Here is a 288358-nt window from a genome sequence, read left to right on the forward strand (position 1 = left end):
AAAATCCACTGTGATGGTAGAACAGACTGTTCTGTGTGGTAATGAGCTTTACTTTAGCTGGAGGTATTCATTTATTGTCTCAGGAGGTATTTAAGCAGAGGCTAGACAGCCACCCAGTGCAGAATGCTAAAAGCTTACTCTGCATTATAGATACTGACTTGATAGATCCTTGCTGAACTAGATGACTTTCAACATTTCTCCCAGTTATGTTTCATGAAATTTGAATATGTTATCCCACACTCAAAAAAGCTTATCAATTGTCTAGTAAACTGTGAGCTTCACCAATTCTCAGTGCTACCCAGAAGAACCCATGATAATGCCAAAACAGTCACATGCTCATCACACAAATGCCTCAGTTATGTATTTGTGTCATGTCTGATGTAAGTTAGCCACAGATGTCATCCCACATATGGCATAATTTGCCCTGCACTCCCCCCACTCCTGCAGAGACCTTGTGTGGTCATAGTTGATCAGGAACCAAATATGGATGTTGCCTTTTTGAACCAAAAGGCAGGAACCAAATATGGATGTTCTTCTGATACATAGTCTGGGCTCAGCTGGTGCTTTGGAGAAAATGTCGCAAGGTGTTTCCTTTGCAGCTGCAGCTCATTCTCATTGGTGGAAACTCTTGTCTTGCCCTATTTCAGCTGATTGGTTGATTATGTGCATCAACCCTTCTAGGTAGTCCAGAAACCCAAATCATGATTACTAACACTACCTTTATTGTAAGGTTACAGTAACAGAATCTTGCAAGTCTGAAAGCCCTTCTCCCCTCCTCTGCCTTTACTTTCCAGAGAACTGGATGAAGGGGTCTCTTCTGAGATGCTTTCTCCTCCTCCGTTCCTCCTCTGGGCTTCGTTTATCAGACCACTGTCTAGGCTGTGGCACTTTCTTCTGTCTCCCAAAGTTATTCTCACAGTCCTTTACAATGTGCCATCAAGTTGGTGTCAACTCTTAGTGGCCACATACTATAGACAGATTTTCTCCATGACTAGTTCAGTAAGCCTATAAAATATAACAAATTGTCATCTATTTTAAAGCTTAACCGAAGGACGGTGCTAGTGAATGGAGTTTGTGTGAATGTGCAGAAGTGTGTTAAGATCTGGATCCACCTCTGCCCAAGCAGGTTGCTCCTTACTGCTCTAGGGTGTGACCATTACTGGAATATAGTTTCTAATGTGCTGATGGAACTGGTTTGGACTTCGGGCCAAAATGGTTTCCCCATCTCTTTTTAGTCATTTGCATGTAAACTAGGAGAATGAGACAATGGCTTCATATCAGCTACTTAATTTCACCTAAACTGAAATTTACAGTAAATTTAAAATGGCTTTTAAAGTACCTGTTCAGAATTCAGTACAGGAGTTTACCCATGTAAAAGCTTACATCCCATTAGCAATCTTCTGAGCCATTTGCCCACATGCATCCATGTGATGCATATAAAGCAGATTTCATAAGGGCTATTTCATCCTATTTAGCACATCAAACATAAAGTAATGTACATTTCTGCAGACCAGTTTACATATTAATTATGAGATGTAGTGGCAGGTTGAACCAGTGGTGGTTATGATTGCTTCAATGAATAAAACCTTTTGAGACAAGTTATGATTAAGTTACAGATGCAGGCAAAAACTAAAGAGGAGGTGTTTCATTATTTAGAAAATTATCTCCTATAGTGATTGCAGAGAAAAAAAAAATATCCCAAATTTTGCAGTCTTCAGAAAGATGCAATAATGCATCCAGTGGTCATGGTACACATGGAAATGCTAATCTGAATTAAATCCATGAACAGCGTATGCACCAACATTTTTTAAGGATGCAATTTCAGAATTAAAGATGTATATATATCTGACAGCTGCTTGAATAGTGTAATGACAGTCTGAGCTGTGAGAAGGCATTGCTTTGCCATGTATTCTGTTGTGTTTTCCCAGGGGAGTCTCTCCAAGTTCTGGTATTGTATCTTATTTTTAAACTTATTTTTGTTTCCCTTGGAATTTTTAGGTGAGCGAACAAGTTGTATTGGAGACAAACAGTGAGAGTCCGGGAGGGAGGTCAAATTTTCATTTAGCTCTTCCCTGATAGAGAGTGAAAGGTCTTGTTGCTTTTCAAGTTCTGTTTGAAAATCCCATTCAGATGATTCAAGGGCTGCTTATTTGCTTGAAGTGGGAGGAAGATTTACTTTACTTACAGTTTCCTTTCATGTAAGGAATTCTTCTATCTTTGGTTGTTTGGCAGATTTTGAGGAGGAGAGAGAGCCGGGACTAATTCCATGCCATTTCTTCCGTTTTCCCATGTTGTTTGGCCCTCTCTGACACTTTACTTGCACCTTTCACTCCACAGTCATCTCACCATAGAAGAATGTGAATATATTTATAATAGTGTACTAATAAAAGTCTAATTTAAAAGCTACGATAAACTAATATACTTATTTTAAGTAAAACTATCTAAAAAAGAAACAAAAATAGCTAGAATGTACTGTTTAAAAATCATATAAAATTAAAAGGGCAGGAGCATAAAAGACATGTGTTGCTGGGCTGCTGTGTTGGCTCCACCCATTCATTCAGATTAGCATTGTGTCTGGCCTTAGGGCTGTGATAAATGTGATGATGATGAATTAAAGATGGATGCATAATCTTTGCTATGCAATGGAAACATGCAAGATAAGTGAAGAATAATGTTCTAGTTAGACTTATATTCTGCTATCAGCACACAAGTCCAACTAATTGAAAGCCTAAGATGATTTTAGCTAATCTCAAAATACAAAGCAGGATCAGATTTGGGTAGGAGATCATCACTGGGAGATAAATTGGGAAGTAGGAAAATTCCCTACTACTTGATGGAAATAATTTGAAGGGATCTAAGTATTTAGCTAATCCCTTACAATCTCTAAAAAGCTAAGCAAGGAATCTGGTTATTACAAATAGGGGTGGCCAGCTTGACCTTGAGACTGCTTGCTCACTGAGATGGGTGGATGCAGTGGTGTATATTCCTCCATTCCTCTTGTTCTTCAGTCAGTGATTATGTGTAATGGTATGTGGGAAAGACCTTGGGAGACCGGGCCAAGAGACTCTGCCTAGGGGGTCAGATAAGAGCACAGCCCACAGCTGGAATAGTGGGTGGGGCAAGAGGTTCAGAAGAGACCCTCCCTAGTTTCTTGGGCTGTAAAGGAGATGGGAGGGGGAAGAACTCTACTGCCAGTCCTAGCAAATGGGCCAATAAGCACTCTGAACAATTGCTGGATCTCTAGAATGTGCCCTCTAGCAAGCCCTCCTAAGCCGCAACCAGTAAACTTGTGAACGTTTTTATCCCAATCCTAGTACTTGACTTTATTCCACATATTTCATCAACTCTCACGCCACATCACAAAACAGGCACAAAAGAGTGGGGGCGAGGGAGAGGGGGAAGGAGGGAGAAAAATGGATTGCCACCTTTTGATCTAATATTGGATTGGAACACAGCTATTCACTGGATTTTGCAGTGCAAAATATGGACGTTTCAAAATACGGATATAAAGATAGATTTTGAAGGAAAATAACATTTCAAAATTAAAGTTACAATATTTTTAGAGGCTTCTTTTTTAAAAAAAAATACAGTGTAATATGGAAAAAGAACAGAAATTAAGCACAAAGCTGCATGTGGTAGTTTTAAAACGTTCAGTTGATACCATATCTTCAGGACTTAAACATTAAACATGAGATCAATGTGACTTAAATGCAGACACATGTTTTTTACTGTATTTTCAGTTGTACCTATCTCACCTACTTAGCTAACTGCATAAAGATCTGATAACAGCAAAATCTTAACAAATAGCATAATACTTTCCAGTATTTTTCAGAACTGGCACATTCATGATGTATCAAAAGCTTAGTCATCTCAAATAGAATTGCTTATTTTTAGTCTGAGAAAGAAGGAAAATAGATTAGATGTCCTGTCTTAGTGATGTGCTAAAACATTTATTATCTATTAACTGTTAAATAATCCTTTAGACAAATAGGAAGGATATAAATAAGGAGGGGGGGGGGTAGCAATGATATGGCACCTAGATTTGCATCATTGAATTTAAATTAAAATAAAATTAATTTTGAGTTTAAGTTTATGCTGCCACAGAATCTTAATTCTTCCCTACTGAAGTTATTCTAGCTGGTCTACTTTCTTTTTAAAGGGAAATACCCAGAACATTATATAAATATAATTCTAGGTATATATGAAAACTCTGCACATACGTGTATGAAAAAATATATATACACATTGTATTCCATGTACAACGGAATCATGGTTAAACATGGTGTATGCCATATTAAAACTCCACCTACACAAGGTAAACTCAAGGTTGGCATGGTAACACTGCACCTATTTTAACCAAGGGGGTAATTGTAATTCAGTGAAATAATGCACTGCTAATTTTGTTTTGCACTGTTGATACCATGCTTATACTGGAACATATTTTTTCCAAAGTTAAGAGAAAAACTAGATGAAATCAGCATCATTACACTGAAATGTCAGGGCAAGTTGATTTGGACCAGCCTCGCCAGTTCAGGGCCCTCCAGTTATATTGTACTGCAGGGTAGAAACTCTGGAAGTTTAACTAAGTCTTCTGGAGATACTCCATTGTGGTTCTGCAGACTTCTGGAAACCAATCTTTTCTAAATGCTTGAATAGAAACAATGTGCATGACAATTTATAGCACATCTAATAATGGGAAGAAAGAGGGCCAGTGTATGCAAAAATGATGAGCAAGGGAGAATATAAAAGGGTTTGAAGGAGGTAGGTGGCCAAGGATGAAATGAACTACAGCAATGAACAGAAGGAATAGCCTTGAGGAACAGGAGGAACAGTGCAACCAAGACAATAGTCAGATAAAAGAAATCTGAGTCTAAGGCAGAAATGTAATTTGAGAAAGCATCTCAGACATGACCCTCCAGAGTTCTCATGAAGGTAAAGGGAGGGAGGGGGATGGCACATTCAGACTTGCAAGATTCTGTTACTGTAACCTTATACAACTACCTTCACTACAGCATTTAGAGTAGAAGATGTCACAAAAATGTTCATGCTACAGGCTATCTATATTCTTTCTGAAATCACAGCATCTCAAATTAGCCAAGCCAAGCCAAGCCAAGCCAAGCCAAGCCAAGCCAAGCCAAGCCAAGCCAAGCCAAGCCAAGCCGCTTTCTATGAAAATAGACTTACTATAGAATTTCCCTTGGGGGCTTTAGTCTTCCTTGAGCTGAACATTTCACTTTAAATACTGACCGGAGTCTAATTAAAACGTTGTCAGCCACCTTGAATGTTCTTTTCCATATTACAGATCTTTATATATCAAAATTAGAATCAGCAGCATTGGGATATAATATAATATTCAAGGTGGCAGCAATTATGGGCCTGTTCTGATGATTCCTTTATCCTTATTTGATGTAGATGAATCATTAACCTTTATATGACAAGCAAGGAAATATTCCTGGGGAATGGAAAAATTCCTAGTAGATCTACACACAATGTCAGAGATCTGTGAGAATTGTTCCTTCCAGCAAATACCAGTGCATTTTTCCCCAGCACTGGTACAATTTTCTTTAAGCAAGCATTGGGCTAAAAGGTTGGTCAATGGGTTCAAGAGACAAGCATTTTCTATTTTAGTAATCAAATTCATCGAACATATCACAATACTATAACAGATCTAGGGCACCTCTTATAATGGGTATAGGGCACCTCCAGCAGCACAATCCTTCATTCTTCACATGTATTTCTTCATTTTTGTCCCACTTCTCCATTGAAAAGTAGATCTCCAAGACAGAGATCATTAACTTAGAAAAATAAGAAATCCAATATCAATGAACATTAAACACATTTAGAAGAAGTGGTATTTTTAGTCATACAAAAAGAGCATCATGTTTAACAGTTTTCCTCATAGCAAATCTTAGGGCATGCTGAGAACATTATAAAACAAACCCAATCCTGATTAAAAGTAGCATAAAAATGAGCCACCAAGCTGATGTGGCAGAATCTCAAAACTGTTTTTCTACGCTAGAGCAGAGAAAACAAAAATAAGCTGAAAGGGACAGCAGCACCATACTGAGGCAAACATTTTGCAATAGAAATATTCTTTTACAACAAGGATCCCCAACTTTTAGGTCTGGCGGGGAGATTCATTTGAAATTTTGAAAACATGTTGTAGCTTCTCTTATAAAATAGCTAGTGTGGTAGGCTTGCTCATGCATAAATTGGCAGTCATGGGGGGCATAAATAGTTACAAAGCATCTATAATGGTATGTGGGAATGACTTTGGGAGATGCAGGGAAGAGATGCTGCCTAGGGAACAGTCAGATAAGAGAGGACATAGTCCACAGCTGCATAACTGGAAGAGAAAGAAACTCAGAAAAGATCCTCCCTAACATATCAGGCTGTAAAAAGAGATGGAGGAGATTTGTACTTTCAGACTTGCAAGATTCTGTTAATGTAGCCTTAAAATAAAGTAGAATTAGTTCATCAGGTCGCGTTTCCTGTCTGGTCTACCTGAGAAGGCTGACAGCACCAGATAGCCCAGGTACTATGTGATTCCCCATTAGAACTTGCTTTCCCAGCTTCCTATTACTGCAATTTATTAGACTGTACATGCTTCAAAAATGGTTTGGAAGAATGCTTCATACCTTGAGTGAGGATGAACACACCACCTCCCTTACTAATTAAAACAGTGATGTCTTTTTTCAAGTTTCTACATAAAACTGGAAAAGATGCCCTTACTTTAAGGAGATGATGCATTTTAAAGCAGCAACATCTATTGTTGCTTGCCGGAACCTGAAAAAAGAGGTGGCTGCTTTAATGAATAGCAGAGAGATGCTATGCTAATACTGACACTTTGTTTTGCAGCTTGCTGGCTTCCAGTTTCTTACCATTAAAATAATTGTTTTAAAAAAGTAAAAGTCAAGTGGGGGAGGAAACTTGGTGTCTGTGGTCACCTTGGTCCATCCAGGTGCCAAGATGGAAATTTCATTCTTACAGTAGAATTTCATTTATACCTGCTCAGACTTCAATTTAATTGAGATCAATGGGACTAATTTCCAAGGAGGTGTGCACAGGGTGGTGGTCACCCAGGAAGCTGTCAATGTTTTTAGAGAATCAGGCTGTACTTAAATTTGTATTGTCACTGCAAAGCAGGGATTTATTGGCTGTTTTCAAGGACTACTTGGAAGTCTTAATTAATTAATCTTTACTTAAAGCTTTGAATGAGGAAGTTGTACAAATGCTAAAGGTTCCTATTGCTTTTCCAATATGATATCTGTTTGCCGATAATAATCATCTGCACAATGTTCCTGCAGATTTTTCTAACCTCTTTTCTGCTATTACCAGGGCTTCAGATGATAGAAGGTAATATGGAATAAAGCATAAAAAGATAACCCCTCTGTCCTTCTATTATATATGAGTAATCTCAACTATGATGAGAGTCTGACATATTTAGAGGGGGAAATATCTCTCACTCTATATCAGTGACCAGAGAAGTGATAAGCTATTGTGGCTTGGCTAAGTTTCATGGAATTTTCCCCATATCTGATTGAGATTTTCATCTCATCTTCTGTTTATTTCTCCCTATTATCCTGTGTTATATCTCAGCAGGTATCCTCTTTGAGAGCTGCAGACAGAATAAGACAGATGTACCAAATGCAAAGATACGAAGGGACTGGTTTCCATAGTGACCATAACCCTGTTAAGGCACAAAGAACCTGGTTTCTTGGGCTGGGTTGTACTTCAGCTGTAAGCAGTAGACACAAGGGAATGAACACCTTCTAAAATGCCCATTAACTTCAGGTCTCACAGCAATTTTCAATACCTTACCGATAAATATTAAATACTAACTTCAGCGATAAATATTAATGCCAAGCCAAACTGGTTTTTTGTAGCCTCCCCCCCCCTTTTTTTTTTTCTTTGCTTATAACATGCACATATGAATACAGAAAATGTGTCAGCATTCCATGCCAAAATTCTATTGCACAAATTTGATTGACTAGTCTGGTTAGAAGGTAGCTGAAGTTATATTCCTCAAAACATGTCTCCTTCTTCTTTCTAATCTAAATTTTCATGCAGAACTATGTATCCATGACTACAGCTAGGTTTAACTATGCAATGCTGGTGAATAATAAAACCTAAAGCAATTGTTCAACTCCCTCTTTCCCTTTCATTGGGGACGGTATGAAGTATTTATCATCTATTATATCATTACATGACCAGATATGATTGGTTACATTGTGGTTTCCAGGTGGTCCCTGAATGTTTGGGATCATGCAATGAATCCTCTCAGATAATCATGATAATAATGGTGTAGATACCAACACACTGGGAAATAAGATCAGATCTGAAACAGCATGAGTACGAGGAACTTCCCCTGATGTTTCTGAACACTTTAAAAATAAATTTGTTATTACTTATTAAATGCATAGATATTGTGGAGGGCATTTCATAGCCTGGAGAACCCCAAGAAGAAGACCCTATCATACATATAGATAACCCAATTTCTAGCACTAGGGCCATCTTTAACAGGGCCTCTTACGCTGAACTAAGTAGCCAAGTATATATTAAGGCCATGCATGCTTTGACAATGATTCAGAAGTGCTCTGGCTTTTGTGGGAACACAGCACCTCTCTGCTGTTCAGTAAAGCAATTTGGCATTTTTGTGCTAGCCTAAAAAAAGGTATCACCACTTTAAGAACTGACCCTTGCAACTTTTACTTTATTTATATTTTACTTATTTATGTATTTTATTTCAGGCTTGCAGCCTGCCAGGCTCCTTTTCTAAATGGCAAGGGGACATTGTGCTCCTGTTCATGTGAAGTCTGAAGCACTTTGGCCAACTCAGTTTTGAAGCATGTGCAGCCCTAGTATATAAATGCATACCAGTGGAAATAACTTTTATAATGAACATCAACTTTCACAAAGGGTTGTTACAGCAAACATTAAATCATCAAAGCTTCAGGTACTTTGTACTTGATAAAACCATACAGGAATCAGAAGGTAATTACAGAAAATAATTAAGTAAATCAGGGCCTGTATTAACCCCATCATCTGTCATTTTATAATTGAGAATCTCATACTGATTAATTTTTTAAGAAACTTCAGATAGCAACTGTTGCTTGCTTGGAAATGATTTACACATCTGACCGGGTATACAACATGAGACAGGAATGTGGAATAATAGTAATACTAATAATGCTGCTGCAAAGGAGAAGTCTGATATTCTTTGGAACTGTCATCAAACGGTGAAGATCAGTTAGCAACTTCTTCATGGACTTGTGTGTCTCTTGCAGACATAGAATTTGCTGAAATTTAATTATAGTTTTCCACAAAACAACTATTCACTGGCCATAACATGGCTTGTTCATGTTCAAAATGGTTTCTACTATTGAAAGTACACACTTCTGGGATGTAAGATGCTTGTGATCAGAGATATCTAATGTAATGAGCACTTTAAATATAAGATGCATTATATCTTTCAAAGAGTTTTAGAAATGGGGAGATGTTTTAAGGCAGAGAAGATAAGAGGAAGAAGACAAAGCATCTGGAGGAAAACAATAAAAATATTGCTATAAGTGTTTCAATTGAAGGTGGGGTTAGACATATATTCTAAAAGGGTGCAAGGTGATCTTCACCCACATTAACTGCATTCTGAAACATTTGTTATCATGACAGAGACGGTTCATAAAAGATACATCTACTACAGTTAAAAAAATCCTTTCATGACTTAAACTAAAGCTTTGTAGGAAAGAGGCATTTCAAAAGAAAAAGAACTAATGCCATGGAAGAGATTCTGGAAGGATGTATCAATCACAGAGGGGAGAACATGGAAGACTTTGATCTGTAAAACCTAGAATGGAATACAGAACATAAAATGAAGCTAATCTCAGGCAGCCATATCTGAAAAGGGATTTGCATTTCATCCTCATTGCTTGTTCAAAATTTCTGACTGGAAATTATGATGTGGCTAATGGTGGTTTTATAAGGTCTTTCCTGTATGAAAGTATGTCCGTATCTTCTCCCTGTTACCATTTCCCCACAGTGAAGCCCCAAAATGAAAATTAGGAATAAAAAGAAATAGTCTTTGCTTGTTTGAGGTGTACAAAAAATGGCAAAGGGTTTTGCTTTAAGCTTGGAACTAAATAGTTCATTTGAAAGGGTTCAGCTGGAACTGTCAAGTTGGCTGCATTTCTTTGGAACCAAACTAAAAATGGCTCAAATGTTTTGTTTCAATCTCAAAACAAAATTCTCAGAAGACACACTTTAAAATAACAAAATGTTCAGAATGCTTGGCATGTCCTGTTTCAAGCTGAACTAGTTTAGGTGTATTGCAGCTTATGCAGGGCAGGGTTCCCCATAAAAGTGGGGGCCCAAAGCAGCAGTTCCCTCCTGCTGCCACTGCCAATCTCTTCCTACTGTTTTTGTTCCTGACTGCCTCTTTTCTGGTGGAGTCTATATGCATGGGGCCAGACAGGCAATGGAAGAGGAACAGCAGATGCTGCAGAGACTCAGAGTGGGAGAAAAACCCAGAGAAAGCAGTGTTCTCCCTGCCTACCAGACTGTGTGTCTCCCCAGTGTCCACTGCAGTGCCCACCACCCTATTACTCAGCCCCACCCCCTTGCTTCTGCTTCTTAGGACTGGGCAGAGACTGTGAGGAAAGACTAAGAAGTGTGCTGGGAGGGCATGGCTGCTGATAATGAGCCCCCAAACAGCATTCCTCTCCTCTCATTCTATTTATCACTTGCTATCCCTGTGCAGGGAGAGTGAGGCAAGGGAGATTAGACATTACTGAGAATGTGCAAGCATGTAAATAGAGGTAACATTGCATATTTGGACTTTGTCTTTGGACAAAGCACTCTCCCCCTCCACCCATCACAGACTGTTGAGCAACCTTAGTAGTTGTGGGAGGTCAGGCTGGATGTTGGAGGTTTATTTACAAGAAATGCAAAGACTATCTAGCTTAGATACCTGCATCCTACCAGGGGAAGAGTCAACCATTATGTGCTTCATGTGCTTGAATGCCTAGGAAGAAAGGCAGAAAGAGGTGACCTCAGATTAGCAGTCTCTTAAAGAAAAAGCAAGCAGAGGGGTTTGCAAAAAAGGACATAGACCAAATCCTTCCTGTCTGTAATGTACTGTGGCCTTGGAGTCAGTAGTTCATGAAGTACTGAAGAGTCTGTGCCATTAGACTGAGCTTCCAACGATAGATAGTTCACTGACCAAAGGATGGGAATCTGACGGTGTAAATAACTGGACATTAAGATATTACTTCTAGAGATAGGAGGATTCTTGTGATGACAGACATTTTTGTAGTTGATCTTTGATTAGCTGAAATGGAAGCAATTGCTACAGCAGTTTCCTAGTAGTGTAGGGGACAGAAAGCAAAGGAAATACCATTTGAAAAATAAAAGCTGTTTCTCTCTGTTTGCCTAGGAAGACTTACTCCCTAAAGAAGAAATTGATTTTGTGTTTAAAAAATTAGAGTAGTTACATTTCTTTTAGATGCAGCCTTAATGTTTAGTTCAAGTTCTGTTGTCATTTCATTTTGAATACATAGTTTTAATATCTCAGTATGCATCTTCATTTCAAGACTGGAATAGCCAACTTCAAGGTAGCTTTCTATGACCAGAATATTGAACAGATGTGTGTGGGTTTTGTTTGGAACACCAAACACTCTTCATAACTGGTCTGATCTTAATTTTTTTTTCATTTATTTCATTTGCTGGATTTCTATCCCACGATTCCTCCAGGAACCCAAGGGAGCTTACAAGGGAATCTTCCTTCATTTTATTCCCATAACAGTCCTGTGCAGTAGGTTGGGCTGAGAGAGAGAAACTAGCTTGAAGCCACACACTGAATTTCCATGGTGAGGATAGATAGCAACTTGAATCTAGTCCAATACCTTAACCACTATAACTTTAAGAGTATAACTTGCATTTGAGCATGTCTAACAAATTCTTGGGAAAAAAATAATATGAAAACAAGTCAGAAACAGCTCTCATATTGCAAAACGAAATGCTAGCCCATGTGCACACGCATACACACACAAAACATACTTTAACCTAACATATGTACTCCCCCCCTCAAGAATAATGTCTGTACTTTATCTCATACTCATTTTCGCATACTAATTCCATGTCTACAGCAGTGGTTATCTCACTGATAAAAATTACCTTTATGTGGATTTGATTTTACTGTAAACTGCTGAAAACTTAGCCTCAGTTCAGAGGTTGATAACCCTCATGATTCAACACTGTATATTTACTGCAGTTGAGAGTAAGACATGGCATCTTAGATATCAGTTTTTAATTTTAAAAATCTTATTATGGGCAGCAGTCCCATTCCTGCAGCCAGTCTCTCTCCCCGCCCCCCCATACTGAACAATTTCTTCATTATCAATTTCTGCTCTTGTTGCATCACAGTCTTCTCAATGTCTATTTAGCACTAAGTTCTATTGATTTCATTGAGGTTTACTCCTAGGTAGGTAAATATAAGATTCCAGCCTTAATTGGTTTTAAAGTGCCACAAGACTCTTTGTGGTACTTCCTCGCCCAGTAATTTTCAAATTAACAGCTAGATGGCATCATCAAACCACTATTTTTAAGAGAAAAAGCTTCTTTTTAAATTGCCTAGCATTCTTGTAAATGTGGATTGCACCAGTCACGATATCTGACGAAACTGAAACACTGGCATAATGGGTGTCTATAATATCCCCTTTTTTAAAATGGTGAAGCATATTGATTTTTAAGAAAATGTCTAACCCAAAGGATTGATCCCAGTAAAATCTGGTGGTTATCTAAATGACAATTTGTGATTATCAGCAAAAGTGAGTGAAAAAGTACAATGAAGTGTCTGGCAGTTTTGTTTAAGAAACAGAAAAGGGGAAATGTAAATAAGCAAGATCCAGAAGAAATGTATGTGTGTGTGTGTGTGTGTGTGTGTGTTGTGTTAAATTATTAAATCAACCAATCAATTAATTTTGGACTGTAAATCATAACTCCTAGCATGCTTACTTTTCTCCTCTCCCCACCCTATCTGACATTGTACATATAGGTCTGTATGCATTATCACTAAAAGAGGTTAATTTTCTACATACCTTTTCTCCTATTTCCTATGTTCAGCAAATGGACATGGTTGCTTATAAAGCCTAATAGGCACTATTCACACATGAGAATATTGCCAGGTATCCACAGGCTTCGGGAGTGTGTGTGCGTGTGCGTGTGTGTTTGCATGGAATTCCAAAGTTTGCAAAAAGAGAAGCCATCTTCCCCAAAAACGAGAATTCAGAAGACGCAAAAATAAACTCTCAGCCAAGTGAGCAATCAATTTGCACAGTGGTTGTGGAATGCCAACATATGGTTCGGGACAGAAGAAAAAACAGGCAAGAAAGAAAATAAAATGGAATACTATAGAGGAGGACATGGCTGGGTGCCTAGAACAAGAACACCCTATCCTTCAGTATTTCCATTTAGACAAATACATTCATCCCTTTCCGTCTTTTTAATAGAATGATCATTCAGTCTTTTCCCAATATGGGGCATAGAATGCTTTACAGAGCAGAGGGAAAGACCTCCAACCAATTTGCTTGATTTATTTGAGACTGCAAGGGGGATCTCAGCTTAGCAGAAGCAGGCATGCTTTACTTGCAGAAAGAGCTGCAATAATTTGATTCTTATCCATTCAGATGCAAACTGACCTGGTCTATACACCTCATGAAGTATTATGTGGAACAGAACGGCTACTATCCAGATTTCACCCTTCTCTGAATTTTGTAATTTTGTTATCAGCTCAAAATATACTCTTCTAGAAGTGTTTTTAAGGATAGAATGGGTTTAGAAATGTATAATTTGGGAGAAAAATATGTTACAGAAACACCTATATGGCTGATGAATTTCCTCACAACTTCTTTTTGAAAATAATGGAAAGATTAATTAAAATAAACAACAAACAAACAAATAAAGGGACATATATGCAAGAGCAATCTAGAAGAAGTAGGCAGGTCTCTTTTTCCTAAGCCTTCTGGTTTCCTCAGTTAAAACGATCAGCCAGGAAAGTAAGATAAGAGCCATTAGAGATTTTAGCTCAGAAGGACTGGCATTTACCAGATATATAATACAGGATCATACAGGATGATTTCCTATATTCAAGTAATGCAGCTTTCGGAATGTTATTCTTCAAGTTACCATTCTCCAAGTAGAATTTTTAATGTCTCAGAAAGGCAAAAAAATTATAAGTGGGAAATAAACATATTCACTTAGTTTAATTAATTTATTTTTATTGCATTTTAAATGTGGTTTTCATCCTGATTAGACCCAATTTTAAGGGCATGGCTTCCCTGCATATAACTTAGAAGCCTAGTAGAACCTTCCTTCTTAAAAAGAGAAATGGTTCTGCCCAGCTATATTTTTACAGATATATACAATACACAATAAAAACTGAAGTTGCAATTGGCCTTTTTTTTTATATGAAACTTCAGATTTGATATTTCAGAGGTTGCATCATATGTCAAATTTAAGATCTTTGCATCTAAATTATGGAACTCTCTGTCTTAGCAAGCAGGAGTGGGACTTTCCAAGATTAATTAAAAACTATTTAGGAAGGCTTCCACAAACAGTGTAATTTTTGATGTTATCTGCTCTATTGGTTCGCTTTTATTATATAACCTTATTTTGTAATTTTTTAATAATTCTTTTTGGTCTGTATTTCTATTAAATTGTATTTTTCCATTGTTTTTTAAATATATGCCTAGTAATGGTTCACAATAAGTTCATGATATAAGTGTTATATTAATAAAAAGAATTTTAAATGACATGATGGGAATTTTTTACTTGTCTCTTCAAAATGAAGTCTCATGGAATGGATGCGGAACTGAAACTTCATATTAATTGACATAACTTCATTTTCTCTTTTTTTGAAAATTTCAGTAGCTATCACATGTCAAAAATGATGACAGTGAAATATCAATTCATATCTACTAAACTATAACAAACCTATCAATGACTAAATAAATACTGAATGTTAAAATAAATTACTAGATGTGCAATAAGATTGGATTTGGACTTAGTTATATTTAGAGTGTGTTTACTCTAACCATCACAGATAACTAAAGTCCTATAGATTTTAGTGAATTTACTCAAAGGATGATTAAGTCTGGATTCAATCTTTTGGGCAATCTATGAGCCATTTGATTCAAAATTTAATAAAACTAATTTCTTTGAGCATTTATTAGAAATACACTAAAATATTCAAAAGTAAATATATATATATATATATATATATATATATATATATATATATATATATATATATATAAGTAACCTTGAGAAAATTGACTGTATGTATATATATGTATGTATGTCAATTTTCTCAAGGTTACTAATTTTGATTAGCCTCGTACATTTAAGGAGATTATTTAATAGTAACATTAGGGAATTCTAGGTAAAGGAACAGTAATAAATGGCTGCAATATTATGGGGAAAAAAAGGAATATATCACTCCAGCAAACTATTTCCATAAACCTAGAAGATCATCAAGATAAATGAACAAATTAATTTTAAAATGCAGACAGTACATCCTTTGTGATTTCAGTCATTGTGAAAAGACAGTTAAATACTGTGTTAATTACATAAGGTTAAGACCCAATTCTTCCACTGTAAAGATGTTGAGTAGATTCCACTGGCTTCAAAGACATTTGTGCTCCAGTAAGTGTGCTAAAGCTTATGGGATTTAGAGAGGGAAGAATAATTTCTGTGGATTTATGGTAGACATGAAGAAAATGTATCAAGGTTTAGGTATGGGATTGTTTGCAATGATTAAGGTACTGAAAATCTATTTAATAATTCATTTTTAGTAGTGGAAGCATCTGGTTGATTTTGTCTGGGCTGGGAAACTAAGTAAGGTTGGGCTTGCTTACTGTAGTACTTGGATGGGAAACTACCAGAGAATATTAGGGTTGAAAGTCACACTGCAAATTGGGGGGAAAAAAAGAAAAAAAAATGTCCAAACAATAGACAGTGCCAATCCGTTTTCAGATTGTTACCAAGACAACTGCATGGACATGTTGATGAAGTCATGAGGAGTCAATGATTAGCATGTTATAAGTGGTAAGACTTTTTTTAAAAAAAAAAACATCAAAACAAAATAAAATGAGGGAATCCATCTAAGGATAATCTGTAGCATACAGTACTTAAAATCAGTTTTTTCATCCTAAAACATCTGAGGTTGCAGCAGTCTAGCAATAAAGGCACCTGCATTCACACAGTAATAGAGATTGGTAATAATTTTCTAAATGTGTTGTTGTTATGTAATACATAGCCAAAATGGCTTGGCAGTGATATGATGGCATCACTGGGGAGATGAGATGGAATTTTCAGTCCTTTTTAATTGGTTTGCAATTTACAAAATTATTGTTAAAAATAGTAATTGTTAACAGGATTTCCAACCCAGAATTTGCAGTTTGCCATTATGTTTTGATGGTGTAGTCTCAGGATGGAGTTTTGGGGGACTGTAAATTAAGTGGTACAGTGATTTGCATGAGACCTGTAGGCTGTGGGCCAAAATTTATGTAGAGGATAAAGAAAAATCATAATGTTTTGGTATTCTTTATTATGTAAGATCAATATATAGAATCAAACAAGTAGTGCCACTTTTTATTTATAGAATATAACCAAAAGAAGTGGATTTCTATTTACTATCTTTCTCCCACTTTGGCAAAGGATCGTTACCTTGTCATGGTGCTGGAGCTTGAGCACCTCAATGATGCCATGAGCTAAACTGTGAAGGGCCACCCAAGACGGGAAGGTCATGACAGAGAGGTCAGACTAAATGCGATCCCTGGGGAAGGTAATGGCAACCCACCTCAGTATTCTTGCCGTGAAAACTAAATGGATCAGTACAACCAGAGATATGTTGGTATACCATCGGAAGATGAGACCCCCAGGTCGGAAGATGGTCAAAATGCTACTGGGGAGGAACAGAGGATGAGCTCAACTAGCCCCAGACGTGATGACGCAGCTAGCTCAAAGCCGAAAGGACGGCTAGCGGCCGACGGTGCTGGTGGTGAACGGCGAATCCAATGTTCTAAGGATCAACACACCATTGGAAGCTGGAATGTAAGATCTATGAGCCAGGGCAAATTGGATGTGGTTATTGGTGAGATGTCAAGATTAAAGATAGACATTTTGGGCATCAGTGAACTGAAATGGACTAGAATGGGCCACTTCACATCAGATGACCACCAGATCTACTACTGTGGACAAGAGGACCACAGAAGAAATGGAGTAGCCTTCATAATTAATAGTAAAGTGGCTAAAGCAGTGCTTGGATACAATCCAAAAAACAATAGAATGATCTCAATTCGAATTCAGGGCAAGCCATCTAACATCACAGAGATCCAAATATATGCCCCAACCACAGATGCTGAAGAAGCTGAAGTAGAGCAGTTCTATGAGGATCTGCAGCACCTACTGGATGACACACCTAAAAGAGATGTTATTTTCATCATGGGAGACTGGAATGCTAAGGTGGGCAGTCAAATGACACCTGGAATTACAGGTAAGCATGGCCTGGGAGAACAAAACGAAGCAGGACACAGGCTGATAGAATTTTGCCAAGACAGCTCACTCTGCATAACAAACACTCTCTTCCAGCAACCTAAGAGACGGCTTTATACATGGACTTCCCCAGATGGGCAACACCGAAATCAGATTGACTACATCCTTTGCAGCCAAAGGTGGTGGACATCTATACAGTCAGTAAAAACAAGATCTGGAGCTGACTGTAGTTCTGATCATGAACTTCTTATTGCACAATTTAGGATCAGACTAAAGAGATTAGGGAAGACCCACAGATCAGCTAGATATGAGCTCACTAATATTCCTAAGGAATATGCAGTGGAGGTGAAAAATAGATTTAAGGGACTGGACTTAGTAGATAGGGTCCCAGAAGAACTATGGACAGTGTCCGCAAGATTGTTCAGGAGGCGGCAACAAAATACATCCCAAAGAAAGAGAAAACCAAGAAGGCAAAATGGCTGTCTGCTGAGACACTAGAAGTAGCCCAAGAAAGAAGGAAAGCAAAAGGCAACAGTGATAGGGGGAGATATGCCCAATTAAATGCAAAATTCCAGAGGTTAGCCAGAAGAGATGAGGAATTATTTTTAAACAAGCAATGCGCGGAAGTGGAAGAAGGCAATAGAATAGGAAGGACAAGAGACCCCTTCCAGAAAATTAGAAACATTGGAGGTAAATTCCAGGCAAAAATGGATATTATCAAAAACAAAGATGGCAAGGACCTAACAGAAGAAGAAGAGATCAAGAAAAGGTGGCAAGAATATACAGAAGACTTGTATAGGAAAGATAACAATATCGGGGATAGCTTTGATGGTGTGGTCAGTGAGCTAGAGCCAGACATCCTGAAGAGTGAGGTTGAATGGGCCTTAAGAAGCATTGCTAATAACAAGGCAGCAGGAGACGATGGCATCCCAGGTGAACTGTTCAAAATCTTGCAAGATGATGCTGTCAAGGTAATGCATGCTATATGCCGGCAAATTTGGAAAACACAAGAATGGCCATCAGACTGGAAAAAATCAACTTATATCCCCATACCAAAAAAGGGAAACACTAAAGAATGTTCAAACTATAGAACAGTGGCACTCATTTCACATGCCAGTAAGGTAATGCTCAAGATCCTGCATGGTAGACTTCAGCAATTCATGGAACGAGAATTGCCAGATGTACAAGCTGGGTTTAGAAAAGGCAGAGGAACTAGGGACCAAATTGCCAATATCCACTGGATAATGGAAAAGGCCACGGAGTTTCAGAAAAACATCTATTTCTGTGTTATTGACTATTCTAAAGCCTTTGACTGTGTGGACCATAACAAATTGTGGCAAGTTCTTAGCGGTATGGGGATACCAAGTCATCTTCTGTGCCTCCTGAGGAATCTGTATAACGACCAAGTAGCAACGGTAAGAACAGACCACGGAACAACGGACTGGTTTAAGATTGGGAAAGGAATACGGCACGGCTGTATACTCTCACCCTACCTATTCAACTTGTACGCAGAACACATCATGCGACATGCTGGGCTTGAGGAATCCAAGGCTGGAGTTAAAATCTCTGGAAGAAACATTAACAATCTCAGATATGCAGATGATACCACTTTGATGGCTGAAAGCGAAGAGGAACTGAGGACCCTTATGATGAAGGTGAAAGAAGAAAGTGCAAAAGCTGGCTTGCAGCTAAACCTCAAAAAAACCAAGATTATGGCAACCCGCTTGATTGATAACTGGCAAATAGAGGGAGAAAATGTAGAGGCAGTGAAAGACTTTGTATTTCTAGGTGCGAAGATAACTGCAGATGCAGTCAGGAAATCAGAAGACACTTAATCCTTGGGAGAAGAGCAATGACAAATCTCGATAAAATAGTTAAGAGCAGAGACATCACACTGACAACAAAGGTCCGCATATTTAAAGCAATGGTGTTCCCTGTAGTAACATATGGCTGCAAGAGCTGGACCATAAGGAAGGCTAAAAGAAGAAAGATAGATCCCTTTGAACTGTGGTGTTGGAGGAAAATTCTGAGAGTACCTTGGACTGCCAGAAGATCAAACCAGTCCATCCTCCAGGAAATAAAGCCAGACTGCTCACTTGAGGGAATGATATTAAAGGCAAAACTGAAATACTTTGGCCACATAATGAGAAGACAGGACACCCTGGAGAAGGTGCTGATGCTAGGGAGAGTGGAGGACAAAAGGAAGAGGGGCCGACCAAGGGCAAGGTGGATGGATGATATTCTAGAGGTGACGGACCCGTCCCTGGGGGAGCTGGGGGTGTTGACGACCAACAGGAAGCTCTGGCGTGGGCTGTTCCATGAAGTCACGAAGAGTCGGAACTGACTGAACGAATAAACAACAACAAAATCTTTCTCCCAACTCTATAGGTATACCCTAAATCTATGTTGAGGGATATGTTCAGAACGGCATGAGGAGAAGCAGTGGGGTAGATATGGTTGTGGGAGTGGAGATTAAGAATCCTCTGGAAGGACAACATCTGTAAAAAGAATAATTATGTACAGCCAATTACTCTTTGAGGAGGGAATTGGAAGTTGCATTTTACCAGAGGAATGCACTGAAGATACAACCTCACTTCAAATTCCCCTCTTCACTTGCAGAAGAAATCATACAGCTTATTGCATCGATCCTGATATCATCATTTTGTGCAATCTGCAATTTCCCTCCTTTTCCAGAGATAGGAAATAATGTGGGGAACATGCAGAACAATGAAGGCAAAATATGAGTCAAGTCATACTGATCAGAACACAGCTGGTGGTAATCAACAAAGGTAATAGGAGGGCTTGTACAAAGGTAGCAATGGTGGCTCATGAAGATACACTGCCTGAGATGGGAGGACTACTTGAGGTTAATTTGATTGGAGGTTATTTGAGGTTAAAGAAGGATCCCAAGCTATTTCCATCACAGCTACCACTGCATTTCCTTCCCCTTGCATGTACCCTTCTGAATCCCAACTAACTAATAATTCTATGTTCATTTCTTTGAGGAAGTCCTCAGTTTTCTGAGAGGGAAGAATACTCACAGAAAAAAGAGCCATTCCAGCGGGTCATGGTGGACTGGAGAAGAATTGGGTAGGCACTTGACTCCAATTTACTTCCTTGACCAGTCTGTCATTCATTATCTCTGTTTTATTTTGCCTGAGATATTGGGCCAATCATGAAAACTAAATGCCTATAGTATTTATTTTCTCAGGCAAAAGGAAGGGGTAATAGTTCATCTACAGAAGCCATCTTTACCATTAATTGAGTCTTTTTTCAATATATTCCTGTAACTCAGGACTGTAGGATAACTCAAAAAATACCAGTCAAGCCATGTGGCCCTCAAGATTCTGCTTTTAAACATCTTGTCTTCATTTCTTACTCCTAAATACAGTATATGCCACCTGAAGCAGCTGCCTCCCACTCCCCTGGACACTCACAGGATTAAACTTTGTGTTGAGAGTACTCTAGAAGTCCCCTATAACTGAAAGGGAAATGAGGTTGACAAAAAAGAGGTAAAACAAAGATTAGGTGACTTGGATTGATATCTGAGATGATAAGAAGGAACAGAGATAACTCTTGGTGAATCAAATTACAATGACATCAGCAATTAAACAAGAATAAGGTGATATCAGGGCATTTTAACCTCCTAGAAGATTTTGTTACAGCTTTCAAAGTCCCAGAGTTGAGTGGCATATAAATTTAATTTGTTATTCTTATTGTTGCAGTAGTTGTTTTGGAACAATAAGTTTTACTAGCACAATTAAGTGAGAGATTGCTGGATTTACATACATCAAAAGCTTTCAGGCCAAGAGTTTTAAACACATTACAATTGGTGTTTTATAAGGTAGTTGTAATCAGTCACAGGTGTAACCTGCATCTCTATAACCACCTTATCTTCTGCTTCTTCCACTTTGACTCATTCCAATTTAAATCCTACATCAGTTCAGCCACTGTGCACATCTGATAAAGTAAGCTCTGATTCACAAAAGCTTACGTCTTTTATTAAAATTCATTAGTCTCAAAAGGTGCTACCAGACTCTTCAAATTATCAGTTAATTAAAGGGTTCATGATAAGACAAAAAGAAACTTAACCAGGATCAACAGAGGTGGAGACCTTTAATATTAGCTCTCAAATGTAAATGCAGCAAAGTGGAATTGGATCTAAGTGGTGAACTGCAAAATAAGTTCGGTATATGCTGAAGTTTCAATTAGAACAGAGAAGTTCAGCACATATTTCATATTGTTTGAGGGTTTTCTCTGTATTTTTGATGAATGCCATTTCCCACAGTTTCTACAAAATAGGGAAGGGGTTAGAGAGAAATTCACTCAATCCACAGATTCAAAATGCAGATTCCCCAGTTTTGAACTAATACTACAGTGAACCTCACTTCTTCAAATTTTGCAATGGAGTTCTCCAGGAGAAAAAAAAAGCCTACCAAAATGTCTACATTTTAAGTGAAAATAAGATACAAAAATGCACATTAAGAAAAGAAGCAAGGGTGGACTTTTTGTGTAAAACAGGAAAAAAATAACGTATGATTTATGGTTTTGATTTTTCTTTTTCTTTCTGTCTTATACTTTTAGCTTTCTCTTTGTTTTCTTTTTCTTTTTTCTTCCTTATATTAGTTTGTATTAATATAGATAATATTAATACTAGCCATTACTAATTAATATTAATGTATTAATAAGGATAATACATTAAAACTAGACTAATGGTATTAGTTTGTATTAATATAGATACAATATTTACTTTTGTTTTTAAAACTTTTAATAAAATTATAAGGAAAGGAAAGGAAAGGAAAGGAAAGGAAAGGAAAGGAAAGGAAAGGAAAGGAAAGGAAAGGAAAGGAAAGTCATGAGAAATATGTAGACACCCAAGCTGCATTAGAGGAAATCAGTGGTATTTTCAACCTTAAAACTGTTAATACTTGAACTTTCACCAGATTTTGCCTATGGCAAAATAATAAAATGAAGGAAAAGGAAAGTGAAATTAATCCTTTGAAGCAAATATTCCTTTGGTGAAAGATCTGAAGAAATTTTCAAAAAGAGGAAAAATTAAAGCTTCCAATGAAGGCATCTCAATGTCTCAAAAGGGTTTTGTCTATCACCATTTCCTACCTGAGCGACACATATGAGATCTTCATTTTACGAATGTTTGAATTCCCATAGCTGAACCCAATGTCTCATTGTGCCAGCCAGAATAATCCTTTATGTAATTCAGGAAAGTGATTTAATTGAAGATGGATGCCCAAGGTCAACTGGCAACTCCTATCTCCTGAGTTTAATTCAGTGGGTCATGTGGTGTTTTGTTTTTCTGGTTGCCTCTTTGGACTTCACCCTCTTCTCCCATGGCCATTATCCTCATTGTCAAATCTGACTATCTGATGCGCAAACCCTTTCCCAGAAGATCCTGCCATCTGGAACAGGCTCTCTTCATTTCTCTGCCTCATTGATTCCCTATATTCTTAAAAAATCTCATTGGAAAACTGCATCCCACTTGTCGATGCCTGTTAACATTATACTGCATCATTTCTATTGTGCTTAATTCAATTTAGGAATTGTATTTTCATCAACAGAGCAACCCCTGGTAGATTGTATACACAACTGCTAATGCAACATCAAGCTGTGTTATTCTGAACAGACTGCCTGTCATTAAGATTAACACTTTCATGCTAAGTCTAGAAATGACTGCAACATTCTCAAAGTCCTTTTTTTAAAATAGACATGGCAAAACAAGGTAAAAATCCCAGTGAACCCCATGCTAACTCCAGTAACAAGTTTGCTTGATCAACACAAACAGTTTGAAAGACTGTTTACTTCTTTGGGATCCTGCTGGGACTTTAAGAACTTTGGGAGAGGACCTTCTCTACATCAAAGTTACAGTTAATAGGAAGACAAGAGGTCCTTTCTGGTAGTGGCTCCCAAACTTTGGAATTACCTGCCAAGGGAGGTCAGACCATTTCCCCCAGACCCACATTATTCTCCTAACAGCAGGGAGAATCAGGCATGTAAACCTCTTGCCCTGAAGAGTGGGTGAGTTCTCTCAATTTTGGGAAGGTGTTTCAAACAGTATTTTAAATCAATTTATTATTTGCATTCTTCTTCCTGCTAGCTGTTTCAGGCAGCATTTTTGGGTGAAAGACAAAATTTGAATTCAGTAAGGAAATACTGAATACCTCCAAAGATAAAGAGCACACTGTTGAGAGAAGTGAAACTATATTGGCTGAGTGGGAGAGGTACCTGCCATCAGCCTCGTTTAATCAGGGCTCCTCCTACCATCAGTTGCATTGGGCAGCAGCTATTTCATCTTTCTGCAGCAGATGGAGGGACAGGAAGCAAAGTCATGCCATTGGATATGCTGACAGATCAACTCCAATTGGCTCTTTCTCTGAAGTGGTGCCATTCCAGATGTTATAAGAACTATGACAAACAAACCTGCTTGTCCTCCTTCTTCCTACTCATCCCTTTGAACCTGAATATATATGGGGAAACTAACAATATGGAAGTCCAGCTATGAATGTTCAACTCTTTGTCCAGAAACCGGAGAAACAAAAAGTGTGATGTTGGCAGAATTGCTCTGGAAAATCAGCTTGAATCACTCTGAATACTATTTCTATCTTCCAGATACCCCCTCTCATTTTATATATAATGCATCCTTGTCTGTGCCTTTTTCACCTCCACCTCTACCTCTATCAGGTACCAGAAGCACCTTCAAAATTTCATCTTCAAAGTCTCCTCTCAAAAGCTGAAGCCTTAGTGCCACACTATTCTATAATGAAGTTTAAATATGACTAGATGAAAAGATAACCTCTTCCCTTTCTCTTTTACATTTGTTTCCCTTTCCTTCATTGTCTCTTTTCGTATGTTTTTTTTTTTTTAATCATATGGCATAGCAGTTTGGTGTTCATGCTGCTTTTTTCTTGCTGGGAAATCCTTGTGAGGTCCAGCAGCCAGATGTGTAGACTATTTAGCCGTGACAAGTCACGTTGCCCTGGGTGCACCACAAAGAGGCTGGTCTACATTGCACCAAATTGGGCTGAGAGAGAGCGACTGGCCCGAGGTCACCCGGCTGGCTTTCATGCCTAAGGCGGGACTAGAACTCACAGGCTCCTGGTCTCTAGCCCAGCACCTTTTTGTATGTTGAATTATACACTCTCCTCCAGCAGGGGAACTGCTTATCTGCTATTGTCCTCTTGATGTAGATTGGCAGCACAAAATAGACCAAAGAAGTGTGCCTACAGATACCCTCACAGACACTCAACTGAACCCTAAGTATCTGTGAACTGCTGCCTTGAGCAAAACTCTTTTGAAGATTATACTTTAAGAAAAAGAAACCTAAGGCAAACATTTTATTATCAATAATGGAACCTGCCACAAACCATGACAGTACAGAAAGCTCCAGTTCAGTCATGCTTTCTTCCAATCTTCCAAGTCTGCCAATTTATAGGGATTTCAGTTGCCCACGTCATTTATTTATTTAGGCTGCCTATTAAAAACCCAACACCATAAACAAACAGCAATGATCGGTGACATTTATAAAAGCTAGTAAATAATAAGTGGTCAGACAAGTCAGAGAATGCTAAAACGATTACTTCTAAAAGGCCTTTAAGATAAAACCTAATACATGAGAAAGCTGAAGATAACAAAAAGTTGTTTTGGAGTTTTCCTAAAGGCTGCAAAGATAGATTCCAGAGTTCCAAAGTGGTACTGCAAAAACAATAATGATGACAGATAACCACCACCCTTTTTGGTATTTGACAACCTGCTCTATCTCCTCTCAAAGGAGAGCAATAACTCTCAATTACCAAATCTCAGTTTTGGGGTTGGAGGATTTTGAGTAAAGTAAAGTACCTCTAGGGACATCCACACATACTCTTAGGTTCTCCATCCTTATGCTTGCCCTCCCCCATTTCTCCTTCCTGACATATATCTATTGTCTTATCCTCACTCTTCTGAATTTTCCTGTTGGGGGCATTCAATCTGAAAAAAAGGGCATTTGTTTTGAGATGTCTCTCAAAGGAAAACAGGATGCCAGATACATTTTCATGGGTAGCGCATGGGGTTCTTGCTTTTGGTAGCCAAAGGGCAGGTGCGAATGTCCACCTTTTATTATACAATGAAACAAATCATTCAGCTTCCTTGGATTCCAACTTAAAATTTAAATTTTATGGGGAGACAAGAGCACGGAACTGTTCCCATTGGACATGTCCAGTGGTGATGCTTTGGAAAATATTGGAGAATTTATCTTTCCTTGGGTTAAATTTTGGGGGAAAAAAGTCTACACAAATTCTCTGACTACAAATTTGATGAAGCTTTCCCAAAGTCTCTCAGCATTCAGTTCTACTCTCCTCCTTCCCCTCTCACCCCCAACATACATCTCTCATTCTATTGTTCATTTTCATCTTATCATGCAGTGGCATTGGAACCATTTTTCTCCTTTTACATGTTAAAAAAAGAAAAAAAAAAAGCAAAGCTGAAAACACACACAGAAACTTCATTTATCCAGATGACTCCTAAGGAGGAATATAAATCAAGGATGGGGGACAGGATAGAATTCTTACTCTTTTGTTTATATACTTATTTAAATATGGAATTGAATTTGGGAACTCTTGTGGATGCAGGGACCGAGACATGCATCTGATAATCCATTCTAGCAATACATCTCTCTGCTGCACTTCCTACAGACCTCCCTACTAGATCTGCAAAAATCTAGATGACCACCAGATGGCAACAAAGAGTTAGAGGTTTTTGTATGCCTTTGTTGTCATCAAGTGGTCATCAAGACTTTTGCTGACCGTATCAGTTAGCCATAAACTTGGAATATGCATATTTGGAACATAATAAGTCATAGGTTATGATTAGGAGTCATATGCTTAGGTTCATGGGTAATGCTGGGTCATGTCCATTAATAGCATGGCTGAGGTTTTTCATATTGCTTAACATTTCACTACATCTTTTCAATCAAAGCTGGTCTTAAACTGGATGTCTTGCAAGACTAATGGTTATGAGTGTCCTCTCTTGAATTTTGTGACACAAAAAGAGTCACTTTTTGTGACATGGGTGGCTCTATAAATTTGCTAAATAAATAAATAAATAAATACATTTGTTGCCATTGGGAGGGGGTTGGCAAGGAAATAAAATATATTTCATAGAAATTATTACACATACTAAGTAGAAAACAGTTTAAAATTCCATGGGTGAATTTTCATAGTTATTATTCAGTAAGCGACATACTGGAACCTCATAGAAATTCTAACATCCATTTTCTCATTTATATGTGGCCCAAGAGGGAAAATCTTTCTGCTTCCGATCATGTTTATATGGACATACAATACCTTCTTGCTTTTTAATATTGACTCATTGAAGAGGAGGTTTACAGAACTGCACATTTGTCAGAAATGACATCTGCACCTTTTCAAAGCTCTTGTCTTAAATCTGATATGTGATTTTTGAGGGGTTGGCCTTTGGTATGGCTGAATTTGGAGGCCCTTTTTCATTTGAGAAGGGGGAAATGGAAGCAGGAGAATTTCTGGAATGCAAACCATTCCCATTCTCAACCCCAAAACAATGTCCCCCATTTAGGCCTGTTTAAACTCCCCCCCACCCTGGCTATTCTTGTTGGGAGGGGGCTTAAGAGTGGGATTCAAATAATTTGGTTCTCAGAGGCTTCTTATTCCCATCTCCACAATTAAGTTTGGAAAAGCAAGCCATACCATGAAATTTGATTACTTTCCCACTGCATTTTGGTGGGATGATTGAAGAGCAATCTCCCACAATTCAAGAGTACTTGTATGGGTCCAGACATAGAGGTTGTATCAGTAAATCATGTATTGCTAGACTATCCACTGCACCACTCAGATCATCTGGAATTTATAAACCTAAGTTGTCCCTCTACAAGATCAAGCATGATCAATCACCAAGAAGGTAGCCAAGTTCTTAGCAATATCTATGACTTGCAGAAGACAGTTGGTACTATTTTTCCAACACTAATGAAAGCCAGTTTGGTCTAGTGGTTAAGGTTCTGGGCTAGAAACCAGGTGACTGAGAGGTCACACCTTAGGCATGAAAGCCAGCTGGGTGACCTTGGGCCAGTCCCTCTCTCTCAGCCCAACCCACCTCACAGGGTTATTGTGGGGAAAATAGGAGGAGGAAGGAGTATTAGGGATGTTCGCCACTTTGAATTATTTATAAAAATAATAAAGGCAGGATAGAAAATAAATACATAATTGTTTCAGGTTCAGTTTTATGTAATTGAAGTATTGTATTTATTTGTGTTTTATTGGTCTGGGACTAAACTGTTTTATTTTTTTTATTTAAGAGTGCTGAAGTGCTTCACAGGCAGCCCATAGGCCAGTGTTTTTCATTGCCTGGGGAATTCTAGGAATTGAATTTCACACATCTTAAATTTGCCAAGGTTGAAAAACATTGCCACAGGCTATAAACTGTTCAGTTATGCTAAACAATCTTTCTGGTTCTTAAAATTAAATCACAGAACATATTTCATAGCCTGTCCTTCTGCCTTATCAATACAATGGTCTTCTACATTTGACATAAGTTTAAGATCTGGATGACTTTTCTAAGAAATGTTCACAACTTGATCATGGAGAATTACATGGGCTTAGACAGTAAAACATAAAGCTTGACAGTGGGGAAAAACGTATGCTGCCGTTTATGTGATTCATTCTCCAGTAGCCTAATGCCCTTCGTTGTGCTAGAGTTGCACTTCTCAGAAATCCCTGATGTTCTTTTCTTGAGCACTATTGCCAGGGAATTCTGGGAGATTTAGCACTTATTCAGAAGGTTGATATATGCAATATAGTGGAATAAGCAAGCCCGGAAAATTAGGATGATCTAGATATCAGACAACAAGAATTTCCAAGTTCTACATTTTCTACCAATATGTAAAAGGCTGACATTTGAAAAGAGGTTATTGATAGGTGTGGGATTTCTTAATACCTTCTCCACCTGCCAGTTTTTCTAATTGACAAGACATCCAGTCTTGGCGATGAGTTCAAAGGAAGCAGGCTAGGATTTAGAGTTAAGCCATTTTTAATTGCCATGCCCTGTCCATACATCTTTCCCCACATTTTCCCTACTTTATACGGTAGAGAGGGAACTGTTTTTATGCTTTAAAAATAGTCTTTCAATTAATCAGTTTAGTTAACATTCCTAAATTGTTTATCATTAAACTAATCCCTAAATCATGCACAAAATAAAACAAAATAAGCCAGAAGGTACAGTTAAACAATAAAAATATACTGATGAAGTATCCACATAATAAACACTAATAAAAACACTAACATTGGAAGTTTTGCAGAGTGCTTTAAACAGGCCTTTGGGTAAGACCCTATCTCTGAATTATGTGCATTGACAGAAGGACCACTTGATAGATTAAAGCCACATCTGATGCTATACTGTCCTCATAATGAGGACAGATTAGTTAGGATCTCAGGTTCTGATAGGACTTGGATTTCAGTATTTAAGGAGTGCTGTTGTAAGCCAGATCTTCCTTTGACTTTGTAACTAGTGACTTGGCAAAAACCTACACATCACTAGGGAAATTAAATCAGAAGGATTTAGCTGAAGAATTCCCACTTATCCAAAGTCATCTCAACTCTCCTGCAGTTCTCTAAGGATGAAGCTTGTCCAATTGAATGCACTGATGACCCATTAAGAGATCATGGTGCTCCTTGCAAATCACTGCTGAGCACTTAAGAGGATGTGGATGATCAGCCATCCGACCATTCAATGAAGCGGTTTTCACTTAAACTGAAGCCAATATCAAGGGCATGGCTTTGCTTACAGATAGTGACTCAGAAGGGTTATTCTTTGAATTGGGAATTAAGAGTTTTGATCTGCTGGAGAGAGGGGCTTTACTGTATAAGAGTTTAAATTTCCCTTTACCCATTTTTCTTTGAAAGCTCCTCTGTTAAAAAAAAAAAAAAAATACAGCTCTCTGATAAGAGAAAGAATTCTGCTCACCAATACATTATGCACCCTCAGCTAATGTCAGACACACATGCACACACACACATTCAAGGAAACCTCAAAATTTGCAGTAGTACTAAAAGCTTTAGAGGTAAAAAAAATGCAACTGGGCAGTTCTAAACCTCTCTTAAATAATTTTTAAAAACCTATGTATTTTTTCTGTGTTTAGAGAATGCTAATGCTAATGACTATTGAGAAACACAAAACAACCTAGCTAGCTAGTCTAAGACTGAAATACCCAGATTCATGGATCTCATCAACCTCTGCCTCACTACCTTCTTTCAGTTCAATAGACAAATATACCAACAAATCAAAGGAACACCCATGGGATCCCCAATCTCAGGATTTATAGCAGAGAACATGACAGAGCTCTAGCACTCCCACACATGCAACCCAAAGTATGGATCCAGTATGTAGACAATGTCTTTGTCATAATAGAAAGGAACACCTAGAGAAGACACATGAAACAATCAACATCTTCCAAGGAATAACATTCATAAAGGAAGAAGAAAAGAACAACATACTAGGTAGTCCTCATTTAACAAACACTTGTTTAGCGACTGTTCGAAGTTGCAATAGTACTGAATGAGGAGGACTTAGCCTGGTCTTCGTAGTTGCGGCCATCCTAATGTCCCCATGGTCATGTGATTGTGATTCTGGTGCTTGGCAACTGGGCCCACGATTACAATGTTGCAGTGTCATATGGTCACCTGATCTCCATTTGCAACCTTCACTGCCAGCTTCCAACAAGCAAAGTCAATGGAGGTCATAAATAGTCACCAAGTGACTGCAGGATTCACCTAATGACAGCAACTGTCACCGCCATAACTGCTGTCATTAGTCTATGCAATCACATGACATTGCGCTTTATGACTGTGTCACTAGCAATGGAGTTCCCCGTCCCAATTACCACTGGCAAGCGAGGACTACCTGCATTCTTCCTGGATATCCTCACCAGCAGAGGAAATGATGGCAAACTTGAAACCCAAGTCTACTGGAAAACAAACCACACTAACCAATGGTTCCACTATGAAAGTAAGAACCCGACCCGCCACAAGAGGAGCTGTATAAGCATGTCATTCAGATGAGCACAAACACACTGCAACATCCTGGAATACCAGAAAGAGGAAACAGACCACCTATACAATATCTTCCAACAAAATGGATACCCACGCAACTTTATCAAAAAGTGCTGGCCACACAACGCACTACAGTACAGCCAATTCAACCTATGGAAAGGATAACACTCAAAAACATCTTAGAAACAACCAACAGACTGCCACAAACACACAGCATCACTGTAGCACACAAACCAACTGAAGCCCTCCAAAACATCTTAAGCAAGCCAAAAGACACAATAGCCCCCAAAAAGGTGGGGGGAAACCAGGAGTCAGCTACAACATACAGTGCAAGGACTGCAACCACCACTATGTAGGACAGATGGGCAGAAGACTAGCAGAGCCCATCCACAAACAGCAACTGGCAGTCAGAAGACATGATGAGAACTCCTTAATCTCACAACACATGGACAGACTCAACCATAGTTTCAACTGGGAAATTGTGAGCATCCTAGACCAAGCTAAATCCAAAAATGCTAGGGAATTCCTGGAAGCTTGGCATTCAGACAAATCAGCAATCAGTAGACACATAGAGATAAACCACATTTACACACCATTCAAAAGAGACAATAATAATAATAATAATAATAATAATAATAATAATAATAATAAAAACTTAAGAAGGAATCAAAAAATACTAGAACACCTCCCCTCCAGCAGCCAACATTCAGATAAGCAGGGATCAGTACCAGACAATCAGGCAGAAACAGTACTCTCATCAGGAGCCACCAAGGAGGAAACTACACCCCCACCAAAACTGGCAGGGCAAGCTACAGCATATAGACAGGCGACAAACCCCACACTCACTTGCACTGATGATGTTACCTAGTTGGGTCATGCGATGTCTGTGAGCAAACAACCAAGCTCTTCAGAGCAAGAATTCCACAGTTCACCTCTGAGCTACATATATTCTCTTCTATTGTGAGAAACACAAAACTTGGAAGAAAATTAATAGAATTTTGCATTTTGTAGGAAGACTTGGCTAGCAAGTTGATGCCTTGGACTCTGAACAACTTTTTGTTGCAGTCTCGCCTAGCCTCGCCTCTCCTACCCATGCCAATGCCCATGTCCATGCCGAAGCCAAATCAAAAACAAACACAAAGACACACTGAAACATTTAATAGAATACTGATTCCAATTACTTGCTGCCTGTGTAGCTTATCTGACATTTAGATAACCAACAGATTAGATAGCCCTGTAAGAACAAAGAGAATAACTGTTCTCATGTGATCCAGTGAGCTCATAATACCTTATATGTTTGCAAGCTTTAATTTGTTGCAGTTAGAGGTGCAGCAATCTTTCAGATTGGAATGTTTTATTGTTTATTAAGAGGTTGCGTTCTCTTTTGCAAGATGTTTATCAGCGTGGATCCATTCTGGCATTTCCAAGCACATAATCTGGTGGTGGTGGTGGGGTATTTAACCTGGCATTTCATTAGTTGAGTAGCAATTTGTGAGAATGCAGCTATCAGCTACCTTTATTTTTGCAGATCAAATCTACTGTTGCCAGAGGAGCCTACCCAGGCAGTATTGGAGTTCTTCCTCTTTGAATTTCCACTGAGAACTGGCCCAAATAAAGTCTTTGAAAGAAATGGGCCAGATGTCTTAGAGTCAGATGTGGTATTGGCAATTGATGTGTAGATAACTTAGAATGTTATTTTCATGAATAGATTTTCACGTGCATAAGCTCACATTTTTACCCTCATCTTTCCCTAATCGGTGGATGTTTGTACACATTTCAATTTTAAACTGGAAAATTGTGTCACATTGTTCAGGGAAGTACAAGTCTCCAGGGAAAATATAATTTTGGTTTTCAGGTTGGCTTGACAGTGCAAAACATGGTAAATTTGCATTAAAATGCATGGATTCTGGCCTTGCTGTGCAAGAGTTGTGCAAGAGTAATACAGGAACAAGGTAGCAGGAACAAAATATGTTGAGCCTTAGAGAGAAAAGAAAGAGAGAGAGAAGGAGATAATTACACTTTCAAGTATCAAAAAGGTTATCAAATAGATGAAGGCCATGACCTGTTCTATATTATCCCAGATAATAGAGAGCTGGATGTAGGATGCAGGGTGACACGTAGGATGACAGGATGTAGGATGCAGGATGCAAGATGACAGTTTTAAATTGCAGGAAGCTAGCTTGTAGATGAATGTTAGGAAAAAAATAGCTAACGATAAAAGCTATCTGACAGTACAACCGATCACTTATGGAGGTGGTAGGTTCCCCTTTGCTGGATGTCTCCCAGGATTGTCAGGAATATTTTAATTGGACTCCTACACTGAGATCCAAATTGAGCTTCATGGGCCAATGCCCCCTACCAGCTTCATGATTCTATAAATGCTGCTTCCTTCCTCAGGATCTGAGGGCTATTCAGCAAAGCACATTTATATACAGTACCCAGAGACTGAATTTAAACCACATGCTAGGTGAGGCAAAACATTAAATGGCATGGGCAGCTTGTGATTCAGCATGCTGTATGATCCTGGCTATCTTCTCAGCATGTTGTGAACCAAGCCATCATATTAAGCCATAATATCCTTTATTTGTTCAGACACAGCATATTCCACGAATCCAGCTATTGTGTTTTGTTAAAATAGATTAGGAGTTTAGCAAATTATGTGAATTCAGCCAAATTATATGGTTTATTTATTTATTATAATTATTAATATCTCATCTGTATACACGTTCTGATAAGGTGACTTAGGAGAGTATAATAACCACACAAAGAAAACCTGCAAACTAAAAATGGTGAGCTTGGCAGAGTCTCCGGAGGCTGGAACAAGATTCTGGAGCAGCCTTTATCTGGTTTTCTCCTTCTACATAAGTATCATTATTGCTTCATCTGAATAACCAGCATGGGTGTGCAAATCAACAGTTCTAGAAGATAAACATAGCATGTGTATATGAAATATTATGACCTTTGCCAATCTCTTGGCTATGTACCTAGGAAACGTGGGCACTGTAGTAATAACATGTGTAAATATACTGTAGCTCCATAGAAAAGCCATGGTGGAATGGGCTCCAGGTATATTTACATTTTAGATATAGGTTGATGAAGAATATCTCTTGTTTCATGCTGACAGTATTCCAACACCCACTCCTGAAAAATGTTGGTTCCTGCTGTCATTACAATTAAAATAGGTATTTTTATTGCAACCCTAGGAGCATTTGAGCTCCTGATATGGATGATGTACAGTATAATACTTGATTAAGAAGTTTCTATTGTCCACGGCAGTGAGAGGACAGCAGGACCTAGCTCCTGGGTATGGAGTGGGATCTATTTCAGGCCAGCAATTCAAAGTGTTGTGAAAGAGGAGCAAATGGATAGTTACTGAATTCATTGTTCTTGCATTGTTTTTGTATGTGCACAGCAAGGGAATAGATAAAGTATCTGTGGAACCTTCTGCCTTAGATGACCAAAGGATTTGTCTGGCTTGGGGTTTTACATACCTTGACTTCACAAAGGATGAATGAAAATAACTTTTATGCTTTTCCTCAGGCAGCAAAATTGAAGAAAGGGTGAGAAAGGGAATGCAGAGTCCTGTAGAAGAGGAAAAACAAAAGGGGGATATCTAAGGACAAACCCATACAACTGTCATGGCCACCTTGGACTTGGACAAGGAGACTGGCATTGAGCAGCCAGTTGCAGAGTTGCTGGACAAACTGCTGCCTGAGGATCTGTAGGCAGAGGAGGTGGGGCTGTCAAGTAACCAGCAGGCATAGCTCCTGCCAGTCTCTGAAGGTGAGGAGTCTGAGTGCCTCCTCCTCCCAGTGCAAGGGCTCACCATGCGGAGAAGAGAGCAGAGTAAAGGCACTTTGCGAGGCTCCTTGCAAGAAAGGAGCCTCACCCTTCCAAACGAGCAACACCAGGGCTGCTTCTATTTAAGAAGAGCAGCAAGCAAAAGCCTCTCCATTGACAAGAACCATTTGTTTACCCAGAGTCCAAGTATCTTGACTCCCGACTTGAAACCTTGTGACTTTGCCTCTGGACCTGGACTGGCTGATGAATCTTTTACAACATTTGGATCCTCGGACTTCACCTGACCACTCTTGTGCCCACTGTTTTGGATTGGAACTCTTTTAAGGCAAGCTTGCTGAACTTTGGGAGACTTGTTTCTCTACCATGTGTGTGTGTGTGTTTGCACTTACATTTCCTTTGCTGCTTGTACCCATATGTGGTCTGCAAGCTAACAGCCCTTCTGACCAGTCAGACAAGGACTCACTGAAGATAGCAGTAATCTTGTTTTTCAAATGAATGTCTAGCACGTTTTCAGAATAGTGCTAAACTAATGTATGCAAGGTCCATATGTAAGACCTGACAAGCACATCAGAAAAAGCTGCTCAGGAATTAAATTAGCAGATCCCTCTGCAAAAAAATAGGTGTTCAGTCTGTCTTGTAGCTCAAGCCAAACTGGCCATGGAGGGTAGTAACCAATGCCTGGAGGGGAAGGGCTGTTCCTACACCAATCTAAAATGTGCAGTAGGAGCTTGACAAATCCCAGCCCTTGACCACATCACTGACGAAGTGTGCTAGATTACATCCAGAACAAAAAAGTTTTATTGGGAGAAGAAGGAGTCTCTACATTAAATCTGGTGGAGTTAAAGAAAACTTTAATCTGCCTATTTGTGGACTGATGATGAAATGAAGGTTGAGGACATGACATAAAATAACAATTACTGAGTCTTATTCTGGGATAACCTTAAAGGAAATAAAATCTAAGATGGTAGGTGAAGCATCTCAATACAAGCCCTACTCCTTTTGTATATGCATGTGACACTGACACGCATATGAAGGGGGTGGAGCTCCGATCACAACGCCATGCCTGCCACCATTCAGTTTGTGATCTTCCCCTCATAGCCCTAAGAGATTGTGTTGTCTGATCTGACTGCCTATAAGGACTTCTTCAAAGCTCCTGGCCTACATGATATGATCATCTTCAATTAACAGTGCAGGGGGTTGGACCAGGAGACCTCCAAAGGCCCTCCCAAACCTGTGATTTTATGATTCTAAGTGTGTGAGGTCAGTAATGGTGGCAAGGAGGAAGCAAGTGGATTATTTATTTATTTGTTTATTATTCAAATTTATATCACCGCCCATCTCCCCCCAAAAGGGGGACTCTGGGCAGTTCACAATAAAAACCATAATTACAATCATAAAAATATAATTACAATAACAACAGCCAGTATAAATAAAAATAAAATAAATACAGAATCCAAGAAGCGAAGATGTCATTCTTGGGGAGAACTCTACATCACCAGCCACCCCCAGGAAGAGCTGTTGGCCTTCCCATCCCAGGCGAGGTGGCAGAACCAGGTCTTCAAACCCTTCTGGAAGGTCAGGAGTGAAGGGGCCCACCTCACCTCCGGGGGCAGAATGTTCCAAAGGGCAAGCGCCACTGCAGAGAAGGCCCGCCTCCTGGACCCTGCCAAGCGGAACTTCCTTACCGGTGGGATCCATAGCATGCCCTCTCTACATGACCGGGTGGGACGGGTCAATGTTATGGGGATGAGACAGTCCCTCAGGTCATTATCTCCTGTTTTATCAGGACCCATAAAAATATTGCTTTTCCAAGCAGAACTTTGGTTCATCAAGGGCTACTACTGTGAGGATAGTACTGGAAAAGCTGTGGTGGGAGTGTCAGGATCCCTTTGGTCAGCCTGAACTTGGCTGAAACAATGCAGCATGGCTAATAATGAGCCTTTATTATAACACCAAAATTTAAGCTTCTTCAAACAATTGTTTATCTCAGACAATTAAGATGTCGATCCCTCCTTATACCCGATTGGGTTTGAAATCATCAGCTTTTCTTCCACTGCATAAAGTAAACCCTACTTTACCTTTCCTATGCTCCATGCCAGATAGGAGCTGGCTGTTGACATTTTCAGCATTTTTGTCCTGGGAAACTCTTGCTCCCAATAAATCTTCCCTAAGAAAAATAGTCCTAGAGTGAGTGCAAGATAAGTCAGGAAATATGAAGAGGCTGTTTTATAGAAAAGCAAGAGATTGAAATGTAGAAGTGTAAAACAAAAAAATGGACAACAAATGGGAAGATGGAAATAACTAGATTAACATGGGTTTTTTTCCTGAGAAGAAAGGAAGAACAAAGTATAGGCTAGTCAGAATAATAAAAAAAGACAAAAAGAAATAGTAAATTTTCCAAAGGACACATAAGGAAGCAGAGAATGCTGGAAACCTCAATTATATAAGCTGCTAAAAACAACAGACTAAAAGAAAAGGAATCAAAGGTTGAGGAAAAGGAAGCCAGTAACTAAAAATAATCTTATTTTACCTTCTATTTTTGAAATGGTAAATATTGTTCCTGGGTCAACTGGCATGTGAATATGGAAACGATTTCAAAGGAATCACCACCATCTTTGCAAGAGACAAGAAAAAATTCTACTGGGTTGTGAAAGAAGACTTTCTACACCCTCAATGGATTCTCATTTTCAGATCACAGGAAGAGAATGCAGAAAGATTTAGGGCTCCTTTCCTAACCTCCATCTCAATTTATTTTAACATGTCCTGTTTTGATGGTTCACCAGAAATGTTTGAAGAATTTGTCATGCAACATTCAGTATCTGAAATGTGAACATGAAAATTGAATTGAAAAGTGTGATGAAATCCACCTTCTACAATAATAATCCCAGGTTTCTTCACAGCTGCTTGAGTTTTGATAGTCTACCATTAAGACCCAAGCCAGGCTAAAAAAAAACATCTGAGCATTTAAAGCTCTCCTGTGAAATTATGCTTCCACAGTTTCTCATTCAGGTGTGCAGATTCATTTTATATATATCATTTTTTTTCCTATAGTTTGGAGAAGCCTGGTATTCTGTGGTAATAATGAGTTACTGTATATGTGATCGCTTATGCCTGCTAAAAGAGTTTTATGGAAGTTTGATGCATCCAGCAAGGACAGAATAGATATGATGGGACCAGAAAAATAGCAGGAGGAAAAAGTGATAAGGAAGCAACAAAGCCAACAGTGACACACAACAGCACAAGCTAGGTCAAGCAGGGTCAGGGGATGGGGGAGATTGCATGGTGTTTTGTCAAGGCCCGTAAAGAATATTACTTCTCCAAGCAATCCTTTAAGTCATTTCTGAGGTGAAACTCTGTGGTGGCTAAAGAATCAATGGATAATAGTGAGAATACAAAGAGGTTGCTGGAGTAAAAGAAATGTGTTCGGAATGGAAATCAGAATAATAGGAACCATGAAACTAAAAATGGGGAAATGGAAGAAACTTGATTATGAAGGATAAGGATGGAACTTGAAAGAGGCAGAGACAAGGGAAGGAAGGAATATTTCCTTCATATGGCTCTGTCTGAAATTGTCTAGAGGACGATACTGCATTTAAATCACGATATAGAGAACCTGTTACAACAGATGAATCCAAAAACAGCTGCACCAATTAGTTTCATGATGGACAAAAGTCTCTAGACTGGTATACAGATGCACATTTTTGTGACCTGCTCTACTGTTGATCCTGAAGTTCTTTGGTGTGCTACAGCTACTCTGCATCAAGGCTTCAACCAGGCACAGCTAGAAAACACACTCTCTTAGCTTCACATTTTCAAGTAGATATAATAAAGATAGATTAATGACTTCATTGCAAGGAACCAATAGGTCATACATGCCAAGAAATTCTGTGTCAATCAGCACTAAGGAAACCTGCCCTATATATATGTCAGTCCCAAGTTTCAAATCTTGGGCTTCTTCATCCCATCTTTTTGAGCCAATGAACTTTTGGCTGCTTCTTCCTCAGCCTTGAAGTTTTTTGCCATCAATCCCTGCTTTCTCTTATGTGTTAATCAGAGATGGTCTTACCTTGAAAAGAATTAAGGCAAGAGGAATGCAGGTCTGATCTTGCACCTGTGTTGAATATTAAAATCTGCAGGGAAAAAAATTACCTGAAGGAGATGTGAGCAATATGATGCAGTGGTTAAAGTGTCAGACAAGAGTCTTATCCTCATGCCTTGCTGCCATGACATAAAGACACCCAACTAATCATTTCTGAGGGACATGTTCTCTTACAGTCACCTCCATCTTATCCTCAGAATGCTGCTGAGGTAGCCTATTCAGTCATTCTAGTGTGAAAGTGGCATTTTTTATTCTTCTGGCCTTGTTATTTGATGGACTGCCTATCTCCAATAGTTTCTGCCCACCCTGAATGACTGGGCAGAGTAGGCACATTCTAGGTCCTTTCGATTCAACAATGCCATCTAGTGGGACCTAGCAAATATGTCTCCTCTGCCATGGAAACTGCCCTCTGGAACAGCATGCCCCAGAGATCTTCATTTCTCCCATTCTGATGATCATTAGGAAATTGCTGAAAACTTGGTTATTCTTCCAAGCCCTTGTAGTATTTTTTATTCATTTTGGATTGTTTTTACTGGACAGATATGTTCTTTTATTATTCTTTCTTGCTTTTAAAGTTGAAAACAGCCCAGAAACTTGTGAAATTAGATGACCTCTACATTATTAAATTAAATTAAATTAAATTAAATTAAATTAAATTAAATTAAATTAAATTAAATTAAATTAAATTAAATTAAATTAAATTAAATTAAATTTTCCCAACACAAACTAGGATATGTTGGTAATGAGCCTGGAGCTAAGAACTGCTCAAGTACTTATGGCTGCATAAGTCTGCTTTAGGAATACTTCTCCCTGCCAAGTTGCCACGCACTGCCCTCCAGTCATTTTGACTTTGCCTGTGAGAGAAACCAGATATATGGCTTCAACATCCTATTTCTTTTTTTTTTTTTTTGGGGGGGGGGTTGTTTCCCTGGGCAGGACATATCAATCTTCTTTCAAAAAATACTGAGTTTCATAAGGATATTACAGCTGATAATATGCAATAACAAAGTTAATTATAAATTGTAAGACTCTGGTGAGAGTATTGATCTCATGTGGAAGATTCCTATCACCACCACCCCCAAATGTATTTGAGTTTACAAATTGGTGGATGGAGGACAGTATATGGTGGACAAGGAGAAAGCACTCCCCCACATAGACATGTGTGTGTGATTAGAAACACCCACAAATTATCCTTGACTAGCTTTTAAGCTTCTATCCAGATTTATTGGCCTAGTTCTTCCATCTTGCACTCAGAACTAAATTTAGGGACATGAGTTATTAGTGCTCAGTGCTCAGCTGGCATCATGCTTTGCTGCTAACAGCATGGAAAGCCAGACAACAGAGGAAAGAAGAGGAGGATGGAGAGAAAGGATAAGTACTCAAAAGATCCTGATTGCAGGAAAGTAGCTTCTTCCTAGGGTAAGCATACATTTCTACAAGCACACATATACACAGACATTTACTGTGCAGCTGTCAAAAGCTGTTTGTTTGTTTAATTTCTGGCATGTGGAAGGCAGAGGAAGAGAAGCTTAAAGGGATCTAATCTAATGGAGACTAGATCCTGCATCAGGCAGTGAGAAACGAGGTTTGATTACCAGAAATATTGTACAACATTTTGTACAGTGAGTCTGCAATACTCACTGAGAACAGACAGCTGTTCACAATGTGTCTTTCCTGGCAAATCGGTCAGCAGAGGTATCAGCACTCAAGCACAGTAACTGAGTGTGCTGCTTCATGATAAAAGACAATTCCTTCCCCCCTCTTCACTCTGGTTTTTTTTTTTTTTTTTTAGTGGGGGAGCTTCAAGTCAGTATTGATGCCTGGCAACTGCCTGGACTAGTCCCTACAGTTTTCTGTAGTGGTTTGACACTGGCTTTTTCTTCCTAGGGCTGAGAGTGACTGGCCCAAGGTTACCCAGCTGGCTTCATTCCTAGGGTGGGACTAGAACTCACAGTCTCCTGGTTTCTAGCCTGGTGCCTTAATCACTACACCAAACTGGCTTTCCCTTCCCAAGTGGAAGCAAATTATAAGCACCTTGTCTTCCTGCTATGATGGTGTACAATCTAGCATGACAGTCCTGTATTTGTGGTCCTTTACTCATTCATGCCATCCTACCATTATGCTGGGAAACCAGGAATGGAGAGGCAAGGAGAGTTAGGCATTCCTTCCAATGGCTGTCCAGGCTGCCCACTAAAGGGAAATCCATCTGCTTCTGCAGCACTACTCACAGTTGCAAATGGTTCCCCATTTGCAAATCAAACCAACCAACCAACCAACCTCATAACTTTAACAACAGGAAATCAGGACCAAGTGTATCAGACAAGGATACAGCTCTAGCATTGACTAATTCCTGGAAAGCTCAATCTGCTTTGTGAGAAGATTGGTATTTACATTTAGCATTACCCCATGACTCAAAGGAAACACGATCAATGAAAATCTAGCATTATATTCATAGCAAAGAGAGATGTTGAGCTTACTCTTCTGACATCTACGTCTTGCATGGAAGCCTTATTTTGCCATGGAAAAAAGCAAAGAAATCAGCACCTTCTTTCATAAGCAAAGACTCTAAGGCTATCATAAAATAGAAGAGGTCTTTAAATCTGTTTTTCTCAAATGAGGCCATGGTTCTTTTGTACAGTTGACTCTAACAAAGGGCATGAAACTATTGTTGTCAATATCTTGCTTTCTAAGGTATAAATTGCTTGAAACAAAAGAATAACTCAGAAGTGCCATCAAATTCCCTCAGCTCAAAATTCATAGAATTGGTAGAGAGAAGAATCACTGTTGCTTAGGGTCATATATAATCTAGAAAATGATGTCACTTGAACAATGTCTGTGGAAAGGTTAGGGCTTATTGAGAGTGCTCATATAGAACTAAGCAACAATTTCTGAGAAAATTTTCTATTGTTTGGAGTGGAAAAAAAATTAAGCTCCTCTTGAACTACTGGAGGATTTTAGTGTTTCTCAAAAGGATATTAAGAAAAAAGTTCCCACTCCCCACATCCATTCCATGTCACTATTCATAGCTAGCATGGAAAAATTTAGGTGTAATTAGGGACCCAGTTTTAAATATTATTTAGTGCTGAAGAAGGAAGCAATGGGTTTATCCCATTTCTTTCCAGTCCTCCCTTCTTAGCACCATTGGTTCCTTTCATCCATCAGCAAAGCTAACAGTAGAGTTTCATTTAGTATCAATACCTAAAATTTTCTTACAAAATTTTCTTTTCAGCGCACCTCAGCCTCATCCAAATATTGAACAGTTCCAGTTAAATAGAGTGACAAAACTAATACATTAAAGAAATACAGGCTAGAGTTTTTATTTATTTATTTATTTCTCAAATTTATACTACAGCCCATCTCCCCCCAAAGAGGGACTCTGAGCAGTTATACATTTGTATCATCTTCATATGGAGCCTTTGTAAAGGAATTAGCCCTAGGAAGCATTGATTAGTTTGTAAATAAATAAATAAAAAAGTCAGAAGTGGTGAAATTACAATAAGAACCGACTCCTATGATCCACATTACGTCTGGGGAGTCTTTAGGTGGTTGAGGGTCACAGTTGACTATAATGAATGGGGTAACATCACGAAGTGAATAGGATTGGGATTTTCAGCTTTTTTCCCCTCTTCCGTTTAAGGAGAGAATATTGAGGAGTTTTCATTTGTTTTTAAAAAACTAAGCAAATGGTATTTTCATAGTGCATGGTTCTATTTTCAGCAAAAAAAAATGATTGAAGGGTTCTCTATGGAGCAAAAAGGACTGTTGAAACGTTCATGCACATATTAGAACATCTTACTGGAACTTATTTAATCTAATATTATTAGAATTTATTATTATTATTATATAATCTTATTAGAATTTATTATTTAATCTCATTTTATTAGAACTTATTAGAACATACTCCATTCATTTTATGCTTTTTATATGGGCTCATAGTCAACCACAACACCTAGTTTTCCTGCATGATTTACACTAGTTCAAACCTATAATAAAGATTTGGCATTCAGATAACCCCATTTGAAAATTTGCATTTACCCTCTAGAGTTCTTTAATTTCAGCATATTAAAAAATGTCACTATTGGTTGGGACTGTGTAACATCTAAAACCCATTTTTATACTCTTGGGAGATTTTCAGAGTAACCTCTTTTAGAAGGATTACTTTGTACAAATGTATTTCTGAAAATGCAATAGGTTTAGAATACAGAAACTGTAGATTTAAGCTGCTGTGTTAGCACAACTTGTAGGCTACGAGGAAAAAAAACGAAAACACAAATGCTGAAACATTAGCAAAACCCAAAATTGTTTTTTTCCCCCCAGCTAATGAATGTTTAACTAGGAAATATCAAGTGTTTACACAGTCTGCTTTAATAATTCATTACCAGCTTTAACCTTGGCTACTTCTTTTACTATATGGGTAAAAAAAGTTTACTACAGTAGTATCTGTTGAAGATATGAATCTGGCAGTGCACTGTAAACCCTGTCAGAGGTCATATGAAAGAACCTTTAAAATAAATATTTGGCCATGTTACAGCTCACAGCTTCAGACCTCAGGGTTACATAGGCCTCCCAAAAGCCTATGTTACTAATTTTAAGAGAGTAATCAAATTAAGTATATTTAAATTAAATTAAATGGTAAATGGCATGAAATCAAATTTAATTTTTGTTGCAGCTCTACTTGCTTTTGGAAAAGTAGTTATTTGCTACTTAATGGCCAAGTGCAGTCCTCAGTTCAGACAAAGCTCTGCATTTCTGTTTTCTGTGTAGCTAGAGACCCAGGATACTGAGTTTTGGTATAATTTCTTTCTGAAAGATAATGCTTTGTGGCTTAGCTGTAACCTGACATTCCTGAGAACGTTTTTATATTGAGATTCCTTTAAGTTATTGAGGACCCCAGAAGTGACAATGCTCCAACACCTTCAGGGCCTTAAAAGAATAAATGACAAAAAAAGAAACAAGAAAGACATTATCAACAATGTTCTCAACATAAAGAAGAGTCTTTTATTTGAATGGCTAATCAGGAAGACAGAGAAAAAGAGAAGCAAACTGAATTTCCCCATCAGCACTTAACCCTAGGTCAACAGGCTGATCAGGCACGAAGATAGGATACATGTTTTAGTTCACATTTTAATGCAGGCACATCTAATGTTGTACTTGTAAACCAATATACCAAGTCTTATATTCGGTTTGTCTTCAGAATTCACACTTCTGTGAAATTTCAATTTTCCTTTAAAATATGTTATACTGAAGTGCACAAAAATTGTGCATATGTATCAAGTTAGGATAAACATTTTCAGAAAGTGTGCTAAAATACAGTTGCGTATTAGGACAAAATATTACTATATATACACACACATATACATATACTCTGAAAATATCACACTGATGTAGATATATGCTTCCCTTTTGTATTGGAGAATCCTTTACTAAATTGTGATGTACAGTATTTCTCCTGAAAAATTAGCTATTTCTAAATATGCACCTATTCATATAAATTAACATCCACAGATTTTTTTTTAAAGCAGATTCCTGTTTGGACCTCTTTTTCAAACTACTTTAGAGGGTGTTAAAATTGCTTTCATCTTTATACCAAATTTCACAAGAAGCTTAATGGGAGACAGGACACAGGAACACTGTTGCCTCTCCAAGCTACCTAATTATCCTTGTTAGAAGTGCTTAGAACTTAGATATCTTTCACTGAAAACAATGTTTCTAAACCCAACATTGCTTTGCAGATGTCATGAGTAAGATGGCGAGCAGGGGGCTCCCATCCAGACTGTCAAGCGCATGCGTAGCACTGATGAATTGTTCAGCCATTCAAAGAGGCACAGATCGGGACCGCCTTAACCCTTGGGGGTTATATGTCTGGGTTTTTCCCACGCTTCTTCAGTTTGTTAGGATTCCTGTTAAGCACTAGCAATAAATATTAGAGACCAGTTCATTGTCTCAGTGTGTTTCCTGGTTGTTAGGACAGCAGAGCAGGCATGGTGGTACTTGATAGTAAATAGCCAGTAATGTCATAATTAATCTAAAATCTGTGCAGTTCACATTCAAATCCCCCAAAAGGTAGTTTAGAGTGCACAGGTATGAATGTGGCACCTTCCTGCAACTCTTTAAAGTAACCATACTTCTTTGCTGGGTTCATATGGCAGCTCCAGAGGACAACCACATGATCTTGGGGGAAAAAGTGGCTGGATTAAAGAGTTGCAGGTATAGTTGCTTAGAACCAATGTCATGATAGAGAATGTGTCCTATGGGGGAATTGTGTGGATTGCAAGGTTTCTAGGAGCAGGGTTTACAGGAACACTGACTGCAGGAGATTCTTGCCACTTTTAGAAAGGTGTGAAAAGAAAGTAATATAAGACACTGGAATATATCAAACCTCCATTTAGATCAGGATTTCCCAAACTGTGAGGTGTACCTCCCTTGGGGAGGTGCAGACAGAATCCAGGGGAGGTATGAAGAACATTTTAGTTACATTATTACAGTATATCTACCTTTTCCAAAGTTTCATTGTGTTGTTTTCATTGTTCATTTGTGTTCATTTTGGTATTTGGATTTTTAGGGGAGGTGTGTTCATTAAGATTACACTAAAGGGAGATCTGATGGCAAAAAAAAATAAAAAAAAAATAGGATCCCCTGATTTAGATGCTTAGGTCAGCCAATGGAAATTTTGGAACTATAGTTTCCTAGCTGTGGGAAAAGTCCCTGGAATTCCAGAGATTCCATGCTGTTGGGAATTTGGGGAGTTGCAGCCCCAAATATGTTTAGAAGGGACTAGGATTAGAATAGTTGTCTATGACTAAACTAAAACTTCGGGTGAGATGTTCCAGATCAGGCCTGCACAACATATAGCTTGTGGACTGCATGTGGCCTGCCAAGTAGTTTTGTGTGGCCTGCTGCCATTTTTAAAAACTCAATAAATTCACTGCCATCAAACATTGCAGAAGGATCCACTGCTGCCACCCCAAAAAAGACACTTCTGAGCACCTCCAATGCCTCCAGGCCTCACCAACACCACTAGCTTTGTGGCCCACAATTTACAGCCCACAATTATTTTTAATTTACCAATCTGCCCCTTTCCCCTCTACGAGTTGTGCAGGCCTGTTCTAGATCAAAACTGAAAGAAAGGCTACATCAAACTGAGTAGTGCTTGTAGGAAGAAAAGAGTATTTTCTAGTAACACTAGAAAGAGGAGAATGATTTGTGTGCAGATTTCTCTTCAGATAACCTTCATTGAGGGCATGGCCAACCTGGCCATATACCTTTGAGAGGGAGGTCAGCAATGTGTCCCAACTCTGTGCGTTGCTTATTTCATATGCATGAAGATGACTTGGGCTACAGGAATAAGGAGCAAAAGGAGAAGATTTTACTGAATGATGTAGTTTTGTACACATCTGAAGATTTCTGAAGATGTCAACACATCCTTATAACAATCATCATTATGTTCTTGATGCTGTCATTGAGAAGACAACTGCTATAGCATTCAGTTGTACAATTTGCATGCTGCATCTTTGCCAGCATTAGGATGGGAATTCAGCTGTACAGTCATGAGATGCAAATGCCGTAATTAGTTCTATTCTTCCTTTGTTGCACAAACAGAACATGTGAAGCATTTGCTGGAGAGTAAAACAAGACTCATAAATTCTGTGCTATATTCACTTGTCTATTGATAAAGAACATTTGAATGCTTCATTCATTAAGCTTTAGGTATCATTGATAGAACACTGTAGGTGATGGTGTTCCCTATAGAAATATGATATGGAGATAATTTCATGAATATTGATTCTCATGGGGTTACAGGTTAAATTTACTTTATGTTACCTTCTTTTATGAAACAAGGAGTCTCTTCTGGTATAATAGAGAGGATTAAATAAATGCCTTGATTGGGTAGATAACTATTTATTTTGGCAATAAAAGCTACATTTTTAAGGAAGGATCTTTTGTTTAGCTGGTTGTCCACATGTCCCTGTCTGTTTATCCACTCCTTGCTTTATTTATCAGGTGACTGACATTGAGAAAAACAATATCCTCCTCCTCCTCCTCCTTCCAACCAATAGTAGTATAAACCTACAAGCTGGCCAGCTTAGTCATAAATATGGCGTCGTTTGTCAAACAGTTGAGGACGAAGCCATGTATCGGTTTCAATTAAAAAGTCACTCTTCTGTATCCCAAACTAGTAGCACTGTCAGCCAGTCAGATATTGGGGAGGGCATAGCCAATGAAAATCCACTACGGTGTAGTAGTTAAGGCACCAGGCTGGAAACCAGTAGATGGTGAGTTCTAGTCCTGCCTTAGGAACAAAGCCAGCTGGGTGACCTTGGACCAGTCATTCTCTCTCAGCCCTAGGAAGGAAGCAATGGCAAACCAATTCCAAAACATTTTGCCAAGAAAACTGCAGGGACTTGTCCAGGTGGTTGCTGGGAGTCAACACTCTCTTGAAGGCACATGCATGCACACACAGACACACTCAGAGCCAATGAAACCCCTAGTGAGGGTGAGCTCTATTGTGCTAATCAACTGTGAATCCCCAAGGCAACCTCTGACTAATTCAGGTTACCGTTAACAGGGAAAAACATTTTGATTTAAAATGATGCATGTTTAGCTGATGAACCATTTCCTTTTGTGGCACAATCTTGTTTGTTGCTAGCTATTGGTTCCAAATGGGAAGTTGTTTCAGGACCTCTTGGATCATATAGCTTCTGGATTATGCCCTGTGTACTGATCATAATGATTTCTGCAATCATGAAGCCTGGATATATGTATAAGCTTCTGTGGCATAATTCCTCTTCATACACATTTTAAAATATACATTTTGCCCTGAAACAAAGAAGTTTTGTTTAAACAAGGCTGGCACTCTGTAAAAATGATAATTTATCTTCCAATAAGGTTCCAATAGAACCATCCTGGGAAATGTTGCAGGCTTTCACTGATTTGAAGGAGCCCTACTGCTTTTAACGGGTTAGAGAGAACCAAAAGGCAACAGCAACAATTTATCTTTCAGGAGGGGAGAAAGAAGTAGGCTTTGTATTTAGTGAGTTGTTAGGCTGAGCTTATGCCAACAGTTTTTCATGGGATTTGTTACTCACATTGGTGCAAAGCAGAGATCTTTAGTGTGCCACATTCTATGAACCATTCAGGTTTGTGAACCCTTTTCTAGCTTTTCCTTGAAAAAATAAGCACATTTTTTTAAAAAAGTCTAAGCATTTTTTACCTATGTCTGGCATTTTTGAAGCTATGGAAAGCACAGTTTTTTTTTGTAGGGCCCATAGTGAGTTTTCTGTAGTTTGATTTTATGATTTACAATTTTTATGCTTTTTGATTTTGTTTTGCTTTGTTTTCTTTTAATTTTAACATGGATGCCTTAATTTTTATATTTGTCTTTGCTTTTGTTTCTACTAATTGTAAACCATTGAAAGTCTAGTCAAGTGTTTCTCAACTAAGCAACTTTAAGATGTGTGGACGCCAACTAACTCCTCAGCTAGAATCCACATATCTTAAAGCTACTGAGGTTGAGAAACACTGTCTAGTGATTGTAGCAGTTAGAAATGCAATAAATAATAATTCTTTCATTTTCTGCCTATTGTATTTTTCCCCATTTAAAAGTCAACACTGTAAGCAGGTCTATGTAGAATAGAATATAGCCATTCATAAATATAAGAACTGTATCTTACTGAAGACTCAGGATCATGTTTTCAGATGCATCTGGGAAATTCACAAAGGGAACAATACTTCAGTTTTTGGAAGAGCCGGAGGGGTGGGGATCCAAAATTTTCAGACTGCCTGTGACCACAGGGCCATAGGTTGGACATTTTCCTTCTGGATTAGCCTTGGTAATCTTCCATTCACAGAAGTGAATTCAGAATCAAATTTAATAATGGGAAAGTTATCTCTCAGAAATTCATTTATAGATTCAAGGGGTAATATGTATGGGAATTATGACTTGATTAAATTGGACAAATGAGTGTTTAATTTTTTTTTAAATTAAGACAAATGTTTTCTAAATGAACAAATATATTCATTTGTTCATTTAGAATAAAATATAGTCCCCTTCACAGACAAGTTAACAAAAGGCCAAAACTATTCCATCGAGAAGTTGGCAAAATGAAGCTAAGAAAAGTAGCTCAATTATATCTCTTCTTTTTTCAGGTATGCCAGGAAATAATTTAGGAATGAAGGCATCTTCTGATTTATCAAAAATTATACCAGGAGATATGCATGCATTTAAGAGATGTTAAATGATGCTGAGAAGTAAAATATGTTATCATTGTATTTTGGGGAAAATGTGGACATTACTGAAATGTATAATAGATCATGATAGATACAAGACAACTCAATACCAATCAATTTCATATATTTCATACAGTCATAAAATTACAGATTTAGAAGGATTAATATAGGACATTGACTTCAATCTCCTGCTCCATGCATTCTATTCTCTGCTGATCACATGAAGACAGGGCAAATTATTCATTTTATTTGGAATTAGAAACTAAATTTCATGCCCAGGGTTACTCTGGGGCTAATCCTCAAGCAACTTCTACGAGTACAATGAGTTCATTGCATATGCTGCCCCTGCTGATAGGCCATTCTAAGGTAGGACCCACCTCTTGGCCTTATTAACTCAAAACCCTCATTCTTGTTAAGCTGACTTTTTTTTGCCTTTAGATATGCTAAACTGAAATTTAAAATGCTTTTATATGCCATAAATACAAAAGGAAATGTACTGTTATGACTTTGTCTTCTTTCAATTCTGGTGGTCTTTATTATTTGCTGCAGACCTTGGTAGCTCTTTAGTCTTCAGTGAAACTATTTGGAGCTGTTTGTTCTTCAATGCTGTTGGAGTTCTTTGTTCTTCTCATTAGCTCTACCTAAATCTGTTGTGTTTTAGCGCTCTTCTCTGCTTCCTTATTTCTGTTCTATGTTGGTCATAGCCAGTTTTATCATAAACAATTCCATAGAACTTTCTTGATCATGAGTAAAATAGTCACAGCTGGTTCTTCTGTTTAGCTGAATTTGAACTTGACCTTGATGCTTTCTATGATTACAGTAGGAAGAAAATATCTGCAAAGAAGGATGGGTTAGGTCTGATTTTTGGATGCCTGTTTTTGTTTGTTTGTTTGTTTCGATGATAAGGGTTTCCTTAGAAGAAGGTGAATTGTTGTGGAGTAAATTTGGAAATGGGAACAGGTTCTAGAAGAAAGGAAGGACATAAAACTTACACATAAAAATCAAGATTATTACAGACACCAGCCTAAATGCTGACATTTAGAATTATTTGGAATGGAGGGTCAAGACAATTTTTTTTCAGTGGACTTCCTCCCTTCTGTCCTTGTTTTTTCAGTCACATTTACCCATCTTTAAAGCCTGATCCATTTAGAGAGGAGGAGATGAGAAGAGGCTGCTGCTTCTTATATTTACTCCTGCCAGTGCTCATTTGCATAGAAAGAATACATGAAGAAACAGAGGACTCCAGAAATTCATACCGCTGAGCTCCTTCTGAGCTTCTGCAGTCCCTAACAATCATGATCTTGGTCAGCTTTGTAAAATGATTCTCTAAAACATGAAGATTTCACAATTCAGATTAGCTGGAGATTCAAGCCAAGCCTGTACCTAAATTGGATTATATGAGATTACTGAATAAATCTAACACTAGCTTGTTTTGTACATCTTCAGATCATCAACTGCTGCTTGAGCAAGGTCATCTTTACAATAAACTTCAGTTTCACATTACGTAAGAGCTTGAGGGTAAATGGCAGAGTGTGAATGCCAGGCAGCTTGAAACACATGAAGAAAGCCAATAAGAGGTGAACTCATGATGATGCATCTATAAGGGAGGTGAAGCAAAATATTCTCATTTATTTATTAGGATATTCATTTCTATTGCAGTCTCTCAAAGGTGGATGACATTGCTGGAATAAATTCAGCTGATTAAAACAGTATCTACACAATGAAAATAATCAGAAGCAATCAAAGTACAGTGTATGGATCTCTTCAGGGACACATATCTCTGTCTCTTAAGTTTGAGACATGAAGGCTAGTCCAAGTGCTTGCAATCATCTGTGGGATTAAATCTGAATATAGGCAGGCTTGCATTTTGGTAAGGTTTATGAGGATCATACATGCTGCCACTAAACGTGGATAACTGCAGGGGTTCCTAGTTTCTATAACTGCTATAGTGTGCGAGAGAAGTCATGTATATAGATCTTACCATTAATCACAGCACTTCAGAGGGCATGGGCTGTGACAGGGATCAGAGCCATTTCTACCCACAGGTGGATTTTATTAGTACACAATTTGACTGATTGATTTAATAGGATTTATAAACTACTCTAATAGTTTATTTTTTATTTTAATCAGCACAAAATATTATTGTAAACATCGCAACTTCAGCAAAGGATCGTTATCTTGTCGTGGTGCTGGAGCTTGAGCACCTCAATGATGCCATGAGCTAAACCGTGAAGGGCCACCCAAGACGGGAAGGTCATGACAGAGAGGTTAGACTAAATGCGATCCCTGGGGAAGGTAATGGCAACCCACCCCAGTATTCTTGCCGTGAAAACTAAATGGATCAGTACAACCAGAGATATGTCGGTATACCATCGGAAGATGAGACCCCCAGGTCGGAAGATGGTCAAAATGCTACTGGGGAGGAACAGAGGATGAGCTCAACTAGCCCCAGACGTGTTGACGCAGCTAGCTCAAAGCCGAAAGGACGGCTAGCAGCCGACGGTGCTGGTGGTAAACGGCGAATCCGATGTTCTAAGGATCAACACACCATTGGAACCCGAAATGTAAGATCTATGAGCCAGGGCAAATTGGATGTGGTTATTGGTGAGATGTCAAGATTAAAGATAGACATTCTGGGCGTCAGTGAACTGAAATGGACTGGAATGGGCCACTTCACATCAAATGACCACCAGATTTACTACTGTGGACAAGAGGACCACAGAAGAAATGGAGTAGCCTTCATAATTAATAGTAAAGTGGCTAAAGCAGTGCTTGGATACAGCCCAAAAAACGACAGAATGATCTCAATTTGAATTCAGGGCAAGCCATCTAACATCACAGTGATCCAAATATACGCCCCAACCACAAATGCTGAAGAGGCTGAAGTAGAGCAGTTCTATGAGGATCTGCAGCACCTACTAGACGACACGCCTAAAAGAGATGTTATTTTCATCACAGGAGACTGGAATGCTAAGGTGGGCAGTCAAATGACACCTCGAATTACAGGTAAGTATGGCCTGGGAGAACAAAATGAAGCAGGACATAGGCTGATAGAATTTTGTCAAGACAATTCACTCTGCATAACAAACACTCTCTTCCAACAACCTAAGAGACGGCTTTATACATGGACTTCACCAGATGGACAACACCGAAATCAGATTGATTACATCCTTTGCAGCCAAAGGTGGCGGACATCTGTACAGTTGGTAAAAACAAGGCCTGGAGCTGACTGTAGTTCAGATCACGAACTTCTTCTTGCACAATTTAGGATCAGACTCAAGAGATTAGGGAAGACCCACAGATCAACTAGATATGAGCTCACTAATATTCCTAAGGAATATGCAGTGGAGGTGAAGAATAGATTTAAGGGACTGGACTTAGTAGATAGGGTCCCGGAAGAACTCTGGACAGAAGTTGGCAGCATTGTTCAGGAGGCGGCAACAAAATACATCCCAAAGAAAGAGAAAACCAAGAAGGCAAAATGGCTGTCTGCTGAGACACTAGAAGTAGCCCAAGAAAGAAGGAAAGCAAAAGGCAACAGTGATAGGGGGAGATATGCCCAATTAAATGCAAAATTCCAGAGGTTAACCAGAAGAGATAAGGAATTATTTTTAAACAACCAATGCGCGGAAGTGGAAGAAGACAATCGAATAGGAAGGACAAGAGACCTCTTCCAGAAAATTAGAAACATCGGAGGTAAATTCCAGGCAAAAGTGGGTATGATCAAAAACAAAGATAGCAAGGACCTAACAGAAGAAGAAGAGATCAAGAAAAGGTGGCAAGAATATACAGAAGACCTGTATAGGAAGGATAACAATATTGGGGATAGCTTTGATGGTGTATGCATATGCAGATGCTGACTGCAGTCAGGAAATCAGAAGATGCTTAATCCTTGGGAGAAGAGCAATGACAAATCTTGATAAAATAGTTAAGAGCAGAGACATCACACTGACAACAAAGGCCCGCATAGTTAAAGCAATGGTGTTCCCTGTAGTAACATATGGCTGCGAGAGCTGGACCATAAGGAAGGCTGAGCGAAGGAAGATCGATGCTTTTGAACTGTGGTGTTGGAGGAAAATTCTGAGAGTGCCTTGGACTGCAAGAAGATCCAACCAGTCCATCCTCCAGGAAATAAAGCCAGACTGCTCACTTGAGGGAATGATATTAAAGGCAAAACTGAAATACTTTGGCCACATAATGAGAAGACAGGACACCCTGGAGAAGATGCTGATGCTAGGGAGAGTGGAAGGCAAAAGGAAGAGGGGCCGACCAAGGGCAAGATGGATGGATGACATTCTAGAGGTGACGGACCCGTCCCTGGGGATGCTGGGGGTGTTGACGACCGACAGGAAGCTCTGGCGTGGGTTGGTCCATGAAGTCACGAAGAGTCGGAAGTGACTAAATGAATAAACAACAAACAAACATCACAAAATCTCTGCCATGGTAACATATATTGCTGCAACATTTGATTAGTAGAAAATGCTGCCTTTTTCAAAAGAGATAGCTCACATATTTCCGATAACCAATCCTTGACATTTGGAATAATATCACATTTCCAGTTTCTTAATATGATTCTTTTAGCTATCCCCCATGCTCAGTACAACCATAATTCCTGATAAACAGTCAGATTCCAAAGCTTTGGTATATAGTTCAACATTATATTAACATTTTTAACATTTAAAGATTTTTCCATAAATCTGCATATATACATATATACATATATGGTGAAAGGTAAAAGGTCCCCTGTGCAAGCACTGAGTCATGTCTGACTCTTTGGGGGGATGCCATTTCACGTTTTCTTAGTAGACTATAGAACGGGGTGGTTTGCCAGTCATCACCTTCCCCAGCAAGCTGAGCACTCATTTTACCAACCTCGGAAGAATAGAAGGCTGAGTCAACCTGAGCCGGTTACCCAAGAATCCAGCTTCTGCTGGGATTGAACTCGGGTCGTGGGGAGAGTTTTGGTTGCAATACTGCCGCCTACCACTCCACACCACACGAGGCTGTATATATATATATGTATGTATGTATGTATGTATTTATGTATACGTATATGTATATGCATGTATGTACATGTATGTACATGTATATACACACATATACATATATATACATATATACATACACATACATTGTTGTTGTTAGTTGCCATCGAGTTGTTTACAACTCATGGCGACCCTATGTATAACAGAATAAAATGGTCTTCGGTCTTGCGCCATATGCCTGACTGTTCCAATGTTTGCATCCATTGTTGCGGTAGTCGTATCAATTCATTGCATTGAAGGTCTTCCTCTTTTCCACTGGCCCCCAACTTTACCAAACATGATGTCCTTTTCAAGTGATTAGTCTTTCCGGATGATGTGCCCAAATTATGAGAGTCTAAGCCTAGTTATCTTTGCATATACATATACATTTGCATATGCATATGCATATGCATACACTATCTGTAATGGTATCTGGGAATCACCTTGGAGAACTGGGCAAAGAGATGCTGCCAAGGGAATGGTCAGTTAAGAGACAGCATAGTCCACAGTTGCATAGTGGGCAGGGCAAGAGGCTCAGAAGAGACCCTCCTTAGTTTCTTAGGCTATAAAGGAGATGGGGGGGGGTAGAAAATTTTACTTTCGGACTTGGAAGATTCTGTCAATGTAGTTTTACAATAAAATAGAATTAGCTCATCTGGTTGCGATTCCTATATGGTTTACCCTGCGAGTACCCCCAAAAGATACCCAAGAGATACCCACTGATTATATGACCGTATCATATGTCAGTGAATCCTCAAATTTTTGACACCTCCAGCACAGAAAATCCAATGTCCATCCTTTCAAATACATTCTTTGGGAAGTCCAGTATGCCCTAAATATATTTTTTTGATGAATGAACTTTAATCTCAGACCTGTTGATATCATTTTGACATTTTGAAGGGCATGAATACATTGATAAAGTTTTAACATAGATTCCAGTTCTTTAGTCCATGTATGAAATATCCCCAGAATGTCCACTTTAAAAATAGTCTTGAGCTTTTGATAGAAATATGTTATAGGGTTTTAATTCTGTCATGGATTCCATCAAGTAAGACAGCAACTGAGGTACCTTTGAGATGGCCAGAGGGTTTGGCCCATCCCTGTCCATTAGAACATGCTTAAGTTAAAGTTACCTCCAGTGTTGCAAATTGGGAAGACCAAATTCAATTTCAAGTTGGTGAAAATCCTTAAAACACTCATTATATAAAAGTTGACTTACGGTCATGATCCCAGCTTCTGCCTAAATGCTCCAATAGTGAATGAGTGGCATCCATTCCAAAGTTCACAAATTGGGTTAAAACATACAAATACATTAAGTTCAAACAAGAAAGAAACATAACAATGACATTATCTTCATGTGACACACACTTACAGCACTAGGAACATTAAGCAATTAAGCCAGCCAGCTTTAAAAGCTTTTTTTAAAAAAATCTTGAAATGTTGTGACTTTGCTTTATTCAGGGCAATGGATAAATTATAAAAGAAGATATTCCCTTCATTTTAATTCTTTTATTATAGAAAAGGACAAAGAATAAATGCAAGGGATAAGCAAGGGATAGAAAAAGACTATAACTGATAAAAGAACAGTTCCTGTAGAAGTTCCTCCTAGAAATGAATTCTTTTGAAAAACTCTGTTCTCCCTGTTTTCTGTATCAGCAGGTAAGCAAACAGCAAGCATCTCTTTCTGTGTGCTCTTTTGCCCCTCTTCATTTTTTAACAAAAGGTTAGTTCTGCCCCCATTACCTTCCAGTAATTGGGGTTACCTTATTCTAGAATGCAAGTTTCCTAATATGATTAACAAGAACAGTTTCTTTGGGTCTATGAGAGCTTCAGCTCCAATTATTAGACAATATTAAACAAACTTCAACTTCTAAGCATGTCCTCAGAGAAAGGACAACATTCTCCTGACATGCATAATTTTGTTACTGAATTAACCACTTTTTCCAGGTTCATACAATACAATGAACCAAAGGGATTAAGCTAACCTAGTATATTCATCCACAAAACAAAAGACAGAGAGTGAGGAAGTGAATGCAAAACTAAAGTAAACTGAACCAGTTAACATTAAGCTTTGTTGTTGTGCAAATGCAGCCATTGGGTATTTAAATGACCTCTTTAAAGTATGAAAACAGCATAAATGTTGGCACAACTCCAGATTCATTGTAAGGTTCATTCACATTAATTTCTTCTTGAGATAATGAGGTTATCACCCCTCACTAGCTAGTTTCAACCTGATCCATGACTGATCACATCATAGTGACATTCATATCAATGGCCACTGGGAGTTCCATCATAGTATTTGGGGCTTCAGTGGAATGACAAGGTTGGTGTGACAGACTGTAGGCATTACCAGTGACCTCATTATGTGTGATTTTCAAGAGTCATTGGATTTGCATTTCTCCATTTTATCACAACATTAGATAAAGTGCTTGCCACCAAGATGGTTTCTCTAAACTTCTAATTTTCCCCTGAGCTTTCTGCTACTCTTCCCATCTTAAATAGGAACACGTTGTTTCTAGAGTCTATCCTGGCAAGATCTCAAGGCTAACAGGGAGAACTAAGGAACAAAAGTGCAAAAGGAGGAGGAAACACCCAATACTTTTCTTAACATTTACACTGTTTTATAACACAAATAGAAACAAGGTCTAAAATATCCTTCCTTCCTTCCTTCCTTCCTTCCTTCCTTCCTTCCTTCCTTCCTTCCTTCCTTCCTTCCTTCTCATTGCCAGCAACAATTCAATTAAGGAAGGAAGAAAAACTAGATTATGGTGGTTATGCCTTTATACCGACAGAGAACAATTTCACTAAAGTTACATGACCTCCAGTGTTAAATCATCTTGAGTGTAAAGCCAAGTATAAATTGCTGTCAGGTTCTCCAAAGATTTCATTAGTTGCATGAGGCTAATCTATGACTATTCCAATGCCAACATGCTCTTGCAGAGTTCAGTTGATTGAGGTCATTTTGAGACAGATGTTCAGGGCATTCTACCTCATGCAGCAGTTTTCTTTAGTCATCTAGCTAATTGGAATCTTTAGGTCCACAGAGGTCTAATATAGTTAGCACCCTGTTCTTGGTTCCATATTCAAATCAATATGGTCAGAGACACAATTTTGGCATTGAATTAGGGTGGCCTGCACTCAAAGACCTAACTCATTAATGCCATTCATTCACCTACAGATTGTGAGTGCTGTTGAAATATGAATGTATTCTGTTTCTATCAAAGCAATTGTTGGGGAACAACTGCAATGGAGGACCATGTTTGTGAGCATCCCAGTGGCCCCTGGTACTCACTGTGAGAAATGAAATGTTGAACTAAGATGGAAGCATAATGTGCCTCTCCTTCCTACCTTGTTTTATGCTGTTTTCCTTGGAATTTAACTGAAGGATGGAAAGCCCAAAAAATCTGTTGAGATAATTGCATAATTAAAGAGATGGTATTTATACATATCTCTTGGCCCACATGCAAGACCCCCGTAACAAGTCCATGAGAATTTTTCCAAATTTACTTCTCCTTTCAAAAACCCATTTATTTTCCATCAGTAGGAATGTCAATAGTTTTGAAAGCAAAGCATATAGTGTTCAGGTAAATCCAAAAAGATCTAGGTCCAGTTCCCTCTCAATCAACTAATTTTGGGATCTTATTATCTCTCAATCCAACCTACTTCACAAGAAAAAAAGGATGATGATGATTGATAATTGAAGTTGCTGCTGACAGGCAGTTCCCAAGTTATGCAGGCTCTGATTTGCATAAACCTATTTTTATACAAGAAGTTAACAATGTTGTGCATGTACACAGTGTGTGATCTGACATTTAAAAATAACATGTTACAAAGAGTTCATGGAACAGAATGCTTGCATAGCCTTGGGACTGCCTATATTAGATTTATATCCCACCTTTCTCCAGAAAGACAAGGCAGTTTGTATGGGAATTTTTCACCATTTTTCTCCCAAACAGCAAACCTGTAAAGTTGCATTAGCTGAGAGAAAGAGCTGAAAGTACTTGAATCTGGGTGGTGTCAGTTCTTAGTCCAACATCTTAATCACTTCATCACATTGGCTTTACTTCAATTCATTCTTGTATGACTTGCTTCTTTTGTACCAGTAGAAGACAAAGACTCATTCCCCTTTGGAAGACCTGAAATTAGGTATTTTTAAATATATATTACTATATTCTAATCCTAGTTATGTCCTGCTTCTTTGCAATGATTTTCCGGACTTCTTGAAAAATAATCACATTTGGTTGAAAAGATGGGCAAAGGGTAAATGTAATTGACCTTCTCATTCACCTTCAATGCCAGCCTTGCTGCACAACCCACAAGTCAATCTTCATCCAGTTAAATGATGCACCTTTTGATTATGCACACTGAAGGAAGTGACCAATTTCACTGAATTTAATGAAATGGATAAGAAGTTCAGAAGAAAAATTAAGAGTTCAGTGTTATTATTCTCTCTCCAACTTAATTGACTAAGGACATTGTGTGATCATTTTGTACAAAATTAACATTGCTATAAAGGTGACAGATTAATTCCCCCCTCCCTGTTTTATTCTGAGATTTATATTGTTGTAATACAGAAGAAGATTATTCTCTGCTGACTTGTAGTAAAACCAACAAAGCTTCTTAAAAAAACAAAACTTGTGCTGAAATCTATTGTGCAATTTCTCAAAAGTTTTCTGCACTTGGAAAGTTTTTTTTTAAAATCTTGTTCACAGTTTGCTTGACAATTTATTTCAACATATTCTTAGTTTTAGAGCTTGGGTTGGTGGAGGACAAAGCTATTGGTACTGATGTTGCTTTCTATTAATTTCCTTATCTCTCTGAAGCCTCTGTGGCTGCCTATATATCCCAGTCTGAAAAGAACTAATAGTTCCTCCATGATTTCTTGCCTTTCGTTTTAATTGAAGCATAAGAAATATAGGAAGCCAGGGTGGCTACACTGGAGAGATGATTAAGCATTATACATTTTAGTGTACTCTCAACAGTTGTTCTTGAGGGGAAATTCAGAAAAAAGATGTCCTGCCAAGTGTCCAAGCAGTGATCAGGTGCTCAAACAATTGGTTCTTTTAGATCCAGAGACAATAAGCACACCAGTGGATAAGGAAACTTTAAGCTTTATTATAAACTTAAGCAAACAAAGTTAAACAGAAACACAGTTTACACCAGAAACATAGTTTAGGCAGATTAAACCAAAGCATAAAAAGCATAGCATAAAGAAAGAAATCATAACATACCTAAGCAAGTTGATACCCAATCCCTTTTATGTTGCCAGAGCCTCCTGACCCAGGCAACAGGGATGCCCCTAGGGTGGCAAAATTGTTCTACAGCACCCAGTGCACTGGATCTGTACAGAAGCTCCCAAACCCCAAAAGCAAGCCCAGGAGTTTTTATCAAAGTCTGGCCATCAAACCTTGTGACCATGTTTCCATGGTTGCAGGCTATGAGATCTGACCTTGACTAGGAAGCTTCCCAAGGCCCCAAAACACCTGTCTATAACATCATCCAAAAGCCTGGGAAGTTTTACAGATAAGCTAGTGTTTAACAAAACAATCTTGTGGTTTTATCTCCCCCCTCCTCATGCCAAGCAGAAATAAAAACAAGTCAATTAAACATCAGCATAACTCAACATAAACTCTCATCTTCTTTGTGTGAGGGAGAAAATCAACGTATGTCACTTAACTCCTTGAAATAACAATGATCTTCCACATTGCCACTACAAAAGAACACCCTTATATATTGTCACTTGGGGCAAAAGGACAATTGAAAATGTGGCCCAGGTACTGTCCATTTGATAATGGGCTGTGTTTTGTAACTCCATTTTAATCATATCGACCACATAACTATTTCATTTTCATTTTCCTATTTTTTTCTCGTATGTTCTAAACGTCTATTTTGCTTTTAGTGGAACTCTGGTCAATGACCACAAGAAAATCTGATCCATTCTAATTATATAGTGAAAAAGAGAACCTTCAAACACAACCTTGAACACCTTGTAATTAAATAAGTGTACTGTACATGAAGATTTCACCAAAATTCTTTTCTACTTTGAACGAAATTTGAAAGCATCAAATTAATCAAACTGAGTGAGAAAGAAACTGGAGGAAAGAAAAGGCAGATTCTTTTTCAAAAACACTTCTGTTGTGTATTTTTGATATGAACAAGAGAAGCCTTAAACTTTTGGCAGTCATGATTGGCATTGTTCTTTGGGGTTGTGGCACCAAGAGTGGAGATTTATATGAAGTCAATGGAACTGCATCTGACAATCTATAACCATAAACAGGCCTTTTAAAAGAATCCATTCAACCTCATGATAGTGTTCTTCCCTTGTATTCTTAGGCAGAAGCCCTTCATATGACATTGACCTCTTCATTCACTGCATATTTTATGCCTATGTCTTACAAAAGCCAATCATATCACCCACAATGGGAGGTGATTTCACACTATCTGTCAGTACAGATTTCAGTGATTGTGTTGAAAGGCCTGAGTGAACAGGACTGATGATTTAATTATATAAACACAGGGGAGTAAGAGAGAAATCTAGGAACACATCTAAGTTAATTTATAACAGAACTGAATTTTACCTACCAAACTTGCCTTTATGACTACTACTTCTTTTTTTAATCCACTGGTAGAATCCTTGGCTTGGTCTGCAACAGTTCAGCTTTTTCTTATATAGGGGTATGTGTGTGTGTATATATATTCATAACAACTTCACTTGACATTGAATAAGAATAAATGTGCCCTTTAGACTATACAGGTGACTTGAGCATCCCAGCTTATCTCTGCATTAATTTAATATATGCAGCAGTCTATAAATCATGCAGATGTCCTTCATAGATATGATTGGACTGATTGAGAAGGAAGCCTATGAAAGCTGTCCCAAATTTTGGACTAAGATGAAATGTTAATTTTGTATGAAATAAAAAAGTTCTTTGCAAATATCACTTCCTACATGGACTCTTGGTGATACATAACATTCTTATTCCATATCAGAATTATGTTTCTCATTGTAAAACATTGTTATTATAGCACAGCTAGAAGACCACAATATGAAAATATCCTCTGGTAACTTTATGTTCTCCATTCCCAGGCTGTATTGCTCGGGTAGGAGAAAATTGAAAACTGCCAATGGTTTCATTCAGTAATGCTAGTAGATTTTCTACTTTAATTTAACTCTTTTCACCCATATTTTTTTCTGTTAAGAGAACCTCTGCTAATTTGTCCAGAGAGGGCAGAATGGACAGAATGGGCTAGCTGCTTGAGGGAATAAATCTTGCATATCATGAAAGGACAGCAAATTGACACAGTGACACAGCTTAGCAATTTTACACCTGGGACCTAATATCATAGAAAACCCAAATATAGATTCAGAGTACACCAATAAAATGAGTATGTGGAGCTACCATGCTGAATTGATAGGTCCTTGATGATTAAATAATCTAAAAATAGGAAGGGAAACAAGATACTATGGTAGCTAGCATCAACCCGAATAGTTTTTTTACGTCTGTAATGGCGTGTTGCCTGTTTGCTACTACCTCTGTCACTTGCCATATTTAGCACACCATATACATCCATCCCAGCTATGGATGGCTGGACATAGTTTATAAAGAGCAAATTATAGATTTAATTTGTTATTATAATTTTTGTCACTGGGGAAGGGGGGGAAGTGCTTGATGATTTCTGTGTCATACCTAATTAGCTTTTGGTATTTGTATACCTTGATTTTAAGTGGGCTGTGTATCACTTGCTGTTTCATGAAAAGTTCTAGCATGTCTAAAGCCAACAGTGAGTGCATATACAATTTATGTTGGATGATGGACTCCAGAGCTGAACTATTACCAAACCTTCTGCAACGGATGCGTATTTTGGATAACTGCTAATGGTGAAGAAATTCTCTTTCAAGATATTCTTGTTGGGAAAACCTTATAAATGTACATGAGACACATTTTAAACATTTCTGATGAAAGCAAGTCCTCCGTTGGTCAGCTTCTATACTTTTCATACTGTTTTTTTTAATAGACATTGGATAAAAGCTGTTCTAGCAATAAAATTACTAGAACAATTTGGAGTGCATTCTAAATTATATCAACAGGAAAAAAAGAGTAACCTGGCTGATGAGTTCATATTTATATCTATCACATATTCAGACTGTGCTAAGATGTAACTCTGATTTTGGAGAATTTTTTTTTATACTTCTATTGAATTTTTTAATAAACATAGTCAAAAACTTATACAAACTAAACTAGAAAAAAGGAAAAAGAAAAGTACAGAAAGTACAGAAAAAAGAAAAAGAAGAAAAAAAGAAAGAGAAAGAGAAAAGAAAAAGCCAACTAAGACAATACTAAAGAAGTGGCTTCCAACCTTCATCACACTGAGCATAAGCTAATATATTGAAATCTGTATCCTTTCTGAGATATTAGTTATTAATATATCAGCCCATGTAAAAACCTCTTGAAGATAAGAAAAAAAAAATAGTCATTGTAATTCTTTTCTGCTGGGTCCTTTGGTTCCCTCTAATAACCATTTGCAACCTTAATCAAGCTTCAGTTCCTAATATGGACTTAGTTCTGTTTCAGTTGTTTCCCACGGGTATATTATTTAATTATATAGTTGCTTTTCAAATCTTAGAGCAAAAGCAACCAATATTCCAATTCTGTCTGGTCTCCCAATCCATTTAAAACTTTCTTGAATCAAAATCCTTTTTTTTTTTTTTTTGCTTTTTGCCAATTGTATATTATTTTAAATTCTTGAAACTCTATTTAAAATAGAGGTGGAAGGTAAAACTCACCAGGTGTCAAATTAAGCTCGCCATTTTGAAGGTCTCTTAAATGCATTAAGTGGTTAAATTGAGCATTTCTGAACATGATTAGAAAGTGAGTTTGGCTGGCTTTGTGTCCTTAAGAAAGGCTCCACTGCTGCTGAGAGCAAAGATCATCTCTCTGCTGAGATCTTCTTCTTCAGCTCCTGACACTCAAGCCCACAGGAGACCATTGTTTTCTGGTCTCCTCGCAAGGAGCTGCCATTCATAGCACTCATGGGTGATCTCCCAATCTCTTCTTCTCCAGAGATATTTGAAGGACCAGTCTACTCGCTGGTCTTTTATTCTGCAGAGCAGTCGTCATCTCCAGTCATTCGCAGAGACATCATCAATCAGCCATGACTCACATTGGAAGCCCTAATTTTGGAGAATATTAGTAATTGATTAACCCCATGTTTTACCCTAAAATACATTTTATGAAAGAGTTCATACATGTAACTGAAAATTATTCATGTTTTTACAATGCAATAACATTCACCATTCATGCAATATTCCAAAGGTTCCTTTTCATTTATAAGCACATTTTAAAGTCCTTATTCTTCTCCATAATGCCAAATTAAAATGAAAGCACCTTCCCCCCTAATGTCCGGCCTTTTTTTAGCAAACAAAATGTGTTAGTTTTCCCCTAACTAAAATAACTGCCAGTTATTAACACCCAAGAGCCTTGATTCATTATGAAGTCTGGTTGTATGTATTTTTCATTGCTACTGTGAGATGCTGAATACCTGCTCTTTTTAAACAGTTCCTTGAATATTCCTCAACTGCAGCCATGTTCAGGAATTGAGTAGTTAGTGGTTTGCTGCAATATGGATGAATGGCTCATCGTATTTCTCTCTAACAGAGTTATATTCATGACTGCCTTGTGAAAGAGGAACTTGATGACCTTTATAAATATATAAAAAGCTTAAGTCTAATGTATCCTGCTTAATAAAGTTGGTTGAATCGTTCTGGAGTAAAGTTTCATTTGACATAAGCAGGCCAAGGGACAAAGGGACAGCAAATTGATTTAACAAGCAAAAGGGCTGTTAATAGTGTTTGGTCAAGGATTTTATAGCAAAGCTCCCCACCTTGTATCATATTTTGACAACAGGTTGACACAGTAGAAGAACACATAGCTCTTAAGAATTTGAAATTAGGGGACTTTTCTCTTTGTAAACAAGGTAACGAAATCACTTGAGCTCATATCATATAAAATATTTCTTGGTATTGCCTTCCCCTACTTCCAATATACCTCATGCCATGTAAATGCAAATCCATGTCTCAAATTCATACTCCATTTCATGGCAATGTGACAGGAAGGTCAAAAATGTGAATTATCCATTCTATATAATCCTACAAAGCATTATTTTGATAATGAATAATGCTTGACAGCACAATAATTTCTGGGTGGGTGAGTAATTGGCTTTGGATTAGAAATGGCATCACATGGCTGATCCAATGAGGCTGATTGCTTGAGTCATGTTTGTATGTTTCCTTGGATGCAAAATGTTCTGCTTCTATTTCTTTTTTTCTTTTCCTTTTTTGTAATGTGCCACTAAGATGTTACATCCTTTTCCTTAAACAAGTGTTTTAAATTGATAGTTTCGTTTTAGCCTTTTGGAAGCAGAGTGGCATACATGTAAAATGCACTTGGGACTTACGTTTGGCTAATTCTTGGGATTTAGAGCTTGGCCAGTTCTGGACTTGAGCAGCTAATGGGCAAGGTGCATAAAAATTCTCCTGCAGATTTAATGAGTCTTTTACCAAATTTGTGTGTACCTTCACACCTCCTTTCCAGCTAATCTCCATCTGTCTTCATTACCATTTTGAATTGCCACAGGGAAAGACACCACTCTTGAAATAATATGGCAGGGTTTCTATTTCGTTTCCTAGCACTGTACCTGACTATTTAGCTAAACTGGATAAATAGTGAGACATGGTGCCAGTTTAAAAGTGCCCAAGAGACACGGGTTGTTTATGATAACCGAGGAACAAATCACAGATCTCACCTTCCTTCTTGTGTCTTTTCATTATAATTAAGGGAAAATGTCAGATTTCCACTGTTACTTAATTACTGAAAAGTTTATGGCTAATGCCATTACCTCACAACATTAAAAAAGACCAACTATACCCTTCAGGAAAAGTACTGCACACTATAATGGAGAATAACCTTTGAATAAATTGTCTAAATTCACCTCTAGAATTCTGTGAGAAGAAGCCGAATCCTTGGTTAAATTTTATGGGATTCTGAAAAATCTGAACAAAGATGAGGATTTGGACTAGGACAAGGAGAGTTATATTGTTAGGCTACATGAATTCAGTTGAATTATTCAGTTGAAAAATCTCTTAGTGCAATCAGGCATCTAAACGTCAATGCTTAATTGGGCTGTTCCTATTAAAATAGAGAGCCTAGCTTGTGAAAAAAAATATTTTAAAATGTTGGCATTTCTTCTTCAGTCATGAACTTTCATATTTGCTAGAGACACCATTAGTTTTACATTCCTCAAAAAGATCCTAAGTCACATAGTCACCTCCCTTAATTTAGACAGGAGGTTTCAGAGTAGGACCTAAGTGAGCAATCTAAATTAATGAGGTTCCTATGGAAGAAGGTAGTGCCTGTGCCAGACATTCTTCAGCTAATTATATCATAGCAGTCCTATATTGTTGCCTATGTCTTTTTGACATTGCCATTATTTTTGCAGATCAATTACAGGAGTCTGCAACAAAATATTGTGTTGTGCAGTACCATTGTTCAGGCATCTAGCTCTTCCCTTTTCTCTGCCCTCCCCCATTTTCTGCCCTACTGCACCAATGTGTCTATCATTAGTCTAAAAGTTAAATTTTGCCCTTCAGAAAACTTTGGGGTTCCCCAGGCTTGATATTTCATTATTGTACGTAGCTGGTGAAGCTTTAGCACAAAACCAATAGTACAAAAAGCCTAAAAATCTGGAAATCAAGATGATGGTGATTATGATGAAGATTCTCTTGGTGGGTTTCCATCTATGACTTTTTATCAACACTGATCCTTGTGGATAAAGGATAAAGAAAGAGTCATACCTGATAGGAGATTTCTGCCAAAGGTATGTTTATCACACCTCCAAAAGGGAATTATTTACATATTGAATCTAAGGAACAGGACATATCAATGAATGATAGTGAGATTCTGATGCTCTACTTCTCCCAAACTTCTGAATCAGAAGAGGGTGTTCTTGTTCTGAGCTATTGTCTAAACACAATGATGCAGTGAATGGAGGCCAATAAACTGAAACTGAATCTTGACAAAAAAGAGTATATATGGGTGGGTGGTTCCCACGTTTGGAAGTAGGTGGGGCAGATGTCTTTCCTAAATGATTGGTACCTCCTCAAGAAAAACAGACATACAGTTTGGGGATGCTTCTAGAGTCATATCTGCCAAGTGATCTTCATGGGCAGGAATATCAGATCAGTAAGCTGCTTATACCCTTCCTGGGTCAGGGACAGCCTAGCTCCTACTGCCATACTTTGATAACCTTAGTTTATTGCAGTACTCTCATGGAGAGCTATCCACATAAAGAAGTTATATCTGTTGCAAAATTCAGTGGCCTGTTTGCTTAGAAGGGGTAGGCTGGCCATGAACATATTAAACTTTTGTTGAAGCAACTGCACTGTCTGCCAATTAGCTACCAAGCCAGGTTCAAGGTTTCAATGATGACATATCAACAACTTGGAACCAGAATACTTTGGCATTGCCTTCAAATTACCGATCTGGTCAACCACAGAATTCATCTAGGGAGGATCTGTTGAATGCCATCTTGTATCTCTTGCAGGCTGTATAGCAGCACTGAATTCTTGAGACAGCTACTGTTACATTCTTTTGGTATCTGCTGGCCTACCCATTTCATCCAGGCACTTCTGTACAAATATTGGAGATATATGGTTTATTTCTACTTTTGTTTTCCTTTCCCTCCTCCTGAGTTTACTCTATATTATTATTTTTTTAATATTGTTTGTAAGGCATTGATTTTAATGTATATTGAATACCTTGAAAAACTGCTCTGAGATTTTTATATAAATATATATTCATATTAACAATAACCATTATATTTTTCAATACAAAGTAACATTAGGCCAGGATATTAGGTGAGTCCAACCTGTGTGGTTTGTATTGAAAGTATTGCTTCTAGTGAGCTCTGGGGCATCACATATTGTTTTGCTAGTTTCTTTGTCAGTTTTTAATGTACTGTTAGCATCCAGAGTCATGAGATGAGGTAGGTGCTCATATACTGTATGGTACATGGCTTACATAAGTAAGCAAATAAATAAATAATGTGAAACTATTGCCAAATATGAAGATTATTAAAACAGTTAATACTTGTTTTTCACTTTTCCTGACACTTAACTCATGAAAGAAGGAGACACTAATCTCACTATATCTAATCATCTAAGAATCAATCAACATTACTAATACATTTGTATGGTAATAATTAAAAGGTCCCCCAAAGAACAGAAAAGCAAGTTATCATGTTGAAAAATGTATTATTGCTGCCTAAGTGACAATAAGTAAATAAAGCAAGATTAAAAGTGTTTGCAAATGGAGCTACCCTTGAGATGGAGATAACTTTCCATGCTGTCACTGTGAGAAAGCCAGACAAAACACATTCATTCCCATCAGTGAAGGGGATCAGATGAAACCACCTACTTGGTAGGCTTACAGAATAGCAATGACCATGCATGGTCAAGGAAGGAAGGAGGGAGGGAGGGAAGGAAGGAAGGAAGGAAGGAAGGAAGGAAGGAAGGAAGGAAGGAAGGAAGGAAGGAAGGAAGGAAGGAAATTTGTTAACTTAAAAAATGTAAGTGATCCGAAGGATTTTATCCACTATGCTTATAAAACTTGGAAACAATACTTAAAATATCAAAATATCAAATATAATTTGTTTTATTTTTAATAGTTTTGAGTTTTGAATGTTCTGTTCACCACTACATTCATCCTGAATGTGTGCTGGTATACTGCCTAAACCTCCTATTTGGTAAGATTCAGGTAGTGGTATATTGCTTGCAAGGTAGTCTCTACATTACAGATTTGAGCTTGCATGGAATAGAGTGAATAAGTAAGGGTAAAATTCAGCTTTGCTTGATCTTGTGGCATAAAAGGTGTCCAAACTGCCTGGTGGCATGAACTTTGTGGAATTTCTTTCTCTTCCCTTCCTCCTTCACTTGCTGATTTAAGACAGACCTAAATACCTTCTTTTATAAGCATGCATTCCTTTCCTTAACCTTGTATTTTTTATGATTTTATTTGATGGCTGGTTTGAGTTTTAGATATGTTTTTATTGATATTATTTATTATTTTATTTTGCTATTGATGCTGTTTTAACTGAAGTTACTTGATCATGTTTAGAGAGATTTTGTCTTGGAAATTTTCTCTTGGAAATCACTGAGGGCTGGCTTGCTGGAGTATGCAAGTATGAATTTGACAGTAAGTAGATGAATAACTAAACTCTACTGGGGGCAACCAATAAAAAGGTTGCACAGTGTCCATGAGTGTCACTATGTCAAGATTGTTTGGATTTAAATAGTCTTTGACTCCAGCTGAAAACACCTATTGCTGAATGTGGAGGCAGGACAAGCTAGAAATAAGCCTTTATGGAATGTGACTCTGTTATGAGTTTACACTGAATCAGATCAAGTGTGAAATCAGGCCTGACTTCACATCACCTCTATCACCAGGCTTTGTCAATGGAGTCAGTTCACACGTTCAGCTGTCATTCTCAAGGGCAGGGGATTCCAGTGATGCATAAGCCTTTGTGAACCAATGCATATATCATCCTAAGTAAGTTATGTTCTCAGCTACAGACATTCTGTATTGTGAACATCCTTTTGTTGCTTTGCAAGAGGAAGAACATTTACGGTATATTAGTGTGATTATGATACCTTTAACACATTTTGGATGCCAATAACAATGCCTCCTAAGCAGTATATTATGCAGATTTTAACAGCAGCACTAAACATTTGCTGGGTGAACAAGTACCCTCTGCAGTGTATGTAAATCCAAGCCCCAGATGCTCTCATGATTGATTGTGATGTGAATTTCCATAAATGGCATTGTTTTGGAGAAGGAAGCTGCCTCTGATGGAGGGGAATTTATCATGATGGTTAAAAAAAGCATATTTCTTTCTATATCAACTTTCTCCCTTGCATTTCACAGGGAGGATTTATAGCAAAGGGACTCAGCCTTGATCAATTGTTGCAAAGATATATTGCAAACTACCCATGGGTCTTGAGCTTCTCATCCAATGCATTGCTTCTTTAAAAACTTGTTCTCCAAAGGGTTGACTATTACATAGGATCAGGGCAATATATCTCTTTATGTATGTTATTGCAGTCAAATTATATGGGTTATCTCTGACCATTATAGTTTCCCTTGATCTGAGACAGCCAAGCTTTTTAAAAGCATCATCATTCATGAACTGATTTTGCATATTCTATATCTATGGGTTTTTTTTCCACATCTTAATAATTCTCAAAGCAGCTCACAAACATGAAACCAGATGACTAGGCCAAGATAATATTACTCCCACAATAATAGCTATGGAAACCCAAATATTACCTCCCTCAGTATTTCACACCTAAATATCACACACAAAGATCATACTTTCTTGCAACTGATATGTGATATGTTGATGCAGGAATAATCTACAAAGTGGATTCCCTGCCTAAATTGGGAATCTAAATATTTAGGGTTAAAAATCTATATTTAGTTTTTTTAATATAGAATGCAAAGAGGATCTTGGAAAGATGGCCAATCATAGTTTATGAATCAGTAGTGTACTATGGCTGCAAAGAAGGTGTAATGACTGTATTACTCAACCTGCCATTAAATTCAATTCATACGTGGCTATAGTAGAAATCCCTTTAATGGAGAGTAGTATACAGAACAGTGAAAAAGTTGTGAATGAAGGTTCCCATGTATTCCCCAAGTTAAATAACCCAATGAGTTCAAACCCCCTCTGTTTCACAGGCATGCAGCCCCCCTCTTCATGCCAATCAGTTCAGCTCCATGCAGATGTCTCCAATGGCTCAGCAGCTTGACCTTGGATACCAGAGATAGTCTAAACAAGATGCTTTCACACTCCTGGCATGTTCCCCCTCCCAATTCTACTGTCCCGTAAGTCCCAACACGTGTTAACTCCATTCATGCGTGTGAATCCAATCAGATATTCTGGGAACATTTGATCGGGGAGCATGACAGAAGGCAAATACAATTTTACACTGTACAAAGAAAAGAAGCATAGCAACCAAATCATGGGGTGTAATAGATCAGTTTCATAGGTGAAGCCCCATCTATGCCCAATGTTGAGTCCCGCAATGTAAGAACAGTTCAGGTCAACTGGAAGAGATTCAGAAAAGGTGAGGAAAGATAATCAGGTGACTGGCAAGTTAATCCAACAAGGAGAAAGGAATAAACTGAGTATGTTTAGTCTTCAGAATAGATCATTTCAGAGGGGATATGAGATATTTTCTTTCTTTTCTTTCTGATCCTTTTTAAGAATACAAAGAAAAAGAATACACAAAATTTAAAAATAAGGGGAAAAGCTGAAAAAAGAAACCAAAAAATATGCAAACATACAAAGTGTATATTTACAGACAAACATATATTAATAAACTGAGGACAACATTCATTAGAGTCATTCATGGTTGATCTATATTAATTGATTCTGAAAAGCACTAACTAGTTGGACCAGTATGTTTATGTTTCCTATACTGGACAAAAAGTCTTTTCATTGTAAGTCCATTTTCTTTACTCAGAAGTCAACTCCCATGTGATTGAGGTAGAATATAAGCATCTGAAATTATTAAATCTTAAGGTTGAGTTAATACGTGTAATTGCATTTCCAGCAACATAAATGCAATAAGGGCATTTCCAAAATGTCAATGCTTGTGGAAAATGATGTAATCCAAGCAAAACCAAAAACAAAAAGATACGCATGCGCCCACACACAAACACACACAGATACACATACATATATAGAGATTTTGAGAAAAAAAAATTAAAAGGCAAAGCAAGCGAACAAAAAATTATATATATATATATACACACACACACACACACATACATACACACACACACAAACACACATACATACACACACACAGATACATATATACATACATATGTTCTGGTAACCCCCCTCTCTTTTTTTTATCCCCCCATCCCCCCCCCCCAGCCACTAATTGTTGCTTGGATATTTTAATACTTTACTTTGGACATTTTAACTCATTTTTGTTTGGAATACTATTATTATTATTATTATTATTATTATTATTATTATTATTATTATTATTAAAACAGTTTATCTTCTTCAAAACCATAGTCAGAATGTTGTAGCTTTTTTTGCTGTGTGATGTGTTTTACATAAAGAACCATTCCTCCTTGAATTTGGTTAGACTTCTGCAGTGAATGTATACTGTCAGTTTTTCCATTGCCACATATTCTTCAATTTTAGTCTCTCAGTCCTCTACAAACAGCAACGTTTCTCTTTTCCAGTGTAGTGCCAGATTGGGTCACCATGTATCTTAATAAATTATTATTTTTTTTCATTTATGGTCTCTGGGATCATACCTAATAAAAATATTTGTGGTTTTAATTCAAATATTATTTACAGAATTTTCTGGATGTTTTGGTGTATTTCTTTCCAGTACATTTTTTTTAAAAGCATAATCACCACATATAATAAAACATTCCTTCTTTGTTGTTGCATTTCCAACATTTATTTTTATATGATTTATCCATCTTAGCTATTGTTGACAGAGTTATATACCATCTGAAGAACATTTTGTACCAATTTTCCCTCAGACTGTAGCTTGGTGTAAATTTTATTGATTTTTTTCTGTAAGTCTTCCCATTGATCCACTATTATTGCTTCTTTGAAATTTTGCATCCATTTTTTATCATACAGTTTTTTATTTGGTCTGTCTCTGAATCATATTTAAGTAGCAATTTGTAAATATGTCTTAACAAATGATATTGATTCTAAGTATTTCAAATCCTTTCATCTTTCTCAAGGTACCTCGTCTTCTTTAAGATCACTTTTTTATTTTTCAAGTTATTTGCAAATACATTAACCATGGCAGATTTCTTCCTATATTAAGCACTTCTTGTTGTGCCTTTATTTATTTCATTTATTTTATTCAATTTCTATAGCCATCTCACATCTCAGACAAGTGACTCTGAGCAGCAAACAATCATAAATCAGTTAAAACAAACAATGTGTGTCTGTGTGTGTATACAGTATCATGAAAAATTATAACAATAAATACCAATATAACCAGGAAATGGGGCCCTTAACACACTCAGGGCCCCAGGCCCAGCTGCATAACCAGGTCTTCAAGGCCTTATGAAAGGCCAATAGGGTTCAGCCACACTAATCTCTGGAAGGAGAATGTTCCAGAGGGCAGGGGCTATGGCAGGAGCTATTTATTGTGTCCAGATGTCTCATGTTGGCATATGTAATCCAATCTTTCTTACTGTAATTATCTTTGAAATGAAATATTTCAAATGTGTACAGGCAGGTCCTTCATAATTCCAGAATGTAGGACAGGTGGAACAAGTTTCAGTTATAAGAAGGCAGATTCTACTTGGACTATTAAAAAGCATTTATAGCAGTCTGAGTAGTTCAGCAGTAGAGAAATTACAAGGTGGTGGGCTCTTTTCACTAGACATATTCAAGAGAGGCTGGAAGCTTTCTATCAGGAATACTTTGATCTAATTTTCTGAATTGATCAGGAAGGCACAAGAGGGTCTAAATGGTCATTTCCAAGCATTTGGAAATGGATTGCATGTAATTTTAAGTGTTTTGTGGAGAAGCCTGCTATTAGCAGAAATGGTGAAGAAGAAAAAGTAAACTGCAGTCCGTTTGATTAGTTTAATATTCTTCACTGAATGGAACTAGTATTGAGCAATCTCACAACAGAAGCAAAGATGAACGTCTGATGATCAAAAAGACAAAATCCAAGGAAAGGTAATAATAGGCATATAAACCAAAGTAGTATAGATTAACTTCCTAGCAATAGAAAGCTTCAAAAGCTAACAAAACCTAGGTACAGTACACGTATGACACTGAAGGATTCAGTGACTTTCCCTCTTGATTGTCAGAACTTAATATGGTCCCTCATGGAGACTCAGGTTCTTTGTACTGAAGAACAGCTAGCTACTGACAAAAAATAATTTAGTAGTTCAAGGATAACTGAATGCTTGTTATCTTTGTGTGATTACATCCCCTGTTGTTCTGAGCCCTACAGCTCTTATGCCACATTAGAAGTGATCCCAAAATATTCCTAGGGACTAGACTACAGTTCACATATTTTGAATATTGCTTACTACCAAGATTAAACTTTCCACTTCAGACACCCAACCAACAGGCACCAAAGGAAGAAAAAAAGAGCTGACATATAACGTTCTTGATATACCTTCTAATCCACTTTCAGCCATCAGAAAATAAGCACTCTTATAAATAAATGACTCCTTTTTTACCTGAAGAGACCTACTGTAGCTCCATGGCATTGCTGGAATTTGAGTGTAGATGCTTTGTTTCAAAATATTGTTAATTTCACTGGATGAGAGTCAAAAAATCAAAAGTTTTAGCAGAACACTTTTCTTGAAAAATGAAGATACAGAGAATCCCAAACAGTTAAATTCAGTATGCACAACATTATACATAACCAGGAGTGGCAATTTTAATACCATGCAAACAAAACTGTCAAAGAGTCGACAAGATGATTTTGATGCTGACTCATGAGGAAACAATCACTTGGCTATCACATCAAGTTTGCAAGAGGAGCTGAAAGTAAAACCTGAAATACTCACTGTTTGAAATCCCTGGGAGCAGAAACTGACATAGGTGGCAATTTCTGTGTCAATCATGAATATGAAGTATAAAAAATTAATGACAATACTAAGAATAAAGGGAAGAAGAACAATAAACACTGCAAAAAATTCAATCTGTACTTCCAGTCAAAGTTTTGCCAGAAGAAGATAAATACTTCAAAAAGCATTTGATTTCTTAGAAAGCAAAATTACTCTCCATCTGCATCCTAACTTTATTAATTGTAATTAGTTTCCCTGGCCTTGTATGCTAATCCCACCAAAACCAGCCAGGAAGCATCTATCATTTTAAAGTCAAAACCCAAGTATTAGTATAATACTATTAGTTCTAGGATAAAATTCTATCTAGGATGGAATATGCTAATTTATCATCCGATCTTCAGATGTGTCTCGTTTGGAGTGTCTCTGCATGACAGATCGTAGCTCGCTCAAATGGTTCATATCATAAGAAAAAATAATTGGCATTAAGATTCATTGAGAACACTTTTTGGATTTTTCAGGTGCCTAGCACAAGTCTCAAGTTATTACAAATTGCATTTGGTCTCCCAATATTAGACCCTTTCCTCTTCAATTTGACACAGCTCTTGTTGTATTGACCTAACATCTTGCTAGTATCGATATAGGCCATATTGCCTGTCCTATTTAAGCTGGATGGGTGGGCGGAAGAAGGAAAAAAAAATATTTCAAGGAAGCTGATTGGCTGTTCAATAAACAGGAATGTCAATCCCTACTAAGATATAGGCACCTCCCCATGGAATCTACCAATGACTGAATGAAATGAAGACAATGGGGAGGGAAGTGGAAAATAATACTTTGATTCTCTGGTATACTAAATGGGGAAAAAAGGTTATTTTCCAAAACTCAGAGAAGAATAGACTTGAAACCAGATAATACCAGCAGTGTGTGATTGAGGCGGAACATGAAAGCTGCCAGGGGATACCGATATAAATTTCAGATAAGAGAAAAGCCATTTCTGTGGCAGGAAAAGTTCAGGACAAGAACAGAAGGGCAACAGATTTCCATTATTCATTGAGTGTAACATGCATTGAATCCATTTCTTAAAAAGGAAGCAGGAGTTCAGAATAAGCCTTCTCCTAAACTATGATAGACACAATAGAAATAAATCCTAAGAGGGAGGGTGTTTGAGAGAAGTAGGAATTTATTATCTTTTTTATAAAGCTGTCCTTGTCTGCATTTCCAAAACCAAAGATGCACAGGAAGTTTTGGGCATGCCTTGCTATGCCCATGTGACCCCACTGCTTCTTGAGCTGCACTGGTTACCAGTTGATTTTTGGATGCAATTCAAGGTGCTCATTATCACTTATAAAGTCCTTCATGGCCCAGGGACATGTTTCTTGAGTGAGTGCCTGTCTCCAGCTATTTCTCCCTATCTTATGAGATCAGGCAGAATGGTGTGTTTTGGGTTCCAACAATTAAGTAGTGTCATCTAATGAAACTCAGGAAGTGTGGTTTCTCTCTCACAGTACCTGCCTCCTGAAATGATATACCCCCAGAGATCCAAATGGCTCCTACCCTGATGCTGTTCAAAGAATCTTTCAGAATCTTTGGCTTCTGAAAACCCAGTTATTATCCCAGGCCTTGGGGCAAGTTGATGGTTGAGGATTTTTTTGTTTTGTTATTGTTTATATGTCTGCCTTATGAATTCTTTTTTCTCTTATACTCTTTTTACTTTTTAAGTGTAAGCTGCCAGAGTCTTTAGGAGTCAGGGGCTCTCTACATTTATTAGTTAATTTAATTTAATTTAAATTAAATTAATTAAACTTGGTGTCCCACAGCTTCATGCTGTGCTTTGTTTTGGTGCCTCTTGGTGACCTGTCTTGGTCATTACTTTGGAAAATAAGTAGCACCATTTCCCACCATGCTGAATCAGGAAGTGCATGGAAATTGAAAGGTAACCCTTAAAATAGCAGAGGAGATTTTTTTTAAAAGTCACCACCAAAATATCATACCTGCCTAAGGGCACTTAAAGGCTTGACTAAATTACATACATCCATGTTTAAACATAATGATCAGATATGTTTCTATATATATTTCATTTGCATACTTACAGGAATAGATGATTGATTTAAAACTTAATATTGAAAAAAAAAATAGGAAATCCTCATGTATAGCAAGAACAACAATTTCACCAACCACCTAAAACCAAACCTGGATTCTGTGTACTGTACTGAGGTTTTTGTAAAGTTACCACATGACATTTGGTGGGAGGGCCACGGCTCTTGGTTGTTCTTTTTCGGTGAACTTTTACTGCTTGTGTCATAAATCTTGATGCTAGGAAGTAAAGAGTTAACGCCAGAATTATGGAGAATGTAAACATCATGGTAAAAGGGAATGACACCAGACACATCTTGTTCTGGCAAGATTTCATTGTTAAATAGCAAGAAAGAGGTTGTTGCTGCTGCTGCTGTTGTTGCTGTTGTTTTAACCAAAGCTAATGGCCTCAGAGTTGAACAGCTTGTCCAGGAGTGCCAATTTTGAAACAAAACTCAAAACAGAGAAGGCCTGGAACCAATCAGAGCCTAGGAAGGAGGACTCTTAGGAATGCAGCTCAGATCCTAGTATCTATCAAGAGTTAACAAGTGCAACAATTCCTCGCTCCCTCCCAGTGTGGCCCCATATCTACATCTAGATATAATTGTACAGATATGCATCCTTGTATACTGCACACACAGAGAGATACATACAGACACACACTAATCCAGGGAACAGTGTTTCTCTCTCTTCCTTGGGGAAAAAAAAAGTTAACAAATGAATATAAGATATTGCCATAATATTTTGTAGTATGCCTGTGTAGTTTCTGCTGTTTATAAGTACAGCAATAACTGTGAGCCAGCTCATTTTCTCTGTGCCTGACTTTTCAGCTGCTGCTCTGCTATTAAAGAGGAAAGAAAGGATGATTGCCACCTTGCCCTGCTTCCTACCATCTGTTGAATATACCTGGCACAAATTTAGCCACATGAAAGTACAGTAATAGCCAAATTCATCAGGTTTAGCCCTAATATTTCTTTTATTTTCTCAAGTATGCTTCATTCTATCCTGTAGTTTTAAGAGACTGCAGATTTTACAGCCTGAGAGAAACTTGTGGGACTGGGAAAGAAGTAGAAAAAATAACTGAAATTATTCAGGAATGTGTGTACAAAACCCACTTTCAGCTTTTCATTCCCAAGCAGGCACAAGAAGTCAAGTAGCTTTGATGCAGAGAGTTAAGAAGGCATATATGGAAATAAGTTTTTTTTAATATAATTTTTATGAAAAGTTTGCATCTTTTTTTCTTTTTCTATTTTTCTTTAGCTTTTTTTCTTCTCTTGCATGTTTTGCTTTCTCTTTGCTTTCTTCTTTTATCCCTTTTCTTCCTTACTTTATTTATTTATTTATTTATCAAATTTGTCACTGCCCATCTCTCCAACCGGATGGACTCTGGGCGGTTTACAATACAGAACAATAAATATACAATAAAATTCTAATAAATATACAATAAAATCCTAATAAAATCCCACTAAAAACAATATATTTATATTAGTTTGTATTAGTTTTTTATCTTTCTTTTTTTAAAAAAAATAGAAGTTCTGCATCTAGTAGCACACAGGAAACTTGTCTTACATATGCATCTCAGTTCCAAGGTTCAAACCCTAGTTCTCATTCTCCTCTTCAAACTGATGGACTTCTGGCTGTGCTTTTCCTGGCCTTGAATCCCCTGCCATATGACTTGATTGATAAAAATGGCCTCTGGCATGAGATTCAGGGATTCTTGTCTCACCACCTTCAACCCTTACACAGAATTTATATTTTTATTTTTTTGCAGCATTGTCAGAACTCCTAATGAACTTCTGTAAATATACATCCAGATTTTGACTGAGATTTTTCTCAGTCTCCTCAGCTAGCCAAAGGTTATTCTCTGCTTCCTGCAGTATTGACTGGAGAACCAGCAATGCCTTGATTACAAGGATCACTCCAAGTGGAGAGTAGACCTCCCTACCCCTGCCCCTTATTTTGGCAAGTTGTAAAATGTTAGTGTGGATATTACAAAGCTGATATTTGTAGAATACTCTACAACAATCTAGAATAACAAATCAGGGCTGGAAGAGTATGCTAGAACCTTCCACTCATAACATATGCATAAAAACATAAACAGTGCCCTGCTGGATCAGACCCCTGGTCAATATACAACTGTCTGTTCCCACAGTGGCCAACTAACTGCACAAGGAAGCCACCAAGTTCCTCAGCAGATAACTTTCAGAGGCCATCACACTGCCATCGAGGCTAATAACCATTGAACCCCATGACTTCCATGAATTGGTCCAACTCTTTTTAGAGCCAGCCAGCCACGTAGCCACCTCCACCTTGTGTAAATTATAACTTGTTTTAAATTACATTGATTGAACCCAGAATCTGGGATTTTTCTGGATCCAGAGTAGAGCCCTAATACTTACCACATATTAGTTTGTCAGCCAACAATTAAATGCAGAATCATGTTGCAATCTTACATTGATATGTTGCATATCAAATGAAAAAGAAAGGACTTAAGATATTTCCACTTTAAATATTTACTTAACATAGAAATCATATTTTAATATTTCAGGTGAATGTGAAAATGGGGCATTATTAATAAAAGGGTGGGAAAATAGCATTTTTTTTTCCTAAGAGCAGTACTAGTGGTTTGGATGCATTATCACATATTAGGGAAGAGGAGAGGAGAGGAAAGGAAAGGAAAAGACCTAACTCACACTTCTCCAGCTGTTATGCAGAGCACAGCTATTCCTCAGATTCCTCACTTCTATTTTCCAATTCAGTTCTTGCTCAAAATTGAATATAAGGCATGTATATTTGCAATAACAATGTGCATATATTCAGGGGGCTTATGCATTAAAAAAAAGACATGAGTTAGGGTGGATTTTTTAATGAAAAAGCTCATAGATTGATGTAGGAATGGATAAAACATGCTTATGACTGATATTTAACACTGATGTGGATGGAAATTCAAAGTATTCTGTTCCATTTCCCAATATATTATGTTTCCTACTTTATTTTTCTTTTCATATTTTAAAATTCCAAATGAATTTTAGTTTGAGATAAACTTGGGTGGAAACTTAGTACTGGTTATTTTGATTAATATCAGTATATCAGTATGAAAGCATGGCTGTAAATTATTCTTTATCACATAGATTTGGCTGTCACAGAAATCTTTAGACGTTTATGTACTCATCTTCATATTCTGAAGTAAAGGACGCAGAATAGCCAATCACTTGTGAAACTAAAGATTGCAGAACTAGACTTTTCATGATGAATAACAACTAGCTATTATGAACAGTCAAGGGTTGGCATAGAGTCAAGAAATACTCAAGGAATGATATGTTGTGTTATATACGCAGTCCACTAGAGAGGCAATTCATTTGGTTATTCATTTCTGTTCTGAGGACAGTGGCTACGGTATTCAGAACTTTGTATAAATGATCCCTACTCTATATACTGAAAGAGACACTGGGGATTCTAATTTCATTCATTTTCCCCCCCACAGAATGTTGGGCAGGAGTCTCTGTTTCTTCATTATATTTGGAATCATGTTTAGTGGAAGTATCAAAGCTTCTTCCTTTTCCATTTTTGGCAGCAGTTGATGGCATAGCCATCATTTTCTATCTCCCACAAGGCTCTATAACTAAAATTGAGCACTATTGCAGGCCACAGAAGACAAAATGGTGACAGAATTTGCAACAAACCTTGGGACTGTACATAGGAAATATTGCTGAATGCTGTTCCTTTGTAAGGGGAAAGTGAGGGGGAAAAAAAAAACCAAACCACAGACATTTCCTCAAGAAGAAACTATTTTGAGAAGGTTTCATCCCAACTCCAATAAACAATCTAGCTATGCCAAAACTGTCACCTTTAAATTGACAGTAATCCTTCACAATATAGGATTCAATCAAACTCTCTTGAGATGGATTCCAATAAGCATAACTAGTATTGAAGGCACTGTGAAATAAAACTCTCTTTAAAGTTCTTCTACAAACCATGAGGAATGCTTTCTAAAAGTACATATTTCTGACGTATAATTTTGATTGATTATGTGCCATCAAGTCTTAGCCACCACATAAATAGATGTTCTCTGTGGCAATCTGTCCCTAATATGATCTTTCAAGTCTTTCAATAGTGCACCCATCACCACTGTTACTGAGTCCATCCACTTTGCTGCTGGTTGTCCTCTTCTTTTCCTTCACATTTCCCAGCATCAGAGCCTTCCCCAGAGAGCTAGGTCTTCCTATAATGTATAGCATAATTTGAGCCTCATCATTTGTGCCTTGAGTGAGAACTCTGGGCTGATTTGTTCAATGATCTATTTGTTTGTTTTCTTGGCTGCCCACAGTATTCTCAGGAGTCTTCTCCAACACAAGAGTCCAAAATCATCAATATCCTTTCTGTCTTGCTTCTTCAAAGTCCAACGTCCACTTCCAGAGTCTCACAAGGAATGCCATTGCTTGCACTACTCTGATATTTGTTGGTATAGACAGATGTATAATTTTAGAGTAATGCATTTTTGAAACATGCATACACCCTTCAAACGAACTTTATTGTATGTGTCCTATACAACTGAATGCTTTTCTCAGATGCATTTTTTCACAAATACTGTGTGTTGATTTGCTGGTCAGAATGATCTTACTTTGGAATCTTTTAAGATGGAGAAATAGGAATATTTCTTCTGTGTCTTCCCAGGGAGTGTTCAAATGAATGTCCCCACACAGGCTGACTTCCCCCAAAGGTGTGCAATGTTCCCACTAGTTAGAATTTATTATCTGGAATCTGGATAGAACAGAACAGGTAATCCCCCATTCCCCAGGACTAACTTTTAAAACAAATGTTTTGTTGTTGTTCTTTGTTTTAAGTGTCCCCCCCTTTTACCAGGGTGACCAAATTCAAGCAGTTTTGTACTGTAGGTGGAGCTAGTACAAAATCATATTTGGAGTAATTATGCATAAAATAATTATTTTAAAGAAATTGAAGAACTATAATAGAGTTAGCTGAACCAAGTAATGGGAGACCCAAAGATACATGTGAGGAAGGTGCACATTCACCTCATGAAATTCATGGCTGTCATAGCCAATCCCCAAACTTTTCCAATGTCCTAGAAAGCAAGCTGGTGAGACTGTTCCATCTCAATCTCTTTAATGCATCTTTGCCTGTTATTGTGCGTAGATGGATTTACTGCCAAACAAAGCACTGAGCTATACTACTCAGCTTCTCCCCGCCCCAGTGTAGACTGGGGTGGGGTCCCAGAATTATTCTTGAAACTAAATAAGTTACTGGAGGAAGGCATCATGCTTTGTGGTATGACATCTAGCTATTCATTCTCTCTCGATCCCCTCTCTTAGATAGGGCAGGATTAGATGCCAAAGGCATATTCCCTGCCATCATATAGCCTATCTCCAGTTTCATCCTTCCTGTCTCCATTCCTTTTGCAATCCATTTCTCTGTCTTTTTTTTTTTTTCCTGAGCTGAGTTCTGAGATGTGTTTGCTGCTCCAGTACAGAAAAGAATCTGATTCATGAAATTGTAGCAGTTGAGAAAAATTACAAATTTCATTGCATCATCATTGCCATGAATCAGAAGCTAATAAATCTCACTCCAGGAAAGGCCTAGGGACTGGCTTTCAGACACTGAAGCAAAACCCCAAGTTTATGAGTAAGAGGCCCTCGTCATTCTATAATTCCTACTTTTAGGCTCTCTATATCAGCCCTTCAGTGGAAGCAGTGAAAAAGAATGTGTAAAACGGAAGCATTCTTTTTGCTTTCTTAACCACCACTGGCATTTTTATAGCTCTGAACTACACAACAATGCCTTTTCATGGAGCGTTCTGTATTTAAGGAGGTGTAATAAGCTGATTAATTCTAGGAACAACAACAACAAAAGTGTTTCTTCTCATCAAGATGGGCTGTTCTTGCCTTGAAAGAGAAATACTTCAAAACCAGTCATATACAATAGATAATGGTGCATTTCTGAGACGAGGGCTACCATTTCCAGGGCAAAAATTCAGAGGATCGCTAGATGGCAGTTAAAAGGTATTGATGATGCTAACTCTATTTCTATCCAATGGTTGTCCAGATTTTGTCAGTCCTTATCTGGTGGCACTATCTGAGATAGCAGAAGGAAGGAAGGAAGGAAGGAAGGAAGGAAGGAAGGAAGGAAGGAAGGAAGGAAGGAAGGAAGGAAGGAAGGAAGGAAGGAAGGAAAAATTAAATATCGGAAAATATAGCGCAATTATAATAGTAATGAAACATGTGATTTAGGGACTATGTGCATTAATGGAAACCAAGCTCCCTGCAAAAGAAGTAGATTAATCATCACAAAGATAGAATGTGAGCTTCAGCCAAGGCACTCTTTGTTCCTTTATCAAGCTAATCATCAGAAGAGGAAAATACAATGGACTGCTACAGTTCAAGAATCTAGGCAGTGCATTCTATTTTCCCCTTTCCCCAACTCTCTCTCTCCTTCCTCCCTCCCTCCCTCCCTCCCTCATCCCACCCCCATCAGTAGTTTTAGTTTGTGGCCATGAAACATAACTTTTGTAAGATTACATTTCTGTATCCTTTTCCCATCTCTCTCTCTCTCTCTCTCTCTCTCTCTCTCTTCCTCCCTCCCTCCCTTCCCCCCATTAGTAGTTTTTATTTGTGGCCATGAAACATGTAGCCACGATTACATTTGCCTGTCTCTTTGTGTTGATTTTTTTTTTCTCCAGTGTTTTTCTATCTTGCAAATATCGGAATTCTTGTGAGCCTGCTGGTACTTCCCTCTTATGTGCTGGCTTATACTGTTTGGGCTACACTGCTACAAAGTAGAACACAGAATAACTTCTAAATAATAACAAGGCAAAACACACTTTCTTTTTACAGGACTTTTTCTTTCTTTAAAGGAAATAATATTATATTTTTGCATAAGGAACTGATTAGTATATTATTGTCATAGAAACAACTGGAGGCTTCCTATATGATAAATTGCTTTCTTATTGCTATGTAAATGTTTCTTTTTTCTTTAGTAAATCATTTAAATACTTGCAAAATAGACTTCTTTCATCTTTAGAAGTTTTTCATCCTTTTGGTGGGGGGAGCAAAAAAGACAACTTTTTGTACTTTTAATGACTGAAGTTAACTAATTTAAAAAAAATCTCTGAATGAAGAATAGCATAAAACATAGATGTATAATTCAAATTATACACCAGCATGCCAACATCAGTGCTGGACTCTTTGCACAGAAGACTGTTCTGTTCTTTGAAATTTGCTAGTTTGATCATACCACATATTGCATTGTTTCATGACATGGTAATTCCAGAAAATGCTGCATAATGGAAGAAGACAATATAGAGGAGACTCTATGAGCTTTGGACAAAACAATTATCCAGATTTTAAGCACAACCCATTCCACCTCACAGTGCTCCTAGAGGAATTCATGCTGGATTTCTTTATATACCTAGTCAAACATGCTATAAAATTTATAGTTATTTTAGGGAAATGGCCTGGCATAATACTGAGGACAAAATGTTCAGTTACCACAAGCAAAACTAGCTATGGATCTTTAGGGTAATAAATGATGGACAATCAAGAAGCAAGGACCATGAAAATTAACTGCACAGCAGTCTTATCACCACCACCAATTGAGTTTTGATTTTCAGCTGCACCTACTTTTTTAATGGGTTATGGTCCCTATTTATCTTCAGTTTTGTTGCTTTTAAACTACATTTCAATCTTCCTTTCTTCATCAGGCCCAGATTCCAGATGCAACATGTATTCAAAGATAAATGTTCCAGAGAATATTAATTAATTTTCCTTTGCAAATGAGTTGTTTTCAATCTTGGGGCTCACAATGCAGCAGTAACTAGTTTATGACAGGATGGGCTGAACTGCGATGCAAAAATAGGGCCATCTGTAGTCAGGAGCCAAGTTAGAGATTTGAACACAGAATGTGGAAGAACTGTTAACAATTATGCTTCTGAATGGCTCAGTGGAACCAAATGTTGCATAGCATGTTTTCTGTTTTTATTTTTACAATGCTTCACCATTCAAATTAATTAGGAAACATTCTGGAATGAGATAAAGTAATGCATATGAAATGCACTGTTCCAGCAACTATTAGCAGGGAACAGCCTTTTGCCTCCTTGAAAAAGTCAGGGTTCACCTGTTCTAGGGAACAAAGCTAACTGCCAAGTTAAAAATTAATGGTGGAATTTTACATTGTTAATTGCTCTTGGAGTTTTTTTCACTCCAATTTTTGTTCTTGCTGTTGCACAAATGCATCATTAAAAGAATTTGCTGTCCATTATTATGGCATTGGAAGAAAAAAGGTAATAAATTTTGAAATATTCTTAGAAAGCTCATTTTATTAAGAATGCAGGTCTGGTTATTTATTTATCATTCCACAGTACGTATCTCCTGCCCCAATCACAAAGCCTCTGGGTGGTATACAATATCAACAAAACCAAAACCAAAATCATAATAAGAAACAAGTAAATCAGAACAATGTCCAAACCCAAAATAACCACAGAAAGCAGAGATAAAACCCAGGATAGGTACCCACAGTCAGGCAGTGGGTCCTAAAGAATTAATATAAAATATTGTTTCTGGAATTTCAGTAAGATGGAAGCTGTAGGTACTTCCTAAGGGGAAAGTATTCCATAAGGCTCTCACCCATCCCCTGTGGCACTCAGGAAGGGAATGGCTTACTCCATCAAAATGAAGAAAAGAGTGTTTGAGACATGTGAATAGAAAGGACTGCACACACTTTATCTTCTGGTCTCACTGTGAATTAAGAAGCTCTTCCTGAAAAACCAGCATAGCAACAAACTCCTACCTAGGTGATATGAGGTAATCCACATAACTGCAATGAATTCTCAAGGATGCAGCAATCAGAGGCTATTTCAAGATGCTTATTTTAACATCGAGAACTGGCCAGATCTGTTGCATCACTTTATGTAAGGTGCTGTAGAAGACACTACTCATTTTGAAAGCAAACTGGTGTTATGTAGAAGTTGTTTCACTGCTACTAAAGCTTTCACTGAGGAATTCTGCAAGCCTTACAAAGGAAGATAGCATTAAAAAAATGGAGCTATATTAGCCTTTCCCAGCCTGCTGTTAGGTACCTGAATTCTAAATAAACATCATCATGTGGTCCCAGTACATTTGGAGAGCAATAACTTCAAGGAAAATATCTAAATTGGCAAAAGAAATATTTTTTTAAAGTAATCAAAAGTAACAAAAAATTACTTAAATCTTCATCTTATATATGTCTCTCTCTATATGTCTATTTTAAAAACACATATTTTATACGTATATGTCCTTCCTTTCAGAGGCCTCAGTGTTGTTTAGAGAAATTTCAGCATTTTTATTCAAGTCATAATAAAATCTATAGCAAGAAAACTGCCTTGCCCTTAAAGCCAGCTAGAAAAATCAGGACATGTAAAGTAATGCAGAGGCAGAACACTTTTCAGTCAGATGGCAATATTTTACTTCAGGAAAGGATATTGTGATGAATTCCAGTAGTGTGAAGGATTATACTCTAAACTGGAATGTGGCCACCCTTTTCCGTCTTGTCCCATCTCACCAATTAATGCAAATCCAAAATATAGAAACACGGAGATAAGCCCCTTTCATACACTCTATTCATATGCATATTTATGTCATTTACCACTCATATGCATACTGAACATGGGGCACTATTGCAATGTCCCCTCATATTGCAGTTTTCATTGCAATGCAATTATCACCTTAAGGTGCTTCATGCACCTTGAGTTGACAGCTTTATTATCCCTTGTGCTGTTGGGGAGGATGATCAAAACACTGGGGAGCAAATTTTTCCAGACCATCTCAGGACCCTGAATCAAAGACAGATGTGCTTGAGTTAGGTGTGCTTGACCTTCACCTTCCTTGATGGGAAGGGCAAGGCAGATCAGACGACTGAAGCTGCTATATCTCATTGCCAAGAAATACTTGAAGCTACAGCTCAGTCTTGTTTCCCAGGAACAGTCTTTGAACAGGGGGAAGATTAAGAAGAGAAGGGGAAAGACCAAACTTGGATTCCTCACAAACCAAAGCATTGCAAGAATAGAAAGACTTCCTGCCGCTGAACAAGTGGGCAAACTGTAGTTGCCTATTAAATCCCATTGGTGGCCTGGGGAGTCAAAGAGAGCCCCACTTTTTCCTGTCATCAGATGGAACAACCTGTAGCTGGGAGATAGGAACACAGTGCCCTTTTCTCACTGCTAATGGTAACCAGGAGGTAATAGTCTGAAACAGGATTACTGAAGGGGAGAATCAGCAATACTCCTGTGGTGAATATGTAGGTATACATCTTTTGTGAATTGGCTTAGTAAGGAAAAGTGTATGAACGCATATGTATAGCTGTTGCATGGATATGAACACAAACATATCTACAACCTTTGACTCAGCACTGGATTGCCCATCCTGCACTATACCAAACTGCCAATTGAATCCAAACAATTTTGTTTTAGTACAATATTTTCTTTACTAGGTATGCAGGCTTGGAGTTTGTGTTAAATCTATTGATAGTAGTGTTGGCACAAGATAGGCAAAAGGAAATAGGTACAGTCTTGAAAACACATTGGCTCTGCCCCACCTCAATTTTATACAGAATATCCAAGAGAAAGGCTTTTACTGTGAATTTCTTCTTCCAGCCAGTGCAGATACTGAAATTTGAACTGTCTTCCCAGGTTTAACAGAATTCTAATGAAAGATTCTGAATTACAGATATTCTTTCTAGGTAGCAATAAGACAAGTTCTATTTTGCCCCCAGGTGTCAGATCCCTGAGTTGATCTATTATTTCTGCTAATGGTTAAATATCTAATGGCGGAGATCAAAGGGGTACCAAAAAAAAAAATCACAGTTAGTTAAAAATCTAGACTCCAATTTCAACATGAACATGAGTTGTATTTTCAAGCATAAATGCTAGTTTTGCTTGGCTATTCATTTTACTCATGAATTCAATGATGCAAATGCATTTTTCCCCCCTTAGGGGAAAAAATATGTACTTTATTGTTTGTAGCTGGAAATGTCAGGTGTGATCAATATGGTGAACATAATTTTTCATTATTATTTTGGAGTCCATTAATCAGAAAAGAAGCCAACATGATATATTTAATCATAGAACATTGGAGGTAGGGAAGAAAAGGTACCTTATTTGATATTTAATGTTGTTTACACTAGAAAGAACACAAAAAGTTATTAAATAACATAATATTTCAGTGTTCACATATTTATGATTTCAATAATTCTGCAGTATTATGGACATCCCAGAACATATATTTCCAATAATATTCTTGACTCTAAGTGGGACAGAGTTAAGCGCAACTGAGCTTAATATCTTTGATAAATATATTTTGTATGAAGGGTCTTTGTTTTAGCACAATAAAACCAATTAATTGGTTTTAATCATTGATTGGTTTTATTCTTGTTATGACTAATATCCTTAAGGAGTATCAGTAGAATGGAGTTGGAGAGAAATAGTTTAGGACCTTATTGTGTGTGCCTTTATGATTTTAAGCATCCAAAAGGTCTCTCATTTTCAATAATTTCCCAACAATTTAACAACAGTAATAAAATCACCCACAGACTGAATTAAATTACTGAAAGTGGGTGGGTGGGGGGACTTTAGGGTAGTCAGAAATTACCTTTTTTTTTTTTGTACAAAGATTGTGAGCTCCACTCAATATTATCAGCTGGGACTCAAAACTCATAATTCCTAACAATTAAAAAAAAGTCATATTCCTGTCTAGGCCTTAGTAGCTCATGTATCATGCTAAGATGTATATAGCTTGCTTGATTTTGACTTAACTTGAGTGAAAACAACCATTCTAATTTGTACATTATAACTACTGAAGTCCATAAATCATGGTACTTGGCTTAGTGTGCTAGGCAAATCCAGCCAACTGAAGTTTAATCAATGAACCATGATTAAATCTGCATTGGTTTAGTACTATAGGTAATCATAGGCATCCAAAATGTGTTTCATTGCACAAGTACAAAAGGATCACAATGCACATTTCAACATTTAGCATAATCATGGTTAGGAATCAATGCCTAGGTGTATAATCCCAGTCACTGACTTCAATAGGATTTCTCATAGGTAAGTGACTGCAGCCCTAGGTTGAAAAGCCAGGCACATGTCAAGAAGGAAATTGTTTTAAAATAGTAGACTTACTTCTGATGAAATTACACACTAAGATTACACTGTATGTATTTTCTTATAGTAGGCTCTGATTGATTTTGGGATTTCAAGGTAGTTAATTCTATAAACCTATAACCTGCCCCCAATACAAAAGTATCTTATTCTGAAACTGAAAATTTATCTCTTTAGTGTTATTCTAGTCCAATACTATCTATCTCTACATACATCTATCTATTATGGTCTTCCTGGATTGTGTCCTCAAATCATTACAGGATGTGTGTCACAATAAGATCAGTGCCACCTAGAAAATACAGTATGTTGTTATAATAACACTTTAGCTATAATCAATTGCTTTGACTAGTCACAAAGAATAATAAAGGTACTATTGCTGTGTGATTGCATACTCTGAATATGTCATGTAACTCATGCATTAGGATAACTTTAATTTTTTTAATGGAACATCTGCTGAGTTTTTCAATTCTGAATTTACACACTTCTTTCCAAAATGAAACCAGTGAATACAATAATTTGCCATAGTTTGTTGATTCATTTGTTTCCAATTTTTGAGCAGAATTAGGTGCATATGCAGGGGTATTATGAAAGTCTTCATTTCCTTTGGTCTGATTCAATAGAGCAGTGTTTCTCAGCCTTGGCAACTTTAAGATACGTAGACTTCAATTCCCAGAATTCTAGTTCTCAGTGGACTTTTTCACCCACTCCACACACATTTGACCAAGAGTTTTGCTCAGTTAGGAAAAACACACCCGATTCTTCAATCACACCTCTCTGGACTTAATTTATAGCCAGTTGTTCCCCTTGCCCTGAATATTCAGCTTGTTTGAATGCTTTCTTCCTTCTACCACTTTGTCTACACACCCAAGTACTCAAGAGGGTTACCAAACAATAAATCAAACAAAAAACCCACAATACAAAATAGAGTTTTAAAACATAAAATAAAGTCTTGTTAATGTTTAAAAATGTGGTATCCAGAACTGGATACAATAAGGTGGAGCTGTAGTCCTTTATTCAATATAACACTTTGGTTTTTATTCCACTGTGTGTGTCTGGAAGTGATGAGAAAGGTCCAATGAAATGGATCAATATAGTGTAACTGAAAACTAGGCCACACTAATTTTTGCTTTCACATAATAGAAGCAGGGTACATGAATATAAATTAATGTTGCTTTATTCAAGTAGTAGCCCCAGGAATGTTTATTTCATGCACAGTTAAAAGATCCAACATAGGAAAAAAAAACACAATTTCTTCTTAGTTAAATATTCTTGACTACTTGACAGTTTGATGCATCACTGCCACAGCTACTCCTTTCTAATTTAGTAACATAGTTTTCACACTACTGGTCTTCGGAGAGTCCTCTGTAACTTCTAGATTGTTTTGTCTTTGGGGCAATGAAACCCTCTCATGGCCAGTACACCCATCAGACAAGATAATATATGCATGCCCATATTTATTTATTTAAAATTGTTCGTCCCATTCTTAGGATTTCCCATGGTTCAGTTTTCCCACTTGCCTATGTTCCTAACATGCTCAGAAGGGTCCTCCAGCCTTTGGAGGGGAGGAGGGGAGAGGAGTATTAAGATTCTGTTCCATGAGTAGAAAATTAGGTTATAAGGGTACAACTATGAGATCTTAAAAACGAACATAATATGCCATTCAGACTTAATTGTTCTAAGCAATGGTTTATTTAATAAGTTTCAACTGCTTTGTTCACACAATACACTAAGCTAAATCCAAGCAACCTGACATTATGGTTTAGTCTGCTGTGCAACCTATACTTGAAACAGGAATCAAGAGAAAGCAATATAGATCTTTCATTTACTGACTGGCTAGAGTTCTATATAGGTTTCTTACTGGATAGACTGTAAAAGAAAAAAAAAAATCCCTTCCCACCCCTATGAGTGGTATGTACTTCCTCAACCTTGGGTCCTCTACCAGAGGCCTGGGAGTTTGAGGGTTCTGTGCAGTATCTTAGCTGTTCCTAGCACTGCAGTCTTCTAGACAGAGAGCTCTGATGTTGCTCCTGGGATCTGCTGGAGCCACTCTCCCAGCTTAGGAGTCACAGCCCCGAGTGCTCCTACTGCCACTGGGACCACTTTGGCCTTCACTTTCCACATCCTCTCTAGTTCCTCCTTCAGGCCCTGGTACTTCTCCAGCTTCTTCCTGCTATTGCTGTCACTTGGCACCACTACATCTATCACCACTGCTGTCTTCTGGTCCTTGTCTACTACCACAATGTCTGGTTGATTGGCCCATATGTGCCTGTCCATCTAGATCTGGAAGTCCCCAGCCCTGTCATTTTCCACAACCTTCTGTGGAATCTCCCATCTGGACTTGGGAGGATCTAGCCCATACATTGTGCCTGTACACAATTGACAGCTACTTGGTTGTGCCGTTCAGTGTATGCTGTTCCTGCCTGCATCTTAAACCCTTCCACTATGTGTTGGACTGTCTCTGAGGCCTCTCTGCACAGTATGCACCTCGGATCCTGTCTAATGTGGTAGATCCCTGCTTCTATGGATCTGGTGCTTAGTGCCTGTTCCTGTGCTGCTATGATCAGCACCTCAGTGGTGTCTGTTAGTCCAGCCCTTTCCAGCCACTGGTAGGATTTCCCAAGGTCAGCCACCTCAGCTATCTATTGATGGTACAAAGAAATATACATATATACATATATACACACACACATACAAACACACATCCAAGTATTTGTTAATACTAATAAATAGCCCATCATATAAAGATAATAGTTATTTTCCAATTTTCAGTGAATAATTGTATCCTAATATCTTTGAGAACTAAGAAATGTTTGGTATGTTGACGCCGTACATCCTCATACCTTTATGTACAGGAGAATGGCAAAAGTGGACTGCCAACTCTGAAGCTGTCAATATCAAACTATGTTTAGCATGATCTTTTAAGGAGCACAAAATGGTCAGGCTGAAAGATTCTTATGAGGCTAGCAGAAAGTTAACAAGATCTGCTAATATCTGACTTTTAGAAATTTCATGGGAAACCAACAATAGAATCACTACAGTAACCATAGTTATAATTATATATTGATTTAAACAATTTTTCTCCAAGGTGTCCTTGGTAAAATTAGGTAACTATATATATTTGGACACCTAATAGTTCTTATTAGTTCTGTGCTGACATGGATCATTATATAGTAGTAGTCGTAGAGTAGTAGGTAGATTCACAATGATACCTTTTCTTACTACTATTGCAAACTAAATTTTCAAATTAAGATCATATATTTTCAACATTAAATACATATGTCAGAAGTTGGCAGTCTTTTTAATATTGATGGTTCCATTGACTGACCATCTTGTGTTGGGACTGGTTTTTTATTGCTTATTTTTATGATGTTTTCCAAATCCTTTGGCTTTGCTCCCAGTTCATCTCCATTAAATCTTTGGTTTGACCAAGACAAAGAACTACCTTTCTGTTAAGTTTCCTCCCTATGTGTATAGTGTTTACATTTAACATCAAATAATGGGATTTGGACAGTCTATACAAGGCTATTTTATATCCCATGTCTATCTCCTTTTTAAAAAAAAACAACTGTTTTGAAACAAGAGAATATTCATAGAATGGGGAAATAGTCTTTGAAAACCATACTTTTTTGTTGTTGTTCTTTTGGTACTTCCGAGGGGACTTTTTGAATGAAACGGAGATGTAATTGCAGAAATGCAGCACTATTTTTGAATCAAGGATTACAAATAAGCCTTCTGCAATATGAGGCAATTACAAGAGGGAAGTGGTTCAAAGCACAAAATGGATATACCTATAAGGAGACCATTTTTTCCCTTTAATTACATCCTCTTTTTTCATAAGCTATTCTCATTCCACCGACCATCATCCCCTAAGTTTTATTTTCAATTTATTTACATAAAATCAACCAAGGAGGAGGAGTAGGCAGAGCACTCCTTGAGCGAGGGTAAAATGAATCTGTGGAATTTTGTTTTAGAGTGCTTTTCCTCTGAGTATATTCTTAGTCTTAATGCACACTAAGGGCACTTCCAGATGAGGACTCCATGCCAGCTCAGAAGCACTTCTGGAACTTTGTAATCCCAGAATGTTGGCTGTACTAAAAAAAAACCTTGTTGTTGGTGTTTATTCATTTAGTCACTTCCGACTCTTTGTGACTTCATGGACCAGCCCACACCAGAGCTTCCTGTCGGTCATCAACACCCCCAGCTCCTGCAGGGACGAATCCGTCACCTCTAGAATATCAACCTTCCATCTTGCCCTTGGTCGGCCCCTCTTCCTTTTGCCTTCCACTCTCCCTAGCATCAGCATCTTCTCCAGGGTGTCCTGTCTTCTCATTATGTGGCCAAAGTGTTTCAGTTTTGCCTTTAATATCATTCCCTCAAGAAAAAAAACCTTAAGCCAATTTATTTCTGGCTCAGCTATGGTTCATTTGAAGCTCTAATAAAATTAGTGCTGTATTTTTCAAATCTTCCAAAAGAAAGGTGGTTTGGCTCTTTTTCAGCTCCCCCTCATAACACTTGATTCGCCCCCCCCCCCACAAGTGCACACACCATGAAGAAGTATACAAGACTTGTATTTTATTTTCCTTTCCGATGGAGTTCAGGCGAGAAGATTTTTGTTAACTACAGGACTTGTAGCAGCTTCAAGCCCTTTTGCATCTTCTTCTCAGTGTTTTGAGGTCAGTAGATTCAAAGATAATTGTTGATTACTTTCTAAGTGGTTATGAGAGGAAGCAATGATGTTGTTGAAGTTCACTAAACTCCTTTTCTAAGAAATTCCACTCACCTTTTTGCAACCATATTTCCCTGTTTTAAAATTCCTCAGACTGAAACTATTCATCTGCAGAGCAGGCCAATTTTGAAAACAACATTGTATATCTGAAACCCAACTCAGGCCAAGAACTATTATTTGTTTTTGTTAAATCCTTTAGAAAGCCATGAATATATTTCCAATGTGAAATTTCTAAATTAAGTGACATAGAGCAGCAAAAGTCCTGAAGACATGCTAAATTGTTTTAACATGAGCTTTTTGTGTTTTTCATGGCTTATGTCATACAAACCCAGTCCACTGGGTTAATTTATGGTTTATAAACTAAAATAAATATTTTAAATTTATAAATAGTGTATGTATTTTCACACACACACCCCAGGTTACTTCAGAAACAAGGCTGGAATGTTGTGTTAACTCAGTCTCACACTATTTCTCTAGTTTTTATCACTGGGCCAAGCATATGAGATGAATTAGCCTTAGAAATGAGGTCCTGCCTAAGTGAACTTCATGAATGAATGGGGATTTGGATTCAGGTCTTCTCACTTCTAAATGAACTCATGTACAACTGATATATCTTATTAACCAATTCCCTACACACCTATTTGCAAAGTGCATCAGATATACCAAGAGACAAGGGATAGAGATCTTGTCAAATCAACAGCCATGAGAGACTAGGACCAGATTTTTCTTAGGAGCTGGGAGAGAAAACAGTATTCTGTGAGTGTAGCTGTTCTTTGGAAATCTATGGATTTTCTTAGGTTCAGGTGAATTTACAGCTTCTCTGCCCTGCTCCACTTCTCATAATTGCTTTCTGTCCTTCCATATGTACTTTTCCTTTCCTTTAAGGACAAATTATCTTTAAGGTAAAATTCCTTCTAATGAAATTAAGGCTCTCTGTTTTTGTTTTTGTTTTTTTTCTGATGAAAACAGCCTCTCCTCGTTTTTATGTCTCAATGGTTCTGCTGCCCATCCTCTTGTCCATATATACTTTGCCAAACTGGGTCAACATTTTTTGCCAACTGAAATAACTGTGTGCCACTTAAAGATATAACATAACATAGGCTGATTCCTCCAGATAGCCCTCTGGCCTTCCACTTCCACTCAACACAATAGCTCCTTTGCCTGACAAGAGTATCTTTGGTGCATGCTAACTATTTGGCCAGAAGCTGCTACGTGTGGGATAGAACTGTTGACTCTGACTTTACTATTTCTTAATCTGGATTGTCCACAATTTGCTCATACATCACCCCCCCCCACCAGCTGAATCAAATTATAAAATGATGGGCAAAATTCCCATCACAATTCAGCAAAGAGTCTACAGGAAGAATATTGGCCAAATTATAACTGTAGAATTCATACGTTGTTATCTGTAGTGAAAATACTTGAGGGATGGGGGAGATTCCAGGTTACAGCTTGGAAATTAAACCAAAGCATTTTCATAATATATAATTCTATGCCTCTTTTCCTCCTGTAAAAGGAACCCCATGGATTTTATCAACTATTAATAATCACATAAGCATCTTTCTACACATACACTGATTAATTTAGACACAATAAATATATGTTACTTTCTGCCTCCTTTGGCAAATGACCAAAACAAGAAAAAAAACAACCCAGACAAGAATAATCTCTGAGGCAAATAGGAAGCAATGTGTCAGCAGCCCAGGATTATTTTGATTATATATATATATATATATATATATATATATATATATAGAGAGAGAGAGAGAGAGAGAGAGAGGAGTTCCCCTTCCCCAATCTAATAACTGCTCAAATTTGATTCACTGAAGTGGATAGATTGGAAGGATATGGCTGCAAATTTGAAGGGGAATGGTGCAGATTTGGCTCCAATCTCCTCGCCCCCTGCCCCATCACCTAATGGTAATGCCAGGCCTTGAAAGGGAAGCAAGACAGCTGCAGAATGCCATTTCTCCTTTACTGAACAAAGGTTGTACAGACAGGATTATTCTTGCACTATCTATACTACTTACTGCTGATGGTAATGATGAGGTCTTAAGAATCCTAAACTGATAGAATGGGCCACACCACTTACTTTTTTATTGGCTAAGTAGTTAAATAGCCAAGTTTTAATGGCCTTCCTCAAACCCAATGGGTTAGGACCCATTCAAATTTCAGGGGAATGCTGTTCCACAGAAGGGGAACATCAACTGAGAAGGCTCATTTCTGTAATCCCCATAGAGGCCTTCCTTCAGTGAGGGAATATCTTATTATATAAGCAGAAACTGCTGGCAGAAGATGGCCCTGCAGATGCCCTGGTCCTAAGTGATGCAAGCTCTAAAGGTGACAACCAACTCCTTGAATTTCACCTGGAAGCCAACTGGCAATTAGTGTAGCTCTTGAAATCATGGTTTTATAAGGGCAAATCAAGATGCATCCATAACTACTTGAACAGCAACATTCTGAAACCAGCTGTGGTTTTGGATACTTTTCTATGCCAGCTGCATGTATAGTACGTTGCAGTAGTCCAAATGAGATGAAGTGATTGTGAGGAGAGCCTTCTGTTTCACAAGGGGTGGTAACTCGTACACAAGATAGAGCTCTTCTACGTACGGCTGCCTTCTGTTCAATGAGCAGAAGCTGTGAATCCACAATGACCTTCAAATGATGAGCAAGTTCTGTTTGGGGAAGCGAGACCCATCTGCAACTAAAGAGTGGGAACTGGATGGCTTCCAAACCCAAAGCCATTATGTCTTGCAGGAATTGAGCCTAAGCTTATTCCACCCCATCCAGACCCTGACAACGCCTCTATCCACAGTTACTGGCATTGCAATTCACAATATCATCTGCCTGATATGGAGTCAAGTATCATCTGTGTACCAATGATACTTGACCCAATGGGAGTGCACGACCTCATCCAGTGGCTTCATGTAGCTCTTATGTAGGAGTCTAGAGACCATTGTGCCCCAAAGAACCCCACAACTTAGAAGACTAGGTCTTGATCTCTCTCTCTCTAATACCAGTAGCTTTGACCCCACCTTTAGAAAGGAGAACTTCTGCAAAACAATGTCTCCCACTCCCAACCACCTACTCCCACCATTTCAAATCAGGGATACTGTCCTAACAGTCAGGAATCACGCTGAGATGAGGAATAGGTCTCTAGTGTTTATTACTGCTACATAAAACAGAAAATCCTAACATAACTGAAGAAGCGTGGGAAAACCCAGACAGATAAACCCCAAAAGTTAAGGCAGGTCTGATCTGTGTCTCTCTGAATGGCTGCTTAACTCCTCAGTACTACGCATGTGTTTTCCCCCCTGGATAGAGGCCCCCTCCTGCTCGCCATCAGTACTCATGACGGATACCACCTTTGAATGAATAGCTGTAGCAGTTTCAGCTACCATGCTCCTGTTGTGGCAAAGCAGGGCATATTCAGTTACTGGGTCTTTGCCAGTCCTAAAGACTGATCTTGTCTTGTCTTTAAGCAAGACTTCAAGCAGCAAAGGATTTGCCTCAGGTCTGCAAACTGCCATCCCCTTTTGTAGCTGTGCCAGGATTATGGATTAGATCTGAATCCTTTGTACCAATGAACATTTATGTAGTAGAAGTATGCTAACAGCTAGTATCCAATCAAATCTGAGATCTGAAACTAGCAAGATTTTATACAGAACTGAAACTAAATTTTCAAAGATAACAAAAATAAATTTGAAAATTTTCAAGATTTGAATATAGTGATATTGGGGAACCAAAATGCCTAGAGATATTTGTTTATTTACAAATGGGGGAAGTGGTAGGGTGGGTATATGCATTAAAGGACATGAACCCACCCCCCTCCCCAAAGGTCAGAGAGATATCTTCAAGGGTTTCACCACAATATTTTTAGAAATATTTCCTCTACATCTGTTTAAAGCAAATAGATATGGCTGGCAGTCTTCTTGGAATGGGTTCTTAGCGTGGTTAGCCTCTCCTGGAATATGCTGCTTGTGTAACAATTGGTCCATCCATCCATCATCTATCTATCTAGAATCTGAAACATGTGTATGTTATTACTTGATTGGTTGTATACCTTTGTGTGTGTGTGTGTGTGTGTGTGTGCTTTCAGGTCAGTTTTTGACTCCTGGTGACTAGTCCCTGCAGTTTTCTAGGCAAGGTTTTTCAGAAGTGGTTTGCCATTGCCTGCTTCCTAGGGCTGAGAGAGAGTGACTGGCCCAAGGTCACCCAACTGATTCTCAATCATGGTGATACAAGAGACAATATTATAGTGCTCAACCCCTACCCCTTTGGAAGGCAAACTGCAAAGCTAGAAACCCCAGGGAATCCAACAAATCTCCAATTTGCACTCCAGTCTCTCCAGAGTTAGGCAAAGACCCTCATTTGATGTCTCAAATCGCCTTGGCAATTCAGTTCAAAGATCTAGGTTGATGGTTTGATTCAAAAGGGTGATTTGATCCAATCTTCTTCTGATCAAATCACTTCCTGAAGCTTCTATGCACACCCCTAAGATCCAGACAAGGATCACGGAATTCCAGCAGATGGACTTCCAGCAGATCTGAACCTGATTCTCTTTTTTCATTTGTTTTTAATGCAGACACTGCAATTTGAAAGCCTCCTACTCATGTATTTCCACCTGAGGTTGTGTATGTCCCATAAGATGGAATGGAATGCAATCACAGATAATAGCCGCCAAAGTAATTATTTTGTAAGTCATAATAAAGGACTCCATTAAGAATAATACCTTTAATTAGTCCATAAGACATGACAGTTGGCACATTTCTCAGTTAGAAAGATGAGCGGGGAAAGCATAATGGATTTTTTTTCCATCTCTAATTCTGGTGATTTCCACCCCCACCCTGTTTTCCTGGCTGTGGTGAAAGGTTCAGCATTGATGGTTGACTAACCTTAATAACTTTAAGAAGTTCATTAGTCAATTTGAAACTGATGATCTTTCCCTGAAATACCTAATGAATGGAGAGATGTAAATATTTTTTTCTTCTGTGCTTTCAGATATGAAGGGAGAAACTGCTATTTTTAAATACAGTGATTAAAGAAATGAGGCTCTTTGGAGTTCGCTGAATTGGGAAGGTGAGCAGTTGCAAAAGTAAAAAGATGGAGGGTAGAGATATGGGGAAATTATCTGATAAAAATATAAGAAAATGTGATAATAAAACCAAGTGAATGGGACTGTATCAAATTTTGGAATAATATGTTATTTTCACTTTTCCAGGCTATGAGTTGCAATTCTCTAGTGTTTATAGCTGAAAAGAGTTCACATGGTGATCAGTATACAGATTGTCCTTGGTTAGCAACAGTAATTGGGACTGGAATCTCTTTTGCTAAGTGATAGAGTCGGAAAGCGCAATATCATGTGACTGCATTGGTTAGCAACAGCTAAACTCTGCACCCCTATTGCTGTCGTTAAGTGAGGATCACAGGTCATTAAGGGAGTCCCAGGTGGCTCACAAGCAGGCAGGTATGGTGCAGTGTGAGGTGCAAGTACAGCAGGGCCAGGGGTGGCTGCTGCTAGGTGGGGGAAGGTGCACAAGTGGCCCACAAGGTGCAGTGCAAGTGTGGCAGGGCCGGGGATGGCCGATGTGTGGCCGTGGAGGATGTGAGTGACTTACCAGAGCAACTTGCGACCTTCCCTGCTTCCCAATTGACTTTGCTTCTGGGAAGCCAGCAGGGAAGGTTGCAAATGGTGATCATGTGATCATGGGATGCTGCAACCATCATAATGCAAGCCAGTTGCCAAGCGCTCAGATCACGATCACATGACTGCAGGGGTGCTGGGACAGCCAGAACTTTGAGGATCAGTCATAAGTCTCCTTTTTCAGTGCCATCGTGACTTCAAACAGTAAAAGCAACACACAGGATATACACTGTGTAAAAACAGAGAGGCTTCCTCCTTCTCTAAGGGGAAGCATGTGGAAGTCATGTAAAAACCTTGTACCCAAGGGGATGATGATAACATCCGTATCTCTCTGGTCTAAGATCTTAAGAAAAGGACATTGGAATACTTAATATATTTGACTCACGGACTGTCCTAACAGTCAGGAACCACGCTGAGACAAGGAATAGGTCTCTAGTGTTTTATTACTGCTACATTAGACAGAAAATCCTAACAAACTGAAGAAGCGTGGGAAAAACCCAGACAAATAAACCCCAAAGGTTAAGGTGGGTCTGATCTGTGTCTCTTTGAATGGCTGCTTTAACTCCTCAGTACTACGCATGCATTTTCCCGCCTGGATAGGGGCCCCCTCCTGCTCACCATCAGTACTCATGACATCACCCTCCCCTCCAGATTCACATTCCATTTCAGCCCCCTCCCTTCCAGAGTTCCTTCCTCCCTCCAGGGTCTCATGAGAGTCCATCTCCCCCTCCAATCTCCCAAGGGAACTGGGCAACGATGGAAATTCTTTAAAGGAAAACTCCTCCAAGGACGAATCAGTGCTGCTCTCCAGGTGTGATAATGCTTCTGGCCCAGGTGGCTGCTCCTGGAAAATAGCTAGATAATTAGAAGATTCTTCCCCCCTCCCCCTTGGGAGATGCAAGAGGGAGGTGGAGGGCTGCGGCTCCCCTTCCTCCTCTCTGTCTGGCCTCAGAGCCTCTGGCGGGGGTGGAGGTTGCCAACTTACGAACTCCTCTGCTTGGGATTGCTCTGCTTGCTCAGTCAAGTGAGGAATCTCTGGTAGGGTGGGAGGCTTGGGTTTGTGAGGGAAAAGCTGATGGAATCGTTGAACCAGCACTGGTGCATGCACTTTGTTGTTTATTCATTTAGTCACTTCCAACTCTTTGTGACTTCATGGACCAGCCCACGCCAGAGCTTCCTGTTGGTCATCAACACCCCCAGCTCCCACAGGGACGAGTCCGTCACCTCTAGAATATCATCCATCCATCTGGCCCTTGGTTGGCCCCTCTTTCTTTTGCCCTCCACTCTCCCTAGCATCAGCATCTTCTCCAGGGTGTCCTGTCTTCTCATGATGTGGCCAAAGTATTTCAGTTCTGCCTTCAATATCATTCCCTCAAGTGAGCAGTCTGGCTTTATTTCCTGGAGGATGGACTGGTTGGATCTTCTTGCAGTCCAAGGCACTCTCAGAATTTTCCTCCAACACCACAGTTCCAAAGCATCTATCTTCCTTTTCTCAGCCTTCCTTATGGTCCAGCTCTCGCAACCATATGTTACTACAAGGAACACCATTGCTTTAACTATGCGGACCTTTGTTGTCAGTGTGATGTCTCTGCTCTTAAGTATTTTATCGAGATTTGTCATTGCTCTTCTCCCAAGGATTAAGCGTCTTCTCATTTCCTGACTGCAGTCAGCCTCTGCAGTAATCTTCGCACCTAGAAATACAAAGCCTTTCACTGCTTCTACATTTTCTCCCTCTATTTGTCAGTTCTCAATCAAGCTGGTTGCCATAATCTTGGTTTTTTTGAGGTTTAGCTGCAAGCCAGCTTTTGCACTTTCTTCTTTGACCTTCATCATAATGCTCCTCAGTTCCTCTTCGCATTCAGCCATCAAAGTGGTATCATCTGCATATCTGAGATTGTTAATGTTTCTTCCAGCAATTTTAACTCCAGCCTTGGATTCCTCAAGCCCAGCATGTCACATGATGTATTCTGCATACAAGTTGAATAGGTAGTGTGAGAGGATACAACCCTGCCATACTCCTTTCCCAATCTTAAACCAGTCTGTTGTTCCGTGGTCTGTTCTTACTGTTGCTACTTGGTCGTTATACAGATTCTTCAGGAGGCATACAAGATGACCTGGTATCCCCATACCACTAAGAACTTGCCACAATTTGTTATGGTCCACACAGTCAAAGGCTTTAGAATAGTCAATAAAACAGAAAGAGATGTTTTTCTGAAACTCCCTGGCTTTGTCCACTATCCAGTAGATATTGGCAATTTGGCCCCTAGTTCGTCTGCCTTTTCTAAAGCCAGCTTGTACATCTGGCAATTCTCGCTCCATGACTTGCTGAAGTCTACCTTGCAGGATCTTGAGCATTACCTTACTGGCAAGTGAAATGAGTCCCACTGTTCGATAGTTTGAATATTCTTTAGTGTTTCCCTTTTTTGGTATGGGGATATAAGTCGATTTTTTTCCAGTCTGATGGCCATTCTTCTGTTTTCCAATTTTGCTGGCATATAGCATGCATTACCTTGACAGCATCATCTTGCAAGATTTTGAACAGTTCAGCTGGGATGCCATCGTCTCCTGCTGCCTTGTTATTAGCAATGCTTCTTAAGGCCCACTCAACCTCACTCTTCAGGATGTCTGGCTCTAGCTCACTGACCACACCGTCAAAGCTATCCCCGATATTGTTATCCTTCCTATACAGGTCTTCCGTATATTCTTGCCACCTTTTCTTGATCTCTTCTTCTTCTGTTAGGTCCTTGCCATCTTTGTTTTTGATCATACCCATTTTTGCCTGGAATTTATCTCCAATGTTTCTAATTTTCTGGAAGAGGTCTCTTGTCCTTCCTATTCTATTGTCTTCTTCCACTTCCACACACTGCTTGTTTAAAAATAATTCCTTATCTCTTCTGGCTAACCTCTGGAATTTTGCATTTAATTGGGCATATCTCCCCCTATCACTGTTGCCTTTTGCTTTCTTCTTTCTTGGGCTACTTCTAGTGTCTCAGCAGACAGTCATTTTGCCTTCTTGGTTTTCTCTTTCTTTGGGAGGTATTTTGTTGCCGCCTCCTGAACAATGTTGCGAACTTCTGTCCATAGTTCTTCTGGGACCCTATCTACTAAGTCCAGTCCCTTGAATCGATTCTTCACTTCCACTGCATATTCCTTAGGAATATTAGTGAGCTCATATCTAGCTGATCTGTGGGTCTTGCCTAATCTCTTTAGTCTGATCCTAAATTGTGGAATAAGAAGTTTGTGATCTGAACTACAGTCAGCTCCAGGTCTTGTTTTTACGGGCTGTATAGATGTCCGCCACCTTTGGCTGCAAAGGATGTAGTCGATCGGATTTCGGTGTTGTCCATCTGGTGAAGTCCATGTATAAAGCGGTCTCTTAGGTTGTTGGAAGAGAGTGTTTGTTATGCAGAGTGAGTTGTCTTGGCAAAATTCTATCAGCCTGTGTCCTGCTTCATTTTGTTCTCCCAGGCCATGCTTACCTGTAATTCCAGGTGTCATTTGACTGCCCATCTTAGCATTCCAGTCTCCTGTGATGAAAATAACATCTCTTTTAGGTGTGTTGTCCAGTAGGTGCTGCAGATCCTCATAGAACTGCTGTACTCCAGCTTCTTCAGCATCTGTGGTTGGGGCGTATGTTTGGATCACTGTGATGTTAGATGGCTTGCCCTGAATTCGAATTGAGACCATTCTATTGTTTTTTGGATTGTATCCAAGTACTGCTTTAGCCACTTTACTATTAATTATGAAGGCTACTCCATTTCTTCTGTGGTCCTCTTGTCCACAGTAGTAGATCTGGTGGTCATTTGATATGAAGTGGCCCATTCCAGTCCTTTTCAGTTCACTGATGCCCAAAATGTCTATCTTTAATCTTGACATCTCACCAATAACCACATCCAATTTGCCCTGGCTCATAGATCTTACATTCCAGGTTCCAGTGGTGTGTTGATCCTTAGAACATCGGATTCGCGTTCACCACCAACACCGTCGGCCGCTAGCCGTCCTTTCGGCTTTGAGCTAGCTGCATCATCACGTCTGGGGCTAGTTGAGCTCATCCTCTGTTCCTCCCCAGTAGCATTTTGACCATCTTCCGACCCGGGGGTCTCATCTTCCGATGGTATACCGACATATCTCTGGTTGTACTGATCCATTTATTTTTCACGGCAAGAATACTGGGGTGGGTTGCCATTACCTTCCCCAGGATCGCATTTAGTCTGACCTCTCTGTCATGACCTTCCCATCGTGGGTGGCCCTTCACAGTTTAGCTCATGGCATCATTGAGGTGCTCAAGCTCCAGCACCACGACAAGGTAATGATCCTTTGCTGAAGGCAAAAGCCATGGTATGCCTATTTATTTATTTATATTTCGAATTTTTATCACTGTCATGTTCACTGTTTCAATGTTCAGTGTACATCGTAACGTTTCACATGCCATGGCGCTGATGCGCGTTTCTGTTGGAAGGGAGCTGCTGTGAAACCTTGTACCAAGCTCTGTATCTGTGTTCATTACAGTGGAATGTGTTTGGGTTATGTTCTCTGTTCAAGGACTTTTCCTGCAGACCATCAGAAGCCGTTAGGAGCACCTGGGATTGTGAACTTGGAAAGATTCTACGGGGGGAGGGATCTCATTTGCACCGAGGGTTTTTAGTTTGCATTTGGCGCGCTTTTGTCATTCTCAGCTTTCTCTGTGATCCTGCATACTATTCTTTAATAAATCAGATATCTTTGAATTCCTGCTCATGAGTCTGAGAGTGTTTTAGAATAGACATTCATTACATAAAGCTGAGAATCACCAAAGTTGTACCGTTAGCTCCTACCAAGATTCGTTTCTTGTGAGGGAAAATAGTTAACGATGGCCGAGTCCAAGCTCACGACCAGGGGACTTGAGGAGACAGCTAGCTTGATGCCCGAGTCAACGGTCAAGAGCGGAGAACTGAGCCTCACCCCAGAACCTTCAGATTTCTGGGAGGAATCGAGGTCCAGCCCTGAGGTGGAGGAATCTGACGATGGGGGAGAACCAGAGCAACTGGCACCCAGCGAATCGCCTGCAGAGTTGATCACCTGGGATGAAATGGGAGAACCCCAGCCAGGGACGTCCCAGGCGTCCTGGAAGTATCAGTTCCCGCTGACCCCAGACGTAGAATCTACCACGGTATCAGAGACAGCCTAACACGTGAGGGAGGGAGGAATCTCAAACTCTTGAAAGGCTGAGAGTGGTGGAGACCAAAATAGAATCGATGGAGTACATGTTAAGAAACCTGTCTCTGTCATTGGGGGGGGGGGCAGGGGAGGCACGGAGGAGTTCCCAGCTTCACGCAGCCATTCCCCATCCTCCCACCCGGACCACTGGCGGAGCAGAGCCGGAGACGGCTCCGGGATGAATCTCCACCCTGCAGGGCTCGACCACCAGTGTCCCCACCCCAAAAAGGGAGAACTACTGTAACCTGGGGCCCAACCACTCAGGCAGCCGCCGATTCCACTCCAACAGGAGTGGGGGTGAGAGACTTTTATGTCAAGTTTGATGGGGATCCAACCAAGTTATCTTTCTTTCTAACTAATGCTAAAAGTTACATGAGGCAGTCTGGAGCAGACTTCAATGCTCAGTCAAGTGAGGTTCCCCCCCCTCCTCTGTTACTGGTGCCAAGGCTTCAGGAGGGGGTGGGGGCTGCAAACTTACGAACTCCTCTGCTTGGGATTCCTCTGCCTGCTCATCCAAGTGAGGAATCTCTGGTAGAGTGTGAGGCTTGGGTTTGTGAGGGAAAAGCTGATGGAATCGATGAACCAGCGCTGGAGCATGTACATCTCTGGCATTTTCCCACTTGCACTCTTCCTCAGGGTACTCTTTCCAGTGTATGAAATATTGGATGCCCCTTCCCCTCCTCCTAGAGTCCAGAATTTCCTTGACTTCATATTCCTCCTCCCCCTCCACAATTACTGGAGGTGGGGGGGGGGCATTTGTGATCGTAAGGTATTTGGGGGTGGGTCTTTGGCTCCAAGGCTCTGTGAAACACTGGATCGATTTTCATGGATGTTGGCAGCTTTAATCGATAAGCCACTGGATTTATCTGCTGTACAACAGTGAAAGGGCCCACAAATGTAGAGTCCAACTTCTTGGAGGGCCTGGTAGAGGTCAAAAACTTGGTAGACAGCCACACTTTGTCTCCTACCAAAATTGATGGCCCCTCCTGTCTGTGAGCATCTGCCGCCCTCTTGTAAGCACTCTTTGCCCTGTTCAGCTGCTCCTTTAACAACTCCTGTGCTGCTTTTTGCTCTTTAAGAAAATCAGCTGTGGCTGGAACAGTTCCCTGCTAGGAGGAGGTGGGCAACACCCGAGGGTTAACCCCGTAGAGTGCTTGGAAAGGACACATCTTGGTAGAGGATTGCACAGAGTTGTTATAAGTTATTTCTGCCATAGGGATCAGGGCTGGCCAATTTACTTGCTCATAAGTGGTGTAACACCTGAGATACTGCTGTAACCATTGGTTAATTTTCTCAGCTTGCCCATTACTAGCCGGATGATGCGATGATGATAGGTGGATCTGGACCCCTAATGACTGGAAAAGGGCCCTCCAGAACCTGAAAGTGAACTGAGGGCCTCTGTCACTCACCAAGTGATTTATCATGCCTCTATACCTAAAAACATGGTCCCTAAACAACTGTGCTCTGGCTTGTGCAGATGGGAGGCCCTTGCAAGGAATAAAATGAGCCATTTTAGTGAAAAGGTCCACCACCACTAGTATGGAAGTCAGCCCCTTGACCGGGGGTAAATCAGTGATGAAATCCATGGAGATTGTATCCCAAGGCTACTGGGGGTGGGTAGGGGTTGCAAGAGTCCTGCGGGCTTCCCTGGGAGAGGCTTGGCTCGTCTACAGGTATGACAAGAAGCAACATAACCCTTTATGTCTGCAGTCATCTTAGGCCACCAGTAGTCTCTCAGAGCTCTATGGAGAGTTTTGAAAACATCTCCGTGGCCTGCTGTTTGATGGTCATGGCAAAAGTCTCAGTACTTCTTCCCTCGATGAGGGGGGAATGTATAATCGCCTGCTATGCCAGAGGATTCCTGCCTCCACATTAAAGGGGGAGGCAGTGTCTTGCGGGGCCCTCTGGAGGTCATCCATCCTGGCCCTGGCATATTGGTCCTGTTGTTGCTGAGCTCTGACTCTTGTAAATAGGTCCTCTGCTTGTCTGCCTGCTGCTAAAATCTCTGTCTGGTTCCCCCTCATAGACTGCTGAAAGTTGTGAGGTTGTAATATAGTAGCCTGTACCTCCTGGTGAGTGGCGGGGGTTGCCTGAAAGGATCAAGACAGGGCATCTGCCAAACAGTTCTGCGCCCTGGGAACATAAAAAATAACAAAATTGAAACAGGAGAAAAACTGGCTCCATCTGATTTGGCATGGGGTGCGGGATCTGGTGTTTTGTAGAAGCATTAAATTCTTGTGATCGGTGCAAACTTTCACAGAAAAGGTTGCACCTTCTAGCCAGTGCCTCCACTCTTGAAATTCTGCTTTAATTGCTAACAACCCCTTGTTAAAAACATCATAGTTTCTCTCTGCTGGTGAGAGTGTGCGGGAGAAAAATGCACAAGGGAGCAATGTATTCTCTGTTTTGTTAGTATATTGCAATAAAACAGCTGTGATAGCAAAATCTGAAGCATCTGAATGCATTATGAATTGCTTCATGGGATCAGGGTGCTTTAAAAGTAGCTGGGATGCAAGGAGCTGCTTAAATTCTTGGAAGGCTGCTTTCTCCCTCTCCCCCCAAATGAATTTTGATCCTTTCTTCAAAAGCTGTGTGAGGGGTTTAGCCCTGTCACTAAATTTATTTATGAATCTCCTGTAAAAATTGCAGAACGCTAGTAATTTTTCTACCTCTTTCACATTTCGGGGGGGTTGCCAAGAGAGAATTGCCTGGACCTTAGAAGGATCCATGGATATGCCTTCTGTTGATATTTTGTAGCCCAGGAAATGTAATTCAGTTAAATCGAAGGCACACTTCTCTAGCTTGGCGAACAGCTTGTTCTCTCTCAGTCTTTGTAAGACATTACGTACATGAGTTACATGAGTTGTAGCATCCTCAGAGAATATTAATATGTCATCTAGATAAATTACTAGATACTTATGTAGTAAATCAGAGAAAATTTGATTCATAAATCGGGAAAATATGGCTCCTGCATTAGACAAGCCAAAGGGCAAAACAAGGTATTCAAATTTACCAAACCTGGTATCGAAGGCATTCAGATATTCATGCCCCTCTTTCATCCGGATCAGATTGTACGCATTCCTGAGGTTCAACCTAGTAGAAATGTGTGCTTTCTGTAAGCGATCCAGCAGATCAGATATTATCTGCATGGGATAATTTTCTTTTTTTTTGTGACTTTATTGAGGGAACTGAAATCATGCACCACTCTCATGGGTGCCTCCTGGTTTGCCAGTGACATCAGGTCAGGCTTCTTTGGTACGAAGAAGGTAGGAGCAGACGATGGGGAAGTAGATGGTTGGATGAAACCCTTTTGGAGATTAGAATCCAAGTAATCCTTTAAGGTGGCTAGTTCCTTGGGGGACATGGGATATTGTTTCCTTGCTGGAATCTTGGCTCCTGGCATCAACTCATTGGTGCAATCACAGTCCCTATGAAGGGGGGTAGTGCTGTGGCCTGTTATTCACTGAAATCATCTGCAAAATCTGCATATTTGGCTGGCAACTGCCCCCCCCCCCTGCTTCCGTGACTGCATTGGTTGCTGGAGAGAAGAGAGCTGCTTGAATCTTGTGGTGCTGGCATTCCTTAGCTGGGAAGGAGATTGCTCCCATAGTCCAGTTCAACAATGGGTTGTGGATCTTCAGCCAAGGTGTGCCCAGGACTATAGGCACATTAAGTGATGCAGTGACATAAAGTTGGATCCACTCAGTGTGGTCTCCCGTTGTTAGTTGCACCAGTTCTGTGAAACTTCTAATCGGCCCTGCCTTGAGGTGCTGGCCGTCAATGGTCTCAACTTCTATGGGACTTGGCAATTCTCTGGTCAGGATGTTGAGGTCTTGTACAGTCTGTACATCAATAAAATTGGTGGAAGCTCCAGAATCCACGAGGGCCTCTAGCTTGACCTGGTGCTCTGGGTTTAAGTGCATTATGACTGGTAAGTAGTAAAAGGATTGCCTGGAATCCTTGGAATGAGCCCTTCTTAATTGATTGATGGTCTTCCTGCTGAGCTCTGTGGAGGGAGACCGACGGAGTTTCCCTGGTTGGAAGTCGAGGTGGAGGTGGCTCTTGGTTCTGCTGCTTGCCCTGGGGCTCTTACAGAATTTGCTTGGCTTCTCGCTGGGCAAGCTCTCACCATGTGCCCCTGGACTCCACAGTAGAAACAGAGGGCTCTCTCTCTCCTTCTCTGTCTCTCAGCCTTGGAAATAAGCCTCCTGCTTGCCACAATCTGCATCGGCTCCTCTGGTCCTGAGTAAAGAGATGCTGCAGAGAGAGCTGGAAATCCTGGAAGTGCTCTGAGGTCCCTGTTTCTCCCCGGCTGCATCTGTCTGAGCTCTTCTAGCTTGGCGTCTATGACCACAGACAGTTGATATAAACCTTCTAGGGTAGCTGGTGTTCCCTGGCACACTAATTCATTTTTAATTTCTTCATCCAGCCCCTGTTTGAATTGGTCTTTCAAGGCCCTCTCATTCCAGTCCAGATCTCCTGCTAACAGCTTGAAATCAGCAATGTAAATTCCCACCCTCTTGTTGACTTGCTTGAGCTTCCGAATTTCCCGGCTGGCAGTGAAATCTCTGATCGGGTCGTCAAAGTGTGCTCGGAACCCTGCCAGAAAATTCTGGTAGTCATTGAGAATTGGGTCATTGTTCTCCACCATGGGAATAGCCCATTTGGCTGCTGGGCCCTTTAGCAGATTTAAAATGAAGATGACTCTGGTTCTGTCTGTGGGAAACTCTGCTGGTCTGCTGTCGAAAAACATTGTGCACTGTGTGAGAAAGGTTCTCAACTGTCCTGCTTCTCCTCCAAACTTCTCTGGTAGACTGCCCTGGGATCTCAAGACTACTGGCGGAGCTGCTGCTGCTGCTGCTGGCACCGGTTGTGGGTTAATTGGAGCTGGTTGTTGTAAATGCTGTAGCATGGCTGCTTGTAATGTGTTGATCTGGAGATCTACTTGTTGTTGATGTTGTTGCAATGCTGCTGCCAGTTGTTGGATGGCTTGCCGAATTTCCTGGTTTTCCGAAGACATTTTTCCAAATGTCTCTTCCTTTTTTTTTTTTTTTGTTCCTCCCTCTTTCAATGGGAGTAGTAGAGTTTGTTAGGATTGATGTCCTAACAGTCAGGAACCATGCTGAGACAAGGAATAGGTCTCTAGTGTTTTATTACTGCTACACAAGACAGAAAATCCTAACAAACTGAAGAAACGTGGGAAAAACCCAGACAGATAAACCCCGAAAGTTAAGGCGGGTCTGATCTGTGTCTCTTTGAATGGCTGCTTAAGTCCTCAGTACTACGCATGCGTTTTCCCCCCTGGATAGAGGCCCCCTCCTGCTCACCATCAGTACTCATGACACAGACAGTATCATTTTTTTTTAACAGTTCTCTTCTTCATTGCCAAGAGACCGTTTGGCGTAGTGGTTAAGGCTTCAGACTGGAAACCAGGATACTGTGAGTTCTAGCCCAACCTTAGCCACAAAGCCATCTGAGTGATCTTGGGCCAGTCTCAGCCCTAGGAAGAAGGAACTGGGGCACACTTGCAAAACATGCTGAGAAAACTGCAGGGGCAGTCACCAGGAGTCAAAACTGACTTAAAGGCACTTTTCCCCCTTCCATCTCTTCTGTGTCAAAGAGCAGATCAGCACCTGGGCAGCAGTGACTCCACACCCACCACAAGTCTCCTTTTATCTTCAGCAACATCGTCCTTGTTGCCTTCCCCTCTCCCCATATGCCAGTGGAAAAGGAAGGTGGACAGTATAAACCATACTAAAGAGAGATACTATATATCCCTTCTTACAACATCTGGGAGCATCAGGGCCTGGACAGCTTCTAAAGATAACTATAAAGTCCTGTATATAGTTACCTGAAGTCCCCGTGGACTCAGTTCCCACAAAGGGCTTGGATGCAATAGAAAGTTATGTCTGATGAGTCCCAAACAAGATCAAACTGGTTGCATACTGCCTCCTGATGGTCAGTGGTCAGTAGAAGTAAAACTCCATATAGAATATGCACTGTGTAAAAAGCATGTAAAACTTTGTACATGAGGGCATGACATAAAGTCCCATCTGTATCTCTCTGGTCTGAGAGCTTAAGAAAAGGAAGGTAGACAGTATGTATCATTCTAACGATATATAAAATACATATGCCACTAACAATAATATAGATCAATTCATTATGTTATTAAAAAAATAAAACTCCAGACAAAGTGTACATTAAAAACATACAATGATAACAGAATACATCTTGGCAGGTCTATTTAAAAGTAAGTCCCCTTAAGTTTAGCAGGCCTTACTCTTAGGGAAGTAGGAATAAGGCTATGTTTAAACTTATTCTTTCTTCTCTGTCCAATTATATAGTTAAGACACTATAAATTACAAGGAGTACTTTTAAAAACATTAAAATAATGTCTTAAAAAGTGGCTATTTTTGACTTGATGAATGTGTGTTTACCTAATTCTCTAAACAGATGCCATTTTCTAAAAATGTACATTATTATTTATGCTATTGGCTGGGGAGGAGGGGGGACAAATCCTTTTTTCTAAGATCCTGTCCCTTCCCAAATTTGAAAATAAATACCGAAGAGGTCTTTATTCATTGCTTTGAAAAATGTACCTGTGCAAGATCTAAGCAGTCACCCAGCCATGCCCTCTTTCACTATATTCCATTCCGCTCAGCATTTGCCATGAAGGAAAATTGCCCACACCTATGATTCAAAACATCCCATATATAAAGAGGAAAAATAAAATTTCCTGCATTTTTCCATCAGCTTTCATTCATTTCATGAAATAAAATATGCTTTCAAAATGTATTTCAAAAGTGAAAACAATTGTGGTGAAATTATCCTAAGCAGATATGAGTTTCTTACATAGATTTTGTTCCAAGGTGACAAAGAGTTTTTAATGAGTATCCAGTCTTTCACTATAGAGCAGTGTTTCTCAGCCTTAGCAACTTTAAGATGTGTGGACTTCAACTCCCAGAATTCCCCAGCCAGCCAGCCAAGTTGAAGTCCATACATCTTAAAGTTGCCAAGGTTGAGAAACACTGCTATAGTGTCATTTTGGTAGTGATGACCAGCCTTTCTGGCTATCTCTGTTTCTTAACCTCATGTAGGAACTCTCCCCATGTGGATTTTCAGATTGGGAAGGGTGGGTAGCAAGGAGGCTGCAGAATGATGGAAATGTATAATGGAAAAAATAAAACCACCAGTCACACCCTATGCTCCCCTCCTATAAACTCAAAGTTACCACCTACAAAAAAAATAGAAATAAATTCTTAAGCATGGTGAGGTATTTTTTTTAAAAAAAACTAAGTTATTTCTCAGCAGAATAAATCTTTTAAGAAACTGAAGGCACAACTGAATTATGGTAGTCATACTACCATAAAGGTTAGAGCACATGCAAAACAGCATTCATTGGGTATCATAGCAATGTGGATATTCATAAAATTAATGAAAAACGGGTTATGGGAAGATTGCATGCAAATGTGCACACATAAAACATGAAATGTTTGTATCAGGATAAATTTGTGAAAATATATACATATGCATGTAAGCAGAAGGGAAACAAAACAAATGTAAGGTTATCCATCACTATATATAGCTCATGTCTTCCCCACTGATAGCCATATATGACCAAATGTACTGTATTTAGTACTATGTCTAGATGTTCATCTGCCCCCAGATACATTAGTATATGGACATAGTGGCTGTGTTCATACAACATGTTTAACCTTGGTACTGAAATGGGTTCAGGGATGGTCCTCCACAGGGGAGTGCAAGTGACAAAATGTCTGTAGTGACACTGTGATGCAAACTCTGTCCTTATGCACTTGAATGCAATATTGTGACACAGGTATGAAAGGGTGGAGTTTTCATCATACTGCCACAACACACTGTTATTTTGAAGTCATCATGGTTAGTTGAGGATGCCTATAGGTTCACAGAATACATTGAACGTAACAACTACTGGACAGGGTTGGCATAACATGCTAAACTTCAAAAGAAAAAAAAATCTAACCAGGTTAGCATATTATACAAAGGAACTGCTCGTAGGACTTCAACTGCCCTGGTTAACTATGTTTGAAAAACACAACCTATATCTAGCTCCTTGTTGCTTTGTAAGCATTCGTTCAATATGCCCAGGAGAGCAAATTAAGCATCAGCCACAGATGGAGTATGACATTCTTGTAAGGCAACTTTGGAGTCCTTGCTACTCGAACTGTGGAGGCTCAGAAAGTATAAAGCTTAACAAATTGCTGAAATTGAAGTGACAATTACAACAGCTTGTGATGTTTCATCCTGAGTACACCTTTAAAAAAGAAAAAAAAAACTCTAGTTCAGTTGTTGCGAGCTTTCTGGTGTACCTTTGTCAGGATTTTCTTTTGAACCCAGCAGAGAGAGCACAGAGCTTGTTAACACTGAAATGCCATTAGCATTTGCCTCCAGGTATGTGGTTGATGTGTATATTTGCAAGAGAGTTTCCAGATCTTTCAAAAGAAAAAAACAATTAACATAAACTGGGCCCAGAATAAATCAGGGAAATCTGTAGTTAAGAAGGAAAAGAAACCTGGGTGAAGGGATGCACACAAAAGAAGACTATGAAAGTCTGACAGCAAAAAAAATTGGGAAAGCCCAAAGTATGCATTCTTAGAATCAACTAGTGACATCTTTAGTGGCACCCCTAATTCAGGAATGGCAGTCTGTAGTCCATGAATCATATACAGTATCCCAGGCATATTTCTGCAACCAAAGAGCCACACAGTATCATGCTGTTGAACTTTGGCAGTGGAATGGCCATTTTTGACAGAACATTTCTTAAAAATTCCTGATATTGCAAAGACTTAAATAGCTATGTAGCTCCAACTTCTAAAAGTCAGGAAGAAGAACCAAGCTAAATAACTTGTTCTCCATCTTCTGGGGTGATTTCACTGTATCATTGCCATGTCAATGGCATAACTGCCATAGTTATAAGCTGCATGGTTAGACCACAATCCAAGGAAGTTTGTTTGATTAGATGCCTCTTGACTTCAGAAAGCCTGGACAAGAAAGTAACCAAAAATGCTCTTAAGCAGGCATTGGTGTGCATTGCGGATGAGATGGCTAAAGCAAATAATTTCAGGGCAATTGTCACAAAGTAATGCATGCTGAACACTGAACACTGAGTGCATACCAATTGCTCTGGTTATTTTTGCAACAATAACCCTTGAAAGGGAATTGAAATAACAGAAGTTCTCTATGTCTTTGAGAGCTCTTTCTTTTCCCTGAAGGTGAGAAAAGGCTTCTAAATAAATTATGATCTTAACAGGAATATAAATACATTATCTTGAATCCAATCTCTTCTTCCTCTCAAAACTAACGTGTATTCTTAAGATTCATTAGTTCTCTTGGACACTATTTCACAGAACAAATGGAAACCAATGAAAATGTAACATCATACTTTGGTTATCATTAAATAGCTGATTTGGGATGTCGAACAAGTGATAAATACTTTAGCAGTCCTTTATGGAAGCTAAGCTAGACAGATATATCTTAATGACTTTGAATAGTCTTGTCTGCAATTCTGGAAAAAAAAAAGCACTGAAATCTGCCATTAGTCCATAACTGTCAAAATGCAATACAAAAATTGTAAAGTATATGAAAATATATAGGATATCATTTAGAGAGGACAGGGAAGAACATAGTGACTGGTAGCAGTGAGCAAATAAGAAAGAGGGATTTAACATTTGAAATACTTTAAAGAATGCAAGTGTTTTCCCTTATGCCTAGACTATTGGCAGCTGCTTTGATCACCATGATGTTAATGGCTCGTAATGGTTTGGTTTAAGCCATTTTATCATTACCCCAGCATAGGCATCCAGTAGAAGCTAGTATTATGTCACATGCATCATGATTCATTGAGAAGATGATGGACATTAATGAATTTATGTTAACCGTGGCATGATGTCACGATATAAATGTAATACACAACATAATCTGTGTAATGTGTGTGATGATGACACAATGCACATAACTTTATTTATTTATTTATTATATTTATATAGCCACCCATCTCAAAATCAAGTGACTCTCACCCTTCACCCTACCCCACTCTACCCCACTATTGACACCCAGGATATTTCCCAAATCCTGTTGGCAAGGATACAGAGCAATAAAATACGATGACATGCTAAATAATAAATAATGCTACATATGTGAGAAATTCATTTCAGTGGCCTCATGTCTCTCCCAGCTTGTGTTTCCTCCATGATTAGGAAGACAGAGGAAAAAAGGCTCCCATTCTGGCATGTGCAATGCAATCTGTCCTTCCTCCAGCCATCTTTGTCTTTCTAGTTTTTTTCCAGTTGGGATGGGTTAATTGAACCTTGGTAGACTTCCATAAATAGATTGTAAACCAAGTTCAGCTTCATGGGTCACAGGCTATGACTACTACAATCTGTTTTCCATAATTATATTATCCATTTCTAATCTCTGTCCATAGTCTGTATGTGCAAACCACAAAAAAAAATGGAGATATTGGCAAAAATCCCCCTTGTAGATTATTAGCAGCTGTCTTCTGTACCTGGAATGGAGATCAGTTAAATAATTCTCATAACGACAATTGAATATTTTGCCAGGAATATATATTCCACATGAGTGGTCCTAATAACTCACAACCTCTGTAGGCACTTCAGTTGTCATTGAGGTATGAGAATTTTATACCTTCATGAAAGAAATATAATAATCATCTATTACCAATACATGATATCACATGATATCTAGAAAGCAAAATAAATACTAAGGGAATTTGCTGATAAGTGTATGCTACAAGAGGTTTGCTTTTGAAAAAAAGGGAGGGTTACTCAAATTTAAGAGTATCTGTTTCCCAAGGTTCTGGAATTGAAGGGTTACTCAAACCCAAACAAGGTTCTGGAATTGAAGATGAGGAAGATTGTCCTATTTTGCATGGGTATCCCTCCAAGGACAGGGTAAAATGAAGTATGATCCAAGGATAACCCTTTGGTGACTAAAATAAATGCTTGCTTAATTTTTTATTACATACTCAACCGCTACATAGGAATATAGAGTTCCATGTACTACACACATAAAGAAAAAGGTATACCCCACTATCCAATTCCTCCTTGCCAATCTTCTGTTAAAACTACCAGCACCATATATTTGTCTACAACCCCTTATGGCAGTTGAGTGTTTTTTGTAGAAGTTGGACAGCTACCCTGTGCAGCTGCCTCTTTTCCTGGGAAAATATGTGTTTAGTTTAAGAAGATGCTAAAAGGTGTTAATTTCACATGTTCAGACACTTCAAAATACCTTTTTGCAACATTTTGATATGAATATTCATCATGCTCCCAACAATTTTTTTTTCACCATTTTTATGTCTTTAAGGAACATCTAGACCACTCAGTATCAGAGATAGTAGGCAACTTGACCCCACCACCACATTACTGCCAAGACCAGGTTTAGCTTCTTTCTGCCTTAGTAAATATAATTCCTGGGAAAACATAAAGTAGCCTGTTCCAGGAACATCATTGGATAGACAGTTAAATATGATCATTGATTAGGTTCAAGTTTTGCTTTCGTCAGCCACAATCTGATTTATAATATGACTTTTTGTATGGCAGGGATGTTCCACCATTGCTGCCTAAGGCTATCAGTTCATCTGGCTGGGTCCAGTCAAAGCTTCCCAGCTGGGTGGAAAGTTTTATTAGCTCCCCAGCTAAGCAGGCAGCCCCCTTTAAATTTTGTTCTTTGCTTTCCCAACAAGGGAAAGGAGCCCTTGCTGGAAATAGATCAGTATTTTTCAGAAGTTGTCCCTGATCAAAAGAAAGAAATGCCATATCACATCTGTAGGATGTCTAGAATGCTACTTCAGGCCAGCATATCTATAGAACCCACCCGTCCACTATACAGTCCATTCTTTTGGTTCTTGTTATTATAACTTAAGCAGCAAAAAGAGAATTTGTTGTTGCAAATATTGCTCTAAATTACTGGGGTGGAGGTGGGGGCAGGGGGAGGAAGGGAAAGAAATAGAAGTGCTCTGTCTAGTAAATTATCAGTATGCAAGCCTGCAGTGCAATCTTGCAAGAAATGGGGGTGGCAGAATGAAAGGAGGCCATAATTGGAAATTAGTTTAGCGTGGAGTATTACCTGAACATGACAGAGACCATAGTTATGTTGTGAGCTCTAAAACAAAATGCCAGCATAGCTATTTTAGAGAGTGTGGCAAAAACTCTGCATTGCTGAGTGAGGAAGCTCGTTACTTCAAAAGCCAAATTTAAAAGTGGCAGAGTTAAGTGGCAGCTCTTACTGCCAGGTGAAGTTAAATACGGTCTAATATTTATTTTCCATTTTTTAAAAATAACTTTTTTTAATTTAGTTTTTTTTTAAAAAAAACACCTTGCATGATAATTTGAAGAGAAGCTGCTCTCCGTGAAGTTGCTGACAATCAAGATGGTTACAGATGAAGTTGCCATTGTATTGGGAAGAAGAGGGCTATCCCACAACTATAAAGACATCCCAATGTCTTTATAGTTTATATGTGGTTCAACATAACCCTGAATCTCAGAGTGCAGACTTTTTATTTCCCAGTTCAGGATTTTTTTCTCCACATAATGGTAGAACACAACCTTAAGTCCTAACATTTCCAATGAGGGTTGAAACTCTGGAGAACTTTGGCCCATCACTGTAGACCACTTAGCTGGCTGGGCCAATGGTCTGACTGATTGGACATATTGTGGAATAGAAGAGTAAACAGTTAACTGGATACATGGACACTTATAAGAAAAGATAAATGGGTCAGAGAGGTGAGATCAGGTGACAAAGTGAAAAGAAAAAGCAGAAAATCATTAGGTCAGTGATTCAGATTCAATTCCAATTCCAACTTCAAGCAGGAAAGATGTGTTTGCTTTCAAGAGTTGCAAAGAGGAACTACATTTGTGCCCCACATGTTCTTAAGTACCTTTTATGGAACAGAATCTGAAGCTTAGCTTTCCTAATCTAGCTATGCATGACTTGTTAGTAGAAGGAGAGTTTGGGAAAACTAAATCTGGTACAAATTTGCAGGAACTTGCCAGGAGAAGTAAAGAAATGATATTGGATGCTAAGGGTCTGGTTGTCCAGGTCTCTAACTGGAAGAAATTGGAATAAGAAGAAATAAGTCTCAAAGATGATAAGGTAGATAGAGGCGATGATCAAGGGATGTAATAAGAAGCTTGTTAGACAGTTTGGAGTCAGCTAAGGAAAGCAGAGCTGGAATCTTTAGAAGGGAAGAAGTCTATCCCAAAGTGTAGAGAGGCAAGACAACAAGACTTAGAATGGTTGGGGAAAGACTAAAAATCTGTAGAACTGTGGGTGTGAGGAACCCACACATGGAAAGAAAGGAGAGGAACAGACCTTTAGCCTGGGAGCAATGGTTAGGAAAATTAGGAGGAAGGCACAAAGCAAAAGGCTAACCTAGAAAGAGTCAGCATAAGGAGGAAAAGGAAATGTGAGGCAAAACCCTACTTGTGAATAAGAAAGATGTAAAAGGGAGAAAGCACAAGGCATTTATCTCTGCAGCATTTTGCCCAGCTGGGATTCCACTCCTAGCAACTAATAAGGGGAGAGGAGCCACTTGGGGGGGCACAGAAGATTCAAGAGTTATTAGCTCAGCCAACATGGATAAAGAGAGGCTTGCAATTTCATCACTAAGGAAATCACCCAGTGAATTGGCTAGGGAATGCTTGAAGTTGAAAGAAGCAGCAGACTGAATTCAGATGGGAGAAATTCCAACTAAGTAGGGAGAATCAAGCAGCCAGAAAACCTGCAAAATGAGAATTTTTGCAGAGACAGCTGCTGCAAGGAGGGGAGAGTGGGTTGTGATTTGGAAAGTTTAAGAAGGTACTGTGCTTTAAGAGGGTAATGTACTCTGCAGACAGAGTAGGGAGACAGAGCCAGCTTTGAGGAAACCCCTCTGCAGGACACAAAAATGTTTCATCTCAATGAGTTCAATAGCTGCTGCTGCCTATTATTATTATTATTATTATTATTATTATTATTATTATTATTATTATTTAAAGTTATTGCACCCATGTGATACTAAGCACATATTTGTATGGTGGCTGCTTTTCTGATGCATGTAGTAAAGTTGTTCTTGTCTGTTCATAACTAGAGCCTGGATATTTTTCCTACTGAATGCCCCAGGTGGAAGGGAGAAAGACTCATTTTTGAGGTCCCTCTCACAGCTGGTTGGAGATTTGGTAACCAGCTTGTTTGAGAGCAGATGGCGGCCATGGCCAAGATCCATCCTATGCATCAATTGCACCTATTTTTGGATAGGGAGGTCCTGTTCATGATCACACATACTTTGGTCACCTTCTGTTTAGACTTGTGGAGCACTTTCTACATGGTGCTGCCCTTGAAAACCACCTGGAAGCTGCAATTAATCCAGAATGCAATGACACAAATAGTTATGGGTACACTTAAGTATGCCCATGGCACAGGGCTGGGTGATTTGCAGGACTATTCCTGTTTGTCCCACGAGGTCTGAAGAGTGGGCATGCTTCAGGTCCCTTCTACAAAAGAATGACACCTAGTGAGACCCATGTGGCATGCTTCTCTGTTGAAGCATCTGCCCTATGAAACAACATTCCCCCTGAGGTTCAGATGGTCCTGACCCTCCTGGCCTAAAGAAACAGTTTCTTCCCCTAGGTACCGGACCAGACTACAAGATGAATTGCCCAGATTGAAAGATTGTGAATGGAACATGCGATGATTGCCCTAGGCTTTTATGCTTCTAACTGTAACCCATGCAGAGTCACTTTGCAAGTCGGGTGGCCATAGACATTAAATGAATAAATAAATAAATAAATAAATAACAGAGTAGTCGAAAGGGACCCTACTAAGGAGATCACCTTCAAGAGCATCTGTGGAGGAGGGGCTCAAAAAAGTCACAGTAGCAGTTGTAATTATGTGATCAAAGCCCTGTCCGTTTCGTATGTGCATTGACACTGCATGCACATACAAACAGGGCAGGGCTTCAATTGCACTGTTGCAAATGCCATCTTCACAATTTGATACACACAATGCCAGCAGATGCTTCTGCAGCTCTTCAACTGACATCATGATCTGTTCATAGAGTGTCATTGTTAATTACTTATAAATAACTTTTCCCCTGAGTAAAAAAAAAGACAGACAAGAATGTATTCTCCCCACCCCCCACTTCAGGGAAAATTGCTGGTATAAGACAGAAAGTAACATCCATATAAGAATTTTATGTTCCCAGTTTGTTATGGTGGCAGCAAGATTTTAAACTATATTTATCCCCCAAAAAAAATTAGATGAAATTTTGTCACTTCAAAACAGATAAACCTGGTTGCATCATAGAAGGCAAGTTCATTAGTTTACATAAATTAAAATTAGGGAGAAGTATATATTTGAGTGGGCAGAAAACTGGATTTGTGTGTGTGAGCTACTGTTATGTGTGCATAAATCATTTGATTGTTTTCCATATGCATGAATTGGGTCAAAGCTTTGTATGAGATTGACAGGGGTGAGTGTCTCTCTCTGTCTCTCTCTGTATATTGAGGAATAGATAGTTGTTTACATTCCTGTTCATATAAAAAGTCACATTTTTCCCCATTAAATTTCTGAGTAGGCTGTCTTAACTGTAAACAGTAGTTGGCAGGGGTGGGGGGCAGTATGGATTTTCAGAAGAATGGGAGCATAACTGAGACCTTACAGCACAACTTGAGACCAGTTATTGCTTCGGTCCCCAAATGTGGGTGCTAATGTTGTCTTTCACACCACCTTTCCTACACACTGTATATTATCACCTGGTGAAAGGTGAAAGGTCCCCTGTGCCAGCACCGAGTCATGTCTGACCCTTTGGGGGGACGTCACTTTCTCAACCTTTTCTTGGCAGACTATAGAGTGGGGTGGTTTGCCATTGCCTTTCCCAGTCGTCACCTTCCCCAGTGAGCTGGGTACTTGTTTTACTGACCTTGGAAGGATGGAAGGCTGAGTCGACCTGCGCTGGCTACCTGAGAGAGAATCCAGCTTCTGCTGGGATCAAACTTGGATCATGGGGAGAGTTTCAGTTGCAATACTGTTGCCTACCACTCTGTGCCACACATATGACCTACCTGATCATATATTTATTATGAGATGATGGTGGTGATGATGATGATGGTGATGATGATGATAGCAAGCTGACAAACACCAGCCTTAAAATTATATTTATTTCCAAGAATATCTTTTGGCTCCAATGACCTCCTTTGAAAAGCAGTCTTTGCAAGCTAAAATGATGAGTGACGAAACCCTGTTTGCAAATAGGTCCACCTCCCTAGGAAGAAAAAAAAGAAAGGAAGAAAGATAAATGAGTGTTTTATGACAGGCCACATCCCAAAGTGAACCATTTTCTATGAGTGCCTATGACATGCTCCCAAAATTCCAGATGTGGTTGCTAGCCCCTGAAGGTGCCCCTATAACTAGGAACTTTAATCCTATAAACTATTATAATGGTAATGGTAATAATAATACTAATAATAATAATAATAAGTGATATAAGTAAATCTTGCAAAAACAGCATTGAGTCATTCCTTTTGGATGATGACATCTGGCATGTAATAGTATTTCTATATGCACTGTACCTTAAGGAATAATATGCAAAAAAGATTGCATGGCACATGATAACTAATCTGTCACCAACTTCAGTTGGGAATGTATTCAAGCATTTAAACCACTGCTTGCAAATATGACAAGGATTATCAAAAGCAAAGCTGATACCTTGGTTATTCTGTTACGTGTGGGTGTTTTGTTGATCATTATATAACCAGCCAAATGTGCCTTATAATGCTTATCATTCACCATGTAATTAGCTGACAACACTGAAGTCCTTCCATCAGTGGAAATCTGTTCATCTCCTTGTAAAATCTTTGCTTCCACAAATAGAAAGAAACAAGCAGAATACGTAGTATATTTGCTGACCCTCATTGCCCTGGGCAGCACAGTGTCTGCAACTAAGCAGAAATTCTGCATTGGTGGTTAAGAAATAGACAAAATGCATGTGGAACATCTCCTGGCAAAATTCTTCATCCCCCAGTCCTAGGGTGGGACTGGAGTGGCAATCTAGTATCTGGAAGGCCCCAGGTGAGGTAGTGTGGCTTAAGCGACAGACATTGGTATCTTTGCATCTGCAAAGATCTTTGCATCTGTTTGCAATTTCATTCTTCAGATTAGCCAATATGACACAACTAAACTTCTCTTGCTAAAACCTACAGAAAACATTAAATTTCAGTTCTGCACACAAATACAAGGGCAGGAGAACTGTAATTCACAAGTTTACTAACTGCACTTCTTATCATATTCCTTAACAGAGAGAAAGAGGGGTAGATACCTGGATATTGGACTTTCTTATGCGGAACAGGCGGACCTGTATATCATCATTTCTAATCACAGAAGAAAATATGCCCATTACAGTCTATCCCTTCTAAGGGAAAGCACCGTAAACCTCATGGGAGACCTGCATCACACTTTAGATTAATGATCTGCTTCTAATTTGCATGAATCTCAAACAGAAGGTGGCTGATACATATACATGCCTAGTAGATGCCCAAATTATAATTGGTTTCCTCTGATGTGGATCAGAACTGAATCTGAGCCCTTAATTAGAGTTTTGGAGCTTTGGAATCTAAAGATTCACAAAGCATGAATCTTTAGAAAGTGACATATTTCTTATAATTTTTTTCTGTGTAAGAAGAGCAACAGATATGAAAAGGGGTGGTGTTGTGACTGACAGCTCTAGTTTCTGTTCACAGTGAATGGTAATTTTAGCAGACTCTCCAACCATAGTGATTTGGGTGGATGGATCTGAAATCCTGTGCTCAGTTATTTTGTATCTCATGAAAGTTAAAAAGAGATTTGTTGGAACTGTGAAATCTGGAAGTTTATTTATTGGAGAAAATATTGGACGTATAAGTCCTTCTGGTTCTGACATTGATTGTTTCACATTTGTAATTCAGTATTGTCCTATTGTAGCAGAAAGCAAAATAATTTTTCATTTATCTTGATTCCCTAGCTCCTGAACTAATTTTTCCCCATGACTATGTTTTTTTTTACCTATTATGTTTGCCATGTATAAGTGGCAAAGAAAGGAGAAGGAGAAGGAGAAGGAGAAGGAGAAGGAGAAGGAGAAAACAAAACACTTCCTTCACATTTGAAAACAATGTAAAGAACCACTATTCTTGTCTGTCTGAAATTTTGCACATTTTTAAAGTAAGGTCATATGACTCCTATATGTTTTTTTAAATAATTTACTCGCAGGAAGAAAAAGATAAAGATGTCATGAGCTTGACTGATCTCAAAAAGCTAAGAGGGGTCAGACATGGTACTTGGAATGAGAGACAACTAGGGAATACCAAGGAACTAGCTCTGTGTTGTTGCCAAGGAAACAAAATGGACATGTCCATACATTTACTAAGAATTGAGCTTCACTTTGAAGGAAACTTCACCATTTCCTTTTAACATGGAAATGCTGCTCTTGCACAAATATCCTTCCTCTAAAACTTGGAAAGAGAGCCAGTCTGGTGTAGTAGTTAAGGCACCAGGCTAGCAACCAGGAGACCATGAGGCCCACTTGACAGACTTCTCTCTTCACAGATATGTGAAACTTCCTCCCTCTGAACTTTCCATAAACAAATTAAGACAGTTTTATTCCATTGTATCTTTGACCCAGGCTGAATGGAAATTTTTGTATTTCAACAGGAATATTTATTTAGTTATCAGGTTTATCTACCACCTGATAAACCTTATGGATCCTAGGCAGGTTACAGTGTTATATATAAAATACAATACAGAATGAATATAATAATTAAAATAACTATCCCAATCCAATTAAAATGGAAGGCCATGAGATTGGGGGGGGGCATCCCCATTTCCAAGGGCAAGTTATTCCAGAGGGTGGGAGTTACAACAGGAAATGCCCACTGTCAAGCTGTCTCCTGCTGTATCTCTTAGTATGTGGAGACTCTTAGCAGGTTTGCCCCAACAGGTAGAAACTGTTGAGGAAAGGTGATCTTCAATATACTTAGGACTAATTTTACTGAATTAATTATTAGTTTTAATTGTATTTTTGCTCATTGATTGCTCACCTCCCAGAGTCTGTTGGGAGTGGGGCAACCTAAAAATGCTTATGTAAAATTAAGTATGGGATGCTGGCATTAATTCTATGCATTATTGTTTTTTTGTGTGGTATTTAATATATTTTCAAAGCTATAATATCCATTACTGATTCTTATTACTGTAGATGAAAGCCATCTTGATTGATGATACAATTTTAGTCATGTCTCCCAACCTGGATTAATTAATTAATTGTTAAATATAATATTCTGAGATTATTTTTTTCCTCTCTCAGACTAATATCCTTGAAAAGAAAGCCACTCTGATGGATTTTCTCTCTGCTAGAGAGAATCATTTTTTTTTATGCTAGACACCATTTACACACACACACACAGAGAAGCAATGTCTTTGAATAATAGGCAGGCATACCAATTTCTGCTGGTATCACTTTCTGCCAAAGCAACAAACATAAAATGAACATCCTTAGGAATAAAAATGAGAGCCAGTTTGGTGTGGCAGTTAAGGCATCAGGCTAGAACTGGGAGACTGTGAGTTTTATTCCCACCTTAGGCACAAAGGCAGCTGGGTGGCCTTGGGCCAGTCACTTTCTGCCAGCCCTAGGAAGGAAGCAATGGCAAACCACTTCTGAAATCTTGCAAAATAAACTGCAGGGACTCATCCTGACAGTCACCAGGTGTCAATGCTGACTCAAAGGAACAAAAAAATCAAAACACAGTACTTATGCCTTCGTAAATTAAACTCTTGAATTTGTTTTAATAATCTTAACTATCACCTGGAGATTGTAGTTTCTTGAAAGGGGAACAGTATATTTCTATCCTATCAGAAAATTCGCAACAGTATCACCAAACCACAATACCAAAAAGTCTCAGAGGAAAGGTAGGAATTTAAACACAAATGTACTGTTTATTTTATTTATTATTATTAAATTTATGTCACTGCCCATCTCCCCCAATGGGGGATTCTGGGCGGTTTACAATAAAATAACACTAAAAACATAGCCATCTAAATTATCATTAAGATATAATGAATGAAAAATCCAAGTGGAGATGGAACACAATCACTAAGAGGTGCTATGGCACCAGCCATCCCCAGGTGGAGCTATCGCTCTCCCCCTCCCAAGCAAGGTGGCAGAACCAGGTCTTCAATTTCTTCTGGAAGTCCAAGAGCAAGGAGACCCATCTCAACTCTGGAGGCAAGATATTCTAAAGGGTGGGCACCACTGCAGAGAAGGCTAGCCTCCTGGACCCCGCTAGATGAAATTCCTTTACTGATGGGGTCCATAGCATGCCCTCCCTGCCTGACCTGGTGGGGCGGGTCGATGTTATGGGGATGAGAAAGTCCCTCAGGTACCCTGGTCCCATGCCATGTAGGGCTTTAAAGGTGATAACCAACACCTTGAATTGGACCTGGAAGCAAACTGATACCCAATGCAGCTCGCGTAACAGTGGTGTCACATGGGCTGATTTTACAGCATCGGTAATTGTCTACATAGCCACATTCTGGACCAGCTAAAGCTTCTGAATACTCTTCAAGGCTAGCCCCATGTAGAGCTCATTGAAATAGTCTATATGGGAGATGACAAGGGCATGAGTGACTGTTTGGAGGGCATCTCGGTCCAGGAATGGGCGTAGCTGGCGCACCACCTGAAGATGTGCAAAGGCCCTCCTGGCCACGACTGCCACCTGCTCTTTGAGCGGGAGTCGTGAGTCCAGAAGGACCCCCAGGTTCTGCACTGGTTCCAAACGGGGCAGTGCCACCCCATCCAGAACCAAAGATGACAACTTCCTGGAACCCAAGGGGCCATCAATCCACAGCCACTCTGTCTTACCAGGGTTCAGTTGAAGCCTGTTGTTTCCCATCCAGACCCCCACAGCCCCCAGGCACTTGGAAAGGGTAGAGACTGCATCACTTACTTCACCGGGGATGGAGATATATAACTGAATGTCATCGGCATATTGATGATACCTCATCCCATGATGACGGATGATCTCACCCAGTGGTTCCATGTAGTTGTTAAATAGGAGAGGAGAGAGTACCAAACCCTGTGACACCCCACAATGGAGGGGTTGAGGGCTGGATCTCTCCTCGCCTATCACCACTGATTGGGAATGGTGGTGATATAAATTGTTAAAATTATAACTTAAGATTTTTTTAAAAAAATGTGGGAATAATAACAGTACTGTTGTTGCTTCTTTAAATGGCTTTTTTCTGATTTTATTGCTGCTTTTAGAATGTAATTTCTCCTTATTTTTTTTCTCCTTTGTGACTTACTATAGCTGCTTCTGTGGGTTTTGTTTTTGTTTTTTGGTTAAGTTTTGATTAAGTCCTTATTTTTAGTACTCTGGAAGTTAAAAGGAGATCTAAATATATTTTAAATAATACATTAAGAGTCAGATTCATTTCCACTTTAAGTAATTTACTTCAATATAATGTTGGAAATGTCCCAACATAATCTGTCTTCCAAGTTTTTTGTGAAGATAAGACTGGTAAGCTATTTTGCTCCTTGAAAGAAAAAAAAAGAAATATTTACAGTTATTTATGTGAGAAGACAAAGCATTAGGAAGTGGATGTTGGAAATCTATGGACTCTGAATTAGGATTAGAGCAACATGAATGACTACTGGGTATTTGCAAAAAAAAAAAAACATAAATCCAAAAATTATTAAAAATGTGTAACAGTGCTTTGGGATGCCACATTTTTATTGTTAAAATGACATTTTCATTTCCTACACAATGTGAGGCTTTTAGAATTCCAGGAGTTAAATGGAGCATAGATCAGGGACATCCACCATTCTCATCACAGCTGCTACAATATCACAAAGAACATTGCAAATGCAATGGAAAATAAATTAACTGCCCATCTGTGCAATGTAGATCCTTTGTCTCCTCATGCTTGATTAAAGCACTTTTGTTTGTCTGGTAAACCAGCTATCATCCTCATCATATCACACTGCTTTACTGAATCAAGATGCAAAAAACCATTCTCCCCCCACCCCCACTTTAAATCTTCAGAAATCAAGTAGGAAACAGGGGAAAAACAAAACAAAACAGGAAGGTTGATGGATAGCACAAATGGCCAAACATCATCAAAACAAAATGGAAGAAATACTTTACACTCACTTTTAAATTTCAAGAGAAGCCATTTCTCTCCCCCTTCCTTCCTTCCTTCCTTCCTTCCTTCCTTCCTTCCTTCCTTCCTTCCTGTGATTATTTATATATATATATATATATATATATATATATATATATATATATATATACATACATACATACATACACATACATACACACACACACACACATTATATATATATATATATATATATATATATATATATATATATATATATAAATAAATAAATAAAAGAACAGCATTTGGGTAGTTTGCTGTTGCAAATGAAGACTATGGTTAATCTCTTATGGTTTCCAGACTGACAGCTTTGTAAGAGGAATAGCTAATTCAAATTCACACAGAGATACTTTTAGGAGAAAATATTAATAGTGATGAGTTGAGGTGATGTCATGGCTTTTATATTCTTTTATGTTTAGGGCATCCATTCATTAACTTCAGCTTTTAATATGCTATATGCTTATAATGGTCTGTGTTTAACTTGTGATCAGCTATCTGGTATCTGGACATTATTCAGGACATTAAATGCAGCAGTATGAAACTCCCATGTACCATTTCCAAAGATTTGATCCAAGCATTCTGCTTTTGTACTCTAACAAGATCCTTTACGTACTTTTGGTAGGGCCTCTGTCAGACTGCTAGACTCCCATTGACAAAAGAAAGGTCTGCAGAGTACACTCTGCAGTCTTATTAAACAGAGTGATATTTAATGAAACACACATTGTGCAAATTATAATGAAAATGAATTGAATAAAACAACATTGCAGCCAAGTTAAAGGCAGGCTCTCTCTAAGGCAAATGAGGTTAAAACAAGTCCTTTTGGGGAATGACCGTTAATCATTTGGAGTTTTTTCCCTGAATAGTCATGAAATCAGTTTCTTTGAATTATGTGATTATAGAGATCAAAGAGGTCCTTAATGCTTCAGATAAATGCCTTTTACTTCCATTAAGGAGTGCAGCGGGTCCTCCACTGTCATACTCTTTAGTTAGCTTATACCAACAGAACATAATGGACATTAAGTTCTTTTTCTTGGTAGGAAAGATCAAGTTGAATGCTTTTTAGTTACTCCTACAGTTTTAGAATGGAAATCTCTTTGTACAAGGAATTGTATTTTGTCACAAATGTGAATAAATGAAACTGTCCATCAAGCCCAGTTTAGTCTACTGTTTTGCAGAGCCCAATAGGTGCTGGAGATTATGGGGACTGAGTCGGGAACCATTGAGATGCAAAGACTATGCTTTACACTAAGATACAATCCCTCTTCTGCAGTTTTTTTAAACTATTGTTACCATGTGTCCTCAGTCACATAACACTTGTGAACTGTCATGCATGTGCATGTTAAGCCAATCAGAAAAGTAGAGGGACCTTTATACAGAAGCAATGTGAGATCATAACTATTTCAAACTGGGGAAATCTACTTGAGGTCAAATATTACAAGTGAGCAAGGCAGGTTTTATTTTATCACAACTTTGTTTCATTAATTTACCCTTATCTCCTAGTCCATTGACTGATACATCTATTATAATATGCCTAGCAGAGATGTTGAGGGCAGTGGCAGTTAAATACCATTTAACAAATAAGGAATAGAGAGGACATTACCAGAAATGTGCATTTGGTTTTGAGAAATGTCTGAGCATGTTAGGATTAGATGAGAAATATATTAAATCACAACTGAAAATGAACATATCATTTTCAGATGTCTAACACTGGGTAGGAGAACTCAAAATGTCTGAGAATCCATTTCTATATTTTACAGAATTTTGTAGAGTTTTTTTAATTAAAAAAGTAGACACAAATGTGCATATGGGAGAAAGGAAATTGATTTTACAGGGGAAATATCTGCTTGCAAAAATATACCTCTATAAGAAAACTTTGTACAAAGTGTGTGTGTTTGTGTGTAGAGAGAGAGAGAGAGAGTAAGGGAAAAAAATCGACATACAAGAGAGGACATTCTTCATCATAAACTGATATGTAAAGGAGGTAGAATGAAAACTGTGATTGGTAAAATGTATAACCCAGTAAAAATAACAGCAACAGTATATGATATATTTGTAAGGTGTCTCCTTTGTCAGGCTTGAGTCCTGGTGATTATATGGATATGTCCATGTTGTTTTTTTGAAGTGATTTGCTGCTGCTTTCTTCCTGGATGTGTTTTTTTTTTTTTTTTTTTACTTGACAGCCCAGTCTAACAGCTCTGGGATTTCCTTATAGTGCCCCATGCAAATAATAACCACTTACAGAACTGCTTAGCATTTTTAAGTTTGATTGAGTCTTGCCATTTGTTCTGATCATACACCAATACTAGAGCTATGCATGCATCATAAATTGAAGACCTGGCTTTTCCCTCAGGCATTTGGGCCAGGCTATTAGTGGAACCCAGCATATGTGGGATTTTGATTGTGAAATAATTTTGGGAATGCTTTGGCTACATTGTAATGATGTTGTTATGATATTCTGTATTTTTCTTTTTTGTTTTTATATTGTGAGCCACCCAGAGTCACAAGGGTGAGATGAGCAGCTATATACGTTCATGCAGTCAAACTATTAGTTCAGAAAAAGTGCTTCAAACATCATGTCAGCACAAATGCACACTAATGTGCTATTCATTAAAACTTCCAGGTTCTTTTCCAGGCTTCTGCATGAGCCTGAGAAAAGATGCTGCTTCTAGAAGAGTCACATTAACTCATGAGCATGTTTCTTAAAGTTGATGCACCATTCAGGCTAGCATGGACTTTTGGAAAAAAAAAAAGGTTGGGTTATTTTAATTAATAACAGAGCAGTAATATGCTCTTGTAGGTTCCAAAACACTTTGATAAGGTATGTGTGGCCCTAATTTAGATTTAAGAATAGATGACATAATGTGATCCACATGAAGGTTGGATAGATTTAGTGGAATGCCAAACAACTGGTCCCCACTGATTCTTTCCCTTTACCTTCCTCTATTCATTCCAAGAGCCAGATTGCCTGCTTAGTTTTTCTTCTGCTCACCTGTTTACCTGGCCTGTGGAACAGTGAACCCACCCATCATAAACATCAAGAGGACACCATTCTGAGGTTGCCTGTCTTCTGCCAAGGTTTCCTCACCCCACATCAGCTTAGCCTTTCCTATCCTTCGCCCACTGTTTCAAACATGCTTTACATGCTTGGCTGCCTACCCCAAGGACCACTGGACCTGTCTGTCCAAAATGGGTGAGGAGACTTTGAAAGATGGAAGAGAAAGAGGGAAAGAGAGAGCTAGAGAGAGGGAAAGAAGATGGATGAAGGTCACTGGATAGACAATGGAAACTAAATTAAACACTGATTTTAAAAACTCAGTTGAGATACATGTGTGACTGAAAGACTAGTTTTTAATGAACTTCATTTCATTAATTTCCTTTAATTTTGTCCTGGCCCCATCCATTTTTGTATGCCCCCCCTAAGAACACCACCCAAAGGTGAAAGATAGCCCTTATCTACCCTGATTTGAGAACATTATTGTATCTTTTCTGAGATGGTTAGGTGCCGATGCAGATGAGGATAACCTTCTCTGCACCTTTAACAGCTATATATAAGGGGAAATGTTAGTCTATGTATGTTGTCAGGAAAGTGACAGCTATTCATACTCCTCCATCTATACAAGATTTATAAGGGTCAGAGACCTATTGTCTTCCACATCTGGCTCTCTTCTAGAAATGCAAGGATAATGCTTTCAGGACTAATACAAGAAATCCAACAGTTGATCCTCTTTTTTTTTTTTTTTAAAGTCTTATTTACCTCTTCTCAAACGTCTATTTGAGCTTGCTTGCAAAAGCAGAAATCTGTATTGAACTTGGTACTATTATGAGCACTGTGTGATTTATTTTGCAAAGAAGATTGAAAAGATCACCTTTTGATATCATCTGATTCTTTTCACCACCTGCAGTTCTCCCCCATTTCTTCTTCTTCATTTTTTCTACTGACTTCCTACATTTTCACTGGTGATGCATATTAACTGGTTACCTTTCGCTTCCCAAACTTACTCTCCATCCCCCAACAGGGCCCAGTATAATCTGTTACTACATTTTATCTTGATGGGTTAAAATACTATCCCCCTCCCCTTCCCCTCCTCTCCCTCTGCTCTGTCCCCTTTCTTCCACCTGCTGGGGATAGATTGACAACTGTCAATTTATTTGTGCCCTTTTGGCAAAGATTATGCTAATTCTAGACAAGGTCCCCCTCCCCCTGAATTATATTCCATACAGCTATTCAGTGGGGATCAAGCCAGCTTATGTCAAACCAGTGGCAGGAAGCAAACAGAAATACGGGACTTACTGCAGGCCATGCCAATTGCAATACTTTTTATTGTATATTAAGAAAGAGCAGTCACTTCAAAAGATAAAAGTTTTGTTGTTGTTTATTCATTTAGTCGCTTCCGACTCTTCGTGACTTCATGGACCAGCCCACGCCAGAGCTTCCTGTCGGTCGTCAACACCCCCAGCTCCCCCCAGGGACGAGTCCGTCACCTCTAGAATATCATCCACCCACCTTGCCCTTGGTCGGCCCCTCTTCCTTTTGCCCTCCACTCTCCCTAGCATCAGCATCTTCTCCAGGGTGTCCTGTCTCCTCATTACGTGGCCAAAGTATTTCAGTTTTGCCTTTAATACCATTCCCTCAAGTGAGCAGTCTGGCTTTATTTCCTGGAGTATGGACTGGTTTGATCTTCTTGCAGTCCAAGGCACTCTGATTTTCATAAACTGTCTCTTCGTTATAAAGAATGATACTCCAAGGAATTTAACTAATGACCAGATTTTTGGAGAATGCATTGCTTAATTGGTTGTGGTTCTAACTTTAAAGAAGTATTTGGATACTGACTGTGTAATTTATTTTGTCAGATGGCTATAAGGTTCTCCTAGAAACTGAATAAAAGAATTCAGTGGTTTGAATGCACACATAACCATACAGCTTCCACACTATTCCTTTTCAGGATAAGATTATGTGAAATGCAGAAAGGGAGTAAGAAATAGTAAGCCAAGGAAATGAAGTACCAGAGATAAGAAAAGGAACTTTCGCTAAATCTATCTTATACTGACATCAGTTATTATACCTTTGTTGTGGATTCAGTCTGAAGGAGAACAACACTGAGGAGAAGAACCAAGCTTTATTGAAATGATTGTTGGCTGCCTGCTTTATAAGAAAGAGGGATTCTGAAAAATGGAAACAGATTTTTATAAAAGTTGAGGGCTAAAAGGCAGGATTATTTATTTATTGTAAGGCAGCACATCATACATATTACAAATATATTATATTAAAAAAATGGGAATATAAAAAGGTATATAGAAAATATACATTGGTCATAGGGCAATTATAACTAAAAACAAACATTAAGATTACAAATATAGTCCTTTGCAGCATCTGTTGCCATCAGGAAATCAGCAAAGTTCCCATCGTAGGCTCTAGTCTTAGATTCTTGTATTATGTGCTTAACAGTTTGCCTGTCAGCCCCACAGTCACACCTTGGAGATGGTATCTTACCCCATTTATAGAGGGAATCTGCACACCTGCCATTATTAGTACACACACTATTGATAGCTGACCATATTCTGCATGGTTGATCAAAAGCAGGAGGCTTCATTGTAATACAGGGTAGGCTTTGACAATGCTGGGGGCAGGTTTTTGCCAAGATTGTGCCATGAGTACTGATGGCGAGCAGGAGGGAGCCTCTATCCAGGGTGGAAAACGCATGCGTAGTACTGAGGAATTAAGCAGCCATTCAAAGAGACACAGATCAGACCGGCCTTAACTTTTGGGGTTTATATGTCTGGGTTTTCCCATGCTTCTTCAGTTTGTTAGGATTTTCTGTCTAATACAGCAGTAATGAACACTAGAGACCTACTCCTCGTCTCAGCGTGATTTCTGACTGTTAGGACAAATTGCCTCCAGGAATCGAGGAGATGAAAATTTTTTATAGCCAATTCCCTAGCAGTAGTCATAGGTGGATGCCTAGATCACAATCTGTTTATTCCTAATTCTGCTATATCGCCATGTATAGGGAGCTTGGAGTCATCAACTATTCTTTTATATTCTCGGAGAAAAGCATTCTTCCACCAGAGGTCTGGAGGAGGGATATGGCTCAAGATTGGCAGCCATGGGGTTGGAGTGGACCTGATGGTTCCGCTCATTATCCTCATTGTACTGTTGTCTACCTTCTTTGCATGCACACTATTAAGCCATACTGGAGCACAATATTCTGCAGTTGAATAGACCAGCACTAGAGTCAAAGTGCGCAGTGGGTCAGCGGAAGAACCCCATGTAGTACCGCATAGCTTATGAAGAATGTTAATTCTAGTTCTCAGTTTAGCTGCAGTATTTTATAAGTGTTTCTTATAAATAAGTGTCCCGTCTAGGGTTACCGCAAGATATTTTGGGTGTGTATTATGTTGGAGTCTAGTGCCTTCAAACTGAACATTAAGTTGTCTATTTGCCAACCCGTTACATAGGTGGAAGCATGCTATTTCTGTCTTCGGAGGGTTTGGCTGCAATCTCCATTTGTGGAAGTATGTTCCCAGGGCAGCTAAGTTGGACATTAAGATGGCTTCCATTGTCTCAAAGGTTTGATGTCTTATGCCTATAGCCCAGTCATCTGCATATCCAAACTTTCTGGAGATGGTATCAGGCATATCAGAAACATACAGATTAAATAAAAGAGGGGCTAAAACAGAACCTTGTGGTAAGCCATCATTAAGGACTTTTTGAGTGCTCACATTGTGTCCACTCATCACTCAGAAAGTCCTATTTGCAATCATATTATTAATAAGTCAGGTAGTTTTCTTACACACTGTAACTTGTACAGGTTTGTAGAGTAGTCCATGTCTCCAAACCATGTCATATGCTGCAGACAGGTCTAGAAAAGCAACTGATGTCTTTTTTCTGGAATCCTGCTTCTATGTAGGTAGTCAGTGATAAGACCTGATGAGTGCAGCTTTGTTTAAGGTGAAAACCAGCTTGCTCCATGGGGACCCTCTCGAATATCTTGATGCTAATTCTGTTATAGAGAAGCCTTTCTAAAAGTTTGTAAATTGTGCTCAAAAGTGCAATTGGTCAATAACCTTTTGGTTGGATACTCAGTTTTCCTGGCATGAGAACAGCAATAATTTTAGAATGCTTCATCTTATGGGGCATCATGCCTGTCATCATAATATTTGTAAAGAGGTCTGCCAGCCACTTCTTGGTGTACTTGCCATAGTTAAGGAGGAATTCTGGATGGATTCCATCAGGCCCTGGTGCCTTGTTTGCTTTCACGTCCTTCAGCACAGTTGTTATTTCATCAGTCAAGAATGGGTAGGAGTATTCAGTTTGTTCTTCGCTGGTAGCGAGCAGCATTGTAAACTTATGTTTAATATAAATTGCATGAGCTCTATCCTGTGGGGCCCTAGATGTAGATACAATGTGGGCTGTGATCTTATTTGGGGGTATAGATGTACTGTTTTGTGCCATCCTGTGGCCTTCACCCAATTTCTGTAAGAGCAACCAGGCTTTTCTGCTGGATTTTTTAAAATCTTTTTTAAAATCCAGCACCTCAATCATTTCTATCCACTTCTTTTGTCATGCTACGTCAAGACTATGTAGTGATTCATCTGCAATTTCTTGATCTCCATTCTTGAGGAATTCCTGATATTGTTTTTTGCAATCATCATTCCATCCTGGAATATATTGTTTGCGATATCCTCTAGGTATGGTGTCCTTTGCTACAGTTATTATTGACCCCACAAATCTCTGGTAATTTTCTGTTATGGGGGATATCCAGCCCACACATTTATCTAAATTATCAGAGAAGGTCTTCCAGTCTGCTTTCCTAAAATTCCACCTTGGGTGAAGGAAAGAGGTCACCAGAGGGATACTTATGCCAATCTCTATTAACGCCGGTCGATGTTGAGTGTGTGGAAAATCCTTTTAAGATTTTTCGAGAGGCTCTCACTAGTAAGTTTTCTTCATTGTAGTCACAGAACAGAGGTCAGGATTATATTCCTGTCTCCAAGCTGCAGATTTAAAGGAACCTCATTGTTTCACATCAGATATAAGGTACATACCATTATCATCTGCCCAATTGGTAAGCGCCTCTCCATTATAATCATTTTCCTTGTATTTCCATTGACTGTGGTGACTATTAAGATCCCCCACACAGATGGCTGGGTGAGACAAAATAGGGAAAACTTGGGATAGCCATATAATGGCTGGTGGCTTATATATGTTATTGACTGTTACATCCTTTATTTTGATAACTACTTCATGTACATTAATAGCACAAGATGTTGAGTACAGTTGGACATTTTCGATATTGGTCAGGCATAGGTGGCTACGCCAGAGGCATGATGGTATGTTGCTCCCATTAAGTCATAGCCCGGTATCTTGCCCCTTTTACTAATCGCAGCCTCATCTTCCACATGTGTTTCCTGGATGGCAACGATGTCTACATCATAATCAGTTAAAACTTTCAGCAGGATTTGGCACTTAGCCCCGCTAATGCCCTCAGTATTAATCTGGCAAATCCTGATAGCAGGTCCAAGTTTTCTTGTCGATTGGCCCTGAAAAGAACCTTTGTTACTTCATTGTAACATAGTAAAGATGACAAAAATATGACAAAAATGGATGTGCTCTAGCCAGGAGATCCATAGGATTATCTGGCTGCCTTGTATATAATAGACCATTTAGCTACTTCCAAAAGTCTTAGGAGGCCCAGAGGACACTATGTGGATGCAGTCTATCAATTGTCCCCCACAAGGCATGAAATCCTAGGGCTCTGACTTGCTGGCCAGTTTGGGGAAGCTAGGCTGGTCCTTGTCAGTGTACCTGGGGTGAGTTCTATTGTTAGGCAAAATGGGCCTTTCAGGAAGGTAGCATTGCTGAGGAAGCCCATTGTTGAAGGAGGTGGGATGTTGAGGATGGAACTGATAGCTGATGGAACACTGGGGTTTCTCTAGGTTGCCATTCCCTTGTAAGGACTGCTCTTGGGCTATACTGTGAGCTGGTGAGGAGGCTTCTCTTCTTTGGTTCAAGGGGCTTTGTCTGGGGGCAGGAAGGGTCAAATTGGGTATGATGGGATTAGGCAAAGAGATGAACTGGGTTTAAACCTGGTCATATCTAAAAGACAGGGAAGAAAAAGGGGTGCAACCTCCATTTTGTTTGCTAGATTTATTTTCTCCTTTATACTTTCCCATCCTGGTAAATCACCTTTTGTTATGTAAACTTCTCAGACATTCTTTCCCCAAAACAGACCACTCTTTTTCTACCAGCACTTGCCCATCTTAAGATTTCTTCATTTTTTTTCCCATTTGTATTAAACATTCATTCACACAAATTTCTCTATTTGCTCTAGTTTTTTATTATTTTCAATTGGCAATTTTTACTCTGTTTACCCTATCAAACATAACTAGAGTGGATTTCGTACATTAGGTTTTGGATCCATATGCTTCATTGCATCTACAATCTAACATTCACTGAACATCATTTAGTTTCTCAGCCAATAATACAGGTTTATATGCACACTAAAGTATGTGTACATTCACATCCTACCTAACACACCCTTCCTGTCATTATGAGGTTTCCGTATAGATTTTTTCCATAAATTAAACAATGAAGGGAACATCTGACATTTTTATCTAACTCCTTCCACAGGGTTGAACCATCTGTTAAGCATTTTATTAATTCTTGCATATTACATTCCACAACCAACCTTCAACTCCATACTTGCAGAAATAGTTCCATAATTCAATCCTATTCATTTTGACATATATTTTTTTTCCTGAATCAATAAACATATAATACATTTCCATATATGTCTCAGTGTCCTGCTGAAGAACAAACACCTAATTTGGCCCAATATAAGGTTTTCTGCATTTCCCAAACTTTGTTCATTGCTACCTCTTTCAAACAGAATTCTGCCAAACACCTTCCCAGGCACACTAAATAAAATAATTCCCCTATAGTTTTGGAATTTAGTCTACTTTTCTCCTTGCATAAGGGAAATCTATTGACATTCTTATAATTGTCAGGCACAGATGGAGCCTTCACACCCATATTAAACAAATCATACAGTCACTCCATAAGTGAAGCACGTCCATATTTTAAAATTTATCCAGTTATATCATCTGTACCTGCAGCCTTATCCTTTTTCAACTTTCTCACAGAATTTGCAGCTTCCTTTTCTTTTTCTTTTTTCTTTTTTTGGCCATATGCTAACATTTACAGCATTCATTTCAATTCCATTTTTGGCATCTTACTATAATTTCTTCTCTTCAGTTTCATCTCAAATCATTTCATCACTTTTATTTCTAATTCCATTCCCTTTTGTTGGAGGCTTTGTATTTAGGCTTTTGCAGCCACTTCCACAGCATTTTTAAAATTTCCATCAAAACCACATTTTCTCTTCCACTCTTAATCTTAGTCTGTTCTTTGCAGACTAGATTCTTTGAAGCTACTTTTTTTCTTTCTCTACATGCTATATAATAACTTTCTTTCATCATATTTTGTACCAATCACTCTTTTGTATGATTTTTAAAAAGAACAGCCTTTTTCATGTCATCATTCCACTAAGTATAGTACATTATTATTATTATTATTATTATTATTATTATTATTATTATTACAAGTGAATGCAAACTCAGGATCCAAAATACTGGATTGGTGTTTATACCTTGAAAACCTTATAAAATAAGGCAGTTCATATAAACATTTATTCTAGGATTGCTGAAATTCTGGTGAAAAGGAAGGCTATCTCACCAAAATTTTCAAATCTCTCTCTTTTGAAACCTATAAGGGTTGCAGCATAAAAGGAAGCTGCCCGAACAGAAAGAGATCCTGAACTATCCTTAATTGTAGCAGACCTATTAGTAGTGGTGAGGTACACTGCAAAAATGTAATCAGGGAGGAATTAATCCAGTGGATTACAGTGAGTTATTTAAGCTCTTATCTTTTCTATCGAAATCATCATTTTTGGTTGACCCTGCAATTTATGTTTTTTTTTCTTCCTGTATGTAAAATGGGAAATGATTCTATTTTATTAATGGAAGATAGTTTTTCAGGGATTGCTGTTTTGCAAATATAAAGCACAATAAGGGGGAAGGACTTCAAACAGCAAAATGCGCCCCAAAGAAAGCATTTGTAAGCAAATGTTCTTGCTTTCATCTGAAGACCCTGATTTCTAAGAGAGCAAAATAACTATGTTAAACTGCAACGTGTTTCTGAAAGAGTGCATGGCTCTAAGCGAAGATGTACTTTACAACAGCCCAATATTAATGCAAGAGGCTACTTATGTCAGCCTGTGAATTTTTCATTCGCCACTTGGAAAGGGAATGCAGTCACTTTAGGGCAATGAATTAATGTGGAGTGGAATCATTTTCCTGTGTTCCTTATCATTACCATTTAGCCAATCATGAAGCAGGCAACACATCAAGGTATAAGTATCAGAGAAAGGAGTCCAAATGCTCCTGGCACTGGTATTAATTAATCATATCAGTAAAACTCCAATCCCAGAGCTCTCCACATGCAAGAATCAACTCATGATTCAAAGAATGCAAGACATCAAAAGGAGACAAAAATGTTGGAAAAGAGAGATTAACCAAGATCTTGCATAGAGTTTAATCAAAAGAATTTGCTTTGGAACAGACTTCAGGGAAGGGATCTCTTGTGGGCCCTCCTTGCAAGGGTCTTTTTAATGATTTTTTTCTTCTTCTTCTTCTAGTTCTCATTAAATTTTGAAATTTCATTCAAAGGTAGAAAGGGTGTTGGTGAAATTCTGATAGATGGAATGGGGGAAATTTGCATTTATTTCGCTACCGGTGTGCATAAGGTATGGGTGAATATTCTATCTTTTTTTGTACCAGCGTCTCCAGAGCAATATGTACCTTCCTTGACCTTCCATGCCTCAATTAAATTCCATGAGAAAATCTCAACAGGAAACTTCTTTCTCTTTCAAACTGGGAAATTAGGGCACCTTAGATAGTTGCATAGTGATAGAAAGGCAGATTACAAAAAAAAAAAAAAAAAGGATCATCAGCAACACCCTCAAGTGGATTGATGTTCCACAACCAATTTTACCATAAGCTACAAAGTACCACCTAAAGAAATGGAAATAAATTCTTAGGCATCCTGAGAATAAGATATTTTTAAAGTCACTTTTGAAGGGAAGAATTTTTTTTAAGAAACTGCAGAACAGATTTTGATATTTGTTGTTGTTTATTCGTTTAGTTGCTTCCGACTCTTCGTGACTTCATGGACCAGCCCACGCCAGAGCTTCCTGTCGGTCGTCAACACCCCCAGCTCCCACAGGGACAAGTCCGTCACCTCTAGAATATCATCCATCCATCTTGCCCTTGGTCGGCCCCTCTTCCTTTCGCCTTCCACTCTCCCTAGCATCAACATCTTCTCCAGGGTGTCCTGTCTTCTCATTATGTGGCCAAAGTATTTCAGTTTGGCCTTTAATATCGTTCCCTCAAGTGAGCAGTCTGGCTTTATTTCCTGGAGTACGGACTGGTTTGATCTTCTTGCAGTCCAAGGCACTCTCCGAATTTTCCTCCAACACCACAGTTCAAAAGCATCGATCTTCCTTCTCTCAGCCTTCCTTATGGTCCAGCTCTCGCAGCCATATGTTACTACAGGGAACACCATTGCTTTAACTATGCGGGCCTTTGTTGTCAGTGTGATGTCTCTGCTCTTAACTATTTTATCGAGATTTGTCATTGCTCTTCTCCCAAGGATTAAGCGTCTTCTGATTTCCTGACTGCAGTCAGCATCTGCAGTAATCTTTGCACCTAGGAATACAAAGTCTTTCACTGCTTCTACATTTTCTCCCTCTATTTGCCAGTTATCAGTCAAGCTGGTTGCCATAATCTTGGTTTTTTTCAGGTTTAGCTGCAAGCCAGCTTTTGCACTTTCTTCTTTGACCTTCATCATAAGGCTCCTCAGTTCCTCTTCGCTTTCAGCCATCAAAGTGGTATCATCTGCATATCTGAGATTGTTAATGTTTCTTCCAGAGATTTTATCTCCAGCCTTGGATTCCTCAAGGCCAGCTTGTCGCATGATGTGTTCTGTGTACAAGTTGAATAGGTAGGGTGAGAATATACAGCCCTGCCGTACTGCTTTCCCAATCTTAAACCAGTCCGTTGTTCCGTGGTCTGTTCTTACTATTTCTACTTGGTCGTTATACAGATTCTTCAGGAGGCATACAAGATGACTTGGTATCCCCATACCACTAAGAACTTGCCACAATTTGTTATGGTCCACACAGTCAAATTTTGATATTGCTTTAATTGTTTTCAGGTAAAGGAAAACCACTAGAAGAAGTCCAGAAATACTGTTGACAACTAAACCAATAGAGTTATTCACATCCTCCAAAAGAAGATTCTGTTATCATCTTGCCTTCTACTTTTTTCCTCCACAAAGGGAAGCAAATGTGCACATGCACCCATGCAGAGATAGTTGAGAACAGCTTCCAAAGCAGCCTCACAGGCTTAGAAAAAGATGCATCTGCTTTAATGTCTTTAAAAGAGATGCTTCATAGCAGTCATGCACATTATGAAGCACCTACAGTATTTCAATGGATTTGCAAATAGATAGATAGATAGATAGATAGATAGATAGATAGATAGATAGATAGATGGACATGAATATGCCATCACCAGGAGCCAATTTGACCCAAAAGTTACTTTCTTTTCTAAGGGAATGATGCTATAGGTTGTGGGGGTGGGGGGGGGAATCTTAGATTGGTGATTCCTATATCGAAGTCTTCTTATTCATTACTATTAATTAGTATTCATGTGCTGGAATAAGCTAAATATGACATAGTAAATATCTGCAGCCAACCTAATATCATTCCTGCTAAGCTTACCCTGTTCAGCTGATTCAGGGGAACACCCTGACTGATAGCATTAATTAGAGTTGCAAATTCCAGAAAATGCTAACCAGGTTCCTTAGTGTAAGTCAGTATTTGTCATGAGTACGGATGGCGAGCAGGGGGCTCCCATCCAGACTGTTAAGCGCATGCGTAGCACTGAGGAATTAGGTAGCCATTCAAAGAGACACAGATCGGGACCGCCTTAACCTTTGGGGGTTATATGGCTGGGGTTTTCCCACACTTCTTCAGTTTGTTAGGATTCCTGTTATGTACAAGCAATAAAACATTAGAGACCAGTTCCTCATCTCAGAGTGTTTCCTGGCAGTTAGGACAGTATTTCTCAAACTTGGCAACTTTAAGGTGTGTGGACTTCAACACCCAGAATTCCCTAGCTGGCTGGGGAATTCTGGGAGTTGAAGTCCACACACCTTAAAGTTGCCAAGTTTGAGAAACATTGGTGTAAATCATCTACCGGGTGGCCAAGCAAATAGATTAAAGGAGATTATGTCTTTGTGTGTGCTAGGGAAAGTTGCATGGGGGGGGGGGATCATACATTTGAGTGGTTGTATAGGGGAATAAAAACTCTATATATTAGGGGTAATCATGTAAACTGACAACAAAAATGCTTATTTACAGAAGATAAATATAAAATCCATATGACAGCACTTGATTTTCCATTGTTTCAATGGTTTCCTGAGATGCTAGACAGAATAGAATAATATGTGATCACATATAACACTGCTATGGAATAAATTTAAAATAATCTACATTTTGTTAAGAAAGGCCATCTGAAACACTTGCATCCAATAGAACTGGATTGCATATCATCAGCTTTCTGCTGGGATTCTTAGATTTTGTTTATTTTTTGTGTTTTGTGTTAAATCCTCAATAAAGGGTTCAGAATGGATTGTCTCAGTCCCATGTGGGGAAAATATCTAGAATATCTAGAAGAGTAGCCATCACTGCAATCTTGCTCTGTTCTGGAAAAGATTGTTTTTTGGCACAGATGAATTTTGAGACAGTAGTTCTCAGCATTTGCTTATAAACATTTGAGCCAAGATACTCACTTTTAAAGTGCCTCTACACATCTGCTTGTAATATGCTTATTATAACTAAATATACATTACATTTAAAAAAAAAATGAAAATAGGTCTTGATGAAGCTTACTTGCTTACTTACTGTACTTTTTTGCTATTCTAAAGATGTTGACCTGAGTGGTTTACTTTCCTAACATATTTAAACAGTAAAGGTAAGCAATAAATAGAAGTAAATTGCACATGCACCAAGCACCACTGACAATCAAATAAACAAATCCCTTTCAGGAGGAGAACATTTAAATGATAACCATCTCCAGGGTCTCTTGCAACAGACAGGTTTTCATTGTTTTCCTAAATTCCAACAGAGTTGGGGCCATTTGAACATTGTGCTCAAGTTTCTTATGTGAGAACCTCAATGTGATTAACAAGTGATTGCATGAGGTTTCTCTTTCTTGGATATTTTATGTTCATCCACACTGGTGACACAAATGCATAGAACTGTATGTTGAATCACATCAAGACTGTAGTGCATTATCAAAATACATAATAAGCGTTCGTGCACATCATAAAACCCACACAAAAAGGCTAAAGCAACTCTTGGAAAAAAGAACAAAAGAACAAAAGGAAAAACAGAACAGAAAACCACTGCAGATGCTGCAGGGAAGAAAGGAAGGAAGGAAGGAAGGAAGGAAGGAAGGAAGGAAGGAAGGAAGGAAGGAAGGAAGGAAGGAAGGAAGGAAGGAAGGAAGGCAGGCAGGCAGGCAGGCAGGCAGGCAGGCAGGCAGGAAAACACTTATGCTTAAAAATAAGTAATTTGGAGCTCAAAAATTCAAGCTGAGATTTGGAGGAAAAAAAAAATTGGAACTCCTGTGAAATAAATATATATTACAGACTTTTTTTGGGGGGGGGAATCTTGAAAGGGCTACAGAAAGAAAGTAAGAGACAAAATGGTAAATTTTAGGAAAGGACATCATGATAATAATTAATTCATCATGTCTGAAGTTTTCCCAGGCATTTTTCTTGGTGATGCTTACAGTATCTATCTCAAACAGAAAAGGTGTTGAGGCAATTTTGAAAAATGGGATGGCTGCAGGCTTCAACTCAGGTGGCTCAACACAGGTGTTAAACTAAGCGTCACAACGATTTACCCTATTTAGAAGCATTCATAGAACAATAAACTTCTGTTGAATTATGAAGTTACATGGAGTTTTGCAGTTATTCCAGACTGGGTTTAGTTTTGTTAAAAGATGAAGGCAAACATGAAGAGATTCATAATGCAGAATTGAAAGATTCCCTGTGTCAACAGAGCCTGATATTTCAGAAGTCCCAATTAAATTTTGCACTCTCTCTCTCTCTCCCTCCCTCCCCCCCTCTCTATATATACATACACATATACACACAGAGAGAAGTTCTTTGTTGACCATAAAAGAATGAATTCTTTATTAAACCCAAAGGCCAGCCAGCAGCATAAAATAGCCACTAAAACAACCTTCCAGACAATAATGATATGTAATAAAACAGACAGTAATATAAAAGCAATAGGAGATTATATGGTAAACTGGAAAGAGAATTGTTTTATCAGTTTAGCTGGGGTGCCCTCATTATCTGTTGCTGATAAATCTTTGTCACTTTAAAGACAATTCCAGGCTGCCAGTCCACAAGAAATGGGTGAGAAGGAATTCATCTGAGTGGCCTGGAAAGTTTACTAAAAAGGGCATAATATTTTTATTGCATGGAGCCCTATAAAGTTTGCAGCATAAGAGAACATGCCCAACTGTTTCAACCACTTCAGAGCCTCAAGGCCAAGTGAAGAGTCCTAATAAATCTGCATTTCAGCAACAGCAGATGGAAGGATGTTAAGTCAAGGCTGAGAAAAGCTCTGCAATGGTTAAGCAGTTCCAAGAGGATAAGATCTTTCATTCATTGGGGATTCTGTTTCTGTATCTGGGACCTACAATTGTTAGGAACTAGATTTAACTAAAGCGGCTCTTTGGTGTCCATGACTTGCTGTTTAAACTTGATTATAGCCCATGGACAGCAAAGACAGACTACAGTTATTGTTTGTTTGTTTTAGAATACAATACCACATAATGTTTAGCAGGAATAGGAAATTAGGCAATATTTCATTTGCAAGAACTTTCCATTTCATTGCTTTTACAACATATACAAAGTTTAATTACAAGGGGAGATTGTTTAAGAATATACAAAAAGACTGGCTGGATGAAACCAAAGGTCAACCTAGGTCAGCATCTTGCTTTCTCCAGTGGCTACCCCATCAGCAGAATCTGTGAGCTATATATTAAAATCAGAGTAACAAAGTTAGCTTCCCAACACCTAGTATTCATTGATACCTAGAAATCTGTAGCAAGCCACAATTATGTCAAAATGACAACCCGTGCATCATGATGTCATTGTGCAAATGGTAGAATTATATGATGGCATGGTGTCTGATGCAAGCACATAAGCCAAGTCATTTATATCATGACATTATGATACCTATGTCGACAATTGCTCCCCACCTTTCCTCCCAGTGGACTTCCACAATGAAATACTGCTTCTTCATTTTGCAGGTTCCATTCATCCTGATTAATAGTCATTCATAGATCTATCTGTAATGAATGAATTATTTCATCAATTACCCCCCAAACACACACACACACACACACTTAATGTCATTTAACTTCTATGATATTCAATAATATAATTCCACCCATATAGCAGTTTTTTTTTGTTTGTTTTTTGTTTTAGTTTTTAATCTGGATAGGGATTCTAATATTGGTTTCAGTAGGATTTTAGTTCCTGGAGCTCCACTTATATAACTTCGTGTTGTAAGAAACACATTTGCTCACCCAAAATTTAACTCTACTGCTAGGCCTTTTAATGTCAAGGTTTTAAAAGGATTGTTGTGTTCCCATGGTGTTAAATTCTATTTGGTATCCTGCTTTGGAATTATGGCTACAAAGGAAAGCAGATAATGCATTTTATAAATGAATAATTTTAAAAGTACCACTGGCAGAAACTGAACTCTTTGCAAAATTTAGCCATACCCCACCCCCAATCCACACACACAACTCAAACCATTGCTGAAACAAATGGCTTTTTTTTTTTTTTTGACCTTCCACCCTTGGTGCTAAATTCCCACTTTGTATCTAAGGATTTCTGGCTGTTTCCACTGTTTGGAATTCCTGATGTGCTGACAGCATATAGAGCTTAAGTTGGCTTTTTTTTTTTTCCCTATCCAGTATTTGGCTTTTTATTTCTTCATTAACCTTAATTCCTTAGAAGCAAAGACTAAAGGCAGCACATGACCAAACAAAAAACAAAAAAAACATAAAAACAATTTTAACTTGAATTTTATACCAATTTAAGATCCAAATATATCACTTTGAAGGGGAAGGGAGAAGCAACACCTGATAACACAAAAGCCAAATTCCATATATTAAGCATCAGGCAAAGAAGTTAGTTTTACTAATCAGCAGCTATTGAATGTTTGTTAGCATAAAGGATAAATATATTTTCTCTCTACTGAAAACCAAAAAGTGTACCTGTAGATGGTTGTGTCATTACTTTTTTTTTTTTACAAAAAAAGGCAGACACCAAATAAGTCATATTTGAATAAGCCACGACTTTGATCTAAAGGGTGACTAAATGACCAGAACAGACTTTTCAAAGCATTCTTTAAAATGTAATTTATCATAGACTCCCAGCTTTCAAAGGCACTTGTTTTCAGAGTAAAGAAAGCATTTTCAAAAGGCTTCCATTGTAGAGAAAATGTATGCCTGTTTCTAGGAGCTGTCTAGTTCTTCAAGTGGGTGTTTTTCTTCTGTGAAAGCTGGAACGAATCATCCCCTTGAAATGGCTCCATGAAGCAAAGTAACCATTTCACTTCTAAAAGTGAAGTCAAGCAGATATACTGGTTTTCTTTCTTCAGCTACAAAGGCCAGTGGAGGGTGCACAGAAGCAAAGCCCATCACCTCTTCAGTTCAAAAAGGCATATTGTATTACCTTCACGATGCAAAGGACCTAACTAAATCAAAACCATTTTAAACAGACCTATAATTTTCATACTAATCTAGGAGTTCAGCAAAAGTTAAAATGTCTCTATATTTGCACTTTTTTTAAGGTAAAGGGCTGTTGAATATCATGCAAAAGTGATGTCTGTGTTACGTTATTAATTGAGGGCTATTTTCTGCATTTTCCTGGGGCTTAATTGTAAGTATCAGCCTTGTGAGGTAGTCCAGACAAGAAGCATGCCCAGAAGTACTAGTTCCAACTTTACTGTAAGGTAACATTAACAGAATCTTGCAAGTCTGAAAGTACATCTCTTCCCCCTCTCTCACCTTTACAGTCCCAGAAACTAGGGAGGGTCCCTTCTGACATGTTTGCCACTTTCCTTCTGCAGACTCAGCCTCCACTTGTCTGACAGTTGTCTAGCCTGTGGCTCTTCCTCCTCCTCCTGTCTCTCAAGGACATTCCCACATATCATTGCAGTAAGGCAGAGGATGAGAGAAGAGGTTCTTTGTTTTATAAAGTATGATATTTTGGGTTTACATTACAATTACGTCCCCTGCCTCCTGTTGCCTCTTACCGGATTGTCATGAACGCAGCAATTCTCTGGCTGCAAGACAGCATTTTAGAGAGCAGATGGGGTGATTTCGAGCTTTTTCTTCACATGAAAAAGCTCTGGGCTCCAGGAAAAAGCCTGTCAAGCCCCCACCAAAAAGCATGCATTGCCAGCTCTGCCCACAGAGCACGCAGACACAGCTGCTCAGTCGGCCATGTTCCCACCAGAACATTTATGAAGATTATCTCAGTTTGGAGTGACCCTCAATGACCCATTGACATTTGGATTCAGTGGATGTTTTAAGAGGGCATACAGCTTTAAACAAAGTGATTCATGAAAAATGGGTGTGTCTGGGCCTGCCATACACATTAGGCACCGAAGGGTGCAGAGTTAATCAACCCAGGTCTTTGAAATCATGTGAATGTTGGCTGTTTGTAAACCTGAGCTAAATCCACAAACAAGATGTGTGTCTTAACAAACAAACAAACAACTTGTGTCTCAACTCAGGGGCAATTATAAGACTCAAAGTACAACAGAATAAACTTTGCAATGACTTAGAAGCCTGAATTATGAAAAGAAACTTTAGGGAGATTTTCTTTTTCTTTCTCTTTCTTTCTTTCTTTCTTTCTTTCTTTCTTTCTTTCTTTCTTTCTTTCTTTCTTTCTTTCTTTCTTTCTTTCTTTCTTTCTTTCTTTCTTTCTTATAACTTTTACTGTTTGACAAGAATTATGTTTAGAATCATCCAACAGAGATTAGAGCCCTGCATGGAAAGGGGGATGCCAGATGTTCAAGATGGTTTTAGAAAAGGCTGAGGAAAAAGAGACATCTCCCCCTTTGTGGGGGAGATGGGTGGTGATAAAATTCAATAAATAAATGAATGAATAAATAAATTATTGCTGATGTATGCTGGATAACTGAGAAGTCTAAAAGACACCAAAAATAAGTCTAAATGTGCTTTATTGATTATAGAAAGGCCTTCTCTTGTGTCAACTATGTCAAGCTGCTGAATGTTGCTATAAAAACAGGAATCCTAGAACTTCTCATCGTTCTAATGCAAAACCTATACTCGGAAAGCCACAGTCTGGACAGAACATGGCAAAACCAAGTGGCTCCAGGTTGGCAAAGGAATAAAACAAAACTATACTCTCTCCTTATTTATTCAGCCTTTACGTTGAATATATATTGAGACTACATTGGAAGATGGACCTGAGATGAGCCTGGTTTTAAAATTGGAAGAACCATCCATAACTACACTATGCTGATGAAACTAGGATGATAGCTGAGAATGCCAAGGATCTGTAAGCCCTAGTCATGAAAGTCAAGGAGCACAGTGAAAAAATGGGAATACAATTAAAGATAAAGAAGGCCAAGCCAATGCCAACAGGTACAGCAACCAGCATGTACAGCAACCAGTATTCTTCCCTTCCCTTCCTTTCCTTTCCCTTTCTTCTCATAAGAACTGCTGTCAAGGTAGTCCTCGCTTAATGACCATTCATTTAGTGATGGTTCGGATTTACAACAGTGCTGAAAAAAACAATTTACAACTGGCCCTCACACTTATGACTGTCACAGCATCCTCACAGTCACATGACCACAATTCGGGCACTTGGCAACCGGTTCACATTACGACTGTTGCAGCATCCCATGGTCACGTGATCACCAATTTCAACCTTCCCGAATGGCTTATGGCAAGCAAAATCAATGGGGAACCACATGATTTGCTTAATGACCACTACAAAAAAGTTCATGAAATCAGGTTGGATTTGCTTAATGACTGCTTCACTTAGCAACTGAAATTCTGGTCCCAATTGTGGTCATTAAGTGAGGACTACCTGCCAATGGGCCAGCAAACCACTAGCAAAAATAGTTAAAGCGAAACAATCACAACTGATAATAAAGATGGGGAATCAGCTTGCAACATGAGCAAGCAACTTTGGAGTTTAGAAAACACTGATGAAACGAAGGGTTTTGTGGTGGGGGAGATCTTGCAGAGGTGACAAAACCAGGTGAAATGCTGCTGACATAGTGGGTGACCAAAGTGAAGGCAAACATTTATTAAGTATTGGAAGTGAATGGAACAGCAAAAAGTGGCTTTCTTCTGTTCTAGTGTCAGATGATGATAAGAGTATTGTTATCACACTCCCACTGGTTTGCCAAGATGACATACAAAGAAAATAAAAGCATGAAATGAGGACATATGGATATAATATAGTTGTCAGAAAACACTATCCAGACTTCTCAGAATATCATTGCTCCATCAGACCAAATAAATACTTGGTCTGGGACCATATATTATGTTTATGTGAGTAAATGGCTTTGAAGAGTTCAGTGTCTTACCCATGTACCTTGTTTGTCAGCATATAGCAAATATAGCTACATGTTTCTAACCATGGAGAAACATGTATTTGGATTATCATGGTGATATCCATTTGATTGAATCATCTTCTTTGACTAAGTCTTTGGACATACAGTATCAGCACTCCCCTTTTGCCCTGTCTCCAAATTGAGTCATCCACCATTTTTGGAAAGTAGGATTTCATGGAGGCCATCATTGGATCCAATGGTATTGAACAAGTTCATCCAGTTTCCAACCTTCCCGTTTTAGAGAAGTTTGTTGAAGGGGTGGTTGGTCTTCAGCACCAAAGGGCTCTGGAAGAAAACAGATTATCTGGACAATTTTCAGTCCGGTTTCAAACTGGGTTATATTATGGAGACAGTATTGACTGCTCTTGCAGATAACCTATGGCATGCCAGGGATAGAGGTGGTATCCCTGTCCTTCCTCTCCTTGATCTCTTGGCAGCTTTTGATAGCCATGCTATTCTACTGGACTGGCTTAGGGGGCTGGGAATGGGGGGCATTGTTTTTTTATGGTTATCCTCCTTCCTCCAAGACTGGTTCCAGTCAGTGTTAGTAGTGGGGAAGAGGTTTAAATCTTGCAGGGTGCCTCAGGATTTGACTCTCTCCCACTCCTATTTAACATCTACAGGAAGGCACTAGGTGAGGTCATTCATCAACATGGGGTAATTTATCAATATGCTGTTAATACTCAATTATACTGTACATCTCTGGCCACCCAAATGATGCTGTTGAGGTGCTTTCCCAGTGCCTGGAGTCAGTAAAGGTCTGGATTAGGAGGAACAGACTCTGACTCAATTCTAACAAAAACAGGTGTTGTGGGCTATTGGACTTCCTGGTTAGATTATTATTATGCACATGGGGCTGTCCTTGAGGGACATTTGGAAGCTGCAGCTGGTCCAGAATATGGTAACAGACAAGTTTGGTCCACCAAAGAACACCCACATGCCAGTGCTACGTGAGCTGCAGTGCCTTTTGTCAGAGTGCTAGAAAGCATTTGGCCCAAGAGCTCAGAAAAATCACACACCAGGCATTTCTATAAAAATAAATTTATTTACAGAAAGCACAAAAACATATTTTCAAGCTGTGCATTCACATGTGCTCAGAGAGGACTGGGAAGAGAGGCTGTTCTGGAAAGCTACAATAGCAAAACTAAACAAGTCCAGGCAAGTTCCTCCCCCAGGCAATGCAGCTTTTAACACTCAAACTGAGGACAATTAAGTTTGACCTTTTCACCCTGCTGATACTTAAGAAAGTACTTGATTACCATGGTAACCTAGTGGCTTGGTCAGAGCAAAAACAAAGAAATGCCAACACCTTTTGCTAGATTTAAGAATGTAATTCAAGGACCTGGTTATCACCAATAAAGCTGTATGGGCTGCAGGGGCAGAATACTTGAGGGACTGCCTGTCTCCAGTGGTTTCTCTCTATCCCACCAAAGTCAACAGGGTGGACATGCTCCAGATCAATCCTGTGTCATTTTACACAGAACTGTAAAACAGAAATTTACTATACAGAAATAAAACAGTGTCATTTTAGGGAACTGTCTTCCGTCTTGTGGCATTTACCCTGTGGAGCAGCTTCACTCCTGAGGTTTGGATGGCCCCAACACCATTGGCCTTTAAAAACCTGGCTTTTACCTCAGGTTTTAAGGCCAAGATGTTAATGGAGCTACGTATGCTGATTGAGAAGTTGATTATTTTTACCTGGCATCTGTTGTCGTCTTTTCTATTGTTTTTATATGTATGTTTCTGTTTTTTAAGCTTTTTAGACACCCGGATTTAAGATAGGTGATCATATAAATCTGCATAATAAATAAATATACCACCTTTTTTGCCTTAATGACACAATTTTTATAGCCATGACATGTCCTGAAGAAATTTTATGTCAGTTTTCTCCCCTAAGGCTGATCGTATTGCTTTTGGACTGGGCTACTTTAATATTGTCCCCAGTAGTGCCAGAAGTGCTCAGCCTAGTATAAGCTTTGGTGAGTAAGTCAGAGGAGCCACAGAGTGTTTAAGCAGGCCATAGGAAATGAGTGGCTTATTCTCCAGAGTAATTGCCTTCCACTTTCAGGCTGAGATATGTAGGAAAAGCCTGAGAAGGCTCTGAAGCAGCGTGAGGTGGAATAACATTGTTCTTTCTCTATAACACAAGGAATTGACATTGATTCATGAAGCCTTCACAATGAAGAAAATATTTTTGTCAAGCTTTGATAAAGATACCTAAAATATCAGTAAACTTTACAGGTTGCAACTGTTTAACATCATATAACTGCTTGTTAAATTATGGTAACAGAGAATGATATTTTATGAAGTTTTTGAAAATGTTTCTCATGATTACTATATGATCATACCATAAAGAGAAAGCAAGTTGTCTTCAGGGAAATATGCAGAGCAAAAATTAATATCCATAGCAAATTTCAAATTCATTGTATTTCACAGACTGGGAAACCATGTGATTGAATTGGGATTGTCATCAATGAGAACTGAAATTAGATTTTTCAGATTGAAAGGTGCTAGTTGCCAAAACAATGTGTTATGTCCCTAAAGTGGATGTAGCACTTGCACAGTTTTTGATTAATTTTAGCAGAAAAGATAAATCATACAGGAAAAAGTCTTGGTAGTTGATTGTAAACATTCTTGCCTTTCATAAGAACATCTGGTCACTTTTCAAGGGGTTAGAGAAGCAGGATTTACAGTAGGACTTTTACAGAACTTATAAAGAAAATAAAGCCTAGATATGAGCAGAGTGTTATGATCGCTCCACTTAGAGACATCCTTCCACAAGATTTGATGTACCAAAGGATAATTTGCACATTCCTGGTGTCTTCTGGGAAGAAAGTGGAAGCTACCATGAGCAGTAAAGGAGCTGGACTTCATCTGACCAGTTTAACTCAGAATACCTGATGATACACAAAATGAAACAGAACTACTTGTTCTCTTCCCCCTTACACATACTTCTTTTTATCTCCAGCACCAGCAGTATAAGAGATGGGATTTTGGAAGTTCATCTGCAACAGATGTGTTATGTTTGCCTTTCTCCAAGAAGACAAAGTGGACTTAATCTATGTAAACTATCAAACATGAGGAAGTCTGAAAGCAACATTTGGTAAACTTGAGGCTACAGTATCATGGCTATAAGTCATACAACAACAACAACAACAACATCTTGACCTCTCAGTGACTTTCAATAGCATTGACCATGGTATCCTTTGGGGGAGATTCAGGGAGTTGTGGGTGGGCAGTGTGACTTTGTGCTGGTTCACCTCCTTCCTCCAGGGCCAGTCCCAATTGGTGGTAACAGGGAGCAAGAGATCCGACCCACAGCCCCTCCTTTGTGGGGCGCATGAAATCATCTGTCACCACAGGATGAGGTATCATCAATATGCTGATGATACCCAATTATACATCTCCATCCTGGGTGATGCAAGTGATGCTGTGACCACCCTCTCTTGGTGCATAGGGGGCTGTGGGGGTATGGATGGGGAACAGCAGGCTTCAGCTGAACCCTGGTAAGATGGAGTGGCTGTGGGTTGGGGGCTCCTCTGCATCTGGGAACATACCACCTTTAGCTCTGGATGGGGTTGCACTGCCCCAAACAGACCCAGTGCTCCTGGACTCCTGGACTCACGACTCCTGCTCAAAGAGCAGGTGGTACTCATGGCCAGGAAGCCCTTTGCTCAACTTCATGTTTTGCACCAGTTACAGCCTTTTCTGGATCGAGAGGCCCTCTGAATATTCACTCATGCCCTAGTCATCTCCCATATAGACTATTGCAATGTGCTTTACATGGGGCTAGCCTTGAAGAGTATCTGGAAGCTACATCTGGTTCGGAATGTGGCTGTGTGAGCAGTCTTGGGTGCCCCAAGGATGGCACACATAACACCTTTGCTTCAAGAGCTGCATTGGGTACCAGTTTGCTTCCAGTTCCAATTCAAAGTGTTGGTTATCACTTTTAAAACCCTACATGGCATAGGGCCAGGTAACCTAAGGGACTGCCTCTTCCCCATTACATCAACCCACCCCACCCAGTCATGCAGAAAGAGCATGTTACGGACCCCATCTGTAAGATAATTTTGTCTGGTGGGGTCCAGGAAGTGGGCCTTCTCTGCAGTGGCTCCTGCCCTAAGGAACATTCTTCCCTTGGAGGTGAGGCAAGCCCTCTCTCTCCTAACCTTTCAGAAAAAGTTGAAGACCTGGCTGTGCCATCTCACCTGGGGAGGGAAGGGGAGTAGTCATTCTTGGGAATGGCTGACACCTTAAAGTGGTCCTCATATATACATGAACTGAATTAGAACTTTTAACCACCATCTGGATTCTATTTTATATTTCTATTTTGTATTTATATTTACATTTGATGCATTATTGTGGTTTTATTGTATTTTAATTTTTTAGCTTTGATGTAAACCACCCAGAGTCCCTCTCTTGGGGGGAGATGGGCGCAGGCAAAATTTGCATATAAATATTGATTGATTGTGTGCCACCAAGTCACTGTTGACTCCTAGTGACCACTTACATAGATTTTCTCCATGATGATCTGTCCCTAATCTGGTCTTTGAGGTCTTCCAATGGTGCACTCATAGCCACTGTAACTGAGTCCATTCACCTTGCTGCTGGTCATTCTCTTCTCTTTCCTTCCATCTTTTCCAGCATTAAAGCCTTCTCCTGAGTGTTAGGTTTGCATGTAATGTGTCTAAAGAAGGACAATTTGAGCCTGGTCATTTGTGCTTTGAGTGAAAACTCTGGGTTGATTTGTTTGATGATCCATTTGTTTGTTTTCTTGGCTGTCCATGGTATTCTCAGGAGTCTTCTCCAACACCAAAGTTCAAAAGTGTCAATATTCTTTCTATCCTGCTTCTTCAAAATTCAACTTTCACTTCCATAGAGTGTCACAGGGAATACCATGGCTTGCACAATTCTGATCTTTGTAGGCATTTGAATATCTTTTCCAAGGCCTTCATGGCTGCTCTACTAAGTGTTAGTCTGCAGCATATTTCTTGACTGCTTGTCCCTTTACTGTTGATGGTTGATCCTAAAAGGCAGAAGCTAACCACCACTTCATTGCCAATTCTAAGGCTGGTTGTTTTACCTGTTGTCATTAGTTTGGTCTTCTTTATCTTTCATTTTAGTGCCATTTTTTCACTTTGTTCCTTAATTTTTATTACTAGAGCTTGCAGATCTTCTGCATTTTCAGCTCTCAGGGTAGTGTCATCAGCATAGTGCAAATTATTGATGTTCTTCCTCATCTTCTTCCAATCCAGCTTCCTTTAATATATATTCTGCATAAATAAGGGGAATAAATAAGAGGAGAGGAGACAGCCTTTGCCAACCTGAAGCCATTCTGTTTTGCCATGTTCTGTCTGTACTGTGGTTCCTGACCTGTATATAAGTTTCTCATTAGGTCAGTGAGAATTCTGGGATTCCCATTTGTCTGAGCACATTCCACAGCTTTATGTGATTGACACAATCAAAGGCCTTTCTATAATCAGTGAAGCACATATTGACTTCTTTTTGATGTTCTTCGGCTTTCTCAGTTATCCAGTGGGCATCAGCAATAATGTCTTTTCTAAAGCCAGCTTGAGTGTCTGGCTTCTCTTTTTCCATGTAGGACTTTAATCTGCATTGGATGATCCTAAGCATTATTTTGCTAGCATGTGAAATTAAGGCTGTTGTATGATACTTTGTGCACTCTGTTAAGTCTCCTTTTTTTTGGTATGGGAATATAGATTGACCTCTTCCAATTGACTGGCCACTGTGTCATTCTCCAGATCTGTTGGCGTAGCTTAATTAGTACCTTGACTGATTCTCCTTCTCTTGCTTGCCATATTTCAGTGGGTATTTCATCACTTCCTATAGCCTCCCATTTGATTCTAAAATTTGTCTGAATGGAACTCTTTTTTTCTATAATGTGTGATAACAAAAGGATAATAGAGACAAAGAAGTAGTCTGTCATTGCCTAGTAAAGTGTTCCAAAACTCAGAATAAACTACCCTGAAACCTCTATTATGTTCCTACCAGTCATGCTTATTCCAAGACAAGGTCCCTCCGGAGAGCATTAAAGCAAAGTAAAAATAAAACTAAAAACTAAAAAAAAGCATTTGATGGACAGAGAACCCTGCATTTAAAATAATATTTCTTTCTTTCTTTAGTTCTCTGGCCAAGGGTTGCAGAGGGTAAAACAGTGATGTGGTGATGTTATAAATTTAGGCACATTGACAGTTTCAGGATGTAACTGTGGTGGGGAGCCATTTGCAAGGTTCTGTAAGCAAGTGAGTAATGATGTTTATTAGGTCGATGACTAGCAAGATAAAATTAATAAAAATAAGAAAATCAAAATAAGTCAAATGAGTACAATTATATATAGGTAAAGGTAAAGGTTTCCCTTGACGTAAAGTCCAGTCGTGTCCGACTTTAGGGGGCGGTGCTCATCTCCGTTTCAAAGCCTTGGAGCCGGCGTTGTCCATAGGACACTTCCGGGTCATGTGGCCAGCATGACTCACGGAACGCCGTTACCTTCCCGCCGAAGCGGTACCAATTAATCTACTCACATTTGCATGTTTTCGAACTGCTTGGTGTGCAGAAGCTGGGACGAGCAACGGGAGCTCACCCCGCCGCGCGGTTTCGAACCGCCGACCTTCCGATCGACAGCTCAGCGGTTTGTAAATTAAAACAATTATAATCTATAGTTCCCTATTATAACAATGACATAAGCATTAGTAGATCCAATATAGTAATACTATATTAATACTGTATTGCAATACTATATTATAAAATATATCCTCAAAAATTTATTAAAAGATAACTAAATGTAGGCACATTGACAGTTCCCGGATGTAACTGTGGTGGGGAGCCATTTGCAAGGTTCTGTTGTTTTTGTGCATTAAGCCTAAAGAAGGTCTGCATACCTTTAATACAGTTCATTCTCCCTACAGTTCTCAGGAGTTTTCTACTGAACTTTGGTAGTGCAATCTCTGCAGCCTCTGGAGGGTACAAAAAGGGATTTGTGAATCAAAGAATGACCCAGTTTGCCAAATCCTGCTGAAAGGTCTGTACAAGCTTGTAAGGGAGAATACTGAACCAATCTGTTCTCATAATTTATCACCACTTCCATCCATCGCTAGGGTGATATACTGTAAAGCCTGGCCAAGTAGTGATAGGTCAGAACATTGATAGATCAATGATGTTATCAATCATACTGTGGATAACTTCCCATCCTTCCAAATAGCCTGATCTTAGTTATAAAGGAGTTTATAAGTCAGTCCAACCCATACCTGTGTCTTGACTTTTTATGGCATGAATATTAAATGGGAACTTTTACCTTTACTTTATAGTTGTCTCAGTAGGTGGCAGCACTGGGTTGTCCTTGTTTGTGCTCTTGCTCAGAAGATAAGCAATGTCAGGTCTGGTTAGTAAATGGAGCAGAGACCACTGGGAAAGACAAGGATATAAACTAGGGGGCAAAGGAGTGATGAAAATTACACAGATGTGTCCATGTTGTCAACAAGAGTCCAACTTTTTGGTGCAATTGGCTATCAGTCCATTTGAATTATTTCAGCGTGACATACAATGATTGAATTAATTTTTGTAGAGGGAGATGAGAGGGCAGTTAATAATGCTCAATTGTAGCATTATTACAGAAACTAATGCTGTATTGGAAGCATATTTACATCCAGAGATTGGGAGTGCTGTTAATTATTTTTTCTATTTTAGGCACCAAAATAGTTTGGGCAATATTTATCTTAATTTGATGAGTCTGTGGGGTTTCATTTTGCTCGTCCAGGAGCAAAATGGCTTGGGTCAGATGTGATTGAATGGTTTGTTTTACCACAATCCGAAGAAGCAGGGCTCACCTTGCTGATTTACTTTCAAACTCAAGAAAATGAACTGGGTGCTGCAAAGCCTGTAAATTATATTTCTCTTCCCTCATTTGCTTAGAAGTTGAAAGATTCATCTCTGCCTTTCCTCTCCCCTACAGGTTATCACACTGATGCAAGCTGAGAACATGGACATTTCAACATCAATTTTCACAGGGGCCTGTCTTCTTTCTGTACGAGGTAAGAAAAAAAAAGGCAATGATGGAGAGAAAATGAAGTGATGGTACAAGAGCAAAGCAAAGAAATGCCAGTCGCGTGGTGTCAATTGTATCCCCATCCTGTATAATTCAAGACAGTCAGCTTTTCAAAGCTTTAACTTGATTTATGGGCTTAGAATTGTTGCCTGGATAGAGCACGAGTCATCTTACTTTAGAGCCATCTAGATAGGGAAACTATACAAAATACTTCAGATATTCTTCCAATTAAAGCATTTTTCAAGTGACTTCAACTCATGCCATTTTTATTCATAAATTCCACCCCCCCAACAGATACTGTCATTATACATTTTTAAGCAGCTGACATAATTATATATATTTAGCCTACTAATTATTTGGAAAGATGCCATTGATTGATTAAATTAACTCAGGAATAGAGTCTATTATATCATTAATATAATAATGCTTATAAAAGTAAGATAACTGTTTATTTCTCCCTTTGTCAATGAGCTATTGGAAAAGAACAAGGCTGAGTATGTTTAATAGTTGTGAGAATTGTATAAGATAAACTAATTTGTTTCAGTCCAACACTTCCTTCCTCTTAGGTAGATACAGTAAAGATTCCCTTGAATCAAGCTTGATTCTTAATGACTGCAATTTACTTAGCAGTGTAACAGAAATAGTTTGCCATGTGGTTTCGAGTTCCTAGTCCAGCTAGCAGTTTTGGACTTCCCAGGTAATTCCCAAGTGGCAAACTGTGATGTTTGTGTTTTAAAGGTGTTTTGTTGCAAAAGCATTGCTAGAAGAAGACTGTATGCATTAGCTTCAGCTGGGGAAGTGGTTCTTTTTCCATTCCTAAATGAGTCTTGTCTCTTAAATAATACATATTGAAAACACATTTTTTTTTTCTGCCACCAATACTTTCAAGGAGGAAAAAATCATTTGTCACTTTAATTATTTAGAATGCATACCGTAGGATTGTTAAGTAATGGTATATTACACTGTAGTATGTCATGGATATTACTTTCTCTTTTGCGTAGCACACCAACTAGTAATTAAATGTCTTGTCTCATGATCTGGAAGAGCAATCTGGATGTGATGTTGCCATTGAGAGCATTTAAGTTCCGTCATACATATGGAAATGAAATGAGAAACAGACATATCAGTGCTGTATGTTTCCCCTGACATGAATTTTGAATCTCCAAAATCCAGATAACACGTACAGTGTGATTTTGTAAGCTTCTCCTGAAAAATCCTCTTGTATACAATGGCTGTGATCCAGACAGCCCTGGAGAGTTCATACAGATACAATTGATTTCTAATTCGTTTTTATTTTAGTGGTGAGCTGTACCTCAAATGACTTTTTCACCTCCCTGTAGAATTTTTAAAAGAGATATATGAAGTGTACCAAAGTGGTTATAGCAGAAGTGAGATTAGGCTAAGAAAACCCCTTCTACTGATTGCAACTCAGTAGGTTGGTGCTGTCATGAGTAAGGATGGCGAGCAGGGGGCTCCCATCCAGACTGTCAAGCGCATGCGTAGCACTGATGAATTGTTCAGCCATTCAAAGAGACACAGATCGGGACCGCCTTAACCCTAGGGGGTTATATGTCTGGGTTTTTCCCACGCTTCTTCAGTTTGTTAGGATTCCTGTTAAGTACTAGCAATAAATATTAGAGACCAGTTCATTGTCTCAGTGTGTTTCCTGGTTGTTAGGACAGGTGCTCCTTGAATACTCCTTATTAATAATCCAGATATAACAACTATTTCACCATAAAATAAGAATCCCAAGATGTGGTGGTGGCTACCAGCTTGACTGTGTTAAAAAAAAAAAAAAAGTGTTGGACTAATTCATGGAAGTCACAGGGATCAATGGCTATTAGTCTCAATGGCAGTGTGAGTGCCTCTGAAGAACATCTGGTGGGGGACTAGTGAGCTTCTTTGTGCAGTTCGTTGGCCACTGAGAGCAGACTGATGACCTAGATGGCCAGTGGTCTGATCTAGCAGTGGCACTGCTTATGTTCTTATAAGTCTTTACAATCAGTGGTGAAGTGGTTCTAGATTCACTGACAAAAGTAAAAAAGCCATGTTGTTAACTATACACCCCAAAATGCTTTGCTGCCTAAGGCAAAGAATAGGTGGTGTTCCTCTCAACTATATATAAATGCAAGTGAACTAACACTTGAGTATTGCATGAGACAACACCCTCCATTGTACATCATAGTATCCTTAAAATAGCAATGGAATATATTAAGGATTCAGAATGGGTCATAAGGCACACCAATATCTTTTTCATCACCTTGCTGCCACCTCCCACCATTTGCTCCCAGAAGTGATACTTCGGTCTGTATCACCCTGTATCACAGGGGCGGACATGGTATTAGTCCTGCACCTGCCGTTGTGCAAGTCTTTCTGACATCTCTTCTCATTAGATCTTTTGGAGTCTGCTATACACATGTAGTCTTCTTGAATTATTTAGAATTCTGCACCATGAGAATTCTAAATTGCATGGGAAGGTGACATGAATCCAGCTGAGTCCCCATTGTAGACATATCAGAAAAGCTGAAAAGAACTGTACAACAATGTGGCTGGTGCTAAAGATATGGCCTTTTAGCCCCCTTTGTAGTTGCATTGTCCCTTCATGAGCAACACAAAACAGAGTTGGATTTCTGTTTCATGAGCAAGTCTGTCACTTCAGAAGGGACAAAATGATGAATACAATATAGATATGAGGTGCACATTGGGAGCAACATCAACAGATGTATTTTGAAAAACCTCTTTCCCCCAGCTGGCCATTATTTATACTTTTGATCTCAACTAGCAGCTAAAGAAAGGGACATTCTATTACAGGATGCCTCTAGGGATATTTTGGCTAAGAAAATGTTGGGAAGGGAAAATAACGTGTAGAAATAAAGATGTTTTCTTTGAAATATTACTTTTTTAAACCTTGCCTGGGGGAAAATAAAGATGTTAGCTGTAAGGCACATCATCTAGCAGACACTGGAGATGGGCTTCATTCTCCTTCATTGGGAACACTAAGCTGCTGTGCAGCCAGGTTCTTTGATAAAGAAATCTTTCAAAGTTGATCTAAACATTGTAGTCAGCATGGATTGCTGTGATGGGACCCTTCCTTCCACTCACAATTTATTTGAAACCAAGCAAGTATGCTTACTTTCCTTTATTTGTGTGGCACACAAGTTCCTATGCCTCCAGAAATGGTAGTCAAGAAATGTAAAATACATTTATGTGACTGCCATTCCTCATCATGAGAAAAAGAGGCCCATAATTTCCTCTGGGCCAAGGCCAACGTTTTATCCATTGACGTATAATTCATACCAAATTAGCATATTATGGTAAACAAGATGTCTCCGTATGCATTTCATAATTTTCCATTTCTGTAACTTAATCACAATTCGGTGACTACTCTTAGATGCCTTCTGGTGAACATTTAATTACATCTAATTCATTAATCTGATATTTCATTTTTTGTGTTTCATTTACAATTCACTTTATTTCATTTAATTTCATTAATTTCATAAATTAATTTCATTTATAATCCTGTCACCACTCTTGGAGAAACCATTTCATTAATTACATTAAATGTAAATTTAATTAATTTAAATTTAATTTAATTAAGTAAATTTAATTTACATTCTATTTGATTTTCACTAATTTAATTTGGTCAGCAATTCAATAGTTATTACCCTTCAAAAGGCCCAATGAAGATTTCATTTCATTTATATTTATAGTTCATTTAATTAATTCTACTAATTTACATTTCATTTATTTTCTTTCTTTCTTTAATGTGTTCTTTCACTCATTAATTTGTTCTTTTTTATCAGATATCAAAGTAAAATACAAGAAAATACAGTAGAATGGCATGAGAGCAATATGATACCTTAATAGTCCACTTAATATAACCAGTAATCAGTTGCAAATCAATTCCTGTTAGCAAATCTCCAGTTATGCAAGCTACGTTTAATTTCATTCATTAATTTACAATTTGATAACTATACTTTAATGGATTTGGGGATAGGGGATGGGGATTACTGCTATTCAAAATTGTGCCAGTTTAGGCCCCAAGAATTGCCAAAAGGTGCTGAAAATTAGGAAGGAGAATAAGGTTTAGGATTTACTGAGCTGAAAATCTCTTCTGAGCTATACCTCAGTGTCAGTGAAATCCCCCATGACTGAATGTTCATACATACAAACATTTGTCCACCACTTAGAAATATCACCTCTGGGATAAGAATTCCAAACTCTCAGCTTTCTTTATGGAGAGCAATAGGCATACATACAGGCATACCTCGTTTCATTGCACTTTGCAGATATTGCATTTTGTTTTTACAAAGGTTGTCATGAGTAAGGATGGCGAGCAGGGGGCTCCCATCCAGACTGTCAAGCGCATGCGTAGCACTGATGAATTGTTCAGCCATTCAAAGAGACACAGATCGGGACCGCCTTAACCCTTGGGGGTTATATGTCTGGGTTTTTCCCACGCTTCTTCAGTTTGTTAGGATTCCTGTTAAGTACTAGCAATAAATATTAGAGACCAGTTCCATGTCTCAGTGTGTTTCCTGGTTGTTAGGACAAATCCTGCATCAATGTAAGGGCTGAGTCTGACTCTGAGGCTGAGGAAGGGGAAATCGAAACCTACGCTAGACAATTTGGGGAAATTGGAACTCAGAGTGACTCAGCAGAGCAGGAAAGTCCTGAGCAGCCAATTGGACAAAACCAAGAGCCAGATTCAAAGCCACCAATCAACGCAATGAAAGGTGAGCCGAAAAGCGCGCCAAGCAAAGAGAAGCTCGATTGGCTCTGGAGGAGAAACGGCATGAAGGGAACAAAATAAAAAGGAGTTGGTGCAAGGACCAGGCTGCTGGAGACAAATGTTCCACTGAGCTAATGGCTTCCTTGGAGGAAGAAAAGCTGGAACCTTCCTCAGAGCCCTGTCTTGTAGCCACTATGGAACTAGAGCCTTCCCAGCCTTCGAGACCTAACCTTGCTGCCCTGCCATGCAATCCAGCTGAGCCTTGCCTTGCCATTTCACTTGAAAGCCTAGTCGAGTCTTGCCTTGCTGCCTTGCCACACAATCCAGGTGAGCCAGGTGAGCCTTGCCTTGCCGTTTTGCCTTGAAGCCCAGTCGAGTCTTGTCTTGCCATCTCACCACAGAGTCCAGTCAAGCCTAGCCTTGTTACCTCATTGCGATCCATAGTGTCATGAGTAAGGATGGCGAGCCGCATTTCTTGGTTTTCTGAAGACATTTCTAAACGTATCTCCTTAATTGCTTGTTCCTCCCTCTTTCGATGGGAGTAGGAGTTTGTTAGGATTGATGTCCTAACAACCAGGAAACACACTGAGACAAGGAACTGGTCTCTAATATTTATTACTAGTGCTTAACAGGAATCCTAACAAACTGAAGAAGTGTGGGAAAACCCAGCCATATAACCCCCAAAGGTTAAGGCAGTCCCGATCTGTGTCTCTTTGAATGGCTGAACAGTTCCTCAGTGCTATGCATGCGCTTGACAGTCTGGGTGGGAGCCCCCTGCTCGCCATCCTTACTCATGACACATAGCTGAGTTTTGCCTTGCAGTCTTACTGTGCCCTCCAGCCGAGGCTGGTTCACTCACCTTGCCACCAGTTCCTGCTGAGTCCTGTTGCACCTCCTGGCCTCAGTCACCAGTCGAGTCCTGCCTAGCCGCCTTGCCACAGGTTCCAGCTGAGTCCCATCCATCAACATTGCCTTGCTCTCCAGCTGAACCTGACTTCGTTGTCTTGCCAAGCTCTCTGCCATTGCCTGGTTGGGCTTGAACTGAACTATTATTTAAAGGACAATTATTGATTGTATATAGTTGGATTGTAAATCAGGAATTCCATTTTACTTTCCAGTTGCCTCATAGTCTAAACAGAACAGTCAAGCAAGTCTATCTGTGCCATTTCTCCAACAGATTAGCATTTGTTAGCAATAAAATATTTTTTAATTAAAGTATGTACATTTTTTAGATTTTTTTATTGCACACTTTAGACTACAGCATAGTGTAAACATAACTTTTATATGCACTGGGAAACGAAAAATTCCCCGTGACTCACTTTATTGCTATGGTCTGGAACTGAACCTGCAATATCTTCGAGATATGCTCATAGAGAAACATTTTGAACTGTGAGTCTCCATCTCCAGTCTTAAGTTATACAACCTTGCTACTGCTGTATTTCTGTCTCAGTGTAAACAAGGCTGACTGGATTCCTGACTGCCCTATAAATGCATTTGATATTAGAGTTCAGTTAAGTAAAACATTGTCTTGGGTATGCTAAGCATTACAGTCAAACTTTAGATTATTACATCTGCGAGTATTGAAAAGCCCCAATGTTCAACTGCTCACAGTCTAGATTGATTAGCCAATTAAAATATTTTAGTTGGATAGCTTTTTGCTTCAAATATTTAACTGGATGTCTATCATTTTCAAGCTCCTTTGTGCAGTTTTTCTCACATCCATATATAAAGCATCTAATGCTCCAAAACTTTTTTTTTAATACATTGTTTCATAAAACATTATTGACTATAAGAAGAATCCTGAAGATAAAAAAATGTGGGATCAAGGATTTAAGATACTAATGGTCAAAGAAGAGGACCTAAAACTCCAGGCCAGTTCTGTGAGCCTGCAACACATTCACCTGTTCTGCTGTTGTGAAAAAAGAAAACAATCACAATTGGTTGGCTACAGTATAGGCCAGAAAATCCCAAATTTTATGTCACTTCCATCATTAGTATACTATTGGCCTTAGGCAAACCATGTCACAATCAAATGCATTAGTCTTACAGCAATCATCAAGGAGCTTATTCTGTGGCTCAATACTACATAGGACCACCTATATCAATTTAAGGCTGCACCAGGCTTTCTACCAGATGATGCGGGGAGGATGGCCAGGGACCATTTGGAAAGAGGAATTCTTAGACTCTAGAAGCTGTAGCCCATCATTTCGGGGAAGGACAAGAAGATGAGGAAGGTTGCATGAACAGGAATAAACCATTGTACCCCATTCTGTTTCACACTGGAGAGGGAGATACACCACACCAGGTGCCCTTCAGCTCCATGTAGTCAATAGCTAAGGGCCTTCTTCCTTCACCATTCTTCCTTGGTCTTTCTAATGGCAGGTCAACCATTCCGGAAAGTCTATTTAAATTATATGACTTGAAAACTGAATCTCTATTGTCTGTCTGTCTGTCTGTCTGTCTGTCTCTCAATCAAAAGGACCACCAAAGCAGTTAGCAATGAGAAATTAACCAAGGATTTCTAGACACATAGCAACAGAAATATAATGGAGTCTGTTGCAAAAAGCCTCTCCTTAATGATAATTAAAAAAGAGAAAAAAATGTTGTTTTAGAAATGGGGTTAAGTAAGCCTGCATTACAGTTTGAACCAAATGAATAGTTCATCCATGCCTACCATAAGAATGTAGTATAAAAGACAGCTATGAGGAACTATTCTTAGAAGGCTATTAGCATATTCCACTCAGAGGAAGGGGAGGGGGGAGCAATTTCTGCTACAAAAGAAAGTTTTGAAGTTACCCTTGGTAAAGCGATAAAATGAGTAATCAACCAAGCACAAACAATAACACTTTTTTTTCTGTATTAGCTAGCACAGCAGTATCTCTGTAGTTTCCATTTTTCATGTATGCAATTATTCATTCTGGAGTACATTTGCTCTACAGTGTTATACTCAAGGACTGTAGAGTCATTTCTTTAATGGATCCCAATGTGAAAGCCATTCATCTGGGAACACAAAGTCCATGCAAATATGATCTAACTAGTGATGGTTCAAATGAAAGTGTATTCCTAATATTTTGACAATGAAGGTGATTATGAATGCATCCATATAGTATGCCTAATTATCTACGATAATGATAGGAACTATCTACAGTAGGTCTATTCAAAATAAAACTGAGATATTTAACAATTATTGCTTTATGCTCCAACTAATGGCTGGTGAAATAAGAAAAGGATTAAGAAACTGAAATTGGACAGATCTGCCAATATTGTCAACAATACTAAACTGAATTTGAACCTATTATTTTGAATATGGTGGTAGGACAAGCTGCCATGGCTTAGGCAGGGCGTTGGCAGAGGAAATAATTCATGCAGCATCTGATTGAAATGGGGGCTGAGAAAACTAATTAGTGGAGAACTCAAGTGCCCAAAGAAAAGGAACCATGCAGAAAAGACTGATCTGCTGCAGATGTAGCAGTGGAGCAGAATAGATTTTTCAGGGGTATGGTTTAGAGGGGAACAGTGGTTCCAGGTGAATAAATTGGACACTTGCTTGTTGTTTTCTCTTCTCCATCCTCACTATCTTTAAAAGAACAAGGACAATAGGAAAATGAAAATGAAACTATTCTCATGAAATAAAGCACAGTAATTCAGTAATAAGGTTAAGGACAGAAATAGCATAAGTAAAGAACCTTAGCTGGTAGTTTAAGCTTTAGGAATTACAATGAAGTAAAAGTAAAAATCTGTAAAACTACCTTAGAATATTGTTAGAAAACACATCTGCACATGAATCAAGATAAGGACACTTTATTCTGAAGACACAGGGACAAATTATTTTTAATTCTGTGGAGTCCTTGGTGCTCTTTGAGCTTGTTTTTTTTCTTGCAGATGCTTCATTGCCTGACTAGGCAACCTCTGTAGTGTGAGAAGGGAGTGGGGTTTGCTCTCTGTTTATATACTGTAGCTTGCTCTGCCTGTGTTGGTATACTGTTGCCTAGTCAGGCAATGCAATATCTGCAAGAAAACAATCAAGCTCAGAGAGCACCAAGGACTTTGCAATTCAACCCTGATCTACAGATATTCTCTTCAACCAGTATTTTTAATTCACTGTAACAATAAAAGTCAAATTAGTTGATGAAGCCTTACTTCCCACAGTCTTTTTTATTTGAAGACTGTTTCACCTGAGTTGCTCCATCTGGGCATGACGTTTGTGAAGTGGGATGCTGTCCCATCAAGCTTGTCTTATGGATCAACCTTGATGTCCATGGATGGAGTATGTTATCTTCCAAAGAATGCCTTTCCGTGTATAGATATATATTGTATTCCTAAGCTTGGTATTCTAAGCATTCAGGGTTATGATTGCATGAAGAACAGATAATTTTGGAATCTGAAGCCTATTGGCAGACATCAAAATCCAGTATTAAGAGCAAGACCAATGTGTATGGATCCAAACCTTATCCCAATGTATGATATGTAGATAACTGCATACAATTTTGGGTTGAAAAATACTACAGGGATATCAATACAATACAGAGCAAACACACATCAAAAAGCAGGGTCAGGAAACAAAATAAGATTCAATCACAAGATTTCCTCCAACTTGAGGACATACAGTACCAATTGCCCTCTCTAACCTACCTTTCCTCCCTGTCAAGAAATGTTATGCAAGCAAGGGCCACTAGATTTTAAAGTTTGGTACAGCTGTCACGGCACTATGTTTGTAGCATTATACCAAGTTTCATAGAGGTTTGTGAACTGTGACAGGATGGATTAGAGGCTCTCACCATTTTGTGAATGAGTAGAAATCTATCTTGAATTGGACATACTGGATTAGGCCTTTGCCCTGTGTCAGTCAGCACCAGGGATTCAGGATAACAGCTGGAGTTTCTACTGTATAAAAATACTCAAGAACTGATTCTCAGAAAATTGTTTCCCCAACTATGAGGGTATAAACCAGAAATATGGGCACCAGACTAATTTACAGATAGCCTAAGAAGATGTTTCCCTTTGAAAGGTTTCTACTTCAAAATAGGGGGCCACGGTGGCTCAGTGGTTAAGATGCTGAGTTAGAGGACCATTAAGGTTGGCAGTTCAGCAGTTTGAAACCCAAGAGTGCGAGCCGTGTGATAGAGTGAGTTCCCATCAACTTGTCCCAGCTCCTGCTAATCTAGCAGTTTGAAAGCATGCAAATGCAAGTAGATAAATAGGTACCACTTCGGTGGAAAATAACAGGGACATGAAATGAGCCCCCTTAGGTGTCCCCCAGGCAACGGTGATGTCACCGGCAAATCCTTTCAACACAGAAGTGCCTTGTAGGTGCTTCTCTCTCTCTCTCTCTCTCTCTCTCTCACACACACACACACACACACCCTTCAAAATATTCCTTTACTTGAGGATATTTATTTCTCAGCCAAGCATGACTCTGTTGGGAAGATGCTTCTCCATCCTCCTGTTTATGCCAACCTTCTTATGGTCTCAGCAATAAATATCTGCTTAAAACCCAAAGGTCTGCCTAAATAAACATGTATTTGTCTCCAGCACAAATTGTTTTGTGGGGTTATCATAATCCCATAAAGATTATCATGGATTATCATAAAGTTGCATTAGTAATCTAAAGATGTTCCAAGAAGTTTCATGTGTGTCTTGCTAAATGAAGTCTTATCAGAGCCCTTTTCCTCAACTGCCAATTTCCTTCTAGATACCAAACCTGTTGGCTTCATCTCCAGAGTAGAGAGTGGTAGAAGATCAAAATCTCTTTTTAGAATGAATTTCCTTAGCTTCACTATATCCTTCAGAAAGAAACCTACTAGTTACTTTTGACTGGATTCTCTGAAATCTAAGATACTCTGTATCAAAAATTGTCAAAAATTAGGTAATTGGAAAGACCTCCACAGCCCAGGCCCATGATCTTGCAATATTATTGATTTATCAGTTTTTTTTCCTGGATAGAAGCCTCTCTCTATATATTCAAAAGTAATAGGGATTTATAAGGTGCCATTTGCAAAAGCATGCTTTACATTTCTAAAAAGAAGGCAAGTTACATGATTAGCTATTTTTTAAAAGGTGTCTGTAAATGAGGATTATTTTTTTTGTTCCAACCTACAACCTGCTCTTCTCTTAAATTATATATCCCTCATCACAGAGGCTCATAGTGGAAGCAGAAGCAAACTGTTCAGGATAACAAAGGCACTGCTATAATGGAGGAAAGGAAAAATAATTGCTAGGAATTTGAGATTACAAATGGGAACATCATTGTACAATAAAATGCAGGGTTCCCTTTTTCAGCTATTGTTCCGAGACTGAACCCTGGAACTGAGATTGGTCAATGTTGAAAACAAGCCTGACAAAGATACATTCCATAATTTCACTGGATTGATTTTGTTTAGAATAATGGTGTCAAGTGAAAGGCTTTGAAATTTATGGCCACTGTATTTATGCTTAAAGAAATTAATGTTATAGGAGCTTGGCCTTTGTTCTTAGGACAAATATTAAGCCTTTTGTATAAAACAGTATGGCAAAGGTGGTGTTTTAAATATAGTATGCGCTCATATACTTCCACTATCTGTATTTCTAGGCATTCAGAAACAGAAGTTTCAAAGGTTGCTGCTGGCTTCATTACTTTCGCTGCAGGTAGACTCAACATCTGTCATATGAGTCAAAGCACAACCACATATAATATGGAATGTATATAATGGTTGTTCTTCCTGTTGCCCTATGCTGAGTAGCAGCAGGAAATTGGTTTTGAGCAGCAGAATTAACGGAAGGGGGTTTAGACAGGCTTAGCATTCCCATACTACATCCTTACTGGGACCTACCCTCATATATTTTGGGGTTTGTTTTGGTAAAACTGCTTACAGAATAGATGTGTTTTGGAAGAGCAATGGTCCAGGTGACCACTGCCACCTGAATTTCTATGAGAAACAAATAATGGACTGGATGACATCTGTTTTAGGTGGATCAATAGCTGGTGTGAAAACTGTGTTCAAAGCATGCTCAACAAGAGTTCCTCATTAAACAGGAGTAAAGTATTATATGAGATTCTACAGGGTTGATCCTAGGTCCAATACTCTTCAATAGATATTTGTCAGGAATGCTTTAATTTAGATTTCTGTAACTGAAATCCATTATTACATTTTCTGCATTCTGCAATAAGACAGCAGTTCTCATCACTTTCTTCCATGTGAATGTTCAATGGCCCCTTCCGTTTTTATGACTCTAACATGTTAGGGTTTCTTTAAAAACAAACAAATAAATTAAAAAAAAAAGAATGGCGACAGCAGCTATCATTGTGCTTGCTGGCCCAGAAAAGGGGAATTTAGGACAAAAGAGAGGACACCACATTCATTTTTTATGAGAAGGCATGGAGAAAAGAATTATTTTATTTTATTTTTTGCCAGACAGACACTGACACCTATTTTCTGAAATATTTGGGGTAATTTTGCCTCTTTGTACAACACTTCTTTCAGATGGAGTCTCACCACTTGATCTGATATGCATACACGGTTGCACCATCGCAGAGAGGAGAAAACTGTAAACCAAGCACCAGAAGTAAACCTTTGGTCCCAATTTTAAGATGCTATTGTCTGTCTCTACATTTTAAAAAAAGAGTATTTGTATGTTCTTTTTTCTTTGTTCATTGTTTAAGAAATAATACTTTTGTCCACTGAAATGGTTGGAAAAGGCAAAGGCAAGGATAAAGAAAGGAAAATGCTAATAATAAAATATTTATTTTCTACTAAATAGATCAATGCCCACATGGATAAGCTCATACAAAGCTCAAGTCAAGTGTCCCCACAGGCAGGGAGGTTCATTAAACACTGACTGATTAGAGTGAATGGTGACTTTTTTTTTTTTTTTTTCTGTACACTGTTGGTAGTTTTTAACAATTGTCCAGAAAAGGGAGGATACAACTGATAAATTTCATCTTTTTTTTCAAATTGCTTTCAGAAATCTCTTGAGGAAGGTTCTGTGGTGCATCTGGAACTCAGCAATAGAATGAAATATTTTGCCCGTTTCAATTTTTGATTTGCCCATTTTCTCCTAACCTCTCTTGCTTTTTTGAAGTCAGCCTTGACTCCTAGCATTGTTGGCAACTCTTTTGGAAGTAGCTTGCCAGTGCTGCCTTCCTAGGGCTGAGAGAAAGTAACTGGCCCAAAGTTACCCACTTGGATGCTTACAATAAAGGCAGGAATAGAACACAGTTCACAGTTTCTTGGTTTCTAGCCTGGTGCCTTTAATCACTACATGAAACTGGCTTTTCATAAACAGTTGTTAGCTCTTCCTTTCCCTGGCTTCAAAAGAAAGGAAAAAAAGAACAAAATACACACATTTGACAACAACTTGCCATTCCTTTGCAATGGCAAGGAGTTCCAAATTCACACATTGAATTATAAACTTTACAAAACAGAAGCATATCAAACTTCTTCCATTTTGTTCCTTTTCTAAAATGCTCTCAAATGCGTTACTGAGAACAAAAAGCAGAAACAACAGCAATCAACCCAGGTTTTACAAGATGTGCTCACTGATTTCAATTTTTTTAAACTGAACAATTACATCTCCTCCTGCTCCAACTCCTCCTGAAGCTTCTTACTTTCTACCCTCAGGCTTTGATTTCCATCACCTATCCTTTTAAGGGCCTCCAGCAAAAGCCATCCGGTCTGAGCAACCAGCATTTGCCCATCAGCTTTTACTGATGAAACTTTTAAAATTTCTAGGCACTGCCTAGTCTCTGCCAGGAAAGAATTGGAAGCACCCCCAATCCTTAGATGTCTCCAACTGGTCAAGCCAGTCCACAACTGAACTCCAGTATAATGTGAATAGCTAACCTGGGATGGCTCCCTGAGCTGCATCCACTTCTTCCGGAAAAGCTTGCTGATCTTTAAAAGCAGTAACTTCTTCAGTCTGCCATTGCACCTTCCTCTGAGTGGCCTCTAATTCCCAAACATTATTACGGAGTCCAGTAAGAAAGATCCACCCAAGTCTCCCCTCTTCATGCTGCCCCTTTTTCTCTCCCACTCCCAATAACTGCATGCCTTTAAGCACTGCACTGGGAGTTGAACCTCCAAATTCTGCCAACTCATACTCACATGACACTGGTGGGGTCAGCTGGTTCAATATTTGAGCTCCTGGTCCCCAGACACTTGTACTGGGCTGACCAGGGATACAGCTCTGGCCACCATCACCTTGCTCAGCAGATTTCCTTTCTCACCAGGGCATTATCACTGGATCCTTTGTCACCAATTGTGTTCTGCCAAGTGTCCAAGCAGTGATCAGGTGCTCAGACAATCAGTTCTTTTAGATCCAAAGACAATAAGCACACCAGTGGATAAAGAGATTTTAAGCTTTATTATTAAATTAAGCAAACAGAGTTAGACAGAAACATAGTTTAGACAGAAACATAGTTTAGATAGATTAAACAGACACATATACAGCATAATATAAAGAAAGAAAAATCATAAAACACACCAAGCAAGTTGAAACCCAGTCTCCCATAGGATTTCAAGAGCCCTTAATAAGGACAGTGGAGATACCCCAGGATGGTTCTATTTCCATAGCACCCAGCACTCAGGTCTGTGAAGAAACTAAAAAAAAAAAAAATCCTAAGTTTTTATCAAAGTCTGGCCCTAAAACTTCATGACCCTGTTTCCATGGTACAGAGGCTGCAGGATCTGACCTTGACTGGATAGTTCCCAGGGTCTGGAGCACCTGTTTAATCCAAGAGCCTGGGAAACTATACAGATAAGCTAGTGCTTAACAAAAACAATCTTGAGGTTTTCTCTCCCCAATTTAAAACAGAAATAAAAAAACCAAGCCAGCTAAACATTAGTATATCTCAGAATAAGCTCTAAGCTTCTTTGTGTGAAGGAGAAAATCAAAATATGTCACCTAAACTCCTCAAAATATAATGGTCTTCTGAATTGCCACTATAGACATATTTCAAAGTGTTTTCAGAGAGTGCCCCAAGAGGCTTCTTGATGAGATGACTCATGTTGATAAACTTTCTTAAAATGTATAGCCACAGTAGGTTTGGGTGTATTCTAGGACACTCCAGAATATCAATTCAGGATGACAATGAGGCCTGGACTTCTGGGGGATGTATGGAGGCTGAAGATGGCTCTGCAAAAGTGGAACCAATGACTGTGGCAAAGGCTAAGGAACCAGTGAGTAAACTGGTTCCTTGGAACCTCTCTGGATAAGTAGAGGATGGGAGATCACCCACATGTGCTCTGGATGGCTGCTCCTTATGAGGAGGCTGCAGGACAGCAGTTTTCCATGGGTCTGAGTGCCAGGAGTTGATGGAATTAGCCATCTTGCTCACAACCATGGCAGAGACTTTTAAAGAACTCTAAGTTCACAAAACTCACTTTCTAATTACTTTAGGAAATTGCTCATTAACTACTTCTACGGTATTAAAGACTTTCAGAATGACAAGTTTGAAAACACTGGATGAGTCTGCCTTCAATCCTGAATGAAAGAAAAAAAATAATCATAAGCTTAAGTATTTAAAGAATCTAAAATAAACAGCAAAACGCTAAATAAGATTTTGATCTTAGAAAGTTATAGACAGACTAACAGTCCAGATAAATTAAGATTATAGATTAAGACTGTTAGAAGTAAAAGTAAGGAATATAAAGTTGGTTTATTTGATCAAGATTAAAACAAGACATGTTGTTACTTCTGACAACCCTTTAGGGACTTTCTGCTGACACCAGGACTGAAAAGATGATGTTTTATGGATTTGCCTATAGATAAGAGATGGGATATGAGACAAAGAGATAAATATTTGTAACCTTACATGGGCTGAAGAGACACTCAATTTGTTTATACTTGTTGTGATAAAGGTTGGAAGTCACTTCTTCATATATTTCTTTTCTCTTTCTTTTTTTTCTTGCACTTTTACTCCTTTCTATTCTCCTTTCTTTAAGTTTAGTTTGTATTATGTAGATTCTTAATCAAAGTTATATCTGTAACATATATATGATTAAATTTCATATATATGTGTATATATGTATATTTATGAATATATATATATATATATATATATATATATATATATATATATATTTAATATATGTACAGTATGATGACAATGAGGCCCTAGTAAATTCAGACCGTGTGCCATCAGGCTGGATTACTGCCCAAAAACTCCCTGTAGACTCGCAAGAAAAGTGCAGTAGTTTTGTGACTGAAGTGCAGGAGTTCTTTAATAAACAAGTCAAAACATCAAAAGTTTTTTCTTAAATACAAGATCAGAAAAAAGGCTATGTCAGAATCTTTCAACTGCAGGAATAACTTGATATACTATAATAATAGTTAATAATGTATACTATATTATTGTCAGCAATAATATAGAAAGTATCCAGAAACTCCCAGTAAAATAACAAGGGCATAAATTACCCAAATAGACAGTGAGGTTTTCACTGAGTCTAGGCAGCCATCTCTTAATATCTTGACTTAAATGATTATTCCCCTTGCTATAATTCTATGGAGGCGGGAAAATATTTGTAATGAAAGACATACATCTTTAGAGCACCATCTTGGAATAATTATTTAACTTCAAGTGACAAAAATGAGCCGTATGATTCATAGAGGTGGAGAATGTTCAAGTAATAGATAAGGTATCCCAACAATTGGACTTCTGGTGTGGACATGGCAGACTGAACAGCTGTGCCTGCAGGTTCAGTGGGCAGAACTGACAATGCGGCAATTTTTTCAGGCTTAGGCAGTTTTTTTCCTGAAAAAGGAAAACACCTGGAATCACCCCATCTGTCCTCCAGATGGCTGCTTGCAGCCAGAAGATCACAAACAGTGTTCTTGTTTGACTGGTAAGAGCAGCTGGGAGGCTGGGACGTCACCATTTCCAAGCTGCTCTGTAGCCTTAAAAGGACACTAAGACCAGCCACCCCATTTTTAAATCACCCAACTGATATTCCTTTTAAGTATGCATACCCTAAGAGAGGCTTTATACAGCCAGAAGAAGTGGGTTCTCTTGGTGCTTATTGTTATTTTTGGGATAATTTTTTTTAAAAAAAATCTTTTTAAATTTTGGACTTTGTTTTCCATCCAAATATTTAGGAGGATTGAGAGTAAATAATTGTCTCACTGTCATTATTTTTGTACTAAATTTGAAGATATTAGCATTTTCCTACATGTTGAATCGGCTGTTTTGAACTTTCAGTTTTCTGCTTCTACTTTCCCTGGGGAACTGCCTGCATATCTCACTTTCACTGATGTAAACACATTCCAGAATTCTTTCATATGTTCGACTTTCACTGGCTAAGCTTCTAGGGGGCGCCATAATCTACTGCATGAGACATGGAGGGTTTTAAACAGACTTTCTCTGACTTCCAACAAGATTTTTAATAGATTCTTTCTGATTCCTACCACATTTTAATGCAAGGCATTCAGGACATTGTAGAAAACATGAGGTCTCAAATGTGTCATCTGGTTGGGGATGTTGGGGATGAAACTGAGGAATTTAACAGTGACAGAAATGTCTCTTCTAAGAGTGAGAACTGGACTTTTGTTGAGATGCTGGATGAAGATCAGATGGTTGCATTGAAGAAATTAAAGGGAGAGATCGAGTTGCAAGCCATAAGTGAAATTGATCTTCTGATGGAGTGCCATGGAAAAGAAGGGGCTATTATATATGGGAGGTCTCCTGAAGATAAGTCAAAGGAATCCCAACAAGTGAAAGACTGGCCACTGGAAAATGCACTCAGATAGTAGACTAGACAGCTTTGGGATCCAGCTTCCACCCTTGATAGGTAGTTTGTTATCAACAGACCAATCTATGGGACCTCCTCACATCAAGATATATAGTTATAAGGCACAAAATGAGTGACAGCATTACTGTCACTAGGAAAGAGGTGTGTAATAGGGAGTGGGGTAGAAGTAGGAGTCAGTAGCAACATTAGAAGGAGCAGAAAATATTTTATATACCTCATTTGATAGACATTCAGAGTCTGGTCTTTCTAGGCCACCACTGACAGTGATTAGTTGCTGAGTCTGGTAGACAGATGTTAAACTGAATGGATGAACAGAAACAGCTTAATAAATCCTTCCATCAGCTGTGTATTTTGTCCACCGGTTCCACACTGTCTGCAAAAGGAAAGAAAAAAAGTGGGAGGTTTTCAGACTAGAATAAAAGACTGGTGATTTTCATTATGCTGACAAATTTTAGTAAGGCTTGTTGGTAAGTGTGAAAGAAAGTAAATCCTTTTAAATATACTTCCATGGTACCACAATTCCTAAAAATCTCTGTAAAAATATGATAAGGTACACAAAGTATCTGTGATTTGCTTCAGGGAAAGACTTCATGCCGGGATGCATCATGATTTGTCTTGCAAAAGTGCTCCATGTCCCATTAAACAGAAGAGACTTCTGAATACAGTTGCATACAACATTTTAGGTATCCTAATCAAATCACATGTTCCAATACATCCCTGTGTGAACTGGTTATATTTAACTTTGTGTGATACACAAAGTTTGTTTTGATACAAAATTAAATATGACTTCTTACTACAAATTACAAATTGGAATGCATATTTAGTATTTATTTGCAGTTGTTTATCAAGTTAAAATAAGTAAGCAATGACTGTGGCAGGCATGGAAGTTTGGATATCCTTTCAGTCAATACTTTGAAACACCTTCTTTGGCAGAAATGATTGATTGATTTGTTGGGAGACCTGAAAGCCAGGTTGGGGGCAGATCAACCTGGAGCAGATCATCTGTGTGGTTACTAAAAGTTGGCAGAAATAAGAGCTTCTTATTTCTTGTAGCCAGCTAAGGATCTTCCTAGTTTTGCTTTTGGATTTTTTGCCCTACTCTTCGTTGCAGAACTTTTATTGCTCAAAAATATTTTAGGACTCTTTGCATGCACTGCATATTTGACATTTCCCACAGATCTTCAGTAATATTCAAGCCTGGAGACTATGAAAGCTATTTCAAAACCTTTATCCTTCTATCCCATAAGTGGTTCATGTTTGATCTGAAGGGTTATATTGGATCTTTATCCAAATATCCAACCTCTTTTCATCTTCAGATTCTTCACTGGTATCATTGGCTTCCTGGATATGTTAATATTTAAACATATTCTTCCTTCCACTCTCACAATATTACCTGTGCCTTCTCTGTTTATAGTAGTTGGCAAGGCATTACTTTCTCCAATTATTTCATCTTTTTTTCTCCAAATGTGTCTTTTGAAGTTATGGTCCCAAGACTTCAATATTTGTTTCAGCGATACAAAGTGGTTTTGTATTGTATACAAAAACATTTCAGACTTATCACGGTTTTCCTCAGCATACTGTTGCCCAAGTTGCACTGGCATCCAGTTTCTTTCTGGATGCAGTTCAAGGTGCTGGTTATCATCTTTAAAGCCCTTCATGGCATTGTTGTTGTTTATTCGTTTAGTCGCTTCCGACTCTTCGTGACTTCATGGACCAGCCCACGCCAGAGCTTCCTGTTGGTCGTCGACACCCCCAGCTCCCCCAGGGACGAGTCCGTCACCTCTAGAATATCATCCATCCATCTTGCCCTTGGTCGGCCCCTCTTCCTTTTGCCTTCCACTCTCCCTAGCATCAGCATCTTCTCCAGGGTGTCCTGTCTTCTCATTATGTGGCCAAAGTATGGGCCAGGTTATTTTCAGGAATGCCTCTCTCCATTCCACCAGATCAATAGGGTGGGTAAATTCCAGATCCCTTCCCTCAAATGTTTCCTAGCACAACCTAGGAAGTGTGCCTTTTCCATAGTATCTTCTACCCTTTGGAATAGCCTTCCCCCATGATCCAGCAACTACTCCACTGTCAGCTAAAACTTTCAGCAGGACACTTTCAGAGATCCATGGTTTTTATTTTGCAGATCTAAAAAGTTTTCAGACCTAACAAAGATTTTTCTTGGTCTTCCAGAGCTTACCTGATCTGTTCTTTGTAACTTCTATTTCTTAACAATCTTTCTCACAATTGAAATTTCTAGTCAAAAGTGTTTAGAGATTTTTGTATAGCCTTCCCTGCTTTGTAAGTGTGAATTATCTTCATCTTCAGATGTTCAGACAGCTGTTAGGAGAGTCCATGGTTACTGAAAATAGATAAAATAACAATCACAACATGGGAAGCTAAAAAGGTCAGAATATTTGTGCATTTGTCTTCTCCTGGCTAATTGTAGGCCAAATGGTTCATAACATTTGGTGGTCTTAATAATAACTTTGCAGTTACCAAAAGGAGGTGGAGGGAACCACTGAATCAAATGGAAGTATGCCCAAACTTCTGCACCTGCTATATTCACTGTATTTTATTTTTTTAAAAAATGGTAAACAATTACAAATAAATAGTACATTAAATTCAGATTTGCAGAAATATGTCTTGTTTAACTTTCTACCATTTAAAAGTTGTGTCAGTATGCCATTTGAGTTAAAAATATCAAGGGGAAAAATTACTATGAAACAGCTATTTATGAAACAGAAGTGAAATATAGAGTCATTTCCATCTGGCCACTTCATTGGCAGAATCTTTCACTAAAGAAAACACCTATATTTGGTTTTATTACAAATATTATATGTAATATTTTTTTTAAAAAAAATCATGCCTAGGATGACCTCAACTAGGAAAACTTTCCCATTAATGAGTATCCAATCCTGCAGTTCTTTGTCTCCTTTCACTTTGCTGAGCAGAGATATATTTCTTTCCTTTACTGTTTTTATCATACACTTTCCATTCCCTTTCTTTCTACTTGCCTGGCAAAGTCTCTTCCTTCCTTCCTTCCTTCCTTCCTTCCTTCCTTCCTTCCTTCCTTCCTTCCTTCCTTCCTTCCTTCCTTCCTTCCTTCCTTCCTTCCTTCCTGTCTTTCCCTGCCCAACAGAGAGATCTTTGCAGCCCTTGTCCTCTCCTCCTCAGTGGCTTCCTTTTTCCACCTCTTGGATAGCCTGGCATCCCATCCTATCTTCCCCAGTCAGTGCAGCTTGGAGAGCTGAGGGATTCTTACAGGGCAGGGCTACTCAGGGCAAAAGGTCTCTTGCATGGCCCATCCAACCAGGTCACACACCTGCCAGGCAGACTGAGCTGAGTTGGGATGCTGTTACTTGTAGGCTTTTCTTCCAGGAGGGCTTCCTATAGCCCACCCTGCATTCCTGTGAGGCACCGAGTGCCCTGGTCTTCCTGGACAACATACTCAGCACCTATCAAGGATTGCATGCTGCATACAATAATGTCAAGGGCCATATGCAGTCTGTAGGCTGTGTGTTTGAGACTCTTTAAGGGACTACACTGACTTGTTCATACCTTGTATCTAAAGCATGACTTGTTGAATAAACTGTAATTCACCCACACAATTAGGGAAAATCACACAAGCCATATTTTGTATTTATATAAGTGTGCCATACATATACATATACATATACATATACAGACATACATATACATATATAAATGAATCCAGTGAATTCAATACACTGAAATGCAACATATACAAGATTATGGCAGCTCATAACATCAAGAGAAGGCCTGAGAGAATATAGTTTTGGGGAAAATTCCCCCAACAGTGAGGTCCTACTTCATATTTTTTTGTAAGTGTATTCCATAGGTAGCAACTACTGTATTATGGAGAACCACCTTTGTCCCACAGCTGAGTGAATATCAGCTAGCCATAGTATGGTCAGCTGGGTCCCCAGTTTCAAGTGTAACAACCAAATTGGCCTATAAGAAACTGAGTGAATTCACAGATAACATGTTTCAGCAGAATAGTCGAACCCTGACATTCTATTTCCCAGAAAAAGGAAAGGAAGTACACAATTTATAAACAAATAACAGAAAAAAGAAGAGCAGGAGCATCTGAACCTTGGCAGAATTTAGTTCTCATTTGGAACAACCCAATTGTTTAAGCATTATGACTAACCAAAAGTAATGACCTAATTAATGTCAAACCACTGCAATTGCTGTCTGAGACTTAAGCTACTGTATTCTCATCAGATTTAACCTTCCATTTGGCAAGGCCTTTCTCCACACTGAATGAATTGGCTGTTTATTGATCATACCTTCATACTAATACAATGTAACATTTCACACACAACTGAGATGCTTATTAATTCCAACAAAAATGGCAGATTGAAAAGCAAAAGTAATTTGCTGAGACATATGTTAAAAATTGACAGAGCCTAAAATTAATAAAGGTCTCTGATTATCTTTCTCTTTGTTCTTTTTTTTTAACCATGACATCTATTTACTTGTTAAAAAAAAAGATTTCAGATGGAAAGTACTTGCTTGTGCAAGCTATATGATCTCCATCCATATCCAATAGGGAAGTCTGTAAGACAAGTCAAAACAAAAGGTTGCAGAGCTGAGTAGTCTTGTTCACTTTTTCAGCCAGCCTGCCAGTTATCTTCATTCACCTCCAAAATTCTCCAGTTTCATTCAGCCTCTCAACTGGCATTTCATTCCATCCTTATAGGCAGCCAATGTTCTGTGCCCACTGAGCATGCTCAGTCCTCACTGAGCTGTTCTTGGAATTGACATCCCAAGCTTCTGCGATAGCATTTACACAACCTGAACATTAGAAAGCTTGACTTGCAGTCCTATACGTGTTTACTTGGAAATAATCCCCATCAAGTTAAATTTTATTCTCTTGATAGGGTTGCAGTGTCGATTTGAAACATATACATATTTTTCAAGGTAGCATATATTAATGCTAAATCACAGCATTTTATTTTAAATGATATATATAGGTCACATCAGGGGTCATGTTAAAAGAGGCATTATGTCTAGGAGATTAAAAGAACATCTCCTAAAATGGTCATGTAGGTTCTCTGATTTGTGATTATTTGAAATTTTGTTGTTGTTGTTTTAAAAACTAATTTCTTATGTGATGAATCACATTCTTAATTCAGTCAATAAGTGTATATTGATTCAGTGAATTAGCTTTCCTCAATGCTGTAGATGTGGTGGAGTGCAGCTCCCCATATGGCTTGGGATTATAGGAGCTGAAGCCCTGAACTATACCAAATTTAGGGAAGCTGAACTGACCAATTAACTAGCTAAACTTGTATTTATTGTAAATGCTAATGTATTACATTAATCAAGTGATATCAAAGCACTTTACAAATAATTTTTAAAAAGTCACCTAATAAGGATGACTTATTGAAGGACATGTCATCACTTTAGCTAGCTGACAAGTGAGTTTCCTTCCTTTTCTTGCAGCTGCTTAAAACTTTACAAACCACTGAAAGTGAGAGCCACTAACACGAGGCTAAGATTCTCTTCACTTGAGACTTTCAGAGAGCAATGAGATTAGAAGACCTGTTAGGAACCTTTTTCCTAACATTCAGTTGGATTTGTCCTGTGGTAATTTAAATCTGTTGTTTCATGCCCTGCATTCTGTAATGAGATATGACTACCTTTTACCTTCTCTGACAACCTTTTAGTTATTTCAAGAATGCTGTCATATCCCTTCTCAGTCTTGTCTCTTCAGAGCTGAAAAATTCCTACTTTTTCCAAACTTATTTAATAGGATTTAGTGCCTAGTCCCCTGGTCATCCTTCTTGTCCTTCCTTGAACCTGTCCATGCTCGTTCAAATACTTCTTAAAGTGCCCTGTCCAAAACTGGACACAATACTCAAGATGGGAGCATCTTGGAAGAATCAGGACATAAACCACCTACTGGGAGAAGTAGCTAGCCTTTTTCTCTTCCAGTGCAAGCACAGTTAAGTTTAACACCATGCTGAACTCTGCCTTGAAATTTCTCAAATATGAAAGAGGTCTCTTTTTTAAACCTTATTCTTACAGGTATATTAATTGTATAGTATACTGATGAATAGCAAAATCTATCAAGAGAAATATGATTTCCCCAGAGAATTAATTTAGTGGGATCTCCAAGTTGAACAGAATAATGTCTAGTAACTAATAATTTCTGAAACTAAGTGAAATATTGAAATTTTGCTGTTTTCTCAATGTCAATTAGCAAAATTATATACTTTGGGAGCAATTTTTAAATTCAATCTTATGTGTGTATAAATGTATATGCAGTTGTATGTATGGGAGCATGCATGCATGCATGCGTGTGTATACACCAACACATATATATTCACACTGCAGTTTTAGTGTGGTGTCAATGCTTAATGCTTTTTGAGCTTAACTAAACCAAGTAATCTTTGTCAGAGAAAAAGTTCCCAGTACACATCAAATTTAGCAGTAGTGATAGCAACTGTCTTCCTATACTATACATTCCACTGCAATTTACTTGATAGAAAATGTTCTGCAATGTTATTGAATTTTTTTTCACTTCAAAAATCTGGTTTAATTGAATTCTAGGGTACAGAATCTAATTTACTATGTTATTAAGGAGAAAAGAAAGCTAAAAATCTTATCTACTTAGTCAATTCAGTTATTATGAAATAAAATTATTTATCTGTTGTGGCCTAAGAAAAGTTTTCTAACATTATCTGAAGATGTATAGGACCTAACTGGCTGAGCCTTAGGAAGAAGCATGAATTTAAGCTGAACCATTGTTCTGTAAGCAGTGACATCTGTACAGGGGACAGGTGTCAAGAAGTCAAGCTATCATTGCAGTAGCATGATTGAATCCCTGCCCTTTATGTGAGTCTGCAATTCTTAAGGATTGCCAAAATTGTTGGGATTGCTATCTAGCTTCTGGACTGGCTGGTGGGAGAAGAGAGAGTGGTTAGGTTCATCCATCATGGAAAAGGAGGAGGAGACCAAGTGCTTCTTTTGAACTGGCTGTTGCACCTGTTGGCTTAGATGAGAGCAAGGCTAATGGGTGGTGGAAGCAGTGTGTGTTAGTGAGTCTGTCAATGTTTGTTTGATGGATAGGTTCTGAGAGACTGCAGAGACACAGCTACTTGGCCCATTTGGGTGAGCTGTTTGAGTGGTTTTGTCTAGGTGTCATCATATTTCATGGTAGTTCTCTGTAGCCTGAGTAGGAACCCTTCAGGGTTGGGGTGGGTGGGGCTGATGGTGCTTTGAGGAGAGGAAAGAGAACTGTGGTCATGCTGGCAGAAGAGATATGATGGGACATACAGTAGGGAGTGGGCTATTCTTGGGGAAGCAGGTTAGGTTTCTCACACTGATCTCCCTTGTTCTTGTGCCAAGTTCCAGGTCACCAGATTATCATATTTTTAAAAAATCTTATTTTTTATTTAATTCAATTTATATGGCCTCCCATTTCAACATAATGACCCTGGGTGGCAAACAACAGTTAAAAACATAAAATCACACCATTCATTCTTATGGCACCATTTATTTTTACTGTTGATGTTGTAAAACTTGCTTTTTACTAGATGTTTTAACCTGATTGTGTAAGATGTATAGAGTCATTTCATGACAGAGGCTGAATACCAGTTGGTAAATAAATAACTAGCACATACACACACCTATTTATATCCTACCTTTTTCAATTTCTTATTTTCCCCCAACAAAGTATAGGGTGACACTAGGTGAAATATATGTGAGTGCGTCCTATATTCTGTTCTCTAATACTATACTATCACTAATAGTATACTATTATTAATATACTATTAATATGACAATTTCTATACTCTATACTATTACTCTTCAATTACTAATGACAATGTTTATACTATACTCTATTACTATTACAACTCTTACCTATTACAATTACCCTTATACTATGCTCTATACTATTGCTAGTATGCATCAACACTTCTTAAGCCTGCTCTGTCTTAAGTTCCCTCTCTCTGAGTTTTCTTTTCTTTTTTTCTGTTAATGGCCAGCATGTACAGCTCTTGCACCTTTTTTACATTGTGCTTTGTCTTGATGGGCCTCTATACTTTGTTTGGCTGCTGTACTCAGCTTGCTGGTGGCTGCAGAGCTTCAAAACACACATCTCCTCCATTTACTTCCCATCACCTCCCACGCCTGTGTCAAGGTTGTGGCTTTATTGGCAACTCTGCTGTGCTGTTGCTGGGGGAAAGGCTCAAATGAGAGGGAAAGAAGGCAACACCGGTGCCTGCAATTCTTTTCAAGCAGCCTGTTCTTCTACACATGTACAAACTGCTTGTATGTTCATCCACACTGAACTTCCTTACTCTTCCCCACTTCTCATTTGTAGTCATATTTCATTGCTATTCACTATGTGATCTTTGATATGGCTGAACTTGCCGTGTGATTAATCTAGAAACTATTGTCATTGTTACTGTTAACAGCATTTGGTCTCAGTGATGTTACTGCACAGTCAATAAAATAACTGTTTTCATTACACTGCAAAGTCCATTTTGTCCATGGGATTTGTGTTTGGCTAGGATTACATATCTCAATAATTTAGGAAGGAAAAAAGCAGTATATGGATTAATATGAAATCATCAGCTTATGAAACAAAGGCATCAAAGAGGTTGAAAGAACATTGCATGTACTTCAGTTAATTATATGAGGAGAGAATGTTTTCCTCTCCTGTCCCTTGGATCATTGTTTTTATCCTCAAAATGGAAATTTGAGAATAATAATTGGAGCATGTTTGTAATGATTGTGAAAATAACATGTGTTGCACTTTTCCATCTGCTACTAGCATTAAGAAATGCAATGAGAAACAATATTACACTCTTCTCTATAGAACAGAAGGCATATGACAAATAATTAAGCATTGGTTTTTGTTGTTAGTTCATTACTGATGATGAGTAGAAACTGATTTAAATGATTTGTGCTAACATTCTGTCAATGATTCAGCCTGAGTATGTTTACTTTAATAGAACATAATTAGATAGAAAATAGGTAAGTTGGCATTTGGCTTTTTTGACTATTTTGAAAAACCTTCAGAAAAAAGGGATGAGATTCAGCTCCTCTGTGGGTTGGGTTTACACATCTGGAGGGTCCTCTAAAGATAATGCTCAATCCACACAGTGAACTCTATAGTTTACAAATGAATTTAATACAGCTATTGCTGTATGCTTCTCAACAGTCTGACTACCTTCAATGCTGCTTCACTGTCTTAGGAGAATGAAGTACCTTGGGGGTGGGGGGAATGCTTGAACTATCAGAAGGTTGCTGCCTCCTTCTGAAGCCTGTAGCTTCAGGACTGAAATGGGGATTGCAATCAACAAGGAGTAAGTTGACTGCTTTTAATTTCCTATTCTGCTAGATCCATCATCTCATAAAAGGACACTAATAAAAAGATTCAATACCAGGCTGTCAATGGTCATTGAGTGCTCTCTCTTTTTCTCTTTCATCAGTGTGTATATCAAGAACCAAGAGAAAGATGGGCAGAGTTCATGTGACTGCTGGAGCAGGACTGGGCCATGCCATTTTGGCTCCTGAAAGAAAAATCAAAGTAGTGTCTTCCACCAATCCATCTATTGAAGCTGACTGGATTGGAAAATCAAACTTTGATGAAATAGCATTGCCCGCCAACTGAGGCAACAGTCACTGCTAACCCTGAAGCACTTGACGCACACTGGCAATGGTGGGGCCAGCACTATGCAGCAAGAAGCATTTAGTCATTTGCTGTACTCAGGATGCTTTAGATCAGGGATGCAAAAAATGTTTGTGGTCACTGGCATCCCTGTTTCAGTCCCCAGACTGAAAGGAAATTAGGAAAAAAAAAAAGTGAAGGAGATTTAAAGAGCAAAATGGATGCTACAGGCCTCTGCTGACAGTCCCCAAGGCTTTTTCCCAATGGGTCATAACCCCATCCACTTTTATTATGTAACCCTTGTGCAGCTTGGAGCCAATGAAAGTTGCATAATTCTACATTAGATCATGGCACTGTCAAAGAGGTTAAGACCCTTGAGAAAAGCTACAATGCAGGGCAAGAGGACTTGTCTAGGTTAAACTTTATTGTTTTTCAACCTCATGCAAAGTTCAGGAAGTAATGCTACTTTTTCTTATCAAAGGAAATACTGAGCACTGTCTCTCAATAAAGATAAATGTACTGATTATTAATCCTCAGCCTCACCTTAGTTCTAACTTTCTCTATTCTTTCTTAAGATACCCCCCCCCCCCAATTGGTGTTTGTATGTTAATGTAAATGCATGGCTTGGTTATCAACTTTTATTATAATCAGAGCAATTACACTATCTTTTTGTGTGCCCTTGTTGATTAGTTTAGGTTTTGACTGGATATGCATATTTTAAGCAATTTTGACACTTGAAAAAAAAAATCTGCACACCAAACTATAGATGGAAGGAGTTAATCATTTCACTGCCACTGAATCTAAGGACCCAAGCCATGTGTAACCATCATACTTGTGCAAATCATCCTGGGAGAAATTCCTGGTGATCCCCATTTCTGTAGGATATTGAGGAGGAATGGACTCAAAGACATTGCTTTTCAACAGCAGCACCTACTACTTGTAGACTAATAAAATAAAATATTTTCTGTATTTCAGTTCTTAGGTTGTTTCCTTCAACTAAGAGTACCCTGTGCCCAGTGATCTCTTCTGTACAGACTTGCTCGCTTGGATAAACAATAGTGGTATGCCATGTTGCTCAACAAATATACTTCTCTTTTGCACCTCTAGCAAATGGATGCTTTAGAATGGTACACATTCCTATAATTCAGTTCCTGTAGGGAAACATTTAAAAAGTCACCACTCAAAGTTATGAGAGTTACAAGGATTGCCATCGTCTATACAGGTCCAAAGTCTACTTATCCATGAGTTTCACAGTATACATTTGGAGGGATTTATCTGTAGTGAAATGAAATAACCATCTTTGCCATCTTTATACAATGGAATAAAAAATTCTGAATAATAATGGATGTCGCTGAATGAATTCTTCTTCTGACTCATCCATACATATTGTAAATTTTCATTCAACAGGGACCTTTTCTGGATTATGGGAATATGTTTTAAATTTAAATATAACTTTAAAATAATTGTGAATGTCTCTGCCAATAAAGCACCTATTTTAAAATCTAAATTTACATTCAGTTCCATAAAACCTTCTGTGTTTCAGCATCTTTAACAGCCTCAACGTCAGAGGAGGGGGTGGTATTGATCCTCAAATACACTATACCTATAACCAGATACTCTGCTTTCGAGTCATATGGTGTACCTATTTGGTATATTTGATGCCTTTGAGTCAGCCTTAACTCCTGGTGACTGCCTGGACTAGTCCCTGCAGTTTTCTTGGCAAAGTTTTCTGGAAGTGGTTTGCCATTGCCTTCTTCCTAGGCTGAGAGAGTGACTGGCCCAAGGTCATCCAGCTGGCTTTGTGCCCAAGGAAGGACTAGAACTCACAGTCTCCAAGTTTCTAGCCTGGTGCCTTAACCACTACATCAAACTGGCTCTCTATGTTGTATACATCTATATATTAAAATGGAGGATGATCCAGAGATTCTATTTGTGTATTGTCCACCTACTATCCAACAAAAATCCTTCCTCAGCAGTTTAACCTGATTACTAGGCTGGTGCTGAAATCCTCTGTTGCTTTGCAAGAGCATCAACTGCTCCATAGAACAGATTCCCGCTATAAATTAGGCTAGCCTTTACTGTGTTTGCCTTCTGGAAGCTTATTATTCCAGTGGACCTATGATAAGTGTTAGAATGCCCAGTTTGATTTATTTACCCAAGTTCTGCATTTATATTTAATAACTGCATATGTATGAACCATATCATGGATATTTTATTGTTTCATTTACATGTCTAATTATTGTAAACTGCTGATTGTGATTGCAATGGGGATGGATGGATGGATGGATGCTAACTTTTAATATAAACTTTTATTCTGATCTATGTTTTTGGCTATATTAAAGCAGATGGATCTCTGTCATTTGGAACCCATGGTTAATTTTCATATTACTCTTCAGTCACAGCAGTCTGAGCAGTAAATTCCATTAACTTGCTAGGTAAACTATTAACATAGTCCTCAAAGGACTTGACCATTCATTGGTTGCAAATGTCTAAGCAAAGGCTCATAGGGTGTGAACATGCCATTTCCAATTAATTAAAATCAAGACTGCTGCTAAGTTGACCCTTGAACACCTTTTAAATTATTTAGAAACAGCTGCCACATCTTTTCATATTCATTGGCTTCAAGAGCCAAAATGAACATTTATTATGTGATTAGAACAAATAGAACAATGGTGGCACACACCTATGTTGTTTAAAAGGATACCTCTGAAATATGGCATTGGTAATATTTCTGTAACATAGAAATGTAGGCACCAGACTTGACAGCTGATGTGTCTTATCAGTGGAACTCCAAACTTACTGAATTTCAGGCATTTTGTACTAGGATGTGCATTAGATTTGAATAAAAACTGAAATCAGAGATGACACAAAGTAATTTGAATAGATAGTTAGCCTATAATTTGGGTAGTAATTTGGATAGATAGCCTATCAGGCTCTGGGGTAAAATGGGGCTAACACAACTGCAATATGATCTGGTACTAGTTCTCTATGAAGATCCAGTCTGATCTGCAAGTTAGAGCAGTTGGGATTTGGGACTTTGTTCAAGAAAAGCAACTTCCTCAGATAACTGATAGGAAATTGAAAGAAGTAGAGTGACTGAGAAATTATAAGCAATTGGCAGTTACAACATACAGGTTTTGGCATATGACCGTTATAATCAATGAATACTGTTTGGGAAGAGGAAATTATATAAATTTGTATTGAAATGCAAACTGAAAAACTTTCTGATTCCCTGTAGTATCATTCATCTCTAATTCAAGATGTGTAGAAGGTTAGAATGATTCAGATTGTTACCAAACCTCATATTCCCACAGAGCGTACTGAAATGATTTTATGCAATAACAGCTGCAAGTTGCTCTATTCTTTTTATTGGACATTATGTATAGTCTGTTCCATAGAATGGCAAATTCAGTTGTGGCAATGTACTTCAATGTTATAACTTGGTATTTGAAAAAAAAAAAAAAGTGATACTTGAATTTAACATGGAAACCATTCCTGAATTATAAACCCCCAAATGGGTTTGTACTACACCCACAGTTTGAGCTTCTCTTAATAAAAGGTTTTAACATTTAAGTTTCTTGATTATCTGCTAGGTAAGGGCAGAACTTTCCAATTTCAACTGATATTTTAATATGCAGAGTTAATGTTATTTTGACATTTCTTATTCAATATCATGAATACTCGAGTACTCAACACATGTAACACCACTGCTATGGGAGCTGCATTGGTTGCTGGTGTGCTTCTGGGTGCAATTCAAGGTGCTGGTCATCACCTTTAAAGCCCTTCATGGCTTGGGGCTGGGTTACCTAAGGGACCGCCTTCTCCCAGTTGTTTCTGCCCGTCCAATTCGATCTAGTAGGTTGGGTATGCTGCGGGTCCTGTCAGCCAGGGAGTGTCGGTTGGCGGGAACTAGAAGGTGTGCCTTCTCTCTAGTGCCTGCCCACTGGAACATCCTCCCTCTGGAAATTAGGATGTCCCCGACCCTGTTGGCCTTTTGTAAGGCCGTAAAGACCTGGCTTTGTGCCCAGGCCTGGGGCCTTGAGCATGTGGATGGTCCCGTCTCTTGGCTGTATTAACATGCATGCATTGCTTGCTTGGCAGCCATGTATATATATATTGTATTTATTTTATATTTTAACTGTTTTAATTGTAATTGTTTTAATTGTTTTATAGTTTTATGGTTGTAAGCCACCCAGAGTCACTCGCTGAGATGGGTGGCTATAGAAATCAAATGAATGAATGAATGAATGAATGAATGATGCTTCTAAATCTCTATTTTTTGCTTTTTATTTTATTTTTATATTTTTCCTTTTCTTTGGATTATATTTGTAAATCTAATTTAAAAGGAAACAATGATTCAGACTAGATATGTCATGAGTACTGATGGTGAGCTGGAAGGGGCCTCTATCCAGGGGGGAAAACGCATGCGTAGTACTGAGGAATTAAGCAGCCATTCAAAGAGACACAGATCAGACCCGCCTTAACTTTTGGGGTTTATCTGTGTGGGTTTTTCCCATGGTTCTTCAGTTTGTTAGGATTCTGTTTTATGTAGCAGCAATAAACACTAGAGACCTACTCCTCGTCTCAACGTGATTTCTGACCGTTAGGACAAGATAGACTGATTCAGGAAGCAAGTTACCAGTGGGGATGGTTCAAAGATGAAAAAGGAATACACACACACACACACACACATATACATACATATACACACATATACATATACATACATACAATATACATACATATAAATATACACAGTGTATATACATATACATATACATACATACATATACATACACATATATATACATACATACATATACATACACATATATATACATACAGTATATATACATATACATATAACCTGAAACTTACCCCAATTAAAATATTTTCTCAGTCAATTAAATTGAAACACAGAGGAGAAATGTTGAAATAGTTTGTGTCTAGCTACAAAAGGAAACTGAACTTCTCATGTTAATAAAACTTGGTTGACTCAAACCATTTGGAGTTCATCACATGTGCTTCTCTGTGATATACCTGTTCCTTGTTGAGGGTACATTTTGTGAGTGATTGTTCTATAGGTATCAAATTCATATCTGACAAATATTTATGATCAGCATGATGATGATGATGATGATGATGATGATGATGATGATGATGACATGCTATCAAGTCATTGTCAACTCTTACCAACCACATGGGTTTTCTCCATGATGATCTGGTCCTTCAGGTATACCAACAATGCACTCACTGCTCCACCTTGCTGCTGGTCATCCTCTTCTTCTCTTTCCTTCCACCTTTCCTAGCATTAGAGCCTTCTCCAGAGAGCTAGGTCTTCACATAATGTGTCTGAAGTAAGATACTATGAGCCTGGTCATTTGTGCCTCGAGAGAGAACTCTGTGTTGAGTTGTTCTATTGTCTTTTCTTTGTTTCCTTGGCTGTCCACGGTATTCTCCAGAGTATTCTCCAACACCAAAATTCAAAAGCACCAATACTCTTCCTATCTTGATTCTTCGGAGTCCAGTGTTCACTTCCATAGAATATCTCAGGAGATACCATGCCTTGCACAATTCTGATCTTTGTAGGTATAGACACATCACAGCATTTCAATATCTTTTCCAAGGCCTTCATGACTGTTGTACCAAGTGCTAGTCTGTGTGTATTTCCTGACTGCTTGTTCATTTACTGTTGATGGTTGATCCCAAAAGGCAGAAGCTATCCAAGTCTATGATATCTTCATTGTCAATTCTAAAGCTGGTTGTTCTGTCATTAGTGTGGTCTTCTTTATATTTAATTTTAGTCCCATTATTTCACTGCGCTCCTTGAATGTTATTACTGTGGCCTGCAGATGTTTTGCATTTTTGGCTATCACTGTCAACTGTGAAGTATTCTTGTGTTAAATTTTGTTGTGAGATGGATTTACTTAGGTAAATTGATAGTCCCAATAGATGGAAAGTGCTGCTGTAACAACTTGTCTGTTAATTTAAGGATGTCTGGCCAACTAAGGAACAAACAATTTACATGTCTAAGCTCTTTCGTTTTTATAGACGTTCTGAGTTCTGAGTTCCACTGACACAGGATAAAGAATGAAATAAACTGTTTGTTGAGTTAATCTGCTTCTTTTTTCCACAAGTCCTTTTGTATCAGAGGCCTATGAGTGAATGCTTTTTCCTAGTGACTTTCTATATCAGATATAGCAGTATAACCTTCTATAACTGAACTTCCATAAAACAATCTTACTGACACTTTTTGAATCAACTGATGTTTCCAGAGATCTTTAAGCAGCCTATGGTATGTCACCAAAGCCCACCTAAACTGACTTAGAAATACATTAAATTGGGTAGTTCAATTTTCATTTACTTTTATCTATTTGCACACTATAAGCTATATTCACACAACTGACTAAGCCTCTTACATCTTATCAAATGGGGTGCTTTAATCAATGTCTTAGGCTTAGGGTGTCATACTGTATGAAGTGATTGCCATTTTGGCTCTACAGAAACTGTAGACTGCAAAATAATTCTGAGAATGAGGTAGCAAAACAAAAATAATACTTCATAGTGGAAGAAAATGGAATTTGTCACAGTGTAAAATGAAGCAATCATACGACTGTGCCATGACATGGGGAGGGAGGGGAGAGACAAGGGTGTATTTAAAGGGATTGGCACAGATTTAACTGTTCCATGCCTTTTCAGTATTAAAAGAAAGTTGTGAAGAAGCCTCTCAGCCTTTACATTTTTTTTTAAAAAAATCAGTTAAACCCCTTTCAGCCCCCACTAAGAATTTTTGGCTGATGTCCCACCTGGTTCTGTGACAGATGGGATTGCTTCAATCCCTAATAGGCTGTAAGTGGCAAGATATTTGGAGGATGCCTTGAAAACCTATTCCAGTGAATTTGGGTTTTATTGGAGATATTTGACAATGCAATAATGGCTGATATAAAGTATATGAATAGCAAATATTGTGTGGTTTTATACAGAAAGAAAGGAACTATACTTCAGAGGGAATACATTTTGAAGCAACTACTAAAATATTTTTTTTCTTCGAATTTGCAAGAAATACAGATAGAAAAACTCCAATGCCCACCATTAGTTCACCAACTCTTCATCTCTGCAAGGGGGTAGCTTTGCATATTACTATCTGCTATCTCAAGCATGTTCTGCAAATTATTTCATGCATAATGCATGGCTTCCTTTTCAGCTAGTGTAGCAGGCCAGGCATTCCTGCTATGTAAGCACAAATACAACACGTATTACCATGCTGGCAAAAAAGCTTAATTTCTGGATAACTATAGTACTTCTCAAGTTGACCATTGTTTTCTAGATTGAAAACAGATTACTATACTGATAAATTACTGCTTTAATGTTCATTCCAGCCCTTACTGCTAGATCAGTTGTTGATCTGCACAAGGGCAATAAAACCCAAACTGATGCAATTTTAGATGGTCAGCAAGATCCATATTTATCGGTGAATGTAGATTTCATACCCACAAAAGCATAGATCATTCTTCCTTGATGGATTTTCAAGATTACATATATCTAAATATCTTCTGAAACAGCCCTGATGTAATTGAAATAAACCACCAATATAATATTTTTAGATACAGATAAAACCGCCTTTTGCTGGGCTGGATTATTTGGCCCTCTAGCACAAGGGTGCACCACTTTTTCTGGGCCAAGGCAAGCTCATTATAAGAGCTCAATATGCCTGGGTTTATACGTCCAAAGCCAGTGGATAGGAATTGGCTAAATATTAGGCTTAATTTGTATTTAAGGTCTACTGTAAATGAATAGGATTTCAGATTTTTTTCCTTTTGACCGTATTAAAAATTACAGTTCAGTGATGTCTTTTGCAGATCTATAGGAGCTGTAGCTGCAGACAGTATAGGACAGATACAGACCTAAAGTCTCAAGTTCTGCATCTCTGGTTTTGTCAAATCACTAAATGACTAGCAGAAATCATCTAAGGGTTCCTGTCTCCTTCTGCTGTCATGTCCACTGTGCACAGTTTAGGCACACAATGCTTCTCTTCTATCACAGAAACATGGTCTCTCTCTTGTTCTTTTAACATGAAGACAGAAGTGACATATTTATTGTACTGGAAATTATTGAATGCATATTTGTCCTATTTCTTATAAGGATTGTGCAGTTTTTTAAATAAGAAAAATATCTCTAACCATTTCCCACTAGAACTGCTGCAGATCTACAGCAACTGAAGAACACTGTTCATTATACTGTTGTTCATGAAGAATGAAACAAAGTTGTTGCTCTAGAACAGGGTTTCTCAACAAGAGTTCCGTGGAGCCCTAGGGTTCCACGAGAGGTCACTAGGGGTTCCCTGGGAGATCATGATTTATTTAAAAAAAATATTTCAAATTCTGGCAACTTCACATTAAAGAGGCAAGTTTCATTCTTTATTTTTAGTTTAAGAACACTGTTAATGCATATATACAGGCCTACACATGAAACAAATATAATAATTTTGTAACATCTAGCCTATATTTGAGTCTGAATGTGCAGGGGTTCCCCGGGGCCTGAAAAATATTTCAAGGGTTCCCCCAGGGTCAAAAGGTTCAGAAAGGCTGCTCTAGAAAATTCTTGTACATACACCCATATTCTGTATTTCATTCCTATCTAACAGGGTGTTTGGGTATAACATTTAGAATGGGTCAATACTGCAAGACAATGTCTATGCTTTATGGAGAGAGGAATTTCCAGGATTAACCATTTGTTGAGTGGGGGAGAAATTCAGTAACAAATCTCACTGGAAATAATGTCATGATTAGCATTCATATATTCATATTTCCCATTTTTCTATTAAATGCTCAAGCCCACCATAAACTTCCAAATACATTTTCATTAAAACAAACAAACAAACAAACAAAAAAGACCTTTCCCAATTGTTCTCTGAAAAAGAAAACAAAAGCAGATATACGTTTAGTATTAAAATACTAAACTTATGGGAGAATGAAAAAGGAGAGAAAATATTTAAATGGGGAAAAAGACATGGCTGGTGTAAAGAAAAGCCAAAATATTATACATGAGTTGTAACAATCTCTCATTTTCTTCCCACTGTGAAAATGCATCAAAATTATGCCACCTAATATTCCTTTGAATACTAATTCAGATACTAGCCCAACATGATCAACAAAGTATTCCATTTAAGCTGCAGTGAATACTTATTCATAAAGTTCCACTTTCCTGATTAGCTCCACACCTACTGTGCCAAACTGACTTGATTCAGTTTAACCTTTCCATCAACTTCCTCAATAAAACTTTAGTAAATCTATTTTAACCACTTATTAAAGCTACATAGAGGAAGCGGGCATGTTGTACCCTAGAAAAAAATAAATTTGCATAAAATGTCTGAATGGACAGCTAGAAGTAACAGATTGCAACAGGGGTGTCAGGGAAGGTGTCAACAAAGGTAAAGATGGCAGATGTGGCCTTGTGAGAGCCTCACTAGGCAGACCAGACCAAGAAATCAACTCCACAGGAAGACTAAAACTATTTTTATTGAGACTGGCTATAGAAACAGAATCTTGCAAGTCTGATTGTGTTGTACTTCCTCTTCCTTGTTATAGTTTAGTGAAATAGGGAGGTGTCTGCTGAGCTGCTTCCAAAAGTTATCTGGTTGTTCTGGACTTGGATTAGGTTTTACCCTTGTTGACTTGGCAATGGAACTTGCATATGTCCATTAAGGTCACCTTCCTTATTCTCTACACCTTATAATAGCTCTGCCCTTTTTTACATGTACACAACACATGTTAAAAAGGGTCAGGGCTTTGATTGTGCAGTTGATTTTATTTGCTGTCCCCTCCCTCCCTGATCAGTGTTCCTGGAGTAAAAAAGTACTGGTTTAAATCATGGGAAAGCTAGAAAGCTAGTCTCTTATTTTGCCTCTCCCTTGAGTATAAAACTAGAGATACGTGAGCACCAACAAAAGTGAGTGACTTATTTATACTGCTGACATGAATTGTTAGTGTTCTTTACGACAGTGATTCACAGAGAAGGAATAGAGCAGATAACTGGACATACAGATTCTCTGAGAACCAGTTCAGTGTGGCAATTGAGGTATTGGACTAGGAATAGGGAGATTCAGGTTCAAGTTCATTCTCAAACATGGAGCTCACTGAGTGAGTCTGGGACAGGCACTCTCTCTCAGCCTGACCTACCTCCCTAAGTTGTTGTTGCCATGAGAAAAAACTGGTGGAGAAAGTGTTATGTATGCTGCTCTGAGATACTGGAGAAAATATAGGATATGAATATAACTAATAAATCAATAAATTATGGGACAGGAGTGATGCAGGCTAGCAACAAGATTTGTGATGGAAGTCATGGAGAAGAGTCAGTTCTTTCTTCTCTAAGTGAATATCTTATTGTATGGGGCAATTTAAGAGTCTTAAGTTTAAGAGCTTGTTCTATAAATTTATTTCTTAAAGGTGGAAGCTCCAGCTAGTCTTCTGCTAGGTTGTGGTCCTAGTCTTCTTAGGAAACCTACTGATTGTTTATTTTAAGCAGCTCCTCAGTGACCAATGAAACTTTTATAAAGATAAGAGACAACATGATGCAGATAGTCCACCTGAAGGGCCAAAACATCTTAGATCAGGGCCTCTGCCTAGTTTTGTTACCATCAGAACATGCTCTTCTTCCTTTTTGTTTTTAGAATTGATCAGCCACTTATTCACATAAAGTCACTATGTTGATCTCATACATAATTATGATTTATCTATTGCTTGACTTCCACTCTTCCAACCAATCACTGTTCAATTCTACTCTTCCCAGCACATTCTTGTTCTCTGCAGTGGAACTGCCAATAACAATTACACTAGAACGCCTTGTTTTCTTACCTCTGAAAAGGCCATATTGCATGATTTATTTGTTTCTGCTGTGTATGCTTGGATGTTGTGCTGTTGCATTAAGAGCACAGGACTATTATTGGTTTGATAATTCATTTTTTTCCATCCCTAAATCAAAACTTATCAAGGAAATATTGACATTTTGAGGATTACTGTTACTTGAAGAGACCCTTTGCATGACTTATCCACTCTGAAGGCTACAGAATCCATCCATAGCCATCTCAATCCATCTCAGTATGGATGAAATGACTCCTAAACATCAATAAAAAAACAACTGGTTCCACTATGTATCACTGAAAGAAGGATGTATGGCACTTCAAATTTGATTCCAAAAAGTACACAAAGGCACTAGAGTAGCACCTATCTGCAACTCCTTAAAGCACTTGCATCTTTTCCTAGCCACACAAGGCAGCTGCTTTAAGAAGTTTCAGCCAGGTGGTATGAGACTAGGCTGGAGCTACCATTACCTAATGATGAAGAAGACACGTAGGCAGAAAGGACAAATGCCAGGAATCTTGTCAAAATATCCCTTTGGGGAGGTGGATAACAAGGAAACAAGTCATTAAGGATTAAAGGAGAAATGCCACCAGAAGCAGACAAAGGTGGTTGAATGCTGAGCACATGGAAAATCCCCAATCCCATTGAGAGCTACCAGACTTGTGAATCAATGAAGCAAGGACTTTTGGGGATAAAAGAGGTCCTGAAACCTGCCCACTCTTTGAATTGTCCTGGATCCAGACTTGGTGGCTTCTGTCCCTCTAGAGTGTCTGGCTGCCTAGTTGAGAAGGATGTGGGTAAGTGGGGATGAGAATGTATGTGTGTGTGAGAAAGAGCAAATGCACATTGTAACCAGTAAAGTTTTGCTGATACTTTAAATTCATTGGGTCTCTATGTATTCCAAAGGCCCTGATGTGCCTCAGTGTTTGGTTGAAAGTGATTTGCATGTGTTCCTAATTATTTCCCAGCTGTTGATCAGTGCTAGGTATCTTGTCTGCTTTAGCCACCCCATCTGGAAAACCCAGGTAGAAAGCAAGGGGGACTTATAAGATCCACGTGCCTCAACAGGCTGTGTGTGCGTGAATGAGTGATCATAAGCTGAACCTGGGCATGCATGTAAGAGTGGTACTATACGTTTGACCCCAAGTAGGCTCCAAAGTTCTTAGAGTTGAACCTGAAGCACTGCATGGCTCTACACTTTATTAACAGAGAATGGGTGGATAGAGATGAGCTAAAAGGAATTTCATCTAGCGGGGTCCAGGAGGCGAGCCTTCTCTGCAGTGGTGCCCACCCTTTGGAATATCTTGCCCCTGGAGTTGAGACGGGTCTCCTCACTCTTGGACTTCCAGAGGAAACTGAAGACCTGGTTCTGCCTCCTTGCTTGGGAGGGGGAGAACAACAGTTCCACCTGGGGGTCGCTGGCGCCATAGCACCCCTTAGTGATTGTGTTCCATCTCCACTTGGATTTTGTATTCACTTTCTATTTAATGGTAAATTAGGTGGATGTTTTTAGTATCATTTTATTGTAAACCGCCCAGAGTCTCCTACTGGGGGAAGATGGGTGGTGACATAAATTTAATTAATTAATTAAATAAATAAATAAATGTATGTATGCTATCCCTAGACTTCCATATGACTGCAACTTGGACAACTTGTTGGGCATATATTCCCTCGCAGAACTTTATCATCTAACTTCAGGCCACTCTCAGTGACAATGCTGAATAGATGAAGAACAAAATCTGAAATAGAATGATGCAGGATCCTGGATATTGTCACAAGATAACCAAAGACAGGATTAATGATGTTCCTTGTTAGTCTAATACACCTATAGTAATATATCCATACTAAACTGTGGAAATGCAACTTTAGATCCTTGTATATATATGCAGCTCACTGGATAAATATGACTCTGCAGCCATCTTTTAATCTAACCTACACCAGATTTGTCATGAGAATAAAACAAGGTTGGAAAGCCATGAATATCAACCTTGTTCCCTGAGGAAGGAGATGAACTGTAATGAAAATTATAATAATTAATAATTGGTTATTGTGAACTCTGGGCTGGTTTTAATCTATAAAGACTTCTATGGCTTGCTGACCAGGTATTTGTCTTCTCCAAATCTATGCAAGGTGTTTCTCCTGGGAGAAATGGCTGATGGTGTCCCATTTTCATGAATGAGCTGAAGCCAAGAGACTTTGTTTCTTAGTTATGGCATCAATTCTTTGGAACAACCTTCTCCCAGAAATTAGATTAGCCCTTTCTGTGATTATCCCTTTTAGAAGCTGGTTAAAAAAGGCTTTCAGGAGGATGGATGGAGAATCACTGTGATGTGGTTTTATATATTCTTACTGAGAATGTTTTAATTCTTGTTTTATATGATTACTATTGTCAGTTGTTGGGAGTCTGTTTAGATTTGGTGGATTACAAATCAAATCAACCAATTACCAATGTTTAAATTAAATGAAAATTTATAAATATCTTGAGGGAAAAAATACCTTCAGGAAAATTTACCTTCTGAAATATTTTTGTGTGATTATTAATGGTTCAACTGCTTGGCTTGTTGCATTGTATTTCAGATATATTTGTGAACTTGTATCCAGTGTATTCAGCTGACATAGAAATTACCAGGATCTTGGGCAGAAGAACATTTTCTTAACATTTTTACTATGTTAGATCACAGCAGGAAAGTTAGCTCAAGGACAAAAATAAAGTTTAAAGCATTAAAAAATTAAAAGTTTATCACAAATATTTATTGCAACAAAATCTACATTATGAAACCAGAAATGTACTCTACTAATGGACTATTACTAATGATTGCAAAGAAGTGAGACAGAATGGAAGTGATTTATCGAACAGAGTGAGGGAGGCGTTAAGAAAACCAGGAAGTGATCTTTGGATGCCTAAATGCAATGGGTAAAATTCAAGATTCAGTGACACAGAGTTGATTCTCAAGACAGAATTACAATGGGAAGATTATACAGATTAAAAAAAAAATGTGGCCCAAAGACCAGTTGCAACTGGTTAGCACTCCTTTTCCAGCTTGTAGAATGGGGGAGCCAAACATATTTGTCCTCTCTGTATTTGGGGGGGGGGGGGGGAGGCAGTTTGGAGAGTCAAGAAGAAACTTTGTGACTTAAGGGCTGAAGCTTAAGGTCCTTAGTTAATTTCTTAAACTCCCAAACTCCCCCTCCCAAGGCTATTTTTTCTCAGCATGCCTTACAAAGCTCAATTCAGCCCTCAAGCCAATGAAAATTATGCATTCCTGATTTAGAGTGGTACCAGGAGAAAGAACAAGAAATAGAAATAGAAATACATTCAGAATATGGTTGAGTTTTTTGTTTTTCAGAGAAAGGAGAACACAAAGGGCTTCACTGGTCAATTATGTTCACTTGGAAATCTGCAGCAAGCAATGATTACCTTGGCTTTATACATTTTGGACCACTGATACACAGTGGGGTTTTTGATGGATGGGAACAAAATCTACTTTAACTTGTTTGTCTCTCCCAGTGGTAGCAACTGTTCAGTGGGTAAGGAGCCTCACTTAAATAAAATAGTTTGGGGCTAGACAAGAGCTTTCCCCCCCCATGTTTAGGATGTAAGGGTTGAAATTATTCTTGTTTTATGTATAAAAATCATTGTGCTATTTAAAATGAGTGCTTTTGCCCTCCACAATCTTGAAAGGCTTGCTGGCCTGTCCATCCCTATTCTATCTGGAGGTGACAACCTTTCAAAGCTACCTCATCTTTCCCACATTTTGGGATCAGCCAATTTAGCTTATCCTACACTGATCTGGAAATCAGGAGGGTAATTTCATTTATCTGAATTTCTTACTTGCACGTAAGCAACTGTTCTTAATTCAGTGGAGTGCCTAAATAGTGTGAAATTTAATTGCATCAAAGACTGGTGCCTTACACATTACCATCAGTGTCTTGTTATGCTGCTTTCAATAAGAGATATTTGATAATTTGCCATTTTCTTCAAAGTGACTCAACATACATACACAAGTGCACATGTGTATTAATGAAGCATTGAGGAGAAAAGGAAGTAATATCAAGATTAATGTAATGGTAAATTTCCGCATACTAAGTCAGACAATTGAACTATTTTACTCAATGAAATCTACATCAGCTGGCAGCAGCTCATGGATCATTTCATATCTGGAGCCAGCTCATTTGGGCATATTCATCACTTGATGATGCCTTCTCAGAATGGACCATTCTATATATATTTAATACAGATACAGATTCCCTGTATTATTATAGCCAAATATACTCTTCTTAGCATTGGTAGCATGCATTGCCTTATCTTGCCAAAGGCTCAGAATGTATGGATTTTTTTAGTTTATTCATAAAGGCAGAGATTTTTATTAAGAACCTAACCATAAATTTACTGGGTTCTGGGAGGAGGTTAAATAAGTTGACCAAACAAGTCATCCTTCCTTTCTTTTACTATTGAAAAAGGCTGGTAGATTGAAAAGAATAGCATGAAAGAATATCTCCCCCAGCCCCCCAGTCTTTCTGAAACTGGAAACTGCTATGTGACATGGACCAGTTATATGACGATTCCAGAAAAGCTTTGGAGGGAAAAAAAAAAAAACATTTTTCAAGGTATCAGTGGTTTAAAAGAACCAGCCTTTTTCAGTGATAGAAGAACAGAAACAGCAGCGTTCTTAGCCAATGTATTCAACTTTGTAAGTTTGACTCTTTCCCACCCACCATGCATTTTTTGAAGGCTGGACATCAGCTAGACCTTTCCCAGAATTTTGTAGGAGAAAAGTATTAGCTTTGAAAGGGTTTCCAGTTAAAAGTGGATACAATCAAATTTTCAAATGCATTTTGAATCAAAGCACTGAATTAGGGACACATTTCAAAGAGATTTGAAAATGAGTTGCCCCAGACATACTGTTTCAGATGATGTTTTTGTAGCTGAACCACCCTAGGAAACCTCAAACTGCCTCTAGTTTGGTGAATTTACTTCTGCTCTGTTTCTTAATTTGTGGGTTTTACTCATTCCTAGTGCCCTTTCTAGCCCAAAGGCCATAATAAAGGTTTGATTTCATTCCTAGTGCCCAGCATGCTGGCTGAGGAATTCTGTGTATTGAAGTCCACATATCTTAAAATTGCTAAGATTGAGAAACACTGGATTAGAGGAATTAAGTCATTAATTCTTAAGAATTAAGAAAAGATTCAAATAAAAGAGTTCATATTCAAATAAAATACTAGCATGGATGGAAAATGTTCAGAATAAATGAAGCTGGACCTTCAGTCATGGCTTAATACTTTATTTTGGGATAAGCCCTTATTACAGGAATTCTGTGGTCTTCTGCCCAAATTTGTCACCATCCCCACACTAAAGCTATTACAGGCAGAAAAAGAGAACCTCAGTCTGATTTTGCTTCTTTTGTCTGATTGGATCTGCTATGACACCTATTCCCAAATCCCATCCCTTTTATCCTTATTCTTTTTAACTGTCAATCTAGATCTCTGGCAGGAGTGGAACAGGGCATCTGTCCTTGCTCTCCCTGCTGGCCTTCAACATCATCAACCATGGTATCCTTCTGAATAGGCTCTGGGGATTGGGAGTGGGTGGCACAGTATTTTGGAATGAGAGGTCCCACTCACTATGTGGGGTGCCACGGGGTTTGGTACTCTTTCCCCTATTTAACACCTTCATGAAGTCGCTGATGAGATCATTTGTCACCATGGGGTGAGGTATCATCAGTATGCTAATGATATCCAATTATACATCTCTGCCCTTGATGCACTAAGTGACACTTGTTGATGCTTGTCTCAGTGCCTGGAGGCTGTGGGGGTCTGGATGGGGAATAACAGGCTTCAACTGGACCCTGGCAAGACTGAGTAGCTCTGGGTTTTTTGGCCTTCTGGATCTGGGACTTTACCTTCTTTGGTATAGATGGGGTCACACTACCCCAGACAGATCCAGTGTGCAATTTGGGATCCCTTCTAGACTCATGACTCCTGCTTGAGGAGCAGATGGCAGTCATGGCTAGGAAGGCCCTTGCACAGCTTCATGCTGTGTACCAGTTGACTCTTTTCTAGGCCGAGACTCTACTTACAGTCACTCATGCCCTGGTCACCTCCAGGGTGAGATGGATTACTGTAATGTGTTCTACATGGGGCTGCCATTGAAGAGTATACATAAGCTTCAACTGGTGCAGAGTGCAGAGTGCAGCTGAGCAGATAGTTAGGTCCTAGTCTGCACAGACAATTAGGTCCTATGTGAGCTGCATTGGCTGCCAGTCTGCTTCTGGCTGCAATTCAAGGTGCTGGTTTTGACCTTTAAAGCTCTACATGACATGAGACCAGGCTATTTGAGGGACCACCTCTTCCTGATTACATCTACCCCATCTGACTGGGTCCAGCAGGAGAGGTATGCTAAAGAATTCCATCTGACAGGACCCAGACAATGTGGCTTTTCTGCTGTGGCTCCACCATTTGGTACATCATTCCCTCCAAGGCAAGGTTGGCCCCATCCCTGTTAGCCTTTCAGAAGGCCCTGAAAAATGGTTCTTCCAGAAACCCTGGGGAGCCTGTGGGGAGCCTGCACGATGGTTGCACTGCACTTAGATAGATGTTCTTCTCCTGCAAACTTGATTTCATTTATTTTTATGATGTTTATGGTTTAAGTGTTTTAACAGTTGTGGCATTGTTTTAATTGTTAGTTGTATACCACCCAGAGTCACATTCAGTGAGATGATCAGCCATATAAATCTGCTAAATAAATAAATAAATAAATAGTTGTCTGGCATGTAATATAATCTCTTTTAGTCACTGGGTTCAGTCTATCTACATTTTTTTCAGCTCTTTCTGACCTCCTCTTCTTTCTATCCATTCCCCCATTTTTCAAAAAGGGACATTAATTCCTTTCCTGCTATATATTTCTATCTTGCCTTGTGAAAGCCTTTACTGCATGAGATTATGTGGTGGCTGTTAGACTTGTGCATAATGTAGACTATTTAAAACATATATGATGTGTGACTCATGCTCTATTATACAATACAGGTAGTCCTCATTTATGTCAGTTCCAGCTGTGGTTATTAAGTGAATGACCATGGGTCATTAAGCATGACATCACGTGACTGTGACTTGCAACTTCCTGCCAGTTTCCCAGTTGACTTTGCTTGTCAGAAGCCAGCTGTGAAGGTTGCAAATGGCAATCACATGACCAGAGGATGCTGTAAACAGCATAAATGTGTGCTGGTTGCCAACTGGCCAAATCATGACCATGGGGATGCTGCAATGACTACAACTTTGAGGATTAGTTTTCAGTCTCCTTTTTCTTCAAATTTCAAATGGTCACTGAACAAGTGGTTGGTAAGCAAGGGATACCTGTATAATATTATAATAGGTATGCAGGAGTGCTGGCTCAGCGGTTAAGACACCAGGCTTGTCGACTGGAAGGTTGCAAGTTTGGCAGTTTGAGACCCGAGCGCCGCATGAGGGAGTGAGCTCCCGCACTCACCCAAGCTCTTGCCAACATAGCAATTTGAAAGCATGCAGATTGGAGTAGATAAACAGGTACCGCCTTGGCGGGAAGGTAACAGCATTCCATGACTGTCATGTTGGCCACATGACCGCAGAAGTGTCTTCAGACAATGCTGGCTCTTTGGCCATGAAACAGAGATGAGCACTGCTCCCTAGTGTCAGACATGACTAAACAGGAACCTTTACCTTTACCTTTTTATGCAGGATTGTGGGTTATGCAAGTATAACCCACACTTTTTAGACTTTCCTTTTTAAAAAAAGCTGCACAAATTGAACAAAGAGTGTCATTCCCAGAGAGGGCTTATATTGTCAATAAGCCATACTATCAAGCCTGCCTGTCCAGAAAAGCAAATGGTCAGAAAGTGGTGGACTCTTGAATATTTTGTAAGAGCTTTCTGTGTAATTGGAAACATTTTTTTGGAAACATTGTATTTTTAATAGATTGCTTTCCTCATTGGTTCAGCACAGCTTCTTCAGAATCTCTTTGGTGGATCATTTGAAGGTTGATATATTGTCCTTACCCTCGTCCATGGTATCTCCACCTTAAAAGAAGTGCACATTTTGTTTTGCTTTGTTTTAATGTGAAACCCTGAAACTATTTGGCTCAACTTAGATTGCATTACTGTTCCTTGAACATGAAAAGCATTTTTTACTTGCACATTTATGTTATACCCATAGCCATTTCCTGGCATTTTTTTTATTTTTGTAGAGCCTTCATTATGATCCATGTTGACTTATCCAAGCATAGTGACTATAATTATGAAATATGTACATTCTCCTTGAAGAGAAATTGTGTGCCATCTGACACATTTAGATACAATGCTACCATTTATCCCATGAGTGACTTGTTCTGTCAATCCTTGCTTTAGAAAGGGGTGATGTACCCTTCATAATAGACATAGAGAACATGAAACAGAGTAGCTTTTCAGAAACATAAATTATCTAGGCTCACTTAATCATTTACCTTCTGACAATTTGAATTGTACGCTTAAAAGGGATGACTTTAGGCAATCTTTTTTTTGTGTGTGCCTCTTTTTAAATTTTTTGTTAGTTTGTTTGTTTAACAGAAAACATAAACCTTGCCTGGAAGAAACAATTATGACTGAAATATTCAGAGTAATGTATTACTTGGTAGAACTTCAAAATACAAATGAAACAAAAGATACCATAGAAAGAATAATATGTAGACAATTACTAAATATTCAGGGTGCAGATACATATTATTGATGGTATCCCTGCAAATGACACTATTTTGTTGTGTTGTCCTTTTTTTTGCAATATGTAGCAATACTTACTGATCCCTTATGTATTGTTGTTGTTATTTCGTTTAGTCGCTTCCGACTCTTCGTGACTTCATGGACCAGCCCGCACCAGAACTTCCTGTTGGTCGTCAACACCCCCAGCTCCCCCAGGGACGGGTCCGTCACCTCTAGAATATCATCCATCCACCTTGCCCTTGGTTGGCCCCTCTTCCGTTTGCCCTCCACTCTCCCTAGCATCAGCAACTTCTCCAGGGTGTCCTGTCTTCTCATTATGTGGCCAAAGTATTTCAGTTTTGCCTTTAATATCATTCCCTCAAGTGAGCAGACTGGCTTTATTTCCTGGAGGATGGACTGGTTGGATCTTCTTGCAGTCCAAGGCACTCTCAGAATTTTCCTCCAACACCACAGTTCAAAAGCATCGATCTTCCTTCTCTCAGCCTTCCTTATGGTCCAACTCTCGCAGCCATATGTTACTATGGGGAACACCATTGCTTTAACTATGTGGACCTTTGTTGTCAGTGTGATGTCTCTGCTCTTAACTATTTTATTGAGATTTGTCATTGCTTTTCTTCCAAGGATTAAGCCTCTTCTGATTTCCTGACTGCAGTCAGCATCTGCAGTAATCTTCGCACCTAGAAATACGAAGTCTTTCACTGCTTCTACATTTTCTCCCTCTATTTGCCAGTTCTCAATCAAGCTGGTTGCCATAATCTTGGTTTTTTTGAGGTTTAGCTGCAAGCCAGCTTTTGCACTTTCTTCTTTCACCTTCATCATAAGGCTCCTCAGTTCCTCTTCGCTTTCAGCCATCAAAGTGGTATCATCTGCATATCTGAGATTGTTAATGTTTCTTCCAGCAATTTTAACTCCAACCTTGGATTCCTCAAGCCCAGCATGTTGCATGATGTGTTCTGCGTACAAGTTGAATAGGTAGGGTGAGAGGATACAGCCCTGCTGTACTGCTTTCCCAATCTTAAACCAGTCCGTTGTTCCGTGGTCTGTTCTTACTGTTGCTACTTGGTCGTTATACAGATTCTTCAAGAGGCATACAAAATGACTTGGTATCCCCATACCACTAAGAACTTGCCACAAGTTGTTATGGTCCACACAGTCAAAGGCTTTAGAATAGTCAGTAAAACAGAAATAGATGTTTTTCTGAAACTCCCTGGCTTTTTCCATTATCCAGCGGATATTGGCAATTTGGTCCCTAGTTCCTCTGCCTTTTCTAAACCCAGCTTCTGCATCTGGCAATTCTCGCTCCATGAATTGTTGAAGTCTACCTTGCAGGATCTTGAGCATTACCTTACTGGCATGTGAAATGAGTGCCACTCTTCGTTAGTTTGAACATTCTATAGTGTTTCCCTTTTTTGGTATGAGGATATAAGTTGATTTTTTCCAACCTGATGGACATTCTTGTGTTTTCCAAATTTGCTGGCATATAGCATGCATTACCTTGACAGGATCATCTCAAAGATTTTGAACAGTTCAGCTGGGATGCCGTCGTCTCCTGCTGCCTTGTTATTAGCAATGCTTCTTAAGGCCCATTCAACCTCACTCTTCAGGATGTCTGGCTCTAGCTCACTGTCCACACCGTCAAAGCTATCCCCGATATTGTTATCCTTCCTATACAGGTCTTCCGTATATTCTTGCCACCTTTTCTTGATCTCTTCTTCTTCTGTTAGGCCCTTGCCATCTTTGTTCTTGATCATACCCATTTTGGCCTGGAATTTACCTCTGATGTTTCCAATTTTCTGGAAGAGGTCTCTTGTCCTTCCTATTCTATTGTCTTCTTCCACTTCCGCGCATTGCTTGTTTAAAAATAATTCCTTATCTCTTCTGGCTAACCTCTGGAATTTTGCATTTAATTGGGCATATCTCCCCCTATCACTGTTGCCTTTTGCTTTCCTTCTTTCTTGGGCTACTTCTAGTGTCTGAGCAGACAGCTATTTTGCCTTCTTAGTTTTCTCTTTCTTTGGGATGTATTTTGTTGCCACCTCCTGAACAATGTTGCGAACTTCTGTCCAGAGTTCTTCCTGGAACCTATCTACTAAGTCCAGTCCCTTAAATCGATTCTTCACCTCCACTGCATATTCCTTAGGAATATTAGTGAGCTCATATCTAGCTTATCTGTGGGTCTTCCCTAATCTCTTTAGTGTGATCTTAAATTGTGCAATAAGAAGTTCGTGATCTGAACTACAGTCAGCTCCAGGTCTTGTTTTTACCGACTGTATAGATGTCCACCACCTTTGGCTGCAAACGATGTAATCAATCTGAGTTCGGTGTTGTCCATCTGGTGAAGTCCATATATAAAGCGGTCTCTTAGGTTGTTGGAAGAGAGTGTTTGTTATGCAGAGTGAGTTGTCTTGGCAAAATTCTATCAGCCTATGTCCTGCTTCGTTTTGTTCTCCCAGGCCATGCTTACCTGTAATTCCAGGTGTCATTTGACTGCCCACCTTAGCATTCCAGTCTCCCATGATGAAAATAACATCTCTTTTAGGCGTGTTGTCCAGTAGGTGCTGCAGATCCTCATAGAACTGCTCTACTTCAGCTTCTTCAGCATCTGTGGTTGGGACGTATATTTGGATCACTGTGATGTTAGATGGCTTGCCCTGAATTCGAATTGAGATCATTCTATCATTTTTTGGATTGTATCCAAGCACTGCTTTAGCCACTTTACTATTAATTATGAAGGCTACTCCATTTCTTCTGTGGTCCTCTTGTCCACAGTAGTAGATCTGGTGGTCATTTGATGTGAAGTGGCCCATTCCCGTCCATTTCAGTTCACTGATGCCCAAAATGTCTATCTTTAATCTTGACATCTCACCAATAACCACATCTAATTTGCCCTGGCTCATAGATTTTACATTCCAGGTTCCAATGGTGTGTTGATCCTTAGATCATTGAATTCGCTGTTCACCACCAGCACCGTCGGCCGCTAGCCGTCCTTTCGGCTTTGAGCTAGCTGCGTCATCATGTCTGGGGCTAGTTGAACTCATCCTCTGTTCCTCCCCAGTAGCATTTTGACCATCTTCTGACCTGGGGGTCTCATCTTCCGATGGTATACCGACATATCTCTGGTTGTACTGATCCATTTAGTTTTCACGGCAAGAATACTGGGGTGGGTTGCCATTACCTTCGCCAAGGATTGCATTTAGTCTGACATCTCTGTCATGACCTTCCTGTCTTGGGTGGCCCTTCATGGTTTAGCTCATGGCATCATTGAGGTGCTCAAGCTCCAGCACAACGACAAGGTAACGATCCTTTGCTGAAGTCCCTTATGTATAGGATATTGTTATTGTTGGTGTTGTTATTTGTTTTCTCTCATATTGGGCAACCAGAAGGAACATGCTCCTTTTGCTATGATAGGTTCTTAGACATTCAGTGTAGAAATACAGCATCTCTCTCTCTCTTTTTCAGTGATGGGGTAACATAACATCAACAGTATGTATCTTTTATCTATGCATTCAGCCTGCAGTCTCCATGCGGAGACTTTCTTGGCTACAACTAGCTTAATGTTTGTTTTTCCTTGCTTTTCCTTTATCCCCTGCTTTTTATAACATCTTACCTGGTTAAGACTTATGGAGAATCTTGATGGTTGCATACTCTTTTTAACATTTACAAAGGTGAGATCTTGCCTCATGGTCAGGGTGCAGTGCTGGTGGTGCCAATTCAAGTTGAAGTAGAGCCAGAAGTCCAGTCCAGATCATTGCACTAAGAAACAAAAGTCAGGGTTAGAAACAGCAGCATGTACTGTATCTCTGAGAAAAATGGGGTGGACAGCAGCAGAGAAACACGATTTGTGCATAGGCATGCTGCAGGTACCATCTGCTAGGGACTTACTTTTGGTTGGTCCAGGAGGCGGGCCTTCTCTGCCATGGCACCTGCCTTATGGAACATTCTCCCTCCCCAACAAAGTTAGGTTAGCTCCATACCTGTTAACGTTCCAGAAGTCCCTCAAGACCTGGCTTTGTCATGGCCTGATGGTCCCAGGGGACCAGTGACATTCTAAGATGGCTCCACTATTGGTTGATATATTTACTCTCTCCAGGCCTTGTGGTTTATACATTTTAATTTTCAATGAAATGTTTAACTTTTAATGATTGCTTTAGATTTTTATAATGATGGTTTTTATATATTGTTGTTTTAATTGATTGTTATACATTGCCCAGAGTTGCTACAGGTGAGATGGGTGGCCATATAAATTCGATAAATAAATAAATAAATAAATAAATAAATAAATAAATAAATAAATAAATAAATATATATATATATATATATATATATATATATATATATCAATCCAAGATTCAGATTTCAGAGAATTCAACAGCTGGTTCAAATCTTCAAACTTTGAGTCCAGGAGCAGATCAGGAACAGGTACAGGAACTCAGATCCAGGGTTAGAGAATTGTGTCCAACTGAGAGCAGGGACCCAGAGGCTATTCCTAAGTAATCCTAGCTACAGGCATGACACAATTAGGGGCATTGTCCTTGCTTTTTGGTAGCCATGCTGATCACCTTACCTCTGTTCTGCTAGTGCAATTTGGTGGTTAGGTTAGACCTAACCGCTCATTATCTGAATCTATCCACAACTTTTCCTGATCTACTCTACATGAGCGAATGCCTACTTGTTCCTGAGGCTGACAGTTCATCAGATCAGACCTTTCAGCACTCACTGAAACACAAACACACTGCCATATGTGTAGACCATCCTCCTATCCCTAATCCCACTCCTTCCAGATTGTCAATGAGCTGAAAGCCTGTCTGAATGCCAGGCCTTTAGACTTACTTTTACATAAACATGAAAAGGGTTCCATTGCAATGTAATGAACATTATGAAGCTCAGGTAGGCACAAGTGATGAATTGGTTCTGGGACAATAAGGGAGTCAGTCTTGTAAATTATTGTGAGATTTACTGTATGTTGTATAGATATTTGAGTGTTAGTGGGGTATTATAGATTTACTAGTGGAGAATGTATAAAATACAAAAATGTAATGGTGTAATTCTATAATTGCTTACCTAGAAATATGTCCAAATGGGCTAAATAAAACTTACTGCTAAGAAGACATATGAAAGACTTCAGTGCATAACTAGGAATAAGCAATATCACGTATACCTACTATATAAATTTTAAAGAGTTTCTCAAGACAAGCTCAGCTCATGGTTATCACATCCTTTTGTTTTTCAATAATAAATGTGGCTTCTAATAAAAAAAATACAAAAAATAAGTTTAAAGAACATTTAACATATTCAAAAACACATCATTATAAGTAATTTTAGCAAACTTGGCAGAAGAAATGTTATTTACCATCTTCTTAAAGATTGGAAGATAAACACATCTCTCTAGGGAGCATATTTCACAGCCTGGGAGACTTGCATGTGATGGTCCTTTCCTACATAGTCAAGCTTCTGGCAGTGGGGCATCTTCAAAAGGGTCTCTCTTGCTGATCCAAGTAACCATGCAGACTTATAAGAGGAAGAGGTGGTTCTACAAATAGTCAGTCCCCAAACCATTAAGGTTTTTAAAATGAGTTGTGCCTGGAGTGCAACTAATAACCAGTTCAATTCTTTCAGGAGAGGTGTTGTCATTATCCTGAACCCTGCACAGGTCTTAGCCTAACCACCACATTTTGCACCAGTTTTGATTTCTGCACACTTTTCAGATGTAGCCCTTTAATTCAGCACATTGCACCAGTTAAGACAGATTGCCAAAGCCTAGATAATGTTGTTAAGTCCAGCCAGTTCAAGAAGGGTCCCACTTTGGCACACTGGTCATAATTATGCAAACAAACTCCTCACCACAGCTGTCATTGCAAATCCAGTGACAGCTGGTGTTAAAAGAACGCTCCCAAACTGTATTGTTCCAGCAGAATACAATTTTTTTTCAGACCATGCCTCACCTCATTTCCAGGGTCTAGCTTTCTTTTTACCAACCACACCACTGTTTTGTCTAGGTTTAATTTCAACTCATTATCAGGATTAAGCAGTATTCAAAGGCATTGCTTGTTCCTTGGAATTTAATGATAAGGAGCTGTAGAATTGGGTGCCATAAGTGTACTAATAGCTTAGAACAACTTTCCTTAATTGTTGAATAACATAGGAGATGCAGGGCACCATAAGCAAGATCCAGATGTTCTCCAAGCACCACCTTCTGGGCATATCCTGACAGGGAATTCCATTACCACTGCAAAATAATGCCCTTGGCCCCACCTAGTTAGCCAGTGCAGAAGGACACCATGCTTAATGATATTGAAAGCTGCTGAGAGGTCCAGGTGTACTAGCAGGATCATACTCCCTTGCCTAGCTACTAGCACAGATCATTTACCAAGGTGATGAAAGAGGTTTAAGTACCATAATTCAGGCAAAATCCTGATAGAAATAAATCCAGAAAATCAGTGTTGTTCAGACGTATTCAGTTTCTCAGTCACCTTGCCCAAGAATGGAATATTAGTGACTGATTTATAATTAGAAAAAAATCCTGTGTCAAGGAGAGCCTTTTTTTTAGTAAAGGTCATATAACAGCCTCCTTTAAACATGCAGTAACAAGTTAATTACCTAATGTAATAAAGAAGACAGACTCTCCCTGTGTGAAAGAATTTTTTTATTTTGTGAATAAACTTTTTAATTAGCATATGCAGGGAGCTGTTATGGGAATTTGCTGACCATGCTGTATGTCTCGTGCTACATTCTTATCAGTAGCCCAATCATACCAAGCTTGTTTTCAAGCTTGTATAGCAGTAATAAATCAGAGCAGACCTATTTTATTTTAAGTATATATGCTAAATTCCTAATTGACATACCTGAGAATATGAGGGAGGACAGGAAGAACTGTCTAAAATTGAAAAGGAAGTATTGCAAAGGGGAAAATAAAATAATGAAAGAATGTCTGTAGCTTTGCTAATATCTACTTTTTATATATTTATTGTTAGAAGGTAGGATACCTAGAGAAACAAATGGGGAATACCTTCTTGTTCATGAGTTCAACATACAGAAATAATTATTTTGCTATTTAAATTGGACTCAAAAGTTTTTCTTCCACATCTGGATGATTAAATGAACGAAGAGGGACAAAGGTCTAGCAGACAAGTGGTGGTCTCCATCTCTCCACATACCTAGTCCACACCCTCAAGGTCTGCAAGCTGAAAAGATTCCACATAAAAACAAGCAATTTTCACAGTTGTCTCCCTACGACCTATCCCAATACTGGTGTCCAATTTGAAATCAGTCTGATGAACTTTGTCTGCAAAGAATGATGAAGATTGCCATCTTTGAATCCTATGATCAGCCAGGGCCTTGACAATATTACCAAGAGATGAGGTGGGAAATTTTCCAAGCACTTTCAGAACAACAAATAACAAACAAAAACAAACAAAGGACCTCTCTCTGTGTATATATATCCATTTTATATCTTTGTATAAATTTGTTGGCCTCTTCAATCACTGAGGCCTATTTTAATTGGTCTTCTACCCCAGCAGATGTTTATGGCATCCACCAATCTAAGACTGACAGGACTGACAATTGTGCAAAACAGAGTTATAGACAGCTATAATTTTCAGATTCTGTGCTCCAGCCAAACAGAATATCAATATCAATATATGCCTTGTTATGTATATGAGACCAGATACTAATTGGGATAGATCCATGGTATCATGACAAGTTTAGTTTTATGAGATAAGCCAAGGTCATTTCGATGCTGCTACCTGCTCTAAACATATTTTATATAAGTCTTGTTACATCATGTTGAAAGTTACATTATATCAAACCTTGTTTATTGATTTAATTTGTTCGATATTTTTTAAACATGTAATAAGCATTATCAGATCCAATTTAAATTTTAAACAGAATGTGAAGTATGCATGCATCCTGCAGTAGGATGATAATATTTCCTAGTGTAGAATTTGCCTGGTGTTTCTGTTAATCTGCATGTCAAAACTTAATTTAGAATTTAATGCAGGATGGATACCAAAGAAGGAGAACACCAAGAGAGACGCCAGGATGGTGATAAATCTTAAAAAAAGGTTTATTAAGAAATTGCCCCTAAATATTTACAGCATCAGGAGGATATGACCCCTAACATGAGCCCTAATGGTGGGGAAGGTTCATGTTCTGGAATTTGAGGAAGCTGGGAAAAGGGGGTAGATCTTATAGCCCCTTTCCCCCACTCCCCTGCCCTTTGGAATCCTCACCTCGGCCCTGGGATAACTAGCAAGGGGAAATTAATGTTTTTATTTACATTAATTGAAGAGGAAGAGATTAGAAGTAAGTAAGCAATTGCACAATGGGGGAATACACACTGAAGGGAATGCCTTGGGGTACTCAGTGAGAGGAAAACACATTGAAAAGAATACCCGGGTTTACACAAGAAAGCCTTTAGGGTGAAACTGATTAGGGCCTTTGTCAATTTCAGATAGCAGCACAAGCTGGCCAAGGGTGCTATCTGTGGCTGCATGTGGCTACCACCTTTTAAGGAAGGGCTGTGCTGAAATGCAGAACAGGAAGAAATAGCTTGTTTAGGCAATCTCTGCCCTCTGCAAGGGGGGAAATTCTGTGAAGGGAAAAAGGGGAAAGGTAAAAAACACAAAAAAATACCAGTCAGGCAGTCAGGCACAGGACACCTGGGCAAAATATTCTTTTAATCTTTACCAGCTTTTGCTTTTCTCTAAGAATCCAGCTGAGGACCCAGAATGTACTTCTGTTTTATATTTTCAGTCTGGAGACTTACGTGCCTTTCTATCATTTATCTCTGACAAGTGCATCTCTTAGGAGTTGAAAGAGTCGCTCCTTGGAAAGAAGGTCTTATTTTTGAATGAAAAGCCTATATTTAACACACCAATGAAATCTATTTGATACCATTTGATTGTCCTCATTCATTTATTGCTGGCATAAGTCTATAGTCAAAGCTCTTTACTACACTTTGGTGATTCTCTCTTTTGCAGCTGAAGGTCACTCTTTCGGTTTCTTTTTATTGGTCTTTTAAAAAAGGTTCCCTAGACACTAAGTCCTTGCCTTTTCTTTTTTGGTTTCATTCCAACTGTCTGACTTAACAATCGAAAAGAAAGAGTTCCATCCATATGTTTCACTGACCCTTTGCTACAAATGAAATCTTAGAAACAGGAGTAGGTGTCACTTTTTTCCTCAGCTACCCGTGCACATCACAGTTCTGCAGTGTTGACATTTATTTCGCTTCCAATATTGACTCCAGCAATCCCTTGACAGATCACTAAAATTCATGTTGTGAAATATATTGACAGTCTAAGTAGGTTCTTTCTTCTTCACTTAAATAGGCTTTTCAATGCTAGTAACTCAATCTGGAGGAATCTGACAATTGTTTTCTGCAAGACCACCCCCCTCCCCTTGGTGAGTTTGAACACTTGGGATTTCCAGATGGTAGGACTTCCTTCCTAAGGATGCATCATTTCAAAATGTGTGTGTGTGTGTGTGTGTGTGAGAGAGAAACATTTTCAAACTTTTGCTTGAGAACTTCACTTTTTCTTTTTTTCTTTTTAATCTTTGAATTCACTGAAGTTGAAACACTCCCAGTTTGAAGGTAGGGTCATCAATGGATGGGGTGCAGAAACTATTTATAGCATTCTTTAGCTCCCTTCCAGGATAATCTCATGACAAAATTATAGGTTGGGAATTCCTCTTTAGCCCAACCATCTCAATCACATTCCTGTTTTTGCTTTTTACCTGTTGAAGGGTAAAATGAAGACCATGCTGAATTTGTGTAGACTCCACCCCCCCTTTAGAAACATGATTCAGCAGACCTAAATTTTGTATGTAAACTACATACATAGAACAGACTCAATATGTATTGACTGATGAAGTATTGCTTCTTTCTGCTCTCACTAAAGGAATATCTTTAGGTAATACACTTAAAAGAATGGTGACTTGTAAAACTATATACAAATATTCCTAGCTTGTCTTGAAAAGGATAGATCAACCACCAGCCTTTTGGGCTTTATGGCTATATTAGGAATGTTGAATGCACATTGTACTGGGCCACACTACAAAACTGCAATCATGGCAGCATGATTACTCACAAAACTTTTACCAGTTTTGGGAGGGAACACTTCCAAACAGCACAAGAGTGTAGCCATCCTCTATTTTTTTATTATACATACTTACATACTTACACATACACACATAGACACATAGACACATAGACACACACACACACACACACACACACACACACACATATATATATATATATATATATATATATATATATATATAGAGAGAGAGAGAGAGAGAGAGAGAGAGGATGGCCACATCCTATATATGGGATTAAGTATAGACTAGGAGTAAATAAAGAACAAAGCCATAAAAAACAAAAACAAACAAAAAACTTAAAATAATGCTTGAAGAGACAAATCTTGGTAGATCCATAGGAAGGTCCATAGGAATATTGGACATCATGAGACTTACCCCTGAATTAGATATATCCATTAGAATTTTGAATGCAAATGTGGTTCAAAATCAATGGGCACGCAAAGTATACAGATATGTACACTAGGTGGACATCCATGCTCAGTGCAATGACATTGAAATATTGTATTCATGGGCATATATGATGCTGGGATGGGCATCAATGTAGCCTATCATAACACAGAACAAACTTTATTTATTTCAGATTAGTCTTCTTTTAGAATTTTTAATCAACAGGATTTACCTCCCCAACACCACCCAAAAATTGAAAGGGGTTGGTTTGTGCTGAAGTTGCTAGAATAACAGACTGACAGTATTCTCTTTTGCTATATTGCAATGTGTTTCCTAGCAACCTTGAATTTGGCTGCTTAAAACAAAATAAGGGCATAATGGATGCAATCTAAATTTGGAGCAAGCAATCCAAATTTGATTGGTGTTTTTCTTCTACCATTTCAAAGCCTTAGTTTAAATGTGGAATGATGATACCTTTCCCTATCAAATAATAAAATCCATTAATTTGGAAATTTTAAATGAAGAAAACAATGCAGAATTATGACAGGAATTTCCGTCATCTCAGAAAACTTCCCACAGAATTTCTCATATCTGGTACCTAAAAGAAGCCTTTCAGGTTACTTGGAACAATACCTAAATGCCTGTGGGATGATTTTATTGCAGTACTTTGCAATCCCTTCTCCCCTTTCCCCACTTTTGGACTTTTCTTGAAATGCCTTTAATTATTTTGCCAGAATAAGGAGAACTAAATTGACTTTAGATTTTGGTTCTTTTTGCTTTTAAAAAATGGCATTCTTTAAGAAATCAGAAAAAAAAAAGTTGTTTTTTTTTAACAAGAGAGAGAGGTTTTGATTAGAATTATTATGGGTTTCATTAGTGAAGTATGAGGGTCAGTTTGGTGTAGTGGTTAGGGAATCAGGCTAGAAGCCAGGAGACCATGAGTTCACAAAGCCAGCTGGGTGATCTTGAGCCAATCTCTCTCTCTTAGCCCTAGGAAGAAGACAATAGCAAACCAATTCTGAAATCTTGCCAAGAAAACTGCAAGGATTTGTCCAAGTAGTCACCAGGAATCATGACTGACTTAAAGGCACATACATACATACATACATACATACATAAATAGTATGAAGTTTATTTGGTAAATACTGTGATATGTTTGTGTTTGAATTATACCTATATGGTAGGGATCACCTTGAGTCTTCAAATTCAGAAGAGCTTGACCAGATTGAGCCTGAGGTTGTACCATAGGAATTAGCTGAAGAGAACACACCTGAGTAGAGCCAGGTATAGGCAGAGCAGACAGATCAAGAACCTGCACAAGAGAAGGTCCCCAGCCCAGCAACACATCACTTATTATGAAGAAAAAAAGTCAAGCTGACTAGTTGAGAGAGAGAGGTCTGATTTGGTCTAATTAGGCCTCTGTGAAAGAGATGGCTTGTGGTAGTGGCTCTTTGTGACAAATACTATTCTGATTTCCTACCTGTGACTCTGCCTTTGTGTTGCTGTTGGATAATCTGGAACCTGAGATGGGAAATGGGCTATTGTGGAATCATCCTGAAGCTGAACTTTATCTCTCTGGACTCTTTCACTCAAGTAAGCTCTTGTGCCTTTTTTCTGTGCAGAAAGCTTTGAGTTCCCAGTGTGCTTTATGTCACTCTGCTGAAAGATTTATTACTGCAATAAATATGTTGAGTTTGTTATCAGAAGCTGGCTGTGTGTGCGTAAATGGCAGAACACTATATGAGGACATGGATCTGAAGAAATTCCAGTCTGGTAAAAAATGAGAGGCAGGTCCTGAGCATTCTGTTTTTAGTGTTTTATTCTTACTTTCTTCCCCTTCCTTCCCTTCCTTCTTTCTTTTGCCTTTATGCCACTTCCATCATGCAACTCTGACCTTACATTAATTCAAACATTATCAAAATATCAATTAACAATGCTAACTATTTTCAACATAAGCATTTTAACAGCAAAGCTTTCTTTACAATAATTCAAAAGTATTAAAATGTATCAAATAATAAAAACTGTCAGCATAAATCCAACAGAATCATGCCATCACCCAAACTATGACAGAACACCAGAGCATCCAGATTCGTTGCAACTCAGGTACCTTTCCTATTCTCACCTTAGTTCCCAAACACATATTTTAAAAGCTTCCTGAATACTAGGAGCAAGAGTGCAGTTCTTATATCTGGAGAGACTCCATTCCACAAGATGGAAGCTCCTGCCGAGACTGCTACCCTCCAAGTTCCCTTTGTTACATTTCCTGTGAGGTGGGGTCTCTCAGCAGACACTCCCCATAGATATACCAGCTGTCATGAAAATGAGACCAGGAGAACACAATCTTCATTCCTGAAGAACTGCTTTTCCTCATCGAAATGTTGGTGACTCCTAGTTTGCCTGTAGTGGATGCTACAGTTTATACATACTCCATTTTGTAAAGACTAAAATAAGATTCCTTAAATCCAGTGCTGTGGACCAATAATGTACAGACACAAAATAAGCAAGATAACTGGCAGAATGCCTTTCTTTTGACTTCCATGTGCTGACTGAGACTTTGTTCCAAAGACCCAATTAACTTGTAATGGATGAGAGAGGAGGGCCAACAAGTACAACTTCACTTCTATGTGTTAATTGTATTTAATCATCTGCACTGGGCTTTAACGGAATAAAATCGTGAGCTATGTTCAATAGTATGCTAAGCCTACCACTCTGCACATTATTAATTTGAAGCAAAAATGAATTTCTGTCTGAACATTTATGAGCTAGTTTGTACATTCACCCCTTGCATTACAGAGAAATGGAAAATACATATATTCTTCTCCTTACACAGAATGTATGTGTAACACAGAATGTATAGATACACTTGGCTAGGTTAAATGTCTCATGTGTGGTAAGTAAGGGTGTTTCAGTTTTCCTACTTTTTTCAGTCTTACATTTGTTTTGGTCATTCTCCATAGTAGTTTGAAAATTAAATTAAAAGATGTCTGTGTTTCCTTACATTGTCATTTTGCACAACCTTTTTCCTAATATACTTTTTTTTTTTTGCAAACGGCATTGTTAACTAAATGGATGTATCTTTCTGCACATAAATATTATTTTTTTTTTAAAAAAAATCTAGAACTGCATTGCAAACTTCAGAATAGCGCAAATCTTACACTTATAATTGCCTTTGGTTGGGCATTGATTCTCAGACACATTTACATTCTTTTCCACCCCCTTCACAAAAAATCCTTAGATGTGTTCATCTATTTCTCCACCATTCAAAAAGGAAACCAAATGTAAAAAGGACTGACTAGATTAAACATAGTGAACAGCTGCAATACTAATGACAAGAGAAATCCTAATATCTCCTACTTGCCAGAGCAGTATATGTACTTATTCCTATCTTTGCCTTTTCCAGTAAGATTCTGTAAAGCTTTGAAGGGATGCTTCAGTTCAAAGATGAAATTGATTCACCTCATTGAAGCAGATTTGTCAACTGAACAAAGGACAATTTTGAGGCAACAAATCAAATCAAGTGGCTGGAAAGTGTTTCACAGATTTGGTAGATTTTCTCCTGCTTCTGGGGTTGTTAAAGACAATATAAAATGTTACAGCTTCAGTTCAATTCATGTGGCCAGCCATAATCCTTAACTTGGTTCTCTCCTGTACTAAATGAATGCAACACAATTGTGCTGCTTCTGCCAACACAGCTGAAAGGTCACCTTAGCACTCAGCACTTTGAATATGGGCTAAGATTAATCAATTCTATACAAACCCTTGGGCAGGTTAGTCATACAGAGTGAATAGGTATAAAGCTAACTCTGAGAGGTGTTGGTCCAAGCCCTTACTGCTTTTAAAGGCTGCAGGGCTACAATGTTTTTGAAAGTTTTTGTTTGTTTGTTTGTTTGTTTTTAAATGGAGAGAATATTTTTTTGCATTGGGTCCCAATTTCTCTTAAGGCTCTTATGCAGGGGTGTGAGAAGAGTGATGTGCTCTCCATTCCTCATCCCTGCTACCTCTATTAGAAAAAAGCTATGGATGAAAATTTTCAAAACTTTATTGTGATGGATCTCTCAAAGAATTTGGCTGAAACTTGAAGAGATAATGGCCTCTAAAGGGTCACAGCAACTTTTATCCCATTCTGGCCACCACCCAAAAAAGGGGGAACTGCAGGAATACTAATACTTGTTCATTGTAATTTATATCGCCATCTTTTAAAAAAAAAAAATTAATCAAAGATTGGATCTCAAATGGGCTTAAATTCAGATAATAAACTGAATTGAAACATGTTACCTTCAAATCACAGTCTGAACCAAATGGTATACTGCATTTACAGAATATCTTTTTACTTGAGTATTTTTAGTTGGAGAAAAAAAATCCCTTTAAGATGTTGCTTTCCCCATTTTAGCCTTGATAAATCATTCTATCAGAAATATCTTTACAAACATTTTCAGAGAAATAAACTTATTCCATTTCCCCATCCCCAGCTTACCTGGTTTATCTTTTTCTGTTCTTTTCAAAAGATCACATCATAATACAATAATCTTGATCTTCTAGTTCCTCTACTTCAGCTCTTAATTCTTTGCTTGGAGCAATTTGACTTTGTCAGCTCACATTTGATACATTATAATAGGTATGAGTCAATAAAAATCTGGCCAAATAATGTCTTTGAATATTCAGAAGCTGCTATATGGGTATGTATGGAGTCAGAAGCAATTGAACATCTTAGCTGTACACTTTACACATGCCTGAAATCAAGTTCTAGATTAGAGCAGGATGATTCAGGCTGACTGGGTAGAAAGTATAAATATGATGAAAAATCCCATCTGTTATTGCTCAGAAGAATATGTTCTTTTTATCATCATATGACAGCATTTAATTTAGCTGGTACAATTATTAATCACAAATCCCTTCTATTATAAAAGAAATAAGGTATTAAAAACAAGAACACCAAGGATTACGCTGGTGATCTTTATTGCCCTCTCAATCTATGTTTGGCAGGCTAAAATTGATATTACAAACAAAATGCTGATTAATCATTATTATTGTATCCATACTAACAGAATCAGCAAAAGAATAATGATAGCAGTCAGAGATCTATTTCTACCACTGCCATCAGAGTTGCTATTAAGCTTGTCTAAAATAAAATAATGATAATAATAATAATAATAATAATAATAGTAATAATAGTTTTCTGTCAATATGCCAAGCACCCCTTTCCCCAAAATCATGTTCTTTAGAAGCTACCAAAATACAATACCAACACTCAAATCTCACCTGTAAATGAGAATTGTTATCAAGAGCTGGCTACTGGATTTTCCTTAACAGGAAGTCCTGTCCAAGGGTTGCTACTATCTCTAAACAAACCCACGGGTATTTCTTAAATTCTAATGTGTCATCTTGACTTCTGGTTGATTGCTGCTGCAGTTTTGACTTGTTCTTCAGTTCTGACTGGTGTCACATCAATGAGTTCTAGTCAGAGAAACAATGATCATTGTTTCAGACCAACCCTGAGAATTGTGAATTCAATGAAGTTTTAATGTAGCTATCATGGGAAGGAAAAGAATTAATCCAGGAGTGAGCAAGGTGGCAAGGGCCATGTTTAACATGGCTGGGGGCCACAAAGTAGTTGGGGTCATATCACTTATGTTAAGGGAATAAGTTTGTGGGGAGTTTGGGAATTTGCTTTGTAAGTGTGACATTTCCATTAATGGGCTTGCATTAGAGTTTTCATAAAGTTCCCATTTCAAAAAGGCAGGACCCACAAAAAGGGACTCAGATCCTGGGGCTACAGGTTACTTCCCTCTAAGACATTATGATTATGCTGACTGAGAATTAAGCTCAGAACAGTGAAACATACAGAGGTTGAGTAGCAATCATATCAAACATGTTCATTTACCTATTGTGCCTGCTGCTTCAAAAATATCAAGAATTTATCTATGAGCGCAGATGGGCAGAGGACCCTCTCTTTTGTTATGCACTTTGCTTTCCAAAACTGTTGATAGAGAGTGTGCTATGTGGGCATCTGGTACCACAATGTTTTTGATGTTATGTCTCACCAGTACTTGGATGGAAGAGCAGCTGAGAAGCTATATGCACATCTTAAGACCTGAATTTAAAGGCTGATGACTTAGGCATGTACTTATTACCAACTGTTTGCTCAACTATCCATTGAACTACTGAAAGAAACAGTGAAAACAGTTCAAATGACATAAATTAATACTGCTCCAGAAATCATAATGTGCAGATAAATTGCCATACATTGGATTGCAATAAATTTCATGTAAACCATGCACTAAAACCATGAAATGGGCTACAAATGAAATTAAAAAGGAAACTGTAAGAAACTGTTAATGGTGGAAGGGCACTTGAAGACTCTTTGGCTGGCCAGCCCTGTATTTCTTGCTGTTTTAGATGAGTTTGATAACTAGGATCTGGTCTCTATTTCAGTCCATGTTTCTGTTGTCTGTTAAATACAGCACTTTGAAACATACCAACTTCAGGGATACTTTTAGTCATTGGCCATATTTGGCATTTCAATTATTAGAGCATCATTATCGGAATGATGATCTGCACCTGCTTGATTAGCCACCACTTTGCACACAGCACTGTTTCTCACAGAGAACATTTCTGTTTCTTTTTTGCTTTTCTCCTGATTGCCAACAGAAAATGAGAAATATAATTTCAGAGAGGCACACAAGAGCATTTTTGTTGCACGTGCTATATTTACAAACCAGATGGTATTTTTTTAACCCTTTTTTCTTTAGAAAATGGAAATGTTAATTGCATTGCAACCAACATATCCCCAGCTTCATCATTCTTCTTTTGCCTGACTAATTTCCCTTAACAAACCCATCTTTAAAAGAAAGGAAATTGATCAATTTGTATGCTTGTGATGGAAGGATAATGCTTGTTGTTGGTATTGGCAGGAGATTCAACTCATTCTGCATACAGGTGGAGGCAGTTTGCTCTACTATGAACCAATGAAGTCTAGTTAATATGAGAGTAATCTTAGAAATGAAAAAGAGTATATCACATTCACCACCCCTTCATTCACTAATATTGTTTTGTTATTAAAAAAATACTTCCTACCCACCTTTCCGCTGAAAAAAATGTTCAGAGCACCTAACTAATAGTAGTACTCAATAACATTATAAAAACATTATAAATACTATGGCAGCATAATTCAGGAAAAAAAATCAGGGAGATTAACATTTAGCAGGTCAGGAAGTTAGCAAAACAATAAGGTGGGAATACATCATGTTCAGAAGTCCATCAGATCAGGTGAAAGGCACTCCTTCTTGGAAAGTTTCAAATTATGGCCTGGCTATCAAAAGGGTACTTTACCATTGCTATAAATGTGCTTCATAGGTAATAAGTAAATTAAGTGGAAATACTGTGGTTACTTCATAATGAGAAATTAATCTGATTCTTTGGTCAAAAGTTAATGGAATGCTTTACTACACACACAGGTTTGTAGTCAGCACACAATTGAGTAAATATTTCATCCAGCTAACTGTCTTTAATTATAAAATAGGTATGAAACTTTGGTTTATGCACCTATATTTTAGCATGGGTCATGTCAAACAAATATTATTTCTCTTATCATTCTTCTTTCCCGAAAATAGTATACTAAATTCATTGTTAAAAAAGTATGAACCAATGGTTCCAATCAAAGAACTATCTCCCCCCCCCAAAAAAAAAGTGCACTTAGAACCTAGGTTGTCACTGAGATGCAACTTGTAGCTACTGAAGATCCTTATTTTGCAAGCCTATGCTTTTACATGGAAGGGATGGTACAAAGAACTACCAGTGTGCTTATAATCTTTAACTTCCTTTCACAAAAAATGGACAAGTTACAGGAGTATAACATCCAAAGCAAAGAAATATGCTTGAAATGTTCATTGAACTTGAGTTATCCATTTCACAAGCATAAGAGAGAACAGCCAGTCAGTCATTGTGAAATTAATGCTTTGTTGTTACCATCTTACATTTCCACAAAGGATTTGATCCATGATCAAAGATCTGATGCCTGAAGGCTGACAACAAAGGCAAATATCACATCAGTTGGGAGGTATCAACCTTCAGATAAGAGACTGCCATTCTAAAGCCTGATAATGGTGGATGACAATCAACAGCTCAGCATCTTGGTTGTATTAAGTGCATCTGCTCCAGAAGTTCTGAGACATTTATGTGATAAGGTTGGCTGGGATAAAACCTCCTAAAGGAAATAAAGAGTCAGAGAGGGAGTAGAGTAGAAATGTTTTAAATAAAAGCCAGGATATGATCAGCATGATTACAACAGAGTTTGTCTGAATTTTCTCCCAAAATGAACTGTGAAGAACTTTGCCATACTTCAAATGTCTTCTCATAAAAGTCTAACAAAATTGCTAGCAAAGACCAGCAAGAAATCCAGATCCATAGAGAACCACTGAATCATGACTAAAGTGAAATTTAGGTGGAGGTTGAAGTTCCTTTCCAAACCCAGCAGAATTTGAACAAAAGCTAAATAACTTTTTAAAAAAGTTAATTCACAGATGACTTTAGTTAACTCAGAATGATTAGAATAGTTTATTTGAACTCAAATAAACTAGGAGGAGGGTATATATGTATATGTGTAAAGAAATGTTTATTTATGAGTTACAAGTTTTGTTATTGCTGAACTTAATAACAATTAATAATAAATATGTTTTGATGGTATACTTCCCATCCTGCACACATCCTTGTTTTGCCAAGAGAGAACATAATTGCCCAACTATTAATTTTTCAGAATTCAGTGGAGAGACTGTGAAATACCAGAGAATTGTGCATCAATTTTTAAAGGAAATGATACAAGGAACAACATCCCTCAGCCATCTCATGTTAATTATGAAAGTAACTTGCTACTTACAATTTTGGTGATGTCTTAACACATACCTATAAAAAAGTAAAGAAAATGGCCATCTTTTTTCCAAGGGACAAAAAAAGGGTGAGGGGGAAGGGTTGTTAGGTGAGGTTCTACAATATAAGTTTTCAAATGTAGTGAAAAAAACATATTACTGTGAGCTTGGTGTATCTACCCCAGCTCCATCTCGTAGAAGTCAACACTGCATTTTATAGATGCCATTATTTTATTGGATGCCTTAGGGATTGGTATCTTTCATTAGTTGAGCTGAATGAAAGATGATCTATTTTTATCAACATAAAAATAGAGAAAGAGAAAGAGAGAGACCATGATGAAGAACAGGCTGCTGCCATGATATTTAATAAAATATGGTTTGGGGAGCAATTTTGGCCAGCCTTAATTTCATTTTGGTCAAAAAATAATGGAATGCTTTTCTTAAGCATCCCAAGCTATCTGTGAATATATTAACCCCTGTTTGATATGCTGAGCTAGATTTTCCATACTGGTAAGTTTAACACTTGAACTTATATCAAATCAATCCTTTCTAAATCCCAGACATTTTCACTGCTCAGGTCTCTATTATTCAGTTGAATGCAATTTAGTACCTAAACTAAAATTCAGGGTTATCAATTATTCCTAGGGTTTGATTTTTCTCCAGGTTAATCCACTGGTTTCTCCAGACTGAAACACAAAGCCTTGCTCTTTGCCAAGAAAATGGAAACTGTGAAGATTAAAGCTGTGCCAAAATCTATCTTGAAAGTACTTACTTTTTTTCATCCTTGTGTAAAAAAAAGCTTTTACTTTCTACATTATCCTCAGAGTTCAGAGTTCATGCAAATTTCCCTTAATGATGGTTTTGAGTATACAAAAAAATGAGGTTCCCCTAAGATTTAAACGGCTTCTACCCTACTAGTATTTCAAAGGACCCTGAAGACATGACTCTACGCCCAGGCCTTGGTGAGCATAATTGATGCCCATTTTTTTCCCATTTTCCTTGTTCCCATCTGGGTTTGTTTTCTCTGCCATCTCTGTTACTTTGTTTTTGTGTTTTTTGTACTGTTACTTATTTTAACATATTTTTAACAATTTGTAAGTGCCCAGATTTTGTGGGCAGCATGAAAATTTAATAAATTATTACTGTTGTTGTTGTTGTTTCCTGTTGGACATAGAAGAGGCTGCTCCTGATACTTTTGCTTTCTGCTACATATTTTTTCCATACTCTGAAGCTTCATGGTCTACTCTTACTTCCACATCTGAAAAACCACTATTCCCTCATGGTGTCTTCCTCTGAGTTTTCAGTGAAGCATGAGATGCTATAAAAGCTGCAGAAAGAGGACTGCACAATGAAAAGTAGGGCATTCACATATGTTTCTTGACTACCCATACCTACAGTTCAAGAACACCATATTCAACCCATGAGAACAGTCACTAAAATAAAATGGAGTAAAAAAAAGGTGCTAATTTGCACTAATTTGAATACTACTTAGTGAACCTTTTCCTTGTATCCCTAGCTTATGCTCCTTTTCTGGAAATTAGCATCAGGAGAGATCATTGCACTTGGAAGGCAAAGAGTTCTTGAACTTCCTCCTACAGGAATTGATCTTTTTCCTTGTTTCTAAGTGAAAGATCAGGATTTTAAGAAGAAAAGCCATTTCTTTTGCAATATAAATGTGAGAGTGAAAATCCAACTGGGTGGAGAAGTATAAGGAAAGGGGAATGTTAAATTTGCCTTCTTCCGCCTGCTTTGTAAAATAACAGAAATCATTTCACAATGTTCGAGGCAGAATTAATTTCAAACTGTATGAGCCTGAACCAAAAATTAAATAGATTATGGACTTATGTTAATACTTTCACAATGGATAAATTCTGTTAAGTTTGCTAAAGTTGTTGTTATATATATAATGTTTGTGGCATATTGGGGCATTTTTTCAAAATGAGGAAGAAATTGCACAGAAAAGGTTACACACAATCTTTATAGATATAAGTTACATGAACTTTGGGAAGTTTGAGTGAAACTTTTGGCTGTGCAACCTGTTTTGTCCTTTTAAAGTGGGTTCCATCAACATTTGAAGAAAGTCACGCAAAAGAATTATTTATATTTAATGAATCCCTTATTACATCATGAAAAAGGATAGATACATATTGTATTTTATTTCATCTATATAATCTGCCATGACAGCTCAATCTATCCTAAAATCTTTCACTGGGTAGTTGGGAAAACCAATAGTGGCTTCTTTACAAATGCCACTCTGATTTGAGGACAGACTTTTTTTGACTAATGAATCAAGGATTAACTCTATCCCCACTTAACATGGGTTTTTCTTTCTGCAATAGCTTCTTCTTTGGCACCCTTAGAGTAGTTCATAATTCAGTTTGATTTATATGAATCGGAAAAGGAAAAGGCATTTCAGGAAGTATTACTTTAAAAAAAAACAGTTGGCTATAAGTGGGAGATGCTTATATCTAGCCTATAATATGATTAAATTGGAGCATTAGGTTCAAGATCTGTTATTATCTAATAAAAGAACAACTGAGCTATATGTTCCTGGCCCCTTTGATGCAGAGGAAGGCCAGAAGCCCATAACAACAAAAATGTGTTTTATCTGAGTGCATTGACAGTCAAAAGGAGAACTTTAAGTTCCATCTTAGGGAAAAATGAAGGAACAGACCCACTGAAATTATTCAGATGTGAATACTGTGGAGTCCTTGATGCTCTCTAAGCTTGGTTGTTGGTTTACAGTGTTTGTTTTCATTATCTGACTAGGTAACATCATCAGTGCTGGTGAGTGTGGGGTTTGCTCCCTGTTTATATGCAGTAGCTTGCCCTGCCAGTGTTGGTGGGGGTGTGGTTTTCTCCTTGGTAGTTCCTTGATTAGGGTGTTGTTTTCTGCTAGATTGTTTCTCTGGTGTCAATCCCTGCTTATCTGGGTGTTGGCTACTGGACAGGATGTGTTCTGGACTTTTTGTTTCCTTCTTGGCTTTTTTATTGTCTCTTTTGAAGGATGTGTAAGTGTGGTTTATCTCTGTGTGTCTACTGAGGGCTATAGTTTTTGGATTTAGCTTGGTCTTGATGTTCACTGTTTCCCAGTTGAAGCTGTAGTTGACTCTGTCCATGTGCTGTGAGACTAAAGAGTTTTCATCATGTCTTGTTTTTTAAATATGAATTTTATTAAGTTTTAAGCAAAGATAAAAACTACAGAAAAACAAAAAAAACTATGAAGAAAATAAAACTAAAAAAGTGTGAAAACACAAGAAAAAATTTTCTAAGTTACAAAAAGAGGTGACTTCTGACTTTTAACAGCAAGGATACAAAAAAATTTCCATAACCAATCCCTTGTTGTTTATTCGTTCAGTCGCTTCTGACTCCGTGACTTCATGGACCAGCCCACGCCAGAGCTTCCTGTTGGTTTTCAACACCCCCAGCTCCCCCAAGGATGAGTCCGTCACCTCTAGAATATCATCCATCCACCTTGGTTGGCCCCTCTTCCTTTTGCCCTCCACTCTCCCTAGCATCAGCATCTTCTCCAGGGTGTCCTGTCTTCTCATTATGTGACCAAAGTATTTCAGTTTTGCCTTTAATATCATTCCCTCAAGTGAGCAGTCTGGCTTTATTTCCTGGAGGATGGACTGGTTTGATCTTCAGGCAATCTCAGAATTTTCCTCCAGCACCACAGTTCAAAAGCATCTATCTTCCTTCTCTCAGCCTTCCTTATGGTCCAGCTCTCGCAGCCATATGTTACTACAGGGAATACCATTGCTTTGACTATGCGGACCTTTGTTGTCACTGTGATGTGTCTGCTCTTAACTATTTTATTGAGATTTGTCATTGCTCTTCTCCCAAGGATTAAACATCTTCTGATTTCCTGACTGCAGTCAGCATCTGCAGTATTCTTTGCACCTAGAAATACAAAGTCTTTCACTGCCTCTATGTTTTCTCCATTTGCCAGTTATAAATCAAGCTGGTTGCCATAATCTTGGTTGCACTAAGGTTTAGCTGCAAGCCAGCTTTTGCACTTTCTTCTTTCACCTTCATCATAAGGCTCCTCAGTTCCTCTTCGCATTCAGCCATCAAAGTGGTATCATCTGCATATCTGAGATTCTTAATGTTTTTTCCAGCAATTTTAACTCCAGCCTTGGATTCCTCAAGCCCAGCATGTCGCATGATGTTTTCTGCATACAAGTTGAAAAGGTAGGGTGAGAGTATACAACCCTGCCATACTCCTTTCCCAATCTTAAACCAGTCCGTTGTTCCATGGTCTGTTCTTACTGTTGCTAATTGGTCGTTATACAGATTCTTCAGGAGGCAGACAAGATGACTTGGTATCCCCATACCACTAAGAACCTGCCACAATTTCTTATGGTCCACACAGTCAAAGGCTTTAGAATAGTCAATAAAACAGAAAGAGATGTTTTTCTGAAACTCCCTGGCTTTTTCCATTATCCAATGGGTATTGGCAATTTGGCCCCTAGTTCGTCTGCCTTTTCTAAACCCAGCTTGTACATCTGGCAATTCTCGCTCCATGAATTGCTGAAGTCGACCTTGCAGGATCTTGAGCATTACCTTACTGGCATGTGAAATGAGTGCCACTGTTAGATAGTTTGAACATTCTTTAGCATTTCCCTTTTTTGGTATGGGGATATAAGTCGATTTTTTTCCAACCTGATGGCCATTCTTGTGTTTTCCAAATTTGCTGGCATATAGCATGCATTACCTTGACAGGATCATCTCGCAAGATTTTGAACAGTTCAGCTGGGATGCTGTCGTCTCCTGCTGCCTTGTTATTAGCAATGCTTCTTAAGGCCCATTCAACCTCACTCTTCAGGATGTCTGGCTCTAGCTCACTGTCCACACCGTCAAAGCTATCCCCGATATTGTTATCCTTCCTATACAGGTCTTCCGTATATTCTTGCCACCTTTTCTTGATCTCTTCTTCTTCTGTTAGGCCCTTGCCATCTTTTTTTTTGATCATACCCATTTTTGCCTGGAAATCAATCCCTTACTCTATATCAAAAAAAAAAAAAAAAATCATATTATTTCTATAAATCATTCCATTGGCACACTGTAAAAATCACTAGATACAGTTACTCCCTACACTTATATTAAAAGAATATATATATATATATCTCCTAAACAACTCCCCCCCCAAAGATAATATTTATTTAATTATTTCCTTCCTACTACCATTCTATAGATTTCTGTCTACTATAATAAATATCAAACTAATATATATATATATATATATATATATATATATATATATATATATATTCTCTGCCATTATACTAGATAATCAACAATTTTAATAATCTTAATCATGCTAAGCCGAAAACCAGCCAAATAGACTTTTTTTTATTATACCTTACTAATCTTAATCCAAATCGTTAAAGATGAATGAAATCAGCCAAAAAGCCTAAAAGCAATCCGGATAAATATTATTAAACCCTTATCCTACTTCAAAATAAACCAGAGCATCTACATATACCCACAATGAACACAGAGCTTTTTTCTTAAAAAGGTCAAACAGCCGAACTGCCCCCCTCAAAAACTCTGACTTCCTTTAGGAAACCTCCCAGATATGATACCCCCTTCTTTTTCTTGGCATTCTACCAGAAAAGCTTGCAACTTGCTTTCTCCCTTAAATTTCTCCAACTTAACTATCCAATCTTTATCCAGCATTTCAATAGAAATCCTGATCTCACTATTAGAACAGACATTCCCATTACTGTTAAAATCCTCAGTTTCATCCACAACATAACCAAGCAGATGACACATTTCAGACCTTATATTTTCCATAATGTCCTGAATATCTTTCATAAAACATGGTAGGACACAGAAAGAATCTGCTTAAACTTCTCCATGTCTCACACAGTAGATTATGGCACTCCCTAGGAGCTTAACCAGAGAAAGTCGAAGATATGAAAGAGTTCCGGAACATGTTTACATAAGCTAAAGTGAGATATACAGACAGTTCTCAAGAGAAAGTAGAAGCAGAAAGCTGAAGGTTCAAATCAGCCTATTCAACTTGTAGGGAAATACCAATATCTTCATATTTAGTACAAAAATAATAACAGGGAGACAATTATTTACTCTCAATACTCCTTAATGTTTAGCAGGAAAACAAAATCCAAAATTTAGAAAGAATTTTTAAAAAGTAATTCCAAAAATAACAATAAGCACCAAGAGAACCAGCTTCTCCTTGCTGTAGAAAGCCTCACTTAGGGTACACATACATACATACATACATACATACATACATACGTACATATATATATATATATATATATATATATATATATTTGTAGATTCAGAAATGGGTGGCCAGTCTTAGTGTCCCTTTAAAGCTACAGAGTGGCTTGGAAGATGGTGATGTCCCTGCTTCCCAGCTAAGCTCTTACCAGTCGAACACAAAACTGTTTGCAATCTTCTGGCTACAAGCAGCCATCTGGGAGACAGATGAGCTGATTCCTGGTGTTTTCCTTTTTCCAGAAAACCTGGGCTTCAGGAAAACCTGCCTGAGCCCAAAAAAACTGCTGTGTTGTCAGCTTTGCCTGCTGAGCCTGTGGGAACAGCTGTTCAATCTTCCATGCCCCCACCAAAAGCGCCAAGTTTTCATCGTGTCTTCTGACTGCCAGTTGGTGTTCGTGGATGCGCTCTGCTAGTCTTCTGCCTGTCTGTCCTACATAGTGGCTGCGGCAGTCCTTGCATTGTATGTTGTGGATGACTCCACAGTTCAACCCTAAGCTACATATATTCTCTTCAACTGAAATGTGACTGTGTTGAAACGAAGTAGATGCAGCAGAAGCCCTGTTACAAATAAACCACAGGGACTCAGTTCTGTTGCTGAAATCTTAGGAGAATCTCAACGAAATTTATTTCACTTTAGAAAAAAAAAATCCAAAGCAAATTATGCAACTTGTAGAAACTATACTGCCATTGATACTTTGGATATAAAAGTGTTTGGATAAAAATCTAAAGCAAATTATACAACTTACAAAATACAACTTGTAGAAAAAAAAAATGCAGCACTTGTTTTGTTTACTAGTGAAAGTTATAATATTTAACATGTTTAATAGCTTACCATTTTAGAGATTTTATCAACATTCAATCATACTGATAATAGAATGTAATTTGTAGTCCTGTACCCTGACACTGAAAGTGTAGAGTTGTAGATTATACTTTTGTTATTCTCTATGGTCCACAGCATAAGTATTTTTTTCAGTGTATGTGAAATTATATGCCATTTTCCCCTCTTCCAAAGTAGAGGCAAATAGCTAACAATCTAAAGCATAAAACTATGTCAGCTGAAAGCAAATCACCCAAATCAAAAGACAGCAAAGAAAATTATGACTAGTCCAACTCTCAGCATATTTGCTGAGAAATAAATCTTGCTATGATCAGTGGAGCTTGAACCCAAATAAATCTGCATATGATTGCAGCCTGATACCAATACATTATGCAATAAATCAATCGGTCTGCTGAAAGATAGTTTCTTTGGCAGTAGTGGAACACTAGCAAGGTAGAAGGCAGAATTACCTCCCTGGGTAGGGAATCCACATAGTAGATGTCACATTGGGAGAAAAAAAAAGCCATTTTCCTGTAAGTTAGAATGGTTTGACACTGCCTTAGGTAATGGAAGAGTCTACCTTACTGGAGGTAGTAAGCATTAATCAACCTGGTTAGCAATAATCAACCTTTGGATATTTGGATTACAGTTCCACAATGCCTTGCCACTGGCTATATTGGTTGGGACAAAAGTGAGGTTAAGTCTGAAACATCTGGAGAGAAAACTGCCAGGTTTCTGACCTTTGTTGCAGTTGAATCCTGCAATTAAAGCCAATATTGTAGTAAAAGGTGGTCTCAGAGATCCATTCCTACTCTAGGATTCTAACTCCTAAAAAAAGCCAGGCCTTACCAGCTGTTTTCAAGAAGAAGCATGATATGAAGCATATTGACAGTTTTGAAATTTGGTGTTGGAGGAGATTCCTGAGAATTGTGGGAAAGCACAAATGATTAGGCTCAAATTATCATATTTTGGACAAACTATGTAAAGACCTAGCTCTCTAGAGAAGTCTATAATGCTGGAAAAGGTGGAAGGAAAGAGAAAAAGATGGTGACTAGCAATAAGGTGGATGGGTTCAGTTATAGCGGTAATGGGAACACTATTGGAACAGCTGAAGGACTAGGTTGAGGACAGAGTGCCCTGGAGAAAACCTGTCTGTGTGGTTGACACCAACATGAAGACATGTAATCAATCAATCAACTTAGTTTTTAGCCCAAACAGAAAGCATAATGCAGATTTGAAAACTCAAAATATAAAATAACATTTCTATTACTGAGACTTTGATAATGAAGATAGATACAGGAGAGAACTTTAAAAAAAATTGCAATAATTACAGTACTTGATTTACTACTCTGTCATTTCTAACCTAGCTACTCACTTGCATGCCAGAAGAACAGAAATTATTTACATTCCATAACACTGCAATTAATGCAGCATATAAGTGATTAGCTATCTAGGAACCTACTTATACCATTTTCACATGTATGTCTTAAATCAGTTATGGTCTATATCAATTCTAAACATGAATGTAAAAACTGAATTGAGTAATATGCATGCTTGATTATTTTGATCACTGATTATTTCCTCCTTTAACAGTGGCCATAGGTGATGTAAAAAGTATGAGTTTTGTCCCATAGTTAAGGGTGAATTTTATTTAGTTAGTCTTTGGATAAGAGCTTACTGAGGTCAATATATGACCAGAATGCAGTTACCCTCTGGCATTCACAAATTTTGCAGGCTCATCCATCACTTCCATAAAAATATCATATGAAAATGTTGTTAGGTTCTAATAAACTCCCCCCCCCCAACTTTCTTCAGCTATTGCTGTGGCAGCATGCTATACCCTCATCTTAGAGAAAGGCATTTTGGAATTAAAACAGGTGGGTGGTATAGCTCAAAAAAGCAAAAAAAAAAAAAAAACGGCTCAAACTATTTCTCTTAGGAAGATAAACCAAAATTGCTCTGCTGTGTTATGCAAAAGTAACCACCAATGAAAGGCAATCATTTCTAAGGCTTGATATGAGTTCAAGAAGTACAATGATTGAGGATATTAGGAAGAGGAAAATGCATGCGTTTTCCTATAAAGTGTGATGAGAATTGTAAATGCAGTTTGGTGTATATAGAGAGGAAACAGACTACAAAATTGCTCCAACTGCTAGTTGCGTAAGATTTGATGGAAATTTAAAAAAAACACAAACACAAACATAATGAATACTCCTAAAGGTGAATTTCACAAAATGGTGAAGGTTCAACAAATAATACAGTTTCAGTAGAAGCAAAGTTATAGTAAATATTTATAGTTAAAATACAGAAAATACCAATTACAGATTTTAAAAAAAAATTAAAAGGCTTATATAGGTACTCATCTGAAAAGACACAGCTCTGGGTTGTGGTTTAAACAGCAGTAAAAACCAAAACACACTAAAAACAAGAAACCTAGTGCCACAGCCATTCTCCTCTGATGCAACCAACATCATCAGGTTCCAACAAATAATATGGCCCCATGCCACATAGGGCTTTAAAAGCTGATAACCAGCACCTTGAATTGCACCCTGAAAAAAAACTGAGAGCTCATGCAACAGAGGTGTAATATGGGCAAGCCAAGGGTCATCTAACACTGCACACACCCCTGCATTCTAGAGCAGTTATAACTTCCAGTTGTAACATCCAGGCAGCCCCACGTAGACCACATTGCAGTAGTCCAACCAGGAAGTGACCAAGGCATGAGTGACTGACAGCAAGGCCTCCCGGCCCAGGAATGGGTACAATTGGCACACAATATGAATCTGTAAAGAGGACCCCACTAGTCACAGCTGCCATCTGCTCTTCAAGTAGGAGTCATGAGTCCAAGAGGACCCCCAAAGGTGCACCAGTGCTGTCCAGGGAAGTGCTATCCTGTCAAAAGCCAAGGATAACACTTCACTACACATACCCAGGGTGTGTGTGTGTGTCAAAAACTCAAAACTACTCCATCTTGCTAGGGTTGAGTCAAATCTGGTTCCTCCCCCTCCAAACCTCACAGCCTCCAGGTACTGGTTCAGCACTGCAACAGTATCAGCTGCCCAGCCAAAGGTGGAGATGTATAACTGGTATCGTGAGCATAGTGATGATACTGCATTCTGTGCCATCAAATGACTTCACCCAGTAGTTTCATGTAGTTGTTAAAGAGGAGTGGTGAGAGACCCAAGCCCTGAGGCACCCCACAGAGCAGGGGCCTAGGACCATACTTCTCCCTGCCCAACATGATTGGAACCAGCCACAGAGGAAGGAGGAGAACCATTGCAAAACAGACTCTACTACCCCAATCCCTCGAGCTGGTCTAGAAGGATACCATGGTCATTGGTATCAAAAGCTGCTGAGAGATCCAGGAGGGCCAGAACAGTTTCTTGCTACTTTAGCATATGCACAGAACCTTTCAGAAATCCGAACAGTTTTAATAAAATTTAAATGCATTCCTTCAAATCACATGCAATGTTCAATTACATTAATCATAGTATTAATTGATTAGTAATTCATATTTTAATCCAACTTAAAATATATAATTTTTCCATGACTAATAGTGGTGCTTTGAGTTTATTCCCCACCAATACAGATTCCTTAAAAAGCAATATGCTATACTGCCACACTTCTTTTATGAAGTGTTTTCATTTGAATTGCAGATCTAAACCAAATTCTAAATTACATCTGATTTTCTATGAGATTAAATTTAACCATATTAATGCAAAAGTTGGCTCTTTTTAATAAAAGGAATTATAGTGAAAGAGAAGTTTTCATGATGATTCATAGGAAAATATGGTACCACTCCTGATTATAGCCGCAAAGGATCGTTACCTTGTCGTGGTGCTGGAGCTTGAGCACCTCAATGATGCCATGAGCTAAACCGTGAAGGGCCACCCAAGACGGGAAGGTCATGACAGAGAGGTCAGACTAAATGCGATCCCTGGGGAAGGTAATGGCAACCCACCCCAGTATTCTTGCCGTGAAAACTAAATGGATCAGTACAACCAGAGATATGTCGGTATACCATCGGATGATGAGACCCCCAGGTCGGAAGATGGTCAAAATGCTACTGGGGAGGAACAGAGGATGAGCTCAACTAGCCCCAGTCGTGATGACGCAGCTAGCTCAAAGCCGAAAGGACGGTTAGCGGCCGACGGTGCTGGTGGTGAACGGCGAATCCGATGTTCTAAGGATCAACACACCATTGGAACCTGGAATGTAAGATCTATGAGCCAGGGCAAATTGGATGTAGTTATTGGTGAGATGTCAAGATTAAAGATAGACATTCTGGGCGTCAGTGAACTGAAATGGACTGGAATGGGCCACTTCACATCAAATGACCACCAGATCTACTACTGTGGACAAGAGGACCACAGAAGAAATGGAGTAGCCTTCATAATTAATAGTAAAGTGGCTAAAGCAGTGCTTGGATACAACCCCAAAAACGACAGAATGATCTCAATTCGAATTCAGGGCAAGCCATCTAACATCACAGTGATCCAAATATACGCCCCAACCACAAATGCTGAAGAAGCTGAAGTAGAGCAGTTCTATGAGGATCTGCAGCACCTACTGGACAACACGCCTAAAAGAGATGTTATTTTCATCACAGGAGACAGGAATGCTAAGGTGGGCAGTCAAATGACACCTCGAATTACAGGTAAGTATGGCCTGGGAGAACAAAACGAAGCAGGACATAGGCTGATAGAATTTTGCCAAGACAATTCACTCTGCATAACAAACACTCTCTTCCAACAACCTAAGAGACGGCTTTACACATGGACTTCACCAGATGGACAACACCGAAATCAGATTGATTACATCCTTTGCAGCCAAAGGTGGCGGACATCTGTACAGTCGGTAAAAACTAGGCCTGGAGCTGACTGTAGTTCAGACCATGAACTTCTTCTTGCACAATTTAGGATCAGACTAAAGAGATTAGGGAAGACCCACAGATCAGCTAGATATGAGCTCACGAATATTCCTCAGGAATATGCAGTGGAGGTGAAGAATAGATTTAAGGGACTGGACTTAGTAGATAGGGTCCCGGAAGAACTCTGGACAGAAGTTGGCAGCATTGTTCAGGAGGCGGCAACAAAATACATCCCAAAGAAAGAGAAAACCAAGAAGGCAAAATGGCTGTCTGCTGAGACACTAGAAGTAGCCCAAGAAAGAAGGAAAGCAAAAGGCAACAGCGATAGGGGGAGATATGCCCAATTAAATGCAAAATTCCAGAGGTTAGCCAGAAGAGATAAGGAATTATTTTTAAACAAACAATGCGCGGAAGTGGAAGAAGACAATAGAATAGGAAGGACAAGAGACCTCTTCCAGAAAATTAGAAACATTGGAGGTAAATTCCAGGCAAAAATGCGTATGATCAAAAACAAAGATGGCAAGGACCTAACAGAAGAGGAAGAGATCAAGAAAAGGTGGCAAGAATATACAGAAGACCTGTATAGGAAGGATAACAATATCGGGGATAGCTTTGACGGTGTGGTCAGTGAGCTAGAGCCAGACATCCTGAAGAGTGAGGTTGAGTGGGCCTTAAGAAGCATTGCTAATAACAAGGCAGCAGGAGAAGACGGCATCCCAGCTGAACTGTTCAAAATCTTGCAAGATGATGCTGTCAAGATAATGCATGCTATATGCCAGCAAATTTGGAAAACACAAGAATGGCCATCAGATTGGAAAAAATCAACTTATATCCCCATACCAAAAAAGGGAAACACTAAAGAATGTTCAAACTATCGAACAGTGGCACTCATTTCACATGCCAGTAAGGTAATGCTCAAGATCCTGCAAGGTAGACTTCAGCAGTTCATGGAGCGAGAATTGCCAGATGTACAGGCTGGGTTTAGAAAAGGCAGAGGAACTAGAGACCAAATTGCCAATATCCGCTGGATAATGGAAAAAGCCAGGGAGTTTCAGAAAAACATCTATTTCTGTTTTATTGACTATTCTAAAGCCTTTGACTGTGTGGACCATAACAAATTGTGGCAAGTTCTTAGTGGTATGGGGATACCAAGTCATCTTGTATGCCTCCTGAAGAATCTGTATAACGACCAAGTAGCAACAGTAAGAACAGACCACGGAACAACGGACTGGTTTAAGATTGGGAAAGGAGTACGGCAGGGCTGTATACTCTCACCCTACCTATTCAACTTCTATGCAGAACACATCATGCGACAAGCTGGTCTTGAGGAATCCAAGGCTGGAGTTAAAATCTCTGGAAGAAACATTAACAATCTCAGATATGCAGATGATACCACTTTGATGGCTGAAAGTGAAGAGGAACTGAGGAGCCTTATGATGAAGGTGAAAGAAGAAAGTGCAAAAGCTGGCTTGCAGCTAAACCTCAAAAAAACCAAGATTATGGCAACCAGCTTGATTGATAACTGGCAAATAGAGGGAGAAAATGTAGAAGCAGTGAAAGACTTTGTATTCCTAGGTGCAAAGATTACTGCAGATGCTGACTGCAGTCAGGAAATCAGAAGACGCTTAATCCTTGGGAGAAGAGCAATGACAAATCTCGATAAAATAGTTAAGAGCAGAGACATCACACTGACAACAAAGGCCCGCATAGTTAAAGCAATGGTGTTCCCTGTAGTAACATATGGCTGCGAGAGCTGGACCATAAGGAAGGCTGAGCGAAGGAAGATCGATGCTTTTGAACTGTGGTGTTGGAGGAAAATTCTGAGAGTGCCTTGGACTGCAAGAAGATCAAACCAGTCCATCCTCCAGGAAATAAAGCCAGACTGCTCACTTGAGGGAATGATATTAAAGGCAAAACTGAAATATTTTGGCCACATAATGAGAAGACAGGACACCCTGGAGAAGATGCTGATGCTAGGGAGAGTGGAAGGCAAAAGGAAGAGGGGCCGACCAAGGGCAAGATGGATGGATGATATTCTAGAGGTGACGGACTCGTCCCTGGGGGAGCTGGGGATGTTGACGACCGACAGGAAGCTCTGGCGTGGGCTGGTCCATGAAGTCACGAAGAGTCGGAAGCGACTAAACGAATAAACAACAACCTGATTATAGATAATTGATTACCTAAAATGTTCCAGGCAAAGAAAAAGGCGCTATTTGTGCAATACTCATTACATTTTATTCTTCATCATGTAATTGCCCGTATTAGCAGAATCAGCTTTTATGGAAGTGTTTTTTTTTTTCCAGTTTCTTTCTGATAAAATAAATAAAAATAGGTTTATTTCTCTTTCAAAAAAAAAAAAAGGCATATTATGAAGGATATGGCTGATCATGGGCCAGAGTGGCCTTTGATTGGACCTTCCAACACAATTCTCTATTGACTTCATTGATTGACATACTACCTCTGAGCTCATTTCAAGGTTTTAGTCATTCATTTTAAAGACTTAATTGGGCAGCTTATTTGAAGGATGGCTAATAAAGTCTTGCTGTATGATTCCATGAGTTTGACTCATACTTAAAGTAAGATACAGCTACCCTGATTGATAGTCACTGAATAAATATATAAATAAATAGATTTGGATTTGTTTATTAAAACCTTTTTAAAGCCGTCCAAATGAGTGGCAGCAATACATGTCATGGTAGGTAAAGGTAAAGGTTTCCCTTGATGTAAATTCCAGTCATGTCCAACTCTAGGGGGCGGTGCTCATCTCCGTTTCTAAGCCTTAGAGCCGGCGTTGTCCGTAGACACTTTCGGGTCATGTGGCCAGCATGACGACACGGAATGCCGTTACCTTCCCGCCGAAGCAGTACCTATTGATCTACTCACATTTGCATGTTTTCGAACTGCTAGGTGAGCAGGAGCTGGGACGAGCAACGGGAGCTCACCCCGCCACGCGGTTTTGAACCGCCGACCTTCCGATCGGCACCTGAAATTTGCTACACTTTAGTTTTATTGGATGGTGCTAGATTTAATATTATAGTTGGGAGACTTTTTTTTCAACTTTTTCCTATTTTTATTAACATATTCCCTTGCTCATAATTTTTAACAGTTCTAGTAAGATTCACTGAAATTTTCAGATATTATATATACTTCTGCATTTATGCAAGCATCCTTATTCCTTAGTTCTTCATTTGTAAAGTGAAGAAAGAGGAAGAGGAATCTGCTTAGACCAACTGGAATTAATTGAACAAGTTAGTTTTGGCAGAGATCAATGGCTTAAATGACTTTCAATTACTTTAAAGATGAGTCTAATCAATTCAAGGACAATGTTCATATACATTGAGTATAATCCAGTGGGAAGAGCAAAAGTCACAGGCAGATATATATTGGGATATATTAGTAAACAATTTAAAGAAATGGCTTTCCATCACAAAGATTTGAGAACCTTAATATACATACATACATACATTTTTTTTTCCATGAGTATTTTTGGTGCTAAGTGTGCTTACAGAGAAATTAAGCATCATAAAACTCAGTGGACACATTTTAGGACTGATTTTTAAAAGTACTTTATGACTAGTGATGAAATCATAATTTTGTTTTCAGAAGGCATAATCTATTCAGAGTGTTGTATTTTTTAATGAGATGTGAATAGAAGAAAGGATGAAGTAGATTGGAGATATGTCACCTGGAGTTGAAAATACAAGCTGTGTGATTGTATAAATTAATATAATACATTTTTAAATGTTGCTGTTTTGGTCCTCTCCAGAATAAGATGCAGACAAATAAAATAAAGTTTACTTATGGCTTTATCTTATTTGTCACACAACATGTATCAGAGATACACTCAAGCAGACATTGTATGTACTGTACTTTGATGATATGGTTCAGGTCTGAATTTCAGTTCTCCTGTTATCCAATTCCTGGAATTTCCTAGAAGAAAATATTGAAAAACTTGCACTAAATCAGACAAAGTTGTGGATGCTTTCAGTTTGAAACCGTAACTTGAACAGATGAAATATATTTTCTATTCTCCTGCTTGCAGTGTATAGTTTCTAACAGAAATGTGCATCAGATTTAACTGAAGCATGGATCACAAGTCAAGTAGTGTAAATTTGGAACAGATTTTCATTCACTTAGAATTGTGAAGATTTGTCTGACTATGATTTGTTCCTGTTCTGGCTTCTATGATATCCCATTTTTCATTTGTTTTCCTAGAACTACATTATATAGCTGTCTCCAGTGATCAATTCTATCAGTCCAGGAAACTGGAAGACCATATAGATGTCAGTCAACATCCAGAAGTGAAAAAAATCAGGAGATTGTACACACAAAGGAAAATAGAAGCAAGATGTGAACCAGGATCATAAATGGAAAACAAACATTGAGGTTCCAAATGCAAAGATAATACCCTTCTCAGAAACAATAATTTATATCTGCTGCATTTCTGCATTGTACCTTTGTCCTTAAGAATTTTTTATAACAAATGTTCCGTACCCTTCTTCTATTCCACTTGTTCACATTTTAGATTTTTTTCCTTGACCTAGAATTGTTGTTTTCTGCCTTCAAGTCAGTGTTGACTCCAGGTGACTGCCTGAAATAATCTCTGCAGTTTTCTCAGCAAAATTTTGGAAGTGGTTTGCTATTGCCTTTTTCCTAGGGCTGAGAGAGTGTAACTGGCCCAAGGTCACCTAAGTGGCTTTGTGCCCAAGGTGGGACTAGGACTCACAGTCTCCCAGTTTCCAGCCTTGTGCCTTAACCACTACATCAAACTGGTTCTCTCTCCAAAATTGGATTCTAATAATTTGTCAATACCCATACGTCTTACTCTTATGGGAAGGGCATTCCAGAGTTTTCTAGTTCTGTGTTACAGAGGCCAGCCAATATACTTCTCATCTGTAAGCAATACAGCATAAGCCTTCTTCTCTGGTTCAGCCATATATTAGCCAAAGCTTTAGTTGTTGTTAGATACAGTATTATAGTGTTTCCTGGATGACCTTTTTTGGTTTATGACTATAGCAACTATTGCAAAAGAAAATGCCATGGTAAGGAGGTGGAGGTGAAATATTGGATTCAAGGAGCAAAATATTTGCCCTCAACTCAATAATCCTTATAATCAGGCCAGCACTGATGTACCAATCACATGTTAGACTAAGAGACAACTGAACTTTATTTTTCAAAATATGGTTCCAGTTCTAGTCACTGCAGTGGATTTTACTACCTCAAGTTCAGGCCATTTCTCAAGCCCCAGGCTGGGCTCTTTAATCAGATCATATGGTTTGTGCATGCTTCTATTTTACTTTCTAATATAGGATATGCAAAATGAGTTGCTAAGGCAGATCATATACAGTAGAAGAGACAAAATAGGTGGGTTACCCAGTTCCCATCCATGATATATTATATGATTTGTTAGCTAAGTGCCATCAAGACATATTTGATTCCTGGCCATAGACAAAGATCTTTGCCATCTTGCCCTGTTTCTCATAGTAAGTTGTCTTTCAAGACTTTCTTGCAAACTTTATGATCCCATACACCTACTTTATCTATAATCTTCTAATTCCTTCAACCTTGTTGAGAATTATTAAATATCAATACATCTTAGTTTTAAGAGAGAAAATATTTGCATTCTGATAGCAACACACTTTGAAACGTGAGTGCAACTCAGAACTGCCAAAAGGGTTAAAGTTTATAATCAGACTGTCAAAGTTCATGCATATGATTCCTAAAAGAGTTCTGAAGCTAAGGATAGGCCATGTGCTCCAATTTCCAGCTAAAATTTCCATATATGCTGCAAAGTTCACACAAAATGCAATTATGTAATAATTCTAGTAAAGCCTTGATGGCACATTGTCAAAATGATTGCATTTTTTTTCTTCCCTTCCTTTCCCTTCCCTTCCCTTCCCTTCCCTTCCCTTCCCTATTCAGGCTTGCCATGCTTGGCTTGATTTTTAGTTCAAGCACCATTTTAGTACATGCATAATTTCACATCCCACATATGTAACTTTGGGCTTTGTTGTTTATTTGTTCAGTTGCTTCTGACTCTTCGTGACACGCCAGAGCTTCCTGTTGGTCATCAACACCCCCAGCTCCCCCAGGGATGGGTCTGTCACCTCTAGAATATCATCCATCCATCTTGCCCTTGGTCGGCCCCTCTTCCTTTTGCCTTCCACTCTCCCTAGCATCAGCACCTTCTCCAGGGTGTCCCGTGTTCTCATTATATGCCCAAAGTATTTCAGTTTTGCCTTTAATATCATTCCCTCAAGTGAGCAGTCTGGCTTTATTTCCTGGAGGATGGACTGGTTTGATCTTCTTGCAGTCCAAGGCACTCTCAGAATTTTCCTCCAACACCACAGTTCAAAAGCATCTATCTTCCTTCTCTCAGCCTTCCTTATGGTCCAGCTCTCACAGCCATATGTTACTACTGGGAATACCATTGCTTTAACTATGTGGACCTTTGTTGTCAGCGTGATGTCTCTGCTCTTGACTATTATATTGAGATTTGTCATTGCTCTTCTCCCAAGGATTAAACGTCTTCTGATTTCCTGACTGCAGTCAGCATCTGCAGTATTCTTTGCACCTAGAAATACAAAGTCTTTCACCGCCTCTATGTTTTCTCCATTTGCCAGTTATAAATCAAGCTGGTTGCCATAATCTTGGTTGCACTAAGGTTTAGCTGCAAGCCAGCTTTTGCACTTTCTTCTTTCACCTTCATCATAAGGCTCCTCAGTTCCTCTTCGCATTCAGCCATCAAAGTGGTATCATCTGCAAATCTGAGATTCTTAATGTTTCTTCCAGTGATTTTAACTCCAGCCTTGGATTCCTCAAGCCCAGCACGTTGCATGATGTTTTCTGCATACAAGCTGAAAAGGTAGGATGAAAGTATACAGCCCTGCTGTACTCCTTTCCCAATCTTAAACCAGTCCGTTGTTCCATGGTCTGTTCATACTGTTGCTACTTGGTCGTTATACAGATTCCTCAGGAGGCATACAAGATGACTTGGTATCCCCATACCACTAAGAACTTGCCACAATTTCTATGGTCCACACAGTCAAAGGCTTTAGAATAGTCAATAAAACAAAAATAGATGTTTTTCTGAAACTCCCTGGCTTTTTCCATTATCCAGTGGATATTGGCAATTTGGTCCCGAGTTCCTCTGCCTTTTCTAAACCCAGCTTGTACATCTGGCAATTCTCGCTCCATGAATTGCTGAAGTCTACCTTGCAGGATCTTGAGCATTACCTTACTGGCATGTGAAATGAGTGCCACTGTTCAATAGTTTGAACATTCTTTAGTGTTTCCCTTTTTTGGTATGGGGATATAAGTTGATTTTTTCCAATCTGATGGCCATTCTTGTGTTTTCCAAATTTGCTAGCATATAGCATGCATTACCTTGACAGCATCATCTTGCAAGATTTTGAACAATTCAGCTGGGTTGCCATTGTCTCCTGCTGTCTTGTTATTAGCAATGCTTCTTAAGGCTCATTCAATCTCACTCTTAAGGATGTCTGGCTCTAGCTCACTGACCACACCATCAAAGCTATCCCCGATATTGTTATCCTTCCTATACAGGTCTTCTGTATATTCTTGCCACCTTTTCTTGATCTCTTCTTCTTCTGTTAGGTCCTTGCCGTCTTTGTTTTTGATCATACCCATTTTTTGCCTGGAAATCAATCCCTTACTCTATATCAAAAAAAAAATTCATATTATTTCTATAAATCTATAAATGAATTCGAATTGAGATCATTCTGTCATTTTTGGGGTTGTATCCAAGCACTGCTTTAGCCACTTTACTATTAATTATGAAGGCTACTCCATTTCTTCTGTGGTCCTCTTGTCCACAGTAGTAGATCTGATGGTCATTTGATGTGAAGTGGCCCATTCCAGTCCATTTCAGTTCACTGACGCCCAGAATGTCTATCTTTAATCTTGACATCTCACCAATAACTACATCCAATTTGCCCTGGCTCATAGATCTTACATTCCAGGTTCCAATGGTGTGTTGATCCTTAGAACATCGGATTCGCCGTTCACCACCAGCACCGTCGGCCGCTAACCGTCCTTTCGGCTTTGAGCTAGCTGCATCATCACGACTGGGGCTAGTTGAGCTCATCCTCTGTTCCTCCCCAGTAGCATTTTGACCATCTTCCGACCTGGGGGTCTCATCTTCCGATGGTATACCGACATATCTCTGGTTGTACTGATCCATTTAGTTTTCATGGCAAGAATACTGGGCTGGGTTGCCATTACCTTCCCCAGGGATCGCATTTAGTCTGACCTCTCTGTCATGACCTTCCCATCTTGGGTGGCCCTTCACGGTTTAGCTCATGGCATCATTGAGGTGCTCAAGCTCCAGCACCATGACAAGGTAACGATCCTTTGCTGAAGAACTTTGGGCTAACTCAAACAATTAAATACCAAAAATAAAAATAAAAAACCAATAAACTAATTCAAATAAAAACTGAAACAAATAAAACCATTAAAAACCAATTCAAAGCAAATAAAACCATAAAACATAATCTGCAGGAAAGTGCATTCCACACATTATAAAAATGACAACCATCATGCAGGCTTTATACTTCCCCTGGATCTCCAGGCACAATGGCAAAATCCGGTCTTTAGAGCCTCCCAAAAGGCCAGGATGGTTAGGGCCAATAAATAAAAGAGAAAAAGAAGTGTCTTTTGGGAAATTGCCAGGAAGATTTGAGCTCACCATAAATTTATATTAGGAGGAGAAATATATGCAACTGATATGCCCCTCCCCCAATAGCTCCTTGTAGCCTTCTAAAAATAATTTTCCTCTAGCCTCACTAAGAGAAGCTGTCACAAAAAGTAGGAAAATCTGTCTGTCCCCCCACCCCTCAGTAATTAATGCTTTGGCACAAGAACATATTGTTCTACCCTTTGTTCCTGATTTTCTATTGCATTTGAACTGCAAAAGAAGGGGAAAAATGCATGTTAATTACCAATTTATCTTCTTTTCAGTAGGAGTAGGTTACAACAACATCTATTTATAGTATTCACATTGGCTTTCCAGCCTGTCTTTTAGATACTTGTCTCACGTGTGGATTAAAATCTAATATATCAGGTATTTAAGTCTGAACTTTTGGCCACAATCCAGAGAATATTTAAAAGGCAAAGGAAGCATTTTGCACTAACTACAGTCAGAATGTTCCTGATGAAGAAAGCAAGAAGGAAACCGACTAAGATTTTTCATCACTCATTTCATTGTGATATGTTAATCAAAGGAATCTCAGTGGAAGTACTCTTTGTTTATGAGATTATCTAAGCCTATGATCGTATGTTCTGAGTCACAAAATATTCTGAATGCCAAAAGGAGACCGAAGATCTCTACAGAGAAAAGCCTGGAAGACACAGAGATATCTGGAGACTGGCTCAGTTCTTCTGGGTTCTGAATCCGTAGACTGAGCTAAAGCTTAATACGATCATTTCAGACAGTAGAAGACCAAAGATTTGGAGGGATTAATACAGCATCTGTCTTTTTTCAGTCAGTATTAATAGGGTTTTGGAACACCTGCCATCTAAAGGTTTTCATTTATTTGGATTCCATCCTGCAAAAATGTTCTACTGCTTCAATCATCATTCACGCCTGGAGGTTTATATTAATGACATGAGAACCAGTTTGTATCTTTCCTGTTAGTGAAGGTGTAAGCATTCAAACAAGGTCACACTTAAACATGAATTTGTCTTGCTACTTCTACTGCTACCCTTTTCCTCTGCTCCATGACTTTATCACTTACCTTAATGCATGGACAACAAATTTTACATTGGCCAGGGGCCTTAGCAGATAGAATGGTGACAAAACTATATCCCCAGAAGACTGAAGCAAGGTTTTTTTGGCCTATTCCCTCCTCCTTCTTTTCCAACCTAAAATAATTTTCTTTTAATTTTAATTTCAAGGTTTGCTAAAGCTGTCAGAATGCATAGTGCATCTATTTCTTTTAGATTCATGTTGAATATGGGTTGGAAATTGAAATAGCATTATTCACTGGTTTTATGTTGATTTTTGGTGGTAAAATCTTGGGGTGCACTAAGGGCTGCATAAAAGGAGCCCATGAGTTGTGGAAATGCCACTTACTCTATAGTCCAGAACAAAGACAGTTAATGCACAATAATAATATCAATAATGATCAATATTAATGATACGAATAATAATTAATAATGCTTTATCAAATTTATATGTTGCCTGACTCCCAGCAGCTCTGGGCAGTTGTGTACTATTGAAGGCCTTCTGCAAGTTCTTTCCCTACCCAGGAAAAGCCTAGGATTGAAAAAGCATCTTCAGGCATTATGAAAATATCCAAGATGAAGAGAAAGGCATGAAAGGGGTTGACTATCCCCACCACATATGAGGGGAAATCAAATAGTCTAGGGCAACTGCTGACAGATGAGACTCTCATTACAGTCAGTTATTGTCTACTTCTGGCAAAAGACATAAAGGAACATGGCTAATGTTCTTATTCTTGCACACAATTAATGCAGGCAGACTCTGTGTTTGAATATTAGTCTATTTGGGTAATTTGGCTAATGTCTTCTGCTAAAAAAAGGTCACTTGAGACCAAGTATAGGTTAAGATACTTATTTATTTGGGTATGTTCTAGAGACACTTAAAATATTAAGTATCTCTAAAATATCGTCATGGAGAAAATTTATGTGGTCACCAGGAGTCAAACACAACTTGATGGCACAAAATCAATTAATCATAGATGCTCAGTTAGCAAGAATGTGTGTGTGTGTGTGATGTGTGTGTGTGTGTGTATGTGTGTGTGCATGCCTTAGAGTCTGTTTTTGACTCCTGGTGATTGCCTACTAGTCCCTGTGTTTTCCTGGCAAGGTTTTTCAGAAATGACTCTGAAACCTGCTCCAGGCTTCTCTTTGTTTAGATTTCATTGTGACTTTTTCATTTATCCCCATGTTATATTATATTCTGCAGCATATTTGCCATTCAGAGCTTTTAGAAAGAACAGACTATCAGATCTGAACTATGTATCCTGGGTTAGTTCAGGGTCATGTCGGCTTTATTAACAACTTTCCTGTACTGTACAATGTTAAATTCACTAGGCCAGTGTTTTTCAAACTTGGCAATTTTAAGATGTCTGGACTGGCTAGGGAATTATAGGAATTGAGGTCCACACATCTTAAAGTTGCCAAGTTTGAAAAACACTGGTCTAGACCATGTTTGTTTCCTCACTTGATCTGAAGGTCTCATCCTTGATTTAGCCATTTCATGTAGAAGTATAGATCTTTTGACCATCTTTATTTTATTTGCTGTCTTATCCTTCTGAGGTTATATATTAAACTCAACCACATTTATTGTAGCAAACATCTTGCTGATTACATACACACACACACACACACACACACATATACTGTGTGTATGTATGTGTATATATATATTCACACACAGACACACACACAGTGTGTGTATGCATGCATGTGTGTGTGTGTTGGTGCATGTGTGTGTGTGTGTATATATATGTGCCATTGTTTCTTTATCCAAATGGTAATAACTAAAATATAACTCTTCATAACATAGCCTGTGATCCGTAGAAGAGAAAAAAAGAATGTCAACAATCTCTCTTAATAAAAAGGGGAAAAAAATCAGAGTAAGTTGGACAGCAATCCTCATTTATTTCTATATTAGATTACTTGATCCAGTGTCATTGCTTCAGCCAGAATACATCAATAAATCTCTTTCTAAACTCAGTCAGCATCCAGGAGGTAATGAAAGAAATATCAAGGACAAGGCTCAAATAAATAAGTTGCTTTAATTGCAGCCCTAATAACAAAGAATATGAGCTAGTACAGAATCTGGCTATCCAGCCCATTATATGTAACAGCTCCAGAGATTTTACATCTTAATGTCTTTTTCTCCTGCCCATATGAGGTAATGGACTTCTTGGCACTTGTTTCTCAGCCTAGGATGTGGAGAGCACCTGCACTGTACTTAATAATCATCTGGTCTATTCTCAGACTCCTTGCTTCCAGCCTTAGAGCTGAGGCCCTCACAGATGAGAATGGAATGTTCTGGAGTCCTCCAGACTGCTCTTCAGTTTTCTGGACCATGTTGAACCTCTCCCCAGCCTATCCATTTGGCAATCTGACAAACAATGCACTGTGGAGGATTATCAAAAAATTGGTGGTTGCCATAAATAGGTTATGTCCAGCTTTGGAATTTCAGAAGTTCCAAAATTGTAGCTTAATTGGGTTTTTGTTTATAGAATAGTATATGGGTTTGGACTAGCCTGGCTTCATGATTTATTTCAGTCTTGGGAATTCAGGGGGCGGGGGATGATACACCTTTCAGCTGCTTAGATTCCATGATGAACCAGACCATGATGTACTGTGTGTTTTCTTTCTGAATGCTGAAAAACTATTCCCAACTGTACAAGTTGTGAAATCTGTGACAAAATAGAAGACCATATTTCAGATCAACTCCAATTCTGGGCATAAGTGTAATCATGTGGATGGGGTCAGCTTAAAACCGTAAGTTCAAAGAATAGTTGTGATTGCAGCTAGAAAATTTCTAGTTCATTATAGTCATCCTCTAATAGAATCTACTGATGAAAGTCAAATCAACCAAGGAACAAAATTCAAATTGCTGAACAACAGAAGTCAGCTGTGTATAAAAGGTAATTCAATCCAATTTGAACAGAATGCCTTGCAATTAGATAGGGCCAAAATTGTAATAAAATAAGTACTACTTGCAGCATTTTTATAATTGCACTTCTGTTCTCTGTTTTTTGCACAGCATCTGATGGGACCCTCAGGCTTAAGGAAAGAAAAAAAACAGGGAAAGAAAATGCCTTACTAAAGTTCAGTGGATGGGATGAGTTGAAGTTATCTCACTGCGCTGGTTATTACAAAATAATAAATAAGTGTTTCTATCATTTTAATTTACTTTCAGCCAGAAAAACCTGCCCCTATGAAAAATATAGGAGCATCAATAGCAAAAATTAAAATGTTGCATTTGGCATAACACTATTTTTTTTTTAGAGCAACTCTAAAACCTAAACAGAAATAGCTGATCTTTTTCACGCATCTTAGTCACATTAGCAACTGTAATGTTATTAGCTTCTGCTCTCAGTAAATTAGATATGCAATGAGAAAGGGCAAGAGGTATTTTGCCAATGCATAAAATGGTCTGCAAAATAATAATTAGCTCAGTGATATGCAAATGCTTTAGATCATGGCATGTCAAGTTATGTATATAAATATTAGTGAAGCTTCCAGTACTGACTAGTGCAATTCAATGTTCAATCAAGTGATTATATTGGATCATAATTGGAGACAAATCTTGAAATGGGTGGATTGATCTATTTATCTATCATCTATCTATCTATCTATCTATCTATCTATCTATCTATCTATCTATCTATCTATCTATCAAATTTATATAGCTGTCCATCTCACAAAAAGTAACTCTGGATGGCATACAATAATCAGGTAATAAACAACACATATATAAAACAAGCATTTAAAAATATAAAAAGTCAACATTAACAATTAAAAGTTATTAAAATTAAAAATATACAAACCCCAGGAAGAGAAAGAGAGAGTGTACCTTTAGCCATCTAAACATGTCTCCCATTCCCTGGGACCCCCAGGCCTGGTGGCCTAACCAGGTCTTGAGGGACTTCTGGACTGTCAAGCAGGATGTAGCTAACCTGATTTTAGGGAGTTGAGGAGAATGTTCAATAAGGCAGGCACTATGGTAGAGAAGGCCACTGCCTGGTACCCATTGAATGTAAGTCCCTGGCAGATGGTATCCGCAGCATGCCCTCTCTGCTAGGTCTAATGGGGTGGGCTGATGTAACTGGGGAGAAGCGGTCCCTCAGATAACTCAATCCCATGCCATGAAGGGCTTTAAAGGTCAAAACCAGAACCTTGAATTCAATCCAGAAGCAAACTGGCAACCAACAGAGTTTGTGAAGCACAGGTATAACACATAACTGCCCTTGCTGCTGCATTCTGTATCAGATGAAACTTCTGGATACTCTTCAAGAGCAGCCCCATGTAAAGTGCATTACAGTAGTCCATTCTGGAGGTGACTAGGAGATGAATGATTGTGAGCAGAGCCTCCTGATCCAGGAATGGCCACAACTGATGCACAACCTGAAGTTGTGCAAAGGTCCTCCCAGACACAACTGCTACCTGCTCTCTGAGCAAGAGTTGTGAGTATAGGAGGACCCCCAGACTGCACACTCAGTTTGTCTGGGGCAGTGCAACCCCATCCAGCAGCAAAGATGGCATAGTCCTAGAACCAGTAGGCCCCAAAACCCAGAACCATTCAGTCTTGCCAGGGTTCAGCTGAAGCCTGTTGTTCCCCACCCAGACCCTCACAGCCTCCAGGCACCAGGATAAGATGTTCACAGCATTGCTCAATTTGCCAGGGGCAGAGATGTATAATTGGGTATCATCAGCGTACTGATGATAGCTCACCTCATGGCAATGGATTAGCTCACCCAGTGGCCTCATGTAGATGTTGAAGAGGAGAGGAGAGAGCAGTGAACTCTACGGCACCCCACATAGTAGGGGCCAAGGGCAGGATCTCTCCTCCCCAATCACCACCAACTGGAATCAGCCCCAGAGAAAGGAGGCAAACCAACACAACATCATGCTACCCACCCCCAATCCTCTGAGGTGATCCAGAAGGATATTATGGTCAATGGTATCAAAAGCTGGTGAGAGGTCAGTACGGCAAGGATGGATTCACAACCCCCATCCCTCCCATGTCAGAGATCATCCAAAAGTGCAACCAATGCCATTTCCATCCCATACCTGGGTCTGAATCCTCACTGAAAAGGATCCACATTGTGAGGTTTGAGCCTGCTTCTGACTCTGAAAATGAAACTTATCCGGAGTCAGAAGGGGAAAACAAAACTTATCAGTAAGGACTCGGAGAGTTAAAAGAAGTGACTCAGCAGGGTGGGAGAAATCACAGATGTCGATTGGACAAACTCCGGAGGGAGATTTGAAGCCTCCAATCAAATCTGAGGAGAGCAGAGAAGCACACAAAAGAAAAAGAAGCCTGATTGGCTGCTAAAGGAAAATGGCATGAAAAGGAGCAAATAAAAAGGCAGGTGCACCAAAAGCAAGCTGCTGGAGACAACTGATCCTTCGAGCTCACAGCACCTGTGGAAGAGTCCTTACCAGCATCAGAAGCCTTACCTGTAGCCAGTGTGGGGCCAGTGCCAGCATCTTCTGCCACCATGGACCTGCTTCCCACACAAGTCACTCCAGTCGAGCCTCTCCTTGCCATCCCTGCTAAGCACAGTCTCATTTCCATCTCCAAGCCTCATCTCATTGCTCCAGCACAATCTGGGTGTGCTTTCAGGTCTGAGCCTTGCCTAGATGCTCCAACCCAGCCTAGCCTTGTCTCCAGATTCAAGCTTTGCCTAGATGTTCCAGTCAAGTCCAGTCTTGTCTGCAGAACCAAGCCTTGCCTAGATACTCCAGCTCAGCCTAGCCTTGTCTAGCCTCTGTGTACCAGCCTGATCCAGCCTGCATGCCAGGGCACAGGTTTGAGTGTTCAACCTCTCCTTTGCCATGCACTCTAGCTCTTTCCAGTCTTGCAGTTTCAATCAGAGAATTGGCTGAGTTCTGCCTTGCTGTCTTGCCATGGTCTGGCCCTGCAGTGTTGCCTGAGGGTCCTATACCACTTGGGTGGACTTGATTGATTTACATGGTCTAATCTATTACAAGAACTTTTGCTATTGTAAATAGTTAATTCAATAAAGAACTGTCTATGTGACTGTCTCATAGTCTGAACAGGACACAGATAATCTGCTTCATCCAAGGCCCCCAGAAACTAACCAGCTTCTCAACCACCTTCCCCAAAAAGGAGAGGTTAGATACTGGATGCAAATGATACAGTATGGTGGGGTCCAGTGATGGCTTCTTGAGAAGGGGGTAAACCAAGTCCTCTTTAAAAGGTAAAGGTACAACCCCCTCACTCAAAGAAGAATTCACCATCACTAGAACCCACTCACACGGCACCCCCCAGGCCATTTTCACAAGCCAAGAGGGTCATGGGTCTAAAAAGCGGGTGGCTGAGCTCACAGTCCTAAGGGCCCTGTCCACTTCCTCAAGTCCAACAGGTTCAAAACGTTCCCAGATACAGTAACCAGGCAATACTCCACCCAAGGTATCTCTTCTGGACCTACAACAGGACCGATGTCCAACTGCAAATGAATCCAAGCAATTTTGTCTGACAGATGCTGAGTAAATTCCTCCTCACAGCCCTGCAAAATACTCTCCAGACCCCCTTTACCCAAGAGGGCCTGTGTTACCTGAAACAGGGCTGTGCAGCAGCAACCTGCAGATGCAATAAGGGTAGTGAAGTACTGCTGCTTTGCCATCCTTACCACCACAAGGTAGGCCTTAATACAGCTCTAACCCATGTTTGATCAAGTTTGTCCTTAGTTCAGTCTTCAGGAAAAAAAAAAAAAGTTTTTTTTAAAGTACCTAGAATCAGCATTTCAGTATCAAATAGACCAAGTGGGCAATAAACTCCTTTTAATAAAATATAAAATCCAATACATTTTCATGAGATAATTGTCAGTAGATCCTGTTCAAAAAGACAATTCATCAGCTGGTTTGGGGCTGTGTCAGTGAGCCAGCTCTGCATGCTAGCTTCCCAGGAAAGAAAGGTGGGGGCAGGTTGTCTTCCCTAATTACTCATAATTCCCCATCCAGACCCCTACAGCCTCCAGGCACCGAGAGAGGGTGGTCATAGCATCACTTACTTCATCTAGGATGGAGATGTATAGTTGGATATCATCTGCATATTGATGATACCTCATCCTATGGTGAGAGATGATTTGACCCAGCGGTTTCATATAAATGTTGAAGAAGAACGGGGAGAGTACTGAACCCTGCAGCACTCCACAGCGAAGGGGCCGTGGGCCGGACCTCTCGCTCCCTATCAACATCAATTGGGACCGGCCCTGGAGGAAGGAGGTGAACCAGCACAGGACCACGCTGCCCACCCCTGAGCTGCCCCAAAAGGATACCATGGTCAATGGTATCAAAAGCTGCTGAGAGGTCAAGAAGAGCAAGGATGGATGCACTGCTCCCATCCTGCTCCCGCCAAAGATCATCCATAAGTGCCATCCATAACTTTTTAACTAAATCCTAACCCCCTGTTCTGACTCCTGGCATAAGTCTTGATTCCCAGCTTTTAGTTTCTCATGTTCCAATACCTATGGCTGAGACAAGATGGCTCTTTTCTGTGATAGGTGGAAATTATGGAGCTAATCTTAACCTAGACTTTTGCTCTTTGGGTTTATGCTGGAGTCCCAGCTACACGCTATCTGATTCTTACCTTCCCTTGGCCTACACAGAGAAATCAATGGAAAACATGGGTGTTTCTTCTAACCCTGTATATCTTCCTGGCATGATTTAGCTTACCTAAAGAGGCCAGACTGCTTATAGCAATATGGGTAAATTGAGGTAAAGACCTCCTTAGGGATGCTATAAAATCAGTGGTGCTATGTTGACTTACACTAGCAAAGAACATCTTGACTATCTTCCTCAACAAATATTTCTGTCATAGCTTTCTGGAATAGCTTCCTGCCTTAGCTGCTATTCTGAGCAAAGTATAGATAGTATAATATGTTTTTTTTCCCTTGCACTTCCTTTGCAAACAGATTAAGGGAGTAATACAGTTCCATAATGGTGTGATAAATCAGTCAATTTACATTTGGCAGTATAAAATTAGCATTGCCATTACTTCATAATGGGCTGTGGCTTCAGCTTTGGAATGGATTTCAGGCAAAAGTTGATATATTACAATTGTGTTAATATTGAACTTTAAATAGAATGAGGAATTGCAAATCAATGCCATTACAAAAAGATACCAAGAAAAAACAATCCTATATTTTTAATTGCAATTTTTTTGCATTGTCTTGCTTCTAGTTTGGAAAGCTCAAGTCAGTAATATTACAAATTGTACCATGTGTATCAGGTTTGCTATTGAAAGAACATCTCTCTTAATTTCAGAGGCAGAGGGAAGCTATCATTTTGTTTTCCAATGAAGTGCAGAAGATTCACTTTCTTAAACAAGAGAGACATGCATCTAAATTGAAGTGTGCAAATTTAGTGAGGCTGAGCAGCAGACCAGCCTTTGAGTGGCATGCAAAATTATCCTCAGATACACACGTGCACAAATTCTTTGTAGTAGTTGCTATGCCTTCCCATAAATTCTGACTTCCTCTTTCACACATATATCACACATTCTCCTGAACAGTGAACTGCTTTTAAATTCTTGGTTTTCCAGAATTTGAAAAACCAAGAATTTGCCCACAGAGACCTTGAGGTCATGTGGAAGGCCTTGTCTACCTCCATCACAGTAACTCCATCCCTTTTCACAGGGACATCCCAAGGTCTCACTTGGTCAGTCTCTCTGGATGATTGACCACTGAGATTCAAGAGCAGAATGACTAACTAGAAATTAGGAGCTGGGGAGGAATAGTGAAGAGACACTGTGAGAAGGAAAACAGGATGGAGAAAGGAGGAAGGCTGTCAGGGTAGACAAAGGCATTCACTGGTGTAACTGAATGAAGCCTGGTAGAAGTTACTAGGTCTTCAAGCAAAGTCCAGAGATTAATGTAAATACATATTATGCTGCTACATCACTGACATTCTCATTGCCAGTTCTTAAAATTGATTGTAGCAAATGAAGACTATCTACCATTAGCTCCAGACAAATAGATAATGTGCAATCAAAAAACAAAACAAACAAACAAAAAACATAAATTCACTGTTCATGTCAAAGAGGCTTCAAAATGGAGACACAACAATTTAGTTTTTTTTTTTTAAATGGCAAGTCCAATTTTTAGTGACTCTTTAGGAAATCTGTATGTTCAATAATGGAACACTTTGCCCTATAAGGTACCAACATACATGTAGCTAATAAAATAGATCCATTATGTCATGCTTGTCTTCAGACCTATAAATACTGTAGCCTTTTAAACTCTGTCATCTGTCTTGCAATGTGGATCCTGTGGATATTGTAGATAATATTTTTTTTCTCTTTGTTCTTTAGTTAACCTATATTCATTGGGTATGGAATCCTTATTCTACAACACAGTCTTTTTCTATCATAGCTATAGTTAGATTAAGAGATTATTCTTTCTAGAGCTAGTTTTATCCATTTCTATCTGATATCTCCTTAATGCTTGTATTGAGCTAGAGGTCAGAATTCTTGTTCATCTTTGCCATATCTGTTCAGTGCTGATAAAAGAATTAACTTTTTTTTCTCAAGGCTGCTTCATTTAATCTGTGTAGTAAAATACATTTGCATAATATAATCTTTCATAGCAATCCTATATTATTTCTGGTACGGGAAGTCTCATCAAACCTCAGCCATAGGATAACAATGGGAAAAAAGTGTTATTTATAAATGTTTGCATCCCCAGGTAATCCCTTATTCTCAAACTTTATAATCCCAGAATACACACCTACAAACAGTCCTAATATCTTTGAACTATAACGCTCATTATTATTTATTATTTATTCAATTTTTATCCCACCTTTATTATTCTTTTATAAATAACTCAAGGTAGCTGTCAGAGTCAAGCCTGTCTCTGATTCGGAAAATGAAACTCTTTCAGAGTCAGAGGAGGAGTTGGAAATTTACCGGGCTGAAACCGGTAAGACTAAATGCCAGGATGAGTCAGCAGTGCAGGAAGAGTCCGAGGCACTGATTGGCCAAGACTCGGGGGAGGATTCAAATCCTCCAATCAGTGTGCGCCAATGACAGGCAGAAAAGCGTGCAAAGGAAAAGGCAGCCCAATTGGCTGCAGAAGGGTCCAGGCGTGTGAAGGATCAGAATAAAAGGCAGCTGCGCAAAGAGCGAGCTGCCAGAGACAACCAAGCCTCCAGATTTTTTGGCAGAGTCCTTACCTGTGTTGGAGACAGTGTCTACAGCTGAAGAGGAATCAGTGCCTTTGCTCTACTCTGAAGAGGACTTGAGTTCCGCTGCTGCCATTGAGGATCCTTTGATCCTCGAGCCCAGCAGCCTCAGCATTGCTTCCAGTCTTGAAACTCCACGATCTTCCAAGCAGCTTCTTTGTGCTTTGAAACCAGTGCCGCCGCATGCCTTCGGTCCCATCCATCCATGTTTTGTGTGTTCAGTCATATTCAGGCATTTCACACCTATCTTGTTCAGGATCTGGCATCCAGCCTAGTCTGGGGCTTCCAGCCAAGTCCAGTCGTGATCCCAGTTCCCAGCCTTGTTCCAAGTCTCCAGTCCAGAGAATCCAGCCTAGTCTGGGGCTTCCAGCTGAGTCCAGTCTTGTTCCTCATTTCCAGTCTTGTTCCAAGTCTCCAGTCCAGAGCATTCAGCCTAATTCAGGGCTCTCAATTGAGCCTAGTCTTACTTCGAGTTCCAGTCTTGCTCCAAGTCTTTAACCCAGTTCAGAGTCTCTAGTCAAGTCCTGTCTTGTCCCCAATTCTTAGTCCTGCTCAAGGTTCCAGTCACTGCTTCAGTCCAGCGCAAGTCTTCAGCTACCCAGTGCTCCAGTGTCAGAGCTGTTCCAGTTTTGTTCCAGTTTGAGAACTGTGTCTTCAGTACCTTGCATTCCAGTCTCATTCATCTTCCAGTTCCAGTCATAAGTCCTGTCCGCTGCCTTGTTGTGTTCCAGTTGGGTTCATTTAACTAAGTTTTCACATATCAAGGACTTATTTATTGTAAATAGTTATTTAATAAAGAGTATTTTTGATATTACTCTGCCTGGTTGCATAGTCTGAACAGGACAGCAGCGAACATACCTAATGCTCCTTCTTCCTCCTCTTTTCCTCACAACAACAACCCTGTGAGGTGGGTTGGGCTGAGAGAGAGTGACTGGCCCAAGGTCACCCAGCTGGCTTTCATGTCTAAGACAGGACTAGAACTCACAGCTTCCTAGTTTATAGCCCAGCACCTTAACTACTAGACCAAACTGGTTATATAGAAGTAGGCCTTGAGACCCCAGAAAAGGGCATTAATTATTTCCATGGACTTCATGTCTTGTATCACTCCTAAAATATGTAAAACTAGAGATTCCTCCTCCTCCTCCTCCTCCTCCTCCTCCTCCTCCTCCTCCTCCTCCTCCCCATGAGTAACTGTTTCTTCTTTGCTTGGCCTCTATAAAGGCTATTTCAAGGTCAGGCATGATCAGATACTCAGTTGAAAATACTGTACAGTATACGGTAGGCTAAGTCCTTGGCTAACTGTATCTGTCAACAAAGATTACCAAACTAGGGGTCCACTCCAAAATAAATATTAGTTTTATTTAATATTTTTAACAGCAAATTCTCATGCACATCACAACAGCAGCAGAAATGAGTTCCAAATGAAGAAGTGTGTTAGGCACCTAGCAGGGGACACAGAGTAAGGTTCTTAAACATTTTGATTGGATCAATTCCAATGTGCTGAAGAAGTTATAGAAATAGAGCTGTGATCCATACAGCAGGAAGCTTAGCACCTTTGCTCTAAACAGTTTGGCAGAAGCTGGAACAAAATTATTGTTGTTACATCTGGCAAATCTCATTAGAGCATTTGAAGCCTTCTGGACATGGGCTGAGAAGTTATGAGATTGAAATCTCAATGCAGTGAAGGGTTGAAAGTAGGTTCCCAAGTATTAAAATACCTTGGCCAGTTCTATTGTATTGCCATTGATGTTTTAGTTATGATGGCAGTTTGCACAACAGTTTGGAAATAGAATCACTTTTGTTTTGGAATAGTCAGTTTCAAGTTCTTCATGACAGTGAAATGTTACAAGGGTTTGCAGAATTCATTGAAAGGCAATCTGAGTTAAAGAAAGGATTACAGCAATTTTAGCATATAGTAGGATGGGAATATATTTGTAGCCTAGCATAGGGTGCGGGGTGGGGATTCACTTTTGGAAAGGGAAAAAAAATCTGTGTATACCCCATTCTAAACAATTTCACAGTTACAATGAGCAGATCATAGTGAATTATATTTTCAGTTAGCTAAAGTCTCTAATAGATACTTCCTTTAAGTACACAATGGCACTAAACCAACAGTATCTGTAACAAACTGTGATGATGACAAGCACATGATGATATCATCATGGTATTTGTGTGATGGTGTCCTTGCACATAGGTCATCGTCCCTCCTCTCTCCCCATGGATGCCCATGCATTCAACATTTTATTTTCTTCTATTGGTTTCATATTGCATGGATCAACTTCTATTTCATTATTGTTATTATTAAATCTATTGGATACACCTTTTCCCCATACTCCATTTATAAAATGCCTAAGATATGATGAATCTTATCAGTGACGAGTTATCACATATTATTCCAGAATAGAAAAAGAGAAAAGAAGAAGAAAAGGGAAGGAAAGAGGGAAAATAGAGCTGTTTGGCTGTAGTTATAAAGAACCATCTGAAGTATATTTATAGTTATAGTGTTGCACACTTCACTTGATGCTCTACTACCATATTGCACATCACACATAAATTACACTTTAATTTTCACCTTTGCAGTTCATCTATAGGTTCAGTATAAAAAATAATTCAGGACAGACACTATTGTTTTACAGGTAAGTGGAACAAGAATGGCAGAGACTTGATAATGTATTAGTTGTACTTGTGACAGAAGCAGAGAGATTCATGCTTTTCCCTGAATGTTTCTATCACCTGCTGAATGCTATAAATAAGGCCAGTAGCTAATCAGACAGAAGAGAGATATATGGTGTCACTGAAAATCCGTTATTTGTGCCATGTACTGTTTTCAAAATGTAACCTTTGAAAATTAATCCACAAAAAGAATTAGTGAAATATCTGAATTTATCCTCTGTTCTACATAGCATTATATATGATTTGCAATTAATCATGCCAGAATAGTTCCCAAGTCCTGAGGTGTTAATTTAAATAATGGTTGGTAAGATTATATAGTTCTCTAAATGATGTGCTACAATGATTAGATAATAAATAATAAAGCAGAAAAAGATACCAATGGGGGCAGAGGATGCAAACTCAATTAAAAAATGAGATTTGATTCAGAATGTCAAATATCTACAAAGAGATTGCAAGCTTGCAACCCCACCATGAATTATTTTGGAAGTAAATAAAATGCCATTTGTCTAGGTTTATAGCCCTTTTCAGGAATTATAAAAAGCTGTAACAGTCTAATCTCATTCAGGAGTGGGATGAACAGCTTCACTCCATCTTCTTCACGTGCTCCACAAAGCATTTGTAATGCAAAATTGTATTCTCTCTCAGTCACCTTGTAACTGCAGTACATTCAAAAACTACCCAACTCACCTATATTAATGTCACCAAAATGTTATTTTGCTTCAAAAGGAAAAGGAAAAAGAAGAACATTTTTTTTTCCCCATCACATTGGCCAAACATGCATAAGAAATGTTTGCCCAGAACATATCTCCAAAGTTTCTACAATGACTTTATTGTTGGCTTCATTGTTTAAAAAGATCTGATTGGTTTTTTGCTTTTTTATTTGCTCTGTGCTGGTTTTTGTCCCCTCATCCCATCCAGTCAAAAACAAATTATCAATCTAAAAATGGAATTGGTTTATCTGATTTACATTCAGGATATTTTAAGCAGATTTTACAATAGTCAAACATACTAGTTCATAGAATGAAACTGCATAGTAAATAGCTGCTTACATTTCTGGAGAGAACCAAGAAGTTTTTGAATATGCATATTATAATTGGGAAAGTTAACAATATTTACAAACTCAGATAAATGGTATACTGCTTGTGAAACTACCATATTTTTTTCTAAAGAAAACATATGTACAATATCAGCTATTTCCTGTTTCTAATTCTTGATTATATGTGATACCTATCTGCTGGATAATGGAAAAAGCCAGAGAATTTCAGGAAAAAAACATCTATTTCTGTTTTATTGACTATTCTAAAGCCTTTGACTGTGTGGACCATAACAAATTGTGGCAAGTTTTTAGCGGTATGGGGATACCAAGTCATCTAGTCTGCCTCCTGAAGAATCTGTATAACGACCAAGTAGCAACAGTAAGAACAGACCACGGAACAATGGACTGGTTTAAGATTGGGAAAGCAGTACAGCAGGGCTGTATACTGTCACCCTACCTATTCAACTTGTATGCAGAACACATCATGCAATGTGCTGGGCTTCAGGAATCCAAGGCTGGAGTTAAAATCGCTGGAAGAAACATTAAGAATCTCATATATGCAGATGATACCACTTTGATGGCTGAAAGCGAAGAGGAACTGAGGAGCCTTATGATGAAGCTGAAAGAAGAAAGTGCAAAAGCTGGCTTGCAGCTAAACCTCAATGCAACCAAGAGTATGGCAACCAGCTTGATTGCTACCTGGCACATAGAGGGAGAAAATGTAGAGGCAGTGAAAGACTTTGTATTTCTAGATGCAAAGATTACCTGAGATGCTGACTGCATTCAGGAAATCAGAAGACATTTAATCCTTGGGAGAAGAGCAATGACAAATCTCAATAAAATAGTCAAGAGCAGAGACATCACGCTGACAACAAAGGTCCGCATAGTTAAAGCAATGGTATTCCCAGTAGTAGCATATGGCTGTGAGAGCTGGACCATAAGGAAGGCTGAGAGAAGGAAGATCGATGCTTTTGAACTGTGGTGTTGGAGGAAAATTCTCAGAGCGCCTTGGACTGCAAGAAGATCAAACCAGTCCATCCTCCAGGAAATAAAGCCAGACTGCTCAATTGAGGGTATGGTATTAAAGGCAAAACTGAAATACTTTGGCCACATAATGAGAAGACAGGACACCCTGGAGAAGATGCTGATGCTAGGGAGAGTGGAAGGCAAAAGGAAGAGGGGCTGACCAAGGGCAAGATGGATAGATGACATTCTAGAGGTGATGGACTCGTCCCTGGGGGAGCTGGGGGTGTTGACGACCGACAGGAAGCTCTGGCGTGGGCTGGTCCATGAAGTCACGAAGAGTCGAAAGCGACTGAACGAATAAACAACTACAATGTGATACTTAAACAAACAACAACAACAAAATCAGACACCTGTGGACAAGTATGGATGGAAAGCAAATGATAGATTTATTCTTGTGAATAATTAATCTGACAAGCTATTAATTAGTTAACTCATCAACCCTCAGATTTTAGGGCAATCTCCTCCAATCTGGTGACCTTATGAATATTTTGAATTGAAATTCTCTGATTTTTGGTTATACCAGTTGTGACTGTTGAGACCTATATTTCCCAAAATCTGAAGAATATATTGCTAGTTCCAGCTTCATCTGAAAGGAAATCCACCAATGTAAATACAACCTGTCTTTTATGCACCATGATCTAGTAGAGGCTCAGTGAGTTTTTGATGTGGAAGCTTGCTTTGACCTAACAGAAAATAAGAATATTATCAAAAACCCGGCAGGTATAATAAATGATTGGTAGTTCCAATTTCTTCTGATCTAGTCTACATTGAAAGTTGTCATGCATATGTATATGTATATGTATATGTACAGTACATGTATATGTATATATGTATATAGCTATACATTATGGTAGTTTACAGAGTTGAAGTCTAGTCTACATTCAATTTTGTAATGTTCAAGATGCATGTAGGAATCTGAATGGTAGATTCATTGTAACCTGGATTGAATCAGTAGGACTTTCTAAATATTCTTCTGATATATACATGTTCATAAGCATAATATACCTGACTATCAATTTGTATGATACTTGGATCCAGTCTGACTGGGTCTTCATATTAAAATCCAGCAATGCACCTCTGATAATGGTTGGTCCACTAATCAGAATTTATTGCAGCTTGTGCAATCCAATAATATGTACAAGGTTTTTGGATTAGTAGGTCTTACAAACCTGAGCTTTCCTTTGGTCTCATAAACATAGCTACAAGTGGATTAATTAATTGTGTGGTGGTAGCTGTTAATTCTTTATAGGAAGATGCATTGTATTCCCTCAAAGGAATCAACTTGAAATTCCACTGCATAGATAAATGTGGCTTTTATTAATGAGCTTGATGGTCTCATCTGAAGATTTGGAGCAATCTGTTTTGATCCTATTTTGATGGATAGTTCCTGGTTCTGGGGCTATAAAATGTAGTTTAACATCATAAATTGGTTTTTCTGCTCCCTATGCTATTCAACAATTAAATGACTATTTACAGACACCATCCAGGAGACAGGAATTAGATGACAACCATATATTGATGGCATCTATCCTTTTCTTTCTTTTTACAAGTCAAGATGTAGCCAAAGGCATAATCAAATCAATAACAGGTTAGACCAGACCTAATAAAATGAAACTAAATCTAGTGGAGATAGAGGAATCATGGATTAATTGCCTGCTAGGCAGGGAAGAGGTATTTAGTTTGTACTTGACAGAATAACACTCTATTTGAAATTCATGATTATAGCATTCTTAGATCCAGGTTTCCTCCTGATGCACAGATAGTATTTGTATGTTTTTACTAGCTTTGGTCTATGAACCAGTTTAGTCTCTCTTTAGGGAGAAGTTACTATCTAGTAACATTTAAACTGGATTACTGTAGTATCTTATACACAAAGTTGTTTCTGAAGAGGGTTCATAAAGAGAACATGTTGGCCAAATTGTAAATTATTGTAATATCTTAAATATACAGTTACCTTTGAAGATAGTTAAGAAATAGAATTAATGTGAACAAATTTGTATTAGGTCTGACACAGAAAACACATTCTACCAGTAATAAAAAGATGCATGGCTATTTGTTGGTTTCCAGGCTTGTTCCATAGCTTAAGTTTAAGTTTTTACAATGTAGATGCCATAAAACAAAATCTAGGTACTTAAATCTATTTTCTCCTATGAAACATATTGCCTCTGTACATTGGGTAAAACCTGAAACTTATCTCAGAACTTTCACTTTCTCAGAAGTCATGATTTGAGCTGCACTCAGCACTAAATCTTGCCTGTGCTGATTGAATAGAGCTTATTCATTGTCCCCTTAATAATAAAGACAACGAAGTAACTAGACAACAACTTTCTGAGATCAGGTAGTTACTACTGGGATTAAATTTTTTCAGTGGAGAGATCCAAACCATGGAGCTCTTTCTCTATACACACACACCTGGCATTCTCTTTACTACTTTTAGCCATCAGATAAAAAATGCTTGTATTCTCCTAGGTCTTTGGTGGCTTTTTATTGTTTAATATCCTTTTAATTGCCTTTGTTTTAATTTGTTATTTTAATTTGCATTACTGCCTAGTTTTACTGGGGAATCCACCCACACATAAGCACAGATGCATACAATACACACATACTGCTTCCATTTTTTTTATTGGGGTTTCTAATCTATTATTTATGCCTAGAGATTATACATAATAAAACAGAGTAAAACTCTTAAATAAATATAGTTATACTAGTTTGGGAGATTATACTCTTCTTTGTTCTGTGTTTTATTTATGAATCTCTTTATTTTTCAATCATATCTGCTCTTTTAAAACAAACTCCACAAAACGCTGAGTATATAGGATGTGGCTGCTTGTCTGATTTTTGTCTGGACAGTGCAGTCATGCAAGAGGGTATCCATATAGAGGGAAGACTCAGATCTCCCCAACATATTACATTCATCTTCCTTCCTTCCTCCCTCCCTCCCTTCCTTAGATGGATGATATTTATTTGGCTTTTTTAATGCATGTCTCTATCAACAGAAATACTGTCTTCGTTATTTAAAAAAAAAAAAAACTTTGTGCAAGAAGGTGGAATAAATCTCTCATGCACAGTTGTTTCAACTGAATCAGATCCTGCATGCTTACATTAGCATAAATTAGAAGAGCAATATATTCTACACGTATTTCACTTTAGCTTCAAGGGGCTTACAACAATTAAACAATGCAATTATGAAAGTAAAACAGCAGAGAAATTGAAACAGATGCTTCAGAGAAAATAATTTAATATTTCTTTTGATCTGTCTGATCAACAAACACAGACATTTTTTTTCATTGTACAGGCCAAAATTTGAATGCTGAGTTACTGTAGTTGAATTGGCATACGTATAGAAAAACTTGGCCACTTGGATTCAGTGCTAGATTGAGATTTTTGATCTACAGTATATTCCATTTGATTGAAAAGTAATTGCTTCTGCTTTCTTTCATTTTTGTTTTTATTATTAAAAAAGAAGAGCATTTTGGCAAATTTCTCACAGATCCAGTTCAGGATTTATGGGATGTAATTACAGAGTGGTACAAGGATGTGCACGAGTGTGTTGTTTTTGTATTGTGTAATCATTTCTTGGAGGTTCTGCAATCTCCCTTCAGTTAAATCTCAATGGAAGACATCATGAAGGCACTTTTGCTTTCCAGCTTTTTAAAGCAAAAGAGCTTAGGAGGCTACAGAGTAAAGGAATGAAACAACCCCTCCATAAATATAAGAGTAGTCTCAACTCCTACCTCACAACAATAAGACTTTTGAGAAAGAGAGGGAGGGAGGGAAAATAGAAGCTACATTCTTAATGGAAAAAAAAGTTCTTGAAGTCTAAAAGACAAATTTCAGTATTTCAATATTATATTATTATGAAGACCAAATTAAACCTAGCTAGCAGCACCTGTAACATTTCTGCATTTTATTTTTAAAGTGTGGTTTTTTTTCAACAACAATTAAAATACTGATTTCTGTAGACTGACTTCAGTGTCTTCATCTGCATGAGTTGGGCCAATCATTTTAAACTGCTTAGTAGTGAGATTACCAACTCCTCTTTTAAATTGGAAGCTCAAGCAATCTCTGCTTCAAATAACTACATCATAAATATCACCAAATTAGAATTGGTTGTGTCCTATAGAGCTTGAAAGATACATTGGAAATTGTTCAAGTACTAACTTTAGGCATCTCTCTTGAAAATTCAGAGAGACGTTGGTCTTATCAAAACTATTGAAAAAATATTTGGGTTTGATAGACAAACAGCTTGAGAAGCAACATGGAACGCTGTTCCTATATATGATAACAGCAGCAAGACTCTTATACGCTCAAAGATGGAAGGATGCACAAATTCCCTCAATGGGGGACTGGATGATTAAGTTAATGGAACTGGTGTAAATGGCTAAATTGACAGCATTGGTAAGAGAAAATACTGTTAACTGGATTTGTTTCTATTTGGAAGCCGCTTTTGGACTATTTGCTTGTAACGGAAAAAAATGAAGTTCTGATTTTGGGCTTTGATTATTAAATGGTTTGATTTTAGAGAAAGAATGTTACTAAATGTTTAATTAATAGCAAGAGATTAACTTTTATGTACTTTTTTATCTGTGTTGGAGAAGGTTGGAAGTCACCAGTCTTTATGTTTTTCTGTCTGTTCTTGCACTGTTTTAGTTTCTCTTGTTTCTTTTTTAGACTTGTATTCTATCTGTTCTATATTCTGTATTTTGTGTTTTAATTATATCTTGAAAATTAATACAGCTTTTAAAAAAAAACTATTGTGAAAAGGTATATTAAAATTGCTGAGCATGCAAGAAATTAGTAGCACCTGGATTTTTAAAAATAATTTCTTCTGCCATTATCCTTCAGCCACTTGCAATTGATTTGTTAAATATTAGCTTCTTACAGATCCATTTTCCATACTTAGCTATTCCTGAAGTTCTGTAGATTACATCTTAGGTCAGCCATTTTTTTTTTAATCCATTAAAGTTTATCTACAATAAAGAATTTGCTGGTCCAGCATCACTATTTAATGGCATACAACTTCTAAATATTCATACATTGCTCCTGAAAACATTACTCTTCAATGTACTTTAATCTTTTCATATCACAGTAATATGATATAATGATATAATATTTAGTGATTATAGTTGAAAGAGTAATAACAGCCAAGTCAAACTGGAAAGATCAAGCAATATGTAAGAATTTTAACCCAAATACAGTTTTCTGTGCAAGAGGAATAGAATGGAATTGGTGAAATATGTTTTATATTTGACATTTTCATTGCTCATTTTTTGCAGGCAACTAGATTTAATATAGTGGTCAAGGTGTTTGTGTAAGATCAGGAAGACCGATAGAGCTCACTGGGTGGCTTTCACTCAGTCACCATTATTCATCCCTATCAGTTCATAGGATTATTATTGTTCTGTGGGTAAAATAAGGAGTGAACCTCATATAAGTGCTTTGAGCCTCTAGGAAAATGGTGAAAGATGTGTAATATTTATATATACAGAGAGAGAGAGAGAGATACATTTTGGTTTCCATGCTACAAAAAAGATGGGGAGAGGGGTCTTTGCTATGACTTTAGTCCTCAGCTTTTTTAAGCCAGAGGGCACACACAGAATTTCGAAAGCATGTTCTATTATCACAGAATAGTTCCCTGGGTAGTGTGGCCAACTATAAAACAGCATGTAGCACAAGCCAAATAACATGAGTTACAGCCATCCACCTTTTTCTTCCAAGAATCTGGGAATCTGGGATCTAGAAGCATTGCTGGAAATACAAGCTGAGGTGGTTCACCCTTTGCTTTGCACCATAAATGCTCTTGCTACTCAGTTAGATGATGATGATGATGATGACAACAACAATAATTCAATATAGGCACCACCTGACTACAAATAGACTCTAGCAGCTCACAATATAATAAACCATAAAAACAGAATACAAAACAAAACAAGATGAGATACAGTTGCTCTATATAAAAACATAGGCAAATACACACCCAACAATGGGCTCCATCCATCTCACCTAACCAAGGTCTTCAAGGTGTTATGGAATGCCAGCAGGGTGGAAGCCACGTAGACTCCAGGGGATCTCATTCCAGAGGACAGGTGCTGAAACAGAGAAGACATGTTTCCTGGGTCCTGATACTGTAGATGGCCTTGTCTAATTGAAGGAACACAGAGCATGCCAACTCTGTGGGCATGTACTGGCCAGGCAGAAACCATGGGAGATAGGCAGTCCCTCAAATAACAGGCCCTATCCCATGTAGGGCTTTATAAATGATGGCCAGCACCTTGAATCTCACCCAGAAGCATACTGGCAACCACTGAAGCCCATGCTCCTGCATTCTGGACCAGGTGAAGCTTCTGAGTGGTTTTCAAAGGCAGACCCATGCACAGTACATTGCAGTAGTTGAGCCTTGAAGTGACTAGGGCATCAGTGACTATCTGAAGGGCCTCTTGATCCAGGAAGGAGTACAATTGGTGCATCAGATGGAGTTGTGCAAATGCCCCTTTGGCCACAACTGCCACCTGCTCTTTGAGTAGGAATTGTGAGTCCAAGAGGACCCCCCCCCCACCCCCAGATTGCTCACCACTCTTAAGTGTGGAGTGCTACCCCACCCAGGAGCATAGATGGAATATTCTCAGGTCCAGGAAGTCCTGATATCACAGTTCCTCAATCTTGGTAGGATTGAATTGGAGTTGGTTCCTTCCAATCCAGGCCTGCACAGGACCTCAGCAACCTCATTTGGTGGCTTGAGCAAAAAAGATAAAACTGGGTATCATCAGCATATTGACGATACCAAACCCCAAACTGGCAGATGAATTGACCCAGCAGCTTCATGAAGGACACTATGAGGTAATCCTGAATCCTGAGGCTTTACCCATGTTCAGTCAGACTCACTCTGGGTCTTTCTGCAATGGTGCTCCAGGCACCTCTTTTGGCACTTTTTCTCAGGGAGCTTCTCAGTAAACCTAGGTATACCCTAGGATCAACAGATAGGGAGAGGCCACAGATGGGCTATATGGTCCAAGGCTCCAGCCCCACCTGTTCAACTAAGGCTTCAGCCAAGCTGTCCATCAAATCCTCAGGGAAAATCCCAAGCTCCCTGTGGAATCCCAGTGGGTCCATCAGTCACCTGGAGCAGACCACTTGAATAGGCCCTATCTCCCTGTGCGTGGTTGTATTTGTGTGTGACACCAGTGAACCAAAAAAATGATCAGAGAATGATCTGTCATGGGAATGGACTGATGTTAATTTCCTCCATTACCAAATCAAGTCACAACTTCTCTGAAGCAAGAACCAGATCCAACATGCAGCCACTAGTATATGTTGGGCCACTGATGATCTGGGACAGGTCCAAGATTGCCATGGAAGCCACAAACTCCTGGGCCACCCTGGACTCAATGTGGCCCAGTGGCAAATTGGCAAGCACTAATAGCCTCAGGAGCAATAAATGTATTATTACTGATAATTAATTTAGGTTACATTAAAAACTGCAGTTTGGTGGCAAATTTCAGAGAGACCCTGGAACGTCTACAAGATTTTTTTCCATGCCCTGGGATGAGAGGTCATATAACCATATATAGGACTGAACAGGCTGTGTGCATCATGGGATTCAGCATTAAGCAGAAAGGTCTGAAAAGCATCCATCAACTTTTTTGGTTGGATGCTGTGACATCACTCCTGCCACTGGGACTCCTTATAAGACAGAATGCTAAATTATGGAAGCAATGTAAACATGTTCAGCTGAACATATTTACAGTACATGGCTCTCTTCCATTTTTTCCCACTGAACGTGTAAAGATCTAGTAGACAGGTATATGAAAGACTGGTAAATGAAAAATTTACAAAAAGCAGTAATTATATGTATGTCTACATCCTGCAACTCAGTTTACCTTTATCAAGAGGAAATAAATGCTAGGATAGGACTCGCTACAACTTCTGTAAAAGTTCCTGCTGGGAATTAAGCCCAACTGTCTATCCCTATAATCTTTCATACTTTGGAGGATGAAACTATAATCACAGAATAACAATGCTGGATTTACGGTAGGTTATCTACCCCCGGTTCAGGGTAGGAATTCATATTAAAACATCCATAATAGATTGCTGACCCGGTTTTGCTTGAATGCATCCTTTGGTAAAAAGTCCACTTTTCTTTAGGTAATTGGCGCTTTATTTATTTATTTATCAATCAATCATATTTTGTCACCACCCATCTCCCCCAAAAGAGGGACTCTGGGTGGTTTACAATAAAGCTAAAGAGATTAAAATACAATAAAAAGAAGATATATTACATAACATATAAATATAAGTATAAAGTATAAAATAGCATCCAAGATGGCAATTAAAAGTTCTGATTCTGATTCATAAATACATGTGGACCACTTTAAGGCACTAGCCACCCCCAGGATTGACTACCCCCCTTCCCACCCCAAGCGAGATGGCACAGCCAGGTCTTTAACTTTTTCCAGAAGGCCAGGAGAGAGGGGGCTTGCCTCACTTCTGGGGGAAAGAGTGTTCCAAAGGGCGGGGGCCACAGCAGAGAAGGCCCACTTCATGGACCCCACCAATCAACATTCTGTCATGGACAGGGTCCATAACATGCCATCTCTGCATGACCGGGTGGGACAGATTCAATTGCTCTTATGGTTAGAACATTCTACTGGAACCTACGTTTCCTGTAACATTATTCAGGAAATAATGTAGATAATAATGTACAAATAATTAACATTATTATAACCTTCTTCAGCAGATCCCTTCCACACTTGTGTAGGCTTCTGAGTGATTCAGAAATTTGTATCATTAGAAATATGATGGAGAGGGTAAGTTCAGCTGGTTTAGCCATACTTCTCTGCCTGTTCCTTGATGTACAATTGTGATCACTTAGTGGGAAGAATGCCTCCATAGAAGTTTGGTCAACACATATATTCAGGGATCACATTTCAGAGATCTGTCATGCTCTTGACTTCCTCCATAAGAAAGGTGACCAAGTGGGGCTTAAATATCACGGTACTATCATTTTAACTTTCTAATACCTTGCCAGGCAATGAAAATGCTCAGTCATCCAAAAGAACAGGAGGACATTCAAACATTTTTTTTCTTCTGTATAGATCACTTTTATGGGATCAATAAAATACTGTTTTCCAAAGTTTGAAAAAGACATATCTTCCCAGTACACCCTGGAACAGCTCCTGAACTGAACATGCAGTGATTTATCTAAGCTAGCAAGATTCTCTGTTCCGCCTTGAAATGAAGCCATGGTAATTATTTATTGAATAAGGCCTCTATCTCCACCATGCTATTTATCAGTTGCGTTGGGAATACAAATCTGAGCATTTCCAGCACCCAAAGACCTAAGTAACATATTGTTACAATTTCTGAGTTCCATGAGACATGAGTATCTTTAAGAGAAGTGGAATCACTTCCTTTTAGCTGATGGCAAATTGGAGACAGGTATGAATTTATGTTAGTTATTTTATTTACATTTATACAAGGTAGCTAATCCACTAAAATGGAGATGCTCCCAGGAACTATTCCTAAATTCTCAGTGGCTTTAGCTCTACAGCAGTTATGTTGGATGGGAGGGGCTAGAAAACTTTCTTCTGGGGGCAACCCCCTTGTCTTGGATCTCCCACCACCATCCTCATTTCCTTTTTGTTTAGCAACAAACAAAACTTTTTCCTTGTTACCACTATCAACCCATAGGCAGTAGCTAATATTTCCACATAATTATTTTATCTTGATGATGGAGCCAAGGACCTGTGTTCAGATACTTCTTTTCCACCATCACCATTCTTATATTAAGACCTTCAGAGATTATTATTCATCCAAGAAAGAGAAGGAAGAGTAGGGGTAGATAATACAGAAGGCAGGTTCCATTCTAGACAGTCAGACACTAAAAGATGAATCATGGCAGAACTGTATCAGCTTTACCTGGGTAAGGTCCAGCAACTTCCCTATTTCAGTCTCTACCTTGAAACATAATTGGAAAAGCCTCTAAGACAGTCTGTCCTTATTTTTTGGTTCTAAGCCTTGCCTGACAACCTGGAGACCCTGATCTTTGTATGGATTTCATAATATCTTACTCTCTATTTTTTGGATCTTCACTGCTGCTATTGAACTTGGACTTTTCACCGGACTGTGGCGATACCTTGATCTAGCCACTCCACTCCCAACTTGTTTTGCATACTGTTCTTGCAATACTGTTTGACTGTGAACTCTGTGCGTTCAAAATGATAGTTTATCATAAAAATAGTCCAAAACTTGCTTCCTGTGATATACTCACTGAAGCATCCATTGCTGTTAAATAAGATTAAGGTTCTTTTGCATTAAATCCTTGAGTCTGCCTCCCTCTTAGTAGTAGTCCGATATTGATATCACCATGAACTGTGACCCAGTGAAAGGCATGCAAACTCATCTCACTATAAGTTGCAGTGCTTATGATTGCATGTCATCACTGAACACAGACTAACCAACCCCATTTCAGCCTAGTATGTTTTATGAATGCAGTACATATGGTTAGCTTATGAATTAATGTGTCATGGAAGCCCAGAAAAATGTATAATTTGGTGACAATCTTTGGAATTAGTCATCAGAGTAGGAAAGGAATACCTTTTGGTAGTCAAGGATTAAATTAACATGGGTAAGCTTATCAAGTAAGTAGAAGGAGAAGTCTTGGATCAAGCTAAGCCAGGCTCAAGCTAAGCTGATGAGCTTGTTCTGAGCTCATTTTGTGAAGGTAGCTGATGTGCTGCTGAATCTCTCTATACCCATCTTGCAATCATAATGGACTGGACTGAATATACCTCTTCATATATATATGTGAAAAGGAGCAAGAACAGACATATAAGCCTAGGACATCCAGTATCTATAACTTACTTCCATGACCCCATGAGAAATTAAATAGATTTTGTGCATGCAGCAAAAAAAAGCCTATTCCATCTTTCAAGTTTCCAGGATAAAAAATATTTATTTAACTAGTAATTGACTATGTGATCAAGGCCTAGACATATAGACATCATATTGGCTTAGGCTGTGTTAACAGTAGATCCTATGGCTCTACTTACCTATTCCAGAAGAGAACAGGAATGCACCACAACTTTTGGTAGGAGGAAAAAAAAAAGTGACCTTGGAATGGAATGTTGGGATTATATCTTATTAAAAAAAAGAAAAAGAGGGTGGAGAAGGGCCAAGAAAAATACTAATTGTTCAGCGGTATAAATTAATTAAATTAACTAGAGTTCATACAATTATTTCCCATTTAATTAACAATTTTATCATGCTGCCATTTTAAAATGTATAATTTGGTGACAATCTTTGGAATTAGTCATCAGAGTAGGAAAGGAATACCTTTTGGTGGTCAAGGCCATGCTTTAACACATCCCACATATGGGATAAGATTTGGTCTTAGTGGGAAATCTGGGGGGAATTCTTTATTTGTTGATGGTGATGTGCTTGTTTTAAGAGTTACATTATCTTTTTTTCATTTGTTCTCCAATTCAAAATGGTAATAAACTGTGCCTTCATTGTTCAGCAGTCAAGGTCAGAAGGGTACCTAAAGGCCACAAAAAGGAAACTTAGGGGCATAATGTGACCATAGGTCCATAGATTGTCTACCTTCAGATAGATGTATATTACACATAGATCTCAGATTGTATTCTAACTTCTAGGACAGTTTTCAGGCAATCATGCTGTTTTGTTGAAGAAATCATGAACATTCTTGCTCCTCCAGGTCAGAGAGATGCATCATTTAACCCAGGCTATTATTTATGAGTTTTTAACAAATTGTAAGTACAAGATAAACAATGCCTACTGATCCTTTTTTTTTTTTTCATTTACATTTCTCTAGCATAGAAGTTCTACAAAATTTTATGTCAATACAATGTGCAGTAGACTCTGATATCTGCAAAGAAAATAATAATTTTATTTTTGCAAAGGGAAATACCTGGTCACAGTTACAGCTATTGTTACTTTAAATATGTTTCAGCATGTGTGTGTGTGTGTGTGTGTGTGTGTGTGTATATATATATATATATATATATATATATATATATATATATATATGAGGGCATAGCAGTGGTGCTGCATCTAAATACATCTAGAAATGTTCAGCTGAAGGATATTTAATTATTGGACCTATGTCTAATTTGAAGATACCATCAACAATATCCTGTGTGCATTTTTAAAAGCTAGTTTATTACCAGCAATGAGCTATCAAACCACTTACTTCATCTGATATAAAGTGAATCTGGTCTAATGCCATCACTTAAAGGTGGGGGGGGGACAAAGCAAAACAAATTGGTTGTGGCTCTCCACCATCTCTATGGCCCAAAGGAAAATCCAAATTATTGATTTAAACAGAAGTAGCAGGAAACAAATAGGGTATTTAGCCTAGGATAAACATGCACTCCATAGTGATTAAACGAAGAATATAGACGCAGAAAAGTTGGATAATAGAGATTTTCCAAATAGTCATCACTAAATCTCTATTCGTTTGTTTGTTTGTTTAGCAGGTTTTTGAGCTGTGAGACTACCTAAATGGGACACAATAATGTAGATTTCTTGAAGAGACAACTTACAGTCCCACACTGGGACTGTCCCACACTTACAGTCTCACACTGGATTTCCACAGGGAAAGAAAACTTCTGAAAAATGAGAAGGGTGACTTCAGCCCACAGTTAATACTGAGACTGCCAAAGGATCAGCAAGCTTTCTTTTGTTGAAACTGCCCTTCCCCTAATATGATTACCCTGAAATTATAAAACAAAAATGGAAGATAACCTTAGGGTCTCTCTCTATCTCCAGACTTGGAATTGAGATCCTTTCAGTTCTGGTATCACTGAATGAAGTGAAAATTAGTTCTGTGGAAAGAGGGTGCAACCCCACCTCAACATTTTGCTTTAATCACTGAATGTGATGCAATCTGCCTCAACACTTAGAGTAGTGTTTCTTAATCTCAGCAACATGCTGGCTGGGGAATTCCGAGAGTTGAAGTCCACAAATCTTAAAGTTGCTGAGGTTGAGAGTATGGGAAATGATTTTTCTTTAATCTTAACAAGCTGCTTTACTTCCAGACAAGTACCTTCTGCCCATGTGCAGCACATGCACCAAAGACCACAAAGGGACCATGGAGCACAGTGGTACAGCTGTTCTGATCTCATAAGCAGAAGTATTGTGATGCTTTATTGTGCAGATCTGTTTCTTTGAATGGAATTACCCCACTAAAGCTTTGCAGTCCTAGCAAATATGCTCATTTTGGCTCCATGCCTCCCCCTGCTCTATTTCATATAATTAGTGATTTGACTGTGCTATTTACACTCACTTTTCCATGAATGGCTTCCTAGGCTCTGCATCACTGTTTCTCTAGCAGTCTTCCCACAAATAATAGTCAAATGCTAAGTCCATACTTTTATCTCTCTCTCTCTCTCTCTCTCTCTCTCTCTCTCTCTCTCTCTCTCTCTCTTTTTTTTTTTTTCTATCAGTATTATTGATTTTAGGAAAACTTCCCTGATCTATTAGCTGATGGTTAGTATGCCAACTAATTATTTTTTTCTTCCATAAAAGGAAAAATAAAATAAAAATAAAATGCTATTGTTTATTTTTAATAAACAAAATAAAAATTAAATGATCCTTGTTAATAATTCCTAAATGTTTTTGCTCATTCAAAAAATAAAACTCCCAGTTACAGTGTATGATGTTTTGAGCATTCCTTACTCTTTCAAAAGCCCTATATATTCATTGGATGCAGATATATTCAGATATCCAAATTTATGTGCAATGCCTCAAATTCTCAAATATATTACCACCTGACCTTGTCTGAACATGTGCATTAATTCTATTTTTTACTGGATATCACTCCCAAAGCAGCTTATCTTGCTGTTGCCAAATCAGGAATTCATTATTTGGGTGTTTGGCTATTTATAATAAAACAAACAGAAAATGGTAAGACTCAAGAAGGCATGACCCTGATGAGAGGATTATAGATGATAGAAACTGTAAATGGATTTAGAAAGCCATCATTTGATTTTTGTAGCAAACCACACCTATGCAGTAGATGTTAGTGAGTGGTGCTAACAGGTTTAATTAAAAAACAGAAGGTAATTAGTCTATTTGACAAGCGAGGAACCAGAACATTGGCACAATTTAAACGGAGGTCATCAAAATATGAATGAGATTCCCAGGGTTGTACTAAGCTAAAACATTTGTGTGTGTTTAAATAAAATAAAATAAAATGGCCTCCTGAGTTTCAGGACCGAATCATTCCAATGACAAAAGCAAATACTAGGGCAATCGGGTAACCGAGGGTCAAACAGAAGCATGTCCAGTTTATTTCATCAGCTTGCCTGACAGTTTAGTCATCATGAAACCTGGATCAGAACATATTGCTGTGATGGCTCTGACTAATTTGTCCCACAGGCAGGACTGGGAAGACAACAATAATGACAAACCCAAGTTGCTGTTGCAGGAAAAAGAAGAGTAAGAACCAAAGATAGGCAACAATTATCCTCGGAAATAGGAGAAAGCATGTTTCCAAAGAATCCTAAATGCCATCAAGCAGGCTACTGAAGTCTCTAAAGTATTCTAAAGTGATGTTAAGGTCTGCTTCTTAAGTGGTTTGCTAAAGCTGTCAAAGCAACATAGAGTGAAAGTGACACATCTTATCACATACTGTTTTTCCTTCAGGGAGCACAAGGTGGTGCCATGCCTCAGAGAATCTGATATACTGTATATTTGATATGCAAATGGGCATTCAATACATAAACTGATAATAATCATTTATTTATAAATGGATACTTAACCATTTAATTTAATAATAATAATAATAATAATAATAATAATAATAAATCAAATGTATATAACTCTGGGTGGTTTACAATTGTTACAACATTTAAAAAAACCAACAACAATACAGAATACTTAAAATATCTGATCAGCATTAACTAACTCTGGGCCTAATCCACCACATGATTAGACTGTATGAAAAAGAATGAAGTTTCCCCCCAAATTCGAATGGTACCCACCCTACTGGGATATTGAACAGCCTTGAAGACCTGGCTCTTCACCCAAGCCTTTGGAGAGGACAATTGATGCCCCTTTCTTCCTTTCTGCTCCCGTCTGCCATCAATGTCCCTTTGTCTTGTGCTGTTTTTATGTTTTCTGTATTGTTCTTTGTTTTTTAAATGTTTTAACAATTGTAAACTGCTCAGAGACACTGGGAATCAGGCAGCATATACGTTTAATAAATTATTAGTATTATTAATATGCCATTAGCCACCTCACCACAAATGCACCACCATGGCCAGTCACATCCAGATATTTGAATGAAGAGCATGAAGGGAGCCTGTTCTGTCATACAGTCTTTGTGATTTAGACAGGAATCAAAGGGATAGATATTTTTCATCACTTTACAGGCTCCCTGATTGTCTACACTTCTTTATCTGGAGGGCAACATGGATTTGCCTTGTTATCTCTTCTCTTGGGATTGAAATGAGGTAGACAGGGAAACTAGGTTCTTGGAGGGATTATCAGGCCATGAAGAATAAGATTTATCTTTCCCACACATACGTCCTGGACAACTTGTAAGAAAAGAAAGTGGAAGTAGCCAGATAATCTAGCATAGCTCTATTCAGGCTGCTCTCCAATCCATGACAAGAGCCAAGAGAGCAAGAAAAGAGACACAATGGAAAGGGCTAATTCTCTGATTCCACAATAATCATAATTGAATAGAAGACAATGTTAAATACCTCTTATTTTCCTAATATCAATTAACACCATGGCAAAAGACCATTTTATTCCTTTTATTTTTTTAACTGCCATTTCCTCATGGCAGTGTATCTAATACTGAAGAGAACTTCAGAGGTAACATTATATAACATGGGGATGTATCATTCAGAAAAGGAAAAGAGGTTAAAAAGCAGGCTATCTGGAGAATGCTGAAAGTGGCTGTTTGGATGCTAGCCTGGATCATGAACACATCAGCTGCATCATCTGCGATGCTCACCTGGAGCTGTTTGGAAGGAAGGGAATGATGAGAAAGAAGGAAAGCTCATCAGGGTTTTGTGTAGAGAGAGAATTGTTTGATCAAAAGTGAAATTCACATCAGTAAAGGAATCACTTCAGTCTACTAGTGTGCAGCACCTGCACAACACTGTTTGGAAAGTATAATCTGTTTTCTTACATGAGATTATTCAGGTGTGATCCTGTTTGAATATTTAAAGCTGTCTCCCACACATAATGGAACATCTGAAAAAAATAATCACTGTAAAATTATTTATTGCTGAACTTCTTTATTGCTACAAGTATTATACTCTTTTCTTTGGTTTACCTTCAAAATGTGGTTTACCTATTGAAACGTGCATGTCTAAGCAGAGGAAACTGAAAAACAAACAAACAAGAAGACAATTTTTTATACACTTCTAGATTCCCAAGAGTCAGATATTCCAGGCTTGCAGAGCTATTATTTTATCTGAGCCATCAAGTCTACTTTAGTTAGATACACCTTAAGATCATTGTGCACCATTTAGAATTTTAGAATTAACACAGTTTAGATCTAAGTGCTTCTTCTATGGAAGAACCCAACAATAACATTTAAGGTATCTTTGCACTTAGGATTTTTTAAAAAAATGTAAATTGCTTGAAGGAGAAGGATTGCAGCAAGTTTGTTGTTTATTCGTTTACTCGCTTCCAACTCTTCGTGATTTCATGGACCAGCCCATGCCAGAGCTTCCTGTCGGTCATCAACACCCCCAGCTCCCCCAGGGACGAGTCCGTCACCTCTATAATATCATCTATCCATCTTGCCCTTGGTCGGCTCCTCTTTCTTTTGCCTTCCACTCTCCCTAGCATCAGCATCTTCTCCAGGGTGTCCTGTCTTCTCATGATGTGGCCAAAGTATTTCAATTTTGCCTTTAATATCATTACCTCAAGTGAGCAGTCCGGCTTTATTTCCTGGAGGATGGACTGGTTTGATCTTCTGGCAGTCCAAGGAACTCTCAGAATTTTCCTCCAGCACCACAGTTGAAAAGCATCTATCTTCCTTTTCTCGGCCTTTCTTATGGTCCAGCTCTCACTGCCATATGTTACTACGGGGAACACCATTGCCTTAACTATGTGGACCTTTGTTGTCTGTGTGATGTCTCTGCTCTTAACTATTTTATCGAGATTTGTCACTGCTCTTCTCCCAAGGATGAAGTGTCTTCTGATTTCCTGACTGCAGTCAGCATCTGCAGTAATCTTTGCACCTAGAAATACAAAGTCTTTCACTGCTTCTACATTTTCTCCCTCTATTTGCCAGTTATCAATCAAGCTGGTTGCCATAATCTTGGTTTTTTTCAGCTTTAGCTGCAAGCCAGCTTTTGCACTTTCTTCTTTCACCTTCATCATACGGCTCCTCAGTTCCTCTTCGCTTTCAGCCATCAAAGTGGTATCATCTGCATATCTGAGATTGTTAATGTTTCTTCCAGTGATTTTAACTCCAGCCTTGGATTCCTCAAGCCCAGCATGCCGCATGATGTGTTCTGCATACAAGTTGAATAGGTAGGGTGAGAGTATACAGCCCTGCCGTACTCCTTTCCCAATCTTAAACCAGTCCGTTGTTCCGTGGTCTGTTCTTACTGTTGCTACTTGGTCATTATACAGATTCTTCAGGAGGCAGACAAGATGACTTGGTGTCCCCATACCACTAAGAACTTGCCACAATTTGTTATGGTCCACACAGTCAAAGGCTTTAGAATAGTCAATAAAACAGAAAGAGATGTTTTTCTGAAACTCCCTGGCTTTTTCCATTATCCAGTGGATATTGGCAATTTGGTCCCTAGTTCCTCTGCCTTTTCTAAACCCAGCTTGTGCATCTGGCAATTCTCGCTCCATGAATTGCTGAAGTCTACCTTGCAGGATCTTGAGCAAGTGGGAAGTAGGAAATTATTCTTTATGCCTCTCCTTTGGTCCTGAATCCTTCCTTAATGGTTGCTATTTGCTTTAGGAGGAAAAAAAAATACTCCATACAAGACTTTCTCTCATTGCAAATGGCTTCAGCTACAGCAGAGAAAATTTTTCAGGACCGGAGCAAAGGAGGAAGATTAAGCTACCCATCCAATGTGCTGTGATCCTTATATATGTGACCTCTTCCCAGCAGTTGGACTTTGTATTTAAAAGCCATGGATCAGAAATACAGAGAACACCACTAATACAGATTTGTTTTTCTTGATCACTAACCAGCTCATTTGCCTTTGTGGACCTCAAGAAACATCTGGACCAAGACTAACCGGATAAAGAAATACTGCTTTGCAACTCCAATGTGATGAAGAATTGAGCCTGAGAAGCTTCTGTTTCAGATTGCTGGGGAATTCTGGGAACTGAAATCTGCACAGAGGGAAGGTGTTCAAGAGAAAGCTGCAGTGCATCATTGGTGATGCAGGAGGTCCAGGTTTGTGAGCTACAATGCTGAAGATTTCGAGATTAAATTAATATATGCTTTGTATTGTTTTATTTGTTTATTATATTATTTCTGCTTGTACAATGCCCTTGAAAAAGGAGTATGTGAAATGTGTTTGGCAAATAAACATTTTCCCCCCAAGGCATTAAGGATTCTTTCCTTGCTCTAGTCATTAACCATAACAAAATATGTTGTTGTTCATTTATTTCATTTATTTAATGTATATGGCCACCCATCTCAAACACATGACTCTGGGGGGCTAACATAGAATAAAAACAAGGGGAAAAGATCATAGGAAAGAACTGTTGTTGATTCCTTCCTCACTTCCTCATCTACTTTAGTGCCTGTCTTCCCCTTTCATATGTTCACTATGTGGAAGGTCAGAAATAAATCTCATAGAAACATGGTTTATTGTCTCTGCAAGGAGGGATGTAACAGACCAGCTGGCTTATTGATTAGAGGTTTTGCATGATGGCAGGTGTGGCAATAAGAAACATAAACCGTGATATCTTCACGGACACATGATCACCCCAAATCATGGCACTTTAAGTAAGCAGTTTTAAATATTCTAAAATGTCCACCTGGCTGGCTGTTTTGGCAGACTTGCAAAACATCCTCCCTTAGAGAAGGAGACATGTACAGCTGGCCATTGCCTCACAGTTCTCCACATTACCAAGAAATGAGGAAGGGTGAATTGGGGGTTTCCATGAAGGTAATTCTTGTATATATGGATTGTGCTATTGCTATGTGCAAATTTGTTTAGTGAAAACAGGACCAAACCTTCCAGCTCCTAGTGTTTCACGGATCAAAGCTGATGTCAGAGATTTGGGGGAAGGGGCAAAGGTTTCAGGTTGCAGGATGGAGAGTAATCATAGAAACCAAGTATTCTAGCTTGTATGTTAAAACATCAGCTTGCTTGTTCTGCAAACTAGGAAGATAGGTGATGCAAGACTCAAAATGACAATTTTGAAATTATTGCTACCTGAGCTAGCATTGTGTAAGTTTTTGAAAAGACTGTAGATGATTCAGATTTTTATGATCTATTTGAAGTTCATAAGAGTATGAATTCCCTTCCAGGATGTGATACAGTGTTGAAAGATATCTCTGATTGTTAAGGGAAACTTACTATTTAAATATATTATTATTATTATTATTATTATTATTATTATTATTATTATTATTATTATTATTATTATTATTATTATTATTTTCAGCCAGCAGTAGCTAGAATACAAGGAGGAACCCCTTCTCCTAAGCTATAAACTACCTGGAGAAGATTGCTTCCAAAGCTAAACCAGAAAGAGGTGTATTGGATCTGAATGGCAGGGGAGGGATTGCGTAGCAAAAGTTTGTGTGAGGCAAAGGTGTTTTGGGCATTGGAAGCCCATTGGAATAGGTTCCCTTGTATGCTTGTATTGTCAAAATAAATCAAGTCATCCAAATAAACCAGCAGAGCTTTGTCCAATACATCATGAAAAATATTTTCTTTCTTCCTTTCTTCCTTCTAGATATGCCCTCCTTAAAATGGTTGACTAAAGCTAGTTAATTCCAGTCCACATTCTGGACAAGAAGTTGAAAGTCAGCTATGTGTGCCTACCTTGTCATAAGCATCACATCTCACAATTGGCTGTACCCATTTGGTGGGGGTCATCAAAGGCAATTTTCACTCTGGCAATGAGGTTAGTATAATTTTCCATATGTAGGCTTTTTTGTTGTCCATTTTGCAGCTCCCCAGTTAAAAGACCAATTATAAATTCTGTTCAGGAGCAACTTGTGAAACATTCTCCTGATCTCAAAATGATATGGAACTGTATTGAGTAATGAAGTTTGCAAATGCCTCTGACTTTCCATCATGCTTTTTAGACAAGGAACTGAATGATTATAGAACAATAGTTGAATCCGCTGCTGTTGCAGTAGATCCCAGTTCCTGAGCTGGATGCTATAGCAGATGATGGAAGCTGGATATGGTGCATCTGTTGCAGTGGTTGGTTCATCATCTGATGTAAATAGTATATCAGGATTGCCATCTATTTCTGATGCAGTGACACAACTAATACAGGAGCAAGGTACTAGTGACTTTGTCAGCAATTAACAGTGCTGCAAGAGGTGCAGCACCATGGTCTGGACTGAGGAATGTGAAATTATTTTTTCTTCTGATAAAGGTGGAAATAGGAATTGCCGGATATACTATCAATTCTCATTCTACTCTATACTAGAAGCCATGCAGCAAGTGATTTAAGGATGCATCTCTTTTCAGAAATAGATAAATTGCAAGAAAGATGTTAAAAAGCAAATCTGAGAACCGCTAAGTGTAAAATGCAAGCCTTATTTATATCAGAAGCAAGATTTAATTATTGTGCCATTTTTTCCCTACCAGAGTAGTGCAACAGGCTGAAAGTATCATAGTTTCCCGAGGAGTTTCCATGTCTCTTTTTATTGTAATGACTCAGTCAGGTCTCAAGGTTTTTGCCTCTGACCTTGGCAGATCCAGCCCTGCCACCTAGTATTTATAAATCCTAGTAGAGTCTTTGAAAATAACTTTTGGGAATTTTATTTGTATTTATTACATACAGTTTGGTGTTTCTTGAACAGAGGTGTCCCATGTCACTAGAAAAATCCAGATTTGACATCAAGGGGCAAAAGCAATTTGGCAAACACACTTTAACTAAATTTGTTCTGCAAATCTCAAGGAGGTGTTTGGATTAAACTCTACATTTTTATGTGGAAAATTTATGTGGAACTTTCCTTCCTTATTAATTCTTTGCTTTGTCCTGTGCAGCATGCTGTTTTTTCAGCTAGCTGGCTTAAATCTATCTATCTGTCTGTCTGTCTGTCTGTCTGTCTGTCCGTCCGTCCGTCCATCCATCCATCCATATCCATATTTATCTAAAGCTTGTAAATTAGAGTGGAATCTAAAAAACTGAAATATAAAAAGTGTCATGCTTTAAAAGCCCAATTTTCAAGCATGCATACAAAATGGCCTCAGACATTAGACATTTTGTAATGATTTCTGCTTCTTCACAGTTGTATTTTTGCCCTGCATTAAATAGTATTGTTAATTCCTTGATTAGAGGAGGAAAAAAGTTATTTCTTTTTTATCAGTTTGTGTCTCTGAAAAAAGTTTTCCCCAAGTATAATAATTTTGTATACTTAATACATTTTTTTAAAAAAAATGGTAGAAGGGAAATTGGTGGAACATCATCTTTCACTATATAGAGGCTAAAAGACGTAAGAATATGAAACCGAACATCAGGTCAACAAATCATGACCTACATTTTCCTTTCTCGCTAATAACTTTTGTTCATTTACCATTTTAATTTCTGAGGCCACACACTCACCAATGAACCTGGGTGTCTTACAGATATAAAATAGTTAATAGTGATAAAATAACAGTAAAGTAACACATCTAGAACCACAACATGACTACACTGGAGGGAAACAGATTCAACTAATCAATTATATCTTAATGGCAGATTCACACATCTGCCTGACCTGGTGCCAGTGGAAAGAGCCAGTTTATCTAATTGGACTATTTGATCATGCACTCTGAGCATATTTGAATATATCTGATGCAACATCCTTTGTTGGAAGCAGATTGTATTGTATTTTGACCACAGTTCTACCATACCTTGGAGTAATATTGTTAAATTGCCAATTTTGTGTTTTTCCCCTGCACCACATTCCACTTCAGAAATATTGTCACAGACTACTTCAGAAATATTCACATTGTAATCATATCCATTTTAAAATCCATAATACAGTTTTGATTACTTAACCAGAGTGCAAATTTGACTTTTCAACCAGTAGAGTTTGCAGCAAATTGTTTCATATTCTGCATTACTTTGCTCTGATAGCTCTTCAGGATAAGTATTACACCGTTAACAATGATACACTGTGGACATAAAACATAGTTTAAATTTTTAAATGGATGAAATTGTGGAGATCAAAAGTCTAGGTAAGCATGACGTATATTCAGAGAAATTCACTTTTATTTAATTTATTATTATTATTATTAGGTATCTAAAAAGGTCGAAGGAAAAAACCTCTCTGCTTTGGCAGTTTATTTATTTGTCAAATTTATATGGCCACCCATCTCACATGAAGTAACTCTGGCAGTGTACAATAAAACCAGCAATAAACAGTTCAGCATGACAAAGTGGTTCTGAACTTTCAAATGTATCCATTCAGCCAAATTCACATGATGCTATCATGTTCCAGCATTAAAGAACCCCATGGTAAATGTATTCTCTGGAACAGATATAAACTGTTCTTAACTAGTTGCAATCTGGAATTTCAGCTTCTACATCCACATCTCAAACATTACCATGTGTACAGTATAGGAAAATGTTCCATTTAGATGGACAAAGTACAGCTGAAACTCGTCTTATCCTTGCACTATCCAGGAATGCAATTCTCTTTCAGATAAGGAGCAGTTGCACTTTACAGCCATAGAAGTACTATCTACATGCTACATCAATATGTGATTTGCTTCTGATTTGTGGCCTCGGCCAGTAAGGTCTGTAAACCAAAGCTTATGGTTTAGTTTATTGTCTGAACTCAGCCAGTTTTGAATAATTCAGAAAACTATGTATAAGTAACCATAGGGTCAGTATTTGGAGGAATCCTCATCTAAGTCTTCTACAGGTGTTGAAATAGCCAGTGGCTGGCAGGTATGATAAAACAACTTCTCTTTCAACATGTAACAATATCCAGGCATTAAAAATGTATATTGGATGGGCTATATTGATCACTGGAGTTAATATCAGTTCTGGTACTAAAATCAATTCCATGGATTCCTAAATGGCAATATTCACTTATTAAGCTTGTAGTGTGTTCATGTTTTAAACTTGTTTGCATTCATAGCTGTTCATACTTTCATTCCTTTATTGATTTTCATCTTGTTTTCCTATTTATTTTAGCAGATTATGGATGTACAAAATCTATAAAATCTAATCCCCTCGGTTCTTTCGGGGAGAATAGAAACATTACATTATTCATGATTCATTCACGATGAGCAAGAATATACAGATAGACAGAACAGTCTATTTCTGGTAAGGGTTCCTTCTGCATGTGTTTATCAATAAATATATCCCATTTTATATTGATTTTTGGTATTTTTAAAAATTAAATCTGTAACTAAATCACACATTTTGAATGATTTTTCTTTCAAAACACACATTTCCAAGCATATATTAATACATTTTTGAGCTGTGAACTGAATCACACCTTTTGAAGATGTGCAAAATCTGATTTTTATCTGTACAGAACTACACTCTGTATACCGTCAGGCATACAAATTTTGTACTAAATAAGTGGAACAAATTCTGATCTGCACCTCATTTTAAAAGAAAAAAAATGGAGGAGAGCTACTGAAGCTAAAGTCACGGTGCGTGCACATATTGATTGTATGTATATGTTTATGAATATATAGCTTAACACTTCAGGAATATTCTTACACGCTTACTCCCACTTTCCTCTAGGAAGCTAAAACATTTCTTGTGAGTTATCGTAGCTTGTTTAAATGTCAGTAATATCTGTTTTCTTCCAAACCAACTTAGCAGCCACTCAGCTGCACAGAGATCCAGCTACTGCCACCCAAAATGTAAAAGCTGGCTCAAAGAATTTAAGATGGCTCTTCTTGTGACCAGCCGCTGGAGTTTAAGCTGTTCATTGGTACTTATAACACAGTCTACTTGGTTGCAGGGAGCAAGGGTATTTTGTGGCAGACAGAGACAGAGATGTTTGTCTCTATTGTGGTGGAAATTTTAGCTTGGACACTGCTGTCAGTTTTATTAGTCTGAGCTTGTTTATGTCTCTTTCCCAGAGTGTTGCTTAGCCCAATCTATTTCATGAGCTTTGATAAAAGAAGAGAGACTTTTAGTATGCTTACAGGCAAAAACTTCAAAGCCACCCTTCAGTGAGTCCCAGTTTTATCAATAGAAGCTAACTGCTCAAAAACTGAAGTAACTGTTTAGGCTATGAGAAGGCATTGCTTAGATCAGTGTTTCTCAACTGTGGCAACTTGAAGCCATATGGACTTCAACTCCCAGAATTCCCCAGCCAGCATGCTGGGAGTTGAAGTCCACACATCTTCAAGTTGCCAAGGTTGAGAAACACTGGCTTAGCTGTTAATTTGGCTGAGTCACCTTGCAAAAGGATCTTCTCCCAGTCCTGCTTCCATATTGCCTTGTCATTTATGGACAAACAGGATGAGTTGGAGAGAGGAGCAGATGGGAAAGCTGGGAGGGAATTAGACCACTCAATTAGACCTTCCTTAAAGGAGGCCAAGAAGTTTGACAACTGTTGCTTTTCTATTTCTGAAAGTCCCATTCAAGTACCACAAATCTGTTGGAGACTGGGATAGAAATAAAGGTAGAATTAGGGATTGCTTTACTTATAGGTTCTGTGGGCAGAAGGAATTCCCCAATTCTTGGCTATTCAGCTAATTTAGAAGATAATTGCAGTCCAGGATTGGCTCCATGGCATTGTTTCCTTTTGTCCATCCTACGTAGCTTTTAATTTCTTCTCCCCTTCTTCCTTTCTGCCTTGGCCACTGCCTTACTGTGTTCTTTCTTCCACCAGAAGACTAGCAGTTTTTTGGATAATTAATATAGCCTTCAGTGTTATCATATAAATAACAATTAATTGCAGAAGGCAGAAAGCAGATAGGGTTAACTGATCACCATCTTCATTTCTTCTGGGTTTTAATGCTAATAAAATGGTACAACCTGTAAAATGGACTCCATGCTGGAGTAGCAAAGAATGGTATGCACTAGTTAGTTACATTAAACAATGTATCAGGGCCAGTTGTATTAAAGGCAATACATGAGGGGAAGAGAAAATTCTGGATAACAGCAATATCAATTTTCCAGCTTATTTTAAATACTTAAACGAAAAAGGGGGAAAATGGGGTGGAGTTATAAAGGAATAATTCTGACTCTGAATGAACTGGATTTAGACAAACCTCTGTAATATGGCTAAAGCTAGGGAAGGAATCAGAAGCTTATACTATAGTATAGGGCTACAGTATGTGTACATTGAAACAAAGCTTTATTGGAACTGTGGTTTATCAAAACAGACTAGCTCCTTAAAGTATCATTTTGAATTGGTTTGGTTTTAAAACAATATATGGTTGGCAAGCTGGTCTTGATCAAAAGTGGAAGTGATTGCTTCCTTCTCATGGAGTGTCAAAGAAGGAGGAAGCAAAAGAATGTACATGAGTCTTAAACCCATCTATAATTATTAACATAATGCTACATTATGCCCACACCAGGCCCCTGGATGTAATTCAGCACAATACCCTGACAGCTGGTGCATATATTTGGCTTTGCAACAAGCCTGGAGCTCTGCTAAGCAGTGGTTTGAGCAAATGATGGACAGAGGAAAACTGAATCCATTACTCAACTGTCCCAAATTACCATGCTGTCACCTTTCTTTAAAGGAGCACAATGGTGCATTTCTACTTAATTTGAAAGTTGTTGGATCACAATGTCAGTGACTCATTATGCACACATTTTCCCATTCAGCTTGGGATTAAACATATAAAAGCTTCATAATTCATACAGTCAGTGATTTTACACATCTGCACAATTTTAAAAATCGTATATAGACAAAGCCACATTTAAATTCAGCTGGAAATGCAACAAGGCTTCACAGCATCTTGCTTAATTAGGCTGCAGGAAAGTTTCCTTAATAGTTTAACCAAATAAGCATTTATTTATTTATTTGTATGGTACTGACATAAATCTGTGTTCAAACTGGCTCAAAATATACACAATTAATAAAACAGTTATTACTATAGTTGCTCACTAGCTCACTAACACATGCCCTGTGTCCTAACAGTCAGGAATCATGCTGAGACAAGGAATAGGTCTCTAGTGTTTATTACCTAACAAACTGAAGAAGCGTGGGAAAAACCCAGACAGATAAACCCCAAAAGTTAAGGTGGGTCTGATCTGTGTCACTTTGAATGGCTGCTTAATTCCTCAGTACTACGCATGCATTTTCCCCCCTGGATAGAGGCCCCCTCCTGCTCGCCATCAGTACTCATGACACCCCATCTGAGGCCCCAGAAACCAAAAGGTATTACTACAACACCCAGTATCTTCTAGCTAAATCTTCTAGTAATTTGATTAGAGATATTTTGACATTTCTCAAAGCCTGAGGATTTCTTGATGATTTTTTTTTTTATTCCTTTGGCAAATTGGTGATAAACTGCAGAAAAACTGACTTTTTAAAAAAAAAGTAAATATTAGATTTCATTTTTAAGTAAAATTTTATGGTGTTCCACAACATTTAGTCTCTCAAAGCATTTTCTTTCTTCTGCCATCAGAACAATATTTTCTTCATTTATGAGAGCCATAGCTTATGACAGCTTACTTGAGTATCATAAATGTCTACCTCTAGAAATAAATATAAATTAGTTAACCTTGCTATCAACATTTACTCTCTCCTTGCCTTCTAGTGAATACTCATACTAACAATAACTTATTTTTGGACATTTTTTTTTGTGTTCTTTGTATCTGAATTAGACTGATGCAAAGAATATCAAATAAATCCAGCACGATTTTCAGTGAAAATGAAAATGATGCAATCTACAATGGACACTGTCTTAACATGAATAGGCAATAATAAATAATATCTACTAGCATTCCTTATTTTATCTGCTTAAAAGCACCCAACATATAAGCCTGAGAAAGATGTACAGGTGGACCTTGCTTAACGACCACAATTGGGACAGGAATTTTGGTTGCGAAACAAAGTTGTCATTAAGTGAATCTGACCCGATTTTACAACCTTTATTGCGGCAGTCATTAAGCAAATCACATGGTTCCCCATTGATTTTGCTTGCCAGAAGCTATCTGAGAAGGTTGAAAATGGTGATCATGTGACCCCATGGGATGCTGTGATGGTCATAATTGCAAACTGACTGCCAAGTGCTGAAATTATGATCACATGACTGTGGGACGCTGCAACAGTCTTAAGTGTGAGGACCAGTTGTAAGTCAGTTTTTCCAGCACTGTCTTAAGTCTGAACCATCACTAAATGAATGGTTGTTAAGTAAGGACTATCTGTATTCACATATTTCAGAAAAGTATGTTCTCCCAAAGGATATAGTAGGGTCACTGAATTTTATAGTTATGCAGTTATTTGGGTTAAAGGCAAAAAGTTACTTGGGGGAGCATGGAAGATAAGAATGTAGCACCTGCCTGCAACTTCTTAAACTAAACAATTTTTTTTTCCCCCCTGGAACCATATGGAAGTTGGCTGGGGTGTAATCCTGGAAAACAAACAGCATAGCTGCTTTAAGGAGTTGCAGACTACTTACATTTGCACTCATATGCTCCAAAGCATTTTTGTGGAGTCCATAGCATTGCATAGCCCTTTTGCCTGTTACTGGATGTTCGGAAAACATCATATAAAGAGCTCCATAGATTAGTAAAAGGCAAGAACAGCAATGAATGCTGATTTTGCAGCATTTTTAAAATTACAAATACATTGATATACTGGAATAATAGGTGAAAAACTGCCATACTGCTGTAGACCTAAATGATGCATAAGAACTATAGGAGTAATAACAGGCTGTCATTCAATAACAATAAAATCATATTGCAAGCTAGGATATTGGAAGGCTGATTGGGGAAATCTGGTGTATAGAATTGCAGCCTGTCATTATCTTTGCACTGCAACATCCATTTAACACTGTTGAGGGTGCCTCAGAAAACATATTTTTTGTTACTACTGTTGATGAATCTGCCTCTGGTACCCGAGCTCATCTTTACAATTCTTCAACTAAAGGGAACAATTTGCATAAGTATATAAGCCAAAGACAAATCTAGGATGAAATGAAAGGATTATCTGAAGGTTCACACGACAGAAAATATTTTATGCAAATTTGCTTAAAAGGAAAAACAACAAGAACAGTGTTCATAAAATAATGTATCAGTGGAATATCTAGTTAAACAGATTTTTAAAAATACAGTTTTCATCTTCAGGGCTAGAAACTAGCAAAGGACTGAGAGAAATCAGTAAGTCATCTGAAATAATGCATTCTTTGTTTTCATACCCTAATAAATTGATTCATTTGTTTAAATAGATTGAAAACATTTCAAATTAAGTATAATTCAATTTATGCAACTAGCAAATGACGGGGCTAATATATAACCATGTTAAAAGAAAATAACAAGGCCAGAAGGAAACAATTTAGCACTGTTTCTGCCAGTGCTAAACTACAGTGAAATACACACACACACACACACACACACAACCTACTTTTTCTACATGAACTCAAGTCTGCTTACATGGGGATCTCCCATAACTGATTTATTACTTATTACTTAATACTTATTACTTATTACTTATTTATTTATTTACCAGCACCCTGTGGAATGAATTGTCAGAGAGACTGTCTGTCCCAAAGTCATCCAATGTTTTTTTTTATAGTTAAAGCTGGATTTCAGTCTGAGTTTTCCCAAACTCAATCTAACACCTTCACCCGTGTACCACACTGTGGCTTAATGCACATAATTCCTGGGCTGTATATTTTATGAGATCAAGAACTAAGACCCTTTTTGTAAAGGGGAAAAAAAATGGAATAGCCTTTGAACACGTACCCTGAAATTCCAGAGCTGTATGTGATCTCCATAGCGTTTTTTATGACTAAATTTTGACAGGTTTGCCAAAGGTTTTCATGGAAGCCCTAAAATAGCTTCTATATGGTTTAAAAACAAAACACCCCAGTTAGTCGCACCTTAGGCATGAAAGCCGGCTGGGTGACCTTGGGCCAGTCACTCTCTCTCAGCCCAACTCACCTCACAGGGTTGTTGTTGTGGGGGAAATAGGAGGAGGAAGGAGTATTAGGTAGGTTCACCACCTTGTGTTATTTATAAGATGATGATGATGATGGGATAGAAAATAAATAAATAAACAAACAAACAAACAAATAAACAAACAAACAAACACACAAACCCACTGCAGCTCATGGTCACCAAAAAGTTCTGGCTTGGTTGGTATCCATCTCTAGTCCAGGTATTGCAAAGAAAACTAATTTTCTATTTCAGTACATTGAAACACACATACACATGCACACACTCTGATATGCAATATACTTCCATTTTGTGACTTTAAATAATTCACTAGTATCCATATCTTCAGCAAAGGATCGTTACCTTGTCGTGGTGCTGGAGCTTGAGCACCTCAATGATGCCATGAGCTAAACCGTGAAGGGCCACCCAAGACGGGAAGGTCATGACAGAGAGGTCAGACTAAATGCGATCCCTGGGGAAGGTAATGGCAACCCACCCCAGTATTCTTGCCGTGAAAACTCAATGGATCAGTACAACCAGAGATATGTCGGTATACCTTCGGAAGATGAGACCCCCAGGTCGGAAGATGGTCAAAATGCTACTGGGGAGGAACAGAGGATGAGCTCAACTAGCCCCAGACGTGATGACACAGCTAGCTCAAAGCCGAAAGGACGGCTAGCGGCCGACGGTGCTGGTGGTGAACGGCGAATCCGATGTTCTAAGGATCAACACACCATTGGAACCTGGAATGTAAGATCTATGAGCCAGGGCAAATTGGATGTGGTTATTGGTGAGATGTCAAGATTAAAGATAGACATCCTGGGCGTCAGTGAACTGAAATGGACTGGAATGGGCCACTTCACGTCAAATGACCACCAGATCTACTACTGTGGACAAGAGGACCACAGAGAAATGGAGTAGCCTTCATAATTAATAGTAAAGTGGCTAAAGCAGTGCTTGGATACAACCCAAAAAACGACAGAATGATCTCAATTCGAATTCAGGGCAAGCCATCTAACATCACAGTGATCCAAATATACGCCCCGACCACAAATGCTGAAGAAGCTGAAGTAGAGCAGTTCTATGAGGATCTGCAGCACCTACTGGACAACACGCCTAAAAGAGATGTTATTTTCATCACAGGAGACTGGAATGCTAAGGTGGGCAGTCAAATGACACCTCGAATTACAGGTAAGTATGGTCTGGGAGAACAAAATGAAGCAGGATATAGGCTG

Source organism: Candoia aspera, chromosome 6 (genome assembly GCF_035149785.1).
Source record: "Candoia aspera isolate rCanAsp1 chromosome 6, rCanAsp1.hap2, whole genome shotgun sequence".
NCBI lineage: Eukaryota > Metazoa > Chordata > Lepidosauria > Squamata > Boidae > Candoia > Candoia aspera.